Here is a 288,358-nt window from a genome sequence, read left to right as displayed (position 1 = left end):
CCCTAGTTGGCTTCTTAGCTTGAACTGAGGAACTGCGAGCCTATGTTGGGCAGGAAGGCACTTGCGCATGCAAGTTAATTTTTCAATTCTATCAGCACTTTGGGATGTATTCCATCCAGTCAAGGTGATTCACTACTGTTAAGTTATCAAATTGACCCATTACATCTTCCAGTGTTATAGAGATTTGTTTGAGTTTCATTAGAATTGAGTACCATTTTTGGCACCGGTAACTAGATGGAACAATTAGCTGACAGGTAGATTATGTTTCAAGAGTAATGAATGTACATTAGAAAAATGCAATAAGGTGTTTCTATCAGCACTATGGTGAGGAAGTACCAGAAGCAGCTCTACCTGTGCTTCATTGATTATACCAAGGCTTTTGACTGTATTGAGCATGACAAGCTTTGGAAAGCACTGAGTGAGGTAGGAGTGCCATCATACCTGATCAGGTTAATCAGATCGCTCTACTACAAGCATGAAGCTACAGTGTGAACAGGTACTGAGATTCAGAATGATTCAGAATCAAAAAGGGTACAAGACAAGGATGCATCCTCTCTCCTTTTCTTTTCAACCTCTATGCAGAAGTAATCATGAGGAAGCTGGACTTAGATGATTCAAGTGTTGGTGTGAAAATGGGTGGAAGAACCATCAGCAATCTGAGATATGCAGCTAATATTACCCTGCTGGCAGAGAGTGAGAAGGACCTCAAGAAGTTGATCCTGAAACTGAAAGAAGAAAATGGTAAATTAGCTTTGCTATTCATTTATATTTAAATTTAATTTAACTTTTTTAAACATCTGATAACAACAATTATTGGACATTTAGATATTAGGCCCCTTTTTATGAAGCCACGTTAGGCTTTTTTATTGCTGGCCGCGGTGGTATTAGCTGCAATGCTCATAGGAATTCTATGAGCATTGAAGCTTTTACCACCACAACCAGTGATAAAAAAAAGCCTAATGGCTTCATAACAGGGGGGGGGGGGGGGAGGTAGTTTTCTTTCACCCTGAATTGTTGTTGTTTTTTAATTGCCACAAATAAATACAAATATTTAAATGTTTAACCTCTGTATTGGTGTGAATTGAAGGGGAAACCTATTGACACATCTGTCTGTGATTGTAACATCTCATACATTTAATTATGGGGTCCTTTTACTAAGGCGCGCTAGCCATTTTAGCATGCGCTAAATGCTAATGCATCCATTATATCCTATAAGGACCCCTATAAGAATTAAATGGTAATGTAATTGCATCACATCACCACTAGGGGGTTTTACATTGGAATACAATGTATTAAGCAGCCCAAATATCATGACAAGATGCTGGCTGACTCCATTTGCAGTTCAATACCCTATTTAATGTCCATTTTTTTGTCTAGCAAAAGACTAACAAGATTTAAAGCTGAGTTAGGGTTTGGGCATAAATATTTTCAGATCTTAAAAATATGTATGTAAAAATTTCTAGGGTAGCCTGGTAGTTAGAGCTGCTGCCTCAGTACCCCTGACCAGTGGCGTACCAACGGGGGGCGTGGGGGGAGGTCCGCCCTGGGTGCACGGCCCAAGGGGGTGAACAGCTAGCCACTCACCGAGAAATAGGCTGCCGCCGAGGAAAGGCTGCCATTGCCATCATCACAAACAAGCCGGCACCAAGTTCTCCCTCCCTGCTGCTCTTCCCCGCGAGCCGACCAACTCTAGCCATCCGACGTCAATTCTGACATCGAAGAAGACGTTCTGGGCCAGCCAATCGCTGCCTGGCTGGCCCGGAATGTCCTCCGACGTTAGAATTGACGTCAGGCAGAGAGATGGTCGGCCCGCGGGGAAGAGAAGCAGAGCGAACTCGGCGCCGGCCTGTTTCTGATGGCCAGTGGCAGCCTTTCCCCGGCAGCAGTGGCAGCAGCATATTTCCAAATGGCAGTGGCATGGGGGAGGGCAGGGAGAAAGAAAGAAAGGGGGAGAGACAGGGAGCCAGAAAGAAAGAAAGGGGGGGGACAGGGAGCCAGAAAGAAAGAAAGGGAGCAGGGTGAAAGAAAGAAAAAAATGGGGCATGGGGAGAGAGAGAGAAAGACAGACATAGAGAAAGAAAGGGGGCATGGAGAGAGAAAGAAAGAAATGGGGCACGGAAAGAGAGAGAAAGATAGAAAGAAAGGGGCATGGAGAGAGAAAGAAGGGGCAGGGTGAAAGAAAGAAAGAAATGGGGCACGGAGAGAGAGAGAAAGACAACAGAGAAAGAAAGGGGTCAAGGAGAGAGAAAGAAAGAAGGGGACAGGATGAAATAAAGAAAAAGTTGGGGGAGGGAATGAGGTCTGGAGGAGAGGAAGCATACAGGAAGCTGAAAGAAGGGAAGAAATATTGGATGCACAGTCAGAAGAATAAAGTGCAACCAGAGACTTATGAAATCACCAGACAAAAAGGTAGGAAAAATGATTTTATTTTCAATTTAGTGATCAAAATGTGTCCGTTTTGAGAATTTATATATGCTGTCTATATTTTGCACTATGGCCCCCTTTTACTAATCTAATCTAATCTAATCTAATCTAAACCTTAAGTTTATATACCGCATCATCTCCATGAGAATAGAGCTCGACACGGTTTACAAGAACTTAAAATAGTGGGTAGAGAAGAAGAAAAAGGATTACATGAATAGCAATAGCAGTTTTTAGCACAGGGAGCCTATGAGCATTGAGAGCAGCATGGGGTATTCAGCGCAGCTCTCTGCGCTAAAAAACGCTATCGCGGTTTAGTAAAAAGGGAGGGGCATATTTGTCTATTTTTGTATAGTTGTTACTGAGGTGACATTGCATAAAGTCATCTGCCTTGATCTCTTTGAAAACCCGCGGAATATAAATGATAATTAACATTTTCTCTGCGTACAGTGTGCTTTGTGTTTTTAAAATTTTATTGTTGGTAGATCATTTAGACTTGGCCATGAAGGTAAGGGGGAGGGAGGGGAGCTGCTGAAAGACATCTAGTAATCCTTGCAGGCTTGACTGTGCAGGGAATTATTTTTGTAAAATCATGTTTTGTTATGTGACTGGCATTATTTAGACTTTAATTTCTATGAATGAATAGAATGAAAATTATATAAAATTACTTGCTTGTTTTTATGTGCGTGCGCTGAAGGAAAGTGGAGAGAGAGTGAGCTGAGGACGCTGAAGGGAAATGGGGAAGAGAGAGTGGGGAGAAGACGCTGATTTAAAAATTGACAATTTTACAGAATAGTGTTTCTTTTTATACTTTAATATAATAAGTTCAATATAAAACAATTCAAGGCTTGTGTGGATGGAATCAGGTGGTTTGTGGGGATGAGAACCGAGCTTACGGGGATTAGTCCAATAAAATGGTATTTTCTTATTTCTCATTATTTGTTTTATTTTTATTTGTTAATTTGTAAAGTGGCGATTGTTATGTATCAGTTTTTTAAAATTTAAATCTACTGTCTTTATATTTTGCACAGTATTAGAGGACATGTATTTACTGTTTTTGTGGTGTTGTAGTGTTGCATTGTATGCAGAGTCTGGTTTCTTGGCAGTTCAGTTTAACTTTTGTCTACATATTTCTATTTTCAGTTTGTGATTATTCCATATTGGGCGAGGGTGTATCTGTGTGTATGAAAGGGACATGGCTTTCTGATAGCATCGACTGTACAGGATCAATTGACTGTGCAGGATCTGGTTTGTTTAGTTTACAATATGTGTTGGTGTTCTAGTGCTCACTGCAGTGTTTAAGATGCTGCCTTTTCCTAGGTACATTCTTGTTGTGCGATATGTAGATTGTAACTAAAAATCATATTTTTCATATAGATGGGGGGTGTCAAAAAATGATGGGCCCCGGGTGTCACATATGCTAAGTACGCCACTGCCCCTGAGGTTGTGGGCTCATTCGTAGCGCTGCTCCTTGTGACCTTGGGTAAGTCATTTAACCCTCCATTGAACCAGGCACCATACTTACCAGCCTGCTGGGACAGATGGGGAAATACTTAAGAGTACCTGATTACTATTCAATGTGTATGTGTAATGCTGGCAAGGTAATTTTCAAAGGAAAGGAAAGATACGGTGCAATTAATGTGCCGCTATACAAGCTAGATAGCCTGTTTCAAGATGACATCCTGGTAGTTAGCAAATGCTAGTAGTAAATAACCCCTTTAGTGCTTAATCACTTCTTACAGCTTGCCTTCGTGTATTTTTCTTTGTCATGTAGAAGCAAAGCTATACAAATAGAAACACTATTTTTATTCTCTCCCACTGAGTTTCACTAAGACTCTATAACTAAACAAAAATTCACTGAAATCTGACATATAAGCCTCTAATGCTTTCAGGTTTACACAGAAATGAAAAAAATATGAAAAAAAACAAACAGTAAACCATTGTTTATGTTACCAGAATTTTCTCTTTGGCATTTTACCCTCTCAGTGATGAATGTGAGGGAGTGGATGGTACGTGGTAGGATTTCCATAGGATTACTCCCTCACCGGTGGCATTCGGTCAGGGCCTTCAGGGGATTCACCTTACCCCCTAAAGGCTTTGAGGGCACTGCTCTGAATTTTATTGGTTGAGCAGGCAACGGGGTGCTGCTGCTTAGCCAAATTCAGATCAGTACTGTCAGGGCCTTCAGGGGGTTTCAGAGAATCCCCAGCCCAAGAACCCTGCTTGGGTTTTTTGTTTGTTTGTTTACTTTTTGTTTGATGCAATTTGGTTGAGAAGGCTGCCTACTCAACAAATCAAACTGCATCAAGCAAAAAGTAAACAAACAAAAAAAGCAGAACTGTAGAGCTGGGGATTCACTGAAAGCGCTCACCACACACCACTGTCCCTCACTGAGACTGAGACACTTTAGGGTAGGTGGTGTTATACCTGCAGAATGAAAGGGATGGGGCTTAGACAATGAGGCGGTTAAATGCTCTGAAATAGAACAGATCATGAATGTCCCAAGTAAAGAGTTTTCCAGGAAGAATCCCTAAGTCAAGTAGAGAATGACATGAGAACACAGTTTATCCCCATCACCATGAGCTCTGTCCTGATAAGCTCTGTCCTTATCCCCACCCTGTCCCTGCAAGCTCAGCTGAGGATGAGGCCCCAGAAGCTGATATTGTGACATATCTTGGCTCATTGTAGCTGAACTCTATCACAGCCACAGATGCCTTAAGACTAGATAAGCTCATTTCCTTAATTGAGGTGCTCTTCAGGCTATGAAGCTGGGAAAATCATGAGAATTGGATGGCTTTATGGTCAAATTCTATAAAGCCTCCCAGGACTCGCTACTCATGTTGCTACTGTCTTTGTTTAACTCTTTGGATGCATATGGAAGGGAAGGACCCCATGAACCTGCTCCTCGTATCATCCAATATCGTTGTTGGGAGTAGATACTAAGATCTTTGCTCGGGTTCTCATAGATAGACTGATGAGTTGAGTACCCCTGTTAGTGCATCCCGATCAGACTGGCTTTGTTGCAGGGAGGCAAGTAGGCGATAACATCAAGAGGATTATGAACTTGAAAGAATGGGCAATGCAGTTAGCCCAGGAAACTGTCTGTCAGTTGATGTGGAAAAGGCCTTTAACCATGTCTCTTGGTCATTTATGTTTCAAGTCTTGGTGCGTACTAGTTTAGGGTCTCGAATGCTCAGCTGGATTAGAGCTTTATATGATTCCTCCCTGTCTGAAAATTAGTGGGAGATATTCTGAAGCAATTGACTTGGCCTGGGGATGAGGCAGGGTGTACCCTCATCCCCTCATTATTTTTTCCTTGGTTGTGAAGCTCCTGGCCCAGTGTGTGTGTGAGAACCCCAATGTGGATCCCTGGGGGAATTATAAAATCAGCTTATTTGCTAATGATATTTTGTTTACTTTGACAGAACCTAAAAGTTCTCTGGAGGTGGTTGAGAAGGAATTATTACATTATGGTAGACTCACCATAATGTAAAGGATTTCAGGTGAACATGACCAAATCAGAGTTGCTAATTTTTTTTCTTTCCCTGGACCTAGAGAGGGCCCTGCATTGTCTTTTCTCCTTCTGTTGCGTGAAAGGTGATATGCATTATATGGGAATTCATTTAGGCCCTCCTTTCCTTCACCTCTATGACTTAAATTATGTACTGACTTTTCAGAAAATTAGGGAAGAACTGAATACTTGGGAAAAGTTCTGCTATTCATGGCTTAGTAGGAACGAGGTGGTCAAGATGATGATTTTACCCCAACTTCTATTTCTCTTTCAAACACTCCTGATTTGGGTAGATAGGAAGGTGCTTGAGGCTATGCAAAGGTGGCTCTTTGCCTTTGTGTCGGCCCACAAGCATCTGAGAATCTGTGGAAGGGTGTTGTGTCTAGGCAAACAGGTGGGTGTTCTGGCTGTGCCATCTCTTTTGAAATACTATTAGGCAGTCCAACTGTGGGTGCTTCTGGGGTGGCAGGTTCAAACCTTCAAGCCCTGGATGGAATAGGGCGGGGATGACTCAACTCCCCTGCTGCATTTACCTTGGCTTCCAGGTGGTAGGAAGTATATGGAGGGTCTGGAAGCTGTGGCGACCGCCCTGCAGATCTGGCGCTCTGTAGAGCATCTGGCCTTGCAGGAAAGATGACACTCCTGGTATACCTCACTTCGGTTTAATCCCAAATTTGTTCCTGGTAATCAGGCGGAGGGTCTTTTGTCATGCACTTACTACCTCATATTTGTTTAAATTGCGTATGAGGTGAAAGAGGGACTGACATCAACCTATTTAATTATCCCTCTATAAAATCTTGTCATTATAAGAAGTCTTTGAGTGAACTTTCCCTTTCTAGACTGATAAATTGAATACGTGGCTTGGAAAAACTGTGTTAGAGGCTTCTTCTTATTTTGATTTTAGAAAACTGTTAAAGACACACCTGTTCAATAGGCTATCTTAATGTGTTCCGTTTTTAAATTACCTAAGTTTCTAATTGATGTATTTCAATTTTAACTGCTTGTTTTTACCTTTATGTTATTTTATCTACACTGTATGTATTAACTTCCCTGTTGTGAACCGCTTCGAACCTTTGGTATAGTGGTATATAAAAATAAAATTATTATTATCTACTTACGGGACTTCCACAGCTCTTTTTGCTGGACTGAATTACCAGAATTGTGCCATGGTTTCGCAGGCACAACAGTGGACAGACTGGTGGCGTCAGTTGGGTCCTCCTGATGCTATCCAAAAGGACACTGTGGCTGTGGGCTCAGTCGCAGGGCGTGGCCACAGGATATGGCCGCATGATGTGGCCAGAGGGGCGTGCCCAGAGGGGCATGCCATGCCCCTTGGGAGCCCCTTGGAGCCACTTCAGCCGCATTGGAAGTTAAGTGACTTTGCTTAATAGGTACTGATATATTTTGTGTGGGGGGGTTTTGTTTCCTATTATGGGTAAACAATAGATTAAACCACTTAGCTCTACACCTTCTTTAGGAGGCCCTATGGACCGCCATGTTGTCCCTATTCTAGAGGGTGTGGTTCCAGCTATGGTAACCGACTCGGTTTACGGAGCATCTCTCAGTCCCTTAGATAGGACTCCTCCTCCCCCTCCTCTGTTATCCTGTGAATTAGGTGCCAAAGTGGCTTCCAAAGGTTCAATGGAATAGCAGCTTTCCTCAGAGAGTCAGGTAATCTTTGGGGTAATGTACAAAGTATTTACCTTAGAAGGATCATTACTTGAGGAATCTGCATCCACAAAGAATTCACAGGATATTTCCTTAAAAGATTTGTGGGAATTGAATATTCATGTTGAGGGGTTGTTAAGATCAGTAGTCAAGCATAATGTTGATTTCTCACAAGAGGTAGTGAATAAAATTGAAAATATTGACTCAAATTTAAAAATCTTAGATAAAAGAACAGTTAAACTTGAAGCAAATATTTTTACATTACAGAAAACATCATCTTCTGCTATTGAAGACTCATTAATGATTCATTCTAAATTTGAATTAATTGAAAACCAAAATTGAGCTAGGAATCTGCGCCTGGTGAATTTTCCTATTACTCATTTATTAAATCCAGAGCTATTAGTACATAAGTACTTTAAAGAAATATTAGGGTTACCAGGCACAGATTCTATAAGTATCTCTAATTGTTATTAAATTCCTCAGAGGAAAAAGAAAATTGTTGAACAGGGAATGGACCAATTAGAATCGGTAGAATTTGATTTAACTGTGTTTTTGGAAGATTCTAAAGATATGATCTCTACTAGATCCACTCTCCTGTTAACTTGCAGTAATGAATCAGATAAGGGAGTTATTATGAAAACATATTTTAAAAATAAGTCAGCTAAATTTTGTGGGGATACAATTCTTATTTTTCCTGACATGGCAAAGGCCACACAATTAATGAGGAAGGCTTTTCTACAATTGAAATCTATGGTATTATCTTTGGGTGCTACATATTATTTGAAGTTTCCCTGCAAATATATAATTACATTCCAAGATCATGAATCTATATTTTTGGGATGTAAACCAGTTGGAACAGTTTCTAATTCAAAGGGAACAACATTAGTATAATTGACTCTTGATCTTTTAGAGAGTAGTCAAAGAATTGATTCATCACCGCTATGTTAGAGGAAAATACAGTCTAAGATAAGTGTTTGTTTTAGTTTCTTTTTTGAGGGAAGATAAATTTCCTGTAGCCGTGTATTACCTTCTTGATTACGTTTTTCATTTTGATGTTTATAAAATATGAAATGGTCCTTCATTAATGTGGGCTAGAGGAATAATGATGATATTATTGAAATGTAATTAAGGTTGATAACCTTTTTTTTTATGTTTGTAAAAATTTCCATTTCCTTGCTGTATTGGCAAAAGTTTGAAATAAAAGTGATATATATATATATATATATATATAAAAGGACCATCTCAGCCATGCCCACACCATACCTCCTTGAAATATATGTGCGCTGCTGACATAAACATCTCAGCAGCACCTGTTCACTTCTAATACAAATACATTGATGCTATTTGGATTTGTGTATTGGGCTAAGCCTTCTAAAATTGCCTTTTCTGTAACATACATATATATATATATATATATATTATTTTTTTATTTTTTATTTTTTATTTTTTTAATTTATTTTTTAAACATAGAGTAAAGGGATTGTAAAACAGTACTGCATAGTTTTCTTCAAATGCAGGAAAACATACAGGAATCTACTGAGGATAGTGAGCATTATGACAGTGAATAATTTAATTTTCTTTTGTTCAGTCTTAGAGCATATTGCTGGCAGGTCCCTTTTACTGATAGCCCAGCCACACACTGTAAAGGTGACGAGCATTAGTAAACCTAGTCCAGCTTTGAAGATTAATAATTTCTTTCTGAGCTTCAGGAGTGCTCAGGAAGAAAAAGTGAAAGGAGACTTTGCATTAGACAATAAGGACAGCAGTGAATAGATGTGTAGTCCTCCTTGCCATTTGACACCAGGTACTTATGTGATTGAAGCCATAAATACAAAGAATATATATGCTTGACATTCGCTTTCAGACATTTTGCCAGTGGTGCAGATATAGCTTCAACAAGAAGACATTATTTATGTGTTTTGCTTTAAGAGCTGGAGATAACTATGCTGAATCAAGGCTCTGATTCTATAAAATGTGCTTGCTGTTAGGCAGTGGCGTACCTAGCATATGTGACACCCGGGGCCCATCATTTTTTGGCAACCCATCCCCCACCTGTACAAAAAACATGATTTTTAGTAACAAGCCACATGTCACACATGAGTACCTAGGAAAAGGCAGCATCTTACATACTGCAGTGAGCAGTACAACATCAATACACCCATTGTAAAACTAAACAAGCCAGACTAGTACAGATCAATCCTGCAGTCAATCCTAACAGAAAACCATGTCTTTCGAACACACAGAACACAGAAAACACCTTCGCCTAGTATGAAATATGTCATCACAAACTAACCCCTCCCCATTTTACAAAACTGTAGTGTGAATTTTAGCCACGGTGGTAACAGCTCCGACGCTCATAGAATTCTGAGCATCAGAGCTGCTACCACCACGGCTGGCGCTAAAAAATGCTCCAGTTTTGTAAAAGGAGGATAAAATAGAAATACATAGACAAAGGTTAAATTGAACCAGCAAGAAGCTGGACTCTGCATACAATGCAACACCATAGAAACAGTGACACATGTCTCCTAAAGCAATAAATAAATAGAAAAATTTTGTTCTACCTTTGTCTTCTCTGGTTTCTGCTTTCCTCATCTTCTTGTTCTCACCTTCCTCTTCCTTCCATCCACTGTCCCTCTTCTCTCTGTATCTTCCATTTGCTCTGTTACTGTGCCTCTCCCTTTCTTCCTCCTTCCAAATTGGTCTGGCACCCATCTTCTTCCCTCCGCTCCTCCCATAGTCTGGCATCTCTGTCTTCTTCCCTGCCAGCGTCTTCTCCCAACTCTCTCTTCCCCATTTCCCTTCAATGTCTTCTCCCCACTCTCTCTTCCCAATTTTCCTGCAGCATCTTCTCCCCACTCTTTGTTCCTCATTTCCCTTAAGCATCTTCTCCCCACTCTCTGTTCCCCATTTCCATTCAGCATCTTCTTCCCACTCTGTCTTCCCCATGTGCTTTCAGCGTCCTTCACCCCCCTCTGTCTTCCCCATGTGCTTTCAGCGTCCTTCTCCCCCATCTGTTTTACCCTGTTTTCCTCTCCACCCCACCTTTTCTTCCTTTTTCCCTCCCTGCCCCTTACCTTCGTGGCGCTTTCTCTTCCCTCCCCCGGCCCGGACAACAGGCCCGATCCGACAAACCTCCTTGCCCTGTGGCTGGCGATGTCTAAACTGCCTTCTTACAGCAGCGGAGCATTGTAGTTGCATATGGCTGCTGTAAAGTTCGTCTCTGATGCAACTTCCGGTTGCATCAGAGATGACCTTTACGGCAGAAACATGCAACTTCAACGCTCTAGAAAAGGGGTGCCCATACTTTATGGGCTTGCGAGCTACATTTAAAATGAGCAAGTCAAAATGATCTATCAACAATAAAAAAATTTTTAAAAAACACAAAGCACACTGTACACTGAGAAAATATTAATTATCATTACTGTTCTGGGGGGTTTTCAAAGAGGTCAAGGCAGATGACTCTATGCACTGTCACCTCAGTAACAACCACACAAAAATAGACAAATACCCCTCCTTCCTATTTACTAAAGCACAATAGCAGTTTTTAGCACAGGGAGCTGCGCTGAATGCCCAGGGCTACTCTCGACGCTCATAGGCTCCCTGCGCTAAAAAACGCTATTGTGGTTTAGTAAAGGGGGGGCCATAGTGCAAAATATAGACAGCAGATATAAATTCAGACACATTTTGATCACTAAATTTAAAATAAAGTCATTTTTTCTACCTTGTTGTCTGGTGATTTCATGAGTCTCTGATTGCACTTTCTTCTTCTGACTGTGCATCCAATCTTTCTTCCCCCCATTCCTTCCTCCCTCCCGTGGTCTGACATCTTTCTCCTTTCCTTCCTCCCCATCCCCGCGTTCCAGCATCTCTCTTACCCTCCCCCCCAGCAGGATCCGGTGCTTGATCATTGTTCTTCCCAGCAGCATTGCTGCAACTCTTCAGGCCACCAGCAGCATGAATGAAGTAAACATGCTGCCTTCAGTGACCCAGAAGCTTTCTCTCTGCTACTGCTTCCCGCCTATGCGGGTACAGGAAGCAGTAGCAGAGGAAAGCTTTTGGGTCGCCAAAGGCAGTGTGTTTATTTCACTCACGCTGCTGGCGACCCAAAGAGTTACAGCAGCGCCACTGGGAACGAAAACAGTGAGCAAGCACCAAATCTTACTAGGGGAGGAAGGGAACTCCGGATAGGTGCACGAGCTGCCTAGAAGGTCTCCGGGCTGCCATTAGCTGATGGGCCTTGAAATTAAGACCATTGCTCTACATTGTGAAACCTTGATGGATTTACTAATTGTAGAGTTTAATTTGGAATCTCCTGCATGTCTTGCTCATGATGAATACACCACTGCAGGCAAAGAGCAAAAAAAAATATCCCTGCTGCCTTGAATGTTGGCGGTTTCTTCCCTCCCTGCTTGTGGCATGCTTACCTCTGAATAGAAATGGCTAGTGATTTCCAAAGGCCTTTGTGGCATTTTTAGGGTTGCAAACCTGCTTTTTTTTTTTTTCTTTGAATTGCTAGGGGCTTTGCTGCTCTGTGGTTCCTCATTTCCTGATTACCGTAGTTCTGGCCTCCTTTTTTTTTTTTCAGTGACACATTTGTTTGCCCTTCTTAAGCCGCTGCCACCCCAAGCTCGTCTTCCATGCATCGGGCCGACCAGCCTTCCTCTCAATTCTGCCGTCGGAGAGGAAGTTCTGCCCAGCTAGGCAGCGATTGGCTGGCCCAAACTTCCTCTCCGATGGCAGAATTGACGTTGGGGAGAGGCAGGCTGATCGGCTCGGTAGAGTTTTCCAGACCTGGCCGGCTGTGCACCCCCCCTAAGGCTGCACCCGGGGCGGACTGCCTCCCTGCCCCCTCTTGGTACGCCTCTGCTGTTAGGTGCCCCATGCAGGTGTGCCTAGCTGATCTAGGTGCTTAACTTAATTTTTTTAATTGGTTCAAGCAGCGCTGTGAACAGCACCATTAAAAAACAATTAAAAAAATTAATTTACCAGTAAGTACCAAACTCAGTAGGCGCCTTGTAGGTGTCTACACTGAGGTGCCTACCTAAAAAGTAGGCATGGTTAGGGGTGGAGTTTGGGCATGGATTCAGTTAGCGCCAGTAGACCTAAAATGTGATTGCCTAACCTTATGACAATTAGGTGTTAGTTTTCTTTAGTGGGATGATCAGTTGGACAACGTCTGCATAGATGTAACGGTACATAAACTAAAGTGCGCGGGACAACCGCGCACTGACAAAGCCGCTCGGACAAATGCACGCAGGATGTTAGCGCGTCGGATTAAAACTTAACTTTAATGTAATCCGAGGGTGTGTGTGGGGTGGAACCCCCCACTTTACTTAAAAGTATTGCTCCTGCCATTAGGGGTTTTGGGGGGAACCACCCCCCATTATAGAAGAAAGTGTAATTTTTCCTCTTTTATTAGGTTCCCCCCCACCCCCACCCCAACGTCAGTGGCAACACTTCTAAGTAAAGTGGGGTTTCCCCCTCACACACACCTTCAGAGCGCTTTAAAGTTAAGTTTTAATCCAGCGCACTGACGTCCTGCGTGCATTTGGCTGAGTGATTTTGTCGGCGCGTGATTGTCCCGTGCACTTTTGACTCGTCACTGATGTAACATTCCCATCCCAGTTTTCTGATGAAGTTTCCTAGTGGTTGGAGGAAGTTGTTGAAGAGTATGAGTGACATGGCTGATCCCTGTGGTACTCCTATGTCTGTTTCTTTCCAGTTGCTTGTATTCCCCTGCAATTCTACCCTCATTAGTTTATTTGTAAGAAAGGATTCAATCCATGCTGACATTTCCTTTGAGGCCCAAGGTCATGCATCTTGATTTTAGCAGTGTGTGTTGAACTAGGTCGAAGGCTGCTGAGAGGTTCAGGAACCATAGTAGCATGTCTTCTCCTTTTGCATGGTGTTTCAGGACTGAGTCCTGTAATACTGCTGCTAGAACAGTTTCTGTGCTCATGCATTGTCTGAAACCTAGGGTTACCAGATTTTCTGGAACAAAAATCTGGACCCAATGCCCCGCCCCCCGGGCCCACCCAGTTCCACCCCTTTCCGCCCAAGTCACGCCCTGTTCCTACCCCAGCCCTGCCGCCAGCCCAACCCCGTCAACCTGTTCGCTTGTCGGGAGGGCATCTGCACATGCGCTGGTGTGACAAATCCTTCTTCAGGTATATTAGCGACAGAAAAAGGAACACAGGCGGGATAGTACGCCTTAGAAGACCGGACGGAAGTTACGTGGAAGCAGATTCCGATAAAGCCGAACTACTGAATGAATACTTCTGCTCAGTCTTCACCTGTGAGGCATCGGGACACGGTCCACAGTTGAAGGTAACACAAAGCACAGAAGACCCGTTTCAGAATTTTGAGTTCACACCAGGTGAAGTTTACAGTGAACTGGCAAGACTCAAGGTGAACAAAGCCATACGACCAGACAATTTGCACCCAAGAGTGCTCAGAGAATTGAGCGATGTCCTGGCGAAACCGTTGGCTGAGCTATTCAATCTCTCCCTAAGTAAGGGGAAAGTTCCCCTGGACTGGAAATTAGCTAATGTCGTTCCTCTGCATAAAAAGGGTTGCAGGGCAGAGGCTGCAAATTATAGACCGGTGAGTCTCACATCAATAGTGTGCAAACTCATGGAAACACTAATTAAAAGCAAATTGGACACAATCTTGAATGAAGGGAATCTTCGAGATCCCAGTTAGCATGGATTCACCAAGGGTAGGTCCTGCCAATCCAATCTCATCAGCTTCTTTGACTGGGTAACAAGAAAGTTGGACTTGGGAGAGTCTTTGGATGTCGTGTACCTGGACTTCAGTAAAGCTTTTGTCCCACACCGCAGGCTGCTAAGCAAGATGGAATCGATGGGGTTAGGAGAGACACTAACTGCATGGGTCAATGATTGGCTGAGTGGCAGACTTCAGAGGGTGGTGGTTAATGGTACCCTCTCTAAAACATCGGAGGTGACCAGTGGAGTGCTGCAGGGCTCGGTCCTGGGTCCACTCCTTTTCAACAAATTCATAGGGGATCTGACTCAAGGGCTTCAAGGTAAAATAACACTATTCGCCAATGACTCAGCCAAACTATGTAATATAGTAAGTGAATGCAGTTTACAGAATTATATGGCGCAGGACCCGCTTACATTGGAAAGTTGGTCCTCAACCTGGCAGCTAGGTTTCAATGCTAAGAAATGTAAGGTCATGCACCTCAGAAGCGGAAATCCATGCATGACGTAATTCTTGAATGGAGAAACTTTAACTAGGACTTCAGCAGAACTAGATTTAGGAGTGGTTGATCATTGGAACAAGCTTCCAGTGCAGGTGATCGAGGCAGACAGCGTGCCAGACTTTAAGAATAAATGGAATACCCATGTGGGATCCCTACGAGGGTCAAGATAAGAAAATTGGGTCATTAGGGCATAGACAGGGGGTGGGTAAGCAGAGTGGGCAGACTTGATGGGCTGTAGCCCTTTTCTGCCGTCATCTTCTATGTTTCTATGTTTCTATGTTACATGCAGATACTGTTCCGACGTCGCTGCTAGCTGAAAGCTTTTCAAAACCTGGACAAAGTGCCAGGTTTTGGAAAGCTGTCCAGACCCCCAGACATGTCCTCGAAAAGGAGGGTGTGTCCAGGGAAATCCGGATATCTGGTAACCCTATTTGAAATCTGATTGGGTCTGGTCAAGTTTTGATGTATTTTCTAGGAAATCTGATATTTGTTGGCAGGCTATTTTTTTCTATTGGTCTAGATATCCATGGTTGATTGGCTACTGGTATGTAGTTGGTGAGATCGTCATGGTCTTTTACTTTATTTTTCAGAATCTGACCTTGAACTGAATAGGTTAAGGTGGAATACAAAACCTGATTAACATAACAGGTAACATATTGGCACATACATATGTATGCATTCACACAAATGTATATATGTCAGTATTTTAAACATTTCTGCCTGTAAGTGCATGTGTAAATGTTAGCACCTATTTTATAGAATTGCCCAATATAGTTTAAGAAAGGTCAGGGTAGTCCTCAGGTACCAGAAATCTTTTAGGTTTAGCAATGCACAAGAAATTAACTCATGCTCAGATGTGTTGCATACATTTTCCTCCCATACATATTCATTCTGAACGCTGCAAACATCTGAACATTTCACAAGCACTCAGTAAATTGCCTTCTGCTTATTTCAACAATTGGCCCCAAGTGAAGGAGCTGATTTACATTTATATATTGTTTGTTATACACAGTATACTGGCCATGAATAAAATGTGTCTGCCTTGGTGTTACAAACGGCTTTTGTACTCTCACTTGGACAGTGAGGTGTTTTAAATATATTCAACCCATGTTCCTAATCCTTCAATTTTGTGGAAAAATATCCTGTTACGGGGCTTCCCACATCCATCAGCCAACTGGGTTTTCTGCATATCCACTATGCAAAGGTGTACAATAAATTAGCACACTGGAAACACATTTATATACAAATATATCTTGCAAATATGTCATGAAAACCTGATCAGCTGTAGGGTCAGCATGACAAGTTTGGGAAGCCCTGTTCTACAATATTTGTCTTGTAATAAAAAAGGGGATGAGTACCTTATACAATGCAGCCATGCTGGCGATCCATAAAATGTATCAAAATTGCATTCTGTATATCTAGAGCCATGAGTACCGTTCTTCCAGCTATAAAACTGAAATAGGCAGGTGACAAGTTACGCAGAAGAATTTGAACACTGGAGTAGCTTTCTAAAGGGGCAGTGTTCTTTAAATATTTAAACATGCTTTGTAAAGCGTTACCTCATACAAATTATGATTTCCTGCCACGGCTATACTTGTCCCTGAATTCATACATCAATCTAATTTCAGTAATTATGTAAACTGCCGCCTACTGAATTCCATGGAAACTTTCCCCTTTTCTCTGAGCAGCAATTAGAAAGGGCAATCAGAGACACTTCTAATATGATTGAGCTAAATTGTCATCAGTAATGTTCTTTCCTCTTCCATCCTTTAAACACAGATTCATTAACTTTAGCTCAGTGGTTTTCCAAAATGTATTATGTACATATTTAAAGACTTTTAACTTGCATATATTTTCCCATTTTAAAAAATCTATGTTGACTGGGAGAGTTGCTTATTTTCTGCAGCGCTGATTATTCTGCTGTTATGTAAAATCCACATGCCTTGTGTTTTAGGGTGAAGTACTTCACCCAGGTTCTGCTCTATTTACACATTTATTTAAAGGGGAAAAATACTGTTTACAGCTCAGAAATCAGTTAGGGCTCCTTTTACTAAGCTGCACTAAAACATGACCTCAATTTACTCTTATGCAGGTGTTTCCGATATACTAAGGCCATTTTTAGTGCAGCCAGAAAATGGGCAAGTTTCCATTTTCTGAATTACCGTATTTTCACTCATATACCGCGCACCCGTGTAAAACGCGCACACGGGTATAGCGCGCGGGGAACTGTAATTTATGTAAATAAATTTTTATATACCGCGCACACCTGTATACCGCGCATGCCGCCCCGACTCTCCTTTCGCCCGCCCCGACTCTCCTCTGGCCAGCCCGACTCTCCTTTAGCCCGCCCTGACTCTCCTCTCCCCCTTGAAGTCCTGTCCCCACCCTGAAAGCCTGATGCCCCCCCCGACGTCTGATTCACCCTCCCCCACAGGACTGCTCGCACCACCACCCCGAAGGACCGCTCGCGCTAGAACACGCACCCGCACCCGCACCCCCACCCCGAAGGACCGCTCGCACCCCCACAGCCTCCACACCCCCCCCCATCATGTAGAAGTTTCCTACCGTCGTCCTGCTGCTTCCTCTGCCGGCGGTCCTGCCCCTTCTCTTAGCCCTGCGTCTACGCTGCTTCCTCTTCCGGCGGTCCCGCCCTTTCTCTGATAATACGGTAATGGCGTTAGATCTAACGCCTTTAACTGTATTCCTCTTCCTGAAAACATCCAGATATCGTTTTGATGTATTAGGCCCAACGTCTTTGATTGTATTCCTCTTCCTGGAAATGTCCAGTTATCTTTTTGATGTAATCCGCTTAGAACTGAAAGGTACAGGCGGAATAGAAGTCATTAATGTAATGTAATGTAATGTAAATACAATATATAGAACCACCAAAAAATACCAAAATGACACTGGAGGTAATTCTTTTCTCTTTTTTTTCTATTCATAAATGGAAACAAGCCTCAGAATATTGAGTATTAAATTCTCACCCATTCAGGGTTCTTTCAAAGAGAAAGACACTTCTTTTCTCTTACTCACATTCACATCACTGACTTGAACCCATCCTCCCTACCTTGAGCTTGAGAAACTCCTTAGGTGGCTGCTCATAGTCTAAAGCATCTAAAAATTGCTTAGATTTTTTTTAAATAAGCTTCAAGTGGTATGGACAAAGTCTCTGACATATCTTTTAAGAATTTGGAAAATGAAGCCTTGTCAGGTTTCGAAGTAGGTCCCTTTGAAGATGGGGGATTAGAATCTTCTTCTGAAGAAACATCCTCATCATCAGAATGTAGAGGTTCTTCGGGGTCGGCTCACCTTCCATAGCGACACCGAAAAGAAGACATTGTTGAACTTGATGGGATTTTTTAACATTCGCTTTTGAAGAGAGGAGCAACGAGTGCAAGCTTCAGCCCTGTGCTCCGGCCTCAGACACTGAAGACACCAGCGGTGCGGGTCTGTGATGGAAATAGGGTGAGCACAGCGATCACACGTTTTAAAACCTGTTTGAGGTCGGGACATTGAGGGAAAAACTTTGATCGTTTGAATTTTAGTTTTTGGTGGCACTCATTATGCCTTTGCTACAGGATAGAAAAAATGATAAATTATCTGGTTCTCTTTCTTCTTTTCGTAAGGCTTTGAAAACTACTCTGTTTACTAAACACTTTGGTAATTAATCCTTTTTGAGATCCATTCAATATGTTCCTTTCAGCTTAATCTAACTATTACACACCAAAGGGTGGGTGGGTGGGTTGGGTATTTTCATAAATGTTAAATTGGGGATGAATATTGAAGGAATATTTATTTTTCCTTGTTCACTCAATTGGGTGGGAAGGGTAAAAGTGATTATGTTTTTATGAAAGATAAAGGTGCTTTTTCTTGTTCACTATATGTACATCTAATTGTTTATTGCACTGTTGGTTTGTAAAATCAATAAAGATTTATTTAAAAAAAACAAAACAGCATCTAACTGAAGATTGATAGCCACTATGTGCCATACTCCTCGGCACCTATTTTATAAGAGCCAGTTATAGAATTTGGGCCTGATTACCACAAAACCATCTTCTCTCTCTTTATATATAGAGAGAGAGAGAAAGAGAGAAATCTTGACTGGGCTAACCAGCCATCCAAGTTTCACACTCTTTCTATAACACAAGAATGACTCAGTAATATAAATTACCTCTTCCCTCTCCACGTCAAGTTCGGAGGAAATCACTCTTTGAATTCACCTTCGAGTTTCATGGCCCCAAAATTTGGAACTTCCTCTCAACCTGCTTACATCAGACCTCTTTCTATCTTCGATTTAGGAAGGTGCTAAAAACGCATCTGTTTTCATTATAGTCTTGCTGTGATCCATAATGTCTATGTTGCTAACCTTATTAATCTTATGTAAGCCGCAATGATTTCCAGTACACATTTGCGGGGTATAAGAAACAATATAGTATGGTATGGTATTCTCTGCCCCCAGACATAGCCCCCTCTGGGTAAAAATAACATTTATTTTGTTAGCATGCGGTTTGCATGTGCATTTTGGGCTTTTACTGCAGGACACCTCAATGCATCCCATGGCAAGCTGTAATAAATTTAGTGCTTACCACAGTTTAGGAAAAGGAGTCCTTAGAGAGAAGCTGTTTACAATACTTGTCTGAGTATAGGGAACCAAAAGCAATGTATTGTAGAGAGAATTCTCAGCAAAGGAAATTTCTCTCTTTCAGCAATCAAATGGATACCACAGTATTTCTTGTTTTAAAACACATCATTACTGCCCTTAATGTTACTCATACATTCCTCCAATGTTTTATAACCTAGAAATAATACAGTTCCAAAGTTCTGCCATGTTCTTTTGTTTTGACAAAAAGTAATAAAAAATGTCTAAACCTGAAAGTTTTACTTGGTGGGTTCTGAGCCAAATTTACAATGTGCAAACAAGAAAGCAGAAGTTCTAGGTCACCACTACTGAACAGGGACTATTTACAGTACTGGCAACTGAGATTAGCTTTGGAATGAATTAATAGCCTGGGCTTTAAAAAAAAAAAAAAATCCCTAGGAACAGTCTTTAAAAAACTTTTTGAAAATAGGGTCTGCAATGTTCAAGTGAATAAGAAAACAAGCATTTCTTGGGCTTCTGCCAATAACAGAATTACCAAGAATAATATCAGGTATAAGCTCTTTTGTGCCTGAGAAGCTCATATTTGCAGTGGAAAGATTTGCTACTGGATTTGGATTTGATTATTTGTTTCCCAAAGCTGAACTCAAGGTGACTTAGTGCTCCTTTTACAAAGCCACAGTAGCAGCTGCTGCTGCGGTAATTGCTCCGAAGCCCTTAGGGATTTAATAGACGTCCACAGCTTTGTAAAAGCGAAGGTTAATTAGGTGTTTTCTTTGCCTAGATGGGCTACAATCTAAAGTCTCTATTTTCTAACCCACAGGAAAATATTGCATGGTTGTGCTATTTTACCATAGGAGTCACACAGTAAATATATTTTTTTAATTATTTATTTATGAAATATATCATAGACATCCAAGCAATAAAATCTGAAATAAGAAAAAAAAATACAAGGTAATTAAATAATCCAGACATAAAATACTCATCTTTCTTTAGTCTGCAATGCAAAGAGCCACAGATAATAAAATACTTTCAAAAGGGGAAAAAAATCCCACTCCTTCAACTGGAATGTGTGAATTATGGAATGACACAATTACCCCTTCCAACACTTTAGAGACCAAAAATATATGGTGCAACTGTTTTGGATCAATGAAAAAATAATTTCTACCTCTTAAAAACAAAGAACATTTAGCAGGAAATTTCAATATAAATGTTGCACCAAGCGCAAGAATTCCTGACTTAGAAGATAATAAATCTTTTCTGCATCAGACAGATCAGAAAATATATGAATATTAGATCCAAAACAATTGCTCATGCAAATAACAAAAGTAAAGAGAAAAGCACATTCTCAATATCTTTCTTCATTCTAGAGAATAAGAATTTCACTGAGTTGTTTGGAGCCTGTATAGTGTCCCATAAGGCAGTGGTCCCCAACCCTGTCCTGGAGGACTACTAGCCAGTTGGGTTTTTGGGATAGCCCTAATGAATGTACATGAAAGAGATTTGCATGTAATGAATATGATAGGAATGCAGATCTGCCCCTTGCATATTCATTAGGGCTATCCCGAAAACCCAACTGGCTAGTGGTCCTCCAGTACAGGGTTGAGAACCACTACAAGGCATTGTCACAATCCTATCCCTGGTGCTCAGCCTTTGCCAGGACAGGCTTTAGTTAAACCCTGCCCATTAATCCAGAGGGCTGACCACGGGGATAGGATTGTGACCAGAGTTAAGGGGAAGGCTGTTTTTCCCTGGGATGCAGGTTTTTCTGATCTCCAGGGAGGAGAGGAGTGTGAGCAGAACAGCCCACAACAACCCCAGAGGAATCTCTCTCCCTCTGGTTACTCACAGCTGAAGGGAATAATTAAAGTCCCAAAGAAAGCCAGGCAGATTTTGCAGGTAACTCCTCCCCCTCAAAGGGCAGGGCGTATTCACCTGAGTACTTTGGAAGCTGCTTTGGGAAAAAGAAAGGCAGTTCATCCTGGGCCAGCCCAGGAAAGGGTCTCTCTCGGCTGTGCTCCTGAGTCCCAGGACTTTGAAATGCAGGAGCCAGACACTGACCTTTCTGCCAACCAGCCAGCAACGGAAGAACCTATGGAGTGTTTGGAAACTCCCAGTCTGCCTGAAGACATCTTGATGGAAGACAGCTAAGTGGCAGGGCTGGGAAGTTTGGGGTTTATTAGCCACTGTGTATGTTTCTGGACTGCTTAAAAAGGGTGCTTTCCTTTATAAGCTGATTGGGACTGGTGCTGGCTGGGGCTGCCCTGCTTGAGTGAAGCAGGAGGAAAAAGAAAGAAAAAACGTTTTTTTTTTGGTTTAAAGTTTCCAGTCAAGTTAAACTGACTGGGACTGTTACTGTTTGGGAGTGTGCGAGGGAAGTAATAATGGGGAGAATCCACAGTCCAAACAGGTTGGGTTAGTGGGGCCATTAGTGGCATTCTGAAATTCAGAAACTTAATTAGTGGATTCGCTTACTCCCCTCCCCCCACCAACTCCTTCTGAGCTGGCTGGGGTCAAGCCGGAATAACCTTAAGGCTTGTGCACAGAGCTTTTGAAAGTACTGTGAAAATTGATTTTGTCTGAAAGTAAAGACAGCAGCATTTTTGCTTTTGTGATTTTTCTTTGTGTTTTTACTTACCTGGACTACCTGTTTAAAGGCTAGAGCTGGAACCTACTCTTTTGAGCAGCTCTAATTTTGGTTTGCTGACATGGACTGATTTTTGTGGTTTTTGAGCTTGGACTATCTGTATGTCAACTCTTGACCCCTTACCACTGAATAAAGGAGATATTGCAGGATCAGTAAAAGTGACTTTGTGTTTTTTTATTTCCTGCCTAGAAGGTGAATGTTGTACAGCAGGACTTCCTTCCTTCAAGGGAAGCACGCCAGAGCAGCGCTAATGTAAGCGTGAGCCGGACCTGCTTGAACCACGGGTACCGGCCCCGCTACAGCATTCATATCCACCACCTCTGTTTTCTGCAATTCTCCAAGCATAAAGGTATTCCCTCCAGATGCTGCTGAAACAGCATGGGTCTTTTCTTCCATGAGAGTCACCACTCCAACTCTGCTGCTCCTCCACTCCAAAAAGGAATGCCATCATCCTGACTCCACAGTAAGGCTCCCTCTCTCCAGTCCATTTGATTTCCATGGCATGGGGTTGCAGAATGCTGTTCCAGGCTAAGCAAAGCTAGTCCACACTGAGGTCTATTGTAATACCAGGCTTCCCTCCCAAAGCAGCAGACACAGCCACATCTTGGGAGGTAAGCAGTCCTGATATCATAGTCTGAGTCAAATATGAGGAGGCTCCACAGGTGGAGGTTTATGGACGCAGTTAGCTCCATTTTGTTTCCCCATTACTACAGGGTACAACACTTTGAATTTAACCATGAACCAGAAAGTTCTAAAGCATCCTCCTCATAAGCCATCTTGGTTCCTAGCAGGTTTGGGACACTCTTCATCTGGTTTCTCCTCAGAGGCCTTTCTGATATGGATAGCCCTTCAGTATAGCCCTCCAAGTCATTGAAACACACAAGCCCCTCCACCACTATAAGGTGGTGTCCTTTGTAGGGGACACAGTAAATATTTTTGATATACCTGATGACAGAAACATCTCACAATCCCAGCCACTGCTATGGAAGAACATAAGAACATAAGAAAAGCCTTACTGGGTCAGATCAATGGTTCATCAAGCCCAGTAGCTCATTCTCATGGTGGCTAATCCAGGTCCCTAGAATCTGGCCAAAACCCAAGGAGTAGGGGGGGGGGGCATGGCTTGCCTTTGAACAAGATGGTCGGTTGACTACACAGCAACTCCTTCATCTGCACCACTAAGTTGATTGCTCAGTGCAAATAGGGAAATTTTTATTAAAAAAACGAGTGCATTTCATTGCTAAGTATACCTGGCATAAGAATGGCTTCTGGGAGATAATCAAAATTAGAAGCGGCATTCGCAACAGGGGGAAATGCCAAGCGGGCCAAGCCTAACCCACCAACCCCATCTAAAATCCCCCTTCTGAATGAGACCTCAGAATTTGAACAACTGATGGATAAATTAAATAATATTACAGTCTTGCTTCAAGATAATACTACAAAATTGAACCTGGTACAAGAGGAAGCACATACTTTGTCTCAACAATTAAAGGTATGTGGGAAAAAAAAACCGGACCTCTTAAAACACAGGGTGACTGAGGTGGAAAGCTGTTTAAATTCAGTTCAAACTGCACATAAGGAAATATCTTGCATTTCCAATGAACTAGAGGATGCGAATAATAGGAGCCGGAGATGTAACATCAGGATTTTGGGGCTCACAGAGGGGGCAGAAGGAGCAAATCCTATCTCCTTTCTGGAGGATCTGTTGACAAAGATTCTTTCACTTACTTTAAAACATCCATTTGAAATTGAGAGAGCTCACAGAGTTCCATACGGAGCTCTCAATGGACAAAAAGATCCAATGCCTCTTATATGCAAGATACGTAATTTCAGCATGCACTGGACATTTTGAATATGGCCAGACAGCTAAAATTGTTAAAGTGGCAAAAACACAAAATACACATCGTATTTTGCAAAGGTAACAGCTTTTGCAAAGGTAACAGCTAATAGGAGGAGGCAATTTATGTTGCTGAGACCTCAATTGCGACAGATGAGAGATAGGTATAGGCTTCTATATCCTGCCATTATGAATATCACCTTTAATAATAAAACTTCCCACTTCGAGGAGCCAGCTAAGCTTGAAGAATTAATCAGCAGATACCAGGATCCCATGTCTTAAGCTAACATTTGGATCCAACGTGCTGTGCTGTGGATTTTTTGATTAACAGAATATATACCTTCATACAGTATATATTTCTCAGATTTAATTCATGAATTTTATTTAATTTTATGTTTTATTCTATTTTTATTTTTTTTTACTGACTTTGAAAGTGCTTGTTATAGTCTACTATGTTTTAGGCTGGCAACAGGAATCAGAGATTGTAGCTCTAAGGCGAGATTTCAAATGTTTTGTGTCACACGACAAGGAAATCTGTAATTTGACTGGTTGCTGGGGCATTTTACATGAACTGTTGGGGTTAGAGATTTAGCCTGAAAGAAGAAAAGCAAGCAAAGATTGTAATGCAGAAAGCAACTTTAGGGTACTGAGGCTTGATCTGTGACAGGATCTGTAAGAGTTCTAAACGGCCCCTCTCCATTTAAAGATTATGATTCTTCTTTCATTCTATACTTGTTTGCAGCATGGGTATGGGGGGGGGGTGCAACAGGGAAAGGGTGAAGTAGTTTTCCAGTTGCTCGATGTGGCCTCCTTCAGCTCTATCCTGGTGGCTACGGAAGACTACTTGATTAGTGGACCTGCTCTTCTGTATGTAGTTAACTGGGCTTTAATTTAACATGCTTTATTCAGAAATAAAACTAAAGTGCCAAACAGAACATAACCAGTTCAACATATGAATAGAAATCATTTCTTTGATTTTATTCAGTTTTATTTGTATGCTATAGTAGAATGTAAAGTTTTAAATGGTGTTTGGTCAGTTGATTTCCTGGTGACTTTTCCATCATCTTTGTATAGTGACTGGTGAACAAAAAACATTTCTGCTTTCTGTTAATTAATTTATATTCTCCCCACTTCTCAAAAACCTCATATAACAAAGTAGGAGACTTATGTTTCATTTATACATGTTAATGTGGTGTTCTCTCTAATATTCACCCAGGCGATTTATTAGAATCACCAGGTCTTCTGAAGTCCGGGGTGAGCAATTACTGGTGGCATTATTTCTTTTCTCAGCCGCCCTCCTTGTCATGATCATGTCTCCACTCTGCCCCCTGTTATGACCACTATTTCTGTCATCCATCCTGCCTCCTGTAATGACTGGCCTTGCACGCCGCCCTTCACTCCCCCCAACTATAGGATCTCTCTTGTTGCCTTGTCTTGTGGCTAGGGTGCTGGGCTGGTGCAGAACCTTGAATATTAGCGCATGCTCAAAGCCTTCACCATGTGCGGGTCCTGGGAGCCCTTCGCCGGCCTATCGCATGGTCTCGGGGTCAGGTGGGAGGGGAGATCTGAGCGTCTTGGGGCAGGATGGAGAAAGTAGAGGAGGAAAATGCCAGGGGGAGGGGTGGGCGGTTTTGTTGGGAGAATTTTGGTTTGTTTAAAAAAAAAGAAAAAAAATGTTAATGTTTTGGAGTTTGTGAAGCAGGAGGTGGGCGATTATTGAAGGAGGGTTATGGGTGATTTTTGGAGAATATACAGTATATTTACTTGGGATGGGTTCTTTATTGTTTGTAAGACAGTTCTGCATGAGAACATGTAGTTGGAAAGTTAATCCTTTTGTGTATGAGGTACTTGCACATGGCTTATTTTAGCTGGGGCATTCTAATAGTAAATGAGGGAGCATTTACATATCTTCAGGGGTCCTTAAGTAAATGTAAATTGTCAACTGGAAAGATGGTGGTTGGGAAAGGAGAGCAATTCATTTTAAATACAGTTGGCATTCTGCTTTCATTGAGGGTTTTTTTTTAAGATAAGTTAAATGAATTAAGGTATAAGGATTTGCTGACTTCCTTCTCTACAACATATTCTTCTGAGCTTTATTCAAATAAAGAAATTGAGGGAAAATAATTTTTAAAATTAATTCATGGGCCAAAAATTCCCGAGCATATAAAAGAAAATCCTGAAGTGCCTATATCACTTAAGGAACTCCAGGCAGCATTGAAGTCTCTCAGAGTTGGATCTGCTCTGGGTAGTGATAGATTCACAGTGGAGTTTTTCAAATCTTTTCAAAACATACTAATACCTCATCTTTTAAATTTATATCAATCACAACTGACTAAGGGTATATCAGGTACTATGGTGGAATTATTAACCATTGTTTTGCTGAAGTCAAATACAGATCCCATGTTGGTTTCAAACTACAGGCCTATTTCTTTAATTAATGTGGATGGAAAACTCCTGGCTAAGTTATTGGCTCTACGATTAGCCAAGGCTCTCCCTTATATGATCAGCATGCACCAAACGGGTTTCGTTGCTCAAAGACATTATTCAAATAATACCAGATTGGCATTTCATATGCTAAATTTAGCAAAAAAACAATGGATGATCTGGCCTTCTCTGTTTCTTTGGATGCAGAGAAGGCCTTTGATAGTGTAGAATGGACTTTCATGTATCAAGCAATGGATTGGTTTGGAATAGGATCTGGATTTATTCAAATGATTCAAACTTTGAATAGCTCCCCTTCTGCCAGAATATATATTAATAATACATTTTCATGGTGGACTTGAGAGATTATACAAATATCTGATTTCTATATAATTTATTAGGTTTCTTTTGTTCTTTTTGATGTAATCACTTTCTGTACAAGATGTATCTTGATCTGTTAATTTGAAAATTATAAATAAATAAATAAAAAAAAATAATACATTTTCAGAGCGTTTTTTACAGAGGGAAGTTAGACAAGAATGTCCATTATCTCCTTTGCTTTTGATATTGTTTTGGAACCCTTGTTGCTGGCCATTCAGCAGGCAAGGAAGATACAGGGAATTCCATATGCAGATCGGGATTATAAGGTTTCGGCCTATGCAGGTATTTTGCTTCATTTGAAGAATCCTGAGTCTACCATCCCGCATTTACTGGCATTGATTGATCGATACGGCAAATTTTTGGGTTACAAAATAAATTGGAGCAAATCAGAGGTTCTTCCATTAAATGTGCAATGTATAAAAGGCTTATTTGATCCATTCCCATTCCTTTGGAAGAGGGTATAAAATATTTGGGTATCATGATTCAAAGAACATTGGAAGACACAATGATAGTAAATGAAAAATCCTTATTATTGAAAGTCAAAGAAATGTGTGAGTATTGGAACTCATTACATCTTTCTTGGTGGGGGAGAGTCCAAACCATTAAAATGATGATTTTGCCTGTAGTTTGCTACCAAATGAGTATGTTGCCGGTTTATTTCCAAGGGTCCTTTTATAAAAAATTGAATGGGATCCTTACAAAATTTATTTGGCTGGGTAAAACTGCTAGAATAGCTTTAATATATTTACAAAAATCACAATGGGGCGGTAAATTTTCCAAATTTTTGTAGATATCATCAAGCCTTCATTTTGCGTCAGGATATGTATTGGATCCTGCTTGAACTCATGGAGAATCTGCCGGATTGGCTGATCTTAGAGAGTCATCTTATGTCCCCATTACGTTTGAGCCACATTTTGAGTATCAAGCTGCCCAGAATATATAAGGACAATATTATTCTTTTTTCCATCTGGAACACATTAAAATTCATTAATAATTTAACATCTGTTCCAATACAACAATCCACGTGTCAATGCTTATGGTTGAACTCCAAGATTCAAATTGTTGAGTCTAAGATCCTTTGGAAACATTGGCTGAATGGCAGGTATACGTACTTTAGATGATGTGATCTCAAATGGGAAAATGCTAAATTTATTATAACTGCAACAATCATTCGGTATATCAAAGTCTCAAGCTTTTAAATGGTTGCAGTTGAAACAGGCCATTTAGAAAGGGTTCCCTGATTGGTGAAATTTAAAAAAATCAGTATAGCTTGCTGGGCCTATGTTTCCAGACAGATTTTCAAGGGCATCAGGACACCAAGTGGTACAAATTAATATCTGAGTATTTAAATAAAAAACCAAAAACAAGCTTAAAAGATATTTGGAGCATTGAGATAAAGCAGCAGATTTCTGCTGCTCAATGGCCACGGATTTGGACTTGGAGGATGAGATCTACAGCGTCAGCATCTATGAGACAAACAATACATAGAATTTTTTGGACCCCCAGTTTGTTTACAAAAGTTGGACAGTTCAAAATCTAATAGATGCTGGCACTGTCATCTTGAAATAGGGACACTGGATCATCTGTTGTTCTATTGTCCCTTGATACTCAAATTTTGAAAATCAATATGGGGACAAATTAATTTGATACTGGAATCTTTGATTCCGTTGTCCTATGAGGTGGTAATCTGTTTGACATTTTTGCCAACTAAACCTCCGTTAGAAAGGTATAAAAGCAGACTCTTTATCATTATGACTGGGATAGCCATGCAAATGATTACCAAGAATTGGAAAAATTGGGACAGACTTAATTTTTCCTTTTGGTGGGAAACTTTATGTTTATGTTATAAATATGAAAAAATGATTTCAGAAATATCGTGTCATAATAAACTATTTAAATTAACATGGGGTCCCTTGACAAATTTTGTTAACTGGATTATGCCTTTATTTCCTATTTGATTTGCAGATCCAGGGAGGGGGTTAATATATTTTGTTTTATTCATTGATCAAATCCAAGTGCTGTTTTATGATATTAATTGTATGCATAATTTAAAGCATTTTGCTTTTGTTCTTAGGGAGGGAGGAGGGAAAAATTTTGTAGTATTCTTTGATCGATTGTAAGTGCTGTCTATGACATTAATTGTATGTATATATTTAATGCACTGTTCTTGAATTGAAAATTAATAAAGATTTATTTAGAAAAACCCAAGGAGTAGCAACATTCCATGCTACCGATCTGGGGAAAGCAGTGATTTCCCTCTGTCTTACTCAATAACAAACTATGGATTTTTCCTCCAGGAAATTGTCCAAACCTTTCTTAAAACTATCTACGCTATGCACTCTTACCACAAATCTGGCAATGCGTTCCAGAGCTTAACTATTCTCTGAGTGAAAAAATATTTCCTCCTATTGGTTTTAAAAGTAATTCCCTGTAACTTCATCAAGTGTCCCCTAATCTTTGTAAATTTTGACAGAGTGGAAAATCGATCCACTCTGATTTAGGGGGCCCTGCATCTGATTCACTGTTGTTGGGTTCAGGACTGTCAACCCAGTAAGCACACATGAACTAGAAGTGCTGTATTTCTTCCAGAAATAATTGCATAGTTTACTAAAATATTTAAAATAAGACCAGGCAGTGCAAAATAATATAGCCATGAGGGGAAAGAGAAAAATAGACTCCAAGAGAGATATGAATGGTAAGGTGTTGGGAAAGCAGAGGTCAAGGTGGGGAAGACAAAGGGGTAAAGAAAATGGAAAGTCAGGAAGATAGAAAGTGCCATGAGGAAAATGAAAGAAGGACATGAGAAAGATGGAGGAAAGTACAGTTATGCTTTACCTGACACTAGACCAGTTCAGGCCAGTGGGATATATCTTCCCTCCTACAAGGGGGAAAAGAGTAGATTCTTGCTCTAACCACTATATACAGCAGGGGTCCCCAAAGTTTCAAGTTTATTAAAGTTTTGATTTGAACGCAATATCAAGTAATTTCAATGTGTATAACAATAATAATTTGGGGGGACAAATAAAAAACATTTAAAGCAATAAACATACAATCTTATCCATAGTTATTTAAAGATACATAAGGAATACAAGGATAAACTACATTTGTTTAAAAATAAAAAAACCAAAAAGGAAAACATTTAGGGAAGAACAACATCAGGAGGGGTATTAAAAGATTTTGGGTGAAACTTGGTCTAAAAGTAATTGGGTTTTTAAAAAAAAAAAAAAAAAAAAGACAATCTAAATGAGAATAGAAAAATCAAGAAAGATTGTCTGATCTAAGCTTCATATGCATCTTTATAAAGATGGCTTTTTAAATTGCTTTTAAATTTTTCTAAGGAAGTTTCAGCACGCAGAAAAGTTGGAAGTTTGTTCCAAAGCTGGGGTCCCAAGATAGAAAAAGTTCTTCTAGTGCCAATTACTTTCTATGATGGAATGGTCAGCAAATACTGATCAGCTGATCTAAGAGATCTAGCTGGGGAATATGGTATTAAATATCGATATAAGAATATAGGAGTATTAGTTTTCTGAATTTTGAATGTTAACAATGCGATTTTAGATATTATTCTGTGTGAAATCGGTAGCCAGTGTGCTTCTTGCAAAAGAGGAGTGGCATGATCGTATTTTTTGGAGTTAGTAATAATTTTTATTGCTGTGTTTTGTATGATTTGTAACCTTCGTATTTCTTTCTGTGTTATACCTTGGTATAGTGTGTTACAGTAGTCCAACCTAGAGATTATCAAATAATGAATTAAGACATTAAGGGGTAAATTCTCTATACTGCGTCTAACCTTAGGCGTGCTTTAGACGTCCGATGTAAGTGAATAATTACGGAGTTAAGGGTCTTAATTAGTGTTAATTAGGAAATAGACGTAGTTAGACGGCAGATAGACGTCCCCAAAAGATAGGCGATGGACTGACGTCTGTAGAAAGCATAGTCGCGTTCCATGGGCATGCCCTGGGCATGACAAATGGAGACGCTAGATAGGCGCTACCTGAGCGGCAGACTGCGTCTAAATATCGTGTATCATGTAGGCGTAAGAAACCCTGGTCTAACTTGGATTTCAATGCAGTTTCAACTTTCGTAATTGCGGCTCTTTGTTAGACGTGAGGCAGACGTCCGCTGTGTTTTTTCATCAATAATTCCAATAGTGAGTTTGAATAGGTAATTTTCATCTTTTCTCTGTCCTAATAAATATAATGACACCATATCAATAGAACAATTATATTGCAAGGATAACAAACCACATTTCTGCCCAAACAATAATATAATTTACACATGGCTTTTACAACCCCCTTTTTTTTCTCAACAAACAGCACTGCAATCGGCTCTCTTTTGAAAGCAAAGAAAAAACAGCAAACACATATCATTATTGCACACATTATCAGCACTTAAAAAGAGAATAAACAGATACACACCTTAACATTCAGCTTCCCTCATTGCAAAATGGAGGTCTTCAGCTGCACAAAACTGACCTCATTGTGACCTCATCAATCTGCACCTTCAAAGTAGTATGCCACAATTAAAAGATGTGCTGGGTGTAGAACTCACAACCTCTGGATGTGAGTTAGGAGCAAAGGCTCCTAACACATAGAGCTACAGCTGCTTCTACTTAGGTCCATCTCACCACCCTTTCATATCATACTTGACTGAGCTGCCTATGCTCATTAGCTATCATATCACATTCAACTCAAAGAAAGCATTTCTGTCTTAACAGGTTAATGCGCCTCATCCGACCTCTCAAGGTCACTGGTTCGACTCCCACTCTCACCATCCCTCTTTTGCACTGCTACCTATTAGCTCTCAAAGGAGTATTATATATATGGTGGACTTTGCTGTTTTCATGATTGTTGGGATGGGGGATGGGGGAGGGGGGAGGGGGGGTCTATGATAACAGAGAACAGGCTGCTGAGAATTCGTGGAGATCATTTTAAGGATCAACTCAAATAAGTTTAAGCAAAGAAATGCCTAAAGATTTGGAAGGTTTTCTGGTAGAAAACAAATATCAAATATGTATTAAGGAATTGCAGCACAAATGACGCTGATCGTTAAGGGCAAAAAAACACCACTTTTCTGGGTATGACGCCTAAACGGAACAGATTACTTACAGTCATACATCCATTAGTACAGTGCTTAGAATGAAGATTAGCGTGTGAGCATGGTCTGGGTTGGACATTAGAAAAATGGAGCTCCACCTCACATGTATTCAACCATACTTAGGAATATGGGTTTGGGGCTCAGTGAAAGCAGCACTTTTAACCATTGAGCTACCACTCTTTTGTCTCAGCCTACTATGAGATTATAGCTAAACTCCTTTTCCCTTAGCACTTCACTAAGATATGATATGACAAGGGAGCCAGAGACATTGGAGCAAAAGGTGCTGTAGCTCAGTGAGTAAAGGCACTGTACCAATCTTCCGGGCTTTGAGGGTTCAACTCCCAGCCTGTATTTCCAGGTACACCTTGATGATGCTTTCCACTTCTTATAGGAGTTGAATATAACATTACTGTACAACTTTGCTGTGTAGCAGAAAAATAAACTTTTCCCCCTTCCATGCTAAGAATTTGAGTTCAACTCATCTTATATTTCTCCTTTTAAACATGGCATACTTTGTTAGTTTTTATCATGGTAAAGTATACATTTCTGAAATCGTGAAGAAACAATAATATACAACTGCAGTGTTTTGTCTCCTACTATAGCAATAACACAACGAGGCAAACCTAGTCACATCAGGGTTCATACGGGGGACGCCCAGGGAGTTAAACTTTAAACTATACTCACAACTCACAAACAAACAAAATATGTGATTGTAACAATGTGAAGGGTGCTCTCAGTGTGAACCATCAGCAATAGGAGTCCAGTTCCGGCACTTCACTTCTGGGTCAAGGCGGTAAGCTCCCACCCCCACACCATCATCGAGCACCCTAAGTGTGCTGAAATTAAAGCAACCTTTCACCAAATAAATCAATAAACCAGTGAGTAAAACAATATAACTCAAACAATAATACTACCTGAGCGACCCCCAAATGAACCCTGCCAGCCAGACCCCCCGGAACACGCTACAAAACAATCAAATTTCACCATACAAAAAAGGAAAAAAAAGGAAAAATACTTATCTGAAAAACATCACACGAACTGCCAAATGAAAACCGCACCAGGAGAAAAGGTTCAACCACGCTGGTTTCAGGGAGGAGCCCTTCTTCAGGAACCTGTCCCCCGATGAAAACGAAAAACGCAGAGGTCGACTGGAGGGCGATTTATTGATTTATTTGGTGAAAGGTTGCTTTAATTTTAGCACACTTAGGGTGCTCGATGATGGTATGGGGGTGGGGGCTTACCGCCTTGACCCAGAAGTGAAGTGCCGGAGCTGGACTCCTATCGCTGATGGTTCACACTGAGAGCACTCTTCACATTGTTACAATCACATATTTTGTTTGTTTGTGAGTTGTGAGTATAGTTTAAAGTTTAACTCCCTGGGCGTCCCCCGTATGAACCCTGATGTGACTAGGATTGCCTCGTTGTGTTATTGCTATAGTAGGATTTTTGGCAAAATTGGAGTGTAATTGTTGTGTTTTGTCTCCTAGCAGAATTAACTGCCTATAAGAAGCGGTATAAGCAAATCAAAACTGCTATAAGCACAAGAAAGCATTTCTAGCTCAACACGTTAATGCTCCTGTTCTGACCTCTCAAACTCCCCGGTTCGACTCCCACCTTTGCTCATTTTAATAAGGTCCTAGTTTTTTCCTATTAGCTCTTATAACAGGGTCTACATGGTGGACTTTGCCATTTGTAAGGTGCACATTTCCCTTTCCAGGCAAACCTATTTTCAACTTACCATGGCTCGGACATCCTAAGCAGTGATGAGAGGAAACCTTTCCTCTGACAGCAAGATAACATTTGTGGATCGCCTGGTTAATGTGCTCTATTACGCCTTGTCCATCTTCTCAAGCACCCTGGTTCAAATCCCATCCTCACCTTCACTTTTGTTTCCTTGCATCCTAACAGTTCTCAGAAGTGGTGGAATTTGCTGTTTCTCCTCAGCATTCTGTAACCACAGGTGCATGAGATACTTTCATTTGCTCCCAACTACAAGCCATTCTAGTAGGAATGTGTTTCTTTTGATGCAATATAGGTATTGGCCAACAGCTATGAGTTAAATCAAACTTAGGAGGGCTTGGACAGGTGTTGAAGAATGATCCAGTTAGGGGGGGATGTTTTTGGTGGGGGAGGGTGTTCAGCATGAGAGAGAACAGGTTGCATTAAATATTAGACAATGGCTGCAGATAATAAAAGCTGAAGCAAAATATTTATATGTAAAGGCAAGGCTAAAGAGTTACCAGGTGTCCTGGCTGAGAAATGAATATAAACCTTACTCAAGACTTGAACCCCCTGATGTATGGAAGATGAAAAAGCAATGCCTTAAGGCATAGAGCTACAGAGGTAACTTTGTTTAGAACATAGAGCTTCGAATCAAAGCTTAGAGATGTGAAGGAAATGACTACAACGTCACTACAGCTGTATATGGCAAAACGACATCCAATACACATCCAATTAGATTTGAATCCTAACGGTTCCTATGACGTCAGCCGCTAAATAGGCGTGCTTAGTATATAGAAAGCTTTGGCACAGCCATTTTTCCTATGTAAGACCCCCTCATGTGAGTTGGTGTTTGTGGTGTTCCGTTTCCTCAATGATGAAACTTTGTGCTATGACTTGCCTGTTCTCCTTTATACTCCCTTCTGCCTTTGCCACTCCTCCCCACCCCCATTATCTGTATTTCTTTAGTTTATGGATTTTTCTGGGTGTTGGTGTGAGGGATTGTTGAGGACTTAGGTTTTGTGTTAAGTGTGGAGAGGGTAGTGGATGCCTGGAATGCGCTCCCGAGAGAGGTGGTGGAGAGTAAAACTGTGACTGAGTTCAAAGAAGCGTGGGATGAACACAGAAGATTTAGAATCAGAAAATAATATTAAATATTGAACTAGGCCAGTTACTGGGCAGACTTGCACGGTCTGTGTCTGTGTATGGCCGTTTGGTGGAGGATGGGCAGGGGAGGGCTTCAATGGCTGGGAAGGTGTAGTTGGGCTGGAGTAAGTCTTAACAGAGATTTTGGCAGTTGGAACCCAAGCACAGTACCAGGTAAAGCTTTGGATTCTTGCCCAGAAATAGTTAAGAAGAAAAAATTAAAAAAATAAAATAAAATAAAATAAAAAATTTAAATTGAATCAGATTGGGCAGACTGGATGGACCATTCAGGTCTTTATCTGCCGTCATCTACTATGTTACTATGTTACTTTTTTGGAAGATCAATCAATACAACTAGATGGGATATATCCAAAGGTTATGAAAGAAATTAGGAAAAATCTGGTGGCTCTGCTGTCCAACTTTTTCAAATTTTCTTTAGAGCTAGGAGTGGTCCTTGACGATTGAAGAAGGGTAGATGTGGTCCTTATCCACAAAAATAGAAGCAAGAGACTATGAACCACAAGGCATAAAAACATAAGAATAGTCATACTGGGTCAGCCCAGTTTCCTCTCTCCAACAGTGGGCAATCCAGGTAACAGGTATGGAGCAACATTTCATTCTACTGATCCAGGACAAGCAATGGCTTCCCCCCAGGTCTGTCTCAATAGCAGACTATGGACTTTTCTTCCAGGAACTTGTCCAAGCTTTTCTTAAACCCAGCTATGTTAACCAAAGTAACCACATCTTCTGGCAACAAATTCCAGAGCTTAACTGTTCTTTGAGTGAAAAAATATTTCCTCTATTTGTTTTAAAATTTCTCAGCCCAACCAAGAATAGAATGACGTGGAGCCATGAAACTTACAAGTTATTCAACATATTCACCCCTAAGTTCAACACACTTGGCACATCATGTCTGAAGTTTCTGTAACCCTTCCAAAAAAATGTTCTGATGTCTGGTCGCCAAAATACTGCTCCGCTGCTACAATCACCTCCAAATCACTCAAAAATTGTGACCCTTTCAAACTCTTTTTAAGGTCTGGAATCAGAGAATTATCAAATAGATTAAGGTCTGGTAAGTAGGATGGATAGTCAATGCATTGAAACTCCAACTGCATCAAAACATTCATCATTTTGCCAGCCTTATGAGCAGGTGCATTGTCTTGCAAAAAGAGAACTCTTCCGCAGCTTCCCTCTCCGTATAGAGAAACTACGCATGCCAATCATGCGATAACACCACATGTCAATCATGCAATGGTACTGTGCTTTTCCATGCCTCTGTGTGGTTACAAAGTGGTTTATATATTATACACAGGAATAAGCAGCATCTCTAGAAAAGAAGTAACAAATGAAAATTGTAGTTTTTGCATATATTAGTTTGCATATGCTTAGTGAAAAGAGAATAAAAGTCTGTGCATTTCCTGTTTCTAACACTCTTGTAAGCAGGCTGTTCACTGCACAAGAGTCTGGCATGCTGTAAATAAAACTCTTGTACCTTCTTCACGCCTCTGTCTTTGTGTGTCCAAGTGACCTTTCACAACCTCTGCATTAGTTACAGGCAAATTATCTACTTATTTCTTCTATACCTACTCTCTGAAGTTTAATATTCTTGGAACCCACCTAAATGCAGTCTAAAATGTCCAAAATAGGGCCCCTCAATCTACAGCATCTGATATTCCCAGGTAGTCCTCCATCCAGGTGCTAGTCAGGGCTGACCCGGCTTAGCTTTCAGTAGTAAGATTGAGCCTATTCAGCACAGCCAGGCTGTAAGCAGTATCAGGCCTGGCTAGAACCTAGATGGGGGCTGCCTAGGAATACCATGTGCTATAGGCTGAGGGGTCCTATGTTGGGCAGCAGCAACATAATGGAGCCACACACTGCATGGGAGAAGGCAAAGGCAAACCACTCCTGTACTCTGCCATGAAACATCACAGGGTGGATTCCTCCCTGTGCATGTTGCCATGAGTCAGTGGCATGATCGGAGAGAAGGGAGCCAGAAGGCCTTGAGCATGCTCAAGGCCCAGTTGGAGGAGAGGCACGATCTTCGAGCACCGGCATCAGCACCTCCTATGGCTTGGTGCTGCATGCCGGTGCCACATTGGGGGGTACGCTTGCAGTTTGGGCGGGTGGGGGATGCCAGTTCACGTGGGAGGGGGCGTTCACGAGGGGGGGGGTGATGCCGGTTCAAGGGGGGGCAGCGTTTGTGGGTGGGGAACCATGCCAGTTTGTGGGGGGAGATGTAGAAGCATACCAGTGGCCTCGGGGGTGGGGGGGGGTCTTTTGAGGATGGAGTGGGGTGGGGTGGAGTAGCGCCGGTGTCCATGGGGGGATGAGAGGTGGAGCAAATCAAGCGAGTTTCCCTTACTTTCTATGGGGAAACTTGCTTTGATATACGAGTAACTTGGTTTACGAGCATACTTCTGGAACGAATTATGCTCGTAAACCAAGGTTCCACTGTATATATATTCAAAGAGGAGACTCTTTATGGGTGCAAATGGTTTTCTTTGATTTCTATGTAAATGTATGATTCAGCAGTACATTATGACCCCTTTTATCAAGCTGTGTTAGGTTTTTTTAATCGCAGGCTATGGTGGTAAAAGCTTCGATGCTCAAAGAATTCCTATGATGTCAGAGCTTTTACCGCAATGCCCCATAATAAAAAACCTAACGCAGCTTATGCATATTTTTAGAATGGCATGAAAAGTGCTTATGTCTATTTTTTCAATATGCTGATATTAGCATTAGTGTACAGCCATTTAAAAAAAAAATTACTGTGAAAGCACTTATCACCACCTATTTAGGAAATTGTAAAGGCTCCTGTGTTAGTGCACTGGTTAGCAAAGGAATTATTATTATTGTTATTTTATTTCACCTCCACTTATAGGCAAATGATGCTACTCTCCATCCGAAGAAACTTGACTTAGCTCATGTAACATCTTTTGTAATCTAGAATATATTGTAATTCTTATTCTCCACCAGTTGTAAATTGACTCAGTTGCTATGTAACATCTCCTGTGATATTGAATGTACTGTAATTCTTCACTATTACCTGTAATTAACACTTCTCCTGTAATGTAATTCTACTGGAAATGCCCAGATATCTTCTTTATTGTAATCCGTGGCTATGTTACATCTGCTGCGATATTGAATGTATTGTAACTCTTCACTGTTACTTGTAATCTACTCTTCTCCTGTAATGTAATTCTACTGGAAATGCCCAGATATCATCTTTATTGTAATCCGCCTAGAACCGCAAGGCACAGGCGGAATAGAAATCCCTAATGTAATGTAATGTAATGTAATTTCTTATATACCACCAAAGCCGTAGTAGTTCAAGGCGGTTTATAATAAAGAAGGGCTGGACAATCAGCGAATAGTTACAATCAGTGAATACAGATACAAAGAATCAGCGAATGTCCACTCTGCCCTTGACTTGCCCCCTCAAAGCAATTAAGAAAAAAATTAATTACTGACAACGCTTTGGTACATCCTGCATTAGGCTATCTGTGCTGCTTAAATTAGGTACCCTGTTGGCACTTTATTTGTGTATGTGCACACATAACACACAAAAATGCTAATATTCTGGACATTTATGCATGCTAAGATCCATAAATGTGGGCATTTAGATTATAAAATTGCCTTCACATGGAGAGAGAAAGAAGATCTTCTATTTCCAAGAAATGCAATCAGAGACTAAGAAAATATGGCAGAAAGAAACAGAAATAGTCTCCTGATAGTACTGACTAAAAGCAATTTCCAAACATATTGCATCCTATGAACCTCAGAAGGAAGCTCTCTGAGTACTATGATAAGCATTAGCAGAAAATGTGTGAACTTGAGATCATATTCCATATACCCAGGGTTAGAAGCGAGGTCCCTTACTGTCATAGATTGTGCAGAACAAACCCATTTAGAGACATTGGGCTAGATTCACTAAGCAAATTGATCATTTACCGATCGGTTTGCGACCCCGATTTTACTCCGGGCCGATTCACTTACTTCTTCTCCAATCCGTGCATGCAAATGAGGGGAACGGCATGCAAAGTAGGCAGGGACATGATTCACTACAGAAATCTTGCAAAACCGACTGGGCTGGCCGATCAACATATGAAGCAACTGCTGAGGACCAGTCGCTGAAGTCCTTTCCGACTGCCCTGCCTTCTACTACCCTGCTCTCCGCCCTGCTTCTCTGCCCCAATCTGCTGCCCTGTCTCAGCCCCAATCTCCTGCCTGCCCTGATTTGCTCTCTGCCCAAATCTCCTGCCCTGCCTCAGCCCCGATCTCATGCCTGCTCCGATCTCCTGCTGTCTCCTGCCTGCCCCGATCTCATGCCCTGCCCCAAATCTTTCCTGCCTGCCGCCCCGACTGCCACCCTGCTCTTGCCCCGAATCTCTCCTGCCTGCCGCCCTGACTCTCCTGCCCTTTCCTGCAATGTGAGCTCGTGGTTTTAACCCACGGGTTTAAAGCGGGTTAAAACCACAGGCTCGCTGGGCTAGTAAAAGGAAAAAAAAAAAAAAGTTGCGGCTCTAGACGGCTCTTAGACCCATTCGCAGACCATCAACAGATGGTGTGCACATGCGTCGGGATCGCACACTAGCGATCTGTAAGGTTGGAGGGGGGCGTTCCTCTGATTGCCCTCATTTGAATTTTTTTGTTTTTTGAATTCGTCGGGCCTGCATGGATCGGCCACAGATTGGGGAAGCAAATGAGGTTTTGTGAATCTAGCCCATTGTCTCCTACTTATGTACTGCCTTATCCTCAAGTTATTTATTATACTGAGCGATTTGTATGTGGGAAATAAATATTTACATGTAGGAAGAATTGGGAGGTGGAAAGCCATGCATGGTCACTTCATCGTGTTGGCCAGATATAAAGCACTAAGGAACAGACTGTCATAAATGCTACTGCTTTAAATCTCATGCTAGGTGTTGAAAGAAATATAAAACTCAATATTGTTCTGGCAAAGAAATGAATTATGCATAGCGAAAAGCTTACAATAGCATAGAAATTCCGCAACACATTGATGTCTGTACTGGCTATGCTGAAGGCCCTGGCAGGACTTTTATCAGAAACAAATTGTTTGTGCTGAGAGGCCCCCCTAGGGATGGCCCTTCTCATTCAAATATAAAGGAAGTGAGAAAAAGGCAGTGCAAGAACTGACTCAAAGAAAACTGAATAAAGGAATTTGAAAGACATATTTTGAAAACATTTTTTACTTAGCACAGTATATACAAATGTCTATTACGAGGGCTGATTGAAAAGTAACGAGACTGTTTTTATTATTATTACTATTCAGAATCAGATTATTCCACAGGATCTGAACATTTTTCTTTTTCAAAGTAGCATCTTTCCCATTCAATACATTTTTTTGCAGTTTCAAAAATGGCTCAAAGACGTGCAGTAGACTGTTCTGCAAACATCACTGTTTTGCAGTGGAGAGCCTCTCAGAACGGGCTTCATCAGTCACCCGTGTGTTACCCACTTTGAAATACTTACATCACCATAACATTTCAAGAGTTTCAATGCCACACTTTCCAAGTTTAGCACAAAATTCGATCACACACCTCTGGCGTACTCTCAAAGACACGTCTTCCTCATCTGCCATGATGAAACATATGATGTTCTTCCTTTCATTGTGACCCAACAATGAATAATCCCTCCTTTTACAAAGTTGTGGTAGTGGTTGCCGCATGGCGAATGCTCCAATGCCCATTAAATCACTATGGGCGATGGAGTGATTACCACAGCAGCAGCCGCTACTGCAGCTTTGTAAAAGTATGTGTGTGAGGGGGTATAAGTTAACTGTCTTGACCTTTATTTGGCATTATTGCTCAGAAGCAACATGTATCTTCTATGGCTCTTATGGGAGAACTGCATTTTCAAATGCCAGTTACTTAGCACTGTTGCTCTTGTTCAACATCAAGTTATGTAAAGCAGCCATTTCACCATCTGCCAATTAAAGTGTTAAAAGATAATTGTAAGAATTTCAGTGCCAACACATAGATCATCACCATACTTGTCCCTGCTTTTATGGCATTCATAATTTGGACATTTTAATTTGGAAAATGGCTGTTCATTTTAGATATTCTAATGTATTTTTGAAGAGGATGTCCTGACATTTTTCTGTACGAAAAGGCTTTGTGATGGATTTCTTATTGGAACTTATGAGCAGGACGTCCCAATTCTGACTTGGATGTTCTTTTGAAAATGCCCCTTCACATGTCTTTATAAAGGGTTGGTGAGATTAGTGCCTCTCTATAATGTGTTTAATGTTATTTTCACTTCTTTGGATTTTAGTGCTGAAGTTACTTCCTGTCATGGTATGTGAGCAATGCATTGTGTGTAATATAGTCCCATACATTTTGCAGCCAGCTTACATAGAAACATAGAAACATAGAAAGATGACGGCAGAAAAGGGCTACAGCCCACCAAGTCTGCCCACTCTTCTGTCCCACCCCATCGAGTCCGAGTACTAATGACCCAGTTCCTTAGCTCGACCCCCGTAGGGATCCTACGTGGATGTCCCATTTATTTTTAAAGTCGAGTACACTGGTGGCTTCGACCACTTGCACCGGAAGTTTGTTCCAGTGATCTACTACCCTTTCTGTAAAGAAATACTTCCTGGTGTCACCATTAAATTTCCCTCCTCTGAGTTTGAACGGGTGTCCCCTTGTGATCGAGGATCCCTTGGGGCAGAAAATATCGCTTTCCGCCTCGACACGACCTGTGATGTACTTAAACGTCTCAATCATGTCTCCCCTTTCTCTACGCTCCTCAAGAGTGTAGAGCTGCAGTTTGTTCAGTCTTTCCTCGTATGGGAGACTCCTGAGTCCGGAGACCATTCTAGTGGCCATTCGCTGGACCGACTCAGCTCGAAGCACGTCTTTTTGGTAGTGTGGTCTCCAAAATTGCACACAGTATTCCAGGTGAGGTCTCACCATGGTTCTGTAGAGCGGCATTATGACTTCAGGTTGACGGCTGATAAAGCCTCTATTGATACATCCCAACATTTGCCTTGCCTTGGATGAGGCCTGCTCCACTTGTTTGGCAGCCTTCATGTCTGAACTGACGATCACACCCAAGTCCCGTTCTTCTGAAGTCTTAGCTAGTGTTTCTCCATTCAAGGTGTAAGTTTTGCATGGATTTCCGCTGCCGAGATGCATGACCTTACATTTCTTAGCGTTGAAGCCCAGCTGCCATGTCGAGGACCAGTTTTCCAACGTGATCAGATCCTGCGTCATACTATCCTTAAGATTGTTTTCACTTACTATATTACACAGTTTGGCGTCGTCGGCGAACAGTGTTACTTTACCCCGAAGCCCTTGGGTCAAGTCTCTTATGAATATGTTGAAAAGAGATGGTCCCAGGACCGAGCCCTGCGGCACTCCGCTAGTTACCTCCGATGTCTCAGAGAGGGTGCCGTTGACCACCACTCTCTGAAGTCTTCCACTCAGCCAATCATTGACCCATGCAGTTAGCTTCTCGCCAAGACCCATCGACTTCATCTTGTTTAATAGTCTGCGGTGCGGGACACTGTCAAACGCTTTGCTGAAATCCAAGTACACTATGTCCAGAGACACTCCCAGGTTCAGCTTTCCCGTCACCCAATCGAAGAAGCTAATAAGATTGGATTGGCAAGACCTACCCCTAGTGAATCCATGTTGACGGGGATCCCTTAGGTCTCCCTCATCCAAAATCATGTCTAATTTTCCTTTAAGTAGAGTTTCCATGAGTTTACACACAATTGATGTGAGACTCACTGGTCGGTAGTTCGCAGTCTCTGCTCTGCATCCCTTTTTGTGCAGAGGAACGACGTTAGCTGTTTTCCAGTCCAGGGGGACTCTCCCCGTACTTAGGGAGAGATTGAAGAGCATGGCTAACGGTTTCGCTAGAACATCGCATAGCTCTTTGAGCACTCGTGGGTGTAAATTGTCCGGCCCCATGGCCTTGTTCACCTTGAGTCTTGACAGTTCTCTGTAAACATCAGCAGTTGTGAACTCAAAATTCTGAAATGGATCTTCCATGCATTGTCTTGTTTCCAACTGAGGCCCGTTCCCTGGTGCCTCACAGGTAAAGACAGAGCAGAAGTAATCATTTAGCAGTTTAGCTTTATCTGAATCTTTTTCCACATAACTCCCATCTGGAGTTCTAAGGCGTACTATCCCATTTGTGTTCTTCTTCCTGTCGCTAATGTACCTGAAGAAGGATTTGTCCCCTTTCTTAATATTCCTCGCTAGAGTCTCTTCCATTCGAAGTTTGGCCTCCCTGACTGCTGTTTTGACCACTGCGGACTTTGTCTTGTATTCAATGTTCGCTTCTTTCTCCCCGGTGCGCTTGTATGAGAGAAATGCTCTTTTCTTCTCCTTGACGCGGTATGAGACCTCTTCAGTGAACCATTTGGGTCTCCTGTTTCTTTGTTGTTTATTTACCGATTTAATGTAGCGGACAGTTGCCTCCTGAACGGTCGATTTCAAGGTTGACCACATAGCTTCCACATTGTCGGTTACTTCTTGAACCTGTAGTGTCTGATGAACGAAATCTCCCATGCGTTCGAAGTCAGCGCCCCGGAAATTGAGTACCCTTGTTCTTAGTGTATAAGCTTTACTCCTAGTGGTCTTTTCTACTGCAAAGATTTCCTCTTTGCAGAAGAAAAGTTCAACTACAGGTTCAGAAACGTTGACGTATGAGTTTCACAAGAACCAGCACAGCAACTTAGATCATCCTGGTTTTATATGTTGAGTATCTATATCATACTCTAATAATGAGGTATGAATTCATATATTGTCATTGTCTATAATTAGGCACATTGTTTTGTTCTTGTTTTATGTGCCTTCTCTATGGTTGGTATATGTTCCCAACCTATGTCTAGACCAGGAGTCTCAAAGTCCCTCCTTGAGGGCCGCAATCCAGTCGAGTTTTCAGGATTTCCCCAATGAATATGCAATGAAAGCAGTGCATGGACATAGATCTCATGCATATTCATTGGGGAAATCCTGAAAACCCGACTGGATTGTGGCCCTCAAGTAGGGACTTTGAGACTCCTGGTCTAGACTATTGTATAAGTTGTTATATCTCTTTTGTGTTAACTTTAAAAAATTTCAATAAAGAGATTTAAAATAATAATAATAATTTAAAAAGAACCAGTACAGTGTTACCACATCTACTTGGAAATAAAAACAGAAGCAGTCTCATTATTTTTCAATCAGCTATCTTACAATGGAACCCTGATATAACGTAATGATTGGGGTCCATAAGATATCATTGCATTAAATGAGGGGTCACATCATAGTGGGGACAATAGAAAATGAACACAATTGAACCAAAAATTGGTCTGCTGCATAAGACTTATTTGCTACAAGCCAAGCTAGCATGAACACAATTGTGTTCATTATGAAACTTCACTTGTGGTGGTTGAACTACAATGCTCTTGTATAACCCCCTAATTCTATAAAAAGCGCCAAAAATTGCATATGCAATTTTGGTCATGTTCTCAAATTACATGTGCAATTTAATTGAATAACAAGCTAACTAGTCATGATAATTGGCATTTTAACAAGCAATTATTGGTGTTAACTAGAATCAGTTAAGAATTACATGCAAAAATTTAGGCACAGGATCCACACCTTCATTTTACAAGTGAGTCAGAAAAGGGAATGCAGAAATGAGTAGAAAATGGGTGGCTCAGGGATGTTCCTTTAAATTGCAAGTGCAATTACAGACCTAAACAATGGATTTATGATAATAGTCTGTAAATACTGAAGAGTTCATCCAAACATTCTTGATGTTTATATATTCAGAAGGCAAAGATTTCATATTTACATGGTGAAAATACCTAGGTGATTTGGACTTCTCAATCATGAGTGGCCAGATTCATTCACTCTTTCCTTCCCATTTGCGTACATTATCCTTGGCTGCTAGTGTCTGATTAGGTAACATTTTGAAACATAGTCCTGTTTCATTGCAGTTGTATATTTGATCCACAGTGTACCCTGCTTCTTACAGCATTTTTTTTTTTTGTTCTCTTGGGTAGAATGTGCTGCATCCTTGTCAGATGAACAGAGATCCTGAGACAAGGATTTCACTGATAGCATCCCTTTTCTTAAATCTGTTGAGCCATCTATTACTGGCTTGAACGTAGGTATATTTCAGTTGATAATTGCCTTTTAGAATTTTTTTTTTACATCAATGTATGATTTAAAGCTTGCTTGTATTTCTGATTTGATTGAATTTGTGCTCTATCCCTGTTTATAACAGGGACGATTAATGATGTTGTTTAGACATGTCTATGCAGTAGCGTACCAAGGAGAGGGGCGGGGGGGGGGTGGTCCGCCCCGGATGCACGCCCCAAGGGGGTGCACAGCCGGCCACCTTCCGTATTCTGCCGCTGCTCTGTCTCACCACCGCATCCCGGCACCGGCTCCCCCGCAGAGTCATTCCTTAACCCGGCCGGCGGGTCGGCAACTGGTAGGTGGAGACAAAAGATGAGGCGGGCTGGTGGGCGGGGAAAAAGCATTGGGCCCAAAAGGCTTCACCTCTGGCGTCAATTCTAACGTCGGAGGGTAAGTTCTGGGCCAGCCAATCAAGTTGTCTGGCTGGCCGGCAACTTCCTCCCCGTTAGAACTGACCCCGGAAGTGAAATCTTGTGGGCCCGATGCTTGTATGCGTCGGGCCTGGCTCGGGGAAGGAGCAGGGAGAAATAGGCTGCTAGCTTGGGGGTGGGGGTAAGGAAAGAATCGTGGAAGTGGAGAAATCGGCACCATGACTTTGTGGGGGCTAGGGGGAGAGAGAAAGAAAGGCAGAAATAAAGAGGGGGGCCAGGGGGGAGAGAAAGAAAGGCAAAAATAAAGAGGGGGACCAGGGGGAGAGAGAAAGAAAGGCAGAAATAAAGAGGGGGGCCAGGGGGAGAGAGAAAGAAAGGCAGAAATAAAGAGGGGGCCGGGGGAGAGAGAAAGAAAGGCAGAAATAAAGAGCGGGGCCAGGGGGAGAGAGAAAGAAAGGTGGAAATAAAGAGGGGGCCAGGGCGAGAGAGAAAGAAAGAGAGGGGGCCAGTAGGAGAAAGAAGAAGGACCAGAGACTTATGAAATCACCAGCCAAAAAGGTAGGAAAAATGATTTTATTTTCAATTTAGTGATCAAAATGTGTCCGTTTTGAGAATTTATATCTGCTGTCTATATTTTGCACTATGGCCCCCTTTTACTAAACCACAATAGCGGTTTTTAGCGCAGGGAGCCTATGAGCGTCGAGAGCAGCGCGGGGCATTCAGCACAGCTCCCTGCACTAAAAACCACTATCGCGGTTTAGTAAAAAGGGTGGGGGTATTTGTCTATTTTTGTATAGTTGTTACTGAAGTGACATTGCATAGAGTCATCTGCCTTGACCTCTTTGAAAAAAACCCCGAATATAAATGATAATTAACATTTTCTCTGCGTACAGTGTGCTTTGTGTTTTTTTTTAAATATTATTATTGGTAGATCATTTTAACTTGGTCATTTTAAAAGTAACTCGCAAGCCCAAAAAGTGTGGGCATCCCTTCTGTAAACAGTGGTGTCCATCCCAGCTTGTGCTCCCTCTGGTGGTTGTTTCACTTCTGGCCAGCTCTCCTGCTCAAAGCCGCGGGTATCAGCTCCTCACACAAGCCACGGCTGCGTCAGAAGTGTTCCCTCTGACATCACGATGTCAGAGAGAAGACTTCCAATGCAGCCGCGGATCGTGTGAGGTGTAGACGCCTGCTGCTTTGAGCAGGGGAACTGGCCAGACATGCTGGGCAGGGAAGAGATGTTCCTGCTGCACAGGGAAGGGGGGAAAAGAAATGCTGCTGCTGCACAGGGAAGGGGGGAGAAATGCTACTGCTGCACAGGGAAGGGGGTGAGAAAAATGCTGCTTCTGCTGCACCCAATTGGGGAGAGAGAGGGAAGAAGGGAGAAGGAAGACAAGGGAGAGGAACCAGAGATGCCAAGTCCATGGGAGGGATGGAAAGGAAAGGAGATGCCAGACCATGGAGGGGGAGGAAGAGATGCCATGGCATGGGGAGAGGGAAGGGAAGGAGATAGAGATACCACACCATGGTGTGGAGTGAGAAGGAAGGAAGGAAAGGAGAAGAGAAAGAGAAAGAGAGAGATGCCAAAGCATAGGGGAGGGGTGGAGACAGAAAAATGGAGAGGGGGTAAAGCTGAAATGAATCATGTGCAAAGGAGAGAAGGGACCCCGGCTATACAGTTTATTGAAGGGACATAGAAAGAGGGAAGATGCCATATGGAAGAGAGAGAGGGTGGATTGTAGATGGAAGGGGCAGAGGGAGTGTGGGCAGTAGATGGAAGGGGTAGAGAGAGAGGGCAGAAGCTGGGTGGAAGGGGCAAAGAGAGGGCAGATGTTGTATGGAAGGGAGAGAGGACAAGCGCTGTATAGAAAGAAGAGAGAGAAGATAATTAAAGCAGAAACGACAAAAGGTAGAAAGATTTTTTTTGTTGCTTTACTTAGAATCAAGTAGTATTGTAACTGTATTGATAAAAGTTTATAAATAGAAAATGGAAATAAGGCAATTTATTGGACTACACCCCTTTCCTCAGGACAGAATAGCATAACAGCAGTATACTGTACTGTTCTGAAGAAAGATTTGGCCTCTGGAAACTAATTGAAAAATGGATTAGTCCAATAAAATGGTATTTTCTTATTTCTCATTATTTGTTTTATTTTTATTTGTTAATTTGTAAAGTGGTGATTGTTATGTATCAGTTTTTTCAAATTTACATCTACTGTCTTTATATTTTGCACAGTATTAGGGGACATGTGTCACTGTTTTTGTGGTGGTGTGGTGTTGCATTGTATACAGAGTCTGGTTTCTTGGCGGTTCAGTTTAACTTTTGTCTACATATTTCTATTTTTAGTTGGTGATTATTCCATATTGGGCGAAGGTGTATCTCTGTTCTGTGTGTATGAAAAGGACATAGTTTTCAGTTGGCATTGACTGCAGGATCAATTGACTGCGGGATCTGGCTTGTTTAGTTTTATAATGTATGTGTTGGTGTTCTAGTGCTCACTACAGTGTTTAAGATGCTGCCTTTTCCTAGGTACACTCTTGTTGTGCGATATGTGGATTGTTACTAAAAAATATAATTTTCATATAGATGGGGGGGGTCAAAAAATGATGGGCCCCGGGTGTCACATATGCTAGGTACGCCACTGTGTATATCTTATATGTGATAATTGTAAGGAAACAAGATTTTATGTATGTGATATGGAAACAGGATTTCAAGAGGAACTGGATAAAAATTTGATAAAAAACTAGTAACCTCCAGTTAAAGCGCTGAAAACTAATGTTCAAATTGTAATCACTTTTTGTTTTGTGCATTCAGCTCATGATACGATAGAACGTTGGAGGGGAGTCAATTAGTTTTATAGCTCTCCTTCATAGCTTTGGAGCATTGATTGCCCTGTAGCTTCTGAAGCAAATTCCTCAATAAATGTTTATTTACTGAAATGTGCTGAGTGCACAACACAGAACGTGATTATGATTTGAGCATTAGTTTTCAGTGCTTTAACCGGAGATTACTAGTTCTTTATCATTGCGATATGGAAACCGCATAGTTGTACGCGGTATATAAATTTTTTAATAAATAAATAAATGTTTCCACCTAGCTTTTCATGATGGGGCCAGTTACAGGGACTCACTGGGACTGAGCTTTGATGAATCTTTGATATAATGCTGAATTCAAGTTTTCATCACATCGTCATTGGGAACAGCCTTCAGCCACATAGGCAGAACTCACCCAAAGCTGTTTTCACGTCAGAATTGGGAACGGTCTTCAGCCACATTGACAACGCTCACTCACAGCCCCCCTCCTCCAAGTGTAGGTAGACATTGCCTGGAGTATATTTCATGCAGGCACAGGGAGTAGGCCCCCCTGACTAGCAGGAGTGCTTTTCGTGCAGGCATAGGGACAGACCCCACCCCCAACATAGCTAGACATTGGCTGGAGTGTTTTTCATGCAGGTAATGAGGGCAGGCCATCCTAGGATAATAAGATCCTTCTTGGAGTATTTATCATGCATGTGCAGTGCGCAGACACAGGGGTAGCCAGACTGAAGTGCTGACAGAGGAGCTGTATATAAAAAAATGGTAGCCAAGATATAATCATGTTATATTCAGATTTGCATTATTGGAGGGTACAGAGCCTATTAGGTCACAGAGAAGGTCATTGAGGGTGGTCCTCAATTGGAGAGAGGTCATACCTTGGCTGACTCAGTTGTAAAGATAATCAGGAAATAGCGGCAAATAGAGAAAGAACTCAAGCTCAGCTGAGGGAAAGAGGAGGTATTTGCAGAAGAAACAACCACTAAGGAGTAAAGCTTATACACTTAGGCCTCCTTTTACGAAACTGCAATAGCAGTTTCTAGCGCAATGCATTGCTTAAATACCATGACAGGAGGTAACTGCAGCACTAAAATCCTAAGAAGTGAAAATAACATTAAACACATTTTAGAGAAGCACTATAAAAATATATTGTGATGCTGCTGGGGACAGAACACTAAGATTTCATATCTAATGTATGTTGACTGCCAAAGTTAATTAGAGCAAATACTCTGTGTTAATTGTTGTCAGAGCTACCAGCACTTAGTGGAGGACATTCATGATATTAGCACAGAACAAAGTCTTGTCACATGTTAATGGTACAGTGATTATGCAGAATGGAGTTAGCTACACCTCTGGAGGTACTGATGTATTTTTAACTGTATTTATTTTGAAATCTCTTAATAAACCATAATTCACAACCTTGCAATGTTCAATAAAAAAAATGTAACTCTGTAGGAGACATTTAGGAAAATATACTGTACAATACAATGTAATAAAACAAAGGAATAGGAACAGCAGGACGGGGAGAGGGGGGATGTATTACACAACAAAATCATTCCAGTAAATAAGCTTTCAAATAACAGATAGAATAGGGATGGGTTGGTGAGATTAGGGGCTCCTTTTACAAAGGTACGCTAGCGTTTTTAGCGCATGTACCGGATTAGCGTGCGCTATAGCGCGCGCTACCCGAAAAACTGCTGCCTGCTCAACAGGAAGCGGTAGCGGCTAGTGCGTGTGGCATTTTAGCGTGCACTATTCCGCGTGTTAAGGCCCTAACTCACCTTTGTAAAAGGAGCCCTAGGTGTCACTATTTGTTCTGCTGTGCTAGTAATTAACACATTGTAACAGTCCTTGCCCTCTAATAGTAATTTCCACTTCAAAAAGATAATTTTATAACAGATAACCTGGTTTAAAAGGGCAAAGAAGCACCCACTTATGTGCTATTTCATAAAGACATGTAGAGGAGCATTTTCAAAAGACCGTCCAAATCAGAATTGGGACGTCTTGCTCATAAGGTCCAAAAAGAAATCCATCCCAAAGACATTTTTGAACAGGAAAAATGTCAGCAGTTACTATTCAAAAATGCATTAGAACATCCACAATGAACAGCCATTTTACTTAATAAAATGGCCAAATTAGGAATGCCAAAATAACAGGGACAAGTATGATGAGGATCCATGTGTCGGCACTGAAATTCTTACAATTATCTTTTAAGACAGTTAGCTTACCCCACCCCCAACACACACACACACATATTTTTATAAAACTGTGGTAGTGGATGCAGTAATCGCTCCAATGCCAATAGGGATTTAATGGGCATTGGAGTATTTGCCACATGGCAGCCACTACCATGGCTTTGTAAAAGGGGGGGATTATTCAAAATTACTGCTTTTCAAAATTAGAATTTCACAATATCCATTTTTTTAATCTTAGGATATGGCTGTTTTTTCCTGTTTCATATTTACTATGTTGTCATTTAATTATAACAGATATGCTAATTTAACCAGCTCCTGTATTCTGATTTTAGAGATTTTTGGGTGTTCTCTGATATATTTAATTGCAGGGCCGGATTTTCCTATAGGCTAACTAGGCTTCAACCTAGGGCCTCAAGATCAAGAGGGGCCTACATTCAAATTGTTAGCAAAATTAAAATTACACTATTCTAAAAACAGTGAACACTAAAACACTGAACCGAAAATAAGGACAAATTATACGCATCTATAATAATAAAACCCTAGAGCGCATATGCGCTCTTGAAAATTCGTGATTCCTGGCGCCATGAGGTGTGCTTCTGTGGCAGTATTCTATTTGACACCTCACGGCGCTTGCAGGGGCTGGAGGCGCGTGCGGTGGCTGAAGGCGCGCGACTGTGCTCTCTCCCTGCCCGCGTCCCTTTTTTGTTTGTTTATTTTGTTTACACCACAGCGTCAGTGTGGTTAGGAGAGGGAAAAGGTGGTAAAGAGACTATAAAATAAACCCACCAGGATGTTTGATAATAACACCCAATTGGACAGGAAAATCAAATCGAAAAATCAATTCAATAGGTTGAATCGAATTGAATCAAAATATTTTTTCTTGAATTGGGCAGCACTAGTAGGCATAGAAAGTTTGGGAGATTTTGGAGGGCTCATCATACAATATAAGTGGGTTATGATGAAATGTGTACCTGGGGCTTTTTATGTGATGTTCACTGCAGTATACCCTAGGGTTCTCCTCTGCTTTGGTGAGATCTTTGTGTGTCCAGTTTGCTAAGAATGCTGGTAACTTCTATGTTCGAAGGACTAGTTTATGTGCTCTTTTCTTTTAGACTTTTTTTTAATGGTCCCAAAAGACACACTAAGCTCAAAAATTCTAGAAAATGGTCATTTTCTCTACTGTATTTTTTAATGTTTTTCACAAAATGTCCAAACTCAGACATAATATAAAAAATGCTCATCCATAGCATCAGTTCATGTATTCACCTCACTATTGTAGAAAATAACTAGAATAAATTAGGGCATCGTGGCACAGGGAGATGTGAGACACTATTATTAAAGCAAGTAAGGAAAGGATGAAAGGAAACAACAGACTAATACAAGGATGGGACCTGCTATAACTAATGAGAGGAGGAAATGTTCTTTATTTTTTAGTATTTTTACAAAAAAACGTTTTTTTTTTTATTTTTCTGTTTATCAGAATTTTTCATCCCTATAGTAATTGTACGATGATGCTTAATTGTTATGTACAATTCATATGGATTTTATTTATTGACATTGATCTGTTTGAAATCATTCTTTTATGGATTTTTGACATATTGTTAGGCTGTAGAATTGAATATATGTGTTTTTGATTATGTGCTCTGCCTTGATTTCTGTTTGGAAAAGCAGATTAGAAATAATAAATGATGGTGCAAAAAAAGCTTCTGTAGTACTCACAGGATTTATATTTTAAATTATGGCACATCATACATGAAAGAATAATTAATTGAGGGGCTCTGCAAGTATAGACAGTGAGTCAGTAGTCAGTGTCATACAAGGCATTCAGCTGTTGCTAGGCCCTTTCCATAGCAGCAGCTTTGCTACTTTGCCTCAATTAATTATCCTTGTTTCCATCACAAAACCTTCCTACATTGAATTAATCTACTGTTCCTTGTAAAGATGAACAGTGTTCAAGTACTTTTTACTGGCATAATCTACTTTTTAGAGTAAGTCATTTTTTTATTGTGGAACAGCACAAAACAGCATACAAAACACCAACATGAAGAGCAGCCAAAAACAGTCTAACAATAGTAACATTTGTCTGTTTCCCCCTCCCCCCTTTTCTCCCCTCCTCCAATCCCAAACTACCCCAGACCCCTTCCCTACCCCTGTGCCAGAAACAGATCCTAAGCAAACAGTGGAAAGCTGTACTCTTATGCATTCCAATTGTTCAGAGACCAAACCCACCAACCCACCCCTGTACCAGGACCCCCTCAAAAACAAAACAAAAAAGCCCCCTACCCCTTCAAAAACCAAGCACACATCCATCCACTCCACCAGTCATACCATTCATCCGTCCCCATGAAACAGTGGGGTACCAGGCCAAAAGTCAGGGACAAGATAAGAGACTGTCTCCCCGAGGGGAGGTAGTCATACATATGACAGTCTGTGCAGAACACTGGAAAGCTCATCTTCTGGTTTTCCTCTGCTCCATTATTGTTCCTACTTTAAGATAACAGTTAAGATTACGTGTTCCTTCTGTGCCTGCTTCCTTCTGCGCCTGCTTCTTGCCTTCCTGCCTTCTTCTTGTCTGTGCTGCCTTTGTTCTACCTTACCTTACTTTTGCTTGTGTGTTTGCTCCTTCTGTGCCTGCTTCCTTCTGCGCCTGCTTCTTGCCTTGCTGCCTTCTTGTCTGTGCTGTCTTTGCTCTACCTTACTTTATTGTTGCTTGTGTGTGTTCGTTCCTTCTGCGCCTACTTCTTCCTTACCTTCTGTGCTTGCCTCTTCCTTACCTTTCAGTCCTTCCCTGGTGCTCTTGGGTGTAGTGACTTGGCCCTTCTTGAGGTCCTTTGCATAGGCGCTCTTGCTAAGGCGAGCGCCTTTGCCGCTTGCCTTCACCGCGCTGAACGGCTGGGTGCCGTTGGCTCCTCCTCTTTTAAGGGGGAGTCCGGCGCTGCCACTGATGCGGTGGGGATGGGCAGAGCCAACTCTCGCCGCTTCCCCGAGCCTTCCGTGCCCTCCTGCCTTCCCTCTCCTGTGCACCAACACTGCTCCTCTCCTCTCCTCGGCACCAGAACAAGGGAACTGGACACCCTAGGTAACCCCTAGGTACCGACGCTGCTCCTCTCTTCTCCTCGGCACTGGATCGGTAGCATGGATTGTGGCTACTCCTTGGGTTTGGGCCAGGTACTAGAGACCTAGATTAGTCACCATGAGAATGGGCTACTGGGCTTGATGGAACATTGGTCTGACCCAGTAAGGCTATTCTTATGTTCAAGAATATGTATGTGGTCATTCTTCTGTCTTTGATTGGGTTGTTTCCTACTTTACTAAAAGAAGATGCTAAGTCTGCATTCAAGAGTCATTAACTGAAACTTACACCCTGTCCTGTGGTGTTCCCCAAGGCTCAATGTTGGCCACTATTCTCTTCAATATCATTTTAACACCACTATTAACTCTATCGTAGTCTGTACTGTAGGTCTGACAGCATTTGTTTATGCAGACAATATACAACTACTGTGCACACTTGATCCAGCCAGCATTTCTGACATATGCAGTATCAACCACAACTTAGTCCAGATTACTTCTAGGATTCATGACAATTGATTTCTACTCAATTCCAAAAAGTCCAAAATTCTTCTTGTTTCAAATAGCTACTCTTATTCTTCTTTCTAACACACCTGTTCCATTGGTTTCCTCCCACTTTAATTCTTATTTCTGTATACATATGTCGGCCCTCATGGAACACAGAAATACCTACCGTACCTGAATTTAGAAGACATCTGCAAGTATGATGGCTATTGTAGTGATTTAGCTTTAAGTATAGTGTTTTGGGTTTTTTATCTGTTCCTGGAGGTCTCACAGCAGCATATAATGGAATTGAGATAGGATTTGTACCTGAGTTCTGTTCTTCAAAGTCCATTGCACTGACTACTATTCTGCCCCTCTGGTCTGCAGAGACCTGTCTGTGATCATTGTACAAATGATGCCAGACAGTCATTTTTGTGCCTCCTTGTTTGTACATATTTTCGATGTTAATTTTGGAACATGGCTGTTCATTTTGGAAGTTTTCAGCACACGATAATCTTTCTCACATATTTTCACACAGGAAATCCCTTAATTTCTCTTGTTTGGCTGTGAAACAGACATTTTTTTGACGTTATGAGCAGCATGTCCCAAGTCTGACTTGGACATTCATTTAATACTGTCCCTTCACATGTTTAGCGCTATAGGAACATTTTCTCCACAAATGTTCCCCTGGAAGTTGTTTTTACATTCTTATGTTCTTTACTCCTACTGTTTATTTATGCTTTATTACTCTCAATGATTCACTTGAGAATAAGAAAGATTATTTATTTTCTTTCTCTTCCTTTTGAGAGAGAGAGAGAGACTGCTAATGTTGCTGAATTATTGATAAGATTTAGGGCTCCAGTGTGTGAACAGATGTGATCTATTCATTCTCTCCTGATAGTCTGCATTAAAGACAAACAGCCCTTTGTAGAAGACACAGAGTGAGAGAATCAGGTCAAAAAGTTTGGCAAGTAAAACATCCAAATATAAAGTCTTGGATTATTTTAAAATATGATGCATTATTGTTTATTGGACAGCACCTACTCCTAACATAGTAACATAGTAACATAAAGGCCCGAATGGTCCATCCAGTCTACCCAACTTAACCCTCTCTTTAAATTACTGATTTAATTTAAAATTTCCTTCTTCTTAGCTATTTCTGGGCCAGAACCCAAAGCTCTGCCATGTAATATGCTTAGATTCCATCTACTGAATTCTCCATCAAAGCTCACTCCAGCTCATCTAAATCATCCCAGCTATTGAAGCTCTCCCCAGCCCATCCTCAACTAAACGGCCATATACGGACATAGACCGTGCAAGTCTGTCCAGTACTGGCATTAGTTCTTCAATATACACCATTATTTTCTGATTCAAAATCCTCTGTGTTCATCCCATGCTTTTTTAAACTCTGTCAACATTTTCTTCTCCATCACCTCCCTTGGTATTGCATTCCAGGCATCAACCACCCTATCCGTAAATATGAATTTTGTTACATTACTCTTTACCATGCCTCAACCTCAAATCATGTCCTCTGGTTTTACCATTTTCCTTTCTCTGGAAAAGATTTTGTTCTACATTAATACCTTTCAAGTATTTGAACATTTGAATCATATCTCCCGTCCCTCCTTTCCTCTAGGATATACATATACAGGGCTGCCAGTTTCTCATCATACGTCTTTTGGCACAAACCTCCTAACATTTTTGTCACTCTCCTCTGGACCCCTTCAAGTCTTATGTCCTTTGACAGTTACAGTCTCCAAAACTGAAAACAATACTCCAAATGGGGCCTCACCAAAGACCAGTACTGGTTACGCCTCTCTTTATAAAGCCTATTATCCTTCTAGCAACAGCCACCACCTTGTCACACTGTTTCTTTACCTTTAGATCTTTGGACACTATCACCCCAAGGTCCCTCTCCCCATCCATGCATATTAGTTTAAGTTTAAGTTTATTAGGATTTTATATACCGCCTATCAAGGTTTTCTAAGCGGTTTTACAATCAGGTACTCAAGCATTTTCCCTATCTATCCCGGTGGGCTCACAATCTATCTAACGTACCTGGGGCCACTCACCTTCCAGCATATACGGTTCCTTCTGATTATTAATCCCCAAATGCATTACTCTGCATTTCTTTGCATTGAATTTTAGTTGCCAGATATTAAATCATTCTTCTAACTTTTACAGATCCTTTTTCATGTTTTCCACTCCCTCCCTGGTGTCTACTCTGTTTCAAATCTTGGTTTCATCCACAAATCTTTCCTTCTAACCCTTCAGGAATGTCACTTACAAGCACATTGAACAGGATCGGCCCCAGCATTGAACCTTGAGGGTCTCTACTACTAACCTTTCCTTCCTCCGAGCGAATTCCATTCACCACCACCCTCTGGCGTCTGTCCGTCAACATGTTTCTAATCTAGTTCACCACTTTGGGTCCTAACTTCAGTCCATCAAATTTTTTCAATAGCCTCCTATGAGGAACCACTGGAATCTAAGTAAATTACATCTAGCATATGTCCTTAATCTAATTTTCTGGTCACCCAATCAAAAAATTCAACATCTATGCCCCTAATTCAAACCAAGCTGAATTTTTTAAAATTCTTCAACAGTTGGTACTACCGCTGGCTACTTCTAATATTGTTGTGGCGGGGGACTTTAACGCTGTAATGGATCCATTGTTAGATAAAAAAACCTAATAAAATTCTTAAATATTTTGATACAATCCTATGGATTGAAAGATATATGGCGAAATCTTCATTTTGATGCTCGGGAATTTTCTTTTTACTCTCATTTTCATAAATCATTTTCACGAATTGATTATATTTTTGTTTCAGACCAATTAGTTCAGCAGGTAACAAAAGCCATCATAGATCCAATTATTTTGTCAGATCATGGTGGTGTTTGGATTGAATTTACATTTGCTGAACAAGATAGTAGTAGACCTGTGTGGAGATTCAATAATACATTGCTGGCAGATTCAAACTTTCTGGAAGAATTTCAATTAAAAATGAATGAATGTTTCCAGTTCGATGCTTCAGGGGAAATTTTGTTAAAGATATTGTGGGATGCCTTTAAAGCTACCATGAGAGGGCAAATCATTTCCTATTCAACACATATTAGGAACCAACTTAAAAGGGAATTTACTAATTTGGAATGTAGTATTAAGGATTTAGAATCCAAATTGGCTATGAAATGGGAACACATTACTTTACAGGCCCTCTTAAAAGCAAAGTATAAATATAATGAGATTTCCTCTCAATTGGCTAGGAAATAATTGTTTTCTCAACAGGCTCTGTATTATGGAAACTTGAATAAGGGGAGAAGATTATCAGCTAATTATCTTAAAGCAAAAAAAAAGAAAAGAAAAAATTTTTGCTATTAAAGATGAGAAGGGTGAAACTCATTCTCAAATTGGAAACATTTTAAAGCAATTTCTGAACTTCTATAAAGCCTTATATTCTTCTGACTCTTATTCAAATAAAGAACTTGATGGCTTAGAGTTTTTAAAGTTGATTAAGGGACCAAAAATTCCCAAGCATATAAAAGGAAGTCTAGATGCACCTATATTACTAAAAGAATTATAAACAGCGTTGAAGTCCCTTAGAGTTGGATCTGCTCCAGGTGGTGATGGATTTACTGTTGAGTTTTATAAATTATTTCAAACTACCTTATTACCTCATCTATTAAATTTATATCAGGCTCAACTGATTAAAGGTTGTATTACAGATACTATGGCAGAATCTTTGACTATTGTTTTGCAGAAGCCAAATAAAGATCCCATGTTGGTTTCAAATTACAGGCCTATCTCTTTGATTAATGTAGATGGTAAATTGTTGGCTAAGTTATTGGCATTGTGCTTGGCCTAGGCTCTCCCTTATATTATTGGTATGCACCAAACAGGGTTCGTTGCTCAAAGACATTCTTCAAATAACACTGGACTGTATGTTCTCATATGTTGAATTTAACAAAAGCTATGGAGGATCCGGCCTTCTCTGTATCCTTGGATGCAGAGAAAGTTTTTGATTGTGTAGAGTGGACCTTTATGTATCAAGCAATGGGTTGGTTTGGTATTGGGTCAGGATTTATACAAATGATTCATACCTTGTATAATTCCCCTTCTGCCAGATAATATATTAATAATACTTTTTCAGAAAGATTTTATCTGGAGAGGGGTTAGACAAGGGTGTCCATTATCTCCTTTGCATTTTGACATGGCATTGGAACCCTTGTTATTGGCTATTCAACAGACAGAAGAGATACAGGGTATTCCTTATGCAGGTCGGGAATACAAAGTCTCTGCATATGCAGATGACATTTTGCTTTATTTGAGGAATCCTGAAATTATCATTCTACATTTACTAGATTTAATTGTAAAATTCAGAAAATATTCTGGTTATAAAATAAATTGGAGTAAATCTGAGGTTCATCCGCTAAACATTTAGGGGCTCATAATCAAAAAAAACCAAACGTCTAAAAAGTGGCCTAAATGGGTACTTGGATAATCAAAAAGCCTGATCGTCCAAATACCCATAATCAAAGCTGGTTTTAGACTTATCTAAAACCAGCTTAGGCCTTTCCCCTGCCTCTAAACGCATAGAGTGAAAAGAGGTGTTTATAGAGGAGGGGAAAGAGTAGGAGGAGGGCGGGAGGTGGGCCGTCCTAGACATAGGCATACAGCAGGTATAACCAAAAGTTTAGGCAGGTTGCCTAGTCGGCACTTATATATTTTGACTTAGACCAAGTCAAAACAGGTATAAGTGCCGAAAAAGGGGCCGCTGAGCTGATGACGGCTGGCGCGATCAGCTCAGCAGCCCGGCAACCTACCCATCCCCCACCACAACCATCGGGGCAGGAGAGATGCCTCATCTCCCCTGCTGCAATAGCGATACCACCAAGTGCCGCCAAACACGGCACTTGGGATCACTAAAGCAGCATGAGAGATGACCCTCCCCCTGAACCGATCGGGCCAGGAGGGAGCCCAAGCCCTCCTGGCCCCACCGATTACAATCGGGCCAGGAAGGAGCCCAACCCCTCCTGGCCCCACCGATTATGATCGGGCCAGGAGGGAGCCCAAGCCCTCCAGACCACATGACCCCCCTACAAAATCGGACAGGAGGGAGCCCAACACCTCCTACCCAGGCGACTACCCTGTTCCCCACCTCCACTAAGATCCGGTCAGGAGGGATCCTAGGCCCTCCTGCCCCGACGCAACCCCCCCCCATGACCACCCCCTGAACCCTCGATCGGCCTGCCAAAAACCTCCCTCCACCCTTCCACCAACCCCGCAATCCCACATCCCACCCCAACCCCTCCGTAACTGTAAAACATTGGCCGGACAGACGGGTGCCAAGCCCGTCCATCCGGCAGGCCAGCCATGCCTTTAATGGCTGGCCTTAGGGCCTGATTGGCCCAGGTAGCTCAAACCCCACACAGGTGGGCCAACCGTCTGTCCAGACGTTTTTCAGGTACTGGGGGGTGGGGGTGGGGTCACGGTGTCTCGCGGGTCAGCGGGTATGGGGAGGTTTTCGGCGGTCCAATCGGTGGTTCGGGGGCAGTCCTGGGAGGGTTGCATTGGGGCAGGAGGGCATGGGATCCCTCCTGCCCGGATCGTAGTGGGGGTGGGGGATACGGTGGTCGCTTGGCCAGTAGGGCTTGGGCTCCCTCCAGGCCCAATCTTGTAGGGGGGGGTCGTGTGACCAGGAGGGCTTGGGCTCCCTCCTGGCCCAATCTTATAGGGGGGGTCGCGTGACCAGGAGGGCTTAGGCTCCCTCCTGGCCCGATGTCGGCGGGGGGGATCGCGGCATACTGGGGCAAGAGGGCTTGGGCTCTCTCTTGTCCCGATCATTGTCATGGGGGGGGTCACAGTTCGACGGGGCAGGAGGGCTTGGGCTCCCTTCTGCCCGGATCGTTGTAGGGGGGGGGGGTGGATTCTGTAACCGGTGTTGTTTTTGACAGACACCGGTTACAGAATCCAGCTTTTAGGTGAAGGACTGGCTCCTCCTTCACCTAAAAGCCCTTGTTTTGGGCGTTTGGGACTTAGGCTTTTTTTAGGTTGATTATATGGTGTAAGTTTAGACATAGTGGTGGTCTGAGCGTTTAAACAACTGAATCGTAGAGGCAGGCCATTATTAAAAAAACAACCTCCTTTTGGACTTTTTTTTTTTTTAATGGACATTTTCCCTGCTTATACATTCAACATTTAGGGCCTTAGGCCAAAAGGGGACTTAAACTTTTTTTTTTTTATTATGCCTCTCTTACTGTTCAAAAGGATTATTTGACACATTCCCTTTTCTTTGGAATATTTTGGCATTTGGATTCAGAAACGTTGGAAGAAATGATGAAGGTAAATGAAAGATCCTCATTGCTGAAGGTCACAGAAATATGGGAGCAGTGGAACCCATTATATCTGTCTTGCTGATTTTGCCTGTGGTTTGCTACCAAATGGGTATGTTGCAAATTTTTTTTCAGGGGTCATTTTATAAAAAAGTAAATAGTATTCTCACTAAATTTATTTGGCTGGGTAAAACTGCTCAAATTGCTTTAGTATCATTACAAAAAACAATTGCGGCAGGTAGGGTAAATTTTACTAACTTTTATAGGTACCATCAAGCCTATATAATGCGCCAGGGTATGTACTGGATCCGCCCCGAGCTCATGGAAAATCTCCCGGATTGGTTATACTTAGAATGGAAATTGATGTCCCCAATGCGACTGTTTCATGTGTTGAGTATCAAGTTGCCCAGATGGGTTAAGGACAATAGTATTTTATTAGACACCTGGAAAACTTTGAATTTTATTAATAAATTAACAGAGGTTCCAGTACAGAAATCTACTTATCAATCCTTGTGGTTAAACTCCAAGATTCAAATTGGCAAGTCTGGGATCTTCTGGAAGCAATGGATGCAAGCAGGGATTCGAACATTAGATGATGTTACATCGGATGGGAAAATGCTTGAGTTTTCACGACTGCAACAAAAATATGGTATAGCTAACTCAACAATATAAATGGTTGCAGTTGAAGCGGGCCATTGATTGGCAAAATATTAAAAATTACTATAGTCTGCAGATCCTTTCCTTCCAGACATATACGTTAGGACATCAGGCTACCAGTTGGTATAAATTAATATCTGAGTTCTTGAATAAAAAAACCAAAAAATGGTCTTCGGGACTTTTGGAGCATTGAGATAAAGCAGTACATTTCTGCATCTCGATGGCCACGAATTTGGACTTGGAGGATGAAATGTACAGCGTCAGCATCTATGAGACAAACATGTTTTTTTCTATTACATAGATCTTTTTGGACCCTTGTTAGGTTGCATTAATTAGATAATTCTAAATCCTAATAGATGTTGGCACTGTCATTTAGACATTTGGACACTGGATCATCTGTTGTTCTATTGTCCTTTGATATTCAATTTTTGGAAGTCAATATGGGGTAGAATTAATAACATTTTGGAATCATCAATTCCTCTACCATATGAGGCAGTCATTTGTGGTACAATTTTACATGTTAAGCCCCTTATAGATCAATATAAAGGTCATCTTTTCCTGATAATGACGGAGATAGCCATCCAGATGATCACTCGAAATTGGAAAAACTGATTATTTAAATTTTTCATTCTGATGGGCAAGTCTTTGCTCTAGTTATAGATTTGAAAGAATAAATGCTGAAAATTTGGGGCATGGTAATATATTTAAATTAATATGGGGCCCATTGACATCTTATGTTACCTCATTATAATTATTTGTTGATTGTGAGTCAGTTTGTTCTTTACTTTGGTACATATCCAGGGTAGGGTGGGAGGGGATTCTTTATGTTATAAATTGATTTTTGAATATTCATAATTGGAATGGGTGGGAAGATATCATTATTCAGAATAAGGTAAGATATTTATGATAATATATGTTTTTGTGTTATACTGAATGATTATTGGTGGGGGTGGGGGAAAATGGTTGATTTATGAACATGTGAATGATGAATGTGCTTTTATTGTATTATTATACGTTGCATTTGTTGTATTGCACTGTTGTAGGTTTGCAAATTAATAAAGAATTAAAAAAAAAAATTCAATCAGGTTTGTTCCTTTAGTAAAGCCATATTGCCTCAGATCCTGTAACCCATTAGATTCTAGGAAGTTCACTATCCTTTCTTTCAGTAACACTTCCATTATTTTTCCAACAACCAAATTGAGGCTTACTGGCCTGTAGTTTCCGGCTTCAACTCTGCGACCACTTTTGTGAATAGGGACATCCGCTCTTCTCCAATCCCCAGGAACCATTCCCATCTTCAGAGATTTGTTGAACAAGTCTTTAATAGGACCCGCCAGAACCTCTCAGAGCTCCCTCAGTATCCTAGCATGGATCCTGTCCCATCCTTTATCCTGTCCAGTCCCATCGCTTTGTCCACCTTCAATTTTTCAAGTTGTTCATAAACACTTTCCTTCGTGAACAGCACAGAATCTACTCCATTTTCATGTGTAACTTTGCTAGACAATCTTGGTCCTTCTCCAGGATTTTCTTCCATGAACACAGAACAGAAATACTTGTTTAGCATGTTTGCTTTTTCCTCTTCACTCTCCACATATCGGTTTATAGCATCTTTTAGTTTCGCAATTCCATTTTTCATCTTCCTCCTTTCACTAATATATCTGAAAAAAAATTTGGCTCCTCCTTTTACATTTTTAGCCATTTGCTCTTCCGCCAGACATCTCTCTCTCATGGCTTCTTTCAGCTTCATCTGGTAGTACTTTCTGTACTCCTCTTCTTGTGGTTTTTGTATATTTTACGAACGCCAACTCTTTTGCCTTTATTTCCTCACCACTAGTTTGGTCCATTGCCATTTCTATTGCTCCTTTCAGCTTAGAACAGTTTTTCCACTTCTAGTTTCAAGTTTATTTACAATTTGATTTTAACGTTTATCGGCATTTCTAAGCGTTGTACATTAATAAAATGGGATACAATTAAGTACACATGACAAACTCATAAAGACCTAAATAAACTTACAAAAGAAACATGAGGGAAGAGGGGAGAACTACAATATTTATAGCAAGAAAGACAATTATGGATTGAGTAAAGGGTAGGGATATTTATGTCCTCCCATCCTTACAGCTCCTTCTTCAGGTATTCTCCCATTTTATTAAAGCTCGAATATTTGAAATCTAGGACTTTAAGTTATGTACGGCCACTCTCCACTTTAGCTGTTATATCAAACAAACCGTTTGATGATCGCTACTTCCCAGGTGGGCACCCACTCGAACATTAGATACTCTCCCCATTTTTGAGGACCAGATCCAATATTGCTTTTTCCCTCGTGGGTTCCGTCACCATTTGTCTGAGCAGAGCCTCTTGAAAGACATCCACAATCTCCCTACTTCTTTCCAATTCCGCAGACAGAACATTCCAGTCCGCATCTGTCAAGTTGAAATCTCCCAACAGCAGCACTTCCTCTTTCTTTCCAAACTTTTGGATATCCACAATCAGATCTTTATCAATTTGCTGTGATTGAGGTCTGTAGACTACACCCACGTAGATAGAAGTTCCATCATCTCTTTTCAGAGCAATCCATATCACTTATTCCTCTCCCCAGGTTCCTTGCATTTCAGTCGCTTGGATATTGATCTTTACATAGAGAGCTACTCCTCCACCTTTTTGACCATCTCTGTCCTTCCTAAAAGATAATATTTCGATATGTTTGCATCCCATTCATGGGATTCACTGAACCATGTCTCTGTGATAGCAATAATATCCAGGTCTGCCTCTAATATCAGGGCTTGCAGATCATGAACTTTGTTGCTTAGATGCATTTGTGGTCATTGCTTTCCAGCTATTTTTCAGTGGTAATCTCTTTTTTGTATAGTTTTTTTTTTTGTTTCGTTTCGCTTCCCTTTGCAATGCTAAGAAGTGAGTTGCTAATATTGTTTACATCACTATCTTTACTACCATCACATCTTGTCTTTTGCTGGGGATGGCCTCCATAATTGTCCTTCATGCATACACACCCACCACCACCTTCTAGTTTAAACACCTAGAAACATATTGTCTAAATTTCTTCACAAGGATTATTTTTCCAGCTGTAGTAAGATGTAGCTCATCGGTACAATATAGTTTCTTGTCCTTCCATGCATTTCCCCATCCTCCTATGTACCTAAAGCCTTCTTGATGATACCAGGCTTTGAGCCACCTATTGAAGTCCTCTGTCTTATTAACTCTTTCCTGGAATATCAGAATGAGCCATATGAAACAACATTCACAACAAAACATTTAAACTATAATGTATCATAGTTAGTAACACATACCAGAAGTCAGGGTTCCATTGACATATCCAGCACCATGATGTTTACCAATATGGTAGTGAGTGTGGTAAGATTAGAATATGCTTGTTTGGATTTGACATTGAAAGATTTCATGGAGGGATTTTTAAAACTTGCTGCCAGCTGCTCTTTGACTATTAATCTCCTGTTGCAGAATGCAGCCTTCCTTGACTATTTAGCTCATGCTATGGAAAAATACTACCATTTCAAGTCCTCTCTAGAGTTTGGGATGAGTATAATATAGGTTATCCTCAGAACATAAAGCCCCTAATACTATAAAACTGGGCACCATAGTTTATGCTTATTTTGCAGTTAGGTGCCAAATTTATAGAATAAGGTCAATTCTCCGAGGACAAGCAGGCATAATATTCTCACATGGGTGATGTCATCCATGGAACCTGGTACAGACACTACCAAGTTCATTGTCACTTTAGTATCCACACTATGGGCCTGATTCTGTATAGGACACACAAATCGCGTGATGGCAAGTCAATCACGGAGAGGAGCGGGACCAGGCAGGAAGCATAAAGGTTGTGCTCCTGCCTTATGCATCGCTCTGCAGGAAGAAAGGCAGCCATCTAGCACTGACCACACCAGTTAAAAGAAAGTATTGTGGGCAGGGGGAGAGGTGTATTTGCTCCATAAGAGGCACTCGCTTTTCCACCCCTATCAAAAAGGTTATTTCTTTTACAAGAAAAGTTGGTGAGACGTATTGTAGGGAGTTTAATACTCGGAGCCAAGCCAGGTGACACATGGCTATAGATATGGCAGATATTCGAGAAGACACATCAAAAGCATTGTATATTCCTCTGGCAAGATATTTCCTGGTGGTAAGAAGAGATGCGACCAATTGATTATAGTGTTTAGCCTAGTCAGATAGATGTTTTTGAAAGCTTGATGACTGATGTAGAAGTCATATAAAATAGGTAATTTATGATTCTATTGGTGAACATAGAGACTTGAAAAATACACTTGCCAAAATTATCTAATGTTTTGCCTTCTCTTTCTGGGGGCATGCTAGAGTATGCCTGGAACTATGAGAACGTTATAAGGCTGATTGTACTACTAAAGACTGATGTGCTAGCTGAGTGCCCTAAAAGTTAGGAGAGGACTGAACTCAATATAAAGATTCCAGCAGGGACAACAGGAACTGTTAAAGGAATCTCCCAGTTTTTAATCAGAGTGTCATTGAGGACATTATGAATTGGAAGTTACAGGCATGCATTCTTTAGGCCAGTCTTCATAATTTAGACATTCCATCAATTGTGCCCTTGGTTCTTCCTCTGACTCCATGTTGATGGGAAGTTCTTGGCCCATTTGGCGGATGAAGTCAGTGAAATATTTTCTGAAGACCTTCTGCGTGGCATAGGAGAAGGGTTTGAAGGTATGCCACATAATTCATTGTGAAATTTCTCTGCTGAAGTGTTAAGACAGATGATCATAGCCTCATTGCAATGATAGGCCTGGTGCATCAATACCACAAATTCTGGAGAAAATTGGTAGCCCGAGAGCTCGTCTTGACGGGCGAACCTAACATAAGAACATAAAAACATAAGAATTGCCACTGCTGAGTCAGACCAGTGGTCCATCATGCCCAGCAGTCCGCTCACGCGGCGGCCCTCTGGTCTAAGACCAGCACTCTAACTGAGACTAGCCCTACCAGCACACGTTCTTGTTCAGCAGAAACTTGTCTAACTTTGTCTTGAATCCTTGGAGAGTGTTTTCCCCTATAACAGCCTCTGGAAGAGCGTTCCAGCTTTCTACCTCTCTGGGTGAAGAACTTCCTTACGTTTGTACGGAATCTATCCCCTTTCAACTTTAGAGAGTGCCCTCTTATCCTCCCTACCTTGGAGAGGGTGAACAACCTGTCCTTATCTACTAAGTGTATCCCCTTCAGTACCTTGAAAGTTTTGATCATGTCCCCTCTCAATCTCCTCTGTTCGAGAGAGAAGAGGCCCAGTTTCTCTAATCTTTCGCTGTACGACAACTCTTCCAGCCCCTTAACCATCTTCTCTGGACCCTTTCGAGTAGTACTGTGTCCTTCTTCATGTACGACGACCAGTGCTGGACGCAGTACTCCAGGTGAGGGCGTACCATGGCCCGGTACAACGGCATGATAACCTTCTCTGATCTGTTCGTGATCCCCTTCTTTATCATTCCTAGCATTCTGTTTGCCCTTTTTGCTGCCGCCGCACATTGTGTGGATGGCTTCATCGACTTGTCGATCAAAACTCCCAAGTCCCTTTCCTGGGAGGTCTCTCCAAGTACCGCCCTGGACATCCTGTATTTGTGCATGAGATTTTTGTTACCGACATGCATCACTTTACACTTATCCATGTTGAACCTCATCTGCCATGTTGATGCCCATTTCTCAAGCTTGATTATGTCACGTTGCAGATCTTCGCAATCCCCCTGCGTCTTTACTACTCTGAATAGCTTCGTATCATCCGCAAATTTAATCACCTCGCTCGTCGTACCTATGTCCAGATCATTTATAAAGATGTTAAAGAGCACGGGTCCAAGCACCGAGCCCTGCGGCACCCCATTGGTGACGCTCTTCCAGTCCGAGTATTGTCCATTTACCCCCACTCTGTTTCCTATGCTCCAGCCAGTTTTTAATCCATGTGAGTATTTCACCCTCAATTCCATGGCTTGCAATTTTCCGAAGTAGTCGTTCATGCGGAACCTTGTTGAACGCCTTCTGAAAATCCAGATATACAATGCCGACCAGATTGCCCTTGTCTATTTGTCTGTTTACTCACTCAAAGAAGTGCAGCAAGTTCGTCAAACACGATCTGCCTTTGCTAAAACCTTGCTGACTGGTCCTCATCAGCCCGTGTCCGTCAAGGTGATCAATGATGCTGTCCTTTATCAGCATATAGCCTGATGGGTTCCAGTATGCTGTGTACATCTTCTTCGGTAAATACAGATGCAAAAATGTGTTCAGTTTGTCAGCGATTACTTTGTCCTCCTTTAGCGCTCCCTTTATTCCACGGTCATTCAACGATCCCACCACTTCCTTTGCGGGTCGTTTCCCCTTAATATATCGAAAGAACGGCTTGAAGTTCTTCGCCTCCTTGGCTATTTTTTCCTCGTAGTCTCTTTTGGCCCCTTTTACCGCCTTATGGCACCTGCGTTGATGTTGTTTGTGCTTGTTCCAGTTTTCATCCATTTTTGACCTTTTCCATTCCTTAAATGAAGTTTTCTTGTCTCTGATCGCTTCGTTCACCTCTACAGTGAACCATGCCAGTTCTTTGTTCTTTTTCCTCTTGGATCCCTTGTTGATACGTGGTATATATAGATTATGCGCCTCAGTGACTGTGTCCTTAAAAAGGGACCAAGCTTGCTCTAGCATTTTTACAGTGCTTATCCTCTTCTTAATCTTCTTCTCTACCATGAGTCTCATCCCTTCGTAATTCCCTTTTCAGAAGTTCAGTGCTGTGGCTGTCGTTTTGGACCGATGTTTCTCCCCTGCGTCCAGATTAAAGCGGATCATATTGTGATCGCTGCTTCCCAGCGTCCCTTCTACTTCTACATCTTGTGCTGGTCCTCGCAGGCCATTTAGAATTAAGTCCAGAATTGCATTTCCTCTAGTATTTTCCTTGACAAGTTGTTCCAGGAAGCAAATCACCTACAGCATCCAAGAACTTGGTCTCTCTAATGCAGCCGGAGGTGCCTAGGTTCAAGTCTATTCCCGGATAGTTGAAGTCACCCATGATAACTGTGTTGCCTCCCTGGCAGTTGCATTTAATCTCGTCTGTCATTTCTCCATCAATTTCTTTGGACTGCCCTGGGGGTCGGTAGTAGATGCCGATCTTCACTTCCAGGCCATTTGATCCTGGAATTTTGACCCATAGAGACTCTAACTTATCCGTCAGTTGTGGCATGTTCTCTCCTCTCCAGCAGATTCAATTTCCTCTTTGATGTATATGGCAACGCCCCCACCTTTTTGAGCCACTCTGTCTGTGCGGTATAGTTTGTATCCCGCTTTTATCTGCCTTTTTCCTCCTTTGGCTTCTCTCTCCCTTTGCCTCTCTCTGTAGCTGCTTTTCTCCTGTTCTCTCCTGCTCAGATCAACTGGGAGGCCCGCGTGGCAGCCCATCGGAGACAAGAGGATGGTGGGGGAAGTAGGAGGATGGTGGGGGAAGTCGATGCCCATTCCTCCCGCCATCGGGAAGACCTGCCATTGGTAGTCGTGGTCATGGAGGGCGTGGGGAGGGGGGAGGGTTTATAAACCAGAGCTTGGAAGGACTAAGGGTGTACCTAGTCCTCCGAAGCGGCTTTTTCTCTGCAGCGGTTGATTGTGCAGCATGTGATGGCGGCGAGTGCGGAACCCGGGGCTGAGGTGGCAGAACTCTCCTTTGCGGTTGACAACTCCTTTGATGAAGAGGCGCCGGTGAGTTTGCTGCCTGCTCAGGAGCGTTTGCTGCCACCACGGCATTCACGCACTGTGGCTCGGGATGCAATTGCTCTCGAAGTCGCGGAGGAGCGTGGGTCCACGTGTTGGGTCGGTGGGGAGGCCTGGGCGCGAAGGGGCGAGGGAGATTGTTATCGGCTGCAGAGGGTGCCTCAGGACTGGAGTTTGGTGAGGCAGGGCCTGAGCCACGTGCTGGGGAAGTGGGCCAGCAGGCTGATGGGCTGGATGCTCGGGGTAGGAGGGTGTGTGCGGAGGATCTGGGTGCTGGTGTGCAGGGGGAGGTAGGGACTGCGGGAGTTTCGGCCTCCTTTGGTCAAGTCCCTGTTGAGGTGCTTGCTGGCCGACAGGGTTGGGATTTAGCTGGTTTTCGGGTTGAGGGGTATGAGGGGGGTGAGGGCGGATTGGCTCCGCCCTTCGGAGAATGGCAGCCTCAGGTTTCCCATGCTTTCTGGCCGCCCTGGGCTTTGGGGCCATAGGGTTGGAGTGCTGCACCATGGCCGATAGGTGGGCCATCTTTTCAGGGGAGTGATGCGGCATGGGCAGGGGTGTTGGTAGGGGGAGGGAGGTCCAGCGGACTGGTGGGCCCGGAGGGAGTTGGGGGTTCCGGTTGTCCATCCAGTGTTAGTTCTACTGGTGCTGTGCAGTGTGCTGTTCCCTGTCTGGATTTTTCTTTGCAGGAATTCCGTGGATCTCTTCCGAGCCGAGAGGCTGTGGCCACTGTGTCCCACAGTGGAGCACGTTATTCCTAGGAGGAGGCGGTGCAGAGTTCCGGAGGAGTTCGAATGGCGGAGCCTGATCGGAGTTGTCTTGGTGCCGTGGTTGCTGCGGACTGCACCACTGGAAGAGTCATGTCTGCGGTGACAGGACAGCGGTGTCCCGATACGGTGGTTGCTACGGATGGCACCTCTGGAGTGGCGGGCAGAGTGGGCATCGCTGGAGGAGCGCAAGACACGGGTAATATGGCCTTAGTGGCTGCTAAGGGGGGGTGCCGGGGTAGGAAGAAGGGGAAAGGAAAGCGCAAGCGGAGAGATAGGGATTCCTCCTCTTCTTCGTCTTCTTCCTCTTTAACCTCCACTTCTTCCTCTTCCTCCCGATCTGCGGGTGCGCAGACTGGGAAGGAGGGCCAGAGTAGGGGGCTCCGGCGTTAGTGGTGCTCACTGAACTCTGGGAGAAGGTGCCTAGGGCATTCCGCCGCAGGATCAGGAAATGGGCGTGTATAGATATTTTACGGCTACTCAAAGGTAGGGCGCATAGGAAGAGTAAAAAGAAGGTGAAAAAGGAAGAGGGTAAGGTTAACTCGGGTCAGGTCTCCCGTAATGTCGTGAACTGGATGCGTGCATTTCTGCGGCTAGCTAGTGTGTGGGGACAGGAACATCCTCAGGATTATGGTTTGCTTTTGGCGTATGCTGACTCTGTTCTCGATGCTTATCATCGCTTTGGTGGTTGGGCTTGGCTCAACTATGACGAAGCGTTTCGTGATAAGATGGAAGAAAACCTCCACATGTCGTGGGGTACCCAGGATATTAACCGCTGTCAGTCTTTCTCCTCTTGGAGGAGGGATACCGCCTCCGGCAGTGATTCCTTTGCCCTCATTATTTAGCAGGCCCTAGTTGAGGTTGGCCTTGGCTGGGGCACTTTTCACTGGCAGCCTAGTGTACCTTGTTTAATCCCGGCCGGCTGACAGCTGGGGCTAGGCTAGTTGTGGGCTAGCTGCAGCTCTTTCTCTCTGGATCAGAGTTTTTTTCTTTCCACTCCTTCTGGGTCATTCATGTGGAGGAGTGGGCTAAAAGTTGGATCCGATTTCTCAGTGTCTGATGTTGTTGCTGTATCTATTTGGGGGCTCTGGGAAAGGCACTTATCACTTTGGGGCCCAGGTACAGTTTTGTTGTATTGCTTCTCCTCTGGCATTTTTCTTGACTTTGGTCAACAGTTTGCCTCCTGAGGGAGCTGTATAGATTTGTGCTTCAGAGGCCTTCAGTTAGAGGAGGAGTCTTCCCTTGTCCCGTTTCCAGGCTTGATGCCCTAGACCCTTGCGAGGAAAAGGTCTGGTCTGCGGTGGTGCTCATGCGTTTTGACATCAGCTATGGACCATTGCCAGGCATGATGGTTCCATTCTACAGGAGGATATTTGGGGCCTGTCAGATATGATGGGAGGCTGCTTTGCACTCATTCTATTCGTGGGATGTAGCTGTGTTTTCCACGGCATGGTGCTCTCAGGCAAGGATGGCTCCTTTTCACATAGGCTAGGGAGGGTAGCCTCTGTATGATCGTGGGTAACATACTCTCTGGAATGTAGAATCTCCTTGGACACGTGCTACAGGGCAGGATTTGGGGGCGAGGGATTTCCCGTTCGCTTCTTTATTTCCCTCCCTAGGTTTGGACTGCTTTGATACATCTCACTAGTCTCTGGATTCATCTGCTGTGACTACAGGAAAGAAAATTATCAGGTAAGAATATAATTTTACCTTCAAAGCCAACTTGCATATGCAGAAGGTGTCTTCAGTTAAATATTTATTCTTTTTTTTTTCCTAGAGGCCCAGTTGTCTGCAGCTTTCCCATAATCAAAGTCCTCAGGATCTGGGCCCTCCAAGGAGATCAGCATGAGATTATTTAGTGTGCTTTGATTCATGCGATTTCTCAAACATGACTTGATCCTTTTAAGGGCAGAAAACCCCCTTTCACATTCAGCTGTGCTCACTGGGATCACTAGCCCAATATGAGCTAGTTTGGCTAAATTTGGAAACGACTCTTTGAGCTCTGATGTTGTTGCCATTTTTAGTAAAATTTGTTTTGGATTGAAGTCTTTTTATGATTGACTTCTGATCATTTTTGATGCAACTGTCCATTCTTGCATGCTACTTTCATGGAGCAAGACCTGCTTGTGTTGGAAAAATGGTCCAGTACTTGGCAACTGAAATTTAATGCCAAGAAATGTAAAGTGATGCACCTTGGGAGCGGAAATCCATGCAAAACATACACTTTGAACGGTGAAAACTTAACAAGAACTACTGCAGAAAGAGACTTGGGAGTTCTCATCCGAGAAGATATGAAAGCTGCTAACCAGGTGGAGAAAGCCTCAGCGAAGGCCAGACAAATGCTGGGTTGCATCAGAAGGAGCTTTATCAGCCGAAAGCCGTAAGTCATACTACCATTATACAGATCCATGGTGAGACCTCACCTGGAGTACTGTGTTCAATTTTGGAGGCCACATTATAGAAGGGATGTGAAGAAAATGGAGTCGATACAGAGAATGGCCACTAGGATGGTCTCAGGACTTAAAGACATCCCATATGAAGAACGCCTGATCAAACTGCGCTTATATTCTCTTGAAGAGCGCAGAGAAAGGGGGGACATGATAGAAACATTTAAATACATCATGGGTCACATCAAAGTGGAGGAGGAAATCTTTTTTCTAAAGGGTCCCACAGCGACAAGAGGGCATCCACTAAAACTTAAGGGGGGAAGATTTCATGGTGACATCAGGAAATACTTCTTCACCGAACGGGTGATTGATCGATGGAATGATCTTCCCCGCCAGGTTGTCGAGGCCAGTAGCATGTTGGACTTCAAAGGACGATGGGACAAACAGGTGGGAGCACTGCAGAGTTATGCTCAATTGATAGATACTCCAGGGAAGAAGGGTCCTTGAGTGGGCAGACTAGTTGGAGGGAGGGTTCTCAAGTGGGCAGACTTGTTGGGCCGTCGACCCTTTTCTGCCATCATATTCTATGTTTCTATGTTTCATATTTTAAAATTGGAGGGCTACCATTTTTGGAGTAATGAGCAAAAAGAATTTTAGCAGACTCACTTGAAACATTGCATTGAAAACTTTTGAAAAGCTGGAAATAATTGGCATGTCAGGGAATCTTGCATCTAGGTGCTTGACAACTGTCTCTAGGTATTTATCATATATTGCAATTTTGAATGCCATTACATCACTCTGTGTATAGACAATGCGGAGATCTGACCATTCTTCTGCCAGACAAAGATGAAGGCTTTGAAAATATCTCCCAGGAGTGCCTTTCAACTGCATGATGGACAATTTTGTGGCGAGCAAAATTGGCTCAATTTCGGTAAGATTGACATCTTGCCTTTGCCAAGCCTTAGATAAGTTGGACCACAAAGGTAATACATCTGAAAGCATCATCAGAGAGGAAACAAAATTGTACGTTTTAATACATCTGCTTAATCCTTAAGCTGTGATGTCATTTCGTTCAGTGGCCTCTCTTTCCAGCGCAGCTATGACACTCATCATGCACTGTCGTAGTTACTGTACTGCAGAGGCATGAGACAGCCATCTAGTGTCACTGGCAATTTCCAGCTTAATCTGGGGAATGTTCAGAATATTTTGCATTTCTGTTAAACCAGCCATCCTAACTGAAGAATTTTGGAAGAAATAGAACAGCTACCTTAAGATGTCATTCAGTTTTGTTAAATAAGGTATGGCAGCTGCTGCTTGGGCACTTGCAAGGGCTAATCAATGGTTTACACAGTGGCAGTTGACCAAGAGTCCAGATGTTTTATCTTTAAGCAGTTTTGCCACACCTTTCTGTTTCCCAATCATAAAAGCTGCTCCATCTGACCCTAGTCCAACCAGATTAGCAGTTTTCAAGCCTAGTCTCACTCAGTGTGTTGGTTATAGTCTCCGCTTTGCCATCACTCATACTGCGGGTTGATACAAAACTAATTTTGACCTGTAGTGACCGGGCAAACATATTTAATGTAAATAATTAATTGTTTTACAACTGAGATGTCTGTGGTTTCATCACAGAGAATACTGAAAAAATTTTCAGCGTGCCTATTTTTCAGTATGTTAGACTTTATTTCTGATGCTAAGACATCCAGCAGCTCTTGCATTATTCTTTCTGAAGTGTAATGTGCATTTTTACCAACATTGAGATGTTGTAAAAAGGAACAACCCATTTCTTTACAGTGTTCCAACAGCTTTTCAAACAACGTTGTATGTGATAACTCATTTTTTGCCAACCAATACATGGATCTTAAAGCTCCCACAAAGGCATCTCTCTGTAAATTATTTAACATAGATACAGATCTTTCAATTTGACCGATTCCAGTTTGCTCTAGTACACACTTTCCTAAAAGATCAGAAGACAACTCAATGTGTGTTTTACTTTTTTCATGGTCCAGCAAGCTTTCTTTTCGAATTCTTGTGCATGGCACATTTACCCAAGGTAACTCCCTCCTTGGGAGGTGTTTGTTTGAATATTTCATGCACAATGAGCACCACATACCATTTTCTTTGACCATTAGCCAATCAAACTCTTTAAACCATTGTTTGTTTATGCCGGATAAGCGGTGCTTAGATTTATCAATTGGCAGAGTGTGTGCTGAAAAGATTTCCCCTGATGGACCAGCCTCTGCAATGTCTTTGTCTGAAATTGCCACATCAGCAGTTGACGCTGCACCTTCATTGGTTTATGGCATCTCTTTTCTGAAATAACTGAGCAGTGTTGTTTTCTGAACACTTTTTTTACTCATGTTGGTAAAATGAAAAGTACCTATGAATAAGACTTTTGAGTGGTAACGTGGGAGCCTATTGGTTATTCAGTGCACACTTACACTATGGCAGGGCAAGATATGAACAAAAAAAGGAATGGCAGATGTGTCACTTTAACAGGAACCAGTGAGTGCTACAGGGATTTTTATTTTTTGCTTGTCTGGGCTTAACCTGTGATGAAAGAAGAGGGAAAGGCACAGCCAAGTCTGGCCCTGGACTCTTTTTTTCCCCCTTTCTAGAGGACCTACTGCTATTAAATATTTCTATAGCGTTCTCAGATGTATGCAGCGTTGCAGAGTCACAAAGAGGGAAAAGCACAGCCCAAGTCTGGCCCTGAACTCTTTTTTTTTTCCCCTTTCTGGAGGACCTACTGCTATTAAATATTTCTATAGCGCTCTCAGACGTACGCAGCGCTGCAGAGTCACAAAGAGGAAAAAGCACAGCCAAGACTGGCCCTGGACTCTTTTGTTTTCCCCTTTCTGGAGGACATACTGCTATTAAATATTTCTATAGCGCTCTCAGATGTATGCAGCGCTGCAGAGTCACAAAGAGGAAAAAGCACAGCCAAGTCTGGCCCTGGACACTTTTTTTCCCCCTTTCTGGAGGACCTACTGCTATTAAATATTTCTATAGCGTTCTCAGATGTACGCAACTCTGCACAGAGTCACAAAGAGGAAAAAGCACAGCCAAGTCTGGCCCTGGACTCTTTTTTTCCCCTTTCTGGAGGACCTACTGCTATTAAATATTTCTATAGCGCTCTCAGATGTACGCAGCGCTGCAGAGTCACAAAGAGGGAAAAGCACAGCCAAGTCTGGCCCTGGACTCTTTTTTCCTCCTTTCTGGAGGACCTACTGCTATTAAATATTTCTATAGCGTTCTCAGATGTACGCAACTCTGCACAGAGTCACAAAGAGGGAAAAGCACAGCCAAGTTTGGCCCTGGACTCTTTTTTTTCCCCTTTCTGGAGGACCTACTGCTATTAAATATTTCTATAGGTCTACCAGACAACGCAGGCTGCACAGAGTTAAAAGTAAGAAAATAGTCCCTGCTCCAAAGAGCTTACAACTTTTTTTTCTCTCCAAAAATACCCTGCTGAAAGCACTGAGGGAAGTTAGAACCCTTTCTGCCTGGTCACTCAGCACAGCAGGAAACAAATGTTCTGTCGTTGAAGGAACGGACCTTTGGAACGTGGCCGAAAATGTTTTAATAGGTCACACTATGCAAATTACCCTTCCCTGCTCACGGTGAAGGAGTAGGGGCGGGGAAGGGGTAATTTGCATAGCGTGCTAAGGCGTTGGACCAATCGAAATACAACCCCTTGGCGCGCTATGCAAATTACCCCTTCCCTGCCCGTACTCCACCGTGAGCAGTGGCGTGATTCATGGAAAATCCTTTGGTCGCTAATGCTGGTTCTTCTGCTCATGCTCAGTTAGACCTGATCTGAGCGGAAGAACAGGCATTATCCGAAGTTTGCGTGCTGAATTAAATGCTGCTGAAATTGTGGTTCAGGCAGGAAAGGTATGTTTACCTTCAAGTACGGGGTGCAGGCAAACCGGAAGAAGCAGGCGCTTGACAATTCATGCGCGAACCACCGCCGAGTCGCGAGCCCGATGTCAGATCCCGGAATCGGTCCGGCGCGGTCTCTGCAGCTGCAAAATGGCAAAATGATCTGAGTGGAAGAACAGGCATTATCCGAAGTTTGCGTGCTGAATTAAATGCTGCTGAAATTGCGGTTCAGGCAGGAAAGGTATGTTCACATTCAAGTACGGGGTGCAGGCAAACCGGAAGAAGCAGGCGCTTGACAATTCATGCGCGAACCACCGCCGAGTCGCGAGTCCGATGTCGGATCCCGGAACCGGTCCGGCGCGGTCTCTGCAGCTGCAAAATGGCAGCCGGGCGCTCACTTAAAGTAGCTGGGCGATGCGTCCGGCTGGAACACGCTAGGGAGAACACTGCGAATGTAATTGTCTCTAAATTATTTTTTTAGCCACAAGGAATCAATTGAACTGCTTGCAATAGCTGGCTGAATAAAACCATAACTCATTTCCAAGATACCTGAGGTCCTCTTTACAGCCTGGCTCTGTGCTTTTTTTAAGTGGCATTTTGTTTCATGTTCACTCTGTGTTCTGATTCTCATTTCTTCCTTTCAGAAGCTGGAATAGGTAATAACCAGTTCCTTAAGTAAGCATGATCGCTACAGGAGGTCTCCTGAGGATTTCAGCCAGGAAACAGGACCCCCTCCGAGCTAAAAGCCAAGTTCCCAAACAGAAAAGGAAAGCCAAAAAGAAACGCAAGAATGATGTGGTGGTAGTGAAGGGCAAACTGAAGCTGTGTTCTGTCTCTGGATTGATTGTTCTCTGTGGTATACTAGTACTCTTGATCGGCATTGCCTTGGCAGTTATAGGTTATTGGCCTAAAGCTAGCCAGGTATACAAGGAGAGCATGGTGCCTACACATATACATTTTTTAAGTGGGCAGGAACTTTCTGGTGCAACCAAAAACTGGTCAGACAGCCACCAGAATGCTCATGGGCCTGATCTGGAGGCACCTAAAATCAACTCCAGCAATATCACCAGGGCTTCCTTTCAGACACCGGTTTCCTCCAGCTTCTTTTCTAAAATCATCTCTGGTTACTTGCACTCAGATAAACTCAAAGTGTTTGGCCCCTTGATCATGGGCATTGGCATCTTCCTTTTCATCTGTGCTAATGCTGTGCTGCATGAAAACAGGGACAGGAAAACCAAGGTCATCAACTTGAGGGACCTGTACTCCACTGTAATTGATGTGCACAGCCTTCGCTCCAAAGATGGGGCCCCCTTAAATGGATTTGTCAACTATGTTCAATCCCGGAGCCTGGACATCAAGCCTGGTGATTCCTTCGGGGCTGGTATGCTGGCCAAAAGCTCCTGGCACTCAACCATGAGTGGCAACCTGACTCTGTCACCCTCTGATCTGAGTGATGCCAGGACTTCTTTACCTAAGTCATCTAAACAACTGAAGGAGCCCCCCAGCCTTGCTGAGGCTGTCTACAGTATCTACCGGGAGCAATCGGCTTTTGGCATGGCTGAAGCACAAGCTGCCATTCGCAGTCTCCCAAAGCAGGGCTGGAGCCAAGGAAATACAGGCTCTATAGTGTGTTCCTCCCTCAGCGCCTTTACATTGCCCATCAAGCTAGATAGTGGCTTTCTGGGGAGCAAAGGAGGTTGCAGGCCCAGCTTGAGAGGAGCCAAAGATGTCCCACAAAGGGAATTTGACTTGAACTTAATCAATGTGAAGCAACCTCACCTTCAAGGGGCATTTCTGAGACCCCACAGAGACTTGTTACAGAGGCGCCAGAGTACAAGTTGTCTACCGGATGCTAGGAAATCTCTGTCCCCTGAGCTTCAGGTTCGACTGAGGAGCCCTTCTCTTAGCAGCACAGTTCTAGGCTCCAGCCTTTTAGTCAAGGCATCTTCTTCCAATTATTCCAAGTCCCCAGACCTTGTGGATTCTCTCAACACAGCATCTGTGATCAGGAGAGTCTCTGAAAGCTCTCAGTCTGATCAGTACAGCAATAAGGGCTACACATATCTGGAGGAGGCTGGCACCTCCTTTGAGTCTATTGACAACACCTTAGCCAGTAGCTCCGAGAACCGAACTGGGGACTCCTTCCTGAAGGATGCCAAAAAAGAGTAAATGGTAGAAAGATCTCAGAATCTTCAGAGACAATATACAAATAAGGAAAAACTCCTCATGATTTCCAGATCACATACTACTCAAGTAGTGGAAGACGGAGATCTAGAAAGCACTGGAATTTAAAATGCATCATTTTCTTTGGCATCACAACACTCTAAAATTTCCCGTCTCTCTGTGGATTAATTACTGGAAATCAGTCGGTATCCAAAGATCTGCCATATACGTTTTCATTTACATTCAATAAATTCCTGTTGATCACATCAAGTGAAACAACTGTCTGTCCAATTGTGATTGTATGTTTTGTGCAAGGGAAACTGTATTAAAAAATGAAGGGTCTAGTAACTAACAGTTCCTTTATCTTTCTTAGGATCAAACTAACTGCCTGAATTTTTAAAATAAAATTGTGCACTTTATTCCTTCCTTTTGCTCTGGTTTCCTTTTCCTGTTGATAATTTATCAATAACTGCTAAGGAAGTAAAACAACCATTTTTGGTTTTGCCTTTCCTAATCCCCAAGCAGCAAGCCTGCCTTAAATTCAGCAGAAGTTATTTTATTTATTTATTTTTTACAATGTGTTAAAATAGAGTCTGTAATCCTATGGCCTGAGGTATGACGTTGACATCATAATCTATACACATTTGTTTCATTGTGCTTATCAGAATCACTCTGGCGATGGGACTGTGTTTTCTTATTATACGAGTTGGACAGGTCTATCTTTATCTACATTTTAAAGTTGACACAGGTTGCTTTCCTGAGTAGTACTGCATATTTACTGATTATTAGCATCAATGAATTTTAATAAAAAAAAGTTTACAGTTCAATATATCACACATGCTTACTCATTGATTATGCATGAGGAATGTTTTCTTTTATAAAGTCATGTACATTTTTAAAACAGACTTGTTTAGACTTGCCAGATGGCGCTAGTGAGTTCTGTGCAAATTTCAAAGACAGAATTATTACCATGTTTCGCCTGAAGAGTGTTTTCTGAACTCACAAAAAATGTTTTGTTTTTTTTCAAAAAGCCAGCAAAGCAGCTAGGTACAGATGATATCTTTGTAAGGTTAACAAATGTTCAAATGAGTTAACTTTCTAGACTACTAAATTCACTTCTAAATATTTGTTAGGCTTGTAACTATCTAATGCCACCCAGCTATTTGTTAGTCTTTAATCATGTTGTCATCGTCTTACCTAGTTGTATTTTGCTAATATCATCTAAGCCAATGCTTTCAACCCAGTCATCAGGGCATACTCAGCCAGCTGGGTTTTCAGGATATCCATAATGCATATACTGTACATGAGAGAGATCTTAATGTACTGCCTCCTTTAGATAACCTGAAAACCCAGCTGCCTGTGTATGCCCTGATGACTGGGTTGATTTGGGTATGCCCCAAAGATTGGGTTGAGAACCACTGGTCTAAGTAGCTAGGGTTTATCTCAGTGCATGATTCACCCGTTGCAGAAAATACATTAGACTTATGAGCAGTCTACTCATAATTTATGTAAAATACCTGACCTGCACTGTAAAATATGAGTCAAGTTCTCATTATGGAACTTGAAAAGGCCATTGCATAGCTTAAACATTACTATTGTCTCATTTTTTAATGTAGAAACTATGGCTAAAGACTTTCTCCATTATGCATGGTGGGCATATTTAAGCTAACAAAACCACAGCAAAGGAGACAAAAACCAATGAAGTACCGTATTTTCGCGGATATAACGCGCACCTGTGTAAAACGCGCACAGGGGTATAGCGCGCAGAAATCACGATGATATGTACCAAAACTTTTCTATACCGCGCTCAGGCATATAACGCGCATGATGCCCGACGCTCCTTTCGCCCGCCCTGACTTTCCGTGCGCTGTCCCGACTCTCCGTTCACCCCCCCTGACTTCCGTGCACTGTCCCCCCTTGAAGTCCTGTCCCCCCTTGAAGGTCTGTCCCCATCCTGAAAGCCTGATGCCCCCCCCCGACGTCCGATACATCCCCCCCCCGGCAGGACCACTCGCACCCTCACCCCGAAGGACCGCCGACTCCCCAACAATATCGGGCCAGGAGGGAGCCCAAACCCTCCTGGCCACGGCGACCCCCTAACCCCACCCCGCACTACATTACGGGCAGGAGGGATCCCAGGCCCTCCTGCCCTCGACGCAAACCCCCCTCCCCCCCCAACGACCGCCCCCACCCCAAGAACCTCCGCCCGTCCCCCAGCCGACCCGCGACCCCCCTGGCCGACCCACACCCCCCTTCCCCGTACCTTTGGAAGTTGGCCGGACAGACGGGAGCCAAACCCGCCTGTCCGGCAGGCAGCCAACGAAGGAATGAGGCCGGATTGGCCCATCCGTCCTAAAGCTCCGCCTACTGGTGGGGCCTAAGGCGCGTGGGCCAATCAGAATAGGCCCTGGAGCCTTAGGTCCCACCTGGGGGCGCGGCCTGAGGCACATGGGCCAAACCCGACCATGTGTCTCAGGCCGCGCCCCCAGGTGGGACCTAAGGCTCCAGGGCCTATTCTGATTGGCCCACGCGCCTTAGGCCCCACCAGTAGGCGGAGCTTTAGGACGGATGGGCCAATCCGGCCTCATTCCTTCGTTGGCTGCCTGCCGGACAGGCGGGTTTGGCTCCCGTCTGTCCGGCCAACTTCCAAAGGTACGGGGAAGGGGGGTGGGGGGGTCGGCCAGGGGGTCGCGGGTCGGCTGGGGGGGCGGTCGGAGGTTCTTGGGGGGGGCGGTCGTTGGAGGGAGGGGGGTTTGCGTCGAGGGCAGGAGGGCCTGGGATCCCTCCTGCCCGTAATGTAGTGCGGGGTGGGGGTAGGGGGTCGCCGTGGCCAGGAGGGTTTGGGCTCCCTCCTGGCCCGATATTGTCGGGAAGTCGGCGGTCCTTCGGGGGGGGGGGATGTATCGGACGTCGGGGAGTCGGCCGGGCAAGAGGGCTTGGGCTCCCTCTTGCTCCGATCGTGGATGCGGGTGCGGGTGGGAGCGCGTGCGAGCGGTCGTTCGGGGTGGGGGTGCGAGCGGTCCTGCTGGGGGGGTGAATCGGGCGTCGGGCGGGGTGGGAACTATGTTTAAAAACTTTTCTATACCGCGCTCAGGCATATAACGCGCGAGGGGTATGCGCGGTAGGTAAAATCGCGTATAACGCGCGCGTTATATCCGCGAAAATACGGTAATCACTTTGTATAAATACGCTTTATAATGTAGGTAAACTTGTAACCCAGTCTGAGCTCTTCTGGGAGGACATGATATAAAACCAAATAAATAAATAAACCAAGATGAATTTATTGAGCTATTCAAGGATGACCCAATAAATTCATCTTGGTTTACTCCACTGGTTTTTTCTCCTTCACTGTAGTTTTGTTAGCTACTGATCTGCAGAGGATTTTTTGTCTTCTGTTTTCTTGGGCATATTTAAGCAGCATGTCCTACATTTTTAATTATGGTAAATTTTATCTGTATAAACAGAAGTAAGAGTCAACAAAGTAGTTGTGAGTGGCATCTTTTTATTGAACTAACTATTTGTGGCTAGCTTTTGCGAGCTAGGGTTCCTTTGTCAGGAATCAACTAATCTGACAAATGTAGCTCTAATGGCCTCAGCTTGTATGCTGGAATTTCCCCCCCCCCTTTTTTTTTACAAAACCATAGCATGGTTTTTAGTGCTGGCAGTAGCAGCAACTACTCCAACTCTTATAGAATTCCTATGAGCGTTGGAGCTGTTACCGCCATGGTTTTGTAAAAAGAGGGGGATAGTTTTTAATATCCAAATGGACCACTACATTATTTTACGTGGATAAATAAAACAATATATGGATATTATGAAAAAAGAAATTGTTTTATTCCAGTAGACTTTTTTTTATTTGTTTATTGGCAATGATGTACACAGCAATAACACCTCAGGTCTTCTGTAGCACATGAATGTAAATGGTATCTAAATGTTAATTTTTATTCTTAAGTGCCCTGAACTTAATAAAAATTGAGTTGCACAGGAATAAACAAGTTTACTCCTGTTCCTGAATGACATGTCAGACATAATACTTGAGACTTTCTTGGCAGCATCAAAGAGACTGATTGATTAAGAATAGAGCTTGTAGCAGAGGATAGCAATATTGTCCAAGAATAACACAGGACTGCTGTTGATGATCTATGCTAGTGGTCTCAAACTCGTGGCCCGCCAGGTACTATTTTGAGGCCCACGGTATGTTTATCATAATCACAAGAGTAAAATAAAACAGTTTCTTGATCATATGTCTCTTTAGCTATAAATTACAATATTATTATTAAGATTTAGACAAAAGGAAAGATTTATAAACTATAAAGAGTTTTACCTCATGCAAAATTGTCATTTCTTTAATAAGACATTAACTATTTTTTCTGAGGCCCTCCAAGTACCTACAAATCCAAAATGTGGCCCTGCAAAGGGTTTCAGTTTGAGACATCTGATCCATGCTAACAAAGGATGGAGCTTAGTTTAAACATAAGGGTCAGATACTCTTATTACTGACATTTATTCTATTATTAAAACAGTAGATTTATAAAGTAGACCATAGTCTAATGATTTATGTTCCTTAAAATGTGTCGATAGATCAAGGAAAAAGGAGAACCACTGTGTACTCACCTTAAAAGGACATATACAATAAAAGGATATCTCTAAACATAATGAGGGGAAAAAACTTCAAATTTCCCTATTTGTCAAAAAACCAGAGTTTTTGCAAAGACAATGTGTTGGGGTGTAGATTCTTATCATAGGTCAAAACCTCATTGTGATGTTGAATGCGAAAATTTTTTTTTATAATTTCCAAGAAATAATCCACATTATTGGCTCCTTTTACTAAGGTACGCTAGCGTTTTTAGTGCACGCTCAAAATTGTTGCGCGCTAAACCGTGTGGTACACTTCTAGAATAACGCCAGCTCAATGCTGGCATTAAGGTCTAGCGCGTGTGGCAATTTAGTGCACGCTATTCCGCACTTTTGTAAAAAGAGCCATATGTATCAAAATCCATGTATGTTTTTTTAAAAATTATTTAAGTGAAATATCGTATCAGTAATCACAGTGAACTTGCTGCTTGAAAAGGACTGCGGTAGAACAACCACAAAGCTTTCAGTCTCATAACAATGCTGAGAAAATGAAAAACACAGCAAACTATAGAAGAATACTTATCTTGAATGGCCTTAATGGAGGCCTGGCTGTTTCGCTTATAGCTTTATCAAGGGGTGTGTCCTCCACCTGTGCCAGTATCGGCAACATTGTCTGCAAGTCACATACAAAGTTTAAACCAGCATACAGCTGGGTCATTCTGATCTTATTGTCGATCCTTTTGAAGAACATGTTAAGCCAACAATAAGATCACAGTGGCAAGTACATGTGTAGATTTTTGGGTCAACCAAAACCATGGCCCTTGAAATCTCTGCATGGTGAGGATCTCCACATGAAAATAGCAGTTCAGCTTACATACAAGTGTAAATAGAGATTTTAAACAGTTGCTATTTACAAGTGGGGAACCTCACCATGTAAGGGCCACAATTTTGATCATATAAACTCTCTAGTTTCCCTTAATAATCTGCAAGCTTTTTTCCCAATGTGCTACCTTATTATATTGCTACTAAAAATTTACCCTATGGGTGATTCTGAAAAGATATTTTGTCTGAAAGGCAAAGATTAATCCAAAGTGAAAATAAACATATTCTTTATTAGGAAAAGAAAATGCATCAGTTTTTTTCTACAGAAAATAAAGTTAATGTATGCTCTGCGGAACATGTATTCTCCAAATAAGATAATTTTACAAAGACAAATGGGTTAATTTATCAAGGCAGCACTGATCATGCAGGCAGTAGTACTAAATGCCTTACATTGTGCTGCCACAAGTTTATCATCCAGCACTAAATTAATGAGGCATTGACAATTCTGGTCCAGATACATTAATTTTATGGCACAGAGCAAGAACTAGTGTTCAATAAATAAGTCCAACTGGCTAATTCAGCCCTTTTGCTTGGTATTTGACCTGCAGTCAAAAGGCTCCCAGTACCATTATGAATGCAAAATTTAGAGCAAGTCCAGACCTTGCCCTACCAAATTAAATGAAGGCATTGCATTTCTTAATCTTTAATCCATCTTGTGATAGTCATAACAGAAATTTAGAGAGGGGCAGTTCATTATTTCATCTTTAAAGAGAAAATATTAAGTACTGTATACAATCTAGCCCCCTCCCCCCCCCTTTTTTACCATTGTGGAAGACGTTTTTAGCACCAGCCAGCGCACTGAATGCTCTGCACTTCTCTGACGGTCATAGAGTTCCTTTGAGTGTTGGAGCAGCAGAGAATATTCAGTGCGCTGGCCAGCACTAAAATCCTCTTCCTTTGGGGTTCTTTCACTTAACCTCCTCTTCTATGAAACTGTACTAGCAGTTTCTAGCAGGGGGAGCCATGCTGAAGAGCCCACGCTGCTCCCAATGCTCATTGGAACTCTGAGTGTCGGGATCAGCGCGGATCTGTGCGTTAAAAACCACTAACGCAGTTTTGTAGAAGAGGGGGGTAAGTTGTGGTAAGTAAAAGAACATGCTTACTGTAGTTTAAGATGGCTTACCGCAAGATGCGCTCAAGCATCCTGTGGTAGGTTTGAAATCAGCATGTGCATTCTGTGTGCAAAAAAAATATTTTTAAAAAAATTTTTGTTCAGAGGGGGTGTGTCTGTATTAATCAGCGCAGCTACAATACATGTGCTAACTGATTAGCACGAGCCCTTACCGTCAAGACAGGTCAGTAAGTGCTCTTGTGCTAATCTTTTTAATGTTGCATGGCAATTGAGTAAAAAGTAGAAATTCAGCCATTTTACTGCTTCAGTTGTCGTATCTCAAAAAAAGATATAGTAGAATTAGAAAAGATTGAAAGAAAAATGACCAAAATGATAAAGAGAATGGCTTCAGTTAAAATGGCTTTAGCACACAGAAAAAACTCATGTAAGGGAGAGTTAAGGCCAATTTTTATCACAGCTTAGTAAAAGAACCCCTTATTTTTTATTTTGCTCTTTTTGTAGCCTATTATTTTATTTGTTTTTCTTTTCCACTGTTTGAATTTTAGATTAGGCGACTTGGCTCCTGGGATTTTTCCAGATCTGAAAATATATATGTTAGGAGAGGAAAGAGATGAATTGTTTATATATAAGCAGGGATGATGCTGTATAGGTATATGTACATTTATATAATGCATGTGTTTAGGATGTGGATTTGGGACATATTTATCATTATAGGTCCTGACTGTATGTTAGGTTGCATATTGCCAGGCTTTCCAAACTCATCATAAGAAAATAAGAATAGCTATACCAGGTCAGACCAATGGTCCATCTAACCCAGTGGGCTGTTTACACAGTTATTAATCCAGGTCAGAAATAGCAAAATTCTATTCTACTAATCCCAGGGCAAGTGGTGGCTTCCCTATGTCTGTCCCAATAGCAGACTATTTACTTTCCTTCCAGGAACTTGTCCAAACCTTTTTTAAACCCAGCTGTTACCACATCGTCTGACAATGAGTTCCAGAGCTTAACTATTCTTTGAGCAAAAAAAATATTTTGCTCTATTTGCTTTAAAAGTATTTCCATGTAATTTCATTCCCTAGTCTTCATAATTTTTTTTGAAGAATGAAAAATCAATTCACGTTTACCCATGCTACACCACTCAGGATTTTGTAGACCTCAGTCATATCTCCCCTCAGCTGTCTCTTTTACAAACTGAAAAACCCTGACCTCTTTAGGCTTTCCTCACATGAGAGGAGTTCCATTCTCTTTATCATTTTGGTCATTTTCCTTTCAGTCTTTTCTAATTCTACTATATCTTTTTTTGAGATACGACAACCAGAATTGAACAAAATATTCACGGTGAAGTTGCACCATGAAGTAATATAGAGGCATTATAATATTGGTCTTATTTACCATTCCTTGGCAGGTGGACTGAGATAGGGCTCCACCTTCCATATAACATCCTTCAGGTCCAGCACTTCTCCACCGCCCCCCCCCCCCCCCCCCCACACACACACACACATATGCTATGTTACCTGCCTGCCGGGTCCACATGCTACAGCAGCAGAGAGTACTAAAAACTGCTACTCTGGCTGACGGGGCCTTTTCTCTGCCATGGTTTACTCACAGGAAGTTGCATCAGAGCTGTGAAATGTGGCAGAGGAAAGGCTTCACTGGAGAGGCAGCTTTTAGTTCTGTCTTTGCCACTATAGTTTGTTGGTATGGCAGGTGTGTAATAATTAGCTGAACACTGGGGGGGGGGGGGGGGGGAGACATGTCAGACCTAGAGAGAGTGCATGGTGATGGGAGAGAGGTGTTTGACCTAGGCACACAGAAGAGAGGGTTCAGCTGCAAGCAGCCCTGGGCATTTTGCTGGGCTTGCTCAATGGTAACTATGCCCCTGCACAGGGGAAAAAAAAGCAATAGAGTATATGAAAACGTAAAGCTGAAGGCCTAAAAAGGACCAGGACTTCAAGATATAGCAGCAACTGGGATTATTTCAAGGAGTGAATAGCACTTAGAGTCTGCCGAGGAAGAAGCGCACAAAGGTGGCTGGTGAGGATGAGGTGAGAGATCTGCCCATAGAGAAAAGACAGAGAACGCCATCAAGCTGGATGTTAGCGGCCCTAGAATTTGCCAGCAACAGAATATCTCACTGAAGATGGTTCTGGGCTATGTGCAGATAGCCAGGGACTTCATGACTATGTGACTGAGGGCTTTGCTGAAGTAAGGTAAGAATTCCAAACCCTCAACTCTGGCTTCTTTGCTTCCACAAAATGTGGCAGTTACACCACCAGTTACACCATCCTTTGCCTGCTCACTATGCAACTTGTCACATCCTCTTGTCGCTCTACCTAGCCCCATCTCTGTGCCTGGCTCTACATTTACCAATGCCTTAACTTCACTGGGAATGGGGCACTTTGATTAAATCATCACACTAACACACAAGAAATGTATATAGACAAGTTATGGCCTTGCAGCTACAGATGGGCTCAGCTTAGGGGGGTGGGGAGAGGGGGAAGGCGTTTTCTGATGTACTGCCTTCCCTTCCTCATTACTGTCTGTGCTTTGCAACAGGGAAACCTGAGATTCAACCTTCTTACAACTGAGGGTGAGGTTGTGGAGCATGCAGCAGGTCAGGAAAATGTCACATGTGGTAGCTGGAGTGTAGAGCCACAACCTATTCAGAAACCTGAAGTGAAATTTCAATATTCCCAAAGTCCTCTTTTATCGTAGCTGTGGTATGCCTGTGAGCGCTATTAAAGTTCTCTTTTATTGCTTTCTTAGGATAATCTATGGTCATAAGTGCAAGGTCACATAACCCTGGCCTTTTTTTGTTACTTGCAAATCCCTGCCCATGTTTAAAAGTACATATTGTTTTCCTTTTTTTTTTTTTTTTTATGAAAACAATTTTGATGTCTTGATTTGTGGTATCTCAAAGAAATATGACACCCACCCACAAACTCAAGTCCCCGGAAAGACAGAGCTATCCCCATCCCCACAGATAACTGTGGGAAACCATCCTGTCATTCTTTAGTGTCTTTCTCAACCTCAGTCCTTCTACACCAGCATTATTCAATGCAAGGCTTGAGGGTCAGTGGTTGTGCTTATTCATACTCTGATTCTTCCCTCACCCCTTAAAATATGACATAGGAATGGTTTCCCACAGTTAACTGCAGGAACAGGGACAAATTCTGTCCCGTGTCATTCTCTGTGGAGTAAGAGAGGGGATGGACAAGGACAGGTTGTTGAAAAGAGGAGGCTTAGAGAGCAAGAGAGTATTATGAAGAGAAAGATGATAGAGAAAGTCAGAGATTCCGGATTTCTCAAATGAAGCAAAATATCATCCGCATATGCAGAAACTTTATATTCCCAACCTGAATAAGGAATACCCTGAATCTCCTTTGATTGTTGTATAGCCAATAAAAGGGGTTCCAATACAATATCAAACAATAAAGGAGACAACAGACAACCTTGTCTAACTCCCCTCTGTAAGTCAAAATTTTTAGACAAATTATTATTAATATACAATTTAGCAGAGTATAGGACCGTGAAGGTTTTGCCTATATCTAAAGAAGTTCCTGAAGGTAATGTGATTGTTTCTGGGATTGTTTGTAAATGTTGTGAAACCATATAATTTTAGTTTTGTTGTGTTTAGCTTAAGTTTGTTGATTGTGGCTATCTATCCAATTAGCCTAGAAGACCACCACATTCTGCATCCAACTCAATCTGGATTCAGAGCTAATCACAGCACAGAAACACTTATGTTATCTTTACTAGATATAGCCCGACAGCACCTCAGCAAAGGAAACAAGTTACTAATCATCCAACTCGATCTTTCAGCAGCATTCGACTTAGTAGACCATCCCATACTACTCCAGATACTAGATGCCATAGGAATATCAGGTAGAGTTCACAACTGGTTCCAAGGTTTCCTTAAAACAAGATCATACAGAGTTAAGTCAAAAGATCTTATATCCGACTCATGGTCAAACCCCTGCGGAGTGCCACAAGGATCACCACTATCGCCCTTACTATTCAACCTCTTCATAGCTTCCCTAGGCACAACCCTAGATGCTCTAAATAAAACATCATTCAGCTACGCGGACGACATAACCATCCTCCTCCCCTTCGACATCCAAGACCCCATCTCCAAAGGACGCCTGAAAACAATACTGGAAACAGTAGAAAAATGGATGATGAACCATAAGCTGAAACTGAACTCTGATAAAACCAAATTCCTACTACTAGAGAAGGAAAAAAAACATCCTTAACAGAACTGGAAGTAAACGTAATCAAGTATCCAATACAGAGCACCCTCAAAATTCTGGGAATACAATTAGACAGATGCTGCACAATGCAGACACAAATCCACAAAATCATACAAAAAGCATTCTTCACCATGCGAAACCTAAGAAAAATAAGAAAATTCTTTAACAAAGATCATTACAGGATCATTGTCCAATCCCTTATACTTAGTATCTTAGACTACTGCAACAGCCTCTACCTACCATGCCCAAACAACATGATAAAACAACTACAGACCGTTCAGAACACAGCCCTCACACTCATCTACTCGCTTAGCAAATTTGACCACATTACCGCTGCCTATGTAGACTCTCACTGGCTACCGATAAAAGCAAGAACTCAATTCAAGTTCTACTGTCTACTATTTAAAGTAACCCATGGTATAGCCCCCAGTTACCTAAACAACCGCCTATGCCGTTACCTCTCACCCAGAACAAGGAGAACTCAGAACCTATTCACCTTCCCCCCTCACAATGGTACCCGACGTAAGAAACTATACGACAACCTTATAGCGACACAGGCAGCGAAAATTGACCCTACATTCACCAAACTGATGATCAAAACAACAGACATTAAAGTGTTTCGAAAAGAAATCAAAACATTTCTATTCAAAAAACACTTCCCTACATTCTAACCTCCACCCTAGTCGCACATGCATTCTCCCTCGTGAATAACACATTAGTCAACTCCTCAAACCATACCCCCAATATATATTCAGATACCTAAATAAGCAACCACCATCTGTATCCAGTAAACCTCTTCCTTCAATGTTATGTAATTATCTTCTGTTACCCGAATGTATTGTAATTCTCCACTGTATTCTGTAACTAGTCTTTAAGCCCGTTACATTAACGGGTGCTAGAACATATGTGTGTGTGTCTGTCTTTATTTCTTTCTCTCTCTCTCCTTAGCCGCTTTCTTTCTTTCTTTCTGCCTTTCTTTTTCCTTGGCTGTCCATCACCACCCCTTGCCTGCTCCCCCTGACCATTTTCCCTTCCTTTTACCTCCCCTGTGTCCACCACCACCCCTTCACTGCTCTCCTTATGCAGCAGTAGCCCTTCTCCCTTTGTTTTACCTCCCCCCTGTCCAGCAGCATCTCTTTCCTTCTCCCCCTGTCCAACATTAGTCCTCCGTTCCTTTTTCTTCACCCCCCTGTCCATCAGCATCTCTTTCCTTCTTCCCCTGTCCAGCAGTAGGAATCCCTTCCTTTTTTATCCCCCCTCCTCCTTCTTTTCCCTATGATACTCTTACCTTGCTCTGCCCCTGATCAGAGGTTCCCGACAGCCGCCCAGTTGCACCCATTGGAAAAGTTCCCACTGCCGCATCCCGCACCCCTCCTGATGCGGCTCCCGCTGTCCTTTCTGTCTGTCTCTGTCCCTGGCCCCCTTTGCCTGTCTGTCTTTCTGTGTATCTCCCTGCCCCTGTGTCTTTCTTCTTTTCTTTCTGTCTCCCTTCCTCCCTCTGTCTATCTGTTCAAAGCAGCATTCCATCCTCCTCCATTTCCCTCCCCCCACACCAGTTCCCTGTGCACCTGCCCCTGTGTCTCTTTTATTTTGTTTGTGTTTCTCGTCCTCTCTCTGTCTGTCTGTCCAAAGCAGCATTCCCTCCCCCTCCATTTCCCTCCCCCCCACCAGTTCCCTGTGCAGCAGCATTAGCGTTTCCTCTAACCCCCCCCCCTTCCCTTCCCGCGGTCTGGACTACAAACGTGGTGATTCCAGCAGCGCTTGCATCAGTCTCCACACGCTGCTTCGGGTCCTTCTACTGCCCTGATTTACTCTGGCATGTCCCTGATGACATCATCAGAGACGCGGCAGAGCAAATCAGGGCAGTAGAAGGGCCCTAAGCAGCGTGTGAAGACTGATGCACACGCTGCTGGAATTGACATTCGGGCCCACGGGAAGAGAAGGGGGTGGGCGGCAAAGGAGGAACGGAGATCGGCGGCGGCAGGAGGAACGGAGATCGGCGTCTGGCTGCGGTCCGGCTTGTGGAAGCGATCGGCTGGTGACGTATTAGCGTGCATGCGTACTCCTTCGGCCACAGACTTACATGCGCACAGAACACGCAAATAGGAGTGCGCATGCGCGGCTAGCTCTTTATTATATTAGATTACTTGAATCTTTGTTATATAATTCTCGCGGAAATGTCCAGATATCTTCTAATTTGTAATCCGCTTAGAACCGCAAGGCACAGGCGGAATAGAAATCACTAATGTAATGTAATGTAAATCGCTAGCTTGACTTTTTGGACTGGTGGATTGTTATGATTGTTATTGATAGTTTTACTTTAATTATAGAATACTTTTTGAGTGAATTGCACTATTATTTAAAAAACACACTAAAGAGTACTAAAGAGGCGTGAGAAATAGCCTCTTACAAAGCATCAGCGTGTAACTTGGGTTCCCGAGGTGATAGCCTTTATCACAAGCACTGAGGTTACATCAAAACAAAAATTTAAAGCTTAAATAAATTAGTACACGAGTTATTTCCCCCAATGGCAAGCATTCTTGCAATCCACCATTTCTAAAAGATTTAGAGGGGAATTTGTTTTTTCTAAGTATTTTAAGACAGTATTTTTAAATTAATGAACAAATGAATGCGCCATATAATAGCCCTTCAGAGAGACATACTGGGAGAAACAACCAAAATGAAGGCCTACACTTTTATCAAGCTGCGTTAGGACTTTTTTGTCGCCAGCCGCTGCCATAAAAGCTCCAGGGCTCATAGAAATTGTATTAGCGTTGGAGCTTTTATGGCAGTGGTCTATGATTTTTAAAAAACCCTTATGCAGTTTGATAAAAGGGGTCGAAATGGGTGCAAATTCCTATTCTTTATACCTTGATACAAGAAACAAAATAAGTTAAATAAACATTCCCCCTACACAACAAACTCTCCAGTGACAAGTTAAGCCAAAGATGTCAAGCATAAGTTCTTCTGGGTCAGTTTGTGACGCAATAAATATTGTTTTGGGGCATGACCTATGTCTTCCATATTTAATTTCTTAGTGCCCAATGATGATTTTTTATAAAACACCTTATAGCACAACTTAGACATTTGTAACAGAATAGGGCACATTTTTAATCAACTGCAATTTTTCATTACTGAAATAACATGCATGTTGGCAGTAAAATGAAAACACAAATTTCATTTTATTACATCTAAAATATCTCACTCATGTTGCATCACTTTTCTTTAGAAGCATTAGTTAATGTTTGGTTTTCTGCTAGTGCCATCTGTTGGTGTAGGCCAAGCAATGGACTCTTAATTCCATGCATTCTGATACACTGCAACAGAAATGTGAAGCTAGTTTTTAAAGGCAGAAAACTGATGTGGTTTCCATGACCTCCACAATCAGTATGCTTAAACATATTTGTTATGTCACATTCAATTTGCATGCTACAGTCACCCTCAGAAGGCTGAGATGCAGACTAATAACTCATACAGACTGGAACTGCCCAACGTCGGACAAAGTCAAATTCTTTTTTATAAGTACCAACCAAGTTACAAGAAATGTAAAGAATTTGTTTCATCATTTGAATCTATATAAAGCTAAAGAAATAGTTTTCAAAACTTCCCTTAGAGATTCCTAGCTGATTATATTTCAAGATATCTATAGTGAATATGCAAGAGATGTCTGCAAACAGTGCATGTAAATATCTCAAGTATATGTACTGTGATTATCCTAAAAACCTAATCTAACTTGAAGGCGGGTTTGGAAACTACAGAACTATAGCATTTTGCCTGCCTTTCAAGCTCTTGATTTTGAATTTTACACTATAGTTCAACAATATTTTGATTATATTTTCAACAAACCAAATGTGCTGTATTGCATATTTGCAGAAGGCTGTATGGTAGAAGAAATCAGTCAAATATAAGATCCTTGAGTCTATACAATTTCAAATAATTTTTTTTATATAAAGAGATAAGGTTAAAGTGATTTTGCTCAAGCCCACTTAAGTGATATTAAGGGGGGGGATCTGGATGTCAGCTTTCACAAACCTATGTTTGAACCATTATATTAAACATTGCCAACTTAGCTGAAACAACAAAACACTACAAACTTCAAATGGTACTTTATTTATAAAATATACAGATATTAAAGACCAACGAGGCTATGAAGATAGAATAAGTGTTGCTCAAGCCATTTCCCTGAAGCAGCGGGTGCTTTAAGTTTGCCCCGCGAAACTAAGGCCTGGTCAGATATTAATAAGAAGCAACGACACTGATTTGACTTTGGGCTACTCAAGCTAAGTATCTGGAAAACTATATATTAGTGATTGCATCAAATGGAAGTCATAAGTCAAAATGAAATCAATGTCTTTTTTCAAAATGAATTATTGAAGAAGTGTCTGAAACATTGATTGGAAAGCCAAAAGTTTAAATGAATTCAACATTTTTTTTAAATGTACAAACAGTGATGAAAAATATATTGAAGGCTATAAGTGGAAATTAATTGAATGCCTTTAAATGAACTGCTTTTGAATTGAAGAAATGAACTTTTGTAAGCTTTTGAGTACTTAGATAGTTTTTTACAGTACTCATAATATTTAAGCATTTTTCACTGAGCACTTTACACTATGCACTTTAAGTATCAAAAGCACTATTAACATTTTTATTTGTTGATGAAATGAAAAATATGTAAAATATATAAACTGAGTAAATGAAATGGAATGAAATTGAAACATGAGGAAATGAAATAGAAAAGGATTTTGGAGGAGATAATTCTGATTGAGTGTGATCAAGATGAATGCACAAGATCTGGCATGAGTTGGTTCTGAGTTTCAAAAATTGCATGCTGATTTGTTCAAAATATTGTGTTTGTGTACTCCATACCAAAATAGGATTTTGTAGCTTAATTTAATAAGTTTTTAATGATTTAAATTAATAAAAGAGTAGGAATAGGGTTCTTAGATATTTATTTGTAAGAAAAAATATAATGTAGTTTAAGTTTTATAAGAAGATAATTAAATATTGATTAAACTAATCTATATTGGTAGGGAGGTGGGGCAACAGCCAGTGATGTTATAAGGAGGCAAGAGAGTAATCCCAATTTGGGAAACATACACTCCTAAGTCTGAGGCTTGTTCCTATTAGTATTAAATTAAGCTCAAATCAATCTAATTAAAAGACTAACAGTCCAATTAATAAATTTAATGAAAAGTTGAGATTTTTATAGGCAACTTAGCTGAAAACCATGTTTGAAAATTTACTTTCAAATTTATTTTCTAAGCTAAATTAACATAGAAACCAAGGATGACTGACTATTCAAATTCTATTGCTTTCTTTTTTTTTTTTCACCAAATCAATATTTCAGTTTAAACAAGGGAAACTACTCCGACTTTTGTACATTTTGAACTGTTATGAGTTTGAGTGACATTTGCAGGCAAGCTTTGGTTAAAATATACAATTTGCAATGGAATGTGCATGGCAGTTGTTTTGTGGGGTTTTTTTTTTGTTTTTTTTTGGGGGGGGGGTTAGGCACAAGAGATACATAGCCCTCTGTTAGTTTATAAAGAAAATGCACTAGCACAATTTGACCAAATCTTTAACAGTCTGCTTCAAATCTTACCCAAACTGTGGTTTGACAAGGCTCAAAGAGGACAAACTGACAATTTTTGCACACAAATATTTATGCATTTTCAAAGATGCCTACATAACACATTTCTCTAAAAGCAAAAAAAAAAAATAAAAAATGCAATGAGTAGCATAATATACTATGGTGGTTATTTCCTACAGTTTGGTTTGTTTCTGCCTTTTTTTAACTACCCTAGCTGACATTAAATAATTCAGAAGCATTTGCCTCATCCTTCTTGATAATTAAATCAATTGTGGTTAGTTGTCACTATGAAAGATCACTGAATGCTATCACTGTCATCATTTAGTCTGTATACAATTTTCTAGATGTAATGGAATTTTCAGATTCATTCCTACCATAACTGGCAGGACACAAAAGTAATTATATCACAGTTATTGTGCTCACTAGCTCATCACATGTCATTTGTATTCCTTCACAAATGTCTAAATTAGTAGGTCAATTTGTTATTTTCAGGTTCCTCAATTGCATCCATTAATTCATTTGGATCTAATGAAGAGATCGGGTGCAGACCTGGAGTAGGCCTTCCCATCTCATTTGCAAATTTTAGTACTCATAGCTTCAGGCTATTGAGTTTTCATGTGTTGCTTTGTCTCTACTTGTGATGGAGACTTCACTGTTTACATCTAACTTACCATCTTGTAACATGCAAGATGTAGAAGTGGGGCTTAAATTTGCTGGCCTATCTTTTTCAGATATCTTGGGAGCTCCATTTTGGCATACATCTTTGACCACCTCTTCTGCAGCTCCTTTTGGTGATTCTTGGCCCAAGTACATACTGCTGGATCCAACCCAGATAGAGCACTCACAATGATAATAACCAGGTTCCTTCTGCTTCTTGTGCATGGAACAGAGGTCAATTCGACTAAATGGCTCTATACCAAAGGCACTGTCTTCATACTCCTTATAAAGATCTGAACAAATCTTTCTGAAGCCCTAGATATGAAGAATATAAAAACAAACCCCTTAAGCAACTATATAATAGGGTTAGATACTAAAGTGCTTCACCAAGTTAATACATGTTATTTACTGTATGCACCCATTTCCTAATAATGTACATTAATGTGTATTAGCATGTGAAATAAGCTGAATATTCCAAGGTCTTTATAATAAACTAAAATAATTTTAAAGCTAAACCTGTCTTGCAACTAAGACAAGAGTACATTACTTCAAGGACAAGAAGGATAGTACATCATTATAACCTGGGTGATGTCACCAATGGAGCCTAGAACGGAGAATGTTGCTCCAGTTTAGAGTTTCTAGAAACTGTTGAGTAGGCTTTCTGTTCACACATGCCAATTCCTGCTTGCTGCTTTCAGATGAGACTGCTTCAACTTTCTATAGAGCTGGTTGGAAGCAGGTCACTGGAGCTTACATAAGATATGTTTTTATGAACATTTTTCCAGTTTGTCAAGTTTTCTTCAAGTCCTATAGCTGTCCCGCAGTGATTTTTCTAGTTAGCATCATACTTCCCCACCCTTTTACTAAGCCACAGGAGAGGTTTCTATCACAGCTCAGAGCGCTAAATGCTCCAATGCAGTAGATTCTGGACTGTGAGGGTGGGAATGAAAAAACAGAAAGAGATTTCAGACCTCCAGGGGAGGAAAGGGAAGGGAAGAATAGAGATGCCAGACTATGGTAGGGAGGAGGGAAGGGAAGGAGAGAAGAGAAACTATTAGACCACAAGAAGGGAGAAAGGGAAAGACAGAAATGTGTTAGACTACTGGAGGGGGAAGGGAAGGAGAGAGAGATTCCAGATTAAAGTACAGAAGGAGGAGAGAGAAATTCCAGACTAAAGTAGGGAGGAAGAAGGAAGGGAAGGAGAGATACCAGACCACAAGAAGGGGGAAACGGAAGGAGAGAGATGTCAGCCTACTGGAGAGGAAGGGAAGGAGAAAGAGATGCCAGATTAAGGTAAGGGAGAGGGGGCAAGAAAAGGACAGAGATGCCAAACCACAAAGGGGGAGGAGGGGAGGGGAGGAGGCGAGAGAAATGCCAGACTGTGGGAATGAAAGATGTCAGACCACAAGAGGGGGGAGAGAGAGGGAGGAGATGATGCATAGGGACAGAGAGGAGGGGAAAGAGAGGGACAAGATATGCACAGGGATGGGAGGGGTGAGGAAGGGAAGAGATGGGGAAAATGTTGTTTAACAAAAGATGGGAATAGAGGAGAAAAAAAAGGAAGGAAACAGTACATATTAATGGAAGGGAGGAGAAGGGCAGAGAGAGGGAAGAGATGGCTCATGTGGATAGTGGAAAGAGAAGACATGGAAAAGTAGACTAATTTGAGAAGATGTAGGGAAGAAAAGTGAAGAAGGATGGAGGGGGGCTGGCAGCGCCATGAGGGAGTAGGCATCCCTCCTGCAGTGGACAGTGGCACTGGTTATAGAATTTCATCAATTAGCATGCAGGAATACAGCTGTGCTAAATGATTAGTGCACACCTCATCTTGGTGGATAAAAAAGCATATGATTTGTGTGCACACATTGCAAAATTACTGAGGGACGACTCAGCATGTCCCACGGTAAGCTCTTTTTAGTTGCTAAAATAAAAAGCCCGAGAGCTTGTCTCAACGGACGTCTCTAACGCGGAGCTGGGAGGCCTGCGGGGCCGCCCGTCGGGTAAGGAACCAGGGGGGGTGGTCAAGGTAGGAAGGGCATTTGAATGGGAAGGGTGGAGGTCTTTCCCGCCAGGGGATCGACCTCCGATAGGTTAAAGTCACGGCTGCAGGGTTGGGTGGGTAGGGGTATAAATAGGAGGGCTCTCGGAGGACCTTAACGGTTTCCGGTTCTCCGAGGCAGCTTTCCCGCCCTCCCGCTCGCTAGTACTAGGGGGTGGAGTGTTGGGCTTAGGTAGGCGGTATCCCGAGCTACTGGCGGCTGGTCTCATCATGGGATGAGCGGTGGGCCGGCTGGGAGCCGTGCCTGGTGGGTCGGATGACCCTGGACAATGGGGCATGTGGGGACATGCCACCCCTCGGACCCTTGCTTAGACGGCAGGGTCGGGGGCCATTTATATCTGAGCCGGTAGCGCGGGATCTGGGTCACAATGGTGATACCATTGTGCTGGTTTAATGGATAAACTGTTATTTAATGCTGTTTGTAATGTTATTTATAATATGTTAAATATTATTTAAATTTGTTTATTTTTCAATAAACAGGCTGCGGCCAGGTTTCACCACATAGGTTTACGTGTCTCCTTGGGGTTTGGGTTAAGGGTTTGAAGGGCAAGAAAAATGTTAGCATTAAGGAAGCGGGCCACTCCAGCTTCCGCTGTTAGTATCTACTAGTGTTATAAAAGGACACTATAATATATAAACAAGCATAAAATTGCAAAAACATATCACGAAATTCTTTCATCAATGCACTTAACATTAACAGCACATCAGTTACATATTAAATACTTGTGAAAAAAAAGAAATGCCTTCAAATATTTTGTTAAAACATATTTCTTAACCAATCTGATATCTCTCAGTTTGTTCAATTCAAATGGACCCAATTGACCTGACAACGTAAAAGATCTTTTATGTTTCTATCAAGCGATACTGTTAAGGTAAAGGTAATTATAATTTCTGATTATTTTCTGACTGCAGAAATCTAGATCAGTGTTTCTCAACTCGATTCTGGAGTACCCCCTTGCTGGTCAGGTTTTCAGGATATCCACAATGAATATGCATGAAATAAATTTGCATACTCATATGATGGATATCCTGAAAACCTGACTGGCAAGGGAGTACTCCAGGACCGAGTTAAGAAACACTGATCTAGATAGTACATCATGAAGTAATAAGGTGCTTCCCCAGAAAAAGAGTCGTATAAATTAAAACAAAATATCTTAAATTTGATTCTTTAAACAGTAGAGAGAAGAAAGAATTTGTATCGAAGTGGACGCAAGCCAGACGTAGGAAATTTCTGGCCTATCGTCAATCTGTTTTGAGTTTAGGAGCAACTTTTCAGTTACGTTTTCCTTGTAAATGTTGCATTACTTATCAGAGTAACAGATATATTTTTTATGTACCTGATCAATTGCAATTTTTTCTTGAGGGTAAAGCAACTACAAGAATTCCAGAGACTTCCATGGAATCAGCCAATCAGGCCATTCATTAATTAACTAACTGCACTCTGTAATTTGACTTAATTTAGAGTTATTTCCTGAAATCTAACTTCCCTTGGAAGTGATTGATTCTCTCTCCCCATAATGTGGACTTTAGTTTTAGTTAGTAATGTGGAATTATTTTATAATTGTATTATTGGTTTCTTCTTTAAGAACATAAGAAGTTGCCTCCACTGGGCCAGAGCAGAGGTCCATCGCGCCCAGCAGTCTGCACCCGCGGCGGCCCATCAGGTCCATGGCCTGTCAAGTGGTCCCTGCCTCATCCTGAAACCTATCACTACTTCTATCCGTATCCCTCAATCCCCTTATCCTTCAGGAATTTATCCAAACCTTTAATTGTTATATTTCCTTTCAAGTATTGTTTATTCAACTTGTAAAAGAATACATAAGAAAAGCCCTCACCGGATCAGACCGAGGTCCATCCAGTCCGGTGATCCGCACACGCGGCGGCCCATTTAGGTCCTCCTGATTGGAGACCCAGATATACCATAGCCCTCAATACAATTTGCAAGAAGGTGCGCCTTAGGAAATTGGGATTGTTTACCCTCGAGCAGAGAAGACTGAGAGGGGATTTAATAGAGACTTTTAAAATAAAAAAAATGTAAAAAAATAATTTGTGTAATAAGCGTTGAAATCTGAAAGTGTTAGTCAAACATGCAGCCAAGTTCTGCAGAGCCCAGCAAGCTTGAAACACTTTTGTGGCATTCCTAGTAGTAAAGTTACAATAATCTAATTACACTAAAAACCAATGCTCACAAAACTGTTCTAAAATCAGATTGCATTAAAATCATCTTAAACCATCCACATAATTTCAACCTAAAATAAAAAAAAATCTAATTTTGTAAAAAAAAACAACACAAAACACCTCACCTTTTTATTGCCATTTTGCATTAAGCAGTTAACACATGTTAATTCTCACATTGGGTCAACATGTGTTAACTTTTTGCAGGCTAATTCCTCTAACAGCTTAACACATTTTAGCTAAAAAAAAAAAAAAAAGGTTGCTGGGTGACCCAAAATATTTGTTTCTCTCACCCACTATCTGCATATTGAGGAAGCATACAATATAATTGGGGTATAGAGTGTGTTATGAGTTGGCATCTATCCGGCACTTTGAAATCTCAATTTCTACAGCTGGAAGTTGTCTGTAGTCAGTTACAAGAACCAAGATGGAACTAGGAGGTAGAACAGGGTGAACATAGCCCAGGTATCTGGACTGTTCAAAAATATCTGCATGTTTATTTATTTATTTATTCGATTTTTTAGCCCATCCTCCCAAAAGAGCCCAGAACGGGTTACAATGAATATATTGGTGCATTAAATTTATAAGTAAGATAGGTACTTAGAAATTCCCTTACTGTCCCGAAGGCTCACAATCTAACTAAAGTACCAGGAAAAATGACAATTAGAAGAGTAATAAAGAAAGAAAATAGAGATAGAGGAGAAAAATAAGAAAATAAACATACTAATAAGATTACAATGATCTAAAGGAATTTGAAAGGTTAAAAAGAGGGGAGATAAGAATAGATGCAGAGGGAGAACTGTTGAAGCAATAGAATTCTGGGGAAATCAGTTTGATTTTGTTGTCAGATTTCACTACATCTAATTCAGGGTACCATTAAGTGAAAAGAAAACTGGTGTACCTCTAGACCCCTTTTAGCATGCTGCATTAGGGTTGTTGTTTTTTTAATCGCTGTCCACTGTGGTAAGAGCTCCAGTGCTCATAGAATTCCTATGAGCATTGGAACTTTTACCGTAGTGGCTGGCAATAAAAAAAATCCTAACATGGCTTGATAAAAGGGGGCCCTAGTTAGTAGTTTATGTATTCTAGGTGGTATCCAGAATCAATATAGAGTTAGCTGTGTTAGATAAACAGCGGTATATGAGTGATACGGCATAGTGGTCAGGGTTAAGTTTACTTTCAAGTTATTTCTAGAAAATTACAAAAAATGAAACATTTTTGGAATATCATAAGTCAATTTATTAAGCATTCCTATTTCTTGATTCCCATTTAACAGTAACAGAGTCAGTGTGTAAAAAGTCCACACAGTTATCTTCATAACAATGTACCTTACTAAAGGGGTCTTTTACTAAGGTGCACTAATCAATTTAGTGCACCCTAAAGATTAGCACACGTTAAATGCTAATGCGCCCATTATACTCTATAAATAACACACAACTTTAAATAACATTCAAGCGAACCACTACCTATTTCTGAACAATATCAATCACATAACAACTCCTCATAAAAATTAAATTGGATAAAACATAGAAACATAGAGTATGACGGCAGAAAAGGGCCGACGGCCCAACAAGTCTGCCCACTCAAGAATCCTCCCTCCTTCGAGGATCCATCTTTTAAGCATTCCTCTGGAGCAACCCCACCTGTCTGATAGAAACATAGAGTATGACGGCAGAAAAGGGCCGACGGCCCAAGTCTGCCCACTGAACTGGAAAACCTGGAATGGATCAAATTGTTTCAACCACTGCTCCATTCATGTGATCAAAACCAGATTTTTCAAAGTCCCAATGTCACTTGCTGTATTCAAGACATAACTGAAATTTCAACAGTCATAGCTAAACTATATGAAATCCTGGCAACGCCATTGATCTCTGCACAATCTCACCCAGCAAGCCCGACACAGCACTGTGTTTCGTTGAGTCAGCATCTTCAGGAGCTGCGACTGCTTCAGGTTTTCACTGCTCTAATCCAGTGGTTCCCAACCCTGTCCTGGAGGACCATCAGGCCAATCGGGTTTTCAGGATAGCCCTAATGAATATGCATAGAGCAGATTTGCATGCCTGACACCTCCATTATATGCAAATCTCTCTCATGCATATTCATTAGGGCTAACCTGAAAACCCAACTGGCCTGGGGGTCCTCCAGGACAGGGATGGGAACCACTGCTCTAATCCATCTTGTTATCTTTTAGTTTATCATACAGCCACACCAGCATAAGGTTCAAAACCTTCGTATCAACTTCCCACTTCAAGGAACTAAGGCAGACTATTATATTACATTATATTCTATGGTCGCATTAGCATTTAGCGCATGCTAAATCAGCTAGCGCGCCTTAGTAAAAGACCCTATAATTAAGAAACCACACGTAATCCCAAGCTGTATAAGAACATAAGCATCACCTCTGCTGAGTCAGACCATAGGTCCATCGTGCTCAGCAGTCCACACCCACGGCAGCCCCCCCAGGTCCGTGACCTGTAGTGATCCTTTACTTAAGACATTTTATCCTATATAGTACCCCTCTAACTATACCCCTCAATCCCCTTATCCTTCAGGAACTTGTCCAACCCCATTTTGAAACCCAAAATCGTACTCTGCTCTACCACCTCCTCCAGAAGCGCATTCCAGGTATCCACCACCCTCTGAGTGAAGAACTTCCTAGCATTTGTTCTGAATCTGTCTCCCTTCAATTTTCTTGAGTGCCCTCTTGTTTTTGTTTCCCCCGCCAGTCTGAAGAATCTGCCCCTCTCTACCTTCTCTATACCCTTTATGATCTTGTAAGTTTCTAACATGTCCCCTCTAAGTCTCCGTTTTTCCAGGGAAAAAAGCCCCAGTTTCTCCAGCCTCACAGCATATGAGAGGTCTTCCATGCCCTTTATCATTTTTGTTGCTCTTCTCTGGACCCTCTCGAGTGTCGCCATATCCTTCTTAATGTTCGGCGACCAGTATTGAACACAGTATTCCAGATGCGGGCGTATCATCGCCCGATATAGCGGCAGGATAACTTCTTTGGTTCTGGTAGTGATTCCTTTTTTAATAATTCCCAACATTCTGTTCGCCTTCTTGGAGGCCGCTGCGCATTGTGCTCCCGACTTCATTGATTGGTCCACTAAGACCCCCAAGTCCCTTTCTAGGTTGCTCTACCCCAATACCATCCCCCCCATCTTGTAGTTGAACATCGGGTTACCTTTCCCTATGTGCAAGACTTTGCATTTCTCTACATTGAAGCACATTTGCCATTTATTTGCCCATTCACTCAGTTTGTTCAAGTCCCTTTGTAGTTCTTTACATTCTTCAACAGTTCTAACCCTACTGGAGAGTTTTGTGTCGTCCGCAAATTTTATAACTTCGCACTTCGTCCCCACTTCCAGGTCATTAATGAATGTATTGAACAGCAATGGTGCCAGTACTGACCCCTGCGGGACACCGCTTGTGACTGCTTCCCAGTCAGAGTAGTGTCCTTTTACTCCTATCCTCTGCTTCCTGTCCGCCAACCAATTACAGATCCATCTGTGCACTTCCCCTTCCACCCCTTGGTTCCACAGTTTCCTTAGCAGGTGCTCATGGGGTACCTTGTCAAAGGCTTTTTGAAAGTCCAGATTTGTTCGCTAATCCCCTCGAAGAAGTGCAGTAGGTTCGTTTGGCAGGATCTCCCTTTACAGAAACCATGCTGGCTGGTTCTCATCAGATTATTTCTTTCTATATGCTCATTTATGCTGTCTTTGATTAATGATTCGGCCAACTTCTCCGGAACTGAGGTCAAGCTCACCGGTCTGTAGTTCCCCGGGTTGCCTCTGGATCCCTTTTTGAAGATAGGTGTAACATTTGCTATCCTCCAGTCCTCCGGTACTACCCCTGTTTTTCAAGGATAGGTTGCAAATCTTCTGTAGTAACTCCGCTATTTCGTCTCTGAGCTCCTTCAGTATTCTCGGGTGGATTCCATCAGGTCCTGGCGATTTGTCAGTTTTTAGTCTATCTATCAGATTGAGTACGTCCTCGAGACTCACCTCTATTGATAATAATTTTTCCTCCTGATCCCCCTTGAAGGTTTTTTCCGGTTCTGGCATGTTGGTTCTGTCCTCTTTTATGAAGACTGACGAGAAGAATGTGTTTAATCTGTCTGCTACCTCCTTTTCCTCCTTTACCACTCCTTTTCTGCCTCCCTCATCCAGGGGTCCCACTTCCTCCCTTGCCGGTTGTTTTCCTTTCACATATCGAAAGAATGGTTTAAAATTTTGTGCCTCCTTGGCAAGTCTCTCCTCGTACTCTCTTTTCGCTGTTCTGACCACACGGTGACATTCTTTTTGATGTTTCCTGTGCTCTTTTCAGTTTTCCTCAGTTTTATCCTTTTTCCACTTCTTGAATGATTTTTTCTTGTTTCCTATCACCTTCTTAACTTCATTGGTTATCCATGCTGGGTCTTTTGTTTGATTCTTTTTGCTCCCTTTTCTAAATCTGGTTATATACAGGTTTTGCGCCTCGTTTACCGTGTCCTTGAATAAGGTCCAGGCTTGCTCCACCGTCTGTGTTTTCCTGGAGCTGTTCTTGAGTTTTCTCTTTACCATTTGCCTCATAGCGTTATAGTTCCCTTTCTTGAAGTTAAACGCTGTTGCAATGGTTCTCTTCCCCTTTGGCATTTCTATTTCCACTTTGAATTGGATCCTGTTGTGATCACTGTTTCCTAATGGTCCTACTACTTCCACTTCTTGGGTAGGTCCTTTCAACCCACTGAGGATTAAATCCAGTATAGCTGTCCCTCTTGTTGGTTCCTTAACAAGCTGCTCCAAGAAACAGTCCCGTACTGCCTCCAGGAACTCCATTTCCCTTGAACATCTTGAGGCTCCATGGCTCCGTCTATCCCGGGATAGTTGAAATCTCCCATAATTATGGTGTTTGCGTTTTTACATTCTCGTCTCAATTCAGCCCTCAATTCTTCATCCATTGCTTCTGTTTGTCCAGGTGGGCGATAGTACAGTCCCATCTTTATCTTGGTTCCCTTTCTTCCTGGTATGTTAACCCATATTGATTCTGGTTGGTCCTTTATCGTTGCTGCATTCACTCCGGTCGAGTGAATGGTATCCTTTATATAAAGTGCTACTCCTCCCCCTTTTTGATGCGTCCTATCTCTTCGGTAGAGCTTGTATCCTGGTAGTACTATGTCCCATTTGTTTTCTTCGTCCCAACATGTTTCCATGATTGCTATGACGACCAGGTTCTCATCTTTGGCCATGATTTCTAGTTCACCCATTTTGTTCTTCAGGCTTCTTGCGTTAGTGTACATACAATTTAAGTCTTGATAGTTTTGTTATTTTGTTAATTTCCCTTGTGATTTGTTGTTTTCACCATGCCCTTCCTGTCCTGCAGACTCCTGTTTAATGTCTCTTATATTATCCCCTTGTGATACGTTCTTATTTTCCTCCTTATGCTCCTTCCCTTCCTCTTGTTTCTTTTCATCCTCCCCTTGTAGTAGACTCTTCCTAACCTCCTCTTGATTCGTCTGGCTCTGTTGGTCTTTCATCGTCTGGCTCTGTTGGTCTTTCATCGCCTGTTGTGTGTCTTTGGTGTCTTCCCAGCACTTTCCCCACCCAGTATCCTTTCGGGATACTGTCTTCCGAATCATCAACGCCTGGTCGACTGTCGGCTTTCCCCTTCTTCTTAGTTTAAAGCTTGTTCTATTCCTTTCCTGACGTTGTTTGCTAGTAGTCTAGTTCCCGCTGTGCTCAGGTGTAGTCTATCTCTCCTGAATAGCTTGTTCTTGCCCCAAAACGATGTCCAGTTCCTCATGAAGTGGAAACCCTCCTCTTCGCACCATCTCCTTATCCACGCATTAATTGATTGTAGTTCCATCTGCCTCTTCACATCAGCCCTCGGTACTGGTAGGATCTCCGAGAATGCTATCCTCTGTGTCCTCATCTTCAGCTTCCTTCCCAAGATCTTGAACTGTTCGGTGAGTGCAAAGAATGCTTAGAGACAGGGTTCTACCTAAGGAAAAACAAAATTCTGCTGGGCATCTCAGCGACTGGTGCCTTTTCCACTTACACTCCAGACAGGGGAAGGGGTAAAACGCGGACCTCGCGGATCTAAAACCGCACGTCCTTAAAAATCCGAGGTCCGCGCCACTTTTGAGGCCGTGCCACTTTTAATCTCTGGCTCTGACAGAGCTCTATGACAATTTAACTCTGACGGATCCTAGCATAGGGAGGGAACAGCATTAGGATCCGTCAGAGTTAAATTGTCATAGAGCTCTGTCAGAGCCAGAGACTAAAAGTGGCACAGACCTCAAAAGTGGCATGGACCTCGGATTTTTAAGAATGTGACGTGCAGTTCAGATCCGTGAGGTCCGCGAGGAAGCCGGGGGCCTGAGCTGAGCTGCAGGGAAAGCGAAGGCGGACTTGTCAATGCACGGACCTCAGATTTTTAAGGACGTGCGGTTTTATATCCGCAAGGTCCCTCAGGTCCATGAGACCCGCGTTTTACCCCTTCCCTCCAGACAGTGATGCTGTGGTTTCCCAAAACCACTTTACTTGATAAAAGGGAAAGAGACCATAATACACAGCCCAGACAACAAAGCTTCAACCAGCATTCATGACATAAGCAAGTACAATCAATTTATTACAAAAATTTCCTCAACTGCCAAATTTGATCAAGCAGCTCACTTAGGCACTTAGTCAAAAATAAATATACTTTTTTTTTTTTTTTTGAGAATGCAGCAGACTTGCTACTCATTACCTCCACTATTCCAAGACCTGTCCTTTCCTCGGGCACCTGGCTCACCCTCTGTCACATCAAAGGTGGCAAAATGAGAGAATCTCTCTATGCAACGGTGGGCAACCTTGATCTTTGAGGGCCGCAATCCCAGTTGAGTTTTCACCACTCTTCAAATTCTAGCTGAAATTTCTTAACTGACTATTATATATACTTATCTGCTGCCATCAACTGGCTGTGTAGCTATGTTGCACCTTATACCTCCTTTTCCTTTTTTGCCCTCCCTATCTGCCATTCCCCATGTTTCTCATTCAACAGCAGAGGGGTAAATTATTGCAAGGCGCTTAAAATGCAGAAGCATCGATATGGCTGATTGTACTGTTAGAGAAGGGACACATTCTGTTATCAATCTATATGTCAATACCGCCTACATACATTTTAAAACTGTAGAGAGACCAGAAAAATATGAGTTTATTGGGTGGATGGAAAAATTGCTGACGCTCAAGGATTATGTATTCATTTAATTTTCTATACCGTTCTCCCAGGGGAGCTCAGAATGGTTTACATGAATTTATTCAGATACTCAAGCATTTTTCCCTGTCTGTCGTGGGGGGCTCACAATCTATCTAATGTACCTGAGGCAATGGGGGATTAAGTGACTTGCCCAGGGTCACAAGGGGCAGCGTGGGTTTGAACCCACAACCTCAGGATGCTGAGGCCGTAGCTTTAACCACTGTACCATACTCTAGGGACTCAGCATTTAGGACTTTCAAATGAATGCCACAAACACAGATGAAAAGCAGTAAAAGAGCCCTAAGAACTCTTCCGTTTCCTCACTCTTGTTTATTCCCCATAATCTAACATGCAAGGTTGTTTTTGCTTGCACAAATATAATCAATTAGTCTATTTTGTTGCTGACATTTTGGAAGCATAGATTTAATTTGTATAATGGTGCTGAGAGAATACACTGTGAGCAGCAATAACCAAGACTATATCAGAGGAGTTCATGATATCTGCAATTAGCAAAGGTAAACTTCAAACAATGGAGTGTGACGAGCAGGATCGATACCTTCTGCTGACCTCCCCCCCCCCCCCATGATAAATCAGTTAAGTCTCAGAGCTGCCACATTTTTTTAATTTAGTTTACACTGCAGCATTGGTATCAAAGTGGAGTGGCACACAGAATTCTCTGAGGATAAGCAAGGTCATTAATTTTACAAGTAAGTGATGTTATCTTCCAGAGCCCTGTTGCAGAGGCTACCCAGCACTCTATAGCTTTAAGAGGCTTTTGGCAGCATCCCACCTTACATGTGCGAGTGCCATCTTGCCCAGTGTGAGCGTATGGGACCTCTCATGGAGCAGAGAAATTGCGTTTCTGTAAGCTTTCCTCTACACCAGGGGGGCCCACACTTTTTTGGCTTGCGAGCTACTTTTAAAATGACCAAGTCAAATGATCTACCAACAATAAAATTTTAAAAACACAAAGCAGACTGTACGCAGAGAAAATGTTAATTATCATTTGTATTCGGGGTTTTTTTCAGAGGTCAAGGCAGATGAATTTAAAATATGCAATGTCACCTCAGTAACAACTATACAAAAATAGACAAATATACCCCCCCTCCCCTTATACTAAACCGCGATAAAGGTTTTTAGCGCAGGAAGCTGCGCTGAATGTCCTGCGCTGTTCTCGATGCTCATAGACTCCCTGTGCTAAAAAACGCTATTGCACTTTAGTAAAAGGGGACCATAGTGCAAAATATAGACAGCAGATATAAATTCTCAAAACGGACACATTTTGATCACTAAATTTAAAATAAAATCATTTTACCTACCTTTTTGTCTGGTGATTTCATGAGTTGCATTTCTTTCTTTCTGCCTTTCTTTCTCTCTACCCCTGCCTGCCTGTCTTTCTTTCTCTCTACTCCTGCCCCCCCCCTCTTTCTTTCTGCCTTTCTTTCTCTCTCCCCCTGCCCCCCCCAAGCCATCATGCCAATTTCTCCACTTCCCCAATTCTTTCCCTACCCCCTACCCCAAAGCCACTACGCCGATTTCTCCTTGCTGCTTCCCTGAGCCAGGCCTGACACGTACAAGCGCCGGGCCCACAAGACTTCACCTTCAATGTCAATTCTAACATCGGGGAGGAAGTTCCAGGCCAGCCAGGCAGTGATTGGCTGGTCCAGAACTTCCTCTCCAATGTCAGAATTGACATGGGAGGTGAAGTCTTGCGAGTCCTGCGCTTGTACACGCCAGGCCTGGCTTGGGGAAGCAGCAGGGAGAAAAAGATCGCAAAGGCAATGCGATTGATTCGCATTGCCTTTGCGATCTACTGGTCGATAGCAATCAGCCATTTGGGCAACCCTGCTCTACACTATTGTTTTGACAACTTTGAAGAGTCTTCTTTGCTACAAGTACTCTTTTTTCTTCATATTTTTCTTTCTAACCCTTTTTTTTTCTGCCTGGTTTAGTTTGTACTTAGGAGTCCTTTTACTAAAGGCGCACTAGTGCGTCTTAGCGCATGCTAAATGGTAACGCATGCTGATGCGTCCATTATATCCTATGGACTCGTTAGCCTTTAGTGTGCGCTAAGATGCACTAGCGCGCCTCAGTAAAAAAGCCCCTAAGTTTTGTGGCAGTTTTAAGTTTCCCCTATTTTTCAGCTCTGAGGCCCACTTAGGCTTGAGCACTGGCCGGGTGTTTTCTGTGAGGTCTCCCTTTTATTTCTCACCATTCAGTCATGTGATTTAAGCCTCAGCTATTTTCTCCCCAATGGTGCAGCAGACCCTAGTGCTAAATTTAACAGGGTCATTTTTAGTATGGACGGAACCCCCCCCACACACACACACAATTAGCATTTGTAGTGCCTAAGCCCTGATCATGACACCTCTGACTATTATATCTGTTTAAAAATGCAGAAAAGGACATAGAAAGCAAGGCTGGCCTAGACACAGAATTTATGGGCTTGATAAGGCCAGTCTATTATCATCAACATCGGTCCCTAAGGCTGCTGGAAGTGCATAAGTTACCAGGAGTGCATTGCCATCAAGGTGGTCAACACCTGCCTGAACATTGAGCACTTGTAGCAGGCCCCAGGACTGATGAGACCCAGCACCAAGGATATGTGTGGATTCGACTGTCCTTTTAGGCACTGAGAGATCGCAATGCTATGCCTCGGATGAAGGCTAAGAAGCATAGGCTTTGGTCCTCTTAAGGGCATGGTGCTGGAAACTCCAGGAATTCAGCATTGCCACCCCCTGAAAAGTGTTGGTGCTGAAAGGATCGCTCTCCCTCTGTGGTTGTGGTGTCAGGACCCTTCTTCCAATTCAACACCTGCAATTTAATCAGGTGGTCTCCACACCAGCACAGTTCTAGCCTTTTTGTAATACCTGTCATTGAGGGGCGGATTCAAGCCATGCTCCAGAAGAAGCTGGGACACTTCCTTGTGCAACATGGTGCAGAGGCATTAAGGGCACATGCCAAATATGGAGTCATTCCAGCCCATCCTGGAGACTCATGCCCTGCCTGCTAGGCAGTTACCGACCCCAGTGCACTTATCAATGCCTATTTTGTGGGTGGTTAAGGGTCCACGTGCTAATCATATGCTAATCAGTTAGCATATGGTAAGGAAGCTGTGCTAACTAATTTGCATTGTCATGTCCATTCTCCCTCCCCAGACACACCCCCTCAACAGAAAGTTTTACATATTTTTAGCACATGGTTTATACATACATATAGCTGATTTATTGCGGGGTATCTAAGCACATCTTGAGATATGCCATTTTGAGCTATGGTAAGCATGTCTTTATGCTTACCTAGGGTTACCATATGGCTCCAGAAAAAGAAGGACGGATTGAGACTTCCAGGTTCAAACTTCTTTCTCTGGAACCATATGGTAACCCTATGCTTACCGACCCCTAGACCCACTCCCAGAGCTACCCAGTTCCACCCATCCCTGCCCCATTATGTCCCAGTCACCCCCAATCCTGTCAGCCTCCCCCTCCCCCCAGCTGCCTGCTCTTGTTGGGCAGAGGTCTCTGGTCAAAGATTACCTTCGATTTACACAGGCTCATGTTTATTTTTGTTTGCAGTTTAATTTGATACTTTGTCAACTAGGGACCCCTGATGAAGGCGTGTTAACCGAAACACAGACCGTGTCGGTTCCCTTGGTTTGTAAAAAGGTGGTAACATTAACTGTAATTAAGAATTGATATAATAAACATAGCCTGCATCATGTACGCTCGTCTGCAGTTTCCTTTGTTTTTGTTTGTGCAGTCTTTTCCTCACTGCAGATTGTGTTGGATTTTCTCTTTTGTTTTTCGTTTTACCTCCAATAAAGTTCAGCTTCCAGTGATGATCCTGTATACAAGCTAAAGAACTCAAAAGGCTTCAACTAATTCAAAATACAGCCATAAAACTTATAACAGGTCGTAAGAAATATGATCATGTTACTCCTTTACTCAAATATGCTAACTGGCATCCAATATCTCACCAAATTACCTATAAAATTCTATTATTAGTTTTCAAAATTCATTCCACAGACAACCCTTTATTTCTCTGTAAATTTTTAACACCCTAGACTCCATTTTGAACTCTAAGATCTCTCAATCAAAATCACTTAGTAGTTCATACCTTTAGAGAAATATTTCTTGACTCTAATACTACTATTAATTATTTCTATCGAACTACCACACGCACGCAGCACTGCACAGAGTCACAAAGAAGAAGAAAACAGTCCCTTCTCAAAAGAGCTTACAATCTAAACAACCAAGACAGACAGACAAACAGGATGTCATGGATACAGTTAAGGGGAATGGTTAATCAGCTGGCTGGGTTGGAGGACAGAGGAGTACGGTTAAGGACTGAAGGCTATATCAAAAAGGTAGGTTTCCGGTCTGCTTTTAAACAAGGGAAGGGAAGGGGCCTGACGCAATACGCAACTCAATTTTTTCCATTCAAGGTCCTGAATTAGGGAAGTTCTTCCCAGTCATCTCAGACTACAGACTTCTCTTGATAGTTTTAAGATACTTCTCTTGATAGTTTTTATTCACCGATACTTTTTCTTAGGCATCCGATTTTATAACTTGTAATGCTGGTTACACCAGACAAAGTATAAAGACTATTCCTAGACCTCATGTATTATCCTTCCCCTTACTTTTCTATTTTAATTTGTATTTCCCTCTCTATCCTTGTGTGTTACGTATTGTTTTTATAATTGTTTTATTGTTTTTATCTTCAATATTATTAGTTATTTGTATCTATCAATTTTATTGTAAGCCACCTAACTGTTATACGATTTGTGGGATATCAAGAATTAATAAACTTGAAACTATCACACACTTCTTGATACTTTTCATTTCACTGATATGAAATGAAACAAAAATTGTCAAGAAAAATGTGGAATAACTTGTAGGTTTCATGGTTCCATATCAATCTCTTCTTGGTTGGGCTGAGAACTTTTCAGCAGCCCCTCATAGGTCTTGCTACATAGTTTAAGGATCTTTTCAGGACCCTTACAAGTCTAGTATACGCTAGCATTCATGGCCATAATAGCCTATGAAAGGGTAGCCTCTCCCTTTTGAAATGGCTATAATGATTCTGCCTGCCATTAACTAAACTACAAATCTACTTCCCAAAACGACCACTGAGGTCCCAAGGAGAAAAACGACTGACCATACCTTCTGGCCGTTCCCTCAAAACTGAAACTGCCTGCAAACGCTCCTACTCACATTTCATACCCAAACTTTGGCACACAATCCCTCCATCTGTCAGATCACTAGATGGACTCTGGAACTTCAGGAAGGCCATGAAAACCTTCCTCTTTACTAACCCAGCGCCTTAAAGTCATTCACCCTGAAATGCCACCCAGTCAACTCACCTTTGTCACTTAATTTCACCAGATGCTACTTAGTACATATGTTTTATTGTCATGTTTATATTGTAATTTATGTAAAATGTCATCTCTGCTCTGTCTGGATTATTATGGATGTACTTTGTAACCCGTTCTGGGCTCTTTTGGGAGGACGGGCTAAAAATCGAATAAATAAATAAATAAATAAATAAATTATGTAAGTCAGAGACCCTTAGGATGCATGTGGATTTTGCTGGTGGATTAGTGTGGATTTTCTGAGAGAAGCATTGCATGTAGGGCTCAGCCCTTGGGCTTAGTTAAGTGTTTTGTGAAGCCTCACTTGAGTTTTTATCCAGTGTGAAGTGAATATTAAAGATGTAGGTTTTATCCACCCTACTGCTTACTATTTAATTAAAGAGTTTAGCAGCAGTTTGGCCTTCAAGTCAAAGGAACAAGATGAGAAAACCCCACTCAGGAGTTGGACTACTGGAGTTAACATAGTAACATAGTAGATGATGGCAGTTAAAGACCCAAATGGTTCATCTAGTCTGCCCAACCTGATTCAAACTAAAAATTTGTTTGTGTGTGGGGGGGGGTGTCCTCTCCTTAGCTATTTCTGGGCAAAAATCTAAAGCTTTGTCCAGTACTATTCTTAGGTTCCAACTACTGAAGTCTCTGTCAAAGCTCACTCCAGTCCATCTACACCCTTCCAGCCATTGAAGAACTCCCCAGCCCATTCTACCCCAAATGGCCATATATAGACACAAAATGTGCAAGTTTGCCCAGTACTGGCCTTAGTTCTTCAATATTTATTATTATTTTCTGATTCTAGATCCTCTGTGTTCATGCCACGCTTTTTTAAACTCCATCACCGTTTTCCTCTCCACCACCTCTTTTGGGAGCGCATTCAAGGCATCCACCACCCTCTCTGCAAAGAAGAATTTCCTTACACTGCTCTTGAGTCTCCCACGCCTCAATCTCAAATTAGGTCCTCTGGTTTTACCATTTTCCTTCCTCTGGAGAAGATTTTGTTCTACGTTAATACCTTTCAAGTATTTGAACATCTGAATCATATCTCCCCTGTCCCTCATTTCCTCTAAGGCAGAGGTGTCCAATGTCGGTCCTTGAGGGCCGCAGTCCAGTCGGGTTTTCAGGATTTCCCCAATGAATATACATGAGGTCTATTTGCATGCACTGCTTTCATTGAATGCTAATAGATCTCATGCATATTTATTGGGGAAATCCTGAAAACCCGACTGGATTGCGGCCCTCGAGGACATTGGACACCCCTGCTCTAAGGTATACATATTCAGGGCTTCCAGTCTCTCCTCATACTTCAGGGAACCTGCAATAGATAGATTCTTGGCTTTCCTCTTCCCCATCACTGCAACTTGGGCCAAGGGGATGAAGAGGGAAAGAAAGAAACCCACAGCAGGAAAGAAAGGGGAAGACAAGCAGGTGAGCCAGATGCTGGAAGCAGGGGGGGGGGAAGAAAGAGGGAAAGAAGCTAGATGGGGTTGAAAAGAAGAGACACACTGGTATGGAAGAGGAAGATAGGGGAAATCTGGACAGAGGAAGGTAACAGAAAGAGGGGAAATTATGTGCATGGGGCATAGGGACAGAGACATAAAAGCGTCATGCCATGGGGATGGTATATGGACACGGGGGGGGGGGGCAATGCCAGATACATAGGGGAGATATTAGAAATGGGGAAAAATAGGAACACAGAAGAGAGATGGTTTGTGGGGATGGGACAGGGACCGAGCTCGAAGGCTCCAGCGGCTTGCACAAATTACATTGTAATTTAGATAGATTGATTGATTACATTGTAATTTAGGTAGATAGATAGGCCACCCGAGAGGAGCTAAAGGGTGGTAGAAAGGAACAGATGGTAAAGGAGGAAGGGAAGGGTGGTGGAGCAAAGGAATAGAACAGACATTGAAAAAGGGTAGAGAGGAACAGACCCTGAAGGGAAATGTGGAAGACAGAATGGGGAGAAGATGCTGGAAGGGAAGAAGACAGATGCCAGACTATGGGGGAGCGGAGGGAAGAAGATGGGTGCTAGACCAATTGGGGGAGGCTGAAGGGAGAGGCACAGTAACAGCAAATGGAAGACGCAGAGAGAAGACACACAGTGGATGGATGGAAGGAATTGAATGAGAAGATGTGGAAAGCAGAAACCAGACAACAAAGGTAGAAAAAAAATTCTATTTATTTATTTATTTTTTGCTTTAGGATAAAGTAGTATATTAGTTGTGTTGATAAAAATTTATAAACAAAGCCCTGCCAGCTGAACATCTCTTTCTCTAGTTCAGCAGCAGGAACTTTGATTTATAAGAATGGAATAAGCTAAATATTAGAGTACTAAGGCTTATATGGATTCTGCGGGGACGGTGACAGGGCGGTGAATGGGATGGCAGTGGCGGTGGTGGGGGCGGTGAAAGGGATGGCGGTGACGGGGCGGTGAAGGGAACTGCAGTGATGGGGCAGTGTAGAGGATGGTGGGCCGGGGACGGGGCGGTGACGGGGACAGATTTTTTCCCCGTGTCATTCTCTAGCTTGGATATCAATCCTTACACAGAGAGCAACTCCTCCACCTATGTACAAGTTTATTCTTATTGGGAAAAATCTGGTGGAAGTGGATCCCAGAAAAGAGAAGCTGTGTATTTTACTTAGAAGCAAATAGGATTGACCATGTACACGGAAAACCCTTTGCCCCAAAGGACTGATTATTCAATCCTGTACAACCTCAGGACAGAAAGACTACCACAAAGCAATAATTGTTTTATGTATATCGTCAATAAAAGGAGCTGGACTACCTCATATCTTTCTCTGAGCGATTTGTTTGAAGGGACCTCTTTGCCCAAAACCTAATGAAGCAATTATTTTGACTAGAAAATTATTTCACTATGTATTTGTTTTTATTAACCTTTACTTCCACACTTCCAAATGAATTAACATGAGAGGTGTATGATCTGCTCCCGGTTTGAAAAACAACAAAAAAAAGCTTAAAATCTCCATAGAAACATGATGGCAGATGACGGTCAAATGGTCCATCCAGTTTGCCCATCCGCAGCACTCCATAAGAGATTCCACATGCCTGTCCCATACTTTCTTGAATTCAAACACTGTCTTTGACTCCACTACCTCTACTGAGAAACTATTTCACGCATCTACCACCCTTTCCTGTAAAAAGCATTTCCTTAGATGACTCCTAAAAATACTTTGCTTGAGGATATATGAAAGCTTACTGCTACTAGGCATTTTCAACAAATCACTGTTCTTCCACTTCTATGGGTAATTACCATCCACATTTATCAACAAAGGTTGGGCGAATTTTCACCTAAATATGAAGTACATCATTCACAATGATAATGATCAAGACAATTGACCAAGAAATATAGAGTAGAACAGACCTAAATATATAGTATCTTTAGTGCATCAAAACAGTAATTTGATAAATTGATTTAGCTTTTTCCTGCATGTAAAGGCTATCTAATTTGTAGAATGGTATAAAACTAATGGTAAGAATACAGAGGCAGCTGGCTTCCAAAAAGTAATAATCCATTACCTTCTAATGCACTAGATATAATTTTCTTAACTATACATTATATTTAAAAGGATTCACTCACTTAATCCGGTTATTTCACATATGAAAATTCAAGCTCGTTATTTTCAAATTTACCAGTTGCTCTCTTGAAGAGATGTAGGGATTAATCAATCTAACAGAGCTCCCAGCAACTTCTAGGCAAATGCTCCACTATTTTGGTAAGCTCCCAAGAAAAGAGGCATCAGATTCCAATCCAGGAGAACCAGGTCTGTTTTTTTATATTATGTGCAATGGGTCTTTTATACAGTATGGTTGCTGCCAATATCAACCTCATAAGTAATGTCAAATATTTTACTTGTCCCCATTATATACATAACACTGGACAACAAATTTTTCCAAATGTTTTGCTTCCTTAAAATAAGCTGGTGATTATGATAGACCCCCTTCAAAATAAACACAAAAATACCCCCTTTTACGAAACTGTAGCTCAGTTTGTTACGCCAGCTGCGGCAGCAACAGCTCTGACACTCATAGAATTCCTATGAGCGTCAGAGCTGTTACCACCACAGCCGGAGCTAAAAACCACGATACGGTTTTGTAAAAGGGGGTGATAATTTCCTACTAACTGTATCACATAGGAATTTTGAGAAACACGATGGTATTTTTAATTGATTATTACATGTTATAATGCATAAAGTTTCTGATACATCATGGCTACAAGTGTTTTCCTGCTGATTTTCATTTGTACTCAGTGGCTAGTACATCTTGTTGCAGTGTCCAACAATAGTCAGACAGCATTGATGGATTCCAGTTCCCCTGATATCTTTTTTCCATAGTGGCAATGTACTGGTGAAACCTTTTGCCACTGACTGCACCAAGATTTGCAGGGAAGAAGTCCAAGTGTGAATGTAGAAAGTGCATCTTCAGTGATACGTTGCTCTAAGAAGTTTGTCAACCAGTTGAATATACTGTAGTTTGGAACTCTGTAACTGCTAAGAAAATTCTCAACATCCTTGAATGTTTTCCAGGTAATTTTATCTGGCCCGACTAACAGATCTTCATATCTCTCATCATTGATGACGTATCTGATCTGTGGACCGACAAAAATGCCTTCCTTAATCTTGGCATAAGTTATTAATTATTAATTGCATTAGCCTGAAAGTATAACAAGAAATTGTATAAATGCACTTTTTTGTTAAAATGGTATGTGATATGTAATTTTAAATGTAATTTTCGTGGTCAGCAGCTAAAAATCTGTAAGATACACCCAAAAGTGTTGAAGAAGCAAAAACTTTGTTGTTCATTGTAATTTTATGCATAGATATAGCACTGGGACGTTATTTATGGAATGAAGAAATTTGGCTACGCTGTATAAGTTAGACCCTCAATAAGCTTAAATTACACATACAATGACAGTGTGGTCACTCCTTGCACATATATTCAGTCTTACTGACTTTTTATGTGGCCTTTGGCCACTGAAAAACTAACCTACTAATCTATATGAGGGTTACTTAGATAAAATAATTTATTCACAATGAGTTTACATATTATGCTTATTCTGAAAACCGGACATGTTGGTGTAGCAGATTAATTTTGCTAGATCTAACAATTATAAAAATATGGCTTGAAATCTGAATCTAAGATTTACAAAAAAGTATTTCTTAAAACTAACTGAAAGCCTACAACAAAAGGATTTAATTGCCCAATCAATAGATTACAAAGGATGGCAGGGTCATACAGCAGTATCTCCTCAGACCTTTAGAGATAGAGTCACTAAGCTAACCGATTGTGTACCGATGTGACCCCTTTGCAACCCAATTTCCCTCCGACCCAATTCACTAACGTCTGTCCTGATCATCCTTCGATCCGCACATGCAAATGAGGGAGAATGGCATTGAAATGATGTCAGGCAGCAATTCACAAACAAAAACCCTGCAACACTGGCTGGGCTGGCTGATTACAAACAAGCGATTGCTGGGGACCAGTCGTTCACTGCTTTCCGACTGCCATCTCCTGCTCTGCCTGCTGTCTACCCCAACTTTCCAGCTCTCTGCCCCCGACTCTCTGCCGTGATTTTCTCTTGCCGCCCTGCTTTGCCCCAAATCTGATCTCCTGCTCCTTGTCCTGACTCTCTGCCTTTTTTTTTGCCCCAAATCTGCTGTCCTGCTGTCCTGACTCTCTACCACGAATCTCCTGTGTGGCTCTCTGCCCCAAGCGCTGCCCTGGCCTTCCCCTGCAGTGCGAGCCTGTGGTTTTAATCCACAGGTTTAAAGCAGGTTAAAACTATGGGCTTGCTGGGCTACTAAAATTTTTTTAAAAAAGTTGCGGCTCAGATGCATGCGTAGGCCATCTACAGATGGTCTGCGCATGCGTTGGGATTGCTACAGAGCGATCCCGGTGGGTGGTTGGGGGCGTGATTCCAATCACCCTCATTTGCATGAGGACGATTTGTGAAATAAGCCCCCCGGACATGGACTGGATCTCTCACAGATCAGATCAATCCATGCTCTTAGTCGTTCCTCTGCACAAAAAGGGATGCAGAGCAGAGACTGCGAATTACCGACCAGTGAGTCTCACATCAATTGTGTGTAAACTCATGGAAACTCTACTTAAAGGTAAATTAGACACGATTTTGGATGAGAGAGACCTAAGGGATCCCCGTCAACATGGATTCACTAGGGGTAGGTCATGCCAATCCAATCTTATCAGCTTCTTTGATTGGGTGACGGGAAAGCTAGACCTGGGAGAGTCTCTGGACATAGTATACTTGGATTTCAGCAAAGCGTTTGACAGTGTCCCACACCGCAGACTATTAAACAAGATGAAGTCGATGGGTCTAGGCGAGAAGCTAACTGCATGGGTCAGTGATTGGCTGAGTGGAAGACTTCAGAGGGTGGTGGTCAACGGCACCCTCTCTAAGACATCGGAGGTGACTAGCAGAGTGCCGCAGGGCTCGGTCCTGGGACCATCCCTTTTCAACATATTCATAAGAGACTTGACCCGAGGGCTTCAGGGTAAAGTAACACTGTTCGCCGACGACGCCAAACTGTGTAATATAGTAAGTGAAAACAATCTTAAGGATAGTATGACGCAGGATCTGATCACGTTGGTCCTCGACATGGCAGCTGGGCTTCAACGCTAAGAAATGTAAGGTCATGCATCTCGGCTGCAGAAATCCATGCAAAACTTACACCTTGAATGGAGAAACACTAGCCAGGACTTCAGAAGAACGGGACTTGGGAGTAATCGTCAGTGCAGACATGAAGGCTTCCAAACAAGTGGAGCAGGCCTCAACCAAGGCAAGGCAAATGTTGGGATGTATCAATAGAGGCTTCATCAGCCGCAAACCTGAAGTCATAATGCCTCTCTACAGAACCATGGTGAGACCTCACCTGGAATACTGTGTGCAATTTTGGAGACCACACTACCAAAAAGATGTGCTTCGAGCTGAATTGGTCCAGCGAATGGCCACTAGAATGGTCTCCGGACTCAAGTGTCTCCCATACGAGGAAAGACTGGACAAACTGCAGCTCTACACTCTTGAGGAGCTTAGAGAAAGAGGAGACATGATTGAGACGTTTAAGTACATCACAGGTCGTGTCGAGGCGGAAAGCGATATATTCTTCCCCAAGGGACCCTCGGTCACAAGAGGGCACCCGCTCAAACTCAGAGGAGGGAAATTTAATGGTGACACCAGGAAGTATTTCTTCACAGAAATGGTAGTAGATCACTGGAACAAACTTCCGGTGCAAGTGGTCAAGGCCACCAGTGTGCTCGACTTTAAAAATAAATGGGACATCCACGTGGGATCCCTACGGGGGTCGAGCTAAGGAACTGGGTCATTAGCACTCAGACTTGATGGGGTGGGTCAGAAGAGTGGGCAGACTTGATGGGCTGTGGCCCTTTTCTGCCGTCATCTTTCTATGTTTCTAACAATCAAAGAAGAAGTGTTAATGACCTCCAGTCTCCTTGGACAATTTCTAGCTATCAGAGGCTGGGGTGTAACAAATGAAATACCATCTCCCTCAGACTCTCAGACAATGACCCTCTTAAAAACTTATCAGGACTCTGCTCAGCCAAGAAAAGTGACCAGCTAAACCAGAAGAAACTAGCATCTATCCCTAAAATTCAGAAAGAAACCACTTTGAACTGTTCCTGAATTATGATTAGACTGTTATATACCACCCAGTGGCTTACCTAGCATATGTGACACCTGGGGCCCATCATTTTTTGACACCTCCCTCCCAATCTGTATGAAAATCATGATTTTTAGTATCAATCCACACATTGCACAAGATTGTACCTAGGAAAAGGCAGCATCTTACTTACTGCAGTAAGCAGTAGAACATCAATACACTCATTGTAAAACTAAACAAACCAAACTAGTACAGATTGAGCTTGCAGAGTCAATGCTAACAGAGAACCATGTCCCCTAATATTGTGCAAAATATAAAGATAGCAGATGTAAATTTGAAAAAAAAACAGAGAAATAGAAACATGATACCATATAAAGGCCAAATGGCCCATCTAGTCTGCCCATCTACAGTAACCATTATCTCTTCCTCTCTAAGAGATTATCACTTTACAAATTAACAAGCAACCCCCCCCCCTTTTATGAAGCTGCGTTAGGGTTCTTTTTATTGCAGTCTGTGGCAGTAAAAGCTCTAGCGCTTCATAAAAGGGGGCCAAGGCGGGGGGGAAATAAAACAAAAATGGAAAATAAGATAATACCATTTTATTGGACCAATACATTTTTCAATTAGCTTTCAGAGGCCAGAGCCTCTTTTCTCAGTTCAATAAAGTATACTGCTGTTACAGTATCCTCTTCTGACCTGAAGAATGGTGTTTTGGTCGCTTAATTAGACAAAAATATATTAATTAGTCAAAAATATATTAATTAGTCAAAAATGTATTTCAATCCTACATAATAAAACACTAGCCGTGCATGCGCACTCCTATCTGCATGTTCCGTATGTCTATGGCCGCAGGAGTGCGCATGCGCGCTTAACAAACCCCCACGCTCGCAGCAGCAGAAAACACTCCTTTGCTGGCTCCCCACTCGGTAAAGTTTTTTCGCCGGTCTGACCCTCCTTCCATCCCTTCCCAATGTCTTGACTGCTCACTTAGTCCTTTGCCGCCCCCCTTCCCTTCCCGCAGTCCTGACTACGAACCTGGCGATTCCAGCAGCATGATCAGCAGTCTTCACACACTGCTTCGGGCCCTTCTACTGCCCTGATTTCCTCTGCCGCTTCTCTGATGATGTCATCAGGGACATGCCAGAGTAAATCAGGGCAGTAGAAAGACCCGAAGCAGCGTGTGAAGACTGCTGCACACGTTGCTGGAATTGCCAGGTTCGTAGTCGGGACCGCGGGAAGGGAAGGGAGGGGGTGGTAAGGGACTAAGGGAGCCGGACAGACCGCGGGAAGGGATAGGGGGATAGAAGAAACGCTACTGCTGCTGCACAGGGAAGTGGTGTGGGGGGAGGGAATTCTGCTTTGGCTGCTGCACATGGAAATGGTGGGAGAGAAATGCTGCATAGGAGGCAGGGAGAGAGACAGATAGATAGAAAGACCGACAGACAGATAGCGGGAGGAAGGGAGACAGAAAGAAAAGAAGAAAGACACAGGGGCAGGGAGATACACAGAAACACAGACAGACAAAGGGGGCCAGGGACAGAGACAGAAAGAAAGACAGCAGGAGGGGGAGAGAGACAGAAATAAAGACAGACAGACATATATTCTAGCACCCGTTAATGTAACGGGCTAAAATACTAGTTAATCCAATAAAAGGATCACTTTATTTCCATTTTCTATTTATAAATATTTATCAACATAGCTACAATACTTGTTCCGGAGCAGAGCCGGCAGCCACAGTCATTGAGGGACCTTGTTGCACCACCCCACGGCTCCTGACTCTGCTCCGGAACAAGTAAGTGATGTCGGAGGGAGTGGACTGGCAGCCATGGGGAGGTGCAGGAATGGCAGAGTAGGGTGGGAGGTTCCTTACCTGGTATGCCAGCTGTACACCCCCTTAGGGCATGCACCCGGACAGACCCCTCCCTCCGCCTCACCTTTGGTACCCACTGATATCACCTGCCTACAGCTCCTGTATCCCATAAAAAAGGAAGATTCACTTAGATTTCTCCTCTTTGGATGACCGTTGGACTCTCTCTGTACCTGAACACCTTGATTAACTTCTCATCTGCTCTCAAAACTCCATATTCCACTCCCAGCCATTCTACAAATAAACTTTTCTTCCAGCAAGGGTCCGCATCATCTCAAAACATCCTCTGCAGACACCAGACCTCCTTCACTCTTCTAACTAGGAGCAACAATAAGAAGGAATGCATCATAAGAACATAAAAATTGCCATACTTGGACAAACCAAAGGTCCATCAAGTCCAGTATCCTGTTTCCAACAGAAGCCAAAGGTCCCAATTACCTAGCTAGATCCCAGCTAGTAAAACAGATTTTTTTTGTTGTTGTTGCTTATCCTAGGAATAAGCAGTGGATTTACCCAAGCCACCTCAATAATAGCCTAAGGACTTCTCTGTTAGGAAATTATCCAAGCCTTTTTTTAACTCACCAAGCTAACTGATTTCACCACATTCTCTGGCAATGAATTTCAGAGTTTTAATTACATGTTGTGTGAAGAAATATTTTATCCAGTTTGTTTTAAATCTACTAGTTAGTAGTTTCATTGTGTCCCCCCTAGTCCTAGTATTTTTTGAAAGAGTGAACAAATGATTCACATCTATCCTTTCCACTCCACTCAGTATTTTATAGACCTGAGCCATCTCTTCTCCAAGCTGAAGAGCCCTAGCCACTTTAGCCTCTCCTCATAGGGAAGTCATCCCAAACCTTTTATCATTTTTTCTGCCCTTCTCTGTACCTTTTCTAATTATCTTTTATGAGATATGGCGACCAGAATAGCACACAGTATTCAAGTTGTGGCCGTACCATAGAGCGATGCAAGGGCATTATGAAATTTTCATCTTTGTTTTCCATTCCTTTCCTGATAATTCCTAACATTCTATTTGCTTTCTTAGCTGCCGCCACACATTGAGCTGAGAGTTTCAATGTATCCTCAGCAATGATACCTAGATCCTTTTCCTGGGCAGCAATTCCTAACATAGAACCCAGCATCATGTAGCTATAATTTGGGCTCCTCTTTCCCACATGCATCACTTTGCACTTGATCACATTAAACATCATCTGCCATTTTGATGCCCAGTCTTCCAGTCTCACAAGGTCCTCTTGCAATTTTTCATAATCCTCTTGCGATTTAACAACTTTGAACACTTTGTGTTATCAGCAAATGTAATTATCTCTCTAGTTATTCCCATCGCTAGATCATTGATAAATATCAAATCAGAGTGAGTCCCTTTTAATCTACCTTAATTAATCATTCAGCCTCTATAACAATATTTTATCTTAGAAACATAGAAACATGAAGGCAGATAAAGGCCAAATGGCCCATCCAGTCTGCCCATCTGCAGTAACCATTATCTCTTCCTATCTCTACGAGATTGCACGTGCCTATCCCACACTTTCTTGAATTCAGACACAATCTCTGTCTCCACCATGTTCCCCTTGTGCAAAGATCCCTAAATTAAGAGCTAGATTTACTGCATTTGCTGTATAAATATTGTAAATAAACTTGCTCTGTAAAATAAGATTCTAGCTCTTCCTTCATGTTCTGAGTATGTTAGCATAAATATTTACAGTGAAGATAGTGCTATTCCCGATTTAACATCCATATATATTATATTTCACTTAATACTGGCAATTTCTGAGCACACGTTCAGCATTTGTATTTGTTGTGGAATTCTCTGCTTTGTGGAATTTGTACAGAATTCCCTGCATGTGCAGAAATCTATACTTGCTGTTCAAAATGCTGCACAAGTGCCAGAAAGCAGCATGTTTAACCTACTGCTCTCCTTCCCAAGTGATGCACGCAGACATGATTGAAGTTTAGTGGTGTGGGACTTTCTGAAAACCCACAGCCTGCCCATCTCTGCATCAGGTATTCTACTCTAAAGTTCAACCTCCTGCATACCTCTCCAAGAATCCCTCAATGCAAAAACAGATCTGGACCCTATTCTTAGCTTGTAATCAGCACTAATTGGCACAAGTGGAGGAGAAGAGTAGCTGAGTTTTGGACCACATTCTCTGCTGCCCCACACAGTACAAATTCGATAAGTCAAGTCAAAGTCAGGGTAGCAGAGGAAGATGACATTGTGACATGCAGACTTAATTTTAAGCTTATGGGAAAAGGCATGAAGCTCCAGACTTTGGGGGGGGTGGGGGGGGTACCACCATGAGCGGAGACTACTGTGCACCCTGTTGATTTTGGATTTTCTTTGAGCCTTTTATATGCTCTTAGGGCTCCTTTTACAAAGGTGCGTTAGGGCCTTAACGTGAGGAATAGCGCGGGTGCTAAATTGTCGCGTGCGCTAGACCTTAACACCAGCATTGAGCTGGCGTTAGATCTAGAAACGTAGCGCAGGTTTAGCGCGCACTAAAATCCTGCGTTCTCTAAAAATGCTAGCACACCTTAGTAAAAGGAGCCCTTAGTATTTTTAAAGAATTTTTAAAGTTTGTATTCCCAGCACTGGAGTGAAACCTAGTGGGCCAATAGATACACCCCTAAGGCAGGCCTCCAAGTTTTAAAAGTAGCGTTTTATATGTAACTCAATGATTGACAGGTAGCCAATGAGCTTTAATTAGAAGAGGAGTTACATGGTCAAATTTCTTGGCCTTATAAATGATTTTTTACAGCAGTATTCTGAACTATCTGTAGGCATCTTAGTTCTTTCTTGGTGATTCCATGGTATAAAGCGTTATTGTAGTCCAAATAGGAAATGACCAGAGAATGAATAAGAGTGTTTAAAGCAGAGTGGTCGAGGAGTTTAGCTAAGGAGTGAATCATTCTTAGATGGTAGAAGCATTTTCAAACTGTGCTTATGTGTTCATGAAAAGTGAGATTGTCATCAAAAGTGATTCCTAAGAGCTTAATAGTGTGAACTGTCTGTATCGGGATAGATTTGAGTTTAATGGGAGAGATTAGCGTACAGTCTTTCTTAATTGGGAAAATCATTGTTTTTGTTTTATTGACATTAAGTGACAACATGTTAGAATGCAACCAATCATGTATTTTAGCATGTATTTTATCAAGCTTTTGATTAATGATAGAGATGTCTTCTGGATGATAGAGATGTCTTCTGGATTATCCAGGTTAATAAAGTAGGTTAGCTGGAAATCATCAGCATAGGCATAAACAGTAAAGCCAATTGATTGCTCAAGAGTGATCAGTAGGGCCAAAAATATATTAAAGAGAAAAAGGGATAGTATTGAACCTTGTGGTATACCAAAGTCATTTGAAAATGAATTTGAAAAGGAACTGTTAAATGAGACCTTAGAGGTTTGAGAATTCGGCTGGATATTCTTATCTCCTCTAACCGATGAATGAGTAAATGGTGATCAATTGTGTCAAATGCTGAGGACAGGTCAAGGGATATGAGTATGACCGAGTTATGATGATCCAAGTGGTAATTAATGTTAGTAAGAAGGCCAATTAGTGAAAGTTCAGTAGAGTGATGTTTTCTGAAATCTGTTTGGTTTGGACATAGGGCATTGGTGCTTTCCATGAAGTCAGATATTTGATAAAAGACTACTTTCTCAGTGATTTTTGATAAGAAAGAGATATTTGAGATGGGTCGATAATTTGAACATTCGACAGCACTTACTTTGAAATCTTTAATGGTTGGGTAGATAATAGTTTCCTTCCAAGGTTTTGGGACTGAACTTGAGGTCAGGCTGGTAGAAACAAAATCTAGTATTTGGGGTCCGAAAGTTGCAAAATATCTTTTAAGAATAAAAAGGAGGGATGGAGTCATTGTTAGTACCTTTAATGTTCATGGAATTAATAATTCGCTGAATCTCAGAGAGTGAGGGAATTCTGAAGTGAGCACATTTGGAGAGGGAAACGCAAGAGGTTTGGGAGTCAAGAACAGAGTAAGCAGGAGAAGTTGATTGAACAGGGGAGTGAAATGACAATCTGATTTTCTGAATTTTATTTGTAAAATGATCTGCCAGAGATTGAGCAGAAGAGAGTAATAAGGAGTTGGGACGATTCGAATGATCAATAGTCAATGAATATACAATTCTATATAATGCTGAAGTATTTTTTGCATTAGAAATCTGTTTAGAATAATAAAGGGATTTAGCTTTGACTATTTTAGATCTGTAGTATGATGCATATTCCTTGCAATTAAGCAAATCAGGGATAGATTTTGTATGCCTCCACTTTCTCTCTAAAAAACGGAGTTGTTTTATAATTAAGAGTAGTTCGGAAGAGAACCAAGGATTTTTATGACGTCAACAAGAGATTAGTTGGGTTTGAAGAGGGGCGAATTTATCTAAAAAAGTAAGAACCAAATCATTCCATGCTGAAAGAAGATTGTCAATGTTAGAGGTAAGGGTGGTAATCATAACAGAAATTGAAGTTAGAAGAAATGGTAGAGGCATCTAACTTTGAAAAGCTGCGGAATCTTATATGTTTGGGACTCTGAAAAGAAGTAGCGAGAGACCAGTGATGTGAGAAAATAGAAAATGTCAATGTGAAATTAGACGCTATATTGTTAGATACCATCATCATATCTAGAGTGTAACCTGCTCTATGTGTGGCTGATGATATCAAGGGAGTTAAGTTAAGGTCACCAGAGAATGTCAAATAATATCATCATGTATTAGTAGAGTCTTCAAAATGAATGATTTTTTAGCTTAAGCCTATCTCAACTTTGAATGCTCATTTAGATTTTTTTTCTGTTCTTTCTGTATTGTAGAAAATTGATTTTTAAAATACTTTTTTTTTTATGTTAGCCACTTTAAACTAGATATTGGGATTGGGAAGCCAATAAATCTTAAGCTTGAACCTCATTACTCTGTTGGACTATACACTCTATTACAAGTGTTATATATTTTTTCCATCTTATGGAGACTGACAATCAAGTTACCTTAAGAGATGATTTTTTCCTAATGCTCGAGTAATTGCTGTTCCCTAACTGCCATCCTTCTCTCAGACTATCATTTACCTCACAATTCTGGCCATCAGCCCAGATTTTAATGCCTTTTCATACCAATTTTTGGATATTTTAGATCATCCATCTAATTAACTGTCCTTTTCACTTTTGCCTTTCTTTCCTCTATACAGACAAGTTTACATGTGTATCATAATACATTTTTGCATTATTATTTATCTTTGTTTGCTTGGGGTTTTTTTTTCCAAATAAAGTTTAAGAATGAACCATAAGGCAATTTACTACATAAGGCTGAAAACTGGATCCAGATTCACAGGACAGGATTGATCCAAAGCTAGGTTTACCCCATTGCATGCAGGGACGTGTGATTCTGATTTCCCCATTATATTCCTTAAGAAAGCAAGACTACAAGTCCCAGTAAGCACTAGGGTAAGCCCAGCTCTGGATTAACCCTGTCCTGTAAATCTGGATCCAGTTAGCAACCTTAAATTTACATCCTCTTAACTCATTTAAACTCTTCCCTCATCTCAAATAAAAATCTACTAAACTTCAAGGTATACATACAGGCTTTAAATGAACATATCTCCACCCAGCCCATTTTTATTATCTTTTTTCTCTCCTACTGTCTATTTTCACTAGAAACAATTCCCATCGAATAAATAAATAAATAAATAAATAAATTATGTAAGTCAGAGACCCTTAGGATGCATGTGGATTTTGCTGGTGGATTAGTGTGGATTTTCTGAGAGAAGCATTGCATGTAGGGCTCAGCCCTTGGGCTTAGTTAAGTGTTTTGTGAAGCCTCACTTGAGTTTTTATCCAGTGTGAAGTGAATATTAAAGATGTAGGTTTTATCCACCCTACTGCTTACTATTTAATTAAAGAGTTTAGCAGCAGTTTGGCCTTCAAGTCAAAGGAACAAGATGAGAAAACCCCACTCAGGAGTTGGACTACTGGAGTTAACATAGTAACATAGTAGATGATGGCAGTTAAAGACCCAAATGGTTCATCTAGTCTGCCCAACCTGATTCAAACTAAAAATTTGTTTGTGTGTGGGGGGGGGTGTCCTCTCCTTAGCTATTTCTGGGCAAAAATCTAAAGCTTTGTCCAGTACTATTCTTAGGTTCCAACTACTGAAGTCTCTGTCAAAGCTCACTCCAGTCCATCTACACCCTTCCAGCCATTGAAGAACTCCCCAGCCCATTCTACCCCAAATGGCCATATATAGACACAAAATGTGCAAGTTTGCCCAGTACTGGCCTTAGTTCTTCAATATTTATTATTATTTTCTGATTCTAGATCCTCTGTGTTCATGCCACGCTTTTTTAAACTCCATCACCGTTTTCCTCTCCACCACCTCTTTTGGGAGCGCATTCAAGGCATCCACCACCCTCTCTGCAAAGAAGAATTTCCTTACACTGCTCTTGAGTCTCCCACGCCTCAATCTCAAATTAGGTCCTCTGGTTTTACCATTTTCCTTCCTCTGGAGAAGATTTTGTTCTACGTTAATACCTTTCAAGTATTTGAACATCTGAATCATATCTCCCCTGTCCCTCATTTCCTCTAAGGCAGAGGTGTCCAATGTCGGTCCTTGAGGGCCGCAGTCCAGTCGGGTTTTCAGGATTTCCCCAATGAATATACATGAGGTCTATTTGCATGCACTGCTTTCATTGAATGCTAATAGATCTCATGCATATTTATTGGGGAAATCCTGAAAACCCGACTGGATTGCGGCCCTCGAGGACATTGGACACCCCTGCTCTAAGGTATACATATTCAGGGCTTCCAGTCTCTCCTCATACTTCAGGGAACCTGCAATAGATAGATTCTTGGCTTTCCTCTTCCCCATCACTGCAACTTGGGCCAAGGGGATGAAGAGGGAAAGAAAGAAACCCACAGCAGGAAAGAAAGGGGAAGACAAGCAGGTGAGCCAGATGCTGGAAGCAGGGGGGGGGGGGAAGAAAGAGGGAAAGAAGCTAGATGGGGTTGAAAAGAAGAGACACACTGGTATGGAAGAGGAAGATAGGGGAAATCTGGACAGAGGAAGGTAACAGAAAGAGGGGAAATTATGTGCATGGGGCATAGGGACAGAGACATAAAAGCGTCATGCCATGGGGATGGTATATGGACACGGGGGGGGGGGCAATGCCAGATACATAGGGGAGATATTAGAAATGGGGAAAAATAGGAACACAGAAGAGAGATGGTTTGTGGGGATGGGACAGGGACCGAGCTCGAAGGCTCCAGCGGCTTGCACAAATTACATTGTAATTTAGATAGATTGATTGATTACATTGTAATTTAGGTAGATAGATAGGCCACCCGAGAGGAGCTAAAGGGTGGTAGAAAGGAACAGATGGTAAAGGAGGAAGGGAAGGGTGGTGGAGCAAAGGAATAGAACAGACATTGAAAAAGGGTAGAGAGGAACAGACCCTGAAGGGAAATGTGGAAGACAGAATGGGGAGAAGATGCTGGAAGGGAAGAAGACAGATGCCAGACTATGGGGGAGCGGAGGGAAGAAGATGGGTGCTAGACCAATTGGGGGAGGCTGAAGGGAGAGGCACAGTAACAGCAAATGGAAGACGCAGAGAGAAGACACACAGTGGATGGATGGAAGGAATTGAATGAGAAGATGTGGAAAGCAGAAACCAGACAACAAAGGTAGAAAAAAAATTCTATTTATTTATTTATTTTTTGCTTTAGGATAAAGTAGTATATTAGTTGTGTTGATAAAAATTTATAAACAAAGCCCTGCCAGCTGAACATCTCTTTCTCTAGTTCAGCAGCAGGAACTTTGATTTATAAGAATGGAATAAGCTAAATATTAGGAGTACTAAGGCTTATATGGATTCTGCGGGGACGGTGACAGGGCGGTGAATGGGATGGCAGTGGCGGTGGTGGGGGCGGTGAAAGGGATGGCGGTGACGGGGCGGTGAAGGGAACTGCGGTGATGGGGCAGTGTAGAGGATGGTGGGCCGGGGACGGGGCGGGTGACGGGGACAGATTTTTTTCCCCGTGTCATTCTCTAGCTTGGATATCAATCCTTACACAGAGAGCAACTCCTCCACCTATGTACAAGTTTATTCTTATTGGGAAAAATCTGGTGGAAGTGGATCCCAGAAAAGAGAAGCTGTGTATTTTACTTAGAAGCAAATAGGATTGACCATGTACACGGAAAACCCTTTGCCCCCAAGGACTGATTATTCAATCCTGTACAACCTCAGGACAGAAAGACTACCACAAAGCAATAATTGTTTTATGTATATCGTCAATAAAAGGAGCTGGACCTACCTCATATCTTTCTCTGAGCGATTTGTTTGAAGGGACCTCTTTGCCCAAAACCTAATGAAGCAATTATTTTGACTAGAAAATTATTTCACTATGTATTTGTTTTTATTAACCTTTACTTCCACCACTTCCAAATGAATTAACATGAGAGGTGTATGATCTGCTCCCGGTTTGAAAAACAACAAAAAAAGCTTAAAATCTCCATAGAAACATGATGGCAGATGACGGTCAAATGGTCCATCCAGTTTGCCCATCGCAGCACTCCATAAGAGATTCCACATGCCTGTCCCATACTTTCTTGATTCAAACACTGTCTTTGACTCCACTACCTCTACTGAGAAACTATTTCACGCATCTACCACCCTTTCCTGTAAAAAGCATTTCCTTAGATGACTCCTAAAAATACTTTGCTTGAGGATATATGAAAGCTTACTGCTACTAGGCATTTTCACAAATCACTGTTCTTCCACTTCTATGGGTAATTACCATCCACATTTATCAACAAAGGGTTGGGCGAATTTTCACCTAAATATGAAGTACATCATTCACAATGATAATGATCAAGACAATTGACCAAGAAATATAGAGTAGAACAGACCTAAAATATAGTATCTTTAGTGCATCAAAACAGTAAATTTGATAAATTGATTTAGCTTTTTTCCTGCATGTAAAGGCTATCTAATTTGTAGAATGGTATAAAAACTAATGGTAAGAATACAGAGGCAGCTGGCTTCCAAAAAGTAATAATCCATTACCTTCTAATGCACTAGATATAATTTTCTTAACTATACATTATATTTAAAAGGATTCACTCACTTAATCCGGTTATTTCACATATGAAAATTCAAGCTCGTTATTTTCAAATTTACCAGTTGCTCTCTTGAAGAGATGTAGGGATTAATCAATCTAACAGAGCTCCCAGCAACTTCTAGGCAAATGCTCCACTATTTGGTAAGCTCCCAAGAAAAGAGGCATCAGATTCCAATCCAGGAGAACCAGGTCTGTTTTTTTATATTATGTGCAATGGGTCTTTTATACAGTATGGTTGCTGCCAATATCAACCTCATAAGTAATGTCAAATATTTTACTTGTCCCCATTATATACATAACACTGGACAACAAATTTTTCCAAATGTTTTGCTTCCTTAAAATAAGCTGGTGATTATGATAGACCCCCTTCAAAATAAACACAAAAATACCCCTTTTACGAAACTGTAGCTCAGTTTGTTACGCCAGCTGCGGCAGCAACAGCTCTGACACTCATAGAATTCCTATGAGCGTCAGAGCTGTTACCACCACAGCCGGAGCTAAAAACCACGATACGGTTTTGTAAAAGGGGGTGATAATTTCCTACTAACTGTATCACATAGGAATTTTGAGAAACACGATGGTATTTTTAATTGATTATTACATGTTATAATGCATAAAGTTTCTGATACATCATGGCTACAAGTGTTTTCCTGCTGATTTTCATTTGTACTCAGTGGCTAGTACATCTTGTTGCAGTGTCCAACAATAGTCAGACAGCATTGATGGATTCCAGTTCCCCTGATATCTTTTTTCCATAGTGGCAATGTACTGGTGAAACCTTTTGCCACTGACTGCACCAAGATTTGCAGGGAAGAAGTCCAAGTGTGAATGTAGAAAGTGCATCTTCAGTGATACGTTGCTCTAAGAAGTTTGTCAACCAGTTGAATATACGTAGTTTGGAACTCTGTAACTGCTAAGAAAATTCTCAACATCCTTGAATGTTTTCCAGGTAATTTTATCTGGCCCGACTAACAGATCTTCATATCTCTCATCATTGATGACGTATCTGATCTGTGGACCGACAAAAATGCCTTCCTTAATCTTGGCATAAGTTTATTATTAATTGCATTAGCCTGAAAGTATAACAAGAAATTGTATAAATGCACTTTTTTGTTAAAATGGTATGTGATATGTAATTTTAAATGTAATTTTCGTGGTCAGCAGCTAAAAATCTGTAAGATACACCCAAAAGTGTTGAAGAAGCAAAAACTTGTTGTTCATTGTAATTTTATGCATAGATATAGCACTGGGACGTTATTTATGGAATGAAGAAATTTGGCTACGCTGTATAAGTTAGACCCTCAATAAGCTTAAATTACACATACAATGACAGTGTGGTCACTCCTTGCACATATATTCAGTCTTACTGACTTTTTATGTGGCCTTTGGCCACTGAAAAAACTAACCTACTAATCTATATGAGGGTTACTTAGATAAATAATTTATTCACAATGAGTTTACATATTATGCTTATTCTGAAAACCGGACATGTTGGTGTAGCAGATTAATTTTGCTAGATCTAACAATTATAAAAATAGGCTTGAAATCTGAATCTAAGATTTACAAAAAAGTATTTCTTAAAACTAACTGAAAGCCTACAACAAAAGGATTTAATTGCCCAATCAATAGATTACAAAGGATGGCAGGGTCATACAGCAGTATCTCCTCAGACCTTTAGAGATAGAGTCACTAAGCTAACCGATTGTGTACCGATGTGACCCCTTTGCAACCCAATTTCCCTCCGACCCAATTCACTAACGTCTGTCCTGATCATCCTTCGATCCGCACATGCAAATGAGGGAGAATGGCATTGAAATGATGTCAGGCAGCATTCACAAAAAAAACCCTGCAACACTGGCTGGGCTGGCTGATTACAAACAAGCGATTGCTGGGGACCAGTCGTTCACTGCTTTCCGACTGCCATCTCCTGCTCTGCCTGCTGTCTACCCCAACTTTCCAGCTCTCTGCCCCCGACTCTCTGCCGTGATTTTCTCTTGCCGCCCTGCTTTGCCCCAAATCTGATCTCCTGCTCCTTGTCCTGACTCTCTGCTCTCTTTTTTTTTTGCCCCAAATCTGCTGTCCTGCTGTCCTGACTCTCTACCACGAATCTCCTGTGTGGCTCTCTGCCCCAAGCGCTGCCCTGGCCTTCCCCTGCAGTGCGAGCCTGTGGTTTTAATCCACAGGTTTAAAGCAGGTTAAAACTATGGGCTTGCTGGGCTACTAAAATTTTTTAAAAAAGTTGCGGCTCAGATGCATGCGTAGGCCATCTACAGATGGTCTGCGCATGCGTTGGGATTGCTACAGAGCGATCCCGGTGGGTGGTTGGGGGCGTGATTCCAATCACCCTCATTTGCATGAGGACGATTTGTGAAATAAGCCCCCGGACATGGACTGGATCTCTCACAGATCAGATCAATCCATGCTCTTAGTCGTTCCTCTGCACAAAAAGGGATGCAGAGCAGAGACTGCGAATTACCGACCATGAGTCTCACATCAATTGTGTGTAAACTCATGGAAACTCTACTTAAAGGTAAATTAGACACGATTTTGGATGATAGAGACCTAAGGGATCCCCGTCAACATGGATTCACTAGGGGTAGGTCATGCCAATCCAATCTTATCAGCTTCTTTGATTGGGTGACGGGAAAGCTAGACCTGGGAGAGTCTCTGGACATAGTATACTTGGATTTCAGCAAAGCGTTTGACAGTGTCCCACACCGCAGACTATTAAACAAGATGAAGTCGATGGGTCTAGGCGAGAAGCTAACTGCATGGGTCAGTGATTGGCTGAGTGGAAGACTTCAGAGGGTGGTGGTCAACGGCACCCTCTCTAAGACATCGGAGGTGACTAGCAGAGTGCCGCAGGGCTCGGTCCTGGGACCATCCCTTTTCAACATATTCATAAAGACTTGACCCGAGGGCTTCAGGGTAAAGTAACACTGTTCGCCGACGACGCCAAACTGTGTAATATAGTAAGTGAAAACAATCTTAAGGATAGTATGACGCAGGATCTGATCACGTTGGTCCTCGACATGGCAGCTGGGCTTCAACGCTAAGAAATGTAAGGTCATGCATCTCGGCTGCAGAAATCCATGCAAAACTTACACCTTGAATGGAGAAACACTAGCCAGGACTTCAGAAGAACGGGACTTGGGAGTAATCGTCAGTGCAGACATGAAGGCTTCCAAACAAGTGGAGCAGGCCTCAACCAAGGCAAGGCAAATGTTGGGATGTATCAATAGAGGCTTCATCAGCCGCAAACCTGAAGTCATAATGCCTCTCTACAGAACCATGGTGAGACCTCACCTGGAATACTGTGTGCAATTTTGGAGACCACACTACCAAAAAGATGTGCTTCGAGCTGAATTGGTCCAGCGAATGGCCACTAGAATGGTCTCCGGACTCAAGTGTCTCCCATACGAGGAAAGACTGGACAAACTGCAGCTCTACACTCTTGAGGAGCTTAGAGAAAGAGGAGACATGATTGAGACGTTTAAGTACATCACAGGTCGTGTCGAGGCGGAAAGCGATATATTCTTCCCCAAGGGACCCTCGGTCACAAGAGGGCACCCGCTCAAACTCAGAGGAGGGAAATTTAATGGTGACACCAGGAAGTATTTCTTCACAGAAAGGTAGTAGATCACTGGAACAAACTTCCGGTGCAAGTGGTCAAGGCCACCAGTGTGCTCGACTTTAAAAAAAATGGGACATCCACGTGGGATCCCTACGGGGGTCGAGCTAAGGAACTGGGTCATTAGCACTCAGACTTGATGGGGTGGGTCAGAAGAGTGGGCAGACTTGATGGGCTGTGGCCCTTTTCCGTCATCTTTCTATGTTTCTAACAATCAAAGAAGAAGTGTTAATGACCTCCAGTCTCCTTGGACAATTTCTAGCTATCAGAGGCTGGGGTGTAACAAATGAAATACCATCTCCCTCAGACTCTCAGACAATGACCCTCTTAAAAACTTATCAGGACTCTGCTCAGCCAAGAAAGTGACCAGCTAAACCAGAAGAAACTAGCATCTATCCCTAAAATTCAGAAAGAAACCACTTTGAACTGTTCCTGAATTATGAGACTGTTATATACCACCCAGTGGCTTACCTAGCATATGTGACACCTGGGGCCCATCATTTTTTGACACCTCCCTCCCAATCTGTATGAAAATCATGATTTTTAGTATCAATCCACACATTGCACAAGATTGTACCTAGGAAAAGGCAGCATCTTACTTACTGCAGTAAGCAGAACATCAATACACTCATTGTAAAACTAAACAAACCAAACTAGTACAGATTGAGCTTGCAGAGTCAATGCTAACAGAGAACCATGTCCCCTAATATTGTGCAAAATATAAAGATAGCAGATGTAAATTTGAAAAAAAAACAGAGAAATAGAAACATGATACCATATAAAGGCCAAATGGCCCATCTAGTCTGCCCATCTACAGTAACCATTATCTCTTCCTCTCTAAGAGATTATCACTTTACAAATTAACAAGCAACCCCCCCCCCTTTTATGAAGCTGCGTTAGGGTTCTTTTTATTGCAGTCTGTGGCAGTAAAAGCTCTAGCGCTTCATAAAAGGGGGCCAAGGCGGGGGGGAAATAAAACAAAAATGGAAAATAAGATAATACCATTTTATTGGACCAATACATTTTTCAATTAGCTTTCAGAGGCCAGAGCCTCTTTTCTCAGTTCAATAAAGTATACTGCTGTTACAGTATCCTCTTCTGACCTGAAGAATGGTGTTTTGGTCGCTTAATTAGACAAAAATATTTAATTAGTCAAAAATATATTAATTAGTCAAAAATGTATTCAATCCTACATATAAAACACTAGCCGTGCATGCGCACTCCTATCTGCATGTTCCGTATGTCTATGGCCGCAGGAGTGCGCATGCGCGCTTAACAAACCCCCACGCTCGCAGCAGCAGAAAACACTCCTTTGCTGGCTCCCCACTCGGTAAAGTTTTTTCGCCGGTCTGACCCTCCTTCCATCCCTTCCCAATGTCTTGACTGCTCACTTAGTCCTTTGCCGCCCCCCTTCCCTTCCCGCAGTCCTGACTACGAACCTGGCGATTCCAGCAGCATGATCAGCAGTCTTCACACACTGCTTCGGGCCCTTCTACTGCCCTGATTTCCTCTGCCGCTTCTCTGATGATGTCATCAGGGACATGCCAGAGTAAATCAGGGCAGTAGAAAGACCCGAAGCAGCGTGTGAAGACTGCTGCACACGTTGCTGGAATTGCCAGGTTCGTAGTCGGGACCGCGGAAGGAAGGGAGGGGGTGGTAAGGGACTAAGGGAGCCGGACAGACCGCGGGAAGGGATAGGGGGATAGAAGAAACGCTACTGCTGCTGCACAGGGAAGTGGTGTGGGGGGAGGGAATTCTGCTTTGGCTGCTGCACATGGAAATGGTGGGAGAGAAATGCTGCATAGGAGGCAGGGAGAGAGACAGATAGATAGAAAGACCGACAGACAGATAGCGGGAGGAAGGGAGACAGAAAGAAAAGAAGAAAGACACAGGGGCAGGGAGATACACAGAAACAGACAGACAAAGGGGGCCAGGGACAGAGACAGAAAGAAAGCAGGAGGGGGAGAGAGACAGAAATAAAGACAGACAGACATATATTCTAGCACCCGTTAATGTAACGGGCTAAAATACTAGTTAATCCAATAAAAGGATCACTTTATTTCCATTTTCTATTTATAAATATTTATCAACATAGCTACAATACTTGTTCCGGAGCAGAGCCGGCAGCCACAGTCATTGAGGGACCTTGTTGCACCACCCCACGGCTCCTGACTCTGCTCCGGAACAAGTAAGTGATGTCGGAGGGAGTGGACTGGCAGCCATGGGGAGGTGCAGGAATGGCAGAGTAGGGGGGAGGTTCCTTACCTGGTATGCCAGCTGTACACCCCCTTAGGGCATGCACCCGGACAGACCCCTCCCTCCGCCTCACCTTTGGTACCCACTGATATCACCTGCCTACAGCTCCTGTATCCCATAAAAAGGAAGATTCACTTAGATTTCTCCTCTTTGGATGACCGTTGGACTCTCTCTGTACCTGAACACCTTGATTAACTTCTCATCTGCTCTCAAAACTCCATATTCCACTCCCAGCCATTCTACAAATAAACTTTTCTTCCAGCAAGGGTCCGCATCATCTCAAAACATCCTCTGCAGACACCAGACCTCCTTCACTCTTCTAACTAGGAGCAACAATAAGAAGGAATGCATCATAAGAACATAAAAATTGCCATACTTGGACAAACCAAAGGTCCATCAAGTCCAGTATCCTGTTTCCAACAGAAGCCAAAGGTCCCAATTACCTAGCTAGATCCCAGCTAGTAAAACAGATTTTTTTTGTTGTTGTTGCTTATCCTAGGAATAAGCAGTGGATTTACCCAAGCCACCTCAATAATAGCCTAAGGACTTCTCTGTTAGGAAATTATCCAAGCCTTTTTTTAACTCACCAAGCTAACTGATTTCACCACATTCTCTGGCAATGAATTTCAGAGTTTTAATTACATGTTGTGTGAAGAAATATTTTATCCAGTTTGTTTTAAATCTACTAGTTAGTAGTTTCATTGTGTCCCCCCTAGTCCTAGTATTTTTTGAAAGAGTGAACAAATGATTCACATCTATCCTTTCCACTCCACTCAGTATTTATAGACCTGAGCCATCTCTTCTCCAAGCTGAAGAGCCCTAGCCACTTTAGCCTCTCCTCATAGGGAAGTCATCCCAAACCTTTTATCATTTTTTCTGCCCTTCTCTGTACCTTTTCTAATTATCTTTTATGAGATATGGCGACCAGAATAGCACACAGTATTCAAGTTGTGGCCGTACCATAGAGCGATGCAAGGGCATTATGAAATTTTCATCTTTGTTTTCCATTCCTTTCCTGATAATTCCTAACATTCTATTTGCTTTCTTAGCTGCCGCCACACATTGAGCTGAGAGTTTCAATGTATCCTCAGCAATGATACCTAGATCCTTTTCCTGGGCAGCAATTCCTAACATAGAACCCAGCATCATGTAGCTATAATTTGGGCTCCTCTTTCCCACATGCATCACTTTGCACTTGATCACATTAAACATCATCTGCCATTTTGATGCCCAGTCTTCCAGTCTCACAAGGTCCTCTTGCAATTTTTCATAATCCTCTTGCGATTTAACAACTTTGAACACTTTGTGTTATCAGCAAATGTAATTATCTCTCTAGTTATTCCCATCGCTAGATCATTGATAAATATCAAATCAGAGTGAGTCCCTTTATTCTACCTTAATTAATCATTCAGCCTCTATAACAATATTTTATCTTAGAAACATGAAACATGAAGGCAGATAAAGGCCAAATGGCCCATCCAGTCTGCCCATCTGCAGTAACCATTATCTCTTCCTATCTCTACGAGATTGCACGTGCCTATCCCACACTTTCTTGAATTCAGACACATCTCTGTCTCCACCATGTTCCCCTTGTGCAAAGATCCCTAAATTAAGAGCTAGATTTACTGCATTTGCTGTATAATATTGTAAATAAACTTGCTCGTAAATAAGATTCTAGCTCTTCCTTCATGTTCTGAGTATGTTAGCATAAATATTTACAGTGAAGATAGTGCTATTCCCGATTTAACATCCATATATATTATATTTCACTTAATACTGGCAATTTCTGAGCACACGTTCAGCATTTGTATTTGTTGTGGAATTCTCTGCTTTGTGGAATTTGTACAGAATTCCCTGCATGTGCAGAAATCTATACTTGCTGTTCAAAATGCTGCACAAGTGCCAGAAAGCAGCATGTTTAACCTACTGCTCTCCTTCCCAAGTGATGCACGCAGACATGATTGAAGTTTAGTGGTGTGGGACTTTCTGAAAACCCACAGCCTGCCCATCTCTGCATCAGGTATTCTACTCTAAAGTTCAACCTCCTGCATACCTCTCCAAGAATCCCTCAATGCAAAAACAGATCTGGACCCTATTCTTAGCTTGTAATCAGCACTAATTGGCACAAGTGGAGGAGAAGAGTAGCTGAGTTTTGGACCACATTCTCTGCTGCCCCACACAGTACAAATTCGATAAGTCAAGTCAAAGTCAGGGTAGCAGAGGAAGATGACATTGTGACATGCAGACTTAATTTTAAGCTTATGGGAAAAGGCATGAAGCTCCAGACTTTGGGGGGGGTGGGGGGGGTACCACCATGAGCGGAGACTACTGTGCACCCTGTTGATTTTGGATTTTCTTTGAGCCTTTTATATGCTCTTAGGGCTCCTTTTACAAAGGTGCGTTAGGGCCTTAACGTGAGGAATAGCGCGGGTGCTAAATTGTCGCGTGCGCTAGACCTTAACACCAGCATTGAGCTGGCGTTAGATCTAGAAACGTAGCGCAGGTTTAGCGCGCACTAAAATCCTGCGTTCTCTAAAAATGCTAGCACACCTTAGTAAAAGGAGCCCTTAGTATTTTTAAAGAATTTTTAAAGTTTGTATTCCCAGCACTGGAGTGAAACCTAGTGGGCCAATAGATACACCCCTAAGGCAGGCCTCCAAGTTTTAAAAGTAGCGTTTTATATGTAACTCAATGATTGACAGGTAGCCAATGAGCTTTAATTAGAAGAGGAGTTACATGGTCAAATTTCTTGGCCTTATAAATGATTTTTACAGCAGTATTCTGAACTATCTGTAGGCATCTTAGTTCTTTCTTGGTGATTCCATGGTATAAAGCGTTATTGTAGTCCAAATAGGAAATGACCAGAGAATGAATAAGAGTGTTTAAAGCAGAGTGGTCGAGGAGTTTAGCTAAGGAGTGAATCATTCTTAGATGGTAGAAGCATTTTCAAACTGTGCTTATGTGTTCATGAAAAGTGAGATTGTCATCAAAAGTGATTCTAAGAGCTTAATAGTGTGAACTGTCTGTATCGGGATAGATTTGAGTTTAATGGGAGAGATTAGCGTACAGTCTTTCTTAATTGGGAAAATCATTGTTTTTGTTTTATTGACATTAAGTGACAACATGTTAGAATGCAACCAATCATGTATTTTAGCATGTATTTTATCAAGCTTTTGATTAATGATAGAGATGTCTTCTGGATGATAGAGATGTCTTCTGGATTATCCAGGTTAATAAAGTAGGTTAGCTGGAAATCATCAGCATAGGCATAAACAGTAAAGCCAATTGATTGCTCAAGAGTGATCAGTAGGGCCAAAAATATTAAAGAGAAAAAGGGATAGTATTGAACCTTGTGGTATACCAAAGTCATTTGAAAATGAATTTGAAAAGGAACTGTTAAATGAGACCTTAGAGGTTTGAGAATTCGGCTGGATATTCTTATCTCCTCTAACCGATGAATGAGTAAATGGTGATCAATTGTGTCAAATGCTGAGGACAGGTCAAGGGATATGAGTATGACCGAGTTATGATGATCCAAGTGGTAATTAATGTTAGTAAGAAGGCCAATTAGTGAAAGTTCAGTAGAGTGATGTTTTCTGAAATCTGTTTGGTTTGGACATAGGGCATTGGTGCTTTCCATGAAGTCAGTATTTGATAAAAGACTACTTTCTCAGTGATTTTTGATAAGAAAGAGATATTTGAGATGGGTCGATAATTTGAACATTCGACAGCACTTACTTTGAAATCTTTAATGGTTGGGTAGATAATAGTTTCCTTCCAAGGTTTTGGGACTGAACTTGAGGTCAGGCTGGTAGAAACAAAATCTAGTATTTGGGGTCCGAAAGTTGCAAAAATATCTTTTAAGAATAAAAAGGGGATGGAGTCATTGTTAGTACCTTTAATGTTCATGGAATTAATAATTCGCTGAATCTCAGAGAGTGAGGGAATCTGAAGTGAGCACATTTGGAGAGGGAAACGCAAGAGGTTTGGGAGTCAAGAACAGAGTAAGCAGGAGAAGTTGATTGAACAGGGGAGTGAAATGACAATCTGATTTTCTGAATTTTATTTGTAAAATGATCTGCCAGAGATTGAGCAGAAGAGAGTAATAAGGAGTTGGGACGATTCGAATGATCAATAGTCAATGAATATACAATTCTATATAATGCTGAAGTATTTTTTGCATTAGAAATCTGTTTAGAATAATAAAGGGATTTAGCTTTGACTATTTTAGATCTGTAGTATGATGCATATTCCTTGCAATTAAGCAAATCAGGGATAGATTTTGTATGCCTCCACTTTCTCTCTAAAAAACGGAGTTGTTTTATAATTAAGAGTAGTTCGGAAGAGAACCAAGGATTTTTATGACGTCAACAAGAGATTAGTTGGGTTTGAAGAGGGGCGAATTTATCTAAAAAAGTAAGAACCAAATCATTCCATGCTGAAAGAAGATTGTCAATGTTAGAGGTAAGGGTGGTAATCATAACAGAAATTGAAGTTAGAAGAAATGGTAGAGGCATCTAACTTTGAAAAGCTGCGGAATCTTATATGTTTGGGACTCTGAAAAGAAGTAGCGAGAGACCAGTGATGTGAGAAAATAGAAAATGTCAATGTGAAATTAGACGCTATATTGTTAGATACCATCATCATATCTAGAGTGTAACCTGCTCTATGTGTGGCTGATGATATCAAGGGAGTTAAGTTAAGGTCACCAGAGAATGTCAAATAATACATCATGTATTAGTAGAGTCTTCAAAATGAATGATTTTTTAGCTTAAGCCTATCTCAACTTTGAATGCTCATTTAGATTTTTTTTCTGTTCTTTCTGTATTGTAGAAAATTGATTTTTAAAATACTTTTTTTTTATGTTAGCCACTTTAAACTAGATATTGGGATTGGGAAGCCAATAAATCTTAAGCTTGAACCTCATTACTCTGTTGGACTATACACTCTATTACAAGTGTTATATATTTTTTCCATCTTATGGAGACTGACAATCAAGTTACCTTAAGAGATGATTTTTCCTAATGCTCGAGTAATTGCTGTTCCCTAACTGCCATCCTTCTCTCAGACTATCATTTACCTCACAATTCTGGCCATCAGCCCAGATTTTAATGCCTTTTCATACCAATTTTTGGATATTTTAGATCATCCATCTAATTAACTGTCCTTTTCACTTTTGCCTTTCTTTCCTCTATACAGACAAGTTTACATGTGTATCATAATACATTTTTGCATTATTATTTATCTTTGTTTGCTTGGGGTTTTTTTTCCAAATAAAGTTTAAGAATGAACCATAAGGCAATTTACTACATAAGGCTGAAAACTGGATCCAGATTCACAGGACAGGATTGATCCAAAGCTAGGTTTACCCCATTGCATGCAGGGACGTGTGATTCTGATTTCCCCATTATATTCCTTAAGAAAGCAAGACTACAAGTCCCAGTAAGCACTAGGGTAAGCCCAGCTCTGGATTAACCCTGTCCCTGTAAATCTGGATCCAGTTAGCAACCTTAAATTTACATCCTCTTAACTCATTTAAACTCTTCCCTCATCTCAAATAAAATCTACTAAACTTCAAGGTATACATACAGGCTTTAAATGAACATATCTCCACCCAGCCCATTTTTATTATCTTTTTTCTCTCCTACTGTCTATTTTCACTAGAAACAATTCCCATCGAATAAATAAATAAATAAATAAATAAATTATGTAAGTCAGAGACCCTTAGGATGCATGTGGATTTTGCTGGTGGATTAGTGTGGATTTTCTGAGAAGCATTGCATGTAGGGCTCAGCCCTTGGGCTTAGTTAAGTGTTTTGTGAAGCCTCACTTGAGTTTTTATCCAGTGTGAAGTGAATATTAAAGATGTAGGTTTTATCCACCCTACTGCTTACTATTTAATTAAAGAGTTTAGCAGTGTTTGGCCTTCAAGTCAAAGGAACAAGATGAGAAAACCCCACTCAGGAGTTGGACTACTGGAGTTAACATAGTAACATAGTAGATGATGGCAGTTAAAGACCCAAATGGTTCATCTAGTCTGCCCAACCTGATTCAAACTAAAAATTTGTTTGTGTGTGGGGGGGGGTGTCCTCTCCTTAGCTATTTCTGGGCAAAAATCTAAAGCTTTGTCCAGTACTATTCTTAGGTTCCAACTACTGAAGTCTCTGTCAAAGCTCACTCCAGTCCATCTACACCCTTCCAGCCATTGAAGAACTCCCCAGCCCATTCTACCCCAAATGGCCATATATAGACACAAAATGTGCAAGTTTGCCCAGTACTGGCCTTAGTTCTTCAATATTTATTATTATTTTCTGATTCTAGATCCTCTGTGTTCATGCCACGCTTTTTTAAACTCCATCACCGTTTTCCTCTCCACCACCTCTTTTGGGAGCGCATTCAAGGCATCCACCACCCTCTCTGCAAAGAAGAATTTCCTTACACTGCTCTTGAGTCTCCCACGCCTCAATCTCAAATTAGGTCCTCTGGTTTTACCATTTTCCTTCCTCTGGAGAAGATTTTGTTCTACGTTAATATTTCAATATTTGAACATCTGAATCTGAATCATCTCCCCTGTCCCTCATTTCCTCTAAGGCAGAGGTGTCCAATGTCGGTCCTTGAGGGCCGCAGTCCAGTCGGGTTTTCAGGATTTCCCCAATGAATATACATGAGGTCTATTTGCATGCACTGCTTTCATTGAATGCTAATAGATCTCATGCATATTTATTGGGGAAATCCTGAAAACCCGACTGGATTGCGGCCTCGAGGACATTGGACACCCCTGCTCTAAGGTATACATATTCAGGGCTTCCAGTCTCTCCTCATACTTCAGGGAACCTGCAATAGATAGATTCTTGGCTTTCCTCTTCCCCATCACTGCAACTTGGGCCAAGGGGATGAAGAGGGAAAGAAAAGAAACCCACAGCAGGAAAGAAAGGGGAAGACAAGCAGGTGAGCCAGATGCTGGAAGCAGGGGGGGGGGGAAGAAAGAGGGAAAGAAGCTAGATGGGGTTGAAAAGAAGAGACACACTGGTATGGAAGAGGAAGATAGGGGAAATCTGGACAGAGGAAGGTAACAGAAAGAGGGGAAATTATGTGCATGGGGCATAGGGACAGAGACATAAAAGCGTCATGCCATGGGGATGGTATATGGACACGGGGGGGGGGGCAATGCCAGATACATAGGGGAGATATTAGAAATGGGGAAAAATAGGAACACAGAAGAGAGATGGTTTGTGGGGATGGGACAGGGACCGAGCTCGAAGGCTCCAGCGGCTTGCACAAATTACATTGTAATTTAGATAGATTGATTGATTACATTGTAATTTAGGTAGATAGATAGGCCACCGAGAGGAGCTAAAGGGTGGTAGAAAGGAACAGATGGTAAAGGAGGAAGGGAAGGGTGGTGGAGCAAAGGAATAGAACAGACATTGAAAAAGGGTAGAGAGGAACAGACCCTGAAGGGAAATGTGGAAGACAGAATGGGGAGAAGATGCTGGAAGGGAAGAAGACAGATGCCAGACTATGGGGGAGCGGAGGGAAGAAGATGGGTGCTAGACCAATTGGGGGAGGCTGAAGGGAGAGGCACAGTAACAGCAAATGGAAGACGCAGAGAGAAGACACACAGTGGATGGATGGAAGGAATTGAATGAGAAGATGTGGAAAGCAGAAACCAGACAACAAAGGTAGAAAAAAAATTCTATTTATTTATTTATTTTTTGCTTTAGGATAAAGTAGTATTAGTTGTGTTGATAAAAATTTATAAACAAAGCCCTGCCAGCTGAACATCTCTTTCTCTAGTTCAGCAGCAGGAACTTTGATTTATAAGAATGGAATAAGCTAAATATTAGAGTACTAAGGCTTATATGGATTCTGCGGGGACGGTGACAGGGCGGTGAATGGGATGGCAGTGGCGGTGGTGGGGGCGGTGAAAGGGATGGCGGTGACGGGGCGGTGAAGGGAACTGCGGTGATGGGGCAGTGTAGAGGATGGTGGGCCGGGGACGGGGCGGTGACGGGGACAGATTTTTTCCCCGTGTCATTCTCTAGCTTGGATATCAATCCTTACACAGAGAGCAACTCCTCCACCTATGTACAAGTTTATTCTTATTGGGAAAAATCTGGTGGAAGTGGATCCCAGAAAAGAGAAGCTGTGTATTTTACTTAGAAGCAAATAGGATTGACCATGTACACGGAAAACCCTTTGCCCCAAAGGACTGATTATTCAATCCTGTACAACCTCAGGACAGAAAGACTACCACAAAGCAATAATTTTTTATGTATATCGTCAATAAAAGGAGCTGGACTACCTCATATCTTTCTCGGAGCGATTTTGTTTGAAGGGACCTCTTTGCCCCAAAACCCTAATGAAGCAATTATTTTGACTAGAAAATTATTTCCACTATGTATTTTGTTTTTATTAACCTTTACTTCCACACTTCCAATGAATTTAACATGAGAGGTGTATGATCTGCTCCCGGTTGAAAAAACAACAAAAAAAAGCTTAAAATCTCCATAGAAACATGATGGCAGATGACGGTCACATGGTCCATCCGTTTGCCCATCAGCAGCACTCCATAAGAGATTCCACATGCCTGTCCCATACTTCTGAATTCAAACACTGTCTTTGACTCCACTACCTCTACTGAGAACTATTTCACGCATCTACCACCCTTTCCTGTAAAAAGCATTTCCTTAGATGACTCCTAAAAATAACTTTGCTTGAGGATTTATGAAAGCTTTACTGCTACTAGCATATTCAACAAATCACTGTTCTTCCACTTCTATGGGTAATTACATACCACATTTATCACACAAGGTTGGGCGAATTTTCACCTAAATATGAAGTACATACATTCACAATGATATGATCTACAGACAATTGAACCAAGAAATATAGAGTAGAACAGACCCTAAATTATATTAGTATCTTTAGTGCATCAAAACAGTTAATTTGAATAAATTGATTTAGCTTTTTCCTGCATGTAAAGGCTATCTAATTTGTAGAATGGTATAAAATCTAATGGTAAGAATACAGAGGCAGCTGGCTTCCAAAAAGTAATAATCCATTACCTTCTAATGCATCTAGATTTAATTTTTCTTAACTATACATTATATTTAAAGGATTCACTCACTTAATCCGGTTATTTTCACATATGAAAATTCAAGCTCGATTATTTTCAAATTTACCATGTTGCTCTCTTGAAGAGATGTAGGGATTAATTCAATCTAACAGAGCTCCCAGCAACTTCTAGGCAAATGCTCCACTATTTTGGTAAGCTCCCAAGAAAAGAGGCATCAGATTCCAATCCAGGAGAACCCAGGTTCTGTTTTTTTTATATTATGTGCAATGGGTCTTTTATACAGTATGGTTGCTGCCAATATCAACCTCATAAGTAATGTCAAATATTTTACTTGTCCCCATTATATACATAAACACTGGACAACAAATTTTTCCAAATGTTTTGCTTCCTTAAATAAGCTGGTGATTATGATAGACCCCCTTCAAAATAAACACAAAAATACCCCTTTTACGAAACTGTAGCTCAGTTTGTTACGCCAGCTGCGGCAGGCAACAGCTCTGACACTTCATAGAATTCCTATGAGCGTCAGAGCTGTTACCACCACAGCCGGAGCTAAAAACCACGATACGGTTTTGTAAAAGGGGGTGATAATTTCCTACTAACTGTATCACATAGGAATTTTGAGAAACACGATGGTAATTTTTAATTGATTATTACATGTTATAATGCATAAAGTTTCTGATACATCATGGCTACAAGTGTTTTCCTGCTGATTTTCATTTGTACTCAGTGGCTAGTACATCTTGTTGCAGTGTCCAACAATAGTCAGACAGCATTGATGGATTCCAGTTCCCCTGATATCTTTTTTCCATAGTGGCAATGTACTGGTGAAACCTTTTGCCACTGACTGCACCAAGATTTGCAGGGAAGAAGTCCAAGTGTGAATGTAGAAAGTGCATCTTCAGTGATACGTTGCTCTAAGAAGTTTGTCAACCAGTTGAATATACTGTAGTTTGGAACTCTGTAACTGCTAAGAAAATTCTCAACATCCTTGAATGTTTTCCAGGTAATTTTATCTGGCCCGACTAACAGATCTTCATATCTCTCATCATTGATGACGTATCTGATCTGTGGACCGACAAAAATTGCCTTCCTTAATCTTGGCATAAGTTATTAATTATTATTGCATTAGCCTGAAAGTATAACAAGAAATTGTATAAATGCACTTTTTTGTTAAAATGGTATGTGATATGTAATTTTTAAATGTAATTTTCGTGGTCAGCAGCTAAAAATCTGTAAGATACACCCAAAAGTGTTGATAGAAGCAAAAACTTTGTTGTTCATTGTAATTTTATGCATAGATATAGCACTGGGACGTTATTTATGGAATGAAGAAATTTGGCTACGCTGTATAAGTTAGACCCTCAATAAGCATTAAATTACACATACAATGACAGTGTGGTCACTCCTTGCACATATATTCAGTCTTACTGACTTTTTATGTGGCCTTTGGCCACTGAAAAACTAACCTACTAATCTATATGAGGGTTACTTAGATAAAATAATTTATTCACAATGAGTTTACATATTATGCTTATTCTGAAAACCGGACATGTTGGTGTAGCAGATTAATTTTGCTAGATCTAACAATTATAAAAATATGGCTTGAAATTCTGAATCTAAGATTTACAAAAAGTATTTCTTAAAACTAACTGAAAGCCTACAACAAAAGGATTTAATTGCCCAATCAATAGATTACAAAGGATTGGCAGGGTCATACAGCAGTATCTCCTCAGACTCTTTAGAGATAGAGTCACTAAGCTAACCGATTGTGTACCGATGTGACCCCTTTGCAACCCAATTTCCCTCCGACCCAATTCACTAACGTCTGTCCTGATCATCCTTCGATCCGCACATGCAAATGATGGAGAATGGCATTGAAATGATGTCAGGCAGCAATTCACAAACAAAAACCCTGCAACACTGGCTGGGCTGGCTGATTACAAACAAGCGATTGCTGGGGACCAGTCGTTCACTGCTTTCCGACTGCCATCTCCTGCTCTGCCTGCTGTCTACCCCAACTTTCCAGCTCTCTGCCCCCGACTCTCTGCCGTGATTTTCTCTTGCCGCCCTGCTTTGCCCCAAATCTGATCTCCTGCTCCTTGTCCTGACTCTCTGCCTTTTTTTTTTGCCCCAAATCTGCTGTCCTGCTGTCCTGACTCTCTACCACGAATCTCCTGTGTGGCTCTCTGCCCCAAGCGCTGCCCTGGCCTTCCCCTGCAGTGCGAGCCTGTGGTTTTAATCCACAGGTTTAAAGCAGGTTAAAACTATGGGCTTGCTGGGCTACTAAAATTTTTTTAAAAAAGTTGCGGCTCAGATGCATGCGTAGGCCATCTACAGATGGTCTGCGCATGCGTTGGGATTGCTACAGAGCGATCCCGGTGGGTGGTTGGGGGCGTGATTCCAATCACCCTCATTTGCATGAGGACGATTTGTGAAATAAGCCCCCCGGACATGGACTGGATCTCTCACAGATCAGATCAATCCATGCTCTTAGTCGTTCCTCTGCACAAAAAGGGATGCAGAGCAGAGGACTGCGAATTACCGACCAGTGAGTCTCACATCAATTGTGTGTAACTCATGGAAACTCTACTTAAAGGTAAATTAGACACGATTTTGGATGATAGAGACCTAAGGGATCCCCGTCAACATGGATTCACTAGGGGTAGGTCATGCCAATCCAATTCTTATCAGCTTCTTTGATTGGGTGACGGGGAAAGCTAGACCTGGAGAGTCTCTGGACATAGTATACTTGGATTTCAGCAAAGCGTTTTGACAGTGTCCCACACCGCAGACTATTAAACAAGATGAAGTCGATGGGTCTAGGCGAGAAGCTAACTGCATGGGTCAGTGATTGGCTGAGTGGAAGACTTCAGAGGGTGGTGGTCAACGGCACCCTCTCTAAGACATCGGAGGTGACTAGCAGAGTGCCGCAGGGCTCGGTCCTGGGACCATCCCTTTTCAACATATTCATAAGAGACTTGACCCGAGGGCTTCAGGGTAAAGTAACACTGTTCGCCGACGACGCCAAACTGTGTAATATAGTAAGTGAAAACAATCTTAAGGATAGTATGACGCAGGATCTGATCACGTTGGTCCTCGACATGGCAGCTGGGCTTCAACGCTAAGAAATGTAAGGTCATGCATCTCGGCTGCAGAAATCCATGCAAAACTTACACCTTGAATGGAGAAACACTAGCCAGGACTTCAGAAGAACGGGACTTGGGAGTAATCGTCAGTGCAGACATGAAGGCTTCCAAAAGAGTGGAGCAGGCCTCAACCAAGGCAAGGCAAATGTTGGGATGTATCAATAGAGGCTTCATCAGCCGCAAACCTGAAGTCATAATGCCTCTCTACAGAACCATGGTGAGACCTCACCTGGAATACTGTGTGCAATTTTGGAGACCACACTACCAAAAAGATGTGCTTCGAGCTGAATTGGTCCAGCGAATGGCCACTAGAATGGTCTCCGGACTCAAGTGTCTCCCATACGAGGAAAGACTGGACAAACTGCAGCTCTACACTCTTGAGGAGCTTAGAGAAAGAGGAGACATGATTGAGACGTTTAAGTACATCACAGGTCGTGTCGAGGCGGAAAGCGATATATTCTTCCCCAAGGGACCCTCGGTCACAAGAGGGCACCCGCTCAAACTCAGAGGAGGGAAATTTAATGGTGACACCAGGAAGTATTTCTTCACAGAAATGGTAGTAGATCACTGGAACAAACTTCCGGTGCAAGTGGTCAAGGCCACCAGTGTGCTCGACTTTAAAAATAAATGGGACATCCACGTGGGATCCCTACGGGGGTCGAGCTAAGGAAACTGGGTCATTAGCACTCAGACTTGATGGGGTGGGTCAGAAGAGTGGGCAGACTTGATGGGCTGTGGCCCTTTTCTGCCGTCATCTTTCTATGTTTCTAACAATCAAAGAAGAAGTGTTAATGACCTCCAGTCTCCTTGGACAATTTCTAGCTATCAGAGGCTGGGTGTAACAAATGAAATACCATCTCCCTCAGACTCTCAGACAATGACCCTCTTAAAAACTTATCAGGACTCTGCTCAGCCAAGAAAAGTGACCAGCTAAACCAGAAGAAAACTAGCATCTATCCCTAAAATTCAGAAAGAAACCACTTTGAACTGTTCCTGAATTATGATTAGACTGTTATATACCACCCAGTGGCTTACCTAGCATATGTGACACCTGGGGCCCATCATTTTTTGACACCTCCCTCCCAATCTGTATGAAAATCATGATTTTTAGTATCAATCCACACATTGCACAAGATTGTACCTAGGAAAAGGCAGCATCTTACTTACTGCAGTAAGCAGTAGAACATCAATACACTCATTGTAAAACTAAACAAACCAAACTAGTACAGATTGAGCTTGCAGAGTCAATGCTAACAGAGAACCATGTCCCTAATATTGTGCAAAATATAAAGATAGCAGATGTAAATTTGAAAAAAAAAACAGAGAAATAGAAACATGATACCATATAAAGGCCAAATGGCCCATCTAGTCTGCCCATCTACAGTAACCATTATCTCTTCCTCTCTAAGAGATTATCACTTTACAAATTAACAAGCAACCCCCCCCCCCTTTTATGAAGCTGCGTTAGGGTTCTTTTTATTGCAGTCTGTGGCAGTAAAAGCTCTAGCGCTTCATAAAAGGGGGCCAAGGCGGGGGGGAAATAAAACAAAAATGGAAAATAAGATAATACCATTTTATTGGACCAATACATTTTTCAATTAGCTTTCAGAGGCCAGAGCCTCTTTTCTCAGTTCAATAAAGTATACTGCTGTTACAGTATCCTCTTCTGACCTGAAGAATGGTGTTTTGGTCGCTTAATTAGACAAAAATATATTAATTAGTCAAAAATATATTAATTAGTCAAAAATGTATTTCAATCCTACATAATAAAACACTAGCCGTGCATGCGCACTCCTATCTGCATGTTCCGTATGTCTATGGCCGCAGGAGTGCGCATGCGCGCTTAACAAACCCCCACGCTCGCAGCAGCAGAAAAACACTCCTTTGCTGGCTCCCCACTCGGTAAAGTTTTTTCGCCGGTCTGACCCTCCTTCCATCCCTTCCCAATGTCTTGACTGCTCACTTAGTCCTTTGCCGCCCCCCTTCCCTTCCCGCAGTCCTGACTACGAACCTGGCGATTCCAGCAGCATGATCAGCAGTCTTCACACACTGCTTCGGGCCCTTCTACTGCCCTGATTTCCTCTGCCGCTTCTCTGATGATGTCATCAGGGACATGCCAGAGTAAATCAGGGCAGTAGAAAGACCCGAAGCAGCGTGTGAAGACTGCTGCACACGTTGCTGGAATTGCCAGGTTCGTAGTCGGGACCGCGGGAAGGGAAGGGAGGGGGTGGTAAGGGACTAAGGGAGCCGGACAGACCGCGGGAAGGGATAGGGGGATAGAAGAAACGCTACTGCTGCTGCACAGGGAAGTGGTGTGGGGGGAGGGAATTCTGCTTTGGCTGCTGCACATGGAAATGGTGGGAGAGAAATGCTGCATAGGAGGCAGGGAGAGAGACAGATAGATAGAAAGACCGACAGACAGATAGCGGGAGGAAGGGAGACAGAAAGAAAAGAAGAAAGACACAGGGGCAGGGAGATACACAGAAACACAGACAGACAAAGGGGGCCAGGGACAGAGACAGAAAGAAAGACAGCAGGAGGGGGAGAGAGACAGAAATAAAGACAGACAGACATATATTCTAGCACCCGTTAATGTAACGGGCTAAAATACTAGTTAATCCAATAAAAGGATCACTTTATTTCCATTTTCTATTTATAAATATTTATCAACATAGCTACAATACTTGTTCCGGAGCAGAGCCGGCAGCCACAGTCATTGAGGGACCTTGTTGCACCACCCCACGGCTCCTGACTCTGCTCCGGAACAAGTAAGTGATGTCGGAGGGAGTGGACTGGCAGCCATGGGGAGGTGCAGGAATGGCAGAGTAGGGTGGGAGGTTCCTTACCTGGTATGCCAGCTGTACACCCCCTTAGGGCATGCACCCGGACAGACCCCTCCCTCCGCCTCACCTTTGGTACCCACTGATATCACCTGCCTACAGCTCCTGTATCCCATAAAAAAGGAAGATTCACTTAGATTTCTCCTCTTTGGATGACCGTTGGACTCTCTCTGTACCTGAACACCTTGATTAACTTCTCATCTGCTCTCAAAAACTCCATATTCCACTCCCAGCCATTCTACAAATAAACTTTTCTTCCAGCAAGGGTCCGCATCATCTCAAAACATCCTCTGCAGACACCAGACCTCCTTCACTCTTCTAACTAGGAGCAACAATAAGAAGGAATGCATCATAAGAACATAAAAATTGCCATACTTGGACAAACCAAAGGTCCATCAAGTCCAGTATCCTGTTTCCAACAGAAGCCAAAGGTCCCAATTACCTAGCTAGATCCCAGCTAGTAAAACAGATTTTTTTTTGTTGTTGTTGCTTATCCTAGGAATAAGCAGTGGATTTACCCAAGCCACCTCAATAATAGCCTAAGGACTTCTCTGTTAGGAAATTATCCAAGCCTTTTTTTAACTCACCAAGCTAACTGATTTCACCACATTCTCTGGCAATGAATTTCAGAGTTTTAATTACATGTTGTGTGAAGCAATATTTTATCCAGTTTGTTTTAAATCTACTAGTTAGTAGTTTCATTGTGTCCCCCCTAGTCCTAGTATTTTTTGAAAGAGTGAACAAATGATTCACATCTATCCTTTCCACTCCACTCAGTATTTTATAGACCTGAGCCATCTCTTCTCCAAGCTGAAGAGCCCTAGCCACTTTAGCCTCTCCTCATTAGGGAAGTCATCCCAAACCTTTTATCATTTTTTCTGCCCTTCTCTGTACCTTTTCTAATTATCTTTTATGAGATATGGCGACCAGAATAGCACACAGTATTCAAGTTGTGGCCGTACCATAGAGCGATGCAAGGGCATTATGAAATTTTCATCTTTGTTTTCCATTCCTTTCCTGATAATTCCTAACATTCTATTTGCTTTCTTAGCTGCCGCCACACATTGAGCTGAGAGTTTCAATGTATCCTCAGCAATGATACCTAGATCCTTTTCCTGGGCAGCAATTCCTAACATAGAACCCAGCATCATGTAGCTATAATTTGGGCTCCTCTTTCCCACATGCATCACTTTGCACTTGATCACATTAAACATCATCTGCCATTTTGATGCCCAGTCTTCCAGTCTCACAAGGTCCTCTTGCAATTTTTCATAATCCTCTTGCGATTTAACAACTTTGAACACTTTGTGTTATCAGCAAATGTAATTATCTCTCTAGTTATTCCCATCGCTAGATCATTGATAAATATCAAATCAGAGTGAGTCCCTTTTAATCTACCTTAATTAATCATTCAGCCTCTATAACAATATTTTATCTTAGAAACATAGAAACATGAAGGCAGATAAAGGCCAAATGGCCCATCCAGTCTGCCCATCTGCAGTAACCATTATCTCTTCCTATCTCTACGAGATTGCACGTGCCTATCCCACACTTTCTTGAATTCAGACACAATCTCTGTCTCCACCATGTTCCCCTTGTGCAAAGATCCCTAAATTAAGAGCTAGATTTACTGCATTTGCTGTATAAATATTGTAAATAAACTTGCTCTGTAAAATAAGATTCTAGCTCTTCCTTCATGTTCTGAGTATGTTAGCATAAATATTTACAGTGAAGATAGTGCTATTCCCGATTTAACATCCATATATATTATATTTCACTTAATACTGGCAATTTCTGAGCACACGTTCAGCATTTGTATTTGTTGTGGAATTCTCTGCTTTGTGGAATTTGTACAGAATTCCCTGCATGTGCAGAAATCTATACTTGCTGTTCAAAATGCTGCACAAGTGCCAGAAAGCAGCATGTTTAACCTACTGCTCTCCTTCCCAAGTGATGCACGCAGACATGATTGAAGTTTTAGTGGTGTGGGACTTTCTGAAAACCCACAGCCTGCCCATCTCTGCATCAGGTATTCTACTCTAAAGTTCAACCTCCTGCATACCTCTCCAAGAATCCCTCAATGCAAAAACAGATCTGGACCCTATTCTTAGCTTGTAATCAGCACTAATTGGCACAAGTGGAGGAGAAGAGTAGCTGAGTTTTGGACCACATTCTCTGCTGCCCCACACAGTACAAATTCGATAAGTCAAGTCAAAGTCAGGGTAGCAGAGGAAGATGACATTGTGACATGCAGACTTAATTTTAAGCTTATGGGAAAAGGCATGAAGCTCCAGACTTTGGGGGGGGTGGGGGGGGTACCACCATGAGCGGAGACTACTGTGCACCCTGTTGATTTTGGATTTTCTTTGAGCCTTTTATATGCTCTTAGGGCTCCTTTTACAAAGGTGCGTTAGGGCCTTAACGTGAGGAATAGCGCGGGTGCTAAATTGTCGCGTGCGCTAGACCTTAACACCAGCATTGAGCTGGCGTTAGATCTAGAAACGTAGCGCAGGTTTAGCGCGCACTAAAATCCTGCGTTCTCTAAAAATGCTAGCACACCTTAGTAAAAGGAGCCCTTAGTATTTTTAAAGAATTTTTAAAGTTTGTATTCCCAGCACTGGAGTGAAACCTAGTGGGCCAATAGATACACCCCTAAGGCAGGCCTCCAAGTTTTAAAAGTAGCGTTTTATATGTAACTCAATGATTGACAGGTAGCCAATGAGCTTTAATTAGAAGAGGAGTTACATGGTCAAATTTCTTGGCCTTATAAATGATTTTTTACAGCAGTATTCTGAACTATCTGTAGGCATCTTAGTTCTTTCTTGGTGATTCCATGGTATAAAGCGTTATTGTAGTCCAAATAGGAAATGACCAGAGAATGAATAAGAGTGTTTAAAGCAGAGTGGTCGAGGAGTTTAGCTAAGGAGTGAATCATTCTTAGATGGTAGAAGCATTTTCAAACTGTGCTTATGTGTTCATGAAAAGTGAGATTGTCATCAAAAGTGATTCCTAAGAGCTTAATAGTGTGAACTGTCTGTATCGGGATAGATTTGAGTTTAATGGGAGAGATTAGCGTACAGTCTTTCTTAATTGGGAAAATCATTGTTTTTGTTTTATTGACATTAAGTGACAACATGTTAGAATGCAACCAATCATGTATTTTAGCATGTATTTTATCAAGCTTTTGATTAATGATAGAGATGTCTTCTGGATGATAGAGATGTCTTCTGGATTATCCAGGTTAATAAAGTAGGTTAGCTGGAAATCATCAGCATAGGCATAAACAGTAAAGCCAATTGATTGCTCAAGAGTGATCAGTAGGGCCAAAAATATATTAAAGAGAAAAAGGGATAGTATTGAACCTTGTGGTATACCAAAGTCATTTGAAAATGAATTTGAAAAGGAACTGTTAAATGAGACCTTAGAGGTTTGAGAATTCGGCTGGATATTCTTATCTCCTCTAACCGATGAATGAGTAAATGGTGATCAATTGTGTCAAATGCTGAGGACAGGTCAAGGGATATGAGTATGACCGAGTTATGATGATCCAAGTGGTAATTAATGTTAGTAAGAAGGCCAATTAGTGAAAGTTCAGTAGAGTGATGTTTTCTGAAATCTGTTTGGTTTGGACATAGGGCATTGGTGCTTTCCATGAAGTCAGATATTTGATAAAAGACTACTTTCTCAGTGATTTTTGATAAGAAAGAGATATTTGAGATGGGTCGATAATTTGAACATTCGACAGCACTTACTTTGAAATCTTTAATGGTTGGGTAGATAATAGTTTCCTTCCAAGGTTTTGGGACTGAACTTGAGGTCAGGCTGGTAGAAACAAAATCTAGTATTTGGGGTCCGAAAGTTGCAAAATATCTTTTAAGAATAAAAAGGAGGGATGGAGTCATTGTTAGTACCTTTAATGTTCATGGAATTAATAATTCGCTGAATCTCAGAGAGTGAGGGAATTCTGAAGTGAGCACATTTGGAGAGGGAAACGCAAGAGGTTTGGGAGTCAAGAACAGAGTAAGCAGGAGAAGTTGATTGAACAGGGGAGTGAAATGACAATCTGATTTTCTGAATTTTATTTGTAAAATGATCTGCCAGAGATTGAGCAGAAGAGAGTAATAAGGAGTTGGGACGATTCGAATGATCAATAGTCAATGAATATACAATTCTATATAATGCTGAAGTATTTTTTGCATTAGAAATCTGTTTAGAATAATAAAGGGATTTAGCTTTGACTATTTTAGATCTGTAGTATGATGCATATTCCTTGCAATTAAGCAAATCAGGGATAGATTTTGTATGCCTCCACTTTCTCTCTAAAAAACGGAGTTGTTTTATAATTAAGAGTAGTTCGGAAGAGAACCAAGGATTTTTATGACGTCAACAAGAGATTAGTTGGGTTTGAAGAGGGGCGAATTTATCTAAAAAAGTAAGAACCAAATCATTCCATGCTGAAAGAAGATTGTCAATGTTAGAGGTAAGGGTGGTAATCATAACAGAAATTGAAGTTAGAAGAAATGGTAGAGGCATCTAACTTTGAAAAGCTGCGGAATCTTATATGTTTGGGACTCTGAAAAGAAGTAGCGAGAGACCAGTGATGTGAGAAAATAGAAAATGTCAATGTGAAATTAGACGCTATATTGTTAGATACCATCATCATATCTAGAGTGTAACCTGCTCTATGTGTGGCTGATGATATCAAGGGAGTTAAGTTAAGGTCACCAGAGAATGTCAAATAATATCATCATGTATTAGTAGAGTCTTCAAAATGAATGATTTTTTAGCTTAAGCCTATCTCAACTTTGAATGCTCATTTAGATTTTTTTTCTGTTCTTTCTGTATTGTAGAAAATTGATTTTTTAAAATACTTTTTTTTTTATGTTAGCCACTTTAAACTAGATATTGGGATTGGGAAGCCAATAAATCTTAAGCTTGAACCTCATTACTCTGTTGGACTATACACTCTATTACAAGTGTTATATATTTTTTCCATCTTATGGAGACTGACAATCAAGTTACCTTAAGAGATGATTTTTCCTAATGCTCGAGTAATTGCTGTTCCCTAACTGCCATCCTTCTCTCAGACTATCATTTACCTCACAATTCTGGCCTATCAGCCCAGATTTTAATGCCTTTTCATACCAATTTTTGGATATTTTAGATCATCCATCTAATTAACTGTCCTTTTCACTTTTGCCTTTCTTTCCTCTATACAGACAAGTTTACATGTGTATCATAATACATTTTTGCATTATTATTTATCTTTGTTTGCTTGGGGTTTTTTTTCCAAATAAAGTTTAAGAATGAACCATAAGGCAATTTACTACATAAGGCTGAAAACTGGATCCAGATTCACAGGACAGGATTGATCCAAAGCTAGGTTTACCCCATTGCATGCAGGGACGTGTGATTCTGATTTCCCCATTATATTCCTTAAGAAAGCAAGACTACAAGTCCCAGTAAGCACTAGGGTAAGCCCAGCTCTGGATTAACCCTGTCCTGTAAATCTGGATCCAGTTAGCAACCTTAAATTTACATCCTCTTAACTCATTTAAACTCTTCCCTCATCTCAAATAAAATCTACTAAACTTCAAGGTATACATACAGGCTTTAAATGAACATATCTCCACCCAGCCCATTTTTATTATCTTTTTTCTCTCCTACTGTCTATTTTCACTAGAAACAATTCCCATCGAATAAATAAATAAATAAATAAATAAATTATGTAAGTCAGAGACCCTTAGGATGCATGTGGATTTTGCTGGTGGATTAGTGTGGATTTTCTGAGAGAAGCATTGCATGTAGGGCTCAGCCCTTGGGCTTAGTTAAGTGTTTTGTGAAGCCTCACTTGAGTTTTTATCCAGTGTGAAGTGAATATTAAAGATGTAGGTTTTATCCACCCTACTGCTTACTATTTAATTAAAGAGTTTAGCAGCAGTTTGGCCTTCAAGTCAAAGGAACAAGATGAGAAAACCCCACTCAGGAGTTGGACTACTGGAGTTAACATAGTAACATAGTAGATGATGGCAGTTAAAGACCCAAATGGTTCATCTAGTCTGCCCAACCTGATTCAAACTAAAAATTTGTTTGTGTGTGGGGGGGGGTGTCCTCTCCTTAGCTATTTCTGGGCAAAAATCTAAAGCTTTGTCCAGTACTATTCTTAGGTTCCAACTACTGAAGTCTCTGTCAAAGCTCACTCCAGTCCATCTACACCCTTCCAGCCATTGAAGAACTCCCCAGCCCATTCTACCCCAAATGGCCATATATAGACACAAAATGTGCAAGTTTGCCCAGTACTGGCCTTAGTTCTTCAATATTTATTATTATTTTCTGATTCTAGATCCTCTGTGTTCATGCCACGCTTTTTTTAAACTCCATCACCGTTTTCCTCTCCACCACCTCTTTTGGGAGCGCATTCAAGGCATCCACCACCCTCTCTGCAAAGAAGAATTTCCTTACACTGCTCTTGAGTCTCCCACGCCTCAATCTCAAATTAGGTCCTCTGGTTTTACCATTTTCCTTCCTCTGGAGAAGATTTTGTTCTACGTTAATACCTTTCAAGTATTTGAACATCTGAATCATATCTCCCCTGTCCCTCATTTCCTCTAAGGCAGAGGTGTCCAATGTCGGTCCTTGAGGGCCGCAGTCCAGTCGGGTTTTCAGGATTTCCCCAATGAATATACATGAGGTCTATTTGCATGCACTGCTTTCATTGAATGCTAATAGATCTCATGCATATTTATTGGGGAAATCCTGAAAACCCGACTGGATTGCGGCCCTCGAGGACATTGGACACCCCTGCTCTAAGGTATACATATTCAGGGCTTCCAGTCTCTCCTCATACTTCAGGGAACCTGCAATAGATAGATTCTTGGCTTTCCTCTTCCCCATCACTGCAACTTGGGCCAAGGGGATGAAGAGGGAAAGAAAGAAACCCACAGCAGGAAAGAAAGGGGAAGACAAGCAGGTGAGCCAGATGCTGGAAGCAGGGGGGGGGGGAAGAAAGAGGGAAAGAAGCTAGATGGGGTTGAAAAGAAGAGACACACTGGTATGGAAGAGGAAGATAGGGGAAATCTGGACAGAGGAAGGTAACAGAAAGAGGGGAAATTATGTGCATGGGGCATAGGGACAGAGACATAAAAGCGTCATGCCATGGGGATGGTATATGGACACGGGGGGGGGGGGCAATGCCAGATACATAGGGGAGATATTAGAAATGGGGAAAAATAGGAACACAGAAGAGAGATGGTTTGTGGGGATGGGACAGGGACCGAGCTCGAAGGCTCCAGCGGCTTGCACAAATTACATTGTAATTTAGATAGATTGATTGATTACATTGTAATTTAGGTAGATAGATAGGCCACCCGAGAGGAGCTAAAGGGTGGTAGAAAGGAACAGATGGTAAAGGAGGAAGGGAAGGGTGGTGGAGCAAAGGAATAGAACAGACATTGAAAAAGGGTAGAGAGGAACAGACCCTGAAGGGAAATGTGGAAGACAGAATGGGGAGAAGATGCTGGAAGGGAAGAAGACAGATGCCAGACTATGGGGGAGCGGAGGGAAGAAGATGGGTGCTAGACCAATTGGGGGAGGCTGAAGGGAGAGGCACAGTAACAGCAAATGGAAGACGCAGAGAGAAGACACACAGTGGATGGATGGAAGGAATTGAATGAGAAGATGTGGAAAGCAGAAACCAGACAACAAAGGTAGAAAAAAAATTCTATTTATTTATTTATTTTTTGCTTTAGGATAAAGTAGTATATTAGTTGTGTTGATAAAAATTTATAAACAAAGCCCTGCCAGCTGAACATCTCTTTCTCTAGTTCAGCAGCAGGAACTTTGATTTATAAGAATGGAATAAGCTAAATATTAGAGTACTAAGGCTTATATGGATTCTGCGGGGACGGTGACAGGGCGGTGAATGGGATGGCAGTGGCGGTGGTGGGGGCGGTGAAAGGGATGGCGGTGACGGGGCGGTGAAGGGAACTGCAGGTGATGGGGCAGTGTAGAGGATGGTGGGCCGGGGACGGGGCGGTGACGGGGACAGATTTTTTCCCCGTGTCATTCTCTAGCTTGGATATCAATCCTTACACAGAGAGCAACTCCTCCACCTATGTACAAGTTTATTCTTATTGGGAAAAATCTGGTGGAAGTGGATCCCAGAAAAGAGAAGCTGTGTATTTTACTTAGAAGCAAATAGGATTGACCATGTACACGGAAAACCCTTTGCCCCAAAGGACTGATTATTCAATCCTGTACAACCTCAGGACAGAAAGACTACCACAAAGCAATAATTGTTTTATGTATATCGTCAATAAAAGGAGCTGGACTACCTCATATCTTTCTCTGAGCGATTTGTTTGAAGGGACCTCTTTGCCCAAAACCTAATGAAGCAATTATTTTGACTAGAAAATTATTTCACTATGTATTTGTTTTTATTAACCTTTACTTCCACACTTCCAAATGAATTAACATGAGAGGTGTATGATCTGCTCCCGGTTTGAAAAACAACAAAAAAAAGCTTAAAATCTCCATAGAAACATGATGGCAGATGACGGTCAAATGGTCCATCCAGTTTGCCCATCCGCAGCACTCCATAAGAGATTCCACATGCCTGTCCCATACTTTCTTGAATTCAAACACTGTCTTTGACTCCACTACCTCTACTGAGAAACTATTTCACGCATCTACCACCCTTTCCTGTAAAAAGCATTTCCTTAGATGACTCCTAAAAATACTTTGCTTGAGGATATATGAAAGCTTACTGCTACTAGGCATTTTCAACAAATCACTGTTCTTCCACTTCTATGGGTAATTACCATCCACATTTATCAACAAAGGTTGGGCGAATTTTCACCTAAATATGAAGTACATCATTCACAATGATAATGATCAAGACAATTGACCAAGAAATATAGAGTAGAACAGACCTAAATATATAGTATCTTTAGTGCATCAAAACAGTAATTTGATAAATTGATTTAGCTTTTTCCTGCATGTAAAGGCTATCTAATTTGTAGAATGGTATAAAACTAATGGTAAGAATACAGAGGCAGCTGGCTTCCAAAAAGTAATAATCCATTACCTTCTAATGCACTAGATATAATTTTCTTAACTATACATTATATTTAAAAGGATTCACTCACTTAATCCGGTTATTTCACATATGAAAATTCAAGCTCGTTATTTTCAAATTTACCAGTTGCTCTCTTGAAGAGATGTAGGGATTAATCAATCTAACAGAGCTCCCAGCAACTTCTAGGCAAATGCTCCACTATTTTGGTAAGCTCCCAAGAAAAGAGGCATCAGATTCCAATCCAGGAGAACCAGGTCTGTTTTTTTATATTATGTGCAATGGGTCTTTTATACAGTATGGTTGCTGCCAATATCAACCTCATAAGTAATGTCAAATATTTTACTTGTCCCCATTATATACATAACACTGGACAACAAATTTTTCCAAATGTTTTGCTTCCTTAAAATAAGCTGGTGATTATGATAGACCCCCTTCAAAATAAACACAAAAATACCCCCTTTTACGAAACTGTAGCTCAGTTTGTTACGCCAGCTGCGGCAGCAACAGCTCTGACACTCATAGAATTCCTATGAGCGTCAGAGCTGTTACCACCACAGCCGGAGCTAAAAACCACGATACGGTTTTGTAAAAGGGGGTGATAATTTCCTACTAACTGTATCACATAGGAATTTTGAGAAACACGATGGTATTTTTAATTGATTATTACATGTTATAATGCATAAAGTTTCTGATACATCATGGCTACAAGTGTTTTCCTGCTGATTTTCATTTGTACTCAGTGGCTAGTACATCTTGTTGCAGTGTCCAACAATAGTCAGACAGCATTGATGGATTCCAGTTCCCCTGATATCTTTTTTCCATAGTGGCAATGTACTGGTGAAACCTTTTGCCACTGACTGCACCAAGATTTGCAGGGAAGAAGTCCAAGTGTGAATGTAGAAAGTGCATCTTCAGTGATACGTTGCTCTAAGAAGTTTGTCAACCAGTTGAATATACTGTAGTTTGGAACTCTGTAACTGCTAAGAAAATTCTCAACATCCTTGAATGTTTTCCAGGTAATTTTATCTGGCCCGACTAACAGATCTTCATATCTCTCATCATTGATGACGTATCTGATCTGTGGACCGACAAAATGCCTTCCTTAATCTTGGCATAAGTTATTAATTATTAATTGCATTAGCCTGAAAGTATAACAAGAAATTGTATAAATGCACTTTTTTGTTAAAATGGTATGTGATATGTAATTTTAAATGTAATTTTCGTGGTCAGCAGCTAAAAATCTGTAAGATACACCCAAAAGTGTTGAAGAAGCAAAAACTTTGTTGTTCATTGTAATTTTATGCATAGATATAGCACTGGGACGTTATTTATGGAATGAAGAAATTTGGCTACGCTGTATAAGTTAGACCCTCAATAAGCTTAAATTACACATACAATGACAGTGTGGTCACTCCTTGCACATATATTCAGTCTTACTGACTTTTTATGTGGCCTTTGGCCACTGAAAAACTAACCTACTAATCTATATGAGGGTTACTTAGATAAAATAATTTATTCACAATGAGTTTACATATTATGCTTATTCTGAAAACCGGACATGTTGGTGTAGCAGATTAATTTTGCTAGATCTAACAATTATAAAAATATGGCTTGAAATCTGAATCTAAGATTTACAAAAAAGTATTTCTTAAAACTAACTGAAAGCCTACAACAAAAGGATTTAATTGCCCAATCAATAGATTACAAAGGATGGCAGGGTCATACAGCAGTATCTCCTCAGACCTTTAGAGATAGAGTCACTAAGCTAACCGATTGTGTACCGATGTGACCCCTTTGCAACCCAATTTCCCTCCGACCCAATTCACTAACGTCTGTCCTGATCATCCTTCGATCCGCACATGCAAATGAGGGAGAATGGCATTGAAATGATGTCAGGCAGCAATTCACAAACAAAAACCCTGCAACACTGGCTGGGCTGGCTGATTACAAACAAGCGATTGCTGGGGACCAGTCGTTCACTGCTTTCCGACTGCCATCTCCTGCTCTGCCTGCTGTCTACCCCAACTTTCCAGCTCTCTGCCCCCGACTCTCTGCCGTGATTTTCTCTTGCCGCCCTGCTTTGCCCCAAATCTGATCTCCTGCTCCTTGTCCTGACTCTCTGCCTTTTTTTTTTGCCCCAAATCTGCTGTCCTGCTGTCCTGACTCTCTACCACGAATCTCCTGTGTGGCTCTCTGCCCCAAGCGCTGCCCTGGCCTTCCCCTGCAGTGCGAGCCTGTGGTTTTAATCCACAGGTTTAAAGCAGGTTAAAACTATGGGCTTGCTGGGCTACTAAAATTTTTTTAAAAAAGTTGCGGCTCAGATGCATGCGTAGGCCATCTACAGATGGTCTGCGCATGCGTTGGGATTGCTACAGAGCGATCCCGGTGGGTGGTTGGGGGCGTGATTCCAATCACCCTCATTTGCATGAGGACGATTTGTGAAATAAGCCCCCCGGACATGGACTGGATCTCTCACAGATCAGATCAATCCATGCTCTTAGTCGTTCCTCTGCACAAAAAGGGATGCAGAGCAGAGACTGCGAATTACCGACCAGTGAGTCTCACATCAATTGTGTGTAAACTCATGGAAACTCTACTTAAAGGTAAATTAGACACGATTTTGGATGATAGAGACCTAAGGGATCCCCGTCAACATGGATTCACTAGGGGTAGGTCATGCCAATCCAATCTTATCAGCTTCTTTGATTGGGTGACGGGAAAGCTAGACCTGGGAGAGTCTCTGGACATAGTATACTTGGATTTCAGCAAAGCGTTTGACAGTGTCCCACACCGCAGACTATTAAACAAGATGAAGTCGATGGGTCTAGGCGAGAAGCTAACTGCATGGGTCAGTGATTGGCTGAGTGGAAGACTTCAGAGGGTGGTGGTCAACGGCACCCTCTCTAAGACATCGGAGGTGACTAGCAGAGTGCCGCAGGGCTCGGTCCTGGGACCATCCCTTTTCAACATATTCATAAGAGACTTGACCCGAGGGCTTCAGGGTAAAGTAACACTGTTCGCCGACGACGCCAAACTGTGTAATATAGTAAGTGAAAACAATCTTAAGGATAGTATGACGCAGGATCTGATCACGTTGGTCCTCGACATGGCAGCTGGGCTTCAACGCTAAGAAATGTAAGGTCATGCATCTCGGCTGCAGAAATCCATGCAAAACTTACACCTTGAATGGAGAAACACTAGCCAGGACTTCAGAAGAACGGGACTTGGGAGTAATCGTCAGTGCAGACATGAAGGCTTCCAAACAAGTGGAGCAGGCCTCAACCAAGGCAAGGCAAATGTTGGGATGTATCAATAGAGGCTTCATCAGCCGCAAACCTGAAGTCATAATGCCTCTCTACAGAACCATGGTGAGACCTCACCTGGAATACTGTGTGCAATTTTGGAGACCACACTACCAAAAAGATGTGCTTCGAGCTGAATTGGTCCAGCGAATGGCCACTAGAATGGTCTCCGGACTCAAGTGTCTCCCATACGAGGAAAGACTGGACAAACTGCAGCTCTACACTCTTGAGGAGCTTAGAGAAAGAGGAGACATGATTGAGACGTTTAAGTACATCACAGGTCGTGTCGAGGCGGAAAGCGATATATTCTTCCCCAAGGGACCCTCGGTCACAAGAGGGCACCCGCTCAAACTCAGAGGAGGGAAATTTAATGGTGACACCAGGAAGTATTTCTTCACAGAAATGGTAGTAGATCACTGGAACAAACTTCCGGTGCAAGTGGTCAAGGCCACCAGTGTGCTCGACTTTAAAAATAAATGGGACATCCACGTGGGATCCCTACGGGGGTCGAGCTAAGGAACTGGGTCATTAGCACTCAGACTTGATGGGGTGGGTCAGAAGAGTGGGCAGACTTGATGGGCTGTGGCCCTTTTCTGCCGTCATCTTTCTATGTTTCTAACAATCAAAGAAGAAGTGTTAATGACCTCCAGTCTCCTTGGACAATTTCTAGCTATCAGAGGCTGGGGTGTAACAAATGAAATACCATCTCCCTCAGACTCTCAGACAATGACCCTCTTAAAAACTTATCAGGACTCTGCTCAGCCAAGAAAAGTGACCAGCTAAACCAGAAGAAACTAGCATCTATCCCTAAAATTCAGAAAGAAACCACTTTGAACTGTTCCTGAATTATGATTAGACTGTTATATACCACCCAGTGGCTTACCTAGCATATGTGACACCTGGGGCCCATCATTTTTTGACACCTCCCTCCCAATCTGTATGAAAATCATGATTTTTAGTATCAATCCACACATTGCACAAGATTGTACCTAGGAAAAGGCAGCATCTTACTTACTGCAGTAAGCAGTAGAACATCAATACACTCATTGTAAAACTAAACAAACCAAACTAGTACAGATTGAGCTTGCAGAGTCAATGCTAACAGAGAACCATGTCCCCTAATATTGTGCAAAATATAAAGATAGCAGATGTAAATTTGAAAAAAAAACAGAGAAATAGAAACATGATACCATATAAAGGCCAAATGGCCCATCTAGTCTGCCCATCTACAGTAACCATTATCTCTTCCTCTCTAAGAGATTATCACTTTACAAATTAACAAGCAACCCCCCCCCCCTTTTATGAAGCTGCGTTAGGGTTCTTTTTATTGCAGTCTGTGGCAGTAAAAGCTCTAGCGCTTCATAAAAGGGGGCCAAGGCGGGGGGGAAATAAAACAAAAATGGAAAATAAGATAATACCATTTTATTGGACCAATACATTTTTCAATTAGCTTTCAGAGGCCAGAGCCTCTTTTCTCAGTTCAATAAAGTATACTGCTGTTACAGTATCCTCTTCTGACCTGAAGAATGGTGTTTTGGTCGCTTAATTAGACAAAAATATATTAATTAGTCAAAAATATATTAATTAGTCAAAAATGTATTTCAATCCTACATAATAAAACACTAGCCGTGCATGCGCACTCCTATCTGCATGTTCCGTATGTCTATGGCCGCAGGAGTGCGCATGCGCGCTTAACAAACCCCCACGCTCGCAGCAGCAGAAAACACTCCTTTGCTGGCTCCCCACTCGGTAAAGTTTTTTCGCCGGTCTGACCCTCCTTCCATCCCTTCCCAATGTCTTGACTGCTCACTTAGTCCTTTGCCGCCCCCCTTCCCTTCCCGCAGTCCTGACTACGAACCTGGCGATTCCAGCAGCATGATCAGCAGTCTTCACACACTGCTTCGGGCCCTTCTACTGCCCTGATTTCCTCTGCCGCTTCTCTGATGATGTCATCAGGGACATGCCAGAGTAAATCAGGGCAGTAGAAAGACCCGAAGCAGCGTGTGAAGACTGCTGCACACGTTGCTGGAATTGCCAGGTTCGTAGTCGGGACCGCGGGAAGGGAAGGGAGGGGGTGGTAAGGGACTAAGGGAGCCGGACAGACCGCGGGAAGGGATAGGGGGATAGAAGAAACGCTACTGCTGCTGCACAGGGAAGTGGTGTGGGGGGAGGGAATTCTGCTTTGGCTGCTGCACATGGAAATGGTGGGAGAGAAATGCTGCATAGGAGGCAGGGAGAGAGACAGATAGATAGAAAGACCGACAGACAGATAGCGGGAGGAAGGGAGACAGAAAGAAAAGAAGAAAGACACAGGGGCAGGGAGATACACAGAAACACAGACAGACAAAGGGGGCCAGGGACAGAGACAGAAAGAAAGACAGCAGGAGGGGGAGAGAGACAGAAATAAAGACAGACAGACATATATTCTAGCACCCGTTAATGTAACGGGCTAAAATACTAGTTAATCCAATAAAAGGATCACTTTATTTCCATTTTCTATTTATAAATATTTATCAACATAGCTACAATACTTGTTCCGGAGCAGAGCCGGCAGCCACAGTCATTGAGGGACCTTGTTGCACCACCCCACGGCTCCTGACTCTGCTCCGGAACAAGTAAGTGATGTCGGAGGGAGTGGACTGGCAGCCATGGGGAGGTGCAGGAATGGCAGAGTAGGGTGGGAGGTTCCTTACCTGGTATGCCAGCTGTACACCCCCTTAGGGCATGCACCCGGACAGACCCCTCCCTCCGCCTCACCTTTGGTACCCACTGATATCACCTGCCTACAGCTCCTGTATCCCATAAAAAAGGAAGATTCACTTAGATTTCTCCTCTTTGGATGACCGTTGGACTCTCTCTGTACCTGAACACCTTGATTAACTTCTCATCTGCTCTCAAAACTCCATATTCCACTCCCAGCCATTCTACAAATAAACTTTTCTTCCAGCAAGGGTCCGCATCATCTCAAAACATCCTCTGCAGACACCAGACCTCCTTCACTCTTCTAACTAGGAGCAACAATAAGAAGGAATGCATCATAAGAACATAAAAATTGCCATACTTGGACAAACCAAAGGTCCATCAAGTCCAGTATCCTGTTTCCAACAGAAGCCAAAGGTCCCAATTACCTAGCTAGATCCCAGCTAGTAAAACAGATTTTTTTTGTTGTTGTTGCTTATCCTAGGAATAAGCAGTGGATTTACCCAAGCCACCTCAATAATAGCCTAAGGACTTCTCTGTTAGGAAATTATCCAAGCCTTTTTTTAACTCACCAAGCTAACTGATTTCACCACATTCTCTGGCAATGAATTTCAGAGTTTTAATTACATGTTGTGTGAAGAAATATTTTATCCAGTTTGTTTTAAATCTACTAGTTAGTAGTTTCATTGTGTCCCCCCTAGTCCTAGTATTTTTTGAAAGAGTGAACAAATGATTCACATCTATCCTTTCCACTCCACTCAGTATTTTATAGACCTGAGCCATCTCTTCTCCAAGCTGAAGAGCCCTAGCCACTTTAGCCTCTCCTCATAGGGAAGTCATCCCAAACCTTTTATCATTTTTTCTGCCCTTCTCTGTACCTTTTCTAATTATCTTTTATGAGATATGGCGACCAGAATAGCACACAGTATTCAAGTTGTGGCCGTACCATAGAGCGATGCAAGGGCATTATGAAATTTTCATCTTTGTTTTCCATTCCTTTCCTGATAATTCCTAACATTCTATTTGCTTTCTTAGCTGCCGCCACACATTGAGCTGAGAGTTTCAATGTATCCTCAGCAATGATACCTAGATCCTTTTCCTGGGCAGCAATTCCTAACATAGAACCCAGCATCATGTAGCTATAATTTGGGCTCCTCTTTCCCACATGCATCACTTTGCACTTGATCACATTAAACATCATCTGCCATTTTGATGCCCAGTCTTCCAGTCTCACAAGGTCCTCTTGCAATTTTTCATAATCCTCTTGCGATTTAACAACTTTGAACACTTTGTGTTATCAGCAAATGTAATTATCTCTCTAGTTATTCCCATCGCTAGATCATTGATAAATATCAAATCAGAGTGAGTCCCTTTTAATCTACCTTAATTAATCATTCAGCCTCTATAACAATATTTTATCTTAGAAACATAGAAACATGAAGGCAGATAAAGGCCAAATGGCCCATCCAGTCTGCCCATCTGCAGTAACCATTATCTCTTCCTATCTCTACGAGATTGCACGTGCCTATCCCACACTTTCTTGAATTCAGACACAATCTCTGTCTCCACCATGTTCCCCTTGTGCAAAGATCCCTAAATTAAGAGCTAGATTTACTGCATTTGCTGTATAAATATTGTAAATAAACTTGCTCTGTAAAATAAGATTCTAGCTCTTCCTTCATGTTCTGAGTATGTTAGCATAAATATTTACAGTGAAGATAGTGCTATTCCCGATTTAACATCCATATATATTATATTTCACTTAATACTGGCAATTTCTGAGCACACGTTCAGCATTTGTATTTGTTGTGGAATTCTCTGCTTTGTGGAATTTGTACAGAATTCCCTGCATGTGCAGAAATCTATACTTGCTGTTCAAAATGCTGCACAAGTGCCAGAAAGCAGCATGTTTAACCTACTGCTCTCCTTCCCAAGTGATGCACGCAGACATGATTGAAGTTTAGTGGTGTGGGACTTTCTGAAAACCCACAGCCTGCCCATCTCTGCATCAGGTATTCTACTCTAAAGTTCAACCTCCTGCATACCTCTCCAAGAATCCCTCAATGCAAAAACAGATCTGGACCCTATTCTTAGCTTGTAATCAGCACTAATTGGCACAAGTGGAGGAGAAGAGTAGCTGAGTTTTGGACCACATTCTCTGCTGCCCCACACAGTACAAATTCGATAAGTCAAGTCAAAGTCAGGGTAGCAGAGGAAGATGACATTGTGACATGCAGACTTAATTTTAAGCTTATGGGAAAAGGCATGAAGCTCCAGACTTTGGGGGGGGTGGGGGGGGTACCACCATGAGCGGAGACTACTGTGCACCCTGTTGATTTTGGATTTTCTTTGAGCCTTTTATATGCTCTTAGGGCTCCTTTTACAAAGGTGCGTTAGGGCCTTAACGTGAGGAATAGCGCGGGTGCTAAATTGTCGCGTGCGCTAGACCTTAACACCAGCATTGAGCTGGCGTTAGATCTAGAAACGTAGCGCAGGTTTAGCGCGCACTAAAATCCTGCGTTCTCTAAAAATGCTAGCACACCTTAGTAAAAGGAGCCCTTAGTATTTTTAAAGAATTTTTAAAGTTTGTATTCCCAGCACTGGAGTGAAACCTAGTGGGCCAATAGATACACCCCTAAGGCAGGCCTCCAAGTTTTAAAAGTAGCGTTTTATATGTAACTCAATGATTGACAGGTAGCCAATGAGCTTTAATTAGAAGAGGAGTTACATGGTCAAATTTCTTGGCCTTATAAATGATTTTTTACAGCAGTATTCTGAACTATCTGTAGGCATCTTAGTTCTTTCTTGGTGATTCCATGGTATAAAGCGTTATTGTAGTCCAAATAGGAAATGACCAGAGAATGAATAAGAGTGTTTAAAGCAGAGTGGTCGAGGAGTTTAGCTAAGGAGTGAATCATTCTTAGATGGTAGAAGCATTTTCAAACTGTGCTTATGTGTTCATGAAAAGTGAGATTGTCATCAAAAGTGATTCCTAAGAGCTTAATAGTGTGAACTGTCTGTATCGGGATAGATTTGAGTTTAATGGGAGAGATTAGCGTACAGTCTTTCTTAATTGGGAAAATCATTGTTTTTGTTTTATTGACATTAAGTGACAACATGTTAGAATGCAACCAATCATGTATTTTAGCATGTATTTTATCAAGCTTTTGATTAATGATAGAGATGTCTTCTGGATGATAGAGATGTCTTCTGGATTATCCAGGTTAATAAAGTAGGTTAGCTGGAAATCATCAGCATAGGCATAAACAGTAAAGCCAATTGATTGCTCAAGAGTGATCAGTAGGGCCAAAAATATATTAAAGAGAAAAAGGGATAGTATTGAACCTTGTGGTATACCAAAGTCATTTGAAAATGAATTTGAAAAGGAACTGTTAAATGAGACCTTAGAGGTTTGAGAATTCGGCTGGATATTCTTATCTCCTCTAACCGATGAATGAGTAAATGGTGATCAATTGTGTCAAATGCTGAGGACAGGTCAAGGGATATGAGTATGACCGAGTTATGATGATCCAAGTGGTAATTAATGTTAGTAAGAAGGCCAATTAGTGAAAGTTCAGTAGAGTGATGTTTTCTGAAATCTGTTTGGTTTGGACATAGGGCATTGGTGCTTTCCATGAAGTCAGATATTTGATAAAAGACTACTTTCTCAGTGATTTTTGATAAGAAAGAGATATTTGAGATGGGTCGATAATTTGAACATTCGACAGCACTTACTTTGAAATCTTTAATGGTTGGGTAGATAATAGTTTCCTTCCAAGGTTTTGGGACTGAACTTGAGGTCAGGCTGGTAGAAACAAAATCTAGTATTTGGGGTCCGAAAGTTGCAAAATATCTTTTAAGAATAAAAAGGAGGGATGGAGTCATTGTTAGTACCTTTAATGTTCATGGAATTAATAATTCGCTGAATCTCAGAGAGTGAGGGAATTCTGAAGTGAGCACATTTGGAGAGGGAAACGCAAGAGGTTTGGGAGTCAAGAACAGAGTAAGCAGGAGAAGTTGATTGAACAGGGGAGTGAAATGACAATCTGATTTTCTGAATTTTATTTGTAAAATGATCTGCCAGAGATTGAGCAGAAGAGAGTAATAAGGAGTTGGGACGATTCGAATGATCAATAGTCAATGAATATACAATTCTATATAATGCTGAAGTATTTTTTGCATTAGAAATCTGTTTAGAATAATAAAGGGATTTAGCTTTGACTATTTTAGATCTGTAGTATGATGCATATTCCTTGCAATTAAGCAAATCAGGGATAGATTTTGTATGCCTCCACTTTCTCTCTAAAAAACGGAGTTGTTTTATAATTAAGAGTAGTTCGGAAGAGAACCAAGGATTTTTATGACGTCAACAAGAGATTAGTTGGGTTTGAAGAGGGGCGAATTTATCTAAAAAAGTAAGAACCAAATCATTCCATGCTGAAAGAAGATTGTCAATGTTAGAGGTAAGGGTGGTAATCATAACAGAAATTGAAGTTAGAAGAAATGGTAGAGGCATCTAACTTTGAAAAGCTGCGGAATCTTATATGTTTGGGACTCTGAAAAGAAGTAGCGAGAGACCAGTGATGTGAGAAAATAGAAAATGTCAATGTGAAATTAGACGCTATATTGTTAGATACCATCATCATATCTAGAGTGTAACCTGCTCTATGTGTGGCTGATGATATCAAGGGAGTTAAGTTAAGGTCACCAGAGAATGTCAAATAATATCATCATGTATTAGTAGAGTCTTCAAAATGAATGATTTTTTAGCTTAAGCCTATCTCAACTTTGAATGCTCATTTAGATTTTTTTTCTGTTCTTTCTGTATTGTAGAAAATTGATTTTTAAAATACTTTTTTTTTATGTTAGCCACTTTAAACTAGATATTGGGATTGGGAAGCCAATAAATCTTAAGCTTGAACCTCATTACTCTGTTGGACTATACACTCTATTACAAGTGTTATATATTTTTTCCATCTTATGGAGACTGACAATCAAGTTACCTTAAGAGATGATTTTTCCTAATGCTCGAGTAATTGCTGTTCCCTAACTGCCATCCTTCTCTCAGACTATCATTTACCTCACAATTCTGGCCATCAGCCCAGATTTTAATGCCTTTTCATACCAATTTTTGGATATTTTAGATCATCCATCTAATTAACTGTCCTTTTCACTTTTGCCTTTCTTTCCTCTATACAGACAAGTTTACATGTGTATCATAATACATTTTTGCATTATTATTTATCTTTGTTTGCTTGGGGTTTTTTTTTCCAAATAAAGTTTAAGAATGAACCATAAGGCAATTTACTACATAAGGCTGAAAACTGGATCCAGATTCACAGGACAGGATTGATCCAAAGCTAGGTTTACCCCATTGCATGCAGGGACGTGTGATTCTGATTTCCCCATTATATTCCTTAAGAAAGCAAGACTACAAGTCCCAGTAAGCACTAGGGTAAGCCCAGCTCTGGATTAACCCTGTCCTGTAAATCTGGATCCAGTTAGCAACCTTAAATTTACATCCTCTTAACTCATTTAAACTCTTCCCTCATCTCAAATAAAATCTACTAAACTTCAAGGTATACATACAGGCTTTAAATGAACATATCTCCACCCAGCCCATTTTTATTATCTTTTTTCTCTCCTACTGTCTATTTTCACTAGAAACAATTCCCATCGAATAAATAAATAAATAAATAAATAAATTATGTAAGTCAGAGACCCTTAGGATGCATGTGGATTTTGCTGGTGGATTAGTGTGGATTTTCTGAGAGAAGCATTGCATGTAGGGCTCAGCCCTTGGGCTTAGTTAAGTGTTTTGTGAAGCCTCACTTGAGTTTTTATCCAGTGTGAAGTGAATATTAAAGATGTAGGTTTTATCCACCCTACTGCTTACTATTTAATTAAAGAGTTTAGCAGCAGTTTGGCCTTCAAGTCAAAGGAACAAGATGAGAAAACCCCACTCAGGAGTTGGACTACTGGAGTTAACATAGTAACATAGTAGATGATGGCAGTTAAAGACCCAAATGGTTCATCTAGTCTGCCCAACCTGATTCAAACTAAAAATTTGTTTGTGTGTGGGGGGGGGTGTCCTCTCCTTAGCTATTTCTGGGCAAAAATCTAAAGCTTTGTCCAGTACTATTCTTAGGTTCCAACTACTGAAGTCTCTGTCAAAGCTCACTCCAGTCCATCTACACCCTTCCAGCCATTGAAGAACTCCCCAGCCCATTCTACCCCAAATGGCCATATATAGACACAAAATGTGCAAGTTTGCCCAGTACTGGCCTTAGTTCTTCAATATTTATTATTATTTTCTGATTCTAGATCCTCTGTGTTCATGCCACGCTTTTTTTAAACTCCATCACCGTTTTCCTCTCCACCACCTCTTTTGGGAGCGCATTCAAGGCATCCACCACCCTCTCTGCAAAGAAGAATTTCCTTACACTGCTCTTGAGTCTCCCACGCCTCAATCTCAAATTAGGTCCTCTGGTTTTACCATTTTCCTTCCTCTGGAGAAGATTTTGTTCTACGTTAATACCTTTCAAGTATTTGAACATCTGAATCATATCTCCCCTGTCCCTCATTTCCTCTAAGGCAGAGGTGTCCAATGTCGGTCCTTGAGGGCCGCAGTCCAGTCGGGTTTTCAGGATTTCCCCAATGAATATACATGAGGTCTATTTGCATGCACTGCTTTCATTGAATGCTAATAGATCTCATGCATATTTATTGGGGAAATCCTGAAAACCCGACTGGATTGCGGCCCTCGAGGACATTGGACACCCCTGCTCTAAGGTATACATATTCAGGGCTTCCAGTCTCTCCTCATACTTCAGGGAACCTGCAATAGATAGATTCTTGGCTTTCCTCTTCCCCATCACTGCAACTTGGGCCAAGGGGATGAAGAGGGAAAGAAAGAAACCCACAGCAGGAAAGAAAGGGGAAGACAAGCAGGTGAGCCAGATGCTGGAAGCAGGGGGGGGGGGAAGAAAGAGGGAAAGAAGCTAGATGGGGTTGAAAAGAAGAGACACACTGGTATGGAAGAGGAAGATAGGGGAAATCTGGACAGAGGAAGGTAACAGAAAGAGGGGAAATTATGTGCATGGGGCATAGGGACAGAGACATAAAAGCGTCATGCCATGGGGATGGTATATGGACACGGGGGGGGGGGGCAATGCCAGATACATAGGGGAGATATTAGAAATGGGGAAAAATAGGAACACAGAAGAGAGATGGTTTGTGGGGATGGGACAGGGACCGAGCTCGAAGGCTCCAGCGGCTTGCACAAATTACATTGTAATTTAGATAGATTGATTGATTACATTGTAATTTAGGTAGATAGATAGGCCACCCGAGAGGAGCTAAAGGGTGGTAGAAAGGAACAGATGGTAAAGGAGGAAGGGAAGGGTGGTGGAGCAAAGGAATAGAACAGACATTGAAAAAGGGTAGAGAGGAACAGACCCTGAAGGGAAATGTGGAAGACAGAATGGGGAGAAGATGCTGGAAGGGAAGAAGACAGATGCCAGACTATGGGGGAGCGGAGGGAAGAAGATGGGTGCTAGACCAATTGGGGGAGGCTGAAGGGAGAGGCACAGTAACAGCAAATGGAAGACGCAGAGAGAAGACACACAGTGGATGGATGGAAGGAATTGAATGAGAAGATGTGGAAAGCAGAAACCAGACAACAAAGGTAGAAAAAAAATTCTATTTATTTATTTATTTTTTGCTTTAGGATAAAGTAGTATATTAGTTGTGTTGATAAAAATTTATAAACAAAGCCCTGCCAGCTGAACATCTCTTTCTCTAGTTCAGCAGCAGGAACTTTGATTTATAAGAATGGAATAAGCTAAATATTAGAGTACTAAGGCTTATATGGATTCTGCGGGGACGGTGACAGGGCGGTGAATGGGATGGCAGTGGCGGTGGTGGGGGCGGTGAAAGGGATGGCGGTGACGGGGCGGTGAAGGGAACTGCGGTGATGGGGCAGTGTAGAGGATGGTGGGCCGGGGACGGGGCGGTGACGGGGACAGATTTTTTCCCCGTGTCATTCTCTAGCTTGGATATCAATCCTTACACAGAGAGCAACTCCTCCACCTATGTACAAGTTTATTCTTATTGGGAAAAATCTGGTGGAAGTGGATCCCAGAAAAGAGAAGCTGTGTATTTTACTTAGAAGCAAATAGGATTGACCATGTACACGGAAAACCCTTTGCCCCAAAGGACTGATTATTCAATCCTGTACAACCTCAGGACAGAAAGACTACCACAAAGCAATAATTGTTTTATGTATATCGTCAATAAAAGGAGCTGGACTACCTCATATCTTTCTCTGAGCGATTTGTTTGAAGGGACCTCTTTGCCCAAAACCTAATGAAGCAATTATTTTGACTAGAAAATTATTTCACTATGTATTTGTTTTTATTAACCTTTACTTCCACACTTCCAAATGAATTAACATGAGAGGTGTATGATCTGCTCCCGGTTTGAAAAACAACAAAAAAAAGCTTAAAATCTCCATAGAAACATGATGGCAGATGACGGTCAAATGGTCCATCCAGTTTGCCCATCCGCAGCACTCCATAAGAGATTCCACATGCCTGTCCCATACTTTCTTGAATTCAAACACTGTCTTTGACTCCACTACCTCTACTGAGAAACTATTTCACGCATCTACCACCCTTTCCTGTAAAAAGCATTTCCTTAGATGACTCCTAAAAATACTTTGCTTGAGGATATATGAAAGCTTACTGCTACTAGGCATTTTCAACAAATCACTGTTCTTCCACTTCTATGGGTAATTACCATCCACATTTATCAACAAAGGTTGGGCGAATTTTCACCTAAATATGAAGTACATCATTCACAATGATAATGATCAAGACAATTGACCAAGAAATATAGAGTAGAACAGACCTAAATATATAGTATCTTTAGTGCATCAAAACAGTAATTTGATAAATTGATTTAGCTTTTTCCTGCATGTAAAGGCTATCTAATTTGTAGAATGGTATAAAACTAATGGTAAGAATACAGAGGCAGCTGGCTTCCAAAAAGTAATAATCCATTACCTTCTAATGCACTAGATATAATTTTCTTAACTATACATTATATTTAAAAGGATTCACTCACTTAATCCGGTTATTTCACATATGAAAATTCAAGCTCGTTATTTTCAAATTTACCAGTTGCTCTCTTGAAGAGATGTAGGGATTAATCAATCTAACAGAGCTCCCAGCAACTTCTAGGCAAATGCTCCACTATTTTGGTAAGCTCCCAAGAAAAGAGGCATCAGATTCCAATCCAGGAGAACCAGGTCTGTTTTTTTTATATTATGTGCAATGGGTCTTTTATACAGTATGGTTGCTGCCAATATCAACCTCATAAGTAATGTCAAATATTTTACTTGTCCCCATTATATACATAACACTGGACAACAAATTTTTCCAAATGTTTTGCTTCCTTAAAATAAGCTGGTGATTATGATAGACCCCCTTCAAAATAAACACAAAAATACCCCCTTTTACGAAACTGTAGCTCAGTTTGTTACGCCAGCTGCGGCAGCAACAGCTCTGACACTCATAGAATTCCTATGAGCGTCAGAGCTGTTACCACCACAGCCGGAGCTAAAAACCACGATACGGTTTTGTAAAAGGGGGTGATAATTTCCTACTAACTGTATCACATAGGAATTTTGAGAAACACGATGGTATTTTTAATTGATTATTACATGTTATAATGCATAAAGTTTCTGATACATCATGGCTACAAGTGTTTTCCTGCTGATTTTCATTTGTACTCAGTGGCTAGTACATCTTGTTGCAGTGTCCAACAATAGTCAGACAGCATTGATGGATTCCAGTTCCCCTGATATCTTTTTTCCATAGTGGCAATGTACTGGTGAAACCTTTTGCCACTGACTGCACCAAGATTTGCAGGGAAGAAGTCCAAGTGTGAATGTAGAAAGTGCATCTTCAGTGATACGTTGCTCTAAGAAGTTTGTCAACCAGTTGAATATACTGTAGTTTGGAACTCTGTAACTGCTAAGAAAATTCTCAACATCCTTGAATGTTTTCCAGGTAATTTTATCTGGCCCGACTAACAGATCTTCATATCTCTCATCATTGATGACGTATCTGATCTGTGGACCGACAAAAATGCCTTCCTTAATCTTGGCATAAGTTATTAATTATTAATTGCATTAGCCTGAAAGTATAACAAGAAATTGTATAAATGCACTTTTTTGTTAAAATGGTATGTGATATGTAATTTTAAATGTAATTTTCGTGGTCAGCAGCTAAAAATCTGTAAGATACACCCAAAAGTGTTGAAGAAGCAAAAACTTTGTTGTTCATTGTAATTTTATGCATAGATATAGCACTGGGACGTTATTTATGGAATGAAGAAATTTGGCTACGCTGTATAAGTTAGACCCTCAATAAGCTTAAATTACACATACAATGACAGTGTGGTCACTCCTTGCACATATATTCAGTCTTACTGACTTTTTATGTGGCCTTTGGCCACTGAAAAACTAACCTACTAATCTATATGAGGGTTACTTAGATAAAATAATTTATTCACAATGAGTTTACATATTATGCTTATTCTGAAAACCGGACATGTTGGTGTAGCAGATTAATTTTGCTAGATCTAACAATTATAAAAATATGGCTTGAAATCTGAATCTAAGATTTACAAAAAAGTATTTCTTAAAACTAACTGAAAGCCTACAACAAAAGGATTTAATTGCCCAATCAATAGATTACAAAGGATGGCAGGGTCATACAGCAGTATCTCCTCAGACCTTTAGAGATAGAGTCACTAAGCTAACCGATTGTGTACCGATGTGACCCCTTTGCAACCCAATTTCCCTCCGACCCAATTCACTAACGTCTGTCCTGATCATCCTTCGATCCGCACATGCAAATGAGGGAGAATGGCATTGAAATGATGTCAGGCAGCAATTCACAAACAAAAACCCTGCAACACTGGCTGGGCTGGCTGATTACAAACAAGCGATTGCTGGGGACCAGTCGTTCACTGCTTTCCGACTGCCATCTCCTGCTCTGCCTGCTGTCTACCCCAACTTTCCAGCTCTCTGCCCCCGACTCTCTGCCGTGATTTTCTCTTGCCGCCCTGCTTTGCCCCAAATCTGATCTCCTGCTCCTTGTCCTGACTCTCTGCCTTTTTTTTTGCCCCAAATCTGCTGTCCTGCTGTCCTGACTCTCTACCACGAATCTCCTGTGTGGCTCTCTGCCCCAAGCGCTGCCCTGGCCTTCCCCTGCAGTGCGAGCCTGTGGTTTTAATCCACAGGTTTAAAGCAGGTTAAAACTATGGGCTTGCTGGGCTACTAAAATTTTTTTTAAAAAAGTTGCGGCTCAGATGCATGCGTAGGCCATCTACAGATGGTCTGCGCATGCGTTGGGATTGCTACAGAGCGATCCCGGTGGGTGGTTGGGGGCGTGATTCCAATCACCCTCATTTGCATGAGGACGATTTGTGAAATAAGCCCCCCGGACATGGACTGGATCTCTCACAGATCAGATCAATCCATGCTCTTAGTCGTTCCTCTGCACAAAAAGGGATGCAGAGCAGAGACTGCGAATTACCGACCAGTGAGTCTCACATCAATTGTGTGTAAACTCATGGAAACTCTACTTAAAGGTAAATTAGACACGATTTTGGATGATAGAGACCTAAGGGATCCCCGTCAACATGGATTCACTAGGGGTAGGTCATGCCAATCCAATCTTATCAGCTTCTTTGATTGGGTGACGGGAAAGCTAGACCTGGGAGAGTCTCTGGACATAGTATACTTGGATTTCAGCAAAGCGTTTGACAGTGTCCCACACCGCAGACTATTAAACAAGATGAAGTCGATGGGTCTAGGCGAGAAGCTAACTGCATGGGTCAGTGATTGGCTGAGTGGAAGACTTCAGAGGGTGGTGGTCAACGGCACCCTCTCTAAGACATCGGAGGTGACTAGCAGAGTGCCGCAGGGCTCGGTCCTGGGACCATCCCTTTTCAACATATTCATAAGAGACTTGACCCGAGGGCTTCAGGGTAAAGTAACACTGTTCGCCGACGACGCCAAACTGTGTAATATAGTAAGTGAAAACAATCTTAAGGATAGTATGACGCAGGATCTGATCACGTTGGTCCTCGACATGGCAGCTGGGCTTCAACGCTAAGAAATGTAAGGTCATGCATCTCGGCTGCAGAAATCCATGCAAAACTTACACCTTGAATGGAGAAACACTAGCCAGGACTTCAGAAGAACGGGACTTGGGAGTAATCGTCAGTGCAGACATGAAGGCTTCCAAACAAGTGGAGCAGGCCTCAACCAAGGCAAGGCAAATGTTGGGATGTATCAATAGAGGCTTCATCAGCCGCAAACCTGAAGTCATAATGCCTCTCTACAGAACCATGGTGAGACCTCACCTGGAATACTGTGTGCAATTTTGGAGACCACACTACCAAAAAGATGTGCTTCGAGCTGAATTGGTCCAGCGAATGGCCACTAGAATGGTCTCCGGACTCAAGTGTCTCCCATACGAGGAAAGACTGGACAAACTGCAGCTCTACACTCTTGAGGAGCTTAGAGAAAGAGGAGACATGATTGAGACGTTTAAGTACATCACAGGTCGTGTCGAGGCGGAAAGCGATATATTCTTCCCCAAGGGACCCTCGGTCACAAGAGGGCACCCGCTCAAACTCAGAGGAGGGAAATTTAATGGTGACACCAGGAAGTATTTCTTCACAGAAATGGTAGTAGATCACTGGAACAAACTTCCGGTGCAAGTGGTCAAGGCCACCAGTGTGCTCGACTTTAAAAATAAATGGGACATCCACGTGGGATCCCTACGGGGGTCGAGCTAAGGAACTGGGTCATTAGCACTCAGACTTGATGGGGTGGGTCAGAAGAGTGGGCAGACTTGATGGGCTGTGGCCCTTTTCTGCCGTCATCTTTCTATGTTTCTAACAATCAAAGAAGAAGTGTTAATGACCTCCAGTCTCCTTGGACAATTTCTAGCTATCAGAGGCTGGGGTGTAACAAATGAAATACCATCTCCCTCAGACTCTCAGACAATGACCCTCTTAAAAACTTATCAGGACTCTGCTCAGCCAAGAAAAGTGACCAGCTAAACCAGAAGAAACTAGCATCTATCCCTAAAATTCAGAAAGAAACCACTTTGAACTGTTCCTGAATTATGATTAGACTGTTATATACCACCCAGTGGCTTACCTAGCATATGTGACACCTGGGGCCCATCATTTTTTGACACCTCCCTCCCAATCTGTATGAAAATCATGATTTTTAGTATCAATCCACACATTGCACAAGATTGTACCTAGGAAAAGGCAGCATCTTACTTACTGCAGTAAGCAGTAGAACATCAATACACTCATTGTAAAACTAAACAAACCAAACTAGTACAGATTGAGCTTGCAGAGTCAATGCTAACAGAGAACCATGTCCCCTAATATTGTGCAAAATATAAAGATAGCAGATGTAAATTTGAAAAAAAAACAGAGAAATAGAAACATGATACCATATAAAGGCCAAATGGCCCATCTAGTCTGCCCATCTACAGTAACCATTATCTCTTCCTCTCTAAGAGATTATCACTTTACAAATTAACAAGCAACCCCCCCCCCTTTTATGAAGCTGCGTTAGGGTTCTTTTTATTGCAGTCTGTGGCAGTAAAAGCTCTAGCGCTTCATAAAAGGGGGCCAAGGCGGGGGGGAAATAAAACAAAAATGGAAAATAAGATAATACCATTTTATTGGACCAATACATTTTTCAATTAGCTTTCAGAGGCCAGAGCCTCTTTTCTCAGTTCAATAAAGTATACTGCTGTTACAGTATCCTCTTCTGACCTGAAGAATGGTGTTTTGGTCGCTTAATTAGACAAAAATATATTAATTAGTCAAAAATATATTAATTAGTCAAAAATGTATTTCAATCCTACATAATAAAACACTAGCCGTGCATGCGCACTCCTATCTGCATGTTCCGTATGTCTATGGCCGCAGGAGTGCGCATGCGCGCTTAACAAACCCCCACGCTCGCAGCAGCAGAAAACACTCCTTTGCTGGCTCCCCACTCGGTAAAGTTTTTTCGCCGGTCTGACCCTCCTTCCATCCCTTCCCAATGTCTTGACTGCTCACTTAGTCCTTTGCCGCCCCCCTTCCCTTCCCGCAGTCCTGACTACGAACCTGGCGATTCCAGCAGCATGATCAGCAGTCTTCACACACTGCTTCGGGCCCTTCTACTGCCCTGATTTCCTCTGCCGCTTCTCTGATGATGTCATCAGGGACATGCCAGAGTAAATCAGGGCAGTAGAAAGACCCGAAGCAGCGTGTGAAGACTGCTGCACACGTTGCTGGAATTGCCAGGTTCGTAGTCGGGACCGCGGGAAGGGAAGGGAGGGGGTGGTAAGGGACTAAGGGAGCCGGACAGACCGCGGGAAGGGATAGGGGGATAGAAGAAACGCTACTGCTGCTGCACAGGGAAGTGGTGTGGGGGGAGGGAATTCTGCTTTGGCTGCTGCACATGGAAATGGTGGGAGAGAAATGCTGCATAGGAGGCAGGGAGAGAGACAGATAGATAGAAAGACCGACAGACAGATAGCGGGAGGAAGGGAGACAGAAAGAAAAGAAGAAAGACACAGGGGCAGGGAGATACACAGAAACACAGACAGACAAAGGGGGCCAGGGACAGAGACAGAAAGAAAGACAGCAGGAGGGGGAGAGAGACAGAAATAAAGACAGACAGACATATATTCTAGCACCCGTTAATGTAACGGGCTAAAATACTAGTTAATCCAATAAAAGGATCACTTTATTTCCATTTTCTATTTATAAATATTTATCAACATAGCTACAATACTTGTTCCGGAGCAGAGCCGGCAGCCACAGTCATTGAGGGACCTTGTTGCACCACCCCACGGCTCCTGACTCTGCTCCGGAACAAGTAAGTGATGTCGGAGGGAGTGGACTGGCAGCCATGGGGAGGTGCAGGAATGGCAGAGTAGGGTGGGAGGTTCCTTACCTGGTATGCCAGCTGTACACCCCCTTAGGGCATGCACCCGGACAGACCCCTCCCTCCGCCTCACCTTTGGTACCCACTGATATCACCTGCCTACAGCTCCTGTATCCCATAAAAAAGGAAGATTCACTTAGATTTCTCCTCTTTGGATGACCGTTGGACTCTCTCTGTACCTGAACACCTTGATTAACTTCTCATCTGCTCTCAAAACTCCATATTCCACTCCCAGCCATTCTACAAATAAACTTTTCTTCCAGCAAGGGTCCGCATCATCTCAAAACATCCTCTGCAGACACCAGACCTCCTTCACTCTTCTAACTAGGAGCAACAATAAGAAGGAATGCATCATAAGAACATAAAAATTGCCATACTTGGACAAACCAAAGGTCCATCAAGTCCAGTATCCTGTTTCCAACAGAAGCCAAAGGTCCCAATTACCTAGCTAGATCCCAGCTAGTAAAACAGATTTTTTTTGTTGTTGTTGCTTATCCTAGGAATAAGCAGTGGATTTACCCAAGCCACCTCAATAATAGCCTAAGGACTTCTCTGTTAGGAAATTATCCAAGCCTTTTTTTAACTCACCAAGCTAACTGATTTCACCACATTCTCTGGCAATGAATTTCAGAGTTTTAATTACATGTTGTGTGAAGAAATATTTTATCCAGTTTGTTTTAAATCTACTAGTTAGTAGTTTCATTGTGTCCCCCCTAGTCCTAGTATTTTTTGAAAGAGTGAACAAATGATTCACATCTATCCTTTCCACTCCACTCAGTATTTTATAGACCTGAGCCATCTCTTCTCCAAGCTGAAGAGCCCTAGCCACTTTAGCCTCTCCTCATAGGGAAGTCATCCCAAACCTTTTATCATTTTTTCTGCCCTTCTCTGTACCTTTTCTAATTATCTTTTATGAGATATGGCGACCAGAATAGCACACAGTATTCAAGTTGTGGCCGTACCATAGAGCGATGCAAGGGCATTATGAAATTTTCATCTTTGTTTTCCATTCCTTTCCTGATAATTCCTAACATTCTATTTGCTTTCTTAGCTGCCGCCACACATTGAGCTGAGAGTTTCAATGTATCCTCAGCAATGATACCTAGATCCTTTTCCTGGGCAGCAATTCCTAACATAGAACCCAGCATCATGTAGCTATAATTTGGGCTCCTCTTTCCCACATGCATCACTTTGCACTTGATCACATTAAACATCATCTGCCATTTTGATGCCCAGTCTTCCAGTCTCACAAGGTCCTCTTGCAATTTTTCATAATCCTCTTGCGATTTAACAACTTTGAACACTTTGTGTTATCAGCAAATGTAATTATCTCTCTAGTTATTCCCATCGCTAGATCATTGATAAATATCAAATCAGAGTGAGTCCCTTTTAATCTACCTTAATTAATCATTCAGCCTCTATAACAATATTTTATCTTAGAAACATAGAAACATGAAGGCAGATAAAGGCCAAATGGCCCATCCAGTCTGCCCATCTGCAGTAACCATTATCTCTTCCTATCTCTACGAGATTGCACGTGCCTATCCCACACTTTCTTGAATTCAGACACAATCTCTGTCTCCACCATGTTCCCCTTGTGCAAAGATCCCTAAATTAAGAGCTAGATTTACTGCATTTGCTGTATAAATATTGTAAATAAACTTGCTCTGTAAAATAAGATTCTAGCTCTTCCTTCATGTTCTGAGTATGTTAGCATAAATATTTACAGTGAAGATAGTGCTATTCCCGATTTAACATCCATATATATTATATTTCACTTAATACTGGCAATTTCTGAGCACACGTTCAGCATTTGTATTTGTTGTGGAATTCTCTGCTTTGTGGAATTTGTACAGAATTCCCTGCATGTGCAGAAATCTATACTTGCTGTTCAAAATGCTGCACAAGTGCCAGAAAGCAGCATGTTTAACCTACTGCTCTCCTTCCCAAGTGATGCACGCAGACATGATTGAAGTTTAGTGGTGTGGGACTTTCTGAAAACCCACAGCCTGCCCATCTCTGCATCAGGTATTCTACTCTAAAGTTCAACCTCCTGCATACCTCTCCAAGAATCCCTCAATGCAAAAACAGATCTGGACCCTATTCTTAGCTTGTAATCAGCACTAATTGGCACAAGTGGAGGAGAAGAGTAGCTGAGTTTTGGACCACATTCTCTGCTGCCCCACACAGTACAAATTCGATAAGTCAAGTCAAAGTCAGGGTAGCAGAGGAAGATGACATTGTGACATGCAGACTTAATTTTAAGCTTATGGGAAAAGGCATGAAGCTCCAGACTTTGGGGGGGGTGGGGGGGGTACCACCATGAGCGGAGACTACTGTGCACCCTGTTGATTTTGGATTTTCTTTGAGCCTTTTATATGCTCTTAGGGCTCCTTTTACAAAGGTGCGTTAGGGCCTTAACGTGAGGAATAGCGCGGGTGCTAAATTGTCGCGTGCGCTAGACCTTAACACCAGCATTGAGCTGGCGTTAGATCTAGAAACGTAGCGCAGGTTTAGCGCGCACTAAAATCCTGCGTTCTCTAAAAATGCTAGCACACCTTAGTAAAAGGAGCCCTTAGTATTTTTAAAGAATTTTTAAAGTTTGTATTCCCAGCACTGGAGTGAAACCTAGTGGGCCAATAGATACACCCCTAAGGCAGGCCTCCAAGTTTTAAAAGTAGCGTTTTATATGTAACTCAATGATTGACAGGTAGCCAATGAGCTTTAATTAGAAGAGGAGTTACATGGTCAAATTTCTTGGCCTTATAAATGATTTTTTACAGCAGTATTCTGAACTATCTGTAGGCATCTTAGTTCTTTCTTGGTGATTCCATGGTATAAAGCGTTATTGTAGTCCAAATAGGAAATGACCAGAGAATGAATAAGAGTGTTTAAAGCAGAGTGGTCGAGGAGTTTAGCTAAGGAGTGAATCATTCTTAGATGGTAGAAGCATTTTCAAACTGTGCTTATGTGTTCATGAAAAGTGAGATTGTCATCAAAAGTGATTCCTAAGAGCTTAATAGTGTGAACTGTCTGTATCGGGATAGATTTGAGTTTAATGGGAGAGATTAGCGTACAGTCTTTCTTAATTGGGAAAATCATTGTTTTTGTTTTATTGACATTAAGTGACAACATGTTAGAATGCAACCAATCATGTATTTTAGCATGTATTTTATCAAGCTTTTGATTAATGATAGAGATGTCTTCTGGATGATAGAGATGTCTTCTGGATTATCCAGGTTAATAAAGTAGGTTAGCTGGAAATCATCAGCATAGGCATAAACAGTAAAGCCAATTGATTGCTCAAGAGTGATCAGTAGGGCCAAAAATATATTAAAGAGAAAAAGGGATAGTATTGAACCTTGTGGTATACCAAAGTCATTTGAAAATGAATTTGAAAAGGAACTGTTAAATGAGACCTTAGAGGTTTGAGAATTCGGCTGGATATTCTTATCTCCTCTAACCGATGAATGAGTAAATGGTGATCAATTGTGTCAAATGCTGAGGACAGGTCAAGGGATATGAGTATGACCGAGTTATGATGATCCAAGTGGTAATTAATGTTAGTAAGAAGGCCAATTAGTGAAAGTTCAGTAGAGTGATGTTTTCTGAAATCTGTTTGGTTTGGACATAGGGCATTGGTGCTTTCCATGAAGTCAGATATTTGATAAAAGACTACTTTCTCAGTGATTTTTGATAAGAAAGAGATATTTGAGATGGGTCGATAATTTGAACATTCGACAGCACTTACTTTGAAATCTTTAATGGTTGGGTAGATAATAGTTTCCTTCCAAGGTTTTGGGACTGAACTTGAGGTCAGGCTGGTAGAAACAAAATCTAGTATTTGGGGTCCGAAAGTTGCAAAATATCTTTTAAGAATAAAAAGGAGGGATGGAGTCATTGTTAGTACCTTTAATGTTCATGGAATTAATAATTCGCTGAATCTCAGAGAGTGAGGGAATTCTGAAGTGAGCACATTTGGAGAGGGAAACGCAAGAGGTTTGGGAGTCAAGAACAGAGTAAGCAGGAGAAGTTGATTGAACAGGGGAGTGAAATGACAATCTGATTTTCTGAATTTTATTTGTAAAATGATCTGCCAGAGATTGAGCAGAAGAGAGTAATAAGGAGTTGGGACGATTCGAATGATCAATAGTCAATGAATATACAATTCTATATAATGCTGAAGTATTTTTTGCATTAGAAATCTGTTTAGAATAATAAAGGGATTTAGCTTTGACTATTTTAGATCTGTAGTATGATGCATATTCCTTGCAATTAAGCAAATCAGGGATAGATTTTGTATGCCTCCACTTTCTCTCTAAAAAACGGAGTTGTTTTATAATTAAGAGTAGTTCGGAAGAGAACCAAGGATTTTTATGACGTCAACAAGAGATTAGTTGGGTTTGAAGAGGGGCGAATTTATCTAAAAAAGTAAGAACCAAATCATTCCATGCTGAAAGAAGATTGTCAATGTTAGAGGTAAGGGTGGTAATCATAACAGAAATTGAAGTTAGAAGAAATGGTAGAGGCATCTAACTTTGAAAAGCTGCGGAATCTTATATGTTTGGGACTCTGAAAAGAAGTAGCGAGAGACCAGTGATGTGAGAAAATAGAAAATGTCAATGTGAAATTAGACGCTATATTGTTAGATACCATCATCATATCTAGAGTGTAACCTGCTCTATGTGTGGCTGATGATATCAAGGGAGTTAAGTTAAGGTCACCAGAGAATGTCAAATAATATCATCATGTATTAGTAGAGTCTTCAAAATGAATGATTTTTTAGCTTAAGCCTATCTCAACTTTGAATGCTCATTTAGATTTTTTTTCTGTTCTTTCTGTATTGTAGAAAATTGATTTTTAAAATACTTTTTTTTTATGTTAGCCACTTTAAACTAGATATTGGGATTGGGAAGCCAATAAATCTTAAGCTTGAACCTCATTACTCTGTTGGACTATACACTCTATTACAAGTGTTATATATTTTTTCCATCTTATGGAGACTGACAATCAAGTTACCTTAAGAGATGATTTTTCCTAATGCTCGAGTAATTGCTGTTCCCTAACTGCCATCCTTCTCTCAGACTATCATTTACCTCACAATTCTGGCCATCAGCCCAGATTTTAATGCCTTTTCATACCAATTTTTGGATATTTTAGATCATCCATCTAATTAACTGTCCTTTTCACTTTTGCCTTTCTTTCCTCTATACAGACAAGTTTACATGTGTATCATAATACATTTTTGCATTATTATTTATCTTTGTTTGCTTGGGGTTTTTTTTCCAAATAAAGTTTAAGAATGAACCATAAGGCAATTTACTACATAAGGCTGAAAACTGGATCCAGATTCACAGGACAGGATTGATCCAAAGCTAGGTTTACCCCATTGCATGCAGGGACGTGTGATTCTGATTTCCCCATTATATTCCTTAAGAAAGCAAGACTACAAGTCCCAGTAAGCACTAGGGTAAGCCCAGCTCTGGATTAACCCTGTCCTGTAAATCTGGATCCAGTTAGCAACCTTAAATTTACATCCTCTTAACTCATTTAAACTCTTCCCTCATCTCAAATAAAATCTACTAAACTTCAAGGTATACATACAGGCTTTAAATGAACATATCTCCACCCAGCCCATTTTTATTATCTTTTTTCTCTCCTACTGTCTATTTTCACTAGAAACAATTCCCATAATATTACCTACTGATTAGTTACTACAGCAAAAGCAAAGCTCTGAAAAACAAATCTAAAATAGATTCAAACCACATTTTGACACAAATTACATATAGTGGGCTCCTTAGTTTACATATAGTGTGCTCCTTAGTTTTTTTTTATGGATAGGCCGAGAGCTATAGATAATATAGGTGATCACTAGAGAATGACATGGGGACCATTTACCGCGGTAAACTATGGGTCACTGCAGTAAATCCGCAGGAATGGAGACATTTGCAACTGGTTTACCGCAGGAATGGTGACAAGACCTTTCACCACCACACGGGAATGGGGTCAAGACCTTTCACCGCCCCATGAAAGCGGTGAAAAGTCTTACTCCTGTAGTAAAAAAAATTGTGCCCGTGCCAGACTCAGCATCTTCTCCCCAGCTCCTCCTGTGCCTATTATACCTTCAGAAGCCAGCCATGCCATGATGAAGACAGAAGGAACCTAAAACCAAAGCCTGAGACCAATGTGATTTGAAGAATAAAATTACCAGACAACAAAAAGAAAAAAAATAAATTTATTTTATATTTTGTGATTAGAATATTTCAGATTTGAAATATGTATCCTGCTAGAGCTGGTATTTGACATAACTGGGGATCGCAAAGTCCAGGCTGTGCTTTTTTAGCTTCCAGCTGGCTTAGGACTCTCTCTCTGACCAGGGGGCAGTTGCCCTAGTTGCACTACCTTAACATTATTCTTGCCATGTGTGACTAAAGTATTCTGTTAGCTTGATTTTTCTATGAAGCATTCTGTAGTAATTTGGTTTGCTCAGTTTTCACAATAGTGAAAGGGATATTTGTGAAAGGGAGGGGAGATGGGTTTTCTTGAATCTTGCTCTGTTTTATTGTGTTTATAAAATGACAATTGTCAGAGGATAAGCTTCCGCCCACACACATGCGACTGCAGGGCGGCACAGGCAGGCTTTGCCGGCATCAGTTTCTTTTCTAAAGCACAGCAAAGGTAAGGGGGAGGGAGGGAGGGAGGGAGATAGATTTGGCCATAGGTGGGAGAGAGGGAAGGGGCCATGCGCGATCGGTGACTGCACCCCTTCCCTCCCTTGTTTCTTTACGCCGCAAAGGTAAGGGGGAGGAAGGGAGATCCTCGGGCCCCTGAAGGGTGGCGAGAAGGAAGGGTGGATGATGCGGGAACGGGGCGGTGAAGGGGAAGGTGGGACGGTGATGGAGCAGTGACAGGGACAGATTATTTCCCCGTGTCTTTCTCTAGTGAGTTATGTGAGTCTTCTATTGGTGGACTCCTGTACTCTTGAAAGTTCTCAAAGGCTCACAGAAACCTGAAAATTTTACTGGAGGTGATTGTCTCCTTAGCTTCTTTAGAATCAATGTTTTAAGAACATACTCGTAAGAATAGCTATACTTGGTAAGACCAATGGCCCATCTAGCCCAGTATCCTGTTTCCAGTGGCAAATCCAAGTCACAAGTACTTAGCAGAAACCCAAATAGTAGCAAAATTCCATGCTGCCGATCTCAGGGCAAGCAGTGCCTTTTCCCCATGTCTGTCTCAATAGTAGACTATGGATTTTTCCTCCAGGAACTTGTCCAAACCTTTAAAAAAAACTACAGAACATGAGTATCAATTATGGAAAAATGGAAGAAAAAGCCTCAAAGAACTCCAAGCTGTACTTAGCCCAAAGAGCTAAGAAACCTCTTCATCATTGGCATAAAAAACCTTCCACAAATCCAACTAGATAACAGTTTTTCAAAACTTATTTTATTATAATTTGTGTTGGATTCCTTATGTCATATTTATAAAATGGAAAGATTTATTGCAATACAGCAAGGAGGTTTTAGGTAATTTCAAGATGTGTGGGAGCCATTAACAAAATATTGTACTGATTAGATGACTTTCTTTCCCCTTACATTTACAGGTTCAATTATGAGGGGGGAGGGGGGTAATTTTATTATTACATATTGTACAAGGTATTTGATTTTACATTAGGAAGGGATGGGTGGGTGGGAGATAAGAGCATATCATATGTACTATTGATGATTAAGTGATATAAGAACATAAGAACATAAGCAGTGCATCTGCCGGGTCAGACCACAGGTCCATCCCGCCCAGCAGTCCGCCCCCGAGGCGGCTCAACAGGTCATGACCTGCCTTAATCACCAGAAGGGGCCCCCTTGCCCTCTAGGTTTCTCATCGAAGTCCTATCTTCCCATCAAAGTCCTAACCCTCCGGCCTTGCACCTGCACGACCTGGTGAGCTGTCTATACTTATGCAACACCCAAGCACCTCCCTCAGTATCCCACGATCCCCTTTTCCCTCAGGAATCCGTCCAATCCCTGTTTGAATCCCTGTACTGTACTCTGCCGGATCACTTCCTCCAGGAGCGCATTCCATGTGTCCACGACCCTTTGGGTGAAAAAAAACTTCCTTGCATTTGATTTGAACCTATTCCCCTTCAGTTTCTCTGAGTGCCCCCTCGTACCTGTCGTCCCTTTTAGTCTGAAGAACCTGTCCCTGTCCACCCTCTCTATGCCCCTAAGTATTTTGAAGGTCTCTATCATATCCCCCCGAGCCTCCTCTTTTCCAGAGTTTATCCAGCCTCTCGGCGTATGGGCAGTTTTCCAGCCCTCTTATCAGTTTCGTTGCCCTCCTTTGGACTCTCTCAAGAACTGGCATGTCCTTCTTGAGGTGCGGCGACCAATATTGAACGCAGTATTCCAGATGTGGGCGCACCATCGCTCGATACAGCGGCATGATGACTTCCCGCGTTCTGGTTGTTATGCCCCTCTTGATGATGCCCAGCATCCTGTTGGCTTTCTTCGAGGCTGTTGCACACTGTGCGGATGGTTTCATGGATGGATCCACTAGCACACCCAAGTCTCTCTCAAGTCCGGTGTCTCCCAGCAATCCCCCCCCCCCCCATTTTATACTCGAACAACGGGTTCTTTTTCCCTAGTGCATGACCTTGCATTTATCTACGTTAAAGCGCATCTGTCATTTGTTTGCCCAGTCCTCCAGCTTGTCGAGGTCCCTTTGCAGTTCCTCACACTCCTCCCTGGTCCTAACTCTGGTGCAGAGTTTGGTATCGTCTGCAAATTTTATAACCTCACACTTTGCCTCCGTTTCCAGGTCATTTATAAATATGTTGAAGAGTAGTGGCCCCAGCACCGATCCCTGCGACACACCGCTCGTGACTCCCCGCCAGTCAGAATATTGGCCCTTTACTCCGACCCTCTGTAGTCTACCTGACAACCAGTGCTTGATCCATCTGTGTACATCCCCGCCCACCCTGTGGTTCCACAGCTTCCTAAGCAGCCTTTCATGTGGCACCTTGTCAAAGGCCTTTTGAAAATCGAGGTAAATGATGTCTGTATATTTATTGTTCATCTGTTTTAACATATTGACACACTTATTGTAAGTTTGAAAATGAATAAAAAAATTTTAAAAAACCAAAAAACTTATTTTATTCAAATTTTATTTTTTAACTGAAGATCTGGAAAAAAAATTTTTTTTCATATTTTACAATATCGCATTATTAAGCCTATGATCTGTGTCAGAATTACTTGAAAAGTCTCTGACTGAGGTGTCTGAAAGAACTACACTACTTGTGCCATTTGTCTTTCAACAAGATATGAATGCTGTATTGAGACTTTATTTTCAAAATTCTCAAGTACTATTTTGTGGGAAAAGGATTTGGATGTATCCAAATGTTAAAAAACAAACACACAAAAAAAGAAAATTGTTTTTGGCAATGAGATCTGAAACTTTGATGTTTGGGAATTCATTTTTATTCTATCCATGGTTAGATATAGTTAAATATCTTGGATTGAAATATGTACTTTTTTTTTTTTTTTCAATGGAACAATTTAAAGCTTTCTTGGACATGAAGAAATTGGTCTCCGGGAAAATCTAGCTTCTAGGTCTATTGAAGAACTGATTGATGGTTTCCCTTAACCTAATTTCTTTCTTTAAAGATTCATTTTCTGTATTACTTGAACAAGTTTCAAGTTTATTAGGTGTTTATATACCGCCTATCAAGGTTATCTAAGCGGTTTTACAATCAGGTACTCAAGCATTTTCCCTATCTGTCCCGGTGGGCTCACAATCTATCTAACGTACCTGGGGCTATGGAGGACTGAGTGATTTGCCCAGGTCACAAGGAGCAGCGCAGGGTTTGAACCCACAACCCCAGGGTACTGAGGCTGTAGCTCCAACCACTGCGCCACACACTCCTCAAGTGTATTCTTGTGGAAAAGTTTGAAATATGTAAATAAATAGTTAATAAGTTTAAAAAGCCTATGGTCTTTATGGCCCAAATTCTCTAACCGGCACCATTATTTATTTAGATTTATATCCCATTCTCCCAGAAAGCTCAGAGTGGGTTACACGTTAACAAGTATAATCTTGGGAACACAGTGGAACATAGCAACATCAAGGAGAGGAGCAGATATCTTACATGGAACAGAATGGGGATAACAGCTAATGGATGCACAGAGGGGTGGGCAAAGCAGGAACACAGTAAGGGGATTTAGGTCTCATCAGGGATGAGTAGATGCGAGGAGGGAAGTTCTCTAGACCAGTGTTTTTCAACCTTTTTATACCTATGGACCGGCAAAAATAAAATAATTATTCTGTGGACCGGCGGTTGAAGAACACGGGGCTAAGTCGTGGGCCAGACCCCGCCCATCTCTACCCAATCTCCACCCCAGACCCCGCCCCCATAATAGTACTAATTGTAACACTATTTTTTCCATTTATTTTTCACAGATACACAATATAATCTTATTAACAACACATAATGGTTAACCACAAAATTAAACTGCACAAAGCACACTGACAGCAGATGTAAATTTTCAAAATTTACATAATTCAATCACTAAATTCAAAAATAAAATCATTCCCCCCTACCTTTGTTGTCTCTCTGCCTCCATGCTGTGCCTTAGCTTCTGGCCTGCTCCCGCCTGGCTGTTTTATCAAGCCCCTGATGTTCTCTTCAGGCCGGCTCCCTCTTCCTCACTGATGCAGTGCACATCCCGCACCTCATCTGGAAACCAAGACTTCCGGTCCTGGCGCAGGACACGCGTAGGAGCCACTGCCCGTGGCTTTGTGCACTGAATCAGTGAGGAAGAGGGAGCTGGCTCGAAGATCACACCGCATCGATCGCACCGTGGACCGGCGGTTAAAGAACACTGTTTTGGGTCTGATGCACGTGCTGGCCCTGTGGACCGGCAGGAAATTTCTGTGGACCGGCACCGGTCCATGGACCGGTGGTTGAAGAACACTGCTCTAGACTGCATGTAGCACATCAGGTCAAAGATTGGGTCTTTGGAAAAGGAAGGTTTTCACTGCCTTTCCAAAGTCCATCAGTCTTTGCAGTGACCCGATTTGAAGGGATAGCATGCTCCACTGTCTTGGAATAGGGTTACCAGATGTCCGGATTTTCTCGCACACGTCCTCCTTTTTGAGAACATGTCCGGGGGGGTCCAGATGGCTTTTCAAAACCCGGCACTTTGTCCTGGTTTTGAAACACTTACCATCAAAATTGCGTCAGGAAGGGGCATCTGCACATGCGCAGGCGCAACATGGCGACGTCATTGTGTCGCATCCACGCATGCACGGATGCTGGCTGGGGGTGGGGCTGGGGGGGGGCAGAATGGGGCGGAACTGGGCAGGCCATGGGGCATGGCCATGGGTCTGGATTTTCCTTAGGGAAAATCTGCCCACCCTATCTTGAAAGGAAATGGGTGTAGGAGCACTTGTGTGCTGTTTCCAGGCGGAGAGATCATCCAGGAGGTATGCCAAGTCATTTCTAACAAGGCGAACGCCTGGTTGCGTAAGGTTATAGTTTGGTGGATATATATCTTGGCACATTATAGTGGAAGGTTTTGTAGGTTTGTGTTGTTAGGCCATTAAAAATACAGCATTTGTCCGAAGGTGGGTCCCTTTTGGGATATGGTGTTTTCTGTTTTATCCGATATTTGTGGGGTGCTCATGGTTAAAGATCCGGGGTGTGCATTGTTAAATCTGACACCTCAGGGAGTACCTTCTCGGTATTCATCTATTATTGCCCCTATGGTTACAGCAGCACGGTTGGCCTTGGCTGCCGCATGGCGTCAAGATCTTATACCATCCAAATTACAGGTGGTAACTAAAATGGATTATGTATTTCGTATGTCTCAATTGACAGCATTGCGCCATCACACAATGGGTATGTTCATGCATCGGTTGAAACCCTATATTGCTTGGAAGGCTAGGAGGGATGGATAAACTTTGTTCCTTTTCTTTACATTTGGTTCCTTTTTGTTGCTATTTCTGTTTGGTGTCCAGGACTCGGGGGGGGGGGGGAGGGGTTGATTGGGAGGTTTAGGGGTGGGGGGACTTGCGTCTGGTACTTTTCTGCTTTTTTTGGATTTTGGTTGGCCTTGTTACAAAGAATGATGTTACAACTGTTTGCTTTGTACTAGAGATTTTGGTCTGTTTTGTATTTTGTGTGTTTTTCCTGGTTTTTTTTCAATAAAAGTATAAAATTAAAAAAAAAAAAAAAAAATACAGCATTTGCTGATGGGCAGCCAACAGGCCAAGCAGAGCGCCTGTGAGATGGGGTCATGAATGCTGAGATTCTTCAGGAGGCAAATTGCTGAATTTTGAACCCATTGGAGGCGATGCAGGTTTTTCATTAACAGGACATTGAACAGTATATTACATTAACTATTGCGGGAGAGGACAAAGACATAGAGAAGCTGTGCAAAGTCTGGTTCAGACAGGTTAAGATCAGATTTTTTGCGGCGTTAGGTGCCCTACCACTTATCTTAAATGTTTTAATTGGTGTTAATTGGCGCAATAATTGACTGTCATTTAAAACTAATTAAAATGTAGTTTAAAAAAGTGTAGGCACCTCTAAAAAAAGTAGGCATGGTTTATGCTGGAAATGACCTTGGGTGCCACTAGGCACCTCTGTAGATGCAATTCTCATTAAACATGTAGGTCTGCAAAACCTTGGCCTATATTTCCAGCACCTATGTTAGACATATGTCACGATTCTATTAATATTACAAAGCAGAGTACAATTAACCAAATTACCTATCTTAAAAAGTATTTAATACATATAACTAGACAGGTTTTTTTATTTACATATACTGTATTTTTATTAAATAACACAAATCTTAACACTGTAAATGTAAGTCATGTAGAGGTAAAATCGACCTGGCTGAATTCTGGTCCCTCTACGAATCTCTCTCAAAACAAAACGAAAAAACGAACCAACTCATGACCTCCTGGATCAAAGACAGCACAAATATTCTAAACGAAATTGCCCCCTTAAAAACCCGCAGAATTAGATCTCCAAACCAGGAAGGATGGTTTGATTCAGAACTACTACAGGCAAAGAGGGACCTTAGAAATCAGAAAGACAATGGATTAAATCTGGTGCCCAGGAACACAGAGCAACATGGAGACTCAAACTAAAAAACTACAAAAACCTCACCAAGGACAAACGAAAAAATTTATACGCCCACAAATTTGGAAATGTTACAAATAACAGCAGTAACCTCTTCAAACTGGTCAACGACTTTTACAACCTCGAGGCTCTCACCGACAACCGCGATGAAGAACCTACATTAACCGCTAACATCCTAGCAGACTTCTTTAACTCAAAGATACAGAAACTAAGATCATCGATAACTGCCCCAGCCAACCCCCATAGGGACTTTCCAATCCTTCAAAACACAAACAGGTCCAAACCAGACCCAGGATCCAGAACAGACCTATGCTGGAACCAATTCACCACTATCGACTGGCAAATCTTTAACAAATACTTCAACAAATATTCCAACTCCTTCTGTAGACTAGATACCTGCCCCCCCAAAATTATGAAAACGGCTCCAATCCATTTTAAAGCCAATATGTTGACATGGGTAAACCTCCTACTATCCACTGGCAGTTTCCCAGCAGAACAGGGCCACATTTCGATAACTCCAATCATAAAAAACACGAAAGAACCACCCAACACCCCATCTAATTACAGACCAATCGCAAGCATCCCGCTATTCACCAAAATAGCAGAAGGGGTGGTAAATGCCAAACTTACCACATATCTAGAAAAATTCGATATCCTAAATGACAATCAATCAGGCTTTTGCTCCGATCACAGCACCGAAACCATCATAGCCTCTCTCCTAGATCACCTACACACGCTCTTCAGCCAGGGATCCAGCGCCCTGATTTTACCACTTGACCTGAGCAGTGCTTTCGACCTAGTCGACCACGACATTCTTCTAGATTGCCTTGCCTACATTGGCATCTCCGGCCAGGTCCTCAACTGGTTCCACGGGTTCCTACGGAACAGATCATACATAGAAACATAGAAGATGACGGCAGAAAAGGGCTACAGCCCATCAAGTCTGCCCACTCTGCTTACCCACCCCCTGTCTATGCCCTAATGACCCAATTTCCTTATCTTGACCCTCGTAGGGATCCCACATGGGTATCCCATTTATTCTTAAAGTCTGGCACGCTGTCTGCCTCGATCACCTGCACTGGAAGCTTGTTCCAATGATCAACCACTCTCTCTGTGAAGAAATACTTTCTGGTGTCGCCATGAAATTTTCCGCCTCTGAGTTTGAGTGGGTGCCCTCTTGTGGCTGAGGGTCCCTTGAGAAAGAAAATATCATCTTCCACTTCGACACGACCCGTGAGGTACTTAAATGTTTCGATCATGTCTCCCCTCTCCCTACGTTCCTCAAGAGTGTAGAGCTGCAATTTGTTCAGTCTCTCTTCGTACGAGAGACCCTTGAGCCCCGAGATCATCCTGGTAGCCGTCCGTTGAACCGATTCAATTCTGCGCACATCTTTACTGTAATGTGGCCTCCAGAATTGCACACAGTACTCCAGATGAGGTCTCACCATGGCCCTGTACAACGGGTATTTAAGAACGACTCTTTCTCTTACACCTGGGAAAACTCCTGCGGTGTGCCACAGGGCTCCCCCCTTGTCCCCCACCCTATTCAATGTCTACCTCGCCTCCCTAGGAAACCTCCTGCAAAGCCTCAAGCTCAAATTTTTTATCTACGCAGATGACATTACCATAGTCATCACGCTAACCAGTTTCACGCAAGAACTCCTCACCTCCCTTGCAAGCATACTCAGTCAAATATAACACTGGATGCTATCCTACAGACTAAAACTAAACCCAGACACAAAAAAATTATTCCCAGCAACCCCCAAAGACAAAATCAAAGACACCACAATTCAAGTAAAAGGATCCATTTTCCCCCTCGAACAAACCTTAAAATTACTGAGAGTCACACTGGACAAACATCTATCCCTTGAGAAACACACTGATATCACATTCAGAAAAAGTATCTCGGTGCTATGGAAACTCCGCACCATAAAAAATACTTTGACGACACTTCATTCAGTCTGCTAGTACAATCCTCCATCCTCAGCATATTGGACTACTGCAATATCATTTACTTGAGCTCCACAAAGAAAACCATCAGGAGACTAAGGATAATCAGAACACCGCTGTTCGCCTCATATTCGGCCTGAAAAAATGGGAACACATCACCCCTTTCTACCACAAACTCCACTGGCTACCACTAGAATCCAGAATCCTGTTCAAATTTGCCTGCTTTTGTTACAAAACAGTATTTGGTTTATTCCCAAGCTACATCTCCCCACACTTCACCCTGAACCACAACATTAAGAACTCTCGCAGAATTCAACTCTTCGCCTTCCCCTCCCTAAAATTGCCACTCAAAAAAATTCCTTGACAAAACCTTCGCCTTCCAGGCCGCCAAGCTAATCCCATGGCTAGCTCAAATGGTCCTCAAGGCCCCCCAACTATCTCGGCTTTAGAAAATTACTCAAAACCCACCTATTCCAAGACCAGGACCCTTAATGCCCCTTTATTAACCTCCACCTCTCCCCCCCCTACCGAACTACCTCCCCCCTGACCCACCCTCCCCCACTTCTACTTCGTTGTTCGCAACTTTGATCAATTCGGTATGGAACCGCTTGTAACTTTGTCTAATTGATGTGAACTGCCTAGAACTCTTCTGGGTATGGCGGTATACAAAAATAAAGTTATTATTATTATTATTGCCAATATGCCCTAGAATGCTTCTCTTTATACTACCAGAAGGATGCTGGGCTGTATAAAGAGAGGCGTAGTCAGTAGAAGGAAGAAGGTGTTGATGCCCCTGTTCAGGTCATTGGTGAGGCCACACTTGGAGTATTGTGTTCAGTTTTGGAGACCGTATCTGGCGAAAGACATAAGAAGACTTGAGGCGGTCCAGAGGAGGGCGACGAAAATGATAGGAGGCTTGCACCAGAAGACGTATGAGGAGAGACTGGAAGCCCTGAATATGTATACCCTAGAGCAGTGTTTTTCAACCTTTTTGGGGCAAAGGCACACTTGTTTCATGAAAAAAATCACGAGGCACACCACCATTAGAAAATGTTAAAAAATTTAGCTCTGTGCCTATATTGACTATATATAAAGTAATTCTCTTGAATAGGAATCAAATAAACACAAAGAAAGTATTTTATAATGCTGCCACCGCCAACAACACCGTTGGCGGCGGTGGCACTCAAGTGGCTAAAGAGCCGCAGTTTGCCGGCCTAGGGACAACACTGGAGGGTGGCCAGCTGTGCACCCCCTTGGGACGTAAACCCGGGGTGGGGCAGACCGCCCCCCTCCCCACCCTGGTATGCCACTATCTGTACCTCACTCCCTCCCTATGACCAAAAATTCTCCTTTCTTCTATTCCCCGTGTACACAACCATCTCTTTCCCTCCCTTCCTCTCTCCCAAGTCCATGCCTTCTGTGTCCAAACACTCATTCCCTCCCCCACCTCAGCATCTCTTTCCCTCCCTTCCTCTCTCCCAAGTCCATTTCTTCTGTGTCCAAAAACGCATTCCCTCCCCCACCTCAGCATCTCTTTCCCTCCCTTCCTCTCTCCCAAGTCCATTTCTTCTGTGTCCAAAAACGCATTCCCTCCCCCACCTCAGCATCTCTTTCCCTCCCTTCCTCTCTCCCAAGTCCATTTCTTCTGTGTCCATAAACGCATTCCCTCCCCCACCTCAGCATCTCTTTCCCTCCCTTCCTCTCTCCCAAGTCCATTTCTTCTGTGTCCAAAAACGCATTCCCTCCCCCACCTCAGCATCTCTTTCCCTCCCTTCCTCTCTCCCAAGTCCATTTCTTGTGTCCAAAAACGCATTCCTTCCCCCCTCAGCATCTCTTTCCCTCCCTTCCTCTCTCCCAAGTCCATTTCTTCTGTGTCCAAAAACGCATTCCCTCCCCCACCTCAGCATCTCTTTCCTTCCCTTCCTCTCTCCCAAGTCCATGCCTTCTGTGTCCAAAAACCCATTCCCTCCCCCACCTCAGCATCTCTTTCCCTCCCTTCCTCTCTCCCAAGTTCATGCCTTGTGTCCAAAACGCACTCCCTCCCCCCTTTTGTGTTCCGTGTTTGCCTCCCAGCCCATCTTTGCAACTTTCTCAGCAAAACGAAGCTCAAGCCGCGAGGCTTGTCTTCTGCTTCCTGCCTGCCCTGCCGCACACAAATAGCCGAACGGAAGTATTCTCCGACGTCAGCGCTGACGTCGGAGGGCAGGCTTTGCTTAAGCCATCCCTCCGACGTCAGCGCTGACATCGGGGAACGCTTGCGATCGGCTATGTGTTAGCTGCAGGGCAGGCAGGAACAGAAGACGAGCCTCGCGGCTCGAGATGTATTGAACTCCGCGGGTCCCCCGTCCAGCTCTCTCCTGTCCACGTGGGGCAGATCGCCCCTCTCCCTAGACTGTGGCCTAGGACCCTGGGGGAGCCCGGGGCCCCTGAATGCAGGACTGGTGGTACTGCCCTGATGGCGGCCCTGACCGTACGGCACACCAGGCAACATCTCGCGGCACACTAGTGTGCCGCGGAACAGCGGTTGAAAAACACTGCCCTAGAGGAAAGGAGAGACAGGGGAGATATGATTTAGACGTTCAAATACTTGAAGGGTACGTAGAACAAAATCTTTTCCAGAGAAAGGAAAATGGTAAAACCAGAGGACATAATTTGAGGTTGAGAGGTGGTAGATTCAGGGGCAATGTTAGGAAATTCTACTTTACGGAGAGAGTGGTGGATGCCTGGAATGCGCTCCCGAGAGAGGTGGTGGAGAGTAAAACTGTGACTGAGTTCAAAGAAGCGTGGGATGAACACAGAGGATTTAGAATCAGAAAATAATATTAAATATTGAACTAAGGCCAGTACTGGGCAGACATGCATGGTCTGTGTCTGTATATGGCCGTTTGGTGGAGGATGGGCTGGGGAGGGCTTCAATGGCTGGGAGGGTGTAGATGGGCTGGAGTAAGTCTTAACAGAGATTTCGGCAGTTGGAACCCAAGCACAGTACCTGGTAAAGCTTTGGATTCTTGCCCAGAAATAGCTAAGAAGAAAAAATTAAAAAATTGAAATTGAAATCAGGTTGGGCAGACTGGATGGACCATTCGGGTCTTTATCTGCCGTCATCTACTATGTTACTAAGTTATTATACCTTCAACGGGAGGGGTGTTCAAGTTAAGATCTTTTTCCAACTGCAGTACTTACCGGGTTATGTATGGTATCGTCTGCTCTTGCAGCAGATGGTAAATAGGTCAAACAAAACGTAAAATAAAACAGCGTACTGCTCAACATTTGAGCAATCTGCGTTTGAAAAAACTGGACACCCCATTGGTTAGTCATTGGGAGGAGGAGAGTCATAAAGTAGATGAAGTAAGATTTGTAGTACTCATAGTAGTACAATCCAACAGAGGGGGGGAGGAGATGTTTCTAAAATGCTGTTATGCAAAGAGCAAAGGCTCATTTTCCAATGGGGAACCCTAGAACCTGTTGGCCTTAACAAAGAAGTAGAGTGGAACATTCTGTGATGTCATTGATAGGCTCTGGATTATATGCAGGGTAGTTTAAATGAGATATGTGTGTCACATGGATATTCAAATGTTTGTATCCTGTCTGAGGGGAGAGTGGGCTTATGTACCCGTGCAGTTGTTAATCTATAATGAAATGAAGCAGTGAAGGTATGTTATGGTATTGATTTTGCTGGATTAATGATGTTAGGTATATGTTTTGTAGAGGGAATGGATCCTGTAATGATTTAAGTCAGGGGTGTCCAATGTCGGTCCTCGAGGGCCGCAGTCCAGTCGGGTTTTCAGGATTTCCCCAATGAATATACATGAGGTCTATTTGCATGCACTGCTTTCATTGTATGCTAATAGATCTCATGCATATTCATTGGGGAAATCCTGAAAACCCGACTGGATTGCGGCCCTCGAGGACCGACATTGGACACTCCTGATTTAAGTAATTATGTTGTAGAAGTTGAAAACCTGCCACAGTTTCAGCTCCTTAAGACGCTGTAATAGCGAAACGTGGTGCTACGTCGAGCTGGCTGGACACAGTCTGAATTGGAGCGAGAAGGCATTATAACAGCTTTGTCTAAGAATCAATATATGCTTGTTAGAACATTGGAGAATACTGGAGAAATGAAATAATACACACAGACTATGATGTGGAACAGCTTTATTTGTGAATGGACTGAGTTAAGCTCCAGGTTTCCTTCCACTGTATTGTGGGATAATACAGATTTTAGTAACTGGAAGCGCAATATGGATTCATTTATGTTTAATGTATAATATAGTGTTAAGATTTGTGTTACTTAATTAAAATGCAGTACATTTAAATAAAAAACCTATCTAGTTATATTATGGGCTTCTTTTACAAAGGTACGTTAGGGCCTTAACGCGCGGAATAGCGTGCGCTAAAATGCCGTGCGCGCTAGCCGCTACTGCCTCCTCTTGAGCATGTGGTAGTTTTTCAGCTAGTGTGAACTATAGTGCGCGCTAATCCTATGCGTGCGCTAAAAATGGAGCCCTATATGTATTAAATACGATTCTATTAATGGCACCTACACGGGATTGACATGCTGTTAACAGAGTCTTCTACAGAAATTACTACTAACTGATACTCATTTTTAGACACTTTAATAGCTGAGTAATATAGAGTCAAAAGAATGAGACACCAAGTGAAAATGTTAAATATAACCAGTAGATGGCATCACAATTACTACAATAGTTTTATTCTCCAACTCTATGTTTTACCATTTTCATTTAAAAGAGTACAAAGCTATATACCATGCATTATCACTGAAACAAGATCATTTCAGCTTACAGCAATTCTCAGGACATGAAAATGCTAATATCATTAAATATGATGATGATTTGCTTACAAGACATAAACCAAATTATATTTAAAGCATTTTATTCCATACTATAGAAGGAGGAACAGAGGTTGAGAATGTGCCCCGACACTTTTGCTGTTCCCAAATCACACTGTTCCAACTTTCTAAAAGCTCTTAAGTGGGGAAGACTGATGAACAAAAGCCAGAAGTCAATTTTCCCTCAAAATGGCAATTTTTTTAGACTATCATTGTGAAAATAAAATGTGTTTGATGCTAAAAAGGACCTTCACTTCTAAACTAATGGATAGGTTATCCTCTACAATTATGAAATTTGAAATAGCTCTTTTGGTTTATTTGGGTTTTGCTTGTTTTGTTGGGGGGGGGGGGAGAGAAAGAGTGAATAGAAAGTGAGGGAAGCTCAGTATTACCTTGAATCATCCTTACATTTAGGAGTGTAAGGAGTCTCCCTTAAAGCCTGTAGCCCTGAGCACTTTCCCTTTTTAGCCATTCTCTTTCACTAAATCAGAGATAGGGAACTCCGGTCCTCAAGAGCCATATTCCAGTCGGGTTTTCAGGATTTCCCCAATGAATATGCATGAGATCTATTTGCATGCACTGCTTTCAATGCATATTCATTGGGGAAATCCTGAAAACCAGACTGGAACATGGCTCTCGAGGACCGGAGTTCCCTACCCCTGCACTAAATGAATCATGAGCTAGAGTTAAAATCTAAGATCTATAAACAAGACAGCAGGTGTCACAAGTGTTGGCTCTATTGTAGCTCAACAAAGTCTGAGCAAACACAGGAAAATAAATACTACAATATTTGCCTTTGCCAAGAAGCTATAGGGCCATCTTATTGACTACAATGTGAACAGTGCAAAAGTGACCTTTATTCATTTTTAGTCCTATTTGAAGAAATGTCCCCACACCGTACATTTTATACCCATTACAAAGAATGGATGATGAGATACATTAAGTACTACACTGAATAAACTAAGAAGGTTGGGTGGGTGGGGGGGGGGGAGTTTACATTGCTGTTTTCAGGCACCAGAAAATATGACTTCCAGTTTCTATTTATGTATTTATTTATTTAGTTTCTATTTAATATAAAACTGGTCTTCCTATCGTAGGCATTCTTAGAGTGTTTTTTTATGATGCCGTTTGTGTTATCAAAAATTGGTAGATAAAAAGTTTAGAGATAATAGAAGCAATTGTCGTTAAGGCTTAGGGGAAATCATTTAATTCAAACCTGTATGGGAAGAAATCTACGAAAGGATTTCTATGCATTTTATTTTTACCATTTTAAATTTAACATTTGGGCAGATTGTCATAAACAATTCACAAAATAAGGGGGGGGGGTGGAAAAAGAGAAAAGTAAATCCTAGTTCAGGGGTCTTCAAATCCAGTCTATGAGGTTCACAACATACCCTGGCTTTCAGGATTTTCACAATGAATAATTATGAGATTTATTTACATGCAATAAATACTGTATGTGAAGAAGGCATTTGACTGTCAGCAGAAAATTCAGCTTTGTCTAGTTCTATTTTTTTCTATTTAGTACTATTTAGGGCTCCTTTTTTAAGCTGCATTAGCACTTTTAGCACTCGCTACATTTTAGCATGCGCTAAACCCGTGCTATGCAGCTAGAACTAACGCCAGCTCAATGCTGGCATTAGTGTCCAGTGAGCACGGCAATTTAGCACGTGCTATTCCGCGCATTAATACCTAAAGCGACTTAGTAAAAGGAGCCCTTAGTCTTGTCTAGTTCTATTTAGAGATATGTCAACTTGCCCCCTCCACCCCTGTGATTGTGCCAGTTAGTGATTCAGAAATTCTTTTTTTGATTTACTATGAAGAATATCATGGACCTGGCCCTCTCAGATATAAGAACATAAGAACATAAGAAGTTGCCTCCACTGAGTCAGACCAGAGGTCCATCGCGCCCAGCGGTCCGCTCCCACGGCGGCCCATCAGGTCTATGACCTGTGAAGTAGTTCCTGACTATTTTTATAACATACCTCTACTCCTATCTGTACCCCTCAATCCCCTTAACCTTTAGGAACCTATCTAAACCTTCCTTGAACCCCTGTACTGTGTACTGGCCTATCACAACCTCCGGAAGCGCGTTCCATGTGTCCACCACCCTCTGGGTAAAAAAGAACTTCCTAGCATTTGTTTTAAACTTGTCCCCTTTCAGTTTCTCTGAGTGACCCCTAGTACCTGTGGTTCCCCACAGTCTGAAGAATCTGTCCCTGTCTACCTTCTCTATGCCCTTCAGGATCTTGAAGGATTCTATCATGTCTCCTCTAAGTCTCCGCTTTTCCAGGGAGAACAGCCCCAGCATTTTCAATCTGTCAGCGTATGAAAAGTTTTCCATACCTTTTATCAGTTTAGTCGCTCTTCTCTGGACCCCCTCAAGTACTGCCATGTCCTTCTTGAGGTGCGGCAACCAGTACTGGACACAGTATTCCAGATGTGGGCGCACCATTGCACGATACAGCGGCATGATGACTTCCTTCGTCCTGGTTGTGATACCCTTTTTAATGATACCCAACATTCTGTTCGCTTTTTTTGATGCTGTCGCACACTGTGCCGATGCTTTCAATGTTGAGTCCACCATCACCCCCAGATCTCTTTCAAGGTTGCTCACCCCTAGCAATGATAACCCCCATTTTGTAGCTGAACATTGGGTTCTTTTTCCCTACATGCATGACCTTGCATTTCTCTATGTTAAAACTCATTTGCCACTTTTTTGCCCATTCTTCCAGTCTCGTTAGGTCCCTTTGCAGGTCTTCACAGTCTTCCGTGTTTCTAACCCTGCTGCAGAGTTTGGTGTCATCAGCAAATTTAATAACCTCACATTTCGTCCCCATCTCCAGGTCGTTGATAAATATATTGAACAGGAGCGGTCCCAGCACCGAACCCTATGGAACTCCGCTCGTGACCCATTGCCAGTCTGAATAATGGCCCTTTACTCCAACCCTCTGTTTCCTGCCTGCCAGCCAGTGTTTGATCCATCGGTGGACATCCCCTTGCACCCCGTGGTTCCACAGCTTCTTAAGTAGCCGCACGTGTGATACCTTGTCAAAGGCTTTTTGGAAGTCAAGGTAAATGATGTCTATGGATTCCCCCTTATCCATCTGGCTGTTTATTCCTTCAAAGAAGTACAGTAAGTTTGTGAGGCACGACCTTCCCTTGCAGAAGCCATGTTGGTTCGTCTTCAGTTGTCCCTTGCTTTCTATGTGTTCGCAGATTGTGTCCTTGACCAGTGCTTCCATCATTTTTCCTGGGATCGAGGTCAAGCTCACAGGCCTGTAGTTTCCCGGGTCCCCCCTTGATCCCTTCTTAAAGATAGGCGTGACATTTGCTATTTTCCAGTCCTCTGGGATCTCCCCAGTTTTTAATGATAGGTTACATATTTGGCGAAGTGTTTCCGCTATTTCGTTTCTCAGCTCTTTTAGTACCCTTGGGTGGATGCCGTCCGGACCTGGTGATTTGTCGCTCTTCAGCCTGTCTATCTGTCGGAGGACATCCTCTTTGCTTACCTCTAGTTAGACCAGCTTTTCATCATGGACTCCGTTTATGATCTCCTCAGGTTCTGGGATATTGGATGTGTCTTCTCTCGTGAAGACTGACGAGAAGAACTTGTTTAACCTGTCAGCTATCTCTTTTTCCTCCTTTACCACTCCCTTCCTGTCTCCATCATCCAACGGTCCCACTTCCTCCCTGGCTGGTTGTTTCCCCTTCACATACCTGAAGAATGGTTTGAAGTTTCTTGATTCCCCTGCCAGTCTCTCCTCATATTCCCTTTTTGCATTCCTGACCATTCGGTGACAGTCTTTTTGGTGCCTTTTGTGCTCCTTCTGGTTTTCTTTTGTTTGGTCCTTTTTCCATTTTCTGAAAGATGTTTTCTTGTTACTTATCGCCTTTTTCACTGCATTTGTTATCCACGCTGGGTTTTTTGTGCGATTTTTTTTGCACCTTTCCTAAACCTGGGGACATACAGGTTTTGTGCTTCGTGCACCATGCCCTTGAGTAGGGCCCAGGCTTCCTCTACGGTCTCCATTTTCCCTGAGCTGTTTCTGAGCTTCTTTCCCACCATTTTCCTCATTTCCTCGTAATTTCCTTTTCTGAAATTGAGTGCTGTCGTTTTGGTTCTTTTCACCTTTGATGTTCCTATTTTTAGCTTGTACTGGATCATGTTGTGATCGCTTTTTCCTAGTGCATTTTACTCACTTGTAATGTAGTATGCTCTCATAATAGCATAGTCACATGACCATTGGTGCTTTATGATATTTTTAATGATATTTTCATTTAAAGTTTCAGAGAATTAGAGAATAGTCTTCCACTTTTAGTATATATCTATCCAGTTACTACTGTAGTACTAATATTTATTATTTCTATAGTGCTACGCAGCGCTGTACATTAAACACACAAGAGATAGTCACTGCTCAAAAGAGCTTACAAGTTTCAAGTTTATTTAAAATTTCTTATACCGCCTAATCAGACTACTAAGAGGTGTACAAAATCATAGAAACATACATTGGCTAAAGTACAGATTTAAAAATGACAAGGCATCTCTAGGGATGACAACAGCATTCAGAGACATTTAAAAATATGACAAACGGGAACAGAAGGTAAAAAGGCAAGAACTACAATATTCAAGGTAGAAGATAACGTTTAGGGGAAAAACAATAGGAGGGGATACTGATGGTAAAATAATTAAATTAATTAAGGATTGATTCATCTTGTAAATAAGCCAGGATACTATTCCATAGAGAGGGAGCATTCATGGAAAAAATGGTAGACCTCATTGTGTTTATGTATTTTAATGATGGGATAGAAAGGAGAGGAGCCGGCTTCATTTCCATCGGATTGTAAGAAGCAAGGAGTCATTCGAAGATGGCATATATCCCCTGAAGTAGCCTGTTTTGGGCGAAACAGAAAGTCTTTTCTGTCGGGATTACGAGTTGAAAGCCTCTGTTGAAATTTCATACTTTCAGATGAGTGTACTTTTTCCTTAATTGTGATTTTTGTATTCTGTGCCTCCAAAACGACTTACACAATTGAAACGGAGCTGTAGCCTTCATTACTACTATAGTCAAGCTTGGGGTTCTGGTCACTAATTGTTGACACATATATCACATAGAATTGGGTGTTTACAGCTGTAATTATACGAAAAAAATGTGACTTGATATGAATGGAAGCCCGATTTATTTCTATGTATGCGGAGTTTTTTTTATAAACCCGTGATGATGTGTTGAGGGCTGGGTACTTGTGTAGTCCCAACCTCTCACAATTGAGGTTTATTTTTCTCCGATTTAATACTTTTATTATTTCACATACAGTTTATGTTATGTCAACTTTTTTTATGTACGTGGCCTGAATGAATCCCTGCTAGTAACTATATTCTACAATACGTATTCAATATATATTTATTAGTCATTACGATTGTATCCCAGAAATTTGTTAGTTGTAAAGCCTGATATACCAAGTCAGGCAGGTAGTTCCAGGCATATGGCACAGCAAGGTAAAAAGGAAAGAGTTGGTAGGAGAGGAGAAGGGGAGAGGCAGGAGAGACGGAGTTCCTACAGTGGAGTATAGGGAGCGATACCAAGGAGCTGCAGAGCGAATTCACTTGTGGGTCAATTAGAGGAGTTTGAACGGTATGCAGAAATGGACAAGGAGACAGTAAAATGACTTGAGGAGAGGGGTAACGTGAGCATAACAACACTGGCAGAATATGAGGTGTGTTGCAGTATTCTGAACAGATTGAAGGGGACAGAAATGGCTTAGCAGAAGACCTGTGAGAAGCACGTTGCAGTAGTCCAGGCATGAGATGATAAGAGCATAGATGAGGGTCTTGGCAGTGTGCTCTGAAAGAAAAGGACTTGATTTCATTTATTTATTTATAGCCTAAGTGGTTTACATTCAGGTATTCAAGCATTTTTCCTTATCTGTCCTGATGGACTCGCAATCTATCTAACTTACCTGGAGCAATGGGGGGATTAAGTGACTTGCCCAGAGTCACAAGGAGCAGCATGGGTTTGAACACACAACCTCAGGGTGCTGAGGCTGTAGCTCTAATCACTGCACCACACACACTCCCCACAAATTTTAATGATGTTGTAGAGAAAGAAACAATAGGTTTTGGCAGACTTTTGGATATGCAAAGAGAAGGAAAGAGATGAGTCAAAAAATGACCTTGAGGATGAGAGCAAAATCCACTGAAATAGAGAATGGAGTAGGAGGAGAGGCAGGTTTAGGAGGAAAGATAAGGAGTTCAGTCTTGGCCATGTTTAATTTTAGATGATGGCGAGACATCCAAGTAGCAATGTCAGAGCCAGTTGTGACTCAGTACTGGATTCCTATAGAAATTTCAGGTTTAGAAAATAGATTTGTGAGTCATTAGTATAGAGGCAATACTAGAAGCAATGGGAGGAGATTAGAGCACCAAGGAAAGAAGTGTAAATGGAGGCATGAAGAGGTCCCAGCATAGAGCCCTAAGGTACACTGACCGAGAGAGGAATGACAGCAGAGGAAGATCCTCCAGAGCTTATGCTAAACATGCATAACCAAGAGAGCACAGTGTATCGATGAGAGGCAGTAATCTACAGTGTCAAAAATCACAGATCAAGGAGAATGAGGATGGAATAGAAGTCTTTGGATTTGGCCAGGAACAGGTTATTGGAGACTCTAACAAGGGCAGTTTCAGTAGAATAAAAAGGGTAAAAACCCAATTAAAGTGGGTCAAGGATAACGCAAGACAAATGAAAGTCAAGACAATGGCGGTGAACAGCACATTCAAGTAGCTTGGATAAGAAGGTGAGGAGGGAGATGGGGAGATAATTGGTAGAGTTCAGCGATGATTTTTTTGAGGAGCGGCGTAACTATGGCATGTTTGAAGGCACTGGGTACAGTCACAGTGGAGAGTGATAGGTTGAGGATATGGCAGATAGAAGAAATGATGGGATGGGATCCGAGGAAAAGATTTGAGTTTGCAGGAAGAAAGAAAATTAAGTATATCACCATTTAGACTGCTTTAGAGCGAAGAAAGAACCTTTTGATGTTTGTTCAATCATATGCAATGATTGGGTGGTGAGGCAATATTCTTGGGGTTCGCCCCTTGGTTTTACCTCTATGTCTCTGAGCATATTTTTGATTACATATGAAGACATATGTACCTAAATGATTTTGAATTACCTATAGGAGAGTGATTCTTTGTAGTTTCTAGATACCCTTCTTTAATCACTCTCAGTAATTTAAGACCAAAAGGTTTTTTTTTGTTTTCCCCAGTATAGTTTTGACTTAGGGGTTGATGGAGGGTCAGCAGAGCAGATAGGTGGAGGAAGAGGTGGAGGCAATTTGGTCAAGGACTCAAGGTTAATCTTGTGAACCTTGTCATGGAAGTACTCAGTCATAGTCAGGGGAGAAAGTGAAGGAGGAGTTGGAGGTGAGGGCACTTTGAGTAGAACTTTGAGTGAAGCAAAGAGACAATGAGGGTTAAAGCCAGGAGAATTAGACAAGTACATAGAACATAGAAAGATGACGGCAGAAAAGGGCTACAGCCCATCAAGTCTGCCCACTCTACTGCAGGGCCGCCATCAGAAATTTCTGGGCCCCTTACTGAGCAATCCTATTGGGCCCCCCCCGCACCCCTTCCCCCCCCCCCGCACCCCTTCCCCCCGGCCCCCCTTCTTCCATGGGCCGAATACACACATACTTTTCTCTGTCGCCGCACTCTTTGACCAAAAGATTTGTAAGCCTGCAACCACGTCAAGGTAGACTCTTTCAGCAGGGCCCTAACCTAACCTAAACTAAACTAATCTATACCTATCTATTCTAAACTAACATATGTCTAATACTGAACTAATAACAAACTAACAAACATCTGCATAATAAATAACTAATAAATAATAGTGCTAATAGCTATAATTCACTTTTGAATGTAAAATCTCAGTTAAGGATTTCTTTTGACCTTTGTAGGCCAGAAGTAGATCACAATTGCACAATATTTTTTGTAACAAGTATTAAATGTGTTTTTATAAATACTGTAAGCTTAATAAATATATCAGAAAAAACTACACATCTGAGCGCATATCTGAACATACACATCTGTATGATCCCATCCTCCTCAGCTTGCCTATAGCTGCATCATGCATGTTAAAAATGTACGATATGTTGATATGTGCACCTTCCTTCCTTCCCATCCATCCCCCTCAGCCTGTCCTTACACATCCACAGCTGCATGTTAATGATGATGTATATGTTATGATGATAAATAAGTGCATATGAGCACATCATTAACATGCAGCTATGGATGAATATAAAAAAGAAACAATATTCTGTACAATTGTCAATTTATAAATCAGCATCTTCTCCCCACTCTCTCTTCCCCATTTCCCTTCAGCGTCCTCAGCCCACTCTCTCTCCACTTTCCTTCAGCACATGCACATAAAAACAAGCAAGTAATTTATATCATTTTCATTCTATTCATTCATAGAAATTAAAGTCTAAATAATGCCAGTCACATAACAAAACATGATTTTACAAAAATAATTCCCTGCACAGTCAAGCCTGCAAGGATTACTAGATGTCTTTCAGCAGCTCCCCTCCCCCTTACCTTTGTGGCCAAGTCAAAATGATCTACCAACAATAAAATTTTAAAAACACAAAGCACGCTGTACGCAGAGAAAATGTTAATTATCATTTATATTCCGCGGATTTTCAAAGAGGTCAAGGCAGATGACTTTATGCAATGTCACCTCAGTAACAACTATACAAAAATAGACAAATATTCCCCCTCCCTTTTTACTAAAACACGATAGCAGTTTTTAGCGCAGGGAGCTGCGCTGAATGCCCCACGCTGCTCTCAACGCTCATAAGCTCCCTGCGCTAAAAAACGCTATTGCGGTTTAGTAAAAGGGGGCCATAGTGCAAAATATAGACAGCATATATAAATTCTCAAAGCAGACACATTTTGATCACTAAATTGAAAATAAAATTATTTTTCCTACCTTTGGTAATTTCATCAGTCTCTGGTTGCACTTTATTCTTCTGACTGTGCATCCAATATTTCTTCCCTTATTTCAGCCTCCTGTATGCTTCCTCTCCTCCAGACCTCATTCCCTCCCCAAACTTTTTCTTTGTTTCACCCTGCCCCTTCTTTCTTTTTCTCTCTCTCCATACCTCCTTTCTTTCTGTATGTCTGTTTTTCTCTCTCTCTCACCCTGCCCCCTTCTTTCTTTCTCTCTCCACACCCTCTTTCGTTCTGTATGTCTATCTTTCTCTCTCTCTCCGTGCCCCATTTTTCTTTGTTTCATCCTGCCCCCTTTCTTTCTTTCTGGCTTCCTGTCCCCCCCTTTCTTTCTTTCTCCCTGCCCTCCCCTATGCCGCCACCATTGGGAAAATGCTGCCACTGCCACTGGGGAATAGGCTGCCACTGCCGCCATCGGGAACAGGCCGGTGCTGAGTTCGCCCTGCTTCTCTTCCCCGCGGGGCCGACCAACTCTCACCACCCGACGTCAATTCTAACGTCGGAGAGGACTTTCTAGACCAGCCAGGCAGCGATTTACTGGCCCAGAACGTCCTCTCCGACGTCAGAATTGACGCGAGTGGTGAGAGTTGGTTGGCCCCACAGGGAAAAGCAGGGAGAACTTGGCGCCGGCCTGTTCCCGATGGCGGCGGTGGCACTCAAGTGGCTAAAGAGCCGCAGTTTGCCGGCCTAGGGAGAACACTGGAGGGTGGCCAACTGTGCACTCCCTTGAGACGTAAACCCGGGGCGGGGCGGACCGCCCCCCACCCTCCCCCTCCTTGGTATGCCACTATCTATACCTCACTCCCTCCCTATGACCAAAAATTCTCCTTTCTTCTATTCCCCATGTACACAACCATCTCTTTCCCTCCCTTCCTCTCTCCCAAGTCCATGCCTTCTGTGTCCAAAAACACATTCCCTCCCCCACCTCAGCATCTCTTTCCCTCCCTTCCTCTTTCCCAAGTCCATGCCTTCTGTGTCCAAAAACCCATTCCCTCCCCCACCTCAGCATCTCTTTCCCTCCCTTCCTCTCTCCCAAGTCCATGCCTTCTGTGTCCAAAAACCCATTCCCTCCCCCACCTCAGCATCTCTTTCCCTCCCTTCTTTTCTCCCAAGTCCATGCCTTCTGTGTCCAAAAACCCATTCCCTCCCCCACCTCAGCATCTCTTTCCCTCCCTTCCTCTCTCCCAAGTCCATGCCTTGTGTCCAAAACGCACTCCCTCCCCCCTTTTGTGTTCCGCGTTTGCCTCCCAGCTCATCTTTGCAACTTTCTCAGCAAAACGGAGCTCGAGCCGAGAGGCTTGTTTCCTGTTTCCTGCCTGCCCTTCCACGCACAAATAGCCGACCGGAAGTATTCTCCGACGTCAGAGCTGACGTTTGAGGGCAGGCTTTGCTTAAGCCCTCCCTCCGACGTCAGCGCTGACATCGGGGAACACTTGCGATCGGCTATATGTGAGCGGCAGGGCAGGTAGTAACAGAAGACGAGCCTCGCGGATCAAGATGTATTGAACTCCGCGGGTCCCCCGTCCAGTTCTCTCCTGTACACCTGGGACAGACCGCCCCCCCCCCCCCCATAGGTACGCCACTGGGACCGGTGGTTGAAGAACTGTGGCCTAGGACCCTGGGGGAGCCCGGGCCCCCTGTCAGCTCCGGGCCCCTGAATGCAGGACTGGTAGTACTGCCCTGATGGCGGCCCTGCTCTACTGACCCACCTCATTAAGTCTGAGTGCTAATGACCTAGTTCCTTAACTCGAGCCTCGTAGGGATCCTACGTGGATGTCCCATTTATTCTTAAAGTCGAGCATGCTGGTGGCCTTGATCACCTGCACCGGAAGTTTGTTCCAGTGATCTACCACCCTTTCTGTGAAGAAATACTTCCTGGTGTCACCACTAAATTTCCCTCCTCTGAGTTTGAGCGGGTGCCCCCTTGTGTCCGAGGGTCCCTTGGGAAAGAATATGTCGTTTTCCACCTTGACACGACCTGTGACGTACTTAAATCTCTCAATCATGTCACCCCTTTCCCTGCGCTCCTCTAGAGTATAGAGCTGCAATTTGCCCAGTCTTTCCTCGTATGAGAGACCCTTGAGTCCGGAGACCATCCTAGTGGCCATCCGCTGGACCGACTCAGTAGAAGTCTTGTTTCACAAGCAAAACAGCGGATTGGAAAGAGGGCAGCAGGAATTTGCAGTGCATGAAGTCAGCATGAGTGCAGGATTTCAGCCAGGGATGTTCTACAGATCGGCAGAGGAATGTAAGGAATAGATCTTAAGAGATCAGCCATGGCTGGGATTTGGCATACCTTACAGAATGTGAAATGGAGGAGTGAGGTTATAAAGAGCAGAGGAGAGAATAGTATTATAGGAAGAGACTGTCTCATTGATAGACTTACATAGCATAGTGTTTGAGAGGAGGGGAGAGACAGTGATAGAAAGAATGCATGAGTAAATAGCCTGAATTTTCCTGAATGTATTGGTGAGGAGGATTTAAGAGGAAGGCAGAGTAAAAAAATGTCACCTGTCTTCTCATCAGCCTGTAGCTACAAGGAAAAAACACAATTTGAAAGTATACAGATGCTAGAAGCCTAAAAAATAAACAAGGAGAGTTAAGAGTATATAACACTTAGGGCTCCTTTTACAAAGGTGTGTTAGGGCCTTAACGTGCGGAATAACACGCGCTAAATTGCCATGCATGCTAGCCACTACTGCCTCCTTTTAAGCAGGCAGTAATTTTTCGGCTAGCGCACACTAATCTTATGCATGTGCTAAAAACGCTAGCGCACCTTAGTAAAAGGAGCCCTAAATGATGAGGTCGATATAATATGCAAAAATATGTAATCACACAAAATAGTGATATAAATATTAGGAAAACTAAAATACTCCCACTAAACCACTAGGATTTGGTATCACTTTATTTGATAGTGGTTTGGAGGTAGATATATATATAAAAATATAAAATTTGAACCAGATTGTAACCCTTTAAATATATTTTTCCTAATGTTTTATGACTGTAAGTTTTTGTAATTATGTAATATTATTTGTTTTTTTTAATAATTACCCAAGTTTTTATTTATTCGATATTGTTTGTACATCGCCTAGAATATAGATTAGGCGATTAATCAAATCACATAATAAACTTGAAACTTGAATAAACTTGATATAAGAGGCATCTCAGACTTGGTGGAAGGAAGACAAATCAATGGGACACTTGGATACAAATTATATCGCAAGGATAGAGTAGATCAAATTGGAGGGGGGGGGTTGTGCTATATGTTAAAGAGGGAATTGAATAAAATAAAATAAACATTCTGCATGACATAGCAGTGTGGAATCCATATGGATAGAAATTCCATGTGTGAAGGGAAGGAATAAAAAAAATCCCCTGGCACAAAATGAGCAGACAGATGAAGAAATGTTTTCAGAGATTAGGAAAGCTAATAATTGCCAAAATCAAACCCCTCCCCACAGCAAACCAACTTCAAGCAGTCGTCCCTCCCCCTCCCCTCCCCCCCCCCCCCCACACTCACAGCATGCCAACCACTGCTTTACTGGAAGTCCCTAGGGTCTAGTGGGGCAAAGGTAATACCCATTGACTCCCACTGTGATTCTCTCCTGGGCCAAAATGGCCACCAAGACCTAGCTATAATATCACAGTATTGCCACTAACAGTTTCATTCTCCATAATTCTCCACTGCTCCCTCCCCTTTATCATTTTGGTTGATTTTCTTTGAATCTTTTCTAATTCTGCTGTAGTCATTGTAGATATCCTGAAAATCCAGCTGGCACAGTATGTCACAAGGACCGAGTTGAGAACCATTGCTAGAAACATATACCTGTGAAGGTTATAGTGAAATCAGTAATATTTTAAAAGGCATACCAGGCGATGGTACCAATAAATAAATGATACATTATTCAGTTTATTGAACTAAGAGCTATTAACCCTACTTATTTGATGTGTTCATGGGTTCACAGGTAAGTAGACTGGATACAATATTAGAATTTTCATTTCAGATACAGCTCCTCGCTGATATCTATTTACAAAGTGGAAAACTCAGGCCAGGAGCCCAGGAGCTAAGCATAACACATATAAATATATTGGCAACTGACCCCTCTTGAACCAGATTGTACAAATCCAAACAGCAATGCTTATGTTATCGACCAATAGTCTGTCATTTTTAGCAAAGCTCTTGGAAGCAGTCATGCCCTCAAGCATCTTTAGAGTTTCATGATTTTTTTTCTGATTCATCATAATTGGACTTTTATAGCCTTTATAGCACAGAAACTTTTATTGTAATGTTATTTAACTACATTTAATTTTAGACAAGGGAAGTCAGGTAGTTGTAGCTTTTAATCTCATAGATCATGATTTACTTTTACTTAAATTAAGTGACATGGGCATAGCTGGTTGGTTTTTATTTGTTTAGTGAAGTTTTAAATAGAACACAGTGTCAAATTGTGTATTGGGTTATTTATTCCTTGGAGAATGTGTTGCGGAGTCCCTCCAAGATTCCCTTAAATTCATTTGGCATTGACCTACATGAATTAGGTATCTTCTTTTTCTTTTATGCCAATGATATTCTTCTGACAGATCATTTCAGGAGACTCAGAGCTCCTTTTACTAAGGTGCACTAGCGGTTTTACTGCGCGCTTAGCGCATGCTACAATTCCACATGCGCTAAACGCTAACGCCTCCATAGAACTTGCGTTAGTATTTTTCATTTAGCACGGGGTTTGCGAGCCATAATCTTCAGCGCGCACTAAAAACGCTAGCGCACCTTAGTAAAAGGAGCCCTCAGTCATTTACATAAGCTCTTAGATATTTTTTTTTCTTTTTAATAATAGGAGAACTGCATGGTCAAGAGTCATCTGAAAATTGTTTCCCTCCGATTAACACGTATAACATAGACATGTCAAGACAACATCGTCAATCGTCCCTGTTATAATAGGGATAGAGCACAAATTCAATCAATTCAGAAGTACAAACAAGCTTTAAATCATACAGTGATGTCATAAAAATTCTAGAAGGTGATTATCAACTGAAATACATCTTAGCATAAGAAGGCATTGGCAAATAATTGAGTTTTCAGCATTTTCTTAAAATTCATCTTCCCCATACAAAACCGCAGGATACCAGGTAAGGCATTCCATAATTGTACACCAGCCACAGATATCATTGATGCTCTGATCCTAACATGCATTGTCAACATTCCACCCTCCAAACTTATGGTAATTTCATCCCATTTACATCTCTAAGCTCTCCTCTCGGTTTATAGATCTGGAAGAGTTGTAAGATCTTTGTGGAAGCATGATACAATGTCTGATGTATAATCACAGCAATCTTAAACTGCACTCTTTGTTGCATAGGTAACCAGTGTAGTTTCTTCAACACAGGAGTTAAATGGGTACTCCTAGGAGCCCCTGTGATTAATCTTGCAGCGGAGTTGATAAGCATTTGCAAAGCCCTCAACTTCCCTTTCACAACTCCTAAGTACAGTGAATTACAATAATCCACCCTACTCAGGATCAACATCTGAACCACAATACGGAAATCGTGTGCTGGTAATATTGGCTTCAATCTATAAAGCATTTGAAGTTGCATGTATCCCACCCTGATTATTTTAAATATTTGGTTTTTCATTGTCAAACAGTTATCTAACCACACTCCCAGGATAGTCATCTCCTTTTTTGCCGGCAGTTTTTCCCCCATAACAACCACATTTTTCAACTCAAAATTGTCTCTTTGATCTTTTACCACCATTACCTCCATTTTGTTAATATTTAATTTCAAATCATGTTCACTCATCCAACTTCTGATCATTTCCATATACTTTTGCAAGCAAAAATCTATATTAGGGATGTCTTTTATCCGAAAGAAGAACAGAATATCATCGGCATATATTCTGTATTGCACACCCATTTCTTTAATCTATATGGCCCCATTCCCCAATGAGGCCATATAGATGTTAAACAGCTTTGCTGATAAGGCTGACCCTTGTGGGACTCCTTTTTTAACTTCCACTATTCTTGACACCATACGCTTACTTCTCACCCTTAAAGCTCTTTCATTTAGATAAGATGTGAACCATTTTAATGCATCTCCTGCTAAACCTAGTTGTTTTAATTTCACTAATAAAATTTCCAAATTTACAGTGTCAGATGCACCAGAGACATCTAAGGATACCATGAGATTTTTGTTACTTTTATCTATCCTTTCTCTCAAAGTCTCCAACACTGAGATCATTAACAATTTGACACTGTGCGCATGTCGGAATCCAAATTGGAACTCATCAAGGCAATTTTTTGTAGTATATAATCATTTAACTGATTTAGTACTACTTTCTCGGTTACTTTTCCTAAAAATGGAACTACATAGATAGGACAAAAGTTTTTTAAATCTTCAACATCCAAACCCTTTTTCTTTAACTCAGGAGTTACAGTTGATGCCTTACATGCCTTAGGCAGTTCTCCTTCAGTTAAAGATTTGTTAACAAAGGCAGTAACAAAAGTGCTTGATGTAACAGGTATCTGACGTAAAATACTTGAATTACAAGGATCCAAAATAGTTTGGGTCGGTGAAATATAAGCAATTACTTCACTAATCTCTTCCTTAGTTACGAGGTCAAAGATTGCCACAATTCAATTGATTAATCCTCATCATTCTCTGTGTTATTCTCTCCCATGAAACCATTGTGCCCACTCTCTCCCAATTTCTTCTGCAGATAGCTAGCATATTTATCAACATCTGGTTGTTCTTCATAATTAGGTTGGTTATTCCGATGTAATAAAAATTTACATGTCCTAAATAACTCCTGAGATTTATTCTGGGCATTAGTAATTCTGTCTCAAAAATATCTGCTTTGCTCACTATCACACAACATTTTATATTCCATAAGTGAAACGAAACAAAAATCCATACGAAAAAGGAGATTATCGCTGAAAAATAGCTGGAAAGCGATGACCACAAATGCTCGCACTCTAAGCAACAAAGTTCATGATCTGCAAGCCCTGATGTTAGAGGCAGATCTAGATATTGTCGCTTTCACAGAGACATGGTTCAGTGAATCACATGGATGGGATGCAAACATACCGGGATATAATCTTTTTAGGAAGGACAGAGATGGTCAAAAAGGTGGAGGAGTAGCTCTCTATGTAAAGATCAATATCCAAGCGACCGAAATGCAAGGGACCTGGGGAGAGGAAGAAGCTATATGGATTGTTCTGAAAAGAGAAGATGGAACTTCTATCTATGTGGGTGTAGGCTACAGACCTCCGACTTAATCGCAGCAAATTGATAAGGATCTGATTGTGGATATCCAAAAGTTTGGAAGGAAAGAGGAGGTTCTGCTGTTGGGAGATTTCAACCTGCCGGATGCGGACTGGAATGTTCCGTCTGCGGAATCGGAAATAAGTAGGGAGATTGTGGATGCCTTTCAAGAGGCTCTGCTCAGACAAATGGTGACGGAACCCTCAAGGGAAAAAGCGATATTGGATCTGGTCCTCACAAATGGAGAGAGTATCTCTAATGTTTGAGTGGATGCACACCTGGGAAGTAGCGATCAGCAAACGGTTTGGTTTGATATAACGGCTAAAGTGGAGAGTGGCCGCACTTAAAGTCCTAGATTTCAAACGTATGGACTTTAATGCAATGGGAGAGTACCTGAAGAAAGAGCTGTTAGGATGGGAGGACATAAGAGAAGTGGAAAGACTGAAAGGAGCGATAAAAATGGCTACGGACCTTTATGTGAAGAAAATAAATAAAAACAAGAGAAAAAGGAAGCCGATATGGTTCTCCAACCTAGTGGCTGAGAAAATAAAGGCGAAAGAGTTGGCGTTCATGAAATATTAAAAAAACCCAAGAAGAGGAGAGCAGAAAGGACTACAGGGTGAAACTGAAAGAAGCCAAGAGAGAGATACATCTGGCGAAAGCACAGGCAGAAGAACAAATGGCTAAAAATGTAAAAAAGAGAGACAAAATTTTTTTTAGATATATTAGTGAAAGGAGGAAAATGAAAAATGGAATTGCTAGGCTAAAAGATGCTGGGAACCAATATGTGGAGAGTGCAAACACCTGAAAACTTGGCTCTTTTCAAAAATTTAACACCTTCCGTTCTTTGGTACCCTGTCCCTCTTTATCTTCCTAACTCCTTTTCAACCTAACCCTGTAAACCGTACCGAGCTCTACGCTTGTGGAGATGGTGCGGTATACAAACCTAAGGTTTAGTTTAGTTTAGTTTAAACAAATACTTCTGTTCTGTATTCACAGAAGAAAACCTGGAGAAGGACCGAGATTGTCTGGCAAAGTTACACGAGAAAATGGAGTAGATTCTGCGCCGTTCACGGAGGAGGGTGTTTATGAGCAACTTGAAAAACTGAAGGTGGACAAAACGATGGGACCAGACAGGATCCATTCCAGGATACTAAGGGAGCTCAGAAAGGATCCGGCGAGTCCTATTAAAGACTTGTTCAACAAATCTCTGGAGACAGGAGTGATTCCTGGGGATTGGAGGAGAGCGGATGTGGTCCCTATTCATAAAAGTGGTCACAGGATTGAAGCAGGAAAATACAGGCCGGTGAGCCTCACTTCAGTTGTTGGAAAAATAATGGAAGTGTTGCTGAAAGAAAGGATAGTGTACTTCCTTGAATCTAATGGGTTACAGGATCCGAGGCAACATGGCTTTATAAAAGGTAAATCGTGCCAAATGAACCTGATTGAATTTTTTGATTGGGTGACCAGAGAGCTGGATCGAGGACATATCCTAGATGTAATTTACTTGGATTTCAGCAAAGCCTTTGATACAGTTCCTCATAGGAGGCTGTTGAACAAACTTGAAGGGCTGAAGTTAGGACCCAAAGTGGTGAACTGGGTCAGAAACTGGCTGTCGGACAGATGCCAGAGGGTGGTGGTTAATGGAAGTCGCTCGGAGGAAGGAAAGGTGAGTAGTGGAGTCCCTCAGGGTTCGGTGATGGGGCCAATCCTGTTCAATATGTTTGTGAGTGACATTGCTGAAGGGTTAGAAGGAAAAGTGTGCCTTTTTGCAGATGATACCAAGATTTGTAACAGAAATAGACACTGACGAGGGAGTGGAAAATATGAAAAAGGATCTGCAAAAGTTAGAGGAATGGTCTAATGCCTGGCAACTAAAATTCAATGCAAAGAAATGCAGAGTAATGCATTTGGGGATTAATAATCGGAAGGAACCGTATATGCTGGGAGGAGAGAAGCTGATATGCATGGACAGGGAGAGGGACCTTGGGGTGATAGTGTCCGAAGATCTAAAGGCGAAACAACTGTGTGACAAGGCAGTGCTGCTGCCAGAAGGATGCTGGGCTGTATAAAGAGAGGCATAGTCAGTAGAAGGAAGAAGGTGTTGATGCCCCTGTACAGGTCATTGGTAAGGCCCCACTTGGAGTATTGTGTTCAGTTTTGGAGACCGTATCTGGTGAAAGACGTAAGAAGACTTGAGGCGGTCCAGAGGAGGGTGACGAAAATGATAGGAGGCTTGCGCCAGAAGACGTATGAGGAGAGACTGGAAGCCCTGAATATGTATACCCTAGAGGAAAGGAGAGACAGGGGAAATATGATTCAGACGTTCAAATACTTGAAGGGTATTAACGTAGAACAAAATCTTTTCCAGAGAAAGGAAAATGGTAAAACCAGAGGACATAATTTGAGATTGAGGGGTGGTAGATTCAGGGGCAATGTTGGGAAATTCTACTTTACGGAGAGGGTAGTGGATGCCTGGAATGCACTCCCAAGAGAGGTGGTGGAGAGTAAATCTGTGACTGAGTTCAAAGAAGCGTGGGATGAACACAGAGGATTTAGAATCAGAAAATAATATTAAATATTGAACTAAGGCCAGTACTGGGCAGACTTGCATGGTCTGTGTCTGTATATGGCCGTTTGGTGAAGGATGGGCTGGGGAGGGCTTCAATGGCTGGGAGGGTGTAGATGGCTGGAGTAATAGAGATTTCGGCAGTTGGAACCTAAGCACAGTACTTGGTAAAGCTTTGGATTCTTGCCCAGAAATAGGTAAGAAGAAAAAATTTAAAAAATTTAAATTGAATCAGGTTGGGCAGACTGGATGGACCATTCGGGTCTTTATCTGCCGTCATCTACTATGTTACTATGTTAGTAAATCCATTCTTATCATCTGGGTCCTTCGTTTTTCTTCATTTTCTATCAGCTTGCCTAACTTCCCTTCTTACTTGAGTAACCACATCAGATCTCCTTGGGCAAGTTGTTAAGTTAGATCGATCAATAATTAATTCCTGTAGGGCTAAAGTATCAAGTGCAGATGTCAAGGAAGTATGTCATAAATCCACATCCTCATTTACGGAGTGGTTATCATCAATGATCAAATTTTGTTTCAAAACTACAGCTAGATCTTTTGACTCAAACTTATCATTTTAAACTTCCACTCATTTATCTTAGGTGGAATGTTATAAAAACTAAACGTTAATATATGGTGATCCGACAAGGTAACATCCTTGACTACTACTGATTCTTCTAACCTTTCCACCATATGATTAGATATAAATAAAAGATCTAAAACATTTCCAGCTTTATTACTAGTTGCTCTAACTCCATACCTTCCATCGCACAATAGAGCTTATTATCTACTTGACCGCGGGAGAGTATCTTTCCAGGAACTTTTGACTCGCACCTAGTACTTGTCCCATGCTTTCTTAAATTCAGATACACTTTTTGTCTTCATCCCTTCACCAACAGGCTGTTCCACACGTTCACCACTCTTTCTATAACAGAGGTTCTGGTAGGGGAGACAGCTTTTTCAGCTGAACCAGAGCTACATAGTGAGGGATTCCTATTTTGCTGTGTTCAAATGTGCCTCACTGTCCCTCTCCTGCTGACATAGGTATTGCCCCATCCCAGAGATTCTAATTTGCTCTGTTGTGCCTAGTCCTATCTCACCGCAGCCCTACCCAATTTAGCCTTACCAAAAAGCTGTCACCAACCGTCTATGTATGCTACAACAAAGATGCTCATGTTTTTAGAGTTCTTGTATTCTCCATGTTGTGGACTAAAGATGGGATTATTTTCTTTTTTGATTGGAATATTTTTGATTTATTGGAAAATTTTTGATTTATTTTATTTACTTTGAGGGGCATAATCAAAAAAAAGTCTAAGTCCCCTTTTGGCCTAAGTCCTTAAACGTTCAAAGCAGAAGCAGGGAAAGTGTCCATAACCAAAACAAGCATCCTTGTTTTGATTATGGCCTGCCTCTACTAAACGCCCAGATCACCACTACGTCTACAAGTACATCCCCACGACGTCTACACTTTTTGCCCATAATGAACCAAAAAAATACCTAAGCCCCAAACGTCCAACACAAGGGCTTTTAGGCGAAGGAGGAGCCAGTCCTTCGCCTAAAAGCTGGATTCTGTAATCGGTGTCTGTCAAAAACAACACCAGTTACAGAATTCCCCCCCCCCCCCCCACAATGATTCAGGCAGGAGGGTGCCCAAGCCCTCCTGCCCTGTTGAACCGTAAACCCCCCTCCCCCCACGACAACATCGGGGCAAGAGGGAGCCCAAGCCCTCTTGCCCCATCGAACCGCAACCCCCCGATGACATCGGGGCAAGAGGGAGCTCAAGCCCTCTTGCCCCGGCGATCATGCCCTCCCCCCGACTCAATATGGCCAGGAGGGAGCCCAAGCCCTCCTGGCCCCGGCGACCCCCCTTCCGACACAATGGGCCAGGAGAGAGCCCAAGCTCTCCTGGCCCTGGCGACACCCCCCTCCCCTGACACAAAGGGTCAGGAGAGAGCCCAATCTCTCCTGGCCCCGGTGACCCCCCCCCCCCCCCGACTGGATTGGGCCAATGCGATCACTCCTGTACCCGAACTGCCACAACCCGTGGCAGGAGAGATTGGGCATCTCTTCTGCCGCGGGTCACGGCAGTTTGGGTAGAGGGGTGATCGCATCGCGGTAGGGGAGATGGCATCTCTCCTGCCACGATGGTTGCAGTGGGTAGATTGCTGGGCTGCTGAACTGATCGCGCCAGCAGCCATCAGCTCAGCAGCCCCTTTTTTGGCACTTAGACCTGGTTTGACTTCGTCTAAGTCAAAAAGGTCTAAGTGCCGACTAGGCAACCTGTCAACTGTTTTGGTTATATGTGTTGTACGCCTAGGTGTAGTCATCCCACCTCCCACCCACCGCCCGCCCTTTCCCCTCCTCTAAACACGCCGCTTTTCTCTCTGTGCATCTAGAGGCAGGGGAAAGGCCTAAGCTGGTTTTAGATACGTCTAAAAACCAGCTTTGGTTATGAGTACTTGGACGATCAGGCTTTTTGATCGTCCAAGAAGCCATTTAAGACACTTTTTAGACATTTGTTTTTTATTATGAACCCCTTTGTGTATTACTTTGTAAATGTAATATTACAATACTTAAAAAACAACAACAAAACAATGTCCATCTCACATGTATTTTGAAAAAGGATAGAGTTTGTTCTAAAACTAACACACAGGTGAGATGGATGTCCTTTTGTGAAGTACTGACTGAGATATTCACATTCTGAGTTAGATGTCCTTTCTAAAATGCCTCTCTATGGGCGTTATTCTGAATGCAGCCCTTATTATGGAGATCAAAATCAGTGCTTCAGCAAAGAAAATTTCTTTAGCTGGTAGGACAGTCTTTAGATGGGGACAGGGCAGGATTAATTCTTTGAGGGCCCCTAGGCAGACAAGTACACTGGGCCCCCTGCCCCGCCCCACCCCACCATGCGCCCAGGCGGAAACAGGAAACTGCGTCAGAGGGAAGCTTTGGGCAAACAGCACCGCTTGCACAATTACAGTTCCCGTTGCCTTTCTTACCCACTTTGCTTGCTTGCCTTACTTTCCGTCGATGGAGGGGGGGCCGCATTGCTGATTGGGGTGGGGCCCACGTTGCCGATCAATGCTGGAGGGGCCATCGTCGTTTGGAAAAAAACAATGTTGATGCCCTCCTTCATCGGGCCCCGCTGACCATTTCGGGCCCTAGGCACGTGCCTACTTGGCCTATTGGTTAATCCTGCACTGGATGGGGAAAAGCTACTAGTTTCCTAGTCAAACAAATAAAAGCAAGATTATTCAAAGCTTGGTTTTATCTAAATTGGATTACCGGCACTGTAATTCTTCGCTACTAGGACTTCCATTATCTTGTCTGAAACTTCTACAGACAACATAAGGTTGCTGACAGACTTTTGACAGACACCTTGTAGATGCAGCATATTTAATCTTGTTCTCCATGATCTGCATTGGTTACCAGTTATTCATAAAATCAAGTTTAAAGATCTATTATTGTTTAATAAAGCTCTACAGAGCGAGGGTCCATTCTATTTGAACTTTGAAAATATAGAAACCTTCTTTGCTGTCTGTTCAAATTGGACTGAGCTACTTTCCATTTCTGCTATTCTGAAGACACACTTTTCTGAAACACGAGCTTGCTTTTTTTCAATTACAGGGCTAGCAGAGTGGAATCAATTGCCTACGGCTCTGTGGGTTTTATCTGATATTGCCTCTTTTCAGAAGCAGTTAAAGCCCTTTTATTAATGTGTTTTTATGAGTATGTGTGCAGAGTCATATTAGATTGGGTGATAGAGATGTGTACACAATCTCGTTGTGCTGGGTTGACAGACTGGGATTCGCTGTTTTATATAGGCAGGACATTTTCTATGTATAATCTAGTTTTGTCACTTTTATGCTTGTTTTATTGTAACCTACTTAGACATTTGATAGGTAGACTAGATATATTTTAAAATAAATTAGAATAAAATATATTTTTTTTTCCTTTCAAGAATCATTGCGGCCTGAAACCAATGCTTTTCATGGACAGGAGTGAAGTTGTGGAATAGCTTTGTTAGCTAAATTAAAAAATATAACGATAGGAGTTCATTCAGGAAACTGTTGAAAAAACAATTATTTGTTGATGCATTTCTTTGAGCATTGACCTTTTGTAAGGTTTGAATCTTTCTGCTTTTGCTCCTAATTGTTCTGATCTGTTTTAATATCTTATGTATGTATGTTTATTTAAGATTTGATATACTGCTCCTGCATTTTACCAACATAAGCGGTTTACAATGTATCAAACTAAAATGAAATTAGGTATTTGAGAAAAACAACCTTATCTGTCCCGATGGCTCATAATCTAGCTAAAGTACCTGATTAAAATAAAAATATGTAATACATTTCTAAGATCAAAAATCAAAGAAATAGAAAGAATGAAAGATAAAAAATAAAATAAAACAAATTTAAGAGATAGAAAAGTCTATGAGGCGGCTTGATAGTAAGTTCAGTCTGCAGAACCAGGTCAACCAGACGCCATCAAAGAAACAGGACCAGGAACCATGCCAATGAAGACCACCATGACACCAGTCACCGGATAGGCAAAGCCAGGCACCGACAACAGCAGACCCCTGAAGTGAAGTTCAGTTTCCCTTCGATGTGTCCAACAACGTAGCTGCAGGAGTACAAGTCCACCGAGGAGAGGGGGAGAGAGGGCAGGCCAGAGGAGATCCTCCAACGCCGGCATCAATCCACTGCTGGTGACCACGTCGGGGCTGTGCTGCATCGAACCGATGGCTTCCCCCTTCTGCTGCTGGACAAGAGCCTGGAAAGGGAAAGCTGTATTGAACCAGCTGATAGAATCCCCAGGAAGAGCAGCAGTTGGGAGTTGTAACCTTTTTGTAAACCGTTTTGGAATAAAACGGTATAGATATTTAAAAAAAATTTTTTAAAAATAAATATATGGCTCAAAAGTTCCTCAAAATCTTTTGATATCAGCAGGTACTTATAAACTGAAACTTCAATCATCCAAAGATATTTGCCATAAAAATGTTCACAGTATGATTCTAAGCTATAGAGTTTAATGCACAAATAATTATTTACAGGGCAATTCTGTAAACTAATACCTCAGTTTAGCCACCTAGCATTATTTCTATAAAGGCATCTTAGTGCCAAAATTCTGTTACGAGCATGGCAGGATTAACCAATAGGCCAAGTAGGCACGTGCCTAGGGCCCGAAATGGTCAGGGGGGCCCGATGAAGGAGGGCATCAACATTGTTTTTTTCCAAACGGTGATGGGCCCCTCCAGCATTGATCAGCAACGCGGGCCCCACCCCGATCGACGGAAAGTAAGACAAGAAAGCAACGCGGGTAAGAAAGGCAACGGGAACTGTAATTGTGCAAGACATTGTGTAATTGTGAATAGACATTGTTTCTGCATTCCAGTCAAGGTGGGTGAAGATATTTATTCAGAGCTCACCAGGAATCTTTACTGACCAGAGTCATCTGAGGTACAGCACTTCACCTAAGACAGGGCTGCCCAATTCCGGTCCTTGAGATCTACTGGCAGGCCAAGTTTTCAGGATATCCACAATGAATATGCATATGAGAGATTTGCCTGCACTGCCTTCTTGATATGCAAATCTCTCTCATGCATGTTCATTATGGATATCCTGAAAACCTGGCCTGCCAGTAGATTTTTAGGACCGGAATTGGGCAGCCCTGACCTGATAATCCTTTAAATTTCAGCACTAAAAGGGAAGTTATAACACATCAAAATTTAATTTTCTTTTTTATATTTCAAGTACTTTTTATTAAATATTTTCAAACATAAAAACCACTACACAACATTTTAAACACGAGCAATTTCAGATTCTGACTTTTGCAGTGATTTTATAGCAGGTTTTCTGCATTAAAATTCTTAGAACGCTGGGAACATTATTATAGGAAAATCTGAAGTAAACTGCCACACTAAAGGATAGCACAATTTAATACTTCAAACCCCCCCCCCCCTAGTGTGGCTCTACACCAGAATCTACAAGGAGATACAGTAGATCAGGGATCTCAAAGTCCCTCCTTGAGGGCCGCAATCCAGTCGGGATTTCCCCAATGAATATGCATTGAAAGCAGTGCATGCACATAGATCTCATGCATATTCATTGGGGAAATCCTGAAAACCCGACTGGATTGCGGCCCTCAAGGAGGGACCTTGAGATCCCTGCAGTAGATGGTACTTTTGGCAAAGAGTTGATACTCTACTGGCCTGCAAATGAAGACTCAAAGTATACTGTAAATATATACCATGTATTAAAAAAGGAGGAAGGAAGACCAAATGGCAACTGGTGTGGTTGACAAATGAGGTGAAGGAACCTATTAGAGCTAAAAGTGAATCCTTCAGAAAGTAGAAGGATCCAACTGAAAATAATAAGAAACAGCACAAGAAATGGCAAATCAAATTCAAGATACTGATAAGGAAGGCATAGAGAGACCTTGAAAAGAATATTGCGCTGGAAACAAAAACAGATAGAAACAACTTTTTTTAGGTAAATTAAAAGCAAGAAGCCGGGAAAAGAATCAGTTGGACTGCTAGATGACTAAGGGGTGAAAGGGGTGCTCAGGGAAGAAAAGGCCATAGTGGAGAGATTAAATTAATTCTTTGCTTTGGACTTCACCAAGGAAGATGAGGGGGAGATACTGATGCCAAAAATGGTATTTAATGCTGATGAGCAAAGGAAATTAGAACAAATCTCTGTAATACTGGAAGATGTAATGGGACAATTTGACAAACTGAACAGTAGCAAATCACATGGACCAGATGGTATAAATCCTAGAATGTGGACAGAGATGAAAAATGAACTTGAAGAGCTATTGTAAGTAATTTGTAATTTATCTTTTAAATCCAGCATGGTACTGAAAGACAGGAGAGTTGCCAATGCAAAGCCAATTTTTAAAAAGGGTTCCTGAGGCGATCCAGGAAATTATAGACTGGTGAGTTTGACATTGGTGCTTAGCAAACTATTATAAAGACCAAAATGACAGAGCAAATATTTAAGCATGGATTAATGACACAAAGCTAACATGAATTTAGTCAAGGGAAATCTGGCCTCACCAATCTACTACATTTCTTTGATGTGGTGAATGAACATGTGGATAAAGGCGAACTGGTTGATAATGTGTATCTGGATTTTCAAAAGGCATTTGACAAAGTACCTCATAAAAGACATCTGAAGAAATTAGAAATCCATGTGGTAGGAGATTACATCCTATTATGAATTAAGAACTGGTTGAAAGATAGAAAACAGAGTGTAGAGTTAAATGATCTACAGTATATTCTCAATGGAGAAGAGTAAATAGTGGGGTTGCAGAGCCATGAGCATGAACAAGTGCCATTTTGAATACAGTCCATAATATCCTGATGCAGCTGAAAGATGAAACACTGGCCATTATCAGTGGGACCACTTCACAGCAGCTTTTCTGAAACAGATCAAGATAGATATATTTAAAACTAAAAATGAACTTAAGCTGAATGTAATATGTATTTAGAATACTAAAGTTTGAACTCTGGAATCCAATAAGACGTTTTGACATTTACTAGAATTTTTTTTACCAATTAAGTTATTGCCCTCTGCAGTCTGAGGAGAATGTCTTTCTCGAAGGGGTTCTGAGATTTTTTTCTAGTTTGCTTTCAGTTCTGCTCCATCATCTTCATATGAACAGCCTTTGTATTTGTTTGTTTGTTCGGGGTTAATAAAATATAGGGCTGAGGAATCTGTTGTAAGTATTTTGGTGGCCTAAATAGTGGGGTTCTCAAGGGATCTGTGCTAGGACCACTGTTTGTTTGGGGTTTATTTGTTTTTTTAACATATATATGACCTAGAGATAGGAATAACCAGTGAGATAATTAAATTTGCCGATGACATAAAGTTGTCCAAAGTTGTTAAATCACAAGAAGATTGTGAAAAATTGCAAGAGGACCTTGTGAGATTGGGCGTCAAAATGGCAGATGACGTTAATGTGAATAAGTGCAAAGTGACACAAATAAGAGGCAAGGATCTGCCACAAATCAAATACAAAACCAAAAAGCAGATCAGTCCAAATAAAAAATGAATCAGTCTGAAAAACAAGAAGTCTGATTAATACCAATGACCTGATGTGGTTATTCTCCCACAGGCTGTGTCAGGGGTAGAGATTGCAGGGTAAAACAGTAAGAAATAAACCCCTAATTAGCACTTCTGTATCACACAGTAAATCAAAATTTCTTGTTTAAAATGGCAGTATTAATGAGTAAATGTTAATTGTTGTTGTTTGTATTGGGGGTTTTTTCTTTTTTATATATACTGTACATATGACTCATGTTATATATATTGTACTGTTCTGTATTTTATGCAAATACTAATAAAAATTATTGAACTAAAAAAAATGGCAGCAGCTCTTCCTCAAAGATGAAAATGTTATGCCTTTTATCACTTTATGATGCTGCCATATCTCAAAAGCAGTATGCAGTTCTGGTTGCTGCATCTCAAAAAACATATAGCAGGATTAGAAAAGGTATAGAGAAGGATGAAAAAAATAATAAAAGGGATAGGATGACTTCCGTATTAGGAAAGGCTAAAGTAGCTAGGACTTTTCAGTCTGAAGAAGAGACAGCTCAGGGAAAATATGATAGAGGTCTATAAAATACTGAGTGGAATTTGTAGATGTGAATCACTTGTTATACTCTTTCAATAAATGCTAGGACTAGGAGGCATGTGATTAAACTATTAAATAGCAGATTTAAAACAAATTGGAGAATATATTTCTTCACTCAATGGGTAATTAAAATCTGGAATTTGTTGTTGGAGAATGGAAGTGATTAGCTTAGCAGGCTTTAAAAAAGGTTTGGATAATGTCCTAAAAGAGAAATCCAAAAGCAAATCCACTGCTTATTCCTAGGATAAGCCGCATAAAATCTGATTTTCTCCTTGGGATCTTGCCAGGTACATGTGTCCTGGGTTGGTCACTGTTGTAAACAGGATACTGGGCTTGATGGACCTTTGATCTGTCCCAGTATAGCAACTCTTTATGTTCTCCCCTTCCCAACCAGTAGGAAGAGATCCTTCCTTTTGCTTAAAGTCCAACTGGCAGTTTCCCCTCCCCTGAAAATTTATAACTGCCCTGGGGTTTTTTTTTGTTTGTTTTAATTTCAGCTAATTCACATTCTACATAGAAAATGCTACTAAAATTAAAAAGGGATAATATAGGCCATTTCAGAGGAGGGGGAAGGGAAGACAGGGTGGTTGATATAGATTTTGTACTTAATTCAGGTTAAGTGTTAACTTTTTTTTTAGATTTTATTGCATTGGAAATTCTTGGATTTAGCTTACCAATAAATATATTTAAACATAAATAATCGAGTTACCTTTCTTCTCAGGAAAGGTGCTTTAGAAAGTTTCATAAATGTTAGATGAGGCTTGAACTCCTTGCTGCCTGTAATGTCAATGCCCATTTCAAGGAAACAGTTTGCTACAGATTCTGATGAAAAAGTGATTAGTAGTCATCAGAGCATATTTATATACAGTCTATCAATTATGATAACACATGACACTGCACATATAAAGCTGCTTAATTACATTGTGAATCAGGCAAACATTTCAACAGCATACAATTAGTTTTCAAATGACAATGAAAGAACTAGAAAAGAACCATTTGTGCGTGTGATCAAAATAAGAAATTTTTGTGCAGCAGAACTGACCTCTTGCTTTCCTAGGATGCAGATGGATTTACAAAGACTTCAGAAAGCAGCAATGCACACAAAATTTGAGGCATATGGTTTACAGACCAGAAAAAAACCCTCCCCCTGGGAAAAGATAAGTGGTTGTCAATTTCTAAGTAGTTTATCCCATGCAGGGCCATAGAAAGGTGTGTGTGGCTGGTGTGGCCACCTAGGATGCAAGGGAGGCCATAGTGCCAAAGTTTTCACCACATCCATTGCTGCCTCTCCTTGGCCAGCATCTTCCCATTCTCCCCCAAGTGTTATCTATCCTCCCAGAAGAATGCAAGACTATGGGTGAGTTTTGCAGGGTGCAATTATAACTTTCTTTGGCCCTGTTCCTATAAGTTAAACTGGCTTTCTTACAAATGGGTTAACCCATTGCTCATACCCGAGGTGGTTGGCCCAAGTGTTCATGTGGTCAATTGGGAAAGCCAGTTCAATAACATGCAAAAAATCTGCAGAATTCCTTAGCTTTTAGATTAGGCCACTTATTGATATCTTGATGCACTAGATCCAAAAAGCCAGAAAACAGAGGCTTAGACCACTTTTAAGGCCATGAAATTGTGATCTATAACAGATACTGTGTTGCTTCAGTTTAAAAGCAGACTCAATCAAATGAGCATAAATGAGGCAATAAACTCAAAACTTCCAAGAGTTGAGTGATTGAAAGAGGTATCCTGAATCCAATGAAAGAATCACTCTTAGTAATATTAAAAATGTGCTGTTTTTAAACTGCATACCCCTGTTATTGCCTCCATGAGTGTTGGGGTTTTCACCTGTTATTGCCTCCATGACTCTGAGCATAAAATTCACTAACAGTTGTATGCAGTTTAAAATATCACATTTTGAATATTACTAAGAGTGATTATTTCATTAGATTCAGTTTAAAAGCAGGCATGCACAATATTGCACTTGATCCGATTTCTAGGGAGCTCATAACAGGGATGGAGAGATTACAAAAATGGAAGATAACAAGAGGGAGTGCCTTCATTTACAATGCTGCACACCAAACATAAGGGAGCGGTTAAAATGCCTCCTCCGAGCTCTAAAACTGCTTCTGGTATGCAGCCAACTAGATGTTTTCACTGTCTGAACCCTGACATTAAACTGGAGGATTCACAGCATTGGCCTAGGGGGAAAGAGACTCCTCGACCCCTGGGGTTGGACGTTTCACTCTTCCCTCCAAAGAACAGTATGCCACCATGCCCATCGATCCCTGCCACTCCAATGTGGTTTCCTCAAGCGTATGTCACATGTTTTGAGGCCCCAGTGTAGCTGTAGTGGTTTCTGTGGGGTCATTTGGGAAACAAGGAATAGCCAGCTGTTACTGCTGATAAGAAGTTCCCTGAGGTGGTGACATTAAAGAACATTTGGAAGGCTCTCCAGAAGATTGAAATGGCGGTAGAGACATCAACTAAAGAAATTTTATCACTAGTGAGTAAAACTGATGATTTGTCCTAAAAATCTGGATGGGACTAAAATGGAATTTGCAAAGCAAATAACATCCTTAAAGAAAGATATAAGAGCTCTGAAAAATAGTTCTTCATCTTAAACTGGCAATCCATAGAGTATATAGAGAACTATAACAGGAGATTAAATCTTCATTTTTTTGAACTTACCAAGATCATTTGGGATTTTTTCCCTATAGATGCCTTAAAGAGATATTTGGTGGAAGTTTTAAAATATTCCTCACAAATTAAGCCTCCTTTAAACAAAATGAATTATATTCCTTCACAAAATATAGGGGAATCCTTAGAGACCAAGGGCTCCTTTTACAAAGGTGCATTAGGGCCTTATCGTGCAGAATAGCACATGCTAAATTGCCCCGTGCACTAGACCTTAACGCCAGCATTGAGCTGGCGTTAGTTCTAAAAGCGTAGCGCGGGTTTTGTGCGTGCTAAAATTCTGCGTGCGCTAAAAACGCCAGCACACCTTAGTAACAGGAGCCCTAAGTTTCAAGAAACAAGGAATGATGAACTTAATTTATCTGAAATTCTTGAATCTTCTATAAGTGAAAACTCAAAAATTGACATTGTTGGCATCATTTGTTTTTGAACAAGATGAAAATTTAATACTGAAGTTGTTCTTTCGAAACGTCCAAATTCTATTCTATGGGAAAAAAGTATGGATTTACCCAGTTGTGACAAGATAGACTCAAGATACTAGGAAAACTACATTTCTGTTGGCTTATCAATATAAATGTTGTATAAATTATTTGGGGACTTCATATGTCTATCATCAACAAGAGCAATTAAAAAATTATATTGATTTAAAGAAGATCTCCACCTGAGCTATATTATTGAAAATGGAAATATATTCATGCTAGGGCCTTTTCTTTTATTTACAGATCTCCTTACCATTGGATCACTCCCCTCTCTATTATTAGTTTTTCTTTGTTGGATTAAGGATTATTGATCTGTGTTACTTGAGCAAGTGGATAATTGTATGATTATTTTTGAAATGCATAATAAAATATTTTTTAAAACAATGGAAGAAAGCCTGCATGGAAAACATAACCTGATATCAATACGAGGCAAAATATTGTAAATCACTTAAAAGAACAAAATTACTGAACATAACATAGTAACAGATTGGGGGGGCATGTGTGGGTGAGTGTTGTGGGAGTGTCAGATGAACCCCAGGGAAGGGGGGAAGGAGGGAGGGGAGGGAAGAGAAGAGGTGTATTGGTGATCTGGAGGGAGGGGAGAACATAGAGATACAGAAGAGTAGGGCCAGATGGAATATAATCCCCCCCCCCCCCCAGTTTATACTTGAATTAACAGTTTTTGTAGTCTACGAATGTTAATGAAAGTTAGATCATTAGTTCATCAAGATCATTTCTCAGTGCTGGTACAGTCTATTGTACTTGCCAAGTTGGATTATTGTAATTCTGTATATCTAGGTATCAAACAGGGTAATTTAAGAAGACTTCAGTTAATACAGAATATGGCAGCTAAACTCATCTTTGGGAAGAGAAAGTACGATCATGTCTCTCCTCTGTTGAGAAAGCTTCATCGGCTCCCAATCCATACTCAGATAGGTTTATATTTGAGTACATACGGTATATTGCCCTTGGTTGGAAGGGTAGAACTCTGGAGATATAAAAGAGGTCTCTTCCCCTTGTGTCTTCTATACCTCAGGTGAATAAAGCCACTCTGGACACTGATACAGGAGCTGGGAAGTCCAGCTTCCCTGAGGGAAACAGGTAACATTAATGTTTGGTATACCATCTCTTTGTTCATGCACAGGTCATATGGCACTTTGCCATTTTGCCTAATCCTAAAATAATAATCTTTAGACATTGAAAAAAAAATAAAAAAAAGCTGATCTATGTTTGAGTCATTTTGCTTGAGTCACTATGTTTGAATAGTCAAAAAGTTAAATTTAAATTAACACAGTATTTATAACCTAAAGGGCAAAGGCTTCATGGAAAACAGAAGAAGAAGAAAAAAAAAATCAGGGAGGTTAAAACCAGTTTCCTTACCTTAAATGAATTTCCTAAGAATTTATGGGTTTAACAATACACAATGATGACATCCAAACAGTTTCTTTGGGCTATAAACATGTTTATGGACATCTTAGCTCTGCAACAGTATCCATTAGTTTAAACCACGGTCACATGGTCCAACATAAATTGAATTATTGCTCAATAAATAGCTTCTCTAGCAGACAACAGTCACAATGGCCTTATTTATGAATTCTTTGTTTTTCAGATTGGTATCATAAAGCAAAACTAGACTGACATTTGATCACTAAAGGAAATATATTGGCTTTCTAAGATAGTTACACAATGCCATAACAATCTTCCATTGGTCAGCATTTCCTCCCTCACAGTCAATATTTTTCTACTATTAACCTTTGCCAACCAACGACTAATAGAACATAGCAAATCTATCTTGACATTAATGTATATTCACCATTTTTATTATGATGTTAGTGAGGGAGAAATACAAATACTAACCTGCAATTTTACCTAGCATATTTTGCTCAATCTCAGCCATCTTCACATATATCACTTGACCATTAAACTGGCCAATTCCATGGAATGTCATATTAAGTGGTTTGCCCTGCAAGATGGCCTCCACTCTCAATTTACACTGTAACAAAGCAGAAACAGCCCTACAAACAGAAACAAATGAATACATAAAAAAACAAAGAAATCTACTACTACTGCTATTTATCATTTCTATTGTACTCAAATGTGTACACAGAGCTATACATTCAACATGCAATAGATGTTCCCTACTCAGAAAGGCTTACAATCTACCATAATTAATAATCATGCCACCAAATGTCATCAGTATTTGAATAAAGAAGAATAATATGAACTACTGACATTCAGTTCTCTCCCTTGCCCCAGATAAAAGTAATTATTACAAGAAAGATGCTTGCATGGAAGTATGTCTGACATTACCAAATAACTGTATAAAACTGTTAATAGTGGTTAATGGAAGTTGCTCGGAGGAAGGAAAGATGAGTAATGGAGTCCCTCAGGGATTGGTGCTGGGGCTGATCCTGTTCAATATGTTTGTGAGTGACATTCCTGAAGGGATAGAAGGAAAGGTTTAGAGGGGCATAATCAAAAAAACCGTCTAAGTCCCTTTTTGACCTAAGTCCTTAAACGTTCAAAGCAGAAGCAGGGAAAGTGTCCATAACCAAAACAAACGTCCTTGTTTTGATTATGGCCTGCCTCTATTAAACGCTCATATCACCACTACATCTACAAGTACATCCCCACGATGTCTACACTTTTTGGCCATAATGAACCAAAAAAACGCCTAAGCCCCAAACATCCAACAGAAGGGCTTTTAGGCGAAGGAGGAGCCAGTCCTTTGCCTAAAAGCTGGATTCTGTAACCGGTGTCTGTCAAAAACAACACCGGTTACAGAAACACCCCCCCCACACACACACCCACACACACACCCAACGATCCAGGCAGGAGGGTGTCCAAACCCTCCTGCCATGTCGAACTGCGACCTCCCGACAACATCGGGGCAAGAGGGAGCCCAAGCCCTCCTGACCCCGGTAACCCCCCCTCCTACACGAAGGGGCCATCTCTCCTGCCGAGGGTCATAGCAGTTCGGTTAGAGGGGTGATCGCATCGCGGTAGGGGAGATGAGGCATCTCTCCTGCCGCGATGGTTGTGGTGAGTAGGTTGCCAGGCCACTGAACTGATCGCGCCAGCCGTCATCAGCTCAGCGGCCCCTTTTTCGGCACTTAGACCTGGTTTGACTGGTAAATCAAAAAGGTCTAAGTGCCGACTAGGCAACCTGTCAAATGTTTTGGTTATACCTGTTGTATGCCTAGGTGTAGGTTGGCCCACCTCCTGCCCACTGCCCACCCTTTCCCCTCCTCTAAACATGCCTCTTTTCTCTCTGTCCGTCTAGAGGCAGGGGAAAGGCCTAAGCTGTTTTTAGATACGTCTAAAAACTAGCTTTGGTTATGGGTACTTGGACGATCAGGCTTTTTGATCGTCCAAGTAGCCATTTAGGACACTTTTTAGACGTTTTTTTTTTATAATGAACCCCTTAACTTTTTGCGGATGATACCAAGATTTGTAACAGAGTAGACACCGAGGAGGGGGGTGGAAAACATGAATTATAGATGTTTTATTACAGTAATGTAAGTTTTATGTGTTAAATTTTTGTTTAAATGTTAATTTTAAATTTTGTTCAACGCTTTGTAGTTTCGAAAAAGCGTTTAATCAAAAACCTGAATAAACAATAAACAAGGATCTGCAAAAGTTAGAGGAATGGTCTAATATCTGGCAACTAAAATTCAATGCAAGGAAATGCAGAGTAATGCATTTGGGGATTAATAATTGGAAGGAACCGTATGTGCTGAGAGATGAGAGGCTGATATGCACGGATGGGGAAAGAGACCTTGGGGTGGTAGTGACTGAAGATCTAAAGGCAAAAAAACAGTGTGACAAGGTGATGGCTGCTGCCAGAAGGATACTGGGCTGTATTAAGAGAAGCGTAACCAGTAGAAGGTCATTGGTGAGGCCCCACTTGGAGTATTGTGTTCAGTTTTGGAGACCGTATCTGGCGAAGGACATAAGAAGACTTGAAGCGGTCCAGAGGAGGGCGACAAAAATGATAGGAGGTTTGTGTCAAAAGACGTATGAGGAGAAACTGTAAGCCTGAATATGTATACCCTAGAAGAAATGAGGGACCGGGGGAATATGATTCAGATGTTCAAATACTTGAAAAGTATTAACATAGAACAAAATCTTTTTCAGAGAAAGGAAAATGGTAAAAACCAGAGGGCATAATTTGAGGTTGAGGGCTGGTAGACTCAAGAGCAATGTAAGGAAATTCTTCTTATGGAGAGGGTGGTGGATGCCTGGAATGTGCTTCAGAGAGAGGTGATGGAGAGGAAAACAGTGACAGAGTTCAAAAAAACTGTGAGATGAACACAGAGGATCTAGAATCAGAAAATAATAGTAAATATTGAAGAACTAAGGCCAGTACTAGGCAGACTTGCACGGTCTGTGTCTGTATATGGCCATTTGGTTGAGGATGGACTGGGGAGGTGTAGATGGGATGGTATAGATGGGCTGGAGTGAACTTTGACAGAGACTTCAGTAGTTGGAACCTCTTTTTTTTTTTTTTATTAAGTATTTTCAACATTATTACATCCATTCAAACATAATAAGATATGGATTATAAAGAAATTATACACTATCCAAAAACCAAATTTTTACACCCTTTAGGCAAATATCCATCTAGCCCACAAATGAAGGAAGACATCTCATTATTCATATAAACTTAACAGGAATACAAAAATAGGTGTGGAGGGAGGAAGAAAAAACAGACTTACCCCCCTTCAATAACCTATATACCTCTTAGGATGCTATTTGTATAAACCTCCCACTAAGGGAAGCTAGTAACTAGTCTTGTTTCCTTCCTTTAAGAAAAAGTTCTAAATGGGAAGGTTCCCAGTTGGAACCTAAGCACAGTACTGGGCAGAGCTTTGGATTCATGCCCAGAAACAGCTAAGAAGAAGAAGAAAAAAAATTTAAATTGAGTTAGGTTGGGAAGACTGGATGGACCTTTCATCATCTACTATGTTATTATGTTTTCAAGTGTATTACTTTGATACACAAGAAAAACTTTGAAATGCTATTCATGCAATATGAAATGAAAAATTAAACTTTTACTATCAACCAAGGACCTTTTTAATTTTTTTGTATTTCTTCCTACTTTTAATCTTCACAGTACAATCTGCAGTCCTTACTTCTCAGATGATTTAGGTAGCTTTACTTTTTGCAGCAGCTGTTTTGATTACTGCAAATCTTGGTGTTAATCCAATTCTCAAGTTCCCTTTCAGGTCTTAAGCATAGGAACTTGTAAGAACAAGAAAGAATGATTAGAATAGAGAAGCCAATGGTGGCAAGAACACACACACACACACACACACATAAAACGAATTTCAAAATACTTAGGACAGATTTAGAAGGTATCGGTGAAACAGATTTGAGAGAATAAATAAAGTTGGATTGGGAAAGGAGGAGGAGTCATGGCCAGATTTAAGTTTTTGACACATACAGCCAAGATCAGACATCAGATGTCAGATAACAGGGAGGAGGAGGAAGGGGTAGGAAAGTATCAAAGATCCCAAGAATGAGGGAGCCCAGAAGAGAAGCAGAGCAAAGCTCCAATCTAACCCTATCCAAGGTTTACTAACCATTTAATCCCAAGAAAGAGTCCAAAGCAATTTACAATTAAAATATAGTCAATACAATTCAGAACTCAAATAAAAATTAATTACAACAATAAAAAATACAAATCCTAAAAATGTGTTAAAAGTTATTTATCTTTTTTGTAAAAACTAAAATAAAATAAATTAAAATCTTCGTTCTTGTTTGATGACCACAGATAGATTATTCCAATGAGTGCTGCTTGTTATGAAAATGAAGAATCTAATATTTGTTTATAAAGCATACTCATTAATGTAATGGTATGATAACAAAACATGATCGTGCAAGTGAGCAAAGCATCTAGAAGTCAAGCTAACAAATTAGCTACATGCTCAGATATATAAAAAGCTTGAAAAATGATGCATTACACATTAAGGGCTCCTTTTACTAAGGTGCGCTAGCATTTTTAGCGCATGCAGGATATTACCGTGCACTACGTGGCTAAAACTAATGCCAGCTCAATGCTGGCATTAAGGTCTAGCGCACACATCAATTCAGCATGCGCTATTCCGCGTGTTGATGCTCTAACGCACCTTTAGTAAAAGGAGCCCTAAAAATCATACAGGTCTCAAGGGGAAGCCAATGAAGTTTTATTAATGATTGTGAAATACTGTCATGTTTTCTAAGTCAAAAGAAGAGAAAATCAGCTACTCTGTCATATTCTGAATAATCTGTAATTTTTTCTGCAATTTAGATGTTATGCTTTAAATAAAGTGAATTGCAGTAATCCAAATAAGATAATATCAGTATGTGAACTAATAGAGCAAATTATGTAGTACTTTTAACTTTAATTTGTTTTTATGAAACTTTTTTTTTACTCTGTACACTGCCTAGAAATTTGATTAAGCGGTATAAAATTATTTTTTAATAAACTTCAAACTTTTTCATAAAATTAAAATCCCCCCCTCCTTTTACAAAACCACAGAAGTAGTTTTTAGCGCAGGCCGGTGAACTGAATGCACTGAGCTGCTCCCAACACTCAAGAGTTCCTATGAGCATCGGGAGCAGCGCAGGCATTTAGCGCGCTGGCCTGCGGTATAAAAACGCTTCTGCGGTTTTGTAAAAGGGAAGGGAGGTAAACTAGATGAAGTTATGGATGGGCAGACTGATGGGTCATTCGGCTTTTATTTACAGTCATGTTTTTATGTTTCTAATGTGTAATTAAACTCTGGAATTCTTTGCCATAACATGTGATAAAAGCAGTTAGCTTAGCATGATTTAATAAAGGTTTAAATAAGTTTCTGCATGATAATCCATAAGCATTATACTGGGGAATCCATCTGGGTGAACCTGGCCAGAGGCAGAGAAAAATGCCTGTACCTTGGTGTGGTATACAGACCTCCAAGACAATCGGAGGACAAGGACGCAGAATTAATTGAAGACATTGAGAATATCACCTTACGGGGGGATGTCATTCTGTTAGGAGACTTCAACATGCCTGATGTAGACTGGAACACACTCTCAGCGACAACTTGTGATAGCAGGAAGATATTAACGTCCATGAAGGGAGTACGGCTCAAACAAATGGTACTAGAGCCAACTAGGGCCCAGGCCATCCTGGACCTGGTACTTACGAACGGGGAAAGTGTCTCGGAGGTCTCGGTGGGAGAAACGCTAACCACCAGTGACCATAACATGGTATGGTTTAATCTTAAGAAAGGCTTCCCTAGGTCACAAACAAAAACAAGGATACTCAATTTCCGGGGCACTGACTTCGCACGTATGGGAGATTTCGTCCATCAGACGCTGCAGGTACAAGAAGTAACTGATAATGTGGAAGCTATTTGGTCAACCTTGAAATCGACCCTTCATGAGGCAACTAAACGCTACATAAAATCGGTAACCAAACAGCAAAGAAAAAAGAAACCCCAATGGTTCACTGATGAGGTCTCGTACCTCGTCAAAGAGAAGAAAAGAGCATTTCTCTCATACAAACGCACGGGGGAAAAAGAAGCAAACATTGAATACAGGACAAAGTCTGCAGCGGTCAAAACAGCAGTCAGGGAGGCAAAATTTCGAATGGAAGAAACTCTGGCGAAGAACATTAAGAAAGGGGACAAATCCTTCTTCAGGTACATTAGCGACAGGAAAAAGAACGCAAACGGGATAGTACGCCTTAGAACGCCAGAAGGGAACTATGTGGAAACAGATTCCGAGAAGGCCAAACTACTGAATGATTACTTCTGTTCAGTCTTCACCTGCGAGGCACCAGGGCACGGGCCACGGCTGGAAGCAAAGAAGAGCATGGAAGACCCATTTCAGAAGTTTGAGTTCACACCAGCTGATGTTTACAGAGAACTGTCAAGACTCAAGGTGAACAAAGCCATGGGACCGGACAATTTGCACCCAAGAGAGCTCAGAGAGCTATGCGATGTTCTGGCGAAACCATTAGCCATGCTCTTCAATCTCTCCCTAAGTACGGGGAGAGTCCTCCTGGACTGGAAAACAGCCAACGTTGTTCCTCTGCACAAAAAGGGTTGCAGAGCAGAGGCTGCGAATTACAGGCCAGTGAGCCTCACATCAATAGTGTGTAAACTCATGGAAACTCTACTTAAAGGTAAATTAGACACGATATTGGATGAGGGAAATCTGAGGGATCCCTGTCAACATGGATTCACTAGGGGCAGGTCATGCCAATCCAATCTTATCAGCTTCTTTGACTGGGTGACAGGAAAGATAGACTCAGGAGAGTCTCTGGACATAGTGTACTTGGATTTCAGTAAAGCTTTTGACAGTGTCCCGCACCGTAGACTATTAAACAAGATGAAATCGATGGGGTTGGGTGAGAAACTAACTGCATGGGTCAATGATTGGCTGAGTGGAAGACTTCAGAGGGTGGTGGTCAACGGCACCCTTTCTGAGACATCGGAGGTGACCAGCGGAGTGCCGCAGGGATCGGTCCTGGGACCATCCCTTTTCAACATATTCATAAGGGACTTGACCCGGGGGCTTCAGGGTAAAGTAGCACTGTTCACTGACGACGCCAAACTGTGTAATATAGTAAGTGAAAGCAATCTCAAGGATAGTGTGACGCAGGATATGATCACATTGGAAAACTGGTCCTCGACATGGCAGCTAGGCTTCAACGCTAAGAAGTGTAAGGTCATGCATCTCGGCAGCAGAAATCCATGCAGAACATACACCTTGAATGGAGAAGCACTAGCTAGGACTTCAGAAGAACGGGACTTGGGAGTGATCATCAGTGCAGACATGAAGGCTGCCAAACAAGTAGAGAAGGCCTCATCCAAGGCAAGGCAAATGATGGGATGTATCAAGAGAAGCTTCGTCAGCCGCAAACCTGAAGTCATAATGCCACTTTACAGAACCATGGTGAGACCTCATCTGGAATACTGTGTGCAATTCTGGAGGCCACATTACCGTAAAGATGTGCTTCGAGCCGAGTCGGTCCAACGGATGGCCACTAGAATGGTCTCCGGACTCAAGGGTCTCTCATATGAAGAAAGACTGGGCAAATTGCAGCTCTATACTCTAGAGGAGCGCAGGGAAAGGGGTGACATGATTGAAACATTTAAATACGTCACAGGTCGTGTCGAGGTGGAAAACGACATATTCGTCCCCAAGGGACCCTCGGTCACAAGGGGGCACCCGCTTAAACTCAGAGGAGGGAAATTTAGTGGTGACACCAGGAAGTACTTCTTCACAGAAAGGGTGGTGGATCATTGGAACAAACTTCCGGTGCAGGTGATCAAGGCCACCAGCGTGCTCGACTTTAAGAATAGATGGGACATCCACGTGGGATCCCTGCGAGGGTCGAGCTAGGGAACTAAGTCATCAGCACTCAAACTTAATGGGGTGGGTCAGTAGAGTGGGCAGACTTGATGGGCTGTAGCCCTTTTCTGCCGTCATTTTTCTATGTTTCTATGTTTCTATTAAGATAAATAGTAAAATACATTGCTTATTTCTGAGATAAGCAGCATAGAATCTTTTTTTGCTCTTTTGGGATCTTGCCAGGTGCTTGTGAGTTGGATTGGCCACTGTTGGAAAAGGATACTGGGGTTGATAGACCTTCAGTCTGAACCACTACAGCAGGGGTGTCCAAAGTCCCTCCTCGAGGGCCGAATCCAGTCGGGTTTTCGGGATTTCCCCCAATGAATATGCATGAGATCTATGTGCATGTACTGCTTTCAATGCCTATTCATTGGGGAAATCCCAAAAACCCGACTGGATTCGACCCTCGAGGAGGGACTTTGGACACCTCTGCACTACAGCAATGTTTATGTAAATTCTTTAGTCATTTAAGCATGAATGTGGTTACATAAAAGCATGATAAACTAGTAGAAGACAGACATTCTTCACAAAATACAACCTTATTTTTTCCCCCTCAATAAAAGGTTGTATATACAAAAGTTTCCAAGTTTTATTTAAAATGCGATGTACATGCATTGTCAATTTCAACGCGTATTACAAATCTAAAATTGGGGAAACAGTACTGTACATGGACACAATTTGGACAAACTTGTGAATAACAGGACTGGTACGAGAGGGGGAGGGGAGGAACTACAAATGTTATAGTAAAGAAAGAACAAATAAGGATAAGCACAACGGGGCAGGTTTGAGGGGGGGAAAAAAATCAAAGAGCCTCTAAAACGGGGCTTGATCATTGGAGCTAGAAGTGATATGAGCAAAAGAATGCTCACTCTCAATGAAGTTAAGTCTCAAAGTCATCCCTATATAAAAAAAAAACTTTTTAGGGAGCCTTTGAATCTATCCAATGCTGTTTCATTACGTAGATACCATGGTAGGGCCTTCCAGAGCTGGGGACCTGTCACTGAGAAAATTGCTGACCGCCTCGTACCAACAATTTTCAGAGAGGAGATGGTGAGCAGATGATGTTCTGTTGATCTTAGTGTTCTTGATGGAGTGTAAGGTATGAGAAGGTGATCAAGAAATACTGGAGAATTTGTAAGTTGAATTTTGAAAATCATTAATGCTATTTTATAGATAATTCTGTAAGATATTGGTAGCCAATGAGCATTTTTTTACAAGGGGAGTCATGTGGTTGAATTTTTTAAAGTTTGTGATGATTTTTATAGCTGTATTTTGAATGATTTGTAGCCTTTTAAGTTCTTTATGGGAAATGCCTTTATATAATGAGTTACAGTAGTCCAGCTATGATATTATGATATTATAAAAGATTTCTTAATAGAACCCTATCCTTTCAGGTAGGACTTTGGAACAAAAGTTTTAGTGGTTTGATCTTAAATTCTTCTTCTTACCAGGCCTTTAAAAGATCGTTAAATACTTCTGTTTGATAAATATGTATAATCTAGATAAGTTAATCATTTCTTAGGGCTCCTTTTATGAAGCCGCATTAGCGGCTTTAGCGCACACAACTTTTTACCACACGCTAACCCCTGCGCTAGCCAAAAAACTACTGCCTGCTCAAGAGGAGGCAGTAGCGGCTAGCGTGGCCGGCAGTTTAGCGCACGCTATTACGTGCGTTAAACCGCTAAAGCAGCTTCGTAAAAGGATCCTTTAATGTTATATTTTATATATAATGTATTGTGTTTTGTGGTGTAAATTCACTGTATTTTTTGCAGTTCTTATCTCTTATTGTAAACCGCACTGAGGTATTGCGGTATATAAATTTATTATTATTATTAAATACTGACAAGACATTCTTTGCCAGTGGACATAGACAGGTTTGGACTTTGGGAAAAGTATGGCTGGTGTACAGATCATAAAATATTATAATTTACATGAGTATATGACAAATATTGTGCAGATATTTACACCAGCTCAAGGGCCATGCCTGCCACTTGTACTGGTATTTTATAAAGACAAGTAGGTGCATGCTTGTCTGTACAAAACTGAGTTTATATACTTTAGGCGCCTTAAATTGCACTTTAATTATGCATCCCCTATAATACCAAACAATTGCAAAGAAACCCAGAAAAAAATGTGTTGTTTTTTTTCTGCTGCTTTAATCTCTTGTTTTCATGCCTGTATTCTTCTTACCCCTGATACTATCCAGCATACTTACATTTCTTCCAGAAATCTGCTCGAAGGTCATTGGCAAATTATAGCACAGTGGAACATGACAACAGATGGGATATTGCTTCATAGCCTGAACTGGCTGCTAATATATTTATGGGTTCAATCTAAACATCAGATCTATTATTACAATATAGGGATTTGAATCATCTAAAATTGATCTGGCTACCCCCTCCCTCCCCTTCCTCCAGTTCTTTCTATCTCTATCATTAGTGTTTCAGTCCATTGAGAATGATTAAAAGATCAATCTGTGGTGGGTAGATGACCGATCTTTTACAGTTAACTAGACGACCATCCCGATTGATATTTTGTTACAATAGTAGCTTAGTTAATTTCCTCCCACCTTTTACAAAACTGCGATAGCAGTTTTTAGTACGTCCTGTGCTAAAAACTGCTATTGCGGTTTTGTAAAAAAAAAAAAAAGGGGGGGGGGAGGATAGGAGGGAAAATGCTAAAGTTATGAGGTTCCAGCACAAAATCCAAACAGTATTACGTAGAATGTCAAATAGGCGGAAATAGTATCAAACAGTCAGAAGACGGCATTTGTCAAGCTGGCAAAAGTATTTCCCTGTAGAGAAAAAATTGTTACCCCTAGAAATACAATCCTTACTTGTCCACATCCTCTGAAGTTGGAAGATGGGCCACAATGATAGTAAGATGTGCTTTATCTGCAGGAATCAAGGCTTTCAATAATTTAGCCTCCTTGGTGACTATCAGCTCCTGCACATCTTCAATTTTGTCCAAAATCTACAATTAAAAAACAGAAAAGTGATTATTGAAAAATATTTTTGACAAATTAACCCCCCCCCCTTTATATAAAACCACAATAATGTTTTGTAGTGTAGGCCGGCATGCTGAATGCTCTGCGCTGCTCCCAACACTCATAGAGTTCCTAAGAGCGTCGGAAGCAGCGCAGAGCATTCAGCATGCCGGCCTGCGATAAAAACCACTATCATGGTTTTGTAAAGGGGAGGTTAAATAATTCTAGGGAGGATAGTCAAACACCCTGGGGTGTTGGGAGGGTGAGAAGGACTAAAGTCTCAGTGCGTCAGCAAGATCCCTATCAGCAGTTCTACAGGAGGGCCTAGCAATTGAGACACTATGATACAAATTCTGCTGGAATCTACCTTTTCCCCTTTTTTTATTCTAAATATTCCCAATAAATCTAGCAAGCACTTTCTGTGCTATAATCTCCAACCATTCTTCAAATGCAAGTCTTGAGGGTCAGTGGTTATGTCCATTCATACTCCGATTCTACCCTCTCTCTCCTTAAACAATGATAGGGAGATGGTTTCCTGCAGTTATCCACAGAGACGGGAACGGTGATGAATTTTGTCACTGTGTCATTCTCCAAGAAGGATAGATGCTGGATATGGATTTTGGCACCCTTTATCATTAATGCTCTGATCCAGTGCCTTATCTGGTCCAGCAGGAAAGGGAAATTTAGGTCTCCTTTTACTAAGGTGCGCTAGGGCTTTAACATGCGGAATAGCGCGAGCTAGACTTTAACGCCAGCATTGAGCTGGCGTTAGTTCTAGAAGCATAGCTCATGTTGTAGTGCGCAGTAATTTCCTATGTGTGCTAAAAATGCTAGCGCACCTTAGTAAAAGGAGTCCCCTTAAAAGAGGGGAAGATAACCAGATCACAGGTGGGGGGGGGGCGCAAATGCAAAAGTTGGTTCAGAGCACTATAGTCCCTTGAGCTGGCCCTGGAACTATTTTATAAAGGGCATGTTCTTAATACAGGTTTCTATATTCTTAATACAGGTTTCTGGACCTGATGGGCCGCCGCATGAGCGGACTGCTGGGCATGATGGACCTCTGGTCTGACCCAGCAGAGGCACTGCTTATGTTCTTATGTTATGTCCCCTTTATAGAATAGTGCTTTGTGCCGATTCCCATATTCAACTCTGGGCATCAAATTATGCCTGAAAAAACCTGATATAAATCCCAGTGCCCAAGATAGGTGCAGAAGCCCATTATGGTATAGCACTGCTTCCAATTTTTTGGAATGCTCCTGACCAACTAATTCCCCTCCCATGGCCCTTTTGGGTTGTGTGCTATAGGATTTGAACACCCAATACTATAGTATAGCATGCAGCAAAACCTAATTAGTACCATTTAACATCAGCCAGTTCAAGCTCATTTGCTAATTAGGTTGCATATGCATATCAGGAGTGAGCCTTAATCTGGGTATCATCACTCTTTTCAGAAAGTGTGTGTACTCAATGATTTTATTGCCATGACAGAAAAATAAAATGGCCACAAAAAGACAAAATTAAATTAACATTCCCAGAAAGACACAGGAAATGACAAATTTATGGCTGCTCATCCCTAATATATATACACCCACCGGTTACACTAGTATAAAATTACTCCCCAAAGGCACAACTGCACTGAATGAATTTATTGATTCATTGCATTTGATATACCACCCTTTTAGTACATACCAATAAAAATAGCTTACATTAACAATTCAGGACATTAATGTTAGTAAGCTATTATGTTAATGTTAGTAAGCTATTATGATTTCATTTTAAATACTCATTCCTCAAGCAATACCTATGTTATTTGCTATTTAAGATAAAGAACTCATAATCTGTTTTCTGCCATATATATTCTCATAAATGTATGTATGTACTCTACAGGGGGTAATTATATAATAGGATATACAGTTAGAATAATCTTTTCTATTTGTGTAAATGGTCAATATACGCATGAATGTTTTTGTGTGTGAGCATTTGCATCAGCTATAGAATTAGTGTAAATGCTTGCACCAAATTTGGGAAAGTACACAGGTATACCATAATATTCTGTAATTTGTGTGTCTGAGCCCTGGCAAAACTCTGTCCATGCAAACACCCATCTGCCAAGATGACACATAGGGCCTCTTCTATCGAACTGTGCTAGCAGTTTTTAGCGCAGAGAGCCGCGCTGCTCCCGATGCTCATAGGAACTCTATGAGCGTCGAGAGCAATGCGGGCCACTCAGCGCGGCTCACCACGCTACACACTGCTAGCGTAGTTTGATAGAAGAGGCCCATATTTTCACAATAATGAATAGCCAGATTGTTGTCATTTACATGCACATGTGTTCACATATGCACACAAATGGCTAGAATACCAGCATCTGTATATCTAATTGTTACTTAAATCTAAATGGTTTCTCTGCCAAGGTGTTATATTAAAGAGAAACCTTATATGCATTGAAACTCCATCCAAACTACACTACCAGACATCCCTACACATATTGCATACAAGGTGCAATAATTTTGCAGTACACGTATTTTTTTATGTATGTATACAATTTTACAACCACCATTTACTGCTTTAAAAACATGTCTTTCTAAAATTACTACCTAACTAAATTTGAAATTGTCCTTAGTGTGTATTCTATTTCTGAGAGCATTATTTTGCTCTGTGCTTACAAGTATCAAGATAAAGATAAATTGTAGGTTCTTTTATAAAGAGAGTTTAAAATTTAAAAGAGCAAACTTGATTTATTATCTAGTTTACATATAAAAAAGCCTTTTCCCCATAGTTTCAACTTGAACCTTCTACTAGAGAGAGAAACTTAACCATCACAGCCTACACATTATCAGATAGCCAAGAACAAGACCTAGCTTCCTTTCCTCCCACTCCAACTCCCTCACACCTCTAGCACATTTCTTCATTTACAGTCTTAATTTATAGTCAATTATTCTAATTATGATAACAGGAGGCGTGTTTATTATACTCATTATATTTTATTACTTGCTAAGAATCAAACACTAAATAAAGTATACAATATCATATTTAGGCTCTTTATACTAATCTGATATTCCTAGTTTCTTAATAAGGTTTAATTAAACAGCTCATTACTAAGATGTAAACAGTAGTCCAGCAGCAAGAGGGGTGCTATCCAGCCTTTGCACCAAATGCCAAGTCTATGATTATCTCCCAGTTAGAAAGAGGTTATATTCATAGAAACATGATGGCAGATAAAGACCAAATGGCCCATATAATCTGCCCATCCACAGTAACTGTTATCTCTCCCTCTCTCTAAGAGAACTCACATGCCTATCCCATGCCTTTGTATGTGTGTGCTCAATGTAAAGAGCTCCTAGCTCTCAGAGAATAAGTCTGTTCTCCTTGAGGCAAGAGTAGTAGATTTGGAGAAGCCTTGGGAGACAGAGAGGTAGATAGAGGAGACCTACAGGAATGTAATACCCCCCTCCTCTCCCTAAGCTTATTGAAATTCTTATCTCAGAATTGTAATTGGAAATAGGAATACTGGATCCAGTTAGTTGGAGACAAATATACAGTGAGATTTAAATTGGAAAAGTGTTCAGAACTCTAATTCCAAGGTAATTTTAAAGTTTTAAACTACTTATTGAAATTCTTACATTGCCTTTGTTATTCTTGTGATTACTCTAGTTGTTATAATATCAATAAACACTTTTGAACTAAAAAAAAAATATTTTATTTGGGCAAACTGCAATTAAAGAATCTTTTGCAATGAAAAAAAACCCCCAACATATTTGTGCTATTTGTAACATTGAGGCTGATTCTAAATTTCAAATTTCATCCTGGTCAGGTTCTTCTTAACAAATAGCTCAGTCAAGATTTGATTGGTGCATTTCTCTGTTCAGACCTCATCTGTACATCTAGCCTGAGGTAACTTGGCTACACGACTACATTAAGGATAAAGAAGAAGATTAAAAGATCTACGAAACCCCAAAATGGTTTTCAAGGGTGATGATGATGAGGAACTGAAAGAAATCTCAATGAACCTGGAACACGTACTGAGCCAAATCAATAAGTTAAGGAGGCATACATCCCAGGTTACTAAGAAAGCTCAAACATGAAATTGCTGATCTGCTATTAGTGATCTGTGTAACCTGTTGCTAAAATTGTCCATACTAACTGAAGGTAGGAGGATGGTCAATGTTACATGGTTTAATCGGAAAAACTCAGCATTGGTTAAACCAAAGGATGTCTTGCCTCACCAATTTGCTGCCTTTCTTTAAAAGTATTGTTTATTGGAAGCTTCTATACCGCTACTAATTACTGGGGAGTCAATTCTGAGCAGGTTGCATGAGTTTCAGTAGTGATCCATGAGCACTGTCATCTCGATATAGGGACACTGGATCATCTGCTCTTCTTTTGTCCTTTGATACTTAAATTGTGGCGATCCATTTGGGGTCAAATCAATATAATACTGGAAGTTCCATTGACATATGATACAATGCTGTTTGGTACATTATTGATGGCTAAGAGTCTAATAACTTCACATAATAGATTACTGCTCATCATGACAGCTTATTATGAAAAATTGTAAAAATTGGGCAGGTTAAACTATAGTTTTTTGGTGGGAGTCCTTATGCCAAACTTATAAATTTGAACGTATGAGTGCAATATAAATGGGACATTATAAAAAATTCAAGGAGGTTTGGGATCCATTAACAAAATTTTGTAAAGATTGATTATTAGTTTTGCCCATTGATTATACGCATCCAGGAAGGGTAAGGGGGGGAATACATAGTTAATTTATTTTTAATTAATTATTTGTTGTAATTTTGTTTACCTTGATCATCTGTATTATTCTTGATTGTTTTTATACTGTATGAAAAAGTGGGTGGGGGGAAAGGATTATGTACTTATTATATCATTTGATGGAATTAAGTGCTGTCTATATTGTTAGTTGTTGATAATATGTTGTACTTGTGTTGGTTTATAAAATGAATAAAGATTTGGGAAAAAAAGAAAAGGGATGGTAAAAGATTAAGAATATTATAATGCTTCTGTATCGCTCAATGGTACGACCTCATCTTGAGTACTGCATTCAATTCTGGTTGCCTTATCTCAAAAAAGATATAGGCACATTAGAAAAGGATCACAGAAAAGCAAGCAAGATGATAAAGGGGACGAAACATCACTTGTATGAGGAAAGAATAAAGAGATGGCTGAGAGGAGATATGATTTAAGTTTACAAAATCCTGAGCAGTGGAGAACAGGTACAAGTGAATCAATTTTTTACTCCATCAATAATTACAAAGACTGGGGGCCACTTAATGAAGTTACAAGGAAAAACTTTTTCAGTTCAACTTTTAAAACCAAGAAGAGAAAATATTTTTTCACTCAGAGAATAGTTAAGTTCTGGAACATGTTGCCAGAGGATGTGGTAACGGCGGTTAACGAAGATGGGTTTAAAAAAAGGTTTGGACAGGTTCCTGGAGGAAAAATCCAGAGTCTGCTATTGAGACTGACATGAGAAAAGCCAATGCTTGCTCTGGGATTGGTAGCATGGAATGTTGCTACTATTTAGGTTTTTGCCCGGTATTTATGACTTTGCCACTGTGAAAACAGTGTATTGGGCTAGAAGGACCATTGGTCTGACTCAGTATGGCTATTCTTATGTTCTTATTGCCTATATTTTTACTTGAACATGCAATATTATGGAACTAAGGCCAATAAATCAGTCTTTCAAGGAATTTAGACAACCTTTTTGCAGTCTAAATCACCAAATAGACAACTGATAAAAGCTCTAATTGGTTATGTAAATATTTGTTTTACATTGTTATTTTCTCACTGGTGTGAAACTTAATAAAAATGTTATTAAAAATAAATAAAACAATGGATTGAAATTACCTGATCATTTGTAATTGGAATAGATACAAAATAATTTGGCTTTCTTGTCTGGTCAGTAGAGTGTTTTCCTTTGTTAACATGCTGGTCTTCAGACATATTTGTCTCTTCTGTAATCTGCTGCTTTTTCTCAACTTCTGGTTTTGCTTCAGCCAGGGCCTGCAGAGGCTTAGGGCCCTCTTGTCTTGCTTCGGCTGGAGCCGGCAGAGGCTCGAGGCCCTCTCGTCTTGCTTTGGCCAGGGCCAGCAGAGGCTCGTAGCCCTCTTGTCTTGCTTCAGATGGGGCCGGCAGAGGCTCGGGGCCCTCTCGTCTTGCTTCGGCCGGGGCCAGCAGAGGCTCAGGGCTCTCTTGTCTTGCTTCAGATGGGGCCAGCAGAGGCTCGTAGCCCTCTTGTCTTGCTTCAGATGGGGCCGGCAGAGGCTCGGGGCCCTCTCGTCTTGCTTCGGCCGGGGCCAGCAGAGGCTCAGGGCTCTCTTGTCTTGCTTCAGATGGGGCCGGCAGAGGCTCGGGGCCCTCTCGTCTTGCTTCGGCCGGGGCCAGCAGAGGCTCAGGGCTCTCTTGTCTTGCTTCGGCCAGGGCCAGCAGAGGCTCAGAGCCCTCTTGTCTTGCTTCAGACAGGGCCGGCAAAGGATCGGGGCCCTCTCGTCTTGCTGCAGCCAGGGCCAGCAGAGGCTCGGGGCCCTCTCGTCTTGCTTCAGCTAGGGCCGGCAAAGGCTCGAGGCCCTCTCGTCTTGCTTCAGACTGGGCCGGCAGAGGCTCAGAGCCCTCTTGTCTTGCTTCAGACAGAGCCGGCAAAGGATCGGGGCCTTCTCGTCTTGCTTCAGGCAGGGCCAGCAGAGGTTCAGGGCCCTCTTGTCTTGCTTCAGCAAGGGCCAGCAGAGGCTCAGAGTCCTCTTGTCTTGCTTCAGACAGGGCCGGCAAAGGATCGGGGCCCTCTTGTCTTGCTGCAGCCAGGGCCAGCAGAGGCTTGCGGCCCTCTCGTCTTGCTGCAGCCAGGGCCAGCAGAGACTCGGGGCCCTTTCGTCTTGCTTCGGCTAGGGCCGGCAAAGGCTCGGGGCCCTCTCGTCTTGCTTCAGACTGGGCCGGCAGAGGCTCAGAGCCCTCTTGTCTTGCTTCAGCCAGGGCCAGCAGAGGCCCGGGGCCCTCTCGTCTTGCTTCGGACGGAGCCAGCAGAGGCTCAGGTCCCTGTCGTTTTGCTTCGGCCAGGGCTGGCAGAAGCTCGGAGCCCTCTTGTCTTCCTTCAGCCGGGGCTGGCAGAGGCTTAGAGTCCTGTTGTGTTGCTTCAGCCGGGGCCGGCAGAGGCTCGGGGCTTTCTCGTCTTGCTTCGGCCAGGGCTGGCAAAGGCTCAGGGCCCTCTCGTCTTGCTTTGGTCGGGGCAAGCAGAGGCTTGGGGCCCTCTCGGCCTGCTTCAACAAGGGTCGGCACAAGGTCAGGTCTCTCTCTTCTTACTTTGACATTGGCCTGTAGAAACTCATGTCGTTCTTGTCTTGCTTCAGCAAGAACTTGCAGACACTCATAACCTTCTCGTCTTACTTCAGCAAGGGCCTGTAGAAATTCATGCCCCTCTCGCCTCGCTTCAGCGAGAGCTTGAAGAAACTCGTGTCCCTCTTGCCTTGCTTCAGTGAGAGCTTGGAGAAACTCATGCCCCTCTCGTCTCGCTTCAGCAAAGGCCTGCAGAAACTCGTGGCCCTCTCGTCTCACTTCAGCATAGGCCTGCAGAAACTCGTGGCCCTCTTGTTTTGCTTCAGTATGGGCCTGCTGCCCCTCTGGTACATCTCTATCCATAAGCACATCAGATCTTCTTTCAGGCTTGCTTTGCTTTGGCCTATTGTATTCATACTGGGCTATAGATTGTGATTGTTCAAACACATTAGGCTTTGTCTCTGTAGTCTGAGGCTGCCTATTGGCATCCTCAGTACAGGAGTTTAATTCCACATATCTTAATCCACTTTCACTTTGATTTTTCTTCTGCTCTGACATATCTAATCCCTCTCCAGCTTTACATGACTTCATCTCTGCAATCTTCTGCCCATTCTGAATTTGGTCCTGCAGCTGTACTTCTGATACTCCCATCTGCTCTTCTGCATCATACTGAGGTTGTCTTATAAATCGTATCTTTCTTTGCCAAATGTGATGCTTCCATTTTTTGGGTTTGAAAGTATGTTTATTAGAAACTAAAAAGGAAAAGAAATTTATAAATAAAATAAGAGCCTTCATTGTAATGTGTAAATACAAATATAAGAATAGATCAATTATAATACAGAGAGATGGATATCCTATTAACATACCAAACATTTGAAACAAGAAGTACCCTATATACTCAAATATAAACTAAGATTTTGGGGCCAATAAATGGCCCCAAAATGGGGGTCTTGGTTTAGATTTGGGTCAGCACTGATCTGCCCTCATCCCTAACCTGTTTGCAGTCCTCTGCCAGGCCTGCCATGAGACCTGGTGGTCAAGCGGTGGCTGAGACAGAAGGGATCCATCCTGCCTCCTGTCCCAGCCCAATTCTAATTATTTTTATCTCCCTCCCACCTCCCCTGTCTACCTTAAGTATCCCTGGTGGTCCAGCTGTGAATCGCGGCAGGAGTGACCTTCGCTCCTGCTGTGCAAAACCAGTAGCTAATTGACTATCATCGCAATTCACCACTGGACCATCAAGGGGGAGGCAAAAGGGAAATAAAAATAATTAGAATTGGGCTGGGACAGGAGGCGGGAGGGATCCCTCCTGTCTTCCCCATCAGTCTCACAGCCAAAGAGTGTGTGACTTCTAGGGGGGGAGGGATGTGCATTCATTTAAAACATAGGAAATTTCCCATGTTCCTGTAATTTTGAAACTGAAACAGGAAAACCCCTAGATTTTAATAATGTACATATCAATATCTCAAACAGAAAAAAATGTACATACACAACACTCTAAATTTTAGTGATTTTGGACCGTCAGAGGTATACATAGTATACTGCTCAGCATATCATAATGCATGGACATCACTTCTTCATCAGTCCATTCTTTACATATACTGTAACTTTTTTTGAAGAAAACTTTTTCAGCAATTAGTTTATATATACTTTAACTAAAGCTCTTAAGCACTTATCTCTTAAGCACTTATCTTTAAAGGCATATCATGGGTATTAGGTGCCAACACAAATCCATGTTTCACCCTGACCAGGCTGTTTCAAGGCAGATCCCCCCTCTGTGGGAAATTTTGAAGTTTACCTCATGAAAGTGCTCTGATTGTAATATGGCCACGGTATGTTTGTAATTTGGCAGTATTAGAGCTCACCATACTAGAAAGCTCTACCAGCTTGGAATGCTATGCTTACAATTTTTTCCAAGCTATGCTCCAATTGATGATGTGATCCATACCTAAGGATGAATATCTTACTGTCCTGCACATAAGCATTATTTGTCATTGTGGCTGATAAAAAAGAAAAGCAACCATATTTTGCATGCAATGCATTAAGATGAAACTTAAATAAATAAAGTATACAAGTTGCATACTTATAGAGAGTATGAACACAAATATGGTGATGTGCTGTATAGTAATATCCATTTGGAGCAATTTCCAGGCTATTATTTTACAAAAATATAAGTTCACAAACCCCATTAAAGACCACATTTATAAATCAATCCAAAAGATTAAAATATCATTAAACTAAAACCACTTTTGGATGTCAGCAAGATTTCATATATAACTATCATCTAAAACCAATGTGCATGTGTGTGTATATATTCTATAAAGCAATTGTGGTACATGAGTGTAGATATGAATAATATGGCATTGTTAGAAAGCCATAGAGCTTACTTTCAAACACTTCCCTAATGTCAGTCTGGAGGAAAGGAAGGACTTGTAGCAATCCAAGAGTCTCCTCAGTTCTGTAGTATATACCTGAAACCAAGTGCACACGCTTAGATAAGATTCAAGAGATTGATAAATATCATTTTTACTAAAAAAAAAAAAAAAAGCTTGAGTGATTCTAATATTAAAAGAAATTCTATATACATGTATTGATGAAATTCAAAACATTTTCCCCATATATTTTAACATTCTAATGAATTAGGTATACAACCCCAAGCATTAAATATATGTGCCTGCTTTATTCACTTCCTAATTTCCCTGTAGCACTATTGAATTATGTACAAGCGTATGCCAAATTATTGGCCTCTTTTACAAAGCCACGCTAGTGGCTGCCGCGCAGCAAAAGCCCCAAAGCCCTTTAAAGCGCGGCTTTGTAAAAGAGGCAGTATGTTATGAAATACTGAAGAAGGGTCTACCCAGAATTACTGTGATCAACTGGCCTTGGCTAAAACTGGTGATTTCAGATGCTATGAAAGCCTGTGCACACATATTTTTTTTTAAAGGTATAAGAGCCTCCACGTTCTCCTCCTACATTTCAGGGGTAAAAGCTAAGAAACTGACAATTTTTTTCTATCCATATTCCTATGCTTACTTTCTATGCAAAATTACATTTGAATTTTTTATTATTTAATTAGGAGTTTTTGAAAGGTTACTCTTCACCATAGCTGCCTTTCTTCTACAATGGCTCTGTATTAGGATAACAGTAGTACGTTTTTCTGATAAAAGTATACCAGAGCCATGACTCTAAAGGATAAAGGAATGTTAATTTGCAAAAAGACAGATGAGGGGAAATATGATTGAAGTCTACAAAATCCTGAGTGGAGTAGAACGGGCACTAGTAGATCAATTTTTTACTCCATCAAAAATTACAAAGACTAGGGGGACACTTGAAGTTACAGGGAAATATTTTTAAAACCAATAGGAGGAAATATTTTTTCACTCAGAGAATAGTTAAGCTCTGGAATGGATTGCCAGAGGTTGTGGTAAAAGCGGATAGCATAGCTGGTTTTAAGAAAGGTTTGGACAAATTCCTGGAGGAAAATCCATAGTCTGTTATTGAGAAAGACATGGGGGAAGCCACTGCTTGCCTTGGATCGGTAGCATGGAATATTGCTACTCCTTGGATTTTGGCCAGGTACTAGTGACCTGGATTGGCCACCATGAGAACGGGCTACTGGGCTCGATTGCTCACCCTCTTCTAATAAATAAACTGAGTGCCCTAAGTGATACACTGGGTCAGGAACTGGTTGAGTGGAGTAGTGGTCAACGGAGATCGCTTTGAGGAAAGGGATGTTACCAGTGGTGTGCCTCAAGGTTATGTTCTTGTTAACATTTTTATAAATGATATTGCTGAAGGGCTGTAAGATAAGATTTGCCTCTTTGCAGATGATAACAAAATCTGCAATCAAGTAGACACCCCTGATGGTGTGAACAACATGAAGAAGACCTAGTGAAGCTTGAAGAATAGTCTGAAATTTGACAGCTAAAATTTAATGCTAAGAAATGCAATTTGAGCTCCAAAGACCTGAGAGAACAGTACAGTTTAGGGGGTGAAGAACTTAGAGTGGGGCTTGGGTGTGATTGTATGTGATGATTTTAAGGTGGCCTAACAGGTTGAAAAGGTGACAGCAAAAGCTAGAAGGATGCTAGGGTGCATAGGGAGAGGTATGGCCAATAGGAAAAAGGAAGTATTGATGCCTGTATAAGACTCTGGTGAGACCTCATTTAGAATATTGTGTACAATTCCGAAGACCGCACCTTCAAAAAGATATAAAAAGGATTGAGTCGGTCCAGAGGAAGGCTACTAAACTGGTGTGTGGTTTTCATCATAACGTATATGGGGACAGACTTAAAGATCTCAGTATGAATACTTTGGAGGAAAGATGAGAGATGGGAGATATGATAGAGACATTTAAATACCTACATGGTGTAAATGCACGAGTTGAGTCTCTTTCATTTGAAAGAAAGCTCTGGAATGAGAGAGCATAGGATAAAGAGATGATAGGCTCAGGAGTAATCTAAGGAAATACTTTTTTACTGAAAGGATGGTAGATGTTTAGAACAGTCTCCCAGAAGAGGTGATGGAGACAGAGACTGTGTCTGAATTCAAGACATAATGGGATAGGTATATGGGACCTCTTAGAGAGAGGAAGAGATAATGGTTACTACGGATGGGTAGACATTAGGGAAGCCACTGCTTGCTCTGGATCAGTAGCATGGAATATTGCTACTATTTGGGTTTTGGCCAGGTATTGGTGATCTAGATTGGTCACAGTGAATGGGCTGCTGGGCTTGATGGACCATTGGTCTGACCTAGTAAGGCTTTTCCTATGTTCTTAATAGTTTACAATTCTTGTATTTCTGGATATGGGTTTGTTGTTAGGTCTAAAATATAGAGAGAGTATAACCAGAAAACAGGCTAAGCACATTAGCAATTATATCAATAGAGACTGCACAAGTGGTGAAAAAGACCTCAGATATCTTGGTCCAGCAAGTCCAAATTTCATGAGACTGAATATATTTTATATATAGGAGCTTCTCTAGTCATTAGTCAAAAGAAACTGCACTTTAAGTATCTCACTCTATTGCAGTTAATTGCGAAAATATGTCTTTTACAAAGGTGATTATCACGGTGGGCCGTGGTATTCAGGGCTGATAGGCTGGACAAGCTGGGGCTCTTCTCCCTGGAAAAGAGGAGGCTTAGGGGAGACATCATAGAAACTTTCAAGATCATGAAGGTCATGTAGAAGGTAGACAAGGATAGATTCTTCAAACTACAGGGAACCACAAGCACAAGAGGGCACTCGGAGAAACTGGAAGGGGACAAGTTTAGAAGCAATGCCAGGAGGTTCTTTTTCACACAGAGGGTTGTGTTTACATGGAACGCGCTCCCAGAGGAAGTGGTCGGGCAGAGTATGCTACGGGGATTCAAAGAGGGATTGGATGGATTCCTGAAGGATAGGGGGATTGAGGGATACAGATAGGGGTAGCTAAGAGTATAGATAAAAACAAGGGGGCTATAGGGCTAAATCAAGATAACCTGACAGGTAATGGACCTGATGGGCCGCTGCGGGTGCGGACTGCTGGGCACGATGGACCTCTGGTCTGACCCAGCGGAGGCAAATTCTTATGTTCTTAAGTGTGGCAGCTCCTACTGCACCTTTGTAAAAGGGAACCAAAATCAATTTACATTGAAAAAGAAAGCATCATTGCAGTTAAAAAGTATTAATTAAGCTGAAACAAAAGTTCTAGAGAAACATGAGAATTATGGAATGATTGAAGTTAACAGCCAGAAAATAAGATCAGGAACACAAAATTGGAAGAGCCCTAGCTGTAATGACCTGCCCATTTTTTTTTGATACAAATATTTAACCTCCTTCCACCAAGATTTGGAAAGCTATGGGAAAAAAAATTAGCCAGATTATCACCATGGCTGTCAGGAAAGGCCAAGTAACTTCCCTTAAAAGTACTGCCTGTAATAGATAGACAAAATATACAAATCACAAATTAGCATCATGACAAGAGAACAGAGGGAAGCAACAAAGAGCAGAATATGGAACCACAGACCAGATGCTGCTGCCTACAGCCATTGAGACAAGCTATAAAAACTAATATATTAGTACAGCATGGGTTGCTTTTGATGTAAACCAGCTCTCAGATGGTAGATTTCACATCAAGTTCACCATGAAAACATACCATCTGACTTATGAGAGCTGATCATAAGAACATAAGAACATAAGAACTGCCATCTCCGGATCAGACCCATGGTCCATCAAGTCCGGCGATCCGCACACGCGGAGGCCCAGTCAGGTATACACCTGATGTAGTTTTAGTCACCCATATCCCTCTATGCCTCTCATAAGGAGATGTGCATCTAATTTGCCTTTGAATCCCAGCACAGTGGATTCCTTGATAACCTCCTTTGGGAGAGCATTCCAGGCGTCTACCACTCGCTGCGTAAAACAGAACTTCCTGACATTTGTCCTGGACTTGTCCCCCCTTAGCTTCAAACCAAGTCCTCTTGTCCGTGTCGCGTTGGACATTGTAAATAATTTATTTTCCTGCTCTATTTTATCGATGCCTTTCAGCATTTTGAACGTCTCGATCATGTCCCCTCGCAGCCTTATCTTCTCAAGGGAGAACAGTCCTAGTTTCTTGAGTCGTTCCTCATATTCCAAGTTCTCCATACCTCTTATTAACTTCGTTGCTCGTCTCTGCACCCTCTCTAACAGTTTTATATCCTTCTTTAGGTTGGGAGACCAATGTTGGACACAGTATTCCAAGTGTGGTCTGACCATTGCTCTATAAAGCGGTATTATGACTTTCTCCGATCTACTCGTGATTCCTTTCTTTATCATGCCTAACATTCTGTTTGCTTTCTTTGCCGCTGCCGCGCATTGTGCCGACGGCTTCAGGGTCCTATCTATCAGTACACCCAGGTCCTTTTCTTGTTCGCTCTTACCCAGAGTTGCGCCTGACATTCTATACTCGTATTCCTTATTCTTACTACCTAAATGCATTACTTTGCATTTCTCCACGTTGAACTTCATCTGCCATTGATCTGCCCATTTCTCTAACTGATACAAGTCGCTCTGGAGTTCCTCGCTATCCTCCTGCGATCTGATTGCCCGGCATAGCTTTGTGTCGTCTGCAAACTTAATGATCTCACTGGATATTCCGTCTTCCAGGTCATTGATATAAATATTAAATAGAATCGGCCCAAGCACGGAGCCCTGGGGCACACCACTAGTCACTTTCTCCCAGTCTGAGAACTTTCCATTTATGCCCACTCTCTGCTTTCTGTTTTCCAACCATTTGCCTATCCACCTTTGTATATCTCCCTCTATTCCATGGCTTTGTAGTTTCCTGAGAAGCCTTTCATGTGGAACTTTGTCGAATGCTTTCTGGAAGTCCAAATATATTATGTCCACCGGCATTCCACTATCAATTTGCTTGTTCACGGTCTCGAAGAATTGAAGTAAATTCGTCAAACATGATTTCCCTTTCCTGAACCCATGTTGACTGGGTTTCATCAAGTCGTGTGTATCTAGGTGCCGGACTATGCTATCCTTGATCAGTGCTTCAACCATCTTTCCAGGGACAGACGTAATTGTCCATATTAACATCAAGATCTAGCTAGAATATTTCATGGGATTTATTTAACCAGTTTATAATCCACCTTGCCAAACATTCATAAAAACACAGTTAACACAGACCGCTCAGTATCACAATGACATTAAAACATCAAAATAAAATATAATATAAACAATCCAAAACAGCAGCTATCTCCCAAAACCAGAAATAATTCCACATTAGGAAGTTCCATGGATAGATGTAAATCGCTTGTTTAACCCTTTCCAAAAATATAAGAACTTATGTTCTTATCTTCTGCTTATGTTCTTATCTTCTTCACTCAGAGGGTGGTGGACACCTGGAACGCGCTCCCCGGAGAGGTGATAGGACAGAGTACAATTCTGGGGTTCAAAAAGGGACTGGATGATTTCCTGGAAGCAAAGGGGATAACAGGGTACAGATAGAGGTTTACCTTACAGGACATTGAGCGAATAGGGTATGGATATTTTAGGTTAGGTAGGGAACACTTTCAGGTCATGGACCTGGGGGGCCGCCGCGGGAGCGGACTGCCGGGCACGATGGACCCCTGGTCTGACCCGGCAGAGGCAACGCTTATGTTCTTAAGAAGGCATTGAATATAACTATTAAGAAGTAAATGTAAAACAAATTGAAGAAAATAGTTTTTCATTCAATGTATAATTAAACTCTAAAATTTGTTGCCAGAAAATGTGGTAAACAGAATAGCAGGGTTTAAATAAGGTTTGGATAAGTTCCTACAAGAAAAACCCATAAGCTCTTATAAAGATGGACTTGGGGAAAATCCACTGCTTATTCCTAAAATAAAAGTCACACAGAATCTGTTGTACTCTTTTTGGGACCTTGTCAAGTACTTATGACCTGAATTGGTCACTATTGGTTAAAGTCTGTCCCAGCATGGCAACGTTTGTGTTCATATGTTCTTATAAAGGCTGTACAAATAAATCTTTATACATTCTTGAAATTGTAGTAACACTCTTTAATGCATAAAACCTCAGGCAGTGAATTCCATAGCACTAGGTTGGTGATGAAAATTTCATTGACCTGTCCACTCACTGATGAAACTACCTAGAGCCCAGACCCCAACAGATTAAAAGTAGCAGATCTTAAAACCCAATGAGGAATATCATTCTAATATATCTCTAATATAAACTGGCATCCCCAATATAAATCCAAATCTTAGGTTGGCTCATGTGCCTAAGGCCCCGCACATAGGACGGGTATTAAGCAATTGGACCAATTCTGGTTTGCCCAGGTGCCTAAGGCACTGGGAAGGGGCAGGCCCACCTTTCAGAGGAAGGCGGGCCTGCCGGATGGATGGAGGACCCGTTTGTCTGGCCTTCGATTCAGGTTAGAAGGGGGGGTCCTGCAGAGTGTGGAGGGGGTCCAGGGGTAAGGGAGTTCGGGGGGAGGTTATCTGGCAGGAGGGTTTGGGCTCTCTCCTGCCGAGCCATGCGGGTAGGGGGAGGACCTATCCTGCCAACAATTGCAGGGGTTCGGGGGGGGGGGTTCTGTCCAGCAGGAGGGCTTGGGCTCCCTCCTGCTGGTAATCGCGCGGGTGTTGGGGGATGCTATGTGTCCAGCTGGAGAGATTAGACATCTCTCCTGCTGCAATCATTACCGGTGGGGGGGGGGGGGGGGAGACAGGTTGCCTGGGCTGCTGAGTTGATCGTGGCCACCGCGATCTGCTCATCGGCCCAATTCGGAACTTACACCGTTTTGACTTGGTCTAAGTCAAAACGTATAAGTTCCGTCTGGCAACATGTCAAACCTTTTTGGTTATGGCTGCCAGATGACTAAGTCTAGGTCGGCCCACCTCCTGCCCTATCAACTCCTCCCAAAATGCCCCTTTTTGCTCTAGGCATACAGAGGCAGGGTAAAGGCCTAAGCTGGTTTTAGATACGTCTAAAACCAGTTTTGATTATCGATACATGGACGATCTGTCTTTTTGATCGTCCAAGTGCCAAGTTATGCCACTTTTTGGACTTTTTTATTATTATTATTATGAGCCCCATAGTTTAGGACTAAGGAACTTGCAAATTTGCAAATTTTTATTCTATATTGTGACCTGTATATGATACAGTATATAATGTAATTCTGGCAAAGATAAAACTTTGGATGTTCAGATTCAAACAAACTTTATTCTGAAAAAACAAAATATTTTCTTGCTAGCCCAAACGATACTATCTCAGACAAACAAGTTCTAATTAACGATCAATTTTTTGAAATTGTCCCCTCTATTAGGATTTTGGGGGTTCTATTAGATCATCACTTTACGTTTGAAGAGCATTCGGTTTTATGGTTAAGAAAGGTTTTCTGATCCTCTGGAAGCTTCGAACTATTAAAAGATATTTTGATTTTGCCTCTTTTAGACTTTTGATACAGTCTTTAATTTTGTCTGTTCTCGACTACTGTAATATTATTTATTTGGCATCCTATTAAAAAAAATTTAAACGCATTCACTTAATACAGAATACGGCGGTGCACCTGATTTTTTTACCTAAAAAAATATGACCGCATCAGTCCTTTCTATCAGCAATTACATTGGTTACCTTTCGAGGCACGCATTCTTTTTAAATTAGGCTGTCTTTGCTTTAAAGCTCAATTCAATTTTTATAGATCTTTAAGAAATACTTGTAATAATTTCATGTTTATGTACCCTTCTGTTCAGGCTTCTCATTATAAGAGATTTTTTAATAAGACATTTACCTTTCAATTAGGAAATATGAACTCTTGGTTAAGTCCCTTGATCTTTCAAATGTATTCTTATAATGTTTTTAGAAAGCTCTTAATAACACACTTGTTTGATAAGTTTGTGACATAACTTTGTTAACTGTATTTTTATTATGTTTTTTTCTGAACTATATATATTTCTTCTTTGTGAACCGCCCAGAACTTTTATAATAATAATAATAATAAATGTATTTTTCTATACCACCATTTATAGGTGGTTTATAGTGTAAGAAACTGAACAATCAGCGAAGTACATACATATCTAATTTTTGAAAAGAACAGTAAGACATGGCTTGATGAACACAGTCACCAAGCCAACATTGAAGTTTGCCTGCCTTAAATGCTAAGGTCCTTTCAAAAAAGGTCTTATATCTGACACCATTTGGCTTAGGATAGGTAAATAAGTTAGAGCTTCTTGTAATCCTTGATGGTCTATAAAATTCAAAGTGAGGGAAGAAATAAATTGGATGGTGGTATACAAGAATAAAGTTATTATTATTAAATTAATTGTTTTGTTTATTAGATGTTCCAAGAACATTTGCTGGAGTGATGTTGCAGTGCTAAAAATTTGTCGCGACTAAATTTCCCTTAAATTTATGGCCGAAAGTTGGTCATCCTAAAAATACTTATACTTCAAAGGTCAGCTGAAAGTTAATGATAATACTTAGATATCTAAAACTATCTACAAGCTTTATACTGTGCTTTCCTATAGTCAAAATAAACAATGGTCAATCTCTACCTGCAGTGATACAATAAGCTATTGTTTTATAGACATTCAGCACCAATTTTACAGCGTTTTCAACAGACTCAAGTCCAACAAAGAGGGAAAGTCTATAAGTCAATAATATATCTATCATCGGCATACATATAACCGCTCACTCCTGCCTCCTGAATTAATTCAAGCTTATGGACTTAAAAAATATATTGAATAAAATGGACGATAGGGCAGAGCCCCGGAGAACTCTAAAATATATGAATAAAATGGACAATAGGGCAGAGCCCTTGAGTACCCTACAATCTAATTTTCTCTCTCTTGAAACTTTATTTCTACAGACCAATTTAAATACATGATTGTTTAGAGATGATAAAAACCAGTTCATTACTTAAACCTAAAGACAGGACTGATAATTGCACTATACATCTTGTTACTGAGTTTGATGTGCCCATCTGAAGACCTGTATGCAGAGAAGCAAAATAAGGAAACATCTCATCTACTGGAAACAGTAAATATTAATATCACTGCTCCAGAAAATTATCCCAACAATGGTTTATGGTTTAATAAAAATTTGCTATACCGCCTGGGCTATATGCAATAGATCTCAGCAGTTTACAGTACAAAAATAAAAACATATGAATCTCACAGGGAGATGGTAATAAGAAACAGGACTATGTACTCCCAAACCAGTCTACACTGAATATATATGGATAGGATTATTAGACATCTGGATTAACCCCTTTTAGAGAACATGTCTGGGCGTCTGGCAGCTTTTCAAAACCCGGCACTTTATCAGGTTTTGAAAAGCTTCCTGCTCGGAACGTCGTCGGGAGGGCATCTACGCAGCCATAAAAGCAAACAGAATGCTAGGAATTATTAGGAAAGGGATGGTAAATAAGACTAAGAATATTATAATGCCTCTATATTACTCTATAGTGTGATTTCACCTTGAGAATGGCATTCAGTTCTGGTCTCTGTATTTCAAAAAAATATAGTGGAATTAGAAAAGGTTCAAAGAAGAGCGACCAAAATGATAAAGGGAATGGAACTGCTCTCATATGAAGAAAGGCTGAAGAGGCTAGGGCTCTTCATCTTGGAAAAGAGAAAGCCTAGGGGAGATGGAATTGAGGTCTACAAAATCCTAAGTGGTGTGAAACTGGTAAAAGTGAATCAATTTTTTTCTCTTCCAAAAAGTGCAAATGCAAGGGAACACGTAGTGAAATTATATAGAAATACTTTTAAAACAAATAGGAGGAAATATTTTTTCACTCAACAAGTTAAGCTCTGGAACACCAGTTAGCATAGCTGGGTTTCAAAAAGGTTTAAATAAGTTCCTGGAGAAAAAGTCCATAGTCTGTTATTGAGATAGATGTGGGAGAAGCCACTGCTTGCTCTGAGATTGGTAGCATGGAATGTTGCTACTGTTTGGATTTCTGCCAGGTACTTGTGACCTGGATTGGCTTCTGTTGGAAACACGATACTGGGCCAGATTGGTCTGCACATTAACAGCCACATTATGGCTTCAAGTGGGAATTCTACTGTTGTAGCTTGACAGAGTTATTGACTATAATTATAAACATCACTGGTCTCTTTACCCTCATCCACTGTCCAATATAAATTGTGGATTAAGTGCAATCAATAACTTGTGCAGCCCAAAATAAATGTACTGTATACTCTGTGAAAGATACCCCTGGCAGAGTTCAGTCCAAGTTTTCCAGGACCCTGTGCCTTCTCACACAAACAGTCTGGACTCTCTTGCAGGTATAATAGGATTTTTAAAATAAAAAAAAAATTAAATATAGACCTGAGCCTTTTACTTCACAGGCTCTGATAAGGCAAAATCCTTCCTCAGCTCAAAGATAAACAGTGGGTAAGATTCAAGGGCTGGTTCCAGTCAGACCCATACATATTCCACAATCCTCAGTATAGCAAAGTTGTCTTACACTGTCAGCCTTTCTAAAAGTCCTTGACAGATTTCTTGACTTCCCAGGGCTTTTCCTCAGCCCACAGCTAGGCAAGGGCTCTCTATCTCTCTCTCTCATTCTTCTGCTTCCCAGAGTTCTCCTCAATCCACAGATAGAGAAGGGTTCTCTATTGGCAGTCTCTTTCTCAGGACCACTTTTCTCAGGGACCTCTTCAAATAATTCCAGTCTGGGCAGAAGTACTCCTCCCTGCCTGAGTCCCACCTCTCTGACTCAGCAAGGCTGTATCCCTTCTCTAATGGATCTCTGCACTGAGCTGCAAAGCTTAGGGCATTCTGGGGCAGGTAATTTTCCCTGATTTGTCTGACACCCCTTGCTGCCCAGTGGCATAACTGCAGTCTCGGGGAGGAAAAACCCTTTAATACCTCACATTGCCACTGAAAGACACTTATGTGAGCACTCCCATTGGCACAGGTACCCATTTAGATCGTACACAGTAAGTTCTGTGGAGCAGGAACATATTGTGCCTGGATTACTTAGTTACACCACTCTACATACATCCAGTAGCACTACAGAAATGATACATTGCTACTGTTTATAAAAACAAATGAAAAGAACATTGTCTGAACAATTTTTCATTACAAGTTGTATTGACAGTTGCAGATGAGTGTGCATGGATTATTAATATTTTAGAGTGCAGCCTGGGTGTAAATGTCGTACAACCCTGCACAAAGAGTAGCAATCAAACCAAAGGAGAAAATGATGGCTCCATTGATTTTCTTTTATGAAACCACAGATAGCTGGGAACCAATTCATGAGCAAGGTATAATCAATCAAACTGAAACTGCACACTACCTGCAGTACTTGTCTGATAAAGACATAAAACACATACCATCAGCAATTTCAGGGTCATGAAGATGGGAAACAGAAATATATCCTGGAGACAAAATTTCCATCATGCCACAAACGTGTAAAAAATAAGACTATAGAGATGATGGTTTTTGTGGCAAGTTGCATAAGGGACTAAAGAAAGAGGCCAAATACCTATAACAAAAATAATGTATGAATTCCTGATACTATAAACACACTTCTGAAAACTGCTTTATGAAGTATTTTGTGTCTGTCTAAACTGGTTAATAAACACAAGCACTTGAAATGATTCAACAGCACCGGGAAAGAACAGTTCCGTGGAAAATCAGGGGCGGGAAACTGCACAGGGACACCAGGAAATTCTTTTTCACTGAAAGGGTGGTTGATCGCTGGAATAGTCTTCCACTTCAGGTTATTGAGGCCAGCAGCGTGCCTGATTTTAAGGCCAAATGGGATAGACACGTGGGATCTATTCACAGAGAAAGGTTAAGGGAGGGTCATTGGGGTGGGCAGACTAGATGGGCCGTGGCCCTTATCTGCCGTCTATTTCTATGTTTCTATGTTTCTGTGAGAGCTCATAACCATTATAATGAACTGGATGTGCAGAGCTATTCCTGCACGTAGCAATCTCCTCAGTTTAAAGTTTGGAATCTGCTCTCTGGAAGCTGGGTGGGATTGTATGTCTTAATCCTGTTATCCAGGGGGAAAATCCTGGTACAGCAAGTTATTTTACTTTATTGTTTGAAAGACAAAATTGAATCAGACACACAAGTGGGTAACCTTTTCAATGCTTCACTAGAGTCAGGAGTGGTATAAGACTGAAGAAAGGTGGATGTGGTCTTTCTCCACAAAAGTAGAAGGAAGAAATAGGGAACTACAGACCCATAGGTCTGACTTCTGTGGTAAATAAATTAATGGAAACTCTTTTAAAATGGAGAATAGTGAAGTTTCTGGAATCCAGTGGATTACAGGACCCGAGGCAACATGGATTGACTAGAGACAGGTCTTGTCAGACAAATCTGATCAATTTCTTAGATTGGGTGACGAGAGAATTAAATAGAGGAAGTGCGCTAGATGTGATGTATTTTGATTTTAGCAAAGCCTTTGATAGTGTTCCACACAGGCGTCTAATAAATTGAATAACCTTGGGACAGGCCTCAAAGTGACAGACTGGGTCACGAACTGGTTGAGTGGAAGGCAACAGAGGGTAATGGAGATTACTCTGAGGAAAGGGATGTTACCAGTGGTGTGCCTCAAGTTTCAGTTCTCGAGCCTGTTCTTCTTTTAACATTTTTGTAAGTGATATTGTTGAAGGGCTGTCTGATAAGATTTGTCTGTTTGAGGATGATACCAAAATCTGCAATAGAGTATGCGCTATTGATAATGTGAATAACATAGGGAAGGACCTAGAGAAGCTTGAAAAATTGTCAGAAATTTAGCAGCTAAGATATAATACTATGAAATGCAAGGTCATGCATTTGGGTATAAAATCCCAGAAGGAATGGTATAGTTTAGGGCAGTGAATTGCAAACAGTGGGCCGCTAGGTGCTGGGAAGGAGAAGAGCTGCTGGCGCTGGCTGACTGCCTACAGGACATGCTTCTCATGGTGAGAGGCACATCATCCTGTAGGCAGTAGGCACCAGTGGATCTTCACTTCCTGCACCCCCTTACTGGCAGCTCAGGGCCCTGTCTGGAGGACCTTCGATCATGCGCAGGATGTCATCAAGTCAATGTCCACGCACTTCCAGTTATCTCAAGCCGCAGCCACGTTTAGTGTGCTATGGCTTGGCAAAGTTTGCGAGACACTGGTTTAGGGAATGAAGAACTTTTGTTCATGAAAAAGGAACAGGACTTGGACAGGACTTGGGTGTGATAGTTTGTGATGATCTTAAGGTGGCCAAACAGGTTGATAAGGCAACGGTGAAAGCTAGAATAATGCTTGGGTGCATAGGGAAAAGAATGGCCAGTAGAAAAAAAAGGAGATATGGATGCCCCTGTGTAGGACTCTGGTGAGACCTAATGTAGAATATTGTGTACAATTCTGGAGCCTGCATCTTCAAAAAGATGTAAACATGATGGAATCAATTCAGAGGAAGGCTACTAGAATGATCAGTAGTCTACATCATAAGGCATACAAGGACAGATTCTAAGGAGCTGATTCTTGAGCCGTGCATTTTGATTTTAGGTGGTAGTAGGAATCCTGCCACCATCCAGCAGCCAATCGGGATGCACATTTTTAGAAAAAATGCTACTAAGGAAGAATGCCTGCAAGGAAGGTATCTGTGGTGCATCTATGCAGACATGCAGGTACACTTAAGCATGCTCAAGGTGGGGCATGGGATGGTTATGGTTATAGTTTTGCCCGGAAGAGGACTTGGGCGAGTTTAAGTGTCAGTATGCGTCTCTGTAGATGGGATACAGGTGCCTTAAATGTAGGCCTGCAAAATGCAGACCTGAATCTGAATAGGATGCTGCTGGGTGATTGACACACAATCAGTGGCTGCTTCTTAGGTGGCCATTGATACAGAATCGGGTCCAAAGATCTCAATATGTAAGAAAGGCAGGAGAGGGCAAATATGATAGAGATTTAAATACCTGCATGCAAAAATATGCAAGAGGTGAGTTTCTTTCAATTGAAAGGAAACTCCAGAGTGAGAGGGCATGGGATGAAGTTAAGAGGTGTTAGGTTTAAGAGTAATCTAAAGAAATAGTTTTTTACAAAAAGGGTGCTAGATGTGTGAGTTGGTGGAGACAAAGACTGTGTCTGAATTCAAGAAAGTTTGGGACAGGAGGAGATATGAGCTGTGGATGGACAGACTGGATGGTCCATTTGGCCATTACCTGCCATCATGTTTCTACTGTATATTTCAAAGCTTAGAGTGGATGCAGCATAAGAATTGCCTTAGGATTTAGTAACACAATCACCTGTTTGCAAGAGCTGACAGTAAGGGGGGAATTCATCAGTGAGCACTTACGGTTCGTTAAACACTATAGATGCCCATATATTCCTAGGGACATCTTTATCGTTTAGCATGTGCTTCTTGCGGTAGTACCTGTTGATGAATTTCCCCCCCCCCCCCCAGGCCAGTCGGGTTTTCAGGCTAGCCCTAATGAAAATGCATGAGAGAGATTTGCATATAATGGAAGTGACAGGCATGCAAATCTGCTCCATGCATATTCATTAGGGCTAGCCTGAAAACCCAACTAGCCTGGGGGTCCTCCAGGACAGGGTTGGAAACCACTGCTCTAGAGCAGTGTCTCTCAACCTTTTTTTTTATCGCCAGAACGCTAAACTGAGCAAATGATTTTCACAGGACATTCTAACTGAAATTATAAAAATGCAAAAACAATTTTAAAAAAAATCTTTATTGATTTAATAAAAAACTTATAAAAAGTGCAACAAGTATACAGTCAACAATATCAAGTAACAGCACTTATATTCTTGCAATCAGCTGAAACACAATAACTCATTCCCCCCCTTTCCCTCCCTCCCTACCTGTGTGTTGAAATCTAAGGAAATCTAGGAATTAAGAATTCAGTTATTTTGCTGCTTGACAAATATCTCCAATGGACTCCAAGGACTCCTTTTACAAAGCCGCGCTAGGGCCTTAACGCACAGAATAGCGCATACTAATTTGCCACGTGCGCTAGCTGCTACCGCCTCCTTTTGAACAAGCCTGCCCCGTAAGTAGAATGAAGTGCTTCGGGGCAGGCTTGATCATTGATGTGGCAGCTGCCTGAAGATTTAATTTAGAACACCAGGAAGCGGGTGGGAGGGTGGGCAGCACACGAGAACACCAATCTTTGGGGAGGGCATGGCCCCTGCGGCCTCCCCCGTTATGACATCTATGCTATCGATCCCATGGCAAGCACTGACTTTCCCTATGTCTATCTCAATAACAGATTGTGGACTTTTCCTCCAGAAACTTGTCCAAACCGTTTTTACCACATCCTCTGGCAATGTGTTCCAGGGTTTAACTATGAGAGAAAAACTATTTACTTTCAGTTTTAAAAGTATTTTCCCGTAACTTCATCGAGTGTCCCTTAGTCATCGTAATTTTTTAAGGAGTAAAAACTCGATTCACTTGTTCTATACCATTACCACACAAGATTTTATAGACTTCAATAATATCTCCCCTCAGCCATTTCTTTTTCAAGGGATCCAACATTTTGAATAATAATAATTTTTTTTTTAAAAACCCATCATGGTTGCACATAAGAAAGGGAAGAATCTTAAAGATATTCTGGTCCATTTAGCATTTCTAGATCCTAACCCAGGAGTCACTGGGAGATCATTCTTATGCTAGTGCCAATTGAAAAGCAGAGAGTGAAAGGAATAGGATCTTCTTTCTTTGCCTTAATATTTATGATTTAAGGATAAAGAGGTTTGCCATGCTATGTTTTGTCATGCTATGTCTCACCATACCAGTTTTTGTCATGTTATTTTACCATTCTTTGTTAACTGTTTTGCCATCTTTGTCAAACAATGTCCTGCCATGTCATGTTTGTCATCACTTTGTATTCATACTCTTCAATATGTATGCAAATTTGTAACCTGTTCTGAGCTCTTCTGGGAGGACGGGATATAAAACCCAAAAAATTAATACGAGAGGCGTTCTATCACCTTTACCATCCTATGGCACTTGGTGCATTTTTATGGCTGTTAGTGCAAGCTAAGATTTTGTAAAAGAGTCTTTTAGTTTTTGGCAAGGTTCATTTTGCAAGAAGTGGAAGATGTTGGGGAGCAGTGTTTCCCCCAAGTCGGTCTTGGAGTACCACTTTGGCAGGATAACCACAATGAATGTGCATGAGATTCATTTGCATACACCACCTCCAGTGCACTAGTAAGGGGAGGTGCTTTCTGCCCTGGGCGCAGTCTTCCTAAAGGCGCAGTGGCACCCCTCCTCCTTTCCACCCCCCACTCACTCGCTCACTCCCCGCTCCTCTCTTTGCCGCGTGCACCCCTTGCCTTCTCCCATACTTTTTTGATGCTCTTTCCGATGTCACTTCCAGGACCCACATCTAGGAAGTGACGTCAAAGGGGATTCGGGAAAAGGGAAGGGGGCGTGCATGCTGTGGGAGGGGGGGACGCCACTCACCCTTACTATGCCAATGACCGCCTCTATCGTATGCAAATCTTTCATGCATATTCATAGTAGATGACAGCAAATAAAGACCCGAATGGTCCATCCAGTCTGCCCAACCTGATTCAATGTAAAAATTTGTTGTTGGATTTTTTTTTTCTTCTACAGGATATTTATTATTCATTGTGAATATCCTGAAAACCTGACTGGCAAAGGGATGCGCCAGGCCCAACTTGGGAGACACTGCTGTGACGAGTTTATCTGTATTACATGATATGTTCAGGCACAGCCATGTACATCTGAACCAACTGTTTACGTCAAACAAGAATAATGGCATTGGAAAGTGTACAGTGCTGGCAGCATCCCAAACTCACACCAGCAGCAATATGACCAAAATGCAAAGGAGAGGGGTACCAGGAAGCTTGATAGTATGCAATGCCTATGGCATGTACTCTTTAAACTTATTACTGCATTGTGGAAGAATGTTATTGAAAATCATTTATAATGTCATGACAATGCAAGAGAGGAAGCCATAATTCTGTACTGTTCAGCTATTAAGCGGTGTCTTGTTCCAAGGAAAGATGCAGAGTATCATTTGCCGTTGTCTTCATGAACATAGTTAACCCATGGTTATTCAGGTTATAAAGAAATGGCAGTGGAGGGGGGCTCTAAACTGCTGGAATTGTCCTTCATAACCTGGACATGCTTCATCTCACATCATCTCAACGTAGCATTAGAAGTGATGACTTTCATGAATGTGACATAATCCATCTCCCAACACTATGGCAGTAGGAGCACTGCTGTGCTGGAGACATTATCTTTCATAATCAGGACATGCTTCATTTCCCAGCACAGTACCACGGCACTGTCCTTCATAACCGGGATATTTCCTTATCCTCCAGAAATGACAATTAAGAAACCTGGTAGCTTCATATAATGGAAAGAAACTTCCGTCAGCTGCAAGAAACGGTAACATAGCAGACACAAGTGCCTTTCAAGTGTTTAAGATGCCAGGTGGTCTATTTTAATATAAAATCTATTTCTTCCATAAGAACTTTCTTTAAAACACAAACATCTGCATATTTGCTAATATGGGATTTTCCTGTTATTATTCACATTTGCAAACCAGTGTTTATTTTTGGTTACATCAAATTTTTGTAAAATATTCATTCCATAATAATGCCAGTAGGTGCTTTACAATCAATGGAGACAGAAAATAAGAAGGGAAGAGACATAGAAAGGGAAGAGCAACAAGAACAAGAATGCTGATAGCTGTAGGATAGTCAAGTGGTGTGTGAGAGCTGATTTAAAGAGCAACTGGGTTCTACAAGTGATCCAAAATATCTAGGGGAGACCCAACATAACTGAAGGTGGTGACTAAACATAATTGATTATGTGATTGGAGAAAAAAGGGCCATTTGAGAGAAACACAATGCCCAGGAAGAGGTGTAGGGAATCAAGAGCTTAGATAAGTAATCAGGTGTTGAAGGGAAGAAACCTTTGTACATCAAAGTCAAGAGCTTATGCTTTATTTGTGCTCGGAAATTAGAAGCAGATACACATGATCAAAATGTTGTGCATTGTGTAGGAGCTTGACAGAAGTTGATTGAATAAACTGGAGTGGTTTGAAGGATGATAATGTCAAACCAGAGTAGCAGTACTTCAATAGTTCAAATATGAAATGACAGATTCTGTACAAGTCAAAAACAACAACAAAAAGACAGAAAGAAGTACCGAGTCAATGTGATTTTTAGAGGGAGAGATTGGAATCAAAGGTAACACCCAAGATTCTGACCACCTCACTGAAGCAAATATTCTGTCCTAAAATAGAGGGCCAGGACTGGGGAAATGAATAGCCTCACTTTAGTGACATTTAGAAATGAAAGATTAGGTTCTTACCTGCATAATAATCTTTCTGTTAATCTTCTCAGGAGTCCGTACATATGGTGATCAATCCATTCCCATGAACTGGGACTTGCAGAAGTATGAATACTTACAGTTTTGAGCACCTCCCACATAGATGTGGAGCACACTGTCCCCTCCAGTTATGTCTCAAAGCAACCAAGTTCCACTGGAACAGAATACAAAGAAGGAATAAATTCTGTTTTACTACTTGGAATCTAGCTAGGTACTTGGGCCTGGGTTGGTCACTATTGGAAACAGGATGCTGGGCTTGATGGACCTTCAGGTCTGTCCCAGTATGGTAATTCTTAAGTTCTAAGAATGGGCACGGGGAAAGCCCTCGCATACATTACACAATTCTGTTCTGCTCTATAACTTAGAAACAAGAATTAGAACAACAATGAATTGCAATTTAAAACAGACATAGAGAACGTACCTGCTGTGTGCAACTGGCACTAACATCAAGGGAGCCAGAGGCTGAAGAATACACTTACATACACAGGATTTCTTTTCGCTCAGACATCTTGCTGACAGGAGAAGAACTCCAGGCCTGGAATTTTGAAATATCTGAGGCAGAAAAGCAAGTGGACTAGTATGTACTGAGGGTGGGCCCTACGGACTCCTGAGAAGATTAACAGATAGATTATCCAGGTAAGAACCTAATCTTTCATTCTGTTACATCTGCTCAGGAGTCCGTATGTATGGTGACTTACCAAAGCAATGGTTGACGTCTAGGGAGGGACAGAAGAGCCTGCCTGCAAGACTAAGGACCCAAAAATGGCGTCCTCTTGAGCTGCCACATCCATTCAGTAAAATCTGGACAAAGTATACACAGTATATCAAGTAGCTGCCCTACAAATCTCTGCTGGAAGAACTACCCGAGACTCTGTCCTTGAAGAGGTGACACTACTGGTGGAATACACTTTGAGAGAAATCGGCAACTGTTTACCAATGTATGCCGTAGAGATGGTCATGCAAATCCATCTAGCTATAGAATCCTTGGATGCCAGCCTTCCACGCCTGGACTGACTGGTTTGAATGAACAGATGATTGAAAGGCATAAGTCACTAGTTTTTTCCAAGTACTGGAGCAAAACTCTCTGCACGTCCAGTTTTCTCAAAATTCTATCCTGCTTGCCTGAGCCTGTAGATTGAAAGGCAGGCAGACAGACAAACTTTCTGGTTTACATGGAAATCTGACACAACCTTCAGAAGAAAGGAGGGAACAACCTGGACATAAACACCCACTTCCGTGATTCTAAGGAAGAGTTCTCTACAGGAGATAACTTGCAGCTCCAAGATACACCTTGCTGAAACAATCGCCAACAGAAATACAATCTTAACTGAGAGATCCAAAAGGGATGCATCTGAGTGGCTCATATGGGGTTTAAAACAATGCTAAGGCCCTTTAAAACAATGTTAAGATTTCACAATGTGAAAGGATGCCTCAACAGAGGCTCAGCTGAAGCGTTCCTCTCAGGAATCTGATCACTTTGGGATGAGCTGTCTGCCAAATCTTGTGGCTTTGCACCAGAAAACATGAAAGGCTGGCCACCTGCACCTTTAAGGAAGGCACTACAAGGCCTTTTTCCAGCCTGGCCTGAAGAAAAGCAAGAATGACTGGAATTGGAGTTTGACATGGCTCTACCTGGTACCTTTCACACCACCCTTCCAAGCTTTTGCATAGGTCTCCATGGTAAAAGGTTTCTATGTCTGGAGCAGAGTGGCAATAACCACATCTGAATATCCCTTGCGGACTAGGGCTATGAATTCTCCTTGGGGCCTGGTTGCTGAATGAGAAGCCTGTAAAGAAGCAGCAGCTTGAAGCTTCTGCCCCACTGAAGACGTACTAGATCCACATACCTCAGCCACTAGAATCATGGTCCTGGATGAGTTGTGATCCTACAATGTCCCAGCCCACTATGGGCCAAGATGGGAAAGACATAAAGGAGACCATTGCGTGGCCAGGGATGGACCTATGCGTCCAACCCCAAGATTCCTGTTTCTTCTCTTTGACTGAAGAAGTGCTTCACTTTCGAGTTTTTGACAGAAGTCATCAAATCCATTATTGGGTCTACCCCAGTGATGCACAATGAGATTGAATACCCTTTGGGACAGCGACCATTCCCCAGGGTACAGGATATGTCAACTTAGAAAATTGGCCTGAACATTTTCCACTCCAGTTCCATGGGCAGCAGAACAAGCCTGAAGGTGGAATTCTGCCCACTGGAAGAACATCTAAGCCTCCAAGCATAAGAGAGCATTTCTTGAGCCTCTCTGTCTGTTCACAAACACCACTGCCATGGTGTTCTCTGAGAACTTTCTTATAGCCTTTCCTTCAAAGACTTTTTCTAGAGCCTTCAAGGCTAGCCAAATGGCTCTGAGTTTCAGATGGTTTATGAACCACCCCTTCTGAGGTGAGTCCTCTGGCCCTGAATTAAGTGATCCCCACAATGAGTTCCCCAGATGAAGAGGCTGGCATTGGTCATGAGAGTCATCCACTCCAATATCTGGGGAGGCATGCCCTTTGATAAGGAGGTTTCCTGAAGCCACCAGCATAAGCTGTTCATTGCTGTCCCTGTCCATGGGAGCTGCATCTGAAGAGAATGCCTCTGCAGAGACAACCAAGACAGAAGAGTCCTGGAGAGGTTGCATGTGTGCCCTGGCCCAGGAACAACTGCTAGGGACGCTGCCATGGAGCCCAACACCTGAAGGTAATGCCATGCAGTAGGAATCTGCATCGCCAAGAGAGCAGAATCTATTGACTTGGGAAGAAAAATGCAGCCCCAAGCCATGTCAAAAATAATGCCCAGATACTCCAGATTCTGGGTTGGCTCCAGGTAGCTCTTCTTGAAGTTGACAATCTAGCCCAACCGCTGGAGCAAATCTAACATTTGTCGCCCTGCCAGCTTGCACTCCTGCTTGGATGGGGCTCTGATCAACCAATCATCCAGGTAGGGATGTACCTGGATCTCCATCATCCAGAGATGAGCTGCAACCACCACCATAACCTTGTTGAAAGTGTAAGGGGGGGGGGGGGCTGTCACCAATCTGAACGGAAGAGCCGCAAACTGGAAATGTTGCTGAAGAATGTAAAACCTCTGATATTTTCTAATGCCTGGAAAAATGGGAATATGCATATACACCTCTGTGAGGTTCAGAGAGGACAGAATTTCCCCTGGAGCCACTGCCACAATGACCAAATGAGCCGTTTCCATGTGAAAATGAGGGACTTTCAAAAACGCATTTACCATTTTGAGATCTAAGATGGGCCTCCAGTCTTCTGTGCCTTTTTGGGGCATGATGAAGAATCTGCCTCTGCCCGAGTCATTGTCAGAAATAGGTTCTATGGTCCAGATGTCCAAAAATCTTTGAAATATGGCCCAGACCTTGAAATAAACCCAGAGTAGGGTGATAAAACTCGATCTTGTGACCCATTGGTCTGAGAAAATTTCTGCCCCCCCCCTTCCCCCAATATGTGGAGGTGCAACAGCCAACCTGGTGTCATTGGGGCTTTTTGAAAGGTGAGTTGGCGTGAGCCCCAGAGGACTGTATGCTGAATCGCTGCATATAACCCTGGAAGGACCTCTGGATAGAGGGACCCAGGTCATACTGTCAAGAATTAATTCTACTCCTGCCAGGGGGTTGGTGTGGTCTATTTTCTGGCAGAGACTTTGAATGATGATCTGCCACATTGACCATAAGGCCCTTGCCACAAAGCATCTGCCCCTTAAAGGGAATCCTGTTCAAGGTCGCCTTGGACACTGAGTCACCTGCCCATTGCCAGGTCCAGAGCATTCTATGAGCCAAAACTGATAAGGTCATATAGGGTGTCTGCCAAGTAATTTACACCTTCCAGCACAAGCTGGGGGCAGATGCCCTGTTCTGCAGAAGTCTGGTATGGCAGGGCTGTGCAGCAAAGGAAGCAGAAGCGGCCTTGATCCCTAGAGCAAGAGCTTCAAACCAATTTTATGGAATCATGTCCACCTTGCAATCCTGTGCATCTTTCAATTGTTTCCAGAATTGAACTCCAAGATGGCTGCCACTAAGAAAATCAAGCCAAAAACCGGCCCATGAAGTCTTATTTGAAAAATCAAAAACACAAAAAAGGGGTTTTGAAGGTGGGAGACCTGAAGCCTAAAACCAGAAACCCTCAAAACTTGAGATTTTTTTTTTACCCTCCCCAATTTTCCCATAGGAAATAATGGGGCTGTACTCACAGTTCTGTGGAGGTGCCTGTCTGTCAGCCTTTCTGTGCAGCTGGTACAAATCCAACTCCAAACCAAGAACTCTTTGGGCTGCCAGTCAGATTGACCCTGACTGAGACCCCCCACTCCTAAAGAACCTTGAAGGGCGACAGGGTGAGTAAATTATGCAATCAGCACCCTGATACCCAGAGGGTTCTTACACAGAGTGCCCATAGCCTGCGCTGAAGCCACTGAGAATCTCAGAAGGCAAGCTGGCTCCCAGGGGGAATGGATCCCGAGCCCTGAAGTCTCACAGCAGGCTGGTTCTCCAGGTCCACCCAAAGGCTTGCTCTGCAGAGCTGCAGTCCAGCTCAGCGGAACCTGCATCCATTCCCAGGCAGAGAATCCCCATGTATGGGGTCTCAGGGCACCACAGCCTCAGGAAAAACAAACTTAAAGCCAAAAAGAAACAGAAACAAAGCAGAGCAGATCAGGAACACCTCTACACAGTTCGCTTACAGAAGGAAAACTGGAGGAGGCACTGTGCTCCACCTCTATGTGGGAGGTGCTCAAAACTTTAAGTATTCACACTACTGCAAGTCCCAATTTGTGGGAAAGGATTGATCACCATACGTATGGATTCCTGAGTAGATGTAACAAAATAGGTTATCTTTCAGCCATAAGTCAACAGCAGAAGACAGCATGCACTCTTATCAGCAAAAAGTATTCATTTAAACAACTGCCCATCCTTAGTCATTACATCAATGTCATCCAAGCTGAGAGCCTCAGACCATGATTTGTCTCTCAGGTACACACATTAGCAATGGCTGGGAGTCCCTCACTTGTGGCTGTGAATATCTCCTTAAAATCCTCTGAGGAACAAAAGCCAAGTACAGCAATCAAATCAAGGCTTCCTTCACAGCAGCACAAAGCTTAACTGCCAAGCTCTTGAGTTGGGCCTTCAAAAATACTTTTTAATATTATCCCATTGTTGGTTGCCATTGGGACCTCAGAATAACTGTGAAGTACACTATACGCATCCCTATAGTATTCTAAGGCAGTAATTTCTATCGCTGGATTTTACTAAGCAGCATTAGAGCATTTTACCGTGGGCCAGCGAGGTAAATGCTCCAACGCTCATAAGGAATTCAATGAGCATCAGAACATTTACCTCACCGGCCTGCGATAAAATGCTCTTATGCTGGTTAGTAAAAGAAGCTCTATGTGTCAGAAATATTTTTCAGGATTAAGCTTCCCTCTCTCTCCTGAATGAGGGCCCAAAGCAGTCTGAATTAAGCAAAAAGAACAAATCAATAAAATACATCAATCAATACAACGCTGTTATTGCAGGTCACTCAAACTACATTGAAAAAAATCTGCTACAAATCTATTTCTGTTCTGCCTCCTGATTTACAATCCATTTTCCATGCCCATAGGTAAATTCAGTCTATTTGATCCATATTGAGTATCAAGAATCTACAAGACCTGATTCATGTTCTTGTCTTAAATGATGGCAAATATTGTAATTCTCTTTGTAAGTATCAGAGGTTTTCAATTAAGTCACTTTGAAGTTCTTTTATAAAGCTGCAGTCAAAAGTGGTCTTAGCACACACTTGCACATTTTTACCCACACACTAAGGCCATTTTTACTGCTAGGGGAAAAAAGGGCCAATTTTCTGTTTTCTGAATTAATGGCAATACAGAAACGTTTCCATTAGTGTGCGGTAGAGAATGACACGGGAAATTTTTCCTGCAGGAACTCAATTTCTCCGTCCCCATGAGATATGTCGCCATCCCTGTCCCATTCTTGTAAGCTCTGCCTTAACCACATAAGCCTCAAACACTCATGATTTTAAAGTGTTTGAGGTTTGTGCAGATGAGGATGGAGCTTGCAAGAGTGGGGCAGGGACAGGAAAAGAACTCACGGGGTTGGGGGAAAAAATTGTCCCCGTGTCATTCTCTAGTGTGCAGCCATTACCAAAAATTAGCACATAAAACCTTACCATCTACAGAACAGGTGGTGATAAGGGCTCACTGCTATTCCCGCATTAATCAGTTAGGGGCAGAGAAATAGGCGCCTAGAAATATGGCACCAGCTGCATGTCAACCGCACTTAGGCACCGTTTAGAGCAGGGGTGTCCAACCTACGGCCTGAGGGCCGCATGCGACCCCGTGAAGTATTTTGTACGGCCCCGGTCGAGGGCGATGCAGTGTTTTCCTCTGCTGTCCCTGGGTGTTTACCGTCTTGCCGGCTCCCTCCTTTGTCTTGCTGCAGCATTTGCGCTGTCCCAGAAACATTTTTTTCAGCCAATGCGGCCCAGGGAAGCCAAAAGGTTGGACACCCCTGGTTTAGAGAATCACGGCTAGTGGTGCCTATGTAAAAACTTAGGCTCCTGAAATGAGGGTTTTTTAAAGGCACCTAAGTTTTTGGAAAATCATGCTTAGCGGCGCCTAAGTCACATTCCATCCATAGAAACACCCACTTAGACATTAGGCATTGCTAAGCATCACGCAATAACCACCAATTGCCCAATTACATTATTTTCCCAATTATCGAGGCTATTAAGGGTATTTTGACAATTAACACCCCCATTACAAAAGCAACTAAGAAGTTTTTAGCGCCAGTCAGCACGCTGAATGTTTTGCGCTGCTCCGACAGTCATAGAGTTCCTACAAGCATCAAAGCAGCGCAGAGCATTCAGCGCGCTGGCCGGTACTAAAAACCACTTCTGCATTTTTGTTAAAGGAGGGCGAGTTAGGTGCCTAACTTTAGACGCCCTTTATAGAATCAGCCCCTTCGTGTGCGGCAGTGTAGATGTGCTGAACAACACAAAAGCATCCACCTTCCACCCAAGCCCCCCCTCAGAGAATAATTCTAAAATATTTTTTAGTGCGTGGTTTGTGCACACAGTTTTGGAACTTACCGTGGGACACTTCAGTGCATCCCACAGTAAGCCCTTTTAAGCTGCAATAAGCACAAGGTTGTGCTTTTCTCATCTTAGTAAAAGGAACCCTTTATCATGCCTGTAAATATGACCATATTCCCCACTTTTCACCAGCCAACACTGACTACTTACTTCATTTAGAATTTGTCTTGATTCTCACTTGAAGAGCTCCTAAAATAGCACTTTTGAATATAACAACTTCCTTAATTTATATACCTTAGGAAATGCCAACCTGGTTCTCAATAAAGATAACCTCATTATTCCACCACCCTATCCAATTTGGCTATACTGCCCCTGTCCACCTAGCCCTCTTCCTCTAGAATTCTACTATACAGTATATAGTCTGAATCCTCCTTCCCTAAGTTTAAGGTCAATCTCAGCTTTTGGTAGTCTGATTAGAGAACACAAGTAGTGCTTGGTTCCAGGAGTAATAAAAAGCAAAAATTAAAATGTAGACAATTGAGAAAGTGGTCTAAAGTGCTAAATATAGATATAATAGGAGTGGAGAAAAATTTAATTATCACTAAAACAGAAGATCATCAGCTATTTTATTTCACTTGATTACATGCCTCTCCAGTACACTAAGGGGCTCATAATAAACACAATGGGGCTCATAATAAAAAAAAAACAACAACAACATTCAAAAAGTGGCCTAAATCAGTACTTGGACGATCAAAGAGACAAATCTTCCAAGTATCTACTTTAGAAGTATCTAAAACCAGCTTAGGCCTTTACTTTGTCTCTGAACGCCTAGAGCGAAAAGAGGCATTCTTAGAGGAGGGGAAAGGGCGGGACGTGGGCCGACCTAGACTTAGTCGTACTGTAAGTATAACCAAAAGTCTAGGGAGATGGCCCAGTCAGAACTTATATGTTTTGACTTAGACCAAGTCAAAACAGGTATAAGTTCCAGATAGGGGCCACTGAGCTGATCGCAGCTGCCGCAATCAGTTCAGCAGCCCCGGCAACCTGCCCCCCCCCCCCCCCCCCCGCAATGTTCATGGCAGCAGAGATGCCCAATCTCTCCTGTCGAAGGCGTGGCACACCTCCCCCCACCATGACTACCGGCAGGAGGGATCCCAAGCCCTCCTGATGGCACCCCAACCACCCCCTGAATACCAGCAGGAGGGAGCCCAAGCCCTCCTGCCGAAGATGGCGGCACCCCCGACCCTTGAACCGGCAGGAGGGAGCCCAAGCCCTCCTGCCGGAAGGTGAACCCCTCCCCCGAACACCCTGACGGTATTCAGGGGGTAGCTGGGGTGCCAGCAGGAGGGCTTGGGATCCCTCCTGCTAGTAGTCATGGGGGTGGGGTGCTGCGCCTTCGGCAGGAGAAATTGGGCATCTCTCTGCCGGTATTGGGTTTGTTGGGGAGGATTCCAGCAGGAGAGATTGGAACACACAGTCTGTCTCTGATAACTAACAAAGGAGCTCAGAACCATAGGAGTGAATTAACTTTTGGGACACCATTTTGATTCTGTATTACCCAGTAGTGTGTTAGGGGCAGGAGAGATTGGGCATCTCTCCTGCTGCAATTTGCGGCAGTTCGGGAGGGATCGCGGTAGGAGAGATTAGGCATCTCTCCTGCCATGATCATTGCGGGAGGGGGGGGGGAATTCTGTAACTGGTGTTGTTTTTGACAGTTACAGAATCCAGCTTTTAGGCGAAGAACTGGCCCTTCCTTCGCCTAAAAGGCCTTGGTGTGAGCGTTTGGGACTTGGGCGATTTTTTAGTCAGGAATGTGGTGTAGGGATAGATGTAGTGGTAGACTGGTCCAGTAGATTGCTAACGTGCAGGTAGGCCATTCTCAAAAAAACCCCTTCAATTTGGACTTTTTTTTTTGAGAATGGACATTTTCCTGCTGCCAACTTCAGCATCTACTGACTTAGACATTTTTCTTTATTTATTATGGCCCTCCACGAGTATTCAAGGAAGGCATAGTACAAATATTACCAAACCTTTCCCAGCACTAGCACCATAGCGCTACCCCAAAACATTATCTATCTGGAAATGAATACTCATCCAAAGTTAATTCTCATGCATGTTTCCTGAACCAAAGGCATGCTTTCATAGTGGTATATCAAGTCTGGAATAAATGTGAAACTGCAGCTGATGCACCGTCTTCAATATCCATGCAGTAAGAGGTTTCTTCTCATTGTAACCTAAACTTTCTTTTGCATATGGAATTATAAGAATATGTTTTGGAACAATGGACCAGCAACTCATTTCATTGTGACTGTTATATACTGGGGACTTACACTAGGCTAAACACAAGGCACACCATGCTGTGTCAGACTAAAGGTCTATCAGGCCTAGCATCCTGTCTCCTACTGTGACCAATATGAAAGATCCCAACAAGTAGATTAATTCATTGTTGCTTGTTTACAGGAGTAAGCAGGGTTTTCCCCCCATGTATATCTGATTAATAATAGTTTATAGACTTTCTTCTCAAGAGCTTATCCTAACCTATCATAGCTAACTTTAAAGGATATTTAATGCCTTGACCACATTCTCTGGCAACAACTTCCACAGCTTAATTGCACACTGAGTGAAAGTAAATAATTCTCCAATTTATTCTAAATCTACTACCTGTCAGTACAAAAATAGACACTCAAAGGAAGTATTTGAAATGTCAAACAACCATTCCCTAAATACGGTAGCTGTTCCACTGCAGTTATTTCAGAAACCTCTCCATCTTGTTCTCCAAGTTGAAATCCCTAACCTGTCGATCCTTTCTTCATAAGAGAGACATTCTTGCAACTCTTCTCTATATTTTATCCAGTTCTACAATTCCAGATATCTGAATAAAAACAGAAACAGCCAAAAGGCTATTCATACACTACGCGTTATCTGGGAAATATGAGGAATAGAACCACAGATTTCTCCAACTCCAAATGCTGTGCTAAATTAAAAAATAAAATTGTTTTGCTCTTAAACACGAGCATGATTATTAGCTAAAAAGTGCCAATAGTCCAGTGGTTCCCAAACTGTGGCTTCACTCTTAGACACCCAACTGTCATTCTTGCAGTCAGGACATCAGGGAGTCAGCAGCAGTTTGGGGCCTACATGCCTCAGACGATCAGTAGAATAGCGATAGGTCAGAAAATTAGCAGTAACTTGGGGCCATGATCATCAAGGGAGTAACAGCCCAAATAGAAACAGCAGGTGGTCAATCTTGGGTCTGAAGATTCATAATTACTATACAAATAGCATATGGGTTAAGTAGAGACAGAGAGATAGGCAAGAATGAGCTAGGGAAGGTGGGAAAGAGAGGTTGGGATAAGATGAATTGGGGGGGGGGGGGCTTAGAGAGATTGATAGTTCATAGTTGGAGAGACCCATGCAAGACAGATGGAACACATTGCCCTAACCTAAAATCATTTTTAACTCAGAGATGCATATCCATAAATTACATACCTAAATGTGAAGAAAGACAGTCCTCCAGGACACAATAAGCATCCTCTCCTCCCTTCCTATTTTATCTAAAATTGTAGTTTACCCCCTCCCCTTCACTTTCATGTCTGTGTAATATACCCATAATAGCCCTTTAATATTAGAATATAAGCCATCTAGAAGGCATCGACCATTGTGTGGGGGAGTAAGCCCTTATTGAAGTTGAAATTTGACTGAGAAGGGCTGTTACACGAAAAAAAAATAAAAAAAATCACAACTGGGAGAGACAGTGAAAACCCACAAAACTTTTGCAGTTGAGAAAAGATCTCTAAACTCAAAGAGAAAGTGAACCCCTGCACTAGTCATTGATAAATCACAATTTAAGACACAATAATAATAGCCTTACTGGGTCAGGCCAATGGTCCATCTAGTCCAGTATCCTGTCTTCACGGAGGCCAATCCAAGTCACAAGTACCTGGCAAAAACCTAAATAGTAGCAGCATTCCATGCTACCAACCCAGGGCAAGAAGTGGCTTCAGGATGTGTGGAAACCATTAACAAAATATTGTACGGATTAGATGAAACTGTTTCCCTTAAATGTATCAGTTCAATTGGGTAGGGGGGGATATTTTATTAATATGTATTTATATGATTATGGAATTTATGGTAGGAAGGGATGGGAAGGGGAGGAATAAGAATTTATGTAATATACAAATGATAGAATATAAGTGATATATTTATTGTAAATGTGAATATACATATACACTTAATGTAATTTTGAAAATGAATAAAGAATTAAAAAAAAAAAAAAGAAGTGGCTTCCCCCATGTTTGTCTCAACAGCAGACTATGGACTTTTCCTCCAGGAACTTACCCAAACCTTTTTTTAAAACCACTCTTACCACATCCTCTGGCAACATGTTCCAGACCTTAATTAAAGCTTTACCTTCACCTTTTTTCCCCCCATAGTTCTTATCCAAAAGAGTTCAACAAAAATTGAATACTAACATAAGAAAAAAGTCTTCAATTATCTTAAAACTGGTTTGAAGTTACTGTAATTTCAAAACTTTATCTGAAAAGTCTCATTGAGATTATCAGGGTGCTTTATAGCAAACTTTTACAACAGCCTTCCAAAGAGGAGTGCTTTTACCTTTTCTTTTTTTTTTTTGGGGGGGGGGGAGTGGAGTGGTTTGATTTGATAAATTGTGTACAGCAGTAGAAAAATAACCAAGAAAGATCATCTAGAAGCACTTACCTGGGAAAAACTCTTGATCATATGGGAGCAGATTCATAGAGATCTTGGCATTGACATCCAACTGACTTTCCACAGCCATTACTGGAATTTTGAGTTTCCACAAATGTACTTTTTAAATTCTTTTTATTCTATGTTTTCACCTACTCTTGATACACCCTTTTCTAAACTTGGTCAGAAGCTTTTAGGAGGCTTTCTGCACCTTAAAGTTCTGAAGCAAAGCTGCCTCCCTCCTTAAATCAGGGACACTCCAACCAGGGGTTTTGCTTTATCCCAGTTTCCAAATATGAGGGTGGACTAGAGGTGATTTACTTTCAAAACAGTGTTTCTTAATATTAAAGTCTCAGCAATATATCCAAAAATATATACAGAACATTTGTTTTGTCATCCCAAAAATACTGTGAGAATCTGATATTTTATTTCTAGGGCTTGAACTGGAACAGCTTCTTTTTCTAGTGCCTAGATGCAGACAGATAAATTACATCAGGTTTTGTTTTCTTCACTGTTTTACTAGCTTGTCTTGGTCCTTCCTGTTCCCTGACCTGGAATTCATCCAGTGCACCTGTAACCAATTACCACTTCTGCTGGGAGCTGCTGCTGTACAGTCTCCCTGGATGCCAATGTTCAGGTCAGTTATTTTTACCTTCTTTTAAAACTGGGTTTATTGTACCTTTATTTAGAAAACTTTTTGGGTGTTAAATTCTATTGCTTCCTCAGAGAGGGAGTTTGTTTGCCCCCTCCTCTGTGTTGTTCAGTTTCAGCAGGGAGATTTTTGGCCATTCCTGAACTTCTCTGACAACTGCCTTATCATGCTGCATTATGGGACCTGTAGTGCTGATTTCTATGTTGTAGAACCAAGGACTACAAATACCAAACCAGTATGGAATCTGTAGTCCTTGATTTAACCCATAGAAACCAGTGCTGCAGGTCACATAATATTAAATTCAAAAACAGTGCTGTAGTTCAAATGTTGATCTCCTAAAACAAGGTAATTTGGCAGATCTGTATCTGTTTTCTTGCTTGCGTATCCCCTGAATTTACATCCTAAGACACTCAGAAAAGCAATACAGTTAGAGAGATATGGTGAAGAAATGCAGAGAGTCTGAGATGGCAAGTTACCCAGTTCCAGGCTGGAGATTTTGGGCACGCCTGGATTTCTGATGCATTACGGAACTTGCAGCACTGATTTCAATGGACAGGATCAGATAGGACTGGCCAAAAATCTCCAGCCTAGAACTGAACTCCTTATCATTCTTCCTAAACCCGCCTCTCCTCTTACTCCGTTCTCTATGTCAGTTCTTATCCTCTCTGTCTCATTAACTCATAACCTCAGGGTCATCTTTGACTCATCTCTTTCCTTCTCATCACATATCCAACAGACCACCAAAACCTGTTATTTCTTTCTCTACAACATTGCTAAAATCCAGCCAAGGCTCTCATCACCTCTCACCTGGACTACTGCAACTTGCTTCTCGCAGGTCTTCCAGTAAGCCATCTCTTTCCCCTTCAATCTGATCAGAATTCTGCTGTATGCCTCATATTCTGCCAGTGTCATTATGCTCACATTACCCCTCTCCTCAAGTCACTTCACTTGTTTCCTGTCTGAGATAGACACTAAAGAATGACAGTCTCTGGTCTCCAGAGCAGAAATTGTGATATCATAATGCCTCATTCCACCAATGCTTAAGAGCCAATCACATCAGTGGTGACATAATGGCTTCATTATCCTATACTTGGCTCACATAAGAATCAGAGTATGAATGGGCACAGCCACTGACCTTCAAGCCTTGCATTCAAGAATGCTGGTGTAGAAGGACTGAGGTTGAGACAGACACTAAAGAATGACACGGGATTGTTTCCCGCGGTTATCCGCAGGGACGGGAACGGTAGTGAATTTTGTCACCGTGTTATTCTCTACTGTGGATCCCTTTTGGTCTGTAATGAATGCCCTCTGTCCACTTTCTACTGCTGTTTCAGTGTTGCCAGGGTGGCATGTCCACATCCTTATTTGATTGCACAAATGTGCCTATAAAGAATAAACAGAACCAGCATACCAAGTAAAAAGTGAAAGGTATCAAAAGTTCCAAAATACAAAACACTGCAGACACTTCAGAAAGTAAATGTATCTCTTTAGCTTTGCTAATTGTCTCTACCCACACAACACTTACATAGCTTTATATGACTTTAGGCTTTAGGCTTTAATTGTGGGCCATGCTGGCTTTTTTCTTTTTCCTTCTATAGCTTGGCTTCATCACACTCAATTTTCAAACACAGTATAATTGGATTTTCCTGAGCTATCCACATGCATGTATAAATCTCCCAAAACCTTCTGGTAAAGACCACCATCCTCTAAAACAGTGGTCTCAAACTCAAACCCTTTGCAGGGCCACGTTTTGGATTTGTAGGTACTTGGAGGGCCTCTGAAAAAATAGTTCATGTGTTATTAAAGAATTGACAATTTTGCATGAGGTAAAACTCTTTATAGTTTATAAATCTTTCCTTTTGGCTAAGTCTTAAAATTAATATTGTCATTTATAGCTAAAGAGACATATGATCAAGAAACTGTTTTATTTTACTTTTGTGATTGTGATAGACATACTGAGGGCCTCAAAATAGTACCTGGCGGGCCGCATGTGGCCCCTGGGCCGTGTGTTTGAGACCACTGCTCTAAAACCACTACACTCTCCCTCTCTTCAAAAGACTGTGGGCCTGTTTTACAATCTCTATGGGCTTTGGGGCCGTTACCGCAAAGCAGCCACTAGCGCGGCTTTGTAAAACAGGCCCTATGTCCATTTTACTAGGTTGCCGTTATGTTGCATCTCTGTGCCTTCTCTATCCTAAATCTTCTGTTACTATGCACATGCAAGTAGAAGATTGAAATGAGACAATCAAGAAAAATAAACAGTTTTTATCTTCCCATGTTAATGCTTTTACTCTCCATGAGGTTAATATTTGCTGTTTCTAACTTCGTTTTGTTTTTGTATGCCTTAATGTATGTTTCCACTACTCAGCTAGAAAATGGGTTCTAGAAGTGCTCATTTTGACCAAACCCATATAATCCTGTAAAGAAAACATAGCAAGACAATTGCAACTGCCATAAAATGGAAAATTTAACTATAAAATAAATAACACAGTACTAGATACTTCTATTGCATTCCATCATAGCATAAAGGTTATCGCATATATACATCAGTGATACACCTTCATCTGCTATATATCCAGAGGTCTGGCTATGACACCTATGCATTAAGGTGTAATTGCCTGTCTGCTGTGCTCCAAGTTTAGAGGAAGTGTATATGTTTAGATGAGTTTCATACATGTGCTATACTACCCTTTATTAGATACTTCAAAGTGGTTTACAGAAGGAAGAATGCAAGGAAAATCACAAATGTCAAACTATAACAGTAATTAATATATTAGGAGAGATATTTTCAATATGATGTTTCATAAACCTGAGTTTAGACATATTAGAAAAATGTCCAAATATCCAGTAGAAAAAAATGGCCATTTCCAATCCAGAAAAATGTCTGGGGTTGTTTGTTTGTTTTTTTCCTAAAATGTCCATTTCCTAGATGTATTTGCCCTCAGTATATCTGTTCTTTAGGGTTATTAAAAAAAAACAACAACCCAACAACAACAGCCAAATGAAAAACACACAAAAACAAGTCATTGAGACTAAGAGGAGCCAGCATTCTTACCAGACTGTCCACACAGACATCCCAGCAGAGCAATGGGGCAGTCTGGAAGGCACTGCAGTGAACTTTACCTAAAAGGTCCCAGGAACACATCTCACCATAACCTCCTTACATTGTAAGGCGAGCCCTCCAAAACCCAGTCAAAACGCCTGCAGGTGGTACAGTAGGTTTTGAGTGGGTTTTAGAGGGCTCACTTTCCACCATAAGTGTACTAATTAAAGTGGCATGTGGGCCTGTAGTCCACTGCATCAACCACTAAACTACTTCAGAGACCTGCTTGCTGCTCTAATAGGATTGGCCGTAATATCTGAAGCTGCCATACAAGCTAGATGTACTGTTTTATTCACATTTTTAGGGGGTGGGAGAGGGTCAGTGACTACTGGGGAAGTAAGTTCCTGGGGATTGGAATGTTTCCTGGGGATTGGAGAAGAGCAGATGTGGTCCCTATTCACAAAAATGGTCATAGAGATGAAGTGGTAAAGTACAGGCCAGTAAGCCTCACTTCAGTTGTTGGAAAAATAATGGAAGTGTTGCTGAAAGAAAGGATCGTGAACATCCTAGAATCTAATGGGTTACAGGATCCGAGGCAACATGGCTTTACTAAAGGTAAATCGTGCCAAACAAACCTGACTGAATTTT

General features: G+C 41.7%; 2 protein-coding genes across 5 annotated transcripts; one reads left to right on the top strand and one right to left on the bottom strand.

Annotated features, from left to right (window-relative positions):
• The first annotated feature begins 75,359 nt into the window (after nt 1–75,359).
• Nucleotides 75,360–78,095, top strand: TMEM200C (transmembrane protein 200C). Its single transcript, XM_033934968.1, has 2 exons — nt 75,360–75,754; nt 76,158–78,095. Exon 2 carries the CDS (start codon nt 76,195–76,197, stop codon nt 77,680–77,682), a length of 1,488 nt encoding a protein of 495 aa, XP_033790859.1. The 5' UTR covers nt 75,360–75,754; nt 76,158–76,194; the 3' UTR covers nt 77,683–78,095.
• Nucleotides 78,096–91,612: 13,517 nt separating this feature from the next.
• LOC117355446 (tyrosine-protein phosphatase non-receptor type 23-like) lies at nt 91,613–284,684 on the bottom strand. Of its 4 annotated transcripts, XM_033933995.1 has the most exons (8): nt 284,028–284,684; nt 253,867–253,950; nt 250,061–252,231; nt 244,043–244,179; nt 233,677–233,834; nt 229,362–229,474; nt 94,717–95,017; nt 91,613–91,772 (listed from the first exon to the last, which is right to left on the bottom strand). In XM_033933995.1, exons 1-8 carry the CDS (start codon nt 284,104–284,106, stop codon nt 91,750–91,752), a joined length of 3,066 nt encoding a protein of 1,021 aa, XP_033789886.1. In that variant the 5' UTR covers nt 284,107–284,684; the 3' UTR covers nt 91,613–91,749. The 4 variants fall into 4 exon arrangements, with proteins under 4 accessions (XP_033789886.1, XP_033789885.1, XP_033789887.1 ...); XM_033933994.1 differs by lacking the exon at nt 91,613–91,772 and having other exon boundaries at nt 91,780–95,017; XM_033933998.1 differs by lacking the exons at nt 91,613–91,772; nt 94,717–95,017 and adding an exon at nt 230,104–230,222 and having other exon boundaries at nt 229,378–229,474.
• Between the last annotated feature and the right edge of the window lie 3,674 nt (nt 284,685–288,358).

This window comes from Geotrypetes seraphini, chromosome 2 (genome assembly GCF_902459505.1).
Source record: "Geotrypetes seraphini chromosome 2, aGeoSer1.1, whole genome shotgun sequence".
Lineage (NCBI taxonomy): Eukaryota > Metazoa > Chordata > Amphibia > Gymnophiona > Dermophiidae > Geotrypetes > Geotrypetes seraphini.
This window is presented reverse-complemented; position numbering and strand designations above follow the sequence as displayed.

What these genes read in the sequence shown, in the direction of transcription:
- LOC117355446 (XM_033933994.1), bottom strand. Translation starts at nt 284,106, where the DNA reads ATGGCTGTGGAAAGTCAGTTGGATGTCAATGCCAAGATCTCTATGAAT. An exon ending in ACTTCAGAGGATGTGGACAA is followed by an intron (nt 233,835 to 244,042) that starts GTAAGGATTGTA and finishes TTCTGTTTGTAG; the next exon opens with GGCTGTTTCTGCTTTGTTAC. An exon ending in CACCTTTCCTGAGAAGAAAG is followed by an intron (nt 95,018 to 229,361) that starts GTAACTCGATTA and finishes CTTCATATCTAG; the next exon opens with GGCTTCAGAAAGATTTGTTC.
- TMEM200C (XM_033934968.1), top strand. Translation starts at nt 76,195, where the DNA reads ATGATCGCTACAGGAGGTCTCCTGAGGATTTCAGCCAGGAAACAGGAC.